Below are 288358 nucleotides of genomic sequence, written 5' to 3' on the forward strand. Positions count from 1 at the left end.
AGACATAAGAATTAGTGACATTAAGTCCATAAATATGAATTATAAATAGTTACTGTATAAATCTTGACCGTGTGGACTGGTGGCGAAACTGCTAGTAGCATTTCCTCGTTGAATCGCAAAACCGATCGTCTGGGCAAAACAAACCTTCTGTCACCAGTGGAGGCAGTGAGAGGTGATATACTTTTAATGAAGTAAAAACTTTAAAAAATAATGAGTGTATTTTTCAATCATCTATCGCCCTTATCAAATAAATAGTAAGTGTAATAATAATTTTATGTTTTCTTGACATAAAAATTACAATGTAGGTACACCAAGCGATCGGTGTTGGAGATATTGCGTTTTAATAGCATACAATGAATAATTATACATAAAGAGACGCAGCCAACTACGCAGGAGATATTATGTGCACAGAATGTGTGTGCAAACACAGGTGTATTGTATATGGCCGTTAAAGTTGTAGTGAATATATAAGGTAGGATTTTCATGCATGCGTTGGATAATTGCTAAGTGTTTTAACCAGACCCATAATATAATAGTAATTGTCCAGTCAGTGAACAAGTGGGTTGGCACGCTCGAACTGCGCGGGCGCCGGAGCGATGTCTCTATTGACAAAGCTTCTAAAACTTTATATTATTTTTCTTAGGTTTGTATGTTTATGTATTTAAAAAAATATTTTTTCGATTAGATTAATGTTTAAAGTAAAATTTATTCAAATAAAAGTACAATAATTTGTAGTATGCAAATTAAATGTAATGAAATAATAAATCAAATCAAATCAAAATCAAAATACTCTTTATTGTACACCAGTAGACATAAAGTTGAATCACATTTAAGAAAGATGCACAAGAGGCGGTCTTATCGCTGAACAGCGATCTCTTCCAGGCAACCTTAATTTAATAATTGAATTACTTATTCCGTTTAACTTCATATTTCTTAATTTCAGAAGTTTTAGTAAACGTCTTCGCTTTGTTCGTGTTAAAAAAAAAAACAATAATATCAACATACCCGAATCACTTCGGGTTAAATGCATCGATTATGCGATAACGATTATTATTCGATTACAAGAATGGTCGCGTTTCGCTCCGACACCTCATCGAGAGGTTGACGATCCATCTTATTTCGGAATATTAATCGCTTCTCAAAGTTTTAATCATTTTTATTGATTATATCTTAACACTGGTTGTTTAATATTATACAAATAAAAAGCAAATATTTAAGAAAATAAATAAATAATACGAATAAATGTTATAAAAAAGAAAGCAATATACCTACACGGTTATAATATCATTATTTACATTAAGCTTTGACATGACACAAATAAAAATAGTCACTGTACAAATGATGACCGATATGTTTGGCAAGAATACTAGCAGCATTTCCCCGTTGAAGCGGAATTCCGATCTTATAGACGTAAAATGAACAAGACGCGGTGTTATAGGTAATTTAATAAAGGTTTTTACACTATTCCTCCAAATATTAATATCAATAATATCATATTGTTATTAAGAAATTGACAATTACAATTGAATTTGTATAAATAACTATTTTGACTACAAGATTTTTTAAAATTATAATTTTTTTTATGGCATTGGTTGGCGGACGAGCATATGGGCCACCTGATGGTAAGTGGTCACCACCGCCCATAGACAAAGGCGCTGTAAGAAATATTAACCATTCCTTACATCACCTATGCGTCACCAACCTTGGGAACTAAGATGTTATGTCCCTTGTGCCTGTGATTACACTGGCTCACTCACCCTTCTAACCGGAACACAACAATACAGTGTACTGTTATTTGGCGGTAGAATATCTGATGAGTGGGTGGTACCTACCCAGACGGGCTTGCACAAAGCCCTACCACCAAGTATCAACATCATTGTAATCAATTATGATCATACATATTGTTAATTTTTTTTACAATGATTACTAAATATTAATTATTCTGTTTCTTTTAATATGTGATATTTGTTGTAAAAATTAATATAATATCTGTTAAAAACGAACTATATTTCATGCAAATAATTGTATAATAATTATTATTTATAATGAGATAAGATAAACGTAAACAGCTTAAAGCCAGTAAGGCTGGTTATAGAAACATGAAAGTCACAAGTTGGCTTATTAAAGATTAATTTAAAGTTAAAGCTTTATAGATAAAAAAGGATTATGTGTAAAATTATACAAAAACTTATTGTTAAAAATAGTTAATTAATCGTGAAATTACGGGGATCTCAGTGTAATTATATTATATTTTTTTTGTAAGACTATGAATTTGGCGGTAGTAGAGTTTAATAATATCATGAAGTTTGAGAAGCTGTAGGTTTGTGGGCGGTCGCGCGACATCGTCGCGGCTAATTATCGATAGATCGATACACGGCGATTATTCCGAATAATTAGACCGACCTCACTCGAGTCACTCGTACATAGATTGATATGGTATGCATACAGTTTTATGCCTCTTGGTTAATTACCGATTTTAACAATATATATTACATCATCTTATACTGATATTACTCAAGAAATAGTTCTTATTATTATTTATTAAATATTACATCAGCAGCCTGTAAATTTCCCACTGCTGGGCTAAGGCCTCCTCTCCCTTTGAGGAGAAGGTTTGGAGCATATTCCACCACGCTGCTCCAATGCGGGTTGGTGGAATACACATGTGGCAGAATTTCATTGAAATTAGACACATGCAGGTTTCCTCACGATGTTTTCCTTCACCGCCGAGCACGAGATGAATTATAAACACAAATTAAGCACATGTAAATCATCGGTTAAGATGCACGCGTTCTAACAACTGGGCCATCTTATTATTAAATATCTTATCTTATCTTATTATTAAATATGTGAAGGGATATAATAATTGTGTTATAAAATCGTATTTATTAATACGAAGTTTATAATTATTTTAGGTAATAAAATATATACGAAAAATATTTAAAGTACCTACGTCAATTTACATTAGGTCAGTTTTACAATATGTAAAATGCGTTTGTACATACATTATTATGATTAAATTGACAATTAATTACGAATAATAATCATTTGGAACTGGTAAAATACAATAACACATTTGAATTTAATGTGTTTAACATGAACTTAGGAATAAAACAATTATGTACCACTGATAATCTACGTAATTAAGGCGGACGGACAAATGGTTCATGTGATGGGTAAGTGGTCAACTCCGCCGTTAGATGCCACCAACCTTGGAAGCTAAGATGTTATGCCCAAACATTAGCTCACTCGCCCTTAAAACCGGAACATAACAACACTAAGTATTGCCGATTTCTGCTTGGTGGCAGATTATTTGACTGTTAATGCTGATCCCTTACTTCTACCACATAATATAAATAACTTGTATTATTTTGTTTCAGTTAAGAAAACTAGTGACATTACAACAAGGAACGTTGACGGTGCTTTGACGATGGTAGGAATGATTTTCTTTTTCAATAGGTTTGCCCGTGACCATAATCTAGACTGTTGCATCAATATTTGGTCGATGGAGGGGGCATTCACAAAATAATAAAAAAATATATATCCACGACTTCTATCCACCACATACAACCTTAATATGTCTGATTAATAAAAAAAATATATATAAAACGCCAAAACAGAGATAACTATAAAAAAATTAATTAAAAGCACGCAGTAAATTCGTAAATATATTTTTATGTAGAACCTTATCTTTGAATCTCGGACTTTTTGTCGTAACTCATCTTCAAAGTTACTCCACAACTCTATACATGCATATTAACAAGTATCTTATATCATTGTAATAGAGGTCATATTTCTTTGTTTCCTGTGCAATTATAAGTTTGCCTGGTTGTCGTGATCGGCCGACATTTTGACAATTTCGTTCCTTAAGAAAGTGTCAGGCAGCTTGAGGACCACCGGGAGACGTCTCGCGCTAAGATTTTAAGGACGATAAAAATAGTTTAAATTACAATTAGTGAGAAATATGTATTCTGTACTTTAAAAAAAGTAAAAAGTCTTTATGTATCAATGTTTTAATATAAAGATATTATCTATAACATTTTTTTTACTCAATACAATATCATTTTCTCTTGCTCTTAAATTTAGAGGATATTTATAATTTTGTTTCGTATATAGACAGCAAGTTTTACTCCTCTTTTAGTCTTATTGCAGTAGGTAATCATAAAAACTTATTTGTCCTATGTAATATACTAATTTAATAGGTATTCATCGCATTTGAGGTTTACAATATAATTTGTACTTTAACAACGCAGGAAAGACGAAAGTACAAGAGGTCAACATCGATGTTGAACACTTGGACTATTCTCTTCCACGTTTACAATTACTTATCGGTTACAAGATAAATATGAATTTAAGCATTACTTTAGTAAAAATAAGTATTTCTTAAATAAAACATTTGCTAAGTGGCCTATAAAGATTTGAGCCGCAACAAATATTAATAATTCCTTAAATCGCCAAAGCGCCACCGAGATCGGGTTATTGTTGCATCACTTGTGTCTTTATTAACACTAGCTCACTCATCCTTCCCAGAGCATTTTGTTACCCAATTTGATATGACAGTTTGATTTAATATAGATAAGCATTATAACACCATCAGGGACAATATTAACGCCAAAACTGTGTCTTTTACTGTTAGACACTTTCAGACGTGGCGGCTATTCTTAATGTCTAGCCATCTGTTCAGGTGATATTATAATGTATAAGCATGTGCACAGGTTCCTATCAATTTAAAATCTTCTATTTATTTGCGCACACAGCTGTGAACTATATATTTTGCACAGATGGTTAATTTCGCTTATCATCGAATTTGAGATAAGCCGATATTGCCGTAATTAGGTCAGAAATACATTATTATCACTTTATAATATAATGCACTAGCTGAACTTGAGTGAATAAAAAGTAGCCTTGTCATGGACTTAAATTATTTCTATACTAAATCGTTACAGCGGTTTTAACGTGAAGAGTTACTAGACAGCGTTACATTCGCTCTAATAATATCTCTATAGATTTATATTTGAATTAGTTAAATTATTTCTATTTTTATATTGTCTAATTTGCTGTCAATCACCGTCAATAATTTCCCACCGATCGTAATGACTTTTGATAATTATGTACACAGACAAGGAGTCTACTGTTATAGCAAAGTTTTAGAGAACTGACCACACGTTAAACTGTTATTATAATTAAAATAAATTTTGTATATTTACTGCAGTAACCAGACAATAATTTGGATTTTTGCATACCTACACATGCCTATTATGGGCTTATGTAATAGTGTTATACCAATAAGATTCGTTAAGAAATGTTTTGCTGTTTGTGTGTTGACATAAAAATATAAGTAAAGTAGATATTAATACCTAATGCTCGTCTAACTTGTACCTTTATGTTATGTACACCGTAGTATACTGAAACCTGTAAGGAATGTCATTATATCAATAATTTTTATGTTTTCAGGTGAAGCGGTAACTTCAATCGACAGAAGTGTAAACTTTTTTTATAATACAATAATATTTTTTAGCGGATATCAATATCTATAGAGTTTCTATCGGCATAGCTTTCAGCAAACATATTATAATCTAACCGACAATACGTAAGCCTAAAATACACAACAAATACCAAAGAGATGCCGACGAGCCGAAGAAACTATAAGAAAAAAAGAAAAAAAAAATAATCCTCTCTGAGTATCAAATAATAAACTTGGTAGCAAGTGAATTTCGGGGATCGGGTTGCGGTGCCCTGTACGAAAAAAAATAATCTTTTTTTTTTAAAACATCATGTGTTCAAAATTCGAACACGATGGGTAACGTCAGCGGGATCTAAAATGTCAGATTCACTTTCAGAGGAGACATGGTTAAGCGTGATCTGTGCTGTTAATAAAACATCCGCAGCAAATACTTTCATATCATTCATACCTGTATGCAAAGTGTACTTTTTAAAGATAGAAGTCTCCAAGAAGACTGTCATAATTCAGAAACATGACTTAAACAGAGTGTAGAGTGTAGAAATTCACACGGTTGGGAGAGTTTTAGACACAACTTTGGTGCTGGTGATAACATAATCTATTATAATATTAATTTAGTATGCATACGATTTTGATTTATTTTTAAGTTTTTTTTTTAATTATTTACTTATCTGGTACTTAGGTGCAAAGACAGTAATATTATGTTTAGTAAGTTTTAATGCAAATCAAATTTTTTTTGTCAAAATACAGACGTCAAGTAATTAATAAACTGACATTACTTACTTATACTTTTTTATATTAAAATATAATATAGTATGTATTATAGAAACACATTAATATGAGACAGTAATTTTTTATTTCGATTGCAAAACTCATAACAAATGCAAAATTTAACCCCTACGTCAAGTTTTATGGCGTAACGCGTCCTTCTCAGATTAACGAAATTATAAAAAAGGCTTCCACTTAATTATGCATTCATCGCGTCCGATGCACGAAACGAAACGAAATCCCCCACAACAGGTTATCCAGATAGCGGCCGATTAAAATTATAACCCATGTGTTTTAATTAAATTTAATAGATATCCAACCTTTTCCCTTTAAGCTTACGTGTCAGTTTCAAAAATACTGGCATTCAGATTAAGCCGACGATAACGAACAAAAATAAAAGGCGGGCTGTTTCAATAAAGAATGCGTCACGTCAAGTGAAACGTCAAATTGTGACAGTTTCCGCGCGGGCAGGCGGTATGCCGTAGCGTACGTGCGTTGCTCCCGTCTTCTTGGAAGTATCATCTGTCTTAATACGTAATTGTACGTTGTTTTGCAATTAATTTGGCTTATTAAAAACAATTTGGGACAGTTGAGATGGTACAGATGAATTTTATTACGATGACTGTTGTTGTTGTAATGTATATTGTACATAGGTATGTGTTGTATTCAGTATTCAAAGTAATAAACTTAATTTAAAATCTATTTAATATTTAGTATTTAAAGGTTTGCTTGGCGCTCGTTATTATCGTTTACTAATTTGAACGTAGAATGCCGGCCATGACATGATCACACCCATCACACCTATAACATCCCATTGTTATCTGACGCCTGGGCTATCTTTGAAAGAAGTTTGCAACTTCGCTTCGACGTTGCACTTCGCAGTATATTGCTTCATATATCGCCATACCGATATACGTATATGCCTATATAGACTTAGATTTTGCGTCAAGAATTTCGGAGTATCATAATGGCAGAGTTATACAATTTCATACCTCGGTAAGCACGTAAGGCAGTTGGTCATGCAACTGTATTGTATCCGCTCGTGTCGGATTATGAGAGCCATACAATAATTATTCATTTATTTAAATGAGTCGCTCCTGAAAACTTCGTGTAGATGTTTGTACATAGACTTAATGAATTGATGTATACATCGCAATCATAATTAAATACTGGCCGAAATCAAAGTACTAGTTTTTGGTAATTGATGATATATTTTTAAGTGTAAATACAATAGTAAAAAAAATATTAAACCTACATGTATTGTCTTAAATGTATAGACTTTTAGTCGAATCAAAGAAAATAAAGATATTTTTGTATTTAACTCTTCAGAATTGAGCTATTATTTTTAAATAAGCATTACTTTTCAGATTTTGAGTTCTATCGATGTATTACTATAAATTAAATCGTTTCGTAAAATTTCCCGACCACAATGTAAGATAAAACCAAAGCTTGGCATCCGATGTTGATTATTAACGATTTCTCGCTCGGATGCTCAAATAGACAAGGCCATAGGACAGACTTATTTTCCAGTTATTGTAAAATGACAACAAACGGACGGGAAGCACGAATTATATTTTCAAAATAATTATTCATGGATAATTGAGTACACGATTTTTGTATTGTTGATTTGTAAAGATATATTGAGGACATTTTTTTTTTAATTTCATAATGTTTGCTGTGGGTACTACAGTTTTGAGTCCAAATGACTTATATGGTATGATATATACGTTTCTTAGTTTCTTCTTTTTACCGACATTAGCATCTTTGCCTATTTTTTCGACAAGGCAGTGTTTTTACTTATATAATGTATGACATACAAGATTTTTTTAGTTACAATGTTTTATTCTGTGATGTCTTTTATATGGAAGTTAAAATGTTAACGACGATGGCCCCTGACTGAGCCCTGAAGCATGTCTTTCCTTGAGTCTCTTGAGACAGCAGCCAATGCGGGATATATTACAATGGACAAGTGTACGCAAACATAGGTGCATTTTATATGTTGCTTCTCCACTCTGGATTGTAAGCGATTGATGGATTGTACAGAAATTCTAACACGACTAAAATTATTTCCGGCGCAGGACCAACAGCTTTCCGAGGCTCGTGAATGTTAACACTACTATCACTAAGCTCTGGGCTGCTGGAATGTTTAGACAAGTAAATCAAATATTTTTTTATAGTATTTTTATATACTCAGAGCTTAAACTTAAAGACTTGTAGGGAGACAAAAATCTAAAATTGCAGGCAGAAGTCGCAAGTCGTTAAAATATTGGACCAAATACACAAATACAGCCGAAACTCTATTATAGGTGGAACAAATCTTCCCACACCCGCGCCTGCCCGCGCCCGCGCCGTCTGCACGAATTGAAAATATGAAATAACTTTGTAAACATCTTAACGTTTTGTTGTGGGATTGATCAATCTTGATTTTTGATAAAATTTAACTCATTTAAATATATCTTAGATCTTTTGATTTCATTGTACTAAACATTCTATTTCATTATCTTCTAATAAAAATGTATATTTCATAGTTTAAATACAACGTATCTATGTTTTATTATTGAGTGAAACCTTACTGATGCGAAATGCTTTTAATTATTATTTATTGTTTTGATACATATCTTTAAAATTGGAAGCAGTTTGCAGTTAGCGTTTGTATTTTGATTTTTGTACAGGAATAGTCACGATATTATTGTACCTAATTATCTAAAGTAAGTAAGTAATAAGATTTTTGTGGGTCTTTCTTTGCAGTATCAACATTCCGAAATGGAGTCAAATTTAAATGTGATATAATCTTGAAAAATATTTCATAGTGCTAATAAGAGTTTTCTTGAATAAAGTAAATCTTTATTTGTTTTTTTTTTTCAAGTTGAAATATCTATTGACTGTTTAAGCAAGATAATTCATAAAGAAGATATTATTTTAAAATATTATAAGAACAAAATACAAATATCAAAATCATTAACACGTACTTTAAAACGGGAGCCCAATGCATCGATGCGTACTAACCAAATTACAGCGGTAGGTGAAGTGAACTATGAAAATAGGATTTCTTTATACCCTCCCCGTCCCCCAACTTTAATAATACCTCAGGTAACGGGGTAGGATTATGGTGATTGTAAGAAGCGATACCCAAGCACGGCAGATGGCTAATTACTTTGTTATATTTTGAAATGCGTCAACAGTAAGTTATGGTTTATAAGTAAACCCAGTTAATTCGTGAGAAGTCGTGTCGGTTTAATAGTAAGAGTGGAATAATTAATGATTTAATTAATTTATGAGTTGAAAATTAATTAAAATGATTTGATTGCTTTATAAGCGTCTTAAATTTAATAAGCTATTGAGATTTTTTTTTATTGTTTAGGTTGGTGGACGGGCAAATGGGCCACCTGTCCACTGACAGGTCACAGCCGCCCTTAGCTATTGGCGCTGTAAGAAATATTAACCATTCCTTACATCGCCAATGCGCCAACAGATCCTTTGCCTGATAAGTGGGTGGTACCTACCCAGACGAGCCTACCCACAGCCCTTCTACCAAGCAACGATTATATTTCTATTTTAGGGCCAGTCAGATCGTAACTAAGACAAAAGTGAAACGAAAATCGGTAAAAAAGAAAAAAAAAATATATGACCATTGATAAAATCCAAATTTTATATATAAAAATCGATGTTTGTGATTTAGTTTGAGTAACCACAATAAAAGTATGCATATATATACATATTTTATCATGAAGAAGGTTTTTGAAGGTTATACTTTGTTGTAGCTCGCCGCTAGATGGCGCTGTAGCACGTCAAATCCTATTTCACTAACCGATGGTAATCGGAATACATTTGAGCACGTGGAATATTTAAAGGTAAGTCGTATCGGATAACAGTTTATGAATTATTTAATAAAATAAGTATAATGTATAATATTCTTTTCTAATTATATTAACTTAGAACCGTTACGACATGTTTTTTTGGTGGTAAAGTTTTGTGCAAGTCAGTCTCGATAGGTGCCACCCACACACCGTTTTCCGGTTTTCCGGTTTGAAGAGTGAGTGAACAGACATAAGGGACTTAGCACATAAGTTCCCAAGGTTGGTGGCGCATTGGCAATGTAAGGAATGGTTAATATATCTGGCGGTGCCATTGTCTATGTGCTTTACCGACATCTTATCACCAGCGGTTTCATTTGTCCGCCCAAATATATTATAAAAAGTGATCGCGATTTTATTATTCAGAAAAAGTAAATCTCAGCTTAATGGTAACTGCGGATAAACATTTAATAAAAAAAATTGTAATTGCTCGTACATTTGTGGAACGTACAAACTGTCACTTTGCTGATGTTTCTATGGACAATCTCAGAGGACACTACTCATTAGTTATTGTGCGGTACATGTTATTGTGCACAAATTTGTGCATAAAGATAATAAGTGCATTATTTTCCCTCAATCACCAAACGTATGTAATCCAACACGGAGAGACGTCACGCACAGGACCAAAGACTTTACGTGCTCTACCAGAACGCCGGCAACGCACCTGTAACCCCCCTGGTGTTGCAGATGTCCATGGGCGGTGGTAATCACTTTCCATCAGGTAAGCCTCCTGCTCGTTTGCCCCCTATAACATAAAAAAAAGAAACTCAATAACATTTTATCTCTGGTATAGAACCCAGAACCTCGGAGTCTGCAGATTTATAAGCTAGCCAATAGACGAACGGCAGTAACTGTACTAACAAAGTTAAGAAACAAATAGCTCAATAATCAAAATATAAATATAATATAATATAAATCTTAAATTAAATGTAAAGTTAATTAATTTTTATATGTCCTGCCTAAAAATAAACGAATATTACGTCCACGCTTTTATCATTAAAATATTTGCAGCTCTATGACGATGTTCTTAAAGAATGAACACTAATTATTTACACATTTTTATATTTTCTTATTTTAGTTTTTGTATCAAACATTATAATATTATATAATCTTAATTTTATTTACCATTTTTCCAAAACGACTTAGCTTTAGTGAATGTATCAGTCATCAGTCAAAATGTTTAAACATTGATATTTTGTTAGGTCAGGGATTTACTATTGTCGAATATATTTAGGTTCTACTTTCTAACGGTACACCAACTTCATTTATCAAATAAAACAAGGTGATAGTTATTATAAGGATATCAATTAAATGATAAAAAATATCCTTCAATACAATATTCCACATGAGAAAATGTATAAAGCCTTTCAAATTATATGTTTACAAACCAAACACATATTTGTTACGTGTACAATGGAAAGATTAGCATCCTGCACTTTTGTTGCGCAAGCGCATACAATCGCGGTAACAGCTAAAACGCACCGACACGATCAAAGGCGTACCGACAATGATGAGGTTTTGTTATGGTTAAAAAAATCCTATTTTTGGTGTAAATCCCGTGAACACGCCAATCCGAGTTAGAACTCGGATAACCCGAGAGGCTAATCTTTAGATTAGGCAATTAATAAAATCGAGACATGTGTGTTATACTTTATATTTAGGTACTTATTCTTACGATAACCAACAGATCACAATAGTTCAATAATAATGGTACATAAAATTAACACGTTGATAATTATATTTCTGTTTATAGGTAGACAAAACATATATTAAATATTATGAAATTAAAATAAAATATGATTTTTTTAATTAAGTAGTAAGAGAACAGATAAAAATTAATAAATTGTTGTGTCAAATTAATTATAATTTTTTAAAGAATAAAGAAATAGCATTAATTACATTTATATATTTTTGCAATTCAGGTTTTTAAGGATGAATCGCTTAAACGAATAAGATACATGTAATGAGATGATGATGAGAACAATTCAATTGTACCGGTGAAAACTCATTTGTACAAATATATCCGTAGTGATTTTTTTTATGTGTAAAATGGCATAACAATTAACTTTACAAGGTTACAAGAAAAATCATGAGTGCCACCTCTTGGAGGGTAGCTAAAATAGAATAACCTCTCTCGTTTCAGAGCCATCCTTCTTGCCTCCCTTCAGTATCACGCCCTCTGAAAACAGATGTCGTTACGAGTTCCAATCTATGAAACTTGTTAAACATTTGAATTATATTTTTTATAAAAATCGAATTCAATTATTTTAGTTCCAGTTTAGTAATATACCTTAATAACCCAAATGGATAAGACTATTTAGATTTCGTTTAAACTGCACTTTTATATGCAGAGATTGCAGTACTCGCAGAATCACTAAAAATTTGTGCCGAACTGGTACATATCTGCACAAAACTCTCCCAATTATGTTTGTAATGGATATCGTGCTATTAAAACTTAATTATTAAATTATTGAAACCAGTATATGTACATAGGTCTGTTGAATTAAATTCTCAATAATATCTGGCAGTGCCAAGAACATGGTGTCAAGTTCTTTCCAAGGGAGTGTGATACTGTCATAACTTACCCCAGGCTGTTCCTGAAAAATTTGAGACGGTGAAAACCAATCCTTTTTTAGCCTTGTTTTATTTTATATGTAGGTCGGAAAAATTTGCCACCTAATGGTACAAAGTCAAAATCGTTTATAATCGTTGGTACTGTAAGAAGTAATATGCCATGGACAAAGTGCCATCAACCTAGGGAACGAAGGTATTATGTCACTTGTGCCTGTTACACTGGCTCACTCATCTTTCAATCCGGAACACAACAATACAAAGTATGAGATGAGTGAGTACCCAGACCCTTGCACAAATTCTCAGCACCAAGTAAACCTGTCCTATCTTAATAACAGCCGAGAAGTATTGTCATTAGATGAAATGAAACGAAATAGATGAAACATAAATTAATAAGGGATTCCGTATGTTTTGCAAGAAATCTGAATCCAACTGTAGGGCATTCGTAGGCTGAAACCAAATGGACCCAAACTAACAGACCGATCATTAAGCACCAAATAGCAATTATAACAAAAGGCGAAACAAATAAAAATAAAACGAATACAACAATAAATAACCGCCCTATCTCGCTCTTGGCTTACCAAGGGGGTCGGACCCCTTTATAAAAATAGTGATGTTACTACACACTATTCTGAACTTGTCGATAAATATGGATGCACTTGAATTTGACCTTTATCGCATTACCTTGGTTTTATATAAACTTTGATATGTTTGGAATGGATAAATAAATAACCATATATAAATATATTTATACAGTATACGGTGTAACACGTGTATGGAATTAACGGAATGAATTTAGATTATTTTATAAGAAAATTAAATAAAAGCTAACACGTCTAAGTGAGTATAGTACCTAGTATTACCCAAAAGTGGAGGATTCAATCTAGTTGAGCACAACTAGGATTAGTTGTATATAATTTGGTGTTGGTTGATAGGAAAACATCCACCAATCCGTTTTGGAGCGCGATGGAATAAGCTCAAAACATTCTCCTTAAAAACAATGCGGTCTTGTTCAGCAGAGGGACATTTACAAGCTATAACTTTACCTTATGTATGTAATATAGTAACTTGATATATAATTTATACGTTACCATGTGCTAACATGAATAAGTTACGTTTTCATTTTATTTGAACGTATAAATAATATATGCAAAGCATATAGCAATACACGATATGTAGTTGCATAGGTAAACCCAATGAGGAATAATTATATATATATACCTAATAAATAATCACTAATAATGTTATTTATATAATGACATATTGACCTTCGTTCGAGTTCCGAGGAGTTTTCCTCATAGCTCATAATTGATATCATAGTATTTACATCGTAAAATAATAGAAAAAATCTATTAATAAGCTATTCATTCATATGTGTAGCTATTAGAATTATAGTATATACATTTTTTAAAAATATCCACAGATTTATCCTTTAAGATTTGATTAATCTTACAATATATTTTTTATTTGTGACTCGATGTTATATGAATAGTTTATCTTGATGAAAATAAAAACCAATACAGCACGTAGTCCGTAAATCTCCGACTCTTCGACTTGCTTCCAGCAAAAATACCTTATCGCTGCTAATTAAGGCTGATATTAGCCAAGAGCCCTAGTACAGGACTTCAAATGGTCATACACAATATTCTTAAACTAATTTGTCCTTTTGTTGCTAGAGTGCCGCTGGTCCGCAGTCGGTAAAGCATTCTATGCGAACATAAAGGCGTTCATTGCGTGCTCGTAATGGCCAATTCCGACGTCCAAGCGAAATTTGAATCAGTGAACGTTATGAAATGGATGCGAGTAAAATCTGTGTATAATTGAACTCATGTTGCTTTCGAGCACCGCACGAGCACTCCAGATTCGGAGACTATATATATATACTAATAGCATACATATGTAGTGACGGTTGATGAGGCGTATTTAATGGTAACTTGTTACAGTGTGAGAAAATGATGAGGTTTGTGGCGTCAGTTCGTCGATTGAGAGACTTTTCAATGTCAGTAAAAGTAAGGAAAATGATATTTAGATATTTATAAGTACCTATACATACATATATAAAATGTATTGTATTTATAAATATAGTAATGAAATACTTTTTAATTTTTCATAATAAATAAACAGACATGTCAATTTAAAGCTTTTGTTCTTGAATTTTGTATTATTGTTGTTGGGATTATTTAATACTGTTAATATTCGAAAAAAAATATCAAGTTATTTACGCTACTCACTAATATTTGTTTAAAATATACACAGCAACTAAATGCAGCATTATTTTACCATGCAATACTATCGAAACCAATTACCCTTAAAAAATAAATGATTGTTTTAACAATTACAATAACATACTTCAATTCTATAAAACAATTAAGGGTCATAATCCTTTACATCCCCTTCCTCAATTTATCGACACTTTCCCTCCCTAAATGCTCGCGGGTCGATCCTGATCCCCGATACAATTACACCCTGTGTGTAGACTCGTTACTACACAATCTTCTCAACACTCAGATAACATCAAACAAAAATAGCCCTTGAAACAAACCATTAAAGTCCACAATACTCCAACGATGCAACCCTCAAACTTTCACCTCTTTCAATAGGAGTTTAAACCTAAATACCTTGCGTAGGAAAGCTTTCACTTTTCAGGAATTATTTTAGATGTATCTCCAATCGAAATTGGACTTAATTGTTTCGTTTTAAAGTTTAATATTGTTTGTTTTTTGTGAGTTTTTCCGAAGGCGGTAGACTTAATACTCCCGAAACCAATTCTCGAGGGTACGAAGGTTTAAATGCTCCAAACAATGGATGGAACAATTCGATATTTAGCCGATTATAAATGTTCACGGTAATGCTCTTAGCGAATATTTTTGCCTCGATTCTTAAGATTTCAAAGATAAGTTATAACTTGATAAACTACATTATATCTTTGCATATAATACAATGAAAATTCTTTCATTACATTTAAGGGTTATGTTTAACTAACATTTTGGAATATTTGAAAAAAGTATTTACTTGCACAAATGTTATGTTCCTACATTATCTTCGTACATGGTCTAATGTCCTCCTTTATCATTTTCAGCGAAAATTATTAACGTATGCAGAGATGTTATAGTGTACAAAAAATACACTCTCTGGGATGGCAATCCGATGCAATGGGCGAATGATCAGGTGCAGGACCAACGGCTTTACGTCCTTTCCAAGATACGTGAGTGTACTCACTCACAACAAATTTAACTCCAGACTTAATAAGTACATTATTGCCTCATCTCATTCCTGACCTTATGATCTTTAAAAAGTGGTAAATGTCCCACTGCTGGGGTCAAGGTCTCCGTTTGAGTGGAATACTTGAAGTTATTCAATTACGCTGTTCTAATGGTCGGCTAGTTCCTATTTATATCCATAAATGGCAGATTTTCATCCGAACACATGTTTCATTATACACATGTAAGTTTTCTTTGCGATTTTTTCGTTTGGCGCTGAACACGAGATGAATTATAAATTAAAGTGAATATTGAATAATTGATAATCACCTTGCTTCGTCTATCATCTTCCATAATATATTAGGAGACAATAAATTAATTACAATAAATATTTTATAAATTGCAATAAATCAGGGTGGTCCTGATCCATGATCGTTTACGTGTAACAGTGATTTGATTCGCATTGTGTGTTATAAGGTTGACTTGATCAATAACTAATGCTTAGCTTAAGGTGGTATGACCTAAAAAATTAAATAATACCATATAAAAATATAATAAAAATCTTAGTTTAACATTAACTTGAAATAATTGAAGACTTCATTGATTTAGTCAATCTCTAAGAAATATCATAAAATAATATTTCTTCCTGCTGAAATAATTTTGAAATTATATATAAGCCTCTTTTGGATATGAAACGTCTTCAAACAACAGCTTAGACTTTATAGAATAATACTTCAACTTTAGTATGTAACGTGTGAAACGTTGGAAACAAAAGTGTCACAACTGAAAATCCGCGTTTTTTAGTTACACGATTATGAAGATTATTTGCTTATCGTATAAATTATAAAACATTGAAATTACACAAAATGTTTGTAAAAATAACTGCAAAAAAAAAAAAAACTGTTAAGTCGGTACCTTTTTTACAAACTTTTATTTAACTTGTAATGTTTGTTAAGGTCAAATCTTGCAAACAATTAGGACTACTTCCTCTTATCCTACGGAGTTGAAAATAAACCTGTTCAGTTCCGATGACCATGCATTATTATGGGGACCATGACCTGATTCTGCACTCATTGGTCCAGACGATGGAACTCATAAGCGGTATATAAAAGTTTGTTTTTAAAAGAGGTTGTTATACAGTTACTATTTTTAGGCTGTTTGTCAATAGATTTGTTCTTGTTGGTTTGCAATTAATGCTTGTCGTATTAGTGATGTCAGTAAAAAATGGAAATAAGGGTAAAGAAAAATTATCGAAATGAGCATTCATAGTTCTTAATGACAAATACTGATTATTGTTGAGTTTTGGCACTGGATAAGTAATAGTAAAAATAATTAGTCACTAACTATAATGTGATATATTATCATTTTTGTATTTATATTTGATTGTGAGACTTATTGACGTAAAACTCTTTGATGACATTCAAATTTCAGTCATTTATTTTTTTCCGAACAATGTTAATACCTATTACGTCTGCAATGTTTGTCTGTCCTGAACAAATTATTTCTCATTATTTTTCTTAAAATTAATTAAATATTTCTGACGCTATCACTTCTGTAATAGTAATACTTTTGTTACGGTTCTTTTTTTTAAATATACCTATTTGATTAAATATTAATTAACCACATCAGTGCCAAAGGTACAAAATCGCTAAACTAAAGCTATATAACGTGACATATGGCTATCCCTTTCTCATATTAGGGGATAAAAAGGACAACAATTTATAACCGACAAATTACTTTAGCTTAGATGTATAAATAAATAGAGCACCGTTATCTTTATCATAAAATACGGCTATAGTTTTGCGTCATCGGCGCTTGCGCATGCAGTGTGGGGAGCACTCACTCGTGTAATAGTGTAATTGAGTACGTACTGTGTTCGATCAGCTTTACACACTTAACTTACATTAGAAAAACGTATATGATATATTTTTGTTTTTATTTATAAAACCTTTAAACAGAGATCGCGAATGTTTTATTGAAATGTTCCTTTAAGACTTTGATTCAAAGTTAATTGAAATTTTTGTGAAGTTTCGGCAGAAATGTTGGAAAATTCACATATATTTGTATATATGTTAATTTATAAAGAAACACACTGAAAAAATTTTTCATGTAACACAACTTTCATTTAAATATGGAACGTTACTTGAATAAACCAAATTATACATTACGTACATCTCTGATGCGAATAAAAGAAGGCGCGCTTGTAATAAACACTGGAGAATTCCATCCGTGACGGCAATTTTCGATTTTCAAACGCCTACCGTCGGGAAAATGCCGTCGGGCGGTTGCCGACGGGTAACCGAACGCCATTCTCCCCTCCACCAATCAGAGAACAGAACACGCCCTACGCAGGAAAGGACAGCCACATTGAGAAAAACATTGCGTTAGAAAAGGATAGACAATGTGCGTGTTTATACATCGACGGGGGAAATATGATGCATCGTGTTGTTTTAATATCGGTTACTGTTCGATTATTTATGTTTTTTTTTTCTGAAAGGTAAGGAGTTGGGAAATTATAGGCAGTAGTTTATAGAATTGTTTGTGAGTGCATTACATTTTATAGCATCAGTTTTGTTTAGTGTTATGTCTAGAAATAAAAATAACAATGCAAGTTTGCCATTATAATTGTAATACTAAATATCTAGTTTGATATAAAAATATCAGTTTATTCTTTGATGTTACATTAAAAGTAATGTTGGCAGGTACGTAGCTGAAACTGAATGGCGCTAAAATTAATACAGAAACACAAATGTAATGATGCGTCTGTGTGCGTACGCTGATGGGGAAAGCGTCCGTTTCGGGGCACATTTTGAAAATGGAATGTCTTTTTAACTTTTCAAATATTCAAAGCGACGCCTTTTTAAAAACAGTTTTCATTTCATTAATTTTTTTCTTTAATGGCAACACTATTGTAAGTATATTTTTTCAATAAATTTCTTGATTGCCAATTGTTGTTACTTACGTTAATTATAAGATTTTCTTTAGATAAAACTAACAATGGCTACAAAAGAATGTTTTTTCTTTGAAATTGATAATTAGTACATCTTGTTATATCATGTAAAGTAATTAGATACATGAATGATGACTAGTTCTTTTAAATAAAAACCTTGACATCAAATTGTACCTACGCAAAATAAAAAGAACTTTTTTGGTATTTTATGCTATCAGAAAAATGTGCCACGTTTTGCGAGATAAATTGTTTTTTTTTTTTTTTCTAAAAGACATACCTACTGGATGAATAAAAGAACTTAACGGCTCTTGCAATAAAAAAACATCGCTTAATTATAAGTTGACTCATAAATTTTAACTTTCAAGTCATACTGTACGTAACCTTCCTAAGGATATATTTAGGTTGTCAAGCTAGCTTATATCGACGAAATTAGGGTACACTGGAATAAGATTCCCTTGCTCATGGTATTTTGTATTTTGATCATTAAAGGTACAGTCAAGCATGGGCCTTAGCCTGTTTAAATTTCTAGACCCATAGTTGATGTGATTTCTCATTTCAATTTAGGATTATGGCTTAATTTAATACTTAGTACCTAAAAAAAAATAATTACAGATTATAAAAAAAATAAATATCTATGGGAATCTATAATTATAATATTATTCATATTTTACCTACATTATAATATTCCCCTAGTCACTCATCAGATGCAACACGATTATATATTCAATTCTTTGTTTAATTCATCGCAATGGCGGCTAAGGGTACATATCATTAATTCGAATATTTAAACCGTTGTTTTGTTTCGGCCTGTTTATACATTCCTATATTCAGATTTTGATGCAGATATATCGCTCAAATATCAATATCTTATAGGTATATATATTATATTGATACATGAGTGAAATTATTAAGATGAGAAATTAGTTAATTTTTCATCTTTTATTTAACAGATAAAAAATGTGATAGTTTTTTTTTTATTAATATAGTTAAGCATAGGTATCAATTTTTAAGTGTTTTCGATGTTTATGCCGAAGCTTAGCTGTCAAGTACCTAACTCCGCGTCTTCACTGCTCAGTAACTTTGATGAATACAATCTGGTCTCTCGGCATAACTGAAAGCCAATAACTGTACTGAGTTTTTACGACACGTTTATCTAGATTTAAACTAGATTTTTTGTTTTATCTGAACGTATCTTCATTTGAAGAGCTTGTCAATTTTTATTAGTATCTGTAATAAATTTAAAAATGAATACAGTAGCTTTATTTTGGCGTTTTTTTTTTTTAATTTTTAATCTATAAGATGTTTTATTGTGGAATAGCTTAACATTCTTTCTACGACTAAGCTATTCTTTTTAAAATTAATATGAGAAAGAGATAATAATATTTTAGTCGCAATAAAATCAGTAGATAGTGTAGGTACCTACTACAAAATCAGCATCGATACAATTTTCAGTTGAGTCTACACGTGAATGATGTACCTACAGAAGATCGTTGAATATAGGTATATCTATATATTATAATAAATCAACTAATAATAGACAAGATTTCTCTATTAAAGTAAAAAAGTAGATCAGTAAGTGTAACACAATACAACAAAAAAGCGCGCGTTTTGCGGACGACAGCGGACCGCAGCGCGACGCATCGCACCGCACCACACGCCAAATTGGCCGCGATGTGATCTAATCTGTAATCTATCGGTGAAAAGATTCTCATCCTTTTTTAATGTTATACCGCTGGTACAAGTCATGAACGGTTACAGATTTTTTGTTTGGCTATTTTAGTTATATAGTATATTATGATTTATTATAATATAATTCATGATTTCATGATGATTTCGGGTTCAAACCCAGGCAGGCACCACTTAATTTTCATGTGCTTAATTTGTGTTTATAATTCATCTCGTGCTCGACGGTGAAGGAAAACATCGTGAGGAAACCTGCATGTGTCTAATTTCATTTCAACCCGCATTGGAGCAGCGTGGTGGAATATGCTCCAAGCCTTCTCCTCAAAGAGAGAGGAGGCCTTTATCCCAGCAGTGGGAAAATTTACAGGCTGCTGAGGATGCTGATGATGATATTACTGCGATGTATATGTCTATTATACTAGTTGTCTTAGGGTTTGGACGTCAGTTATAAAGCATAAAAAATATGTATGCCTCTCGGGACGCTTGTCAAAGGTGATTACTTATTACTTTAGCTGTCCGAAATAGGGCTACTGTTAGAGTGAGAGAAGAGGAGCCTGCCTACCGCTGCCGTATATGTAAGAGAAAAGGAAGCCAGGCAGACTGGCGCCGTAACGCGTTACGTAACGAAGCGGTATACCTTCTCTATGGAAGTTATCGCTTCAAAAAGATAGATAGCCTATGGAGTTTCAGCCGGCCTCATACCAAATTGGGTTCAGTGGTTTGGCCGTGAAAGAGCAACAAACAGACAGATTTACATTCGCATTTTTAATAATTAGGAGAAGGAGATTAAGGAGGTTTGGATCTTATACCACGCTGCTTCATTACAGGTTGGTGGGCGTATAACACGATTTTATAGAAAATAGATCACAATAATATTATTTAATGCTAAATATTGACTGATATTATATAAAGTTCGAATAGATTAACCTTAGATTGGAAAAAAAAAACGTTACGCTTTTATTTCGGTCGGAGATTTGTTAAGGTAAATTAATTGTTCACTCAATTATTTCGTGATCTCTCGTTTTGCAATCAAGTCTTCTTATAGATTTCAGTAGGAAGTAATAAAATAAACGAATTGTAAGAATTCCTTGAAATGTTAATATCAAAAGTTCATTTTAGTGAAAAGAGAGTAAGTTTCGCGGCATTTCGATCGCTTCATCTCGCTTCCACTCATCACTCGTGGTCTATCGGCGTGCTCAAAGTATTCGTTACTCGCGTATGTTGTGAGCCGTCAGTGATGCGTGTAAGGCGCTGCAGCTGCTGGGGGCTGGAAGAATTTATACATCAACACTGTCTTATTCGAATTTGGAATTTAATTCATGGTAAATCTAAACTAGATTATAGAATTCAAATTTAGAATACAGTGCCTACAATGTAATTTTTTTGTAAATAACATCTCTTGGACCAATATGAGAGTTTGTTGCACGGTTTAAATTAACAGCAGCGTTTCTGTATAAGACGTGTTATAGACGTAAAAAGAAGAGGCAACAGTCTTTAATTTTGTTTTGTATTCAATAAATATTGAAAGCATAGCCTTTTAGGCTAGATATCGTTTACTAATTTATTTGAAAATTCGCCGGCCGTTGTCATACTTTATAGTTTTTTTTTCCCGAAATATATACCTAAATATACTTAGATCTACCTATATATATATATATATAGTCCTGTCTAGTCTTTATTTATGTTAAATCTTGAATATAGAACACAGAAGAATACCAAATTTATTGTTACCTCGCTGGAAACACGTAGAAAAATATTATTTTATATTATATTATAAACAAAAGCGCCCGAGAACCATATGAGACTAATAACTTTATTCATAACAAGGAAAGTAAACAATAGGTCTTAATCAAGTCTCAAGTATAAAGCCAGTAAAACTAAATAAAGCTTTTTGTACAATGGCAACATTACGCAATGTTGCTAAACGCGCCAAGAACAATCCCTTACAAATGCGAAACTACAGAATACATCTAGCGATGCGTAAATTAAGGATCCGACGCTATTCACCCAAGGCATAAGTGCAAATAAAAAAAAATATAAAGAAAATACTCGGCCCCGCGTATCTAGATGTCCCGCTGCGGTACGCGGCTTTGTTCTTACACAAACACTTTCTTTACACCAAAAAAGAATTATTTTTTAGTCCCTTAGCCCATTGTGGAAAACGATTTTTGATGGTTGACTTAAGTCGAATTTTCAAATTGTGCGCTTTGTATCGAACTTCATTGTAAACAGATCTCTTTGGGGAGAACCTTATTTGTAAAACGCGAAACGTTTGACCCGATAAAAAAAGTTATAAAAAAAAGTAACGAGTCAATCTAAGCGGGATAACTAGTCGTGACGAATACCGTGACATGGTATCGCGAAATCTCACAATAACTAAGAGCGAGCGTGAAATTAGTTCTGTATAAATGAGGGCTAAGTCATTCGGCGCTGAACGGCGTGACGGTGGCCGCGTGTCCGCCATTGTTGTGACGCAGCGTAGAATGCGTTTTTGTTGATTTTAGGTTACACGACGTTTTGGCGGGCGCTCGCTATGATTAGACAATTAATTATCTGTGACGCGATTTATATTACAAATGTTTTATTTGTTTAATGTGAGAATTTGACTTTAGACTTTCTTAAATTGTTTCCGTGTTTTAAAAATAGGCGTTTTTTTTCTCAGCAAAGCTAAACTTTAATATAATTTAAAGGACCCTCGACGGTGACCGCATTTCATTGGATGGTCTGTCTAGACGTTTCACGCTGTTTTAACGAGAAAAATGTCGTTCTTACCTATTAAAAAGAAATAACCTATTTTAAAAAATATTTAATATAATAATTCCACGATATAAATAAATATCTAGCGTTATATTGGTTGTCGCTATATTTTTCAATTGACGCTCGAATTTAAAGTTTCTTAGCCGATACTTAAAACAATAACATCCTGGAAACAGCAGTAGTCAAACAAGAGTCGGAACTAAAAATTTAACAACCCTTTTTGCTTATCCAGCATCCTTTAATGTCACATAATACTAGACCCCGTTATAAAACCTAACCGTTTATTACCAGCGGTTTGGGAGTTATGTCGCTATTTTATAACATTTTAACCATACTTATAACCTTACGGCATATAGATACCTACTTCCCTTTAACGTGTGTTTATAAAATTCAATAATTTCAATTTAATATTTTTTGTAAGTTAAATAATATAGAAAAACTTTATAATTCAGAAAAAAGTTACAAAACTATATTAAAACATTGTACAATAAAGTGACTCAAAAGTTTATAAACTAAAGAATATTATAACTTCAGTGCCGTCACATTATGCTCATTCTATAAACCTATGCCGAAAACCGAACGAACTTGGAAAAACTTCACCGAATCATACAGCATGCTTCGCCACATTGCGAATCTTTGATGTGGGCGTGAATGGTTACAGCGTATGTATGGGTGAGGTGCGTCTGTGTGCGCACCCCCTAGGCTGAGTATACACGGCCCCTCTAGGCCCCGCCCCTCCGATGCTCACACGGCTGACTTGGAATCAGATGGCTCGGCCAGTCGTAAGCGAGCCGTGACATCGAAAACGGTTCGTAGCTTTCGAACTGCCTCCGATACTTAGGGCATTCGATGATTACGCTACACTGGTCCGGTCCGGTCAGAAACTTGTCGAATTAAGAATACCTATTCGCTTCAACGGTTACGTTTTGGACTGTGTTAGTTTCAGTGTAAGTGTTATGGACTTATTGTGAACGACGTTACTACGTTACCGACGCATCAATTTAGGTACGTTTACCGGACTTCGGACCGCTGGTCCGTTTGTATGTTAACCCTAAAGGATCTTTATTATATTCAATTGACGAATCTCTTGAAATTTAAAAAAATTAAACCAGCACGAACTGGTTTTATTTACTTGTAATCTTGTAATTTATTTTGATATTGGGTTGTAAAATATGACAATTATTTTCAAATCAAGTTAAAATTAAATTATCATATCCGGCTGAATTTGGAAAAAAAATAGCATATTAGTTGTGAAAGATTTTTTTTAAATAAACATTGCAATTTAAGTAATATATTTACCTACGTTCTATAAAATTATTTAATAATTAAATTCAAGTGGCATTTTACAGACTAAACAATTCAACTTTATTAATTATGTAAATTAAAATATAAATATTATTATTATTTAATTTATAATTCTACATATATCTAAGTTACAATCAAAAATAACTGAATACAAGTAAACCTTAGTAAGTAGTAAGACTTAAAGGCAAATTTAATAACGTAATGTTAAATTATACAAGTGTTACAATTGGTAAAAATTGTAAAAACTAAAGTGAAATTAAAAAAAATAACGTTGGAGATTTTATTTATCGATAAATTATAGGTGTCCTAAAATAAAATCAACGTTAAATATTTTTTAAACAAACTTAAATGTCAAAGTGTAATTCATTGTTTTTTTGTAAAGATTTACCCTTAAGCTTTTCTCACGATATTTGCGAAATAGATATTCTAATTGAAAGAATGATTCGTAGTCTTATATTAGAAAAAAAAAACAATAAAATATACAAATGATCAGTAAGAAGTTTTAATATAAATTGTGATTAATTGTTATATTCATATTAAAATATATTTTGTCGTTTAAATATCTCTACCTGTTTTATTCTCTATTGACTCTCGTGACGGAGTAATATGATATTTTTGTTTGGGATAATACGGGACGTTTTCAACTGTAATCGAATCTTGTACCTCACGACCATTGTTAGATAATTTGTAATAGTAAACATTTATCTCAAATTTTTTTTTATTTCGCAATTTGTAAGTGGATACTTAACTATAGGGCATTTTAAATTTAATTTTAGAAGCATCTGAAAAAAATATTATGTACCTAATTTTTTTTTTAATATGAGTAAAATCAAATTAAAATATTTTATGAGAACAACTTAATTATTATGAATACAAAAATTAAAAGAAAAAATCAAAATTACATAAAATAAAAATTGAAACGTTCGGTTAAATGTACATTTAAATCATAGGTTTTTATATATTCAAAGCGAAACGATTTTATTTCAAAGGTAGCGTTATTAAACATACTAAAGTTCGAGTAGCAATAAAAAAAAATACAATACTCTTTGATCTGTACCGAACGTATCGAAGGTCTCTATTGTAGAGTCTGTGTCCGAAAAATTTGTAATTTCGTTAAATAGAGATCTCGATGTGTATTGTAGAGCAAATAATTTTTGCGGTAAACGATACTCGCTACACAATAGTTGACAGTGACGCGGGTTGAATGATTTTTTTAAGTGCCTGCACTACACTCGTTCCTTTTTAGCGAGCGATATGTGAATAATTTTCAAACTACTCTATTTTTAAAATGTATTTTATCATTTTTTTTTAATTTCGTGTTTCGGTCAAAAATATACAAAGTAATTTTTATTACTAAACATCATAAACGTATATATATAAATTGTATAAAAGATTTATATGAGACCGAAAAAAAATAATCTAAAAATTTTGACTAAGTATAAATTTGGGTTAAAAACATTTTTTAACACCGATAAAATTCTCAAATGCAAAACAGAAACATGCCATTCCAATTTCAAATCACATTATATCTATTTCAATCATTAAACCAACGTAACACACGACAAAAGACATATTTAAAAAAAAAAAGTCGTAAAATCAATAAATCGAATGTAAGTCAATTCGTGCCGACAAAGTCATAACGCTATTCATAAGAACTATTATTTATACTTGAAAGCAGTGCTTGAGTGTTGACACCAGCATTCAGGGGTGCCTGCAGCGCTTGTGACGATGTTTTTTTCACCTATTAATGACATATTTTTGACAAAAGAGACATACCCATTGACAGTTCTCACATACTGTCATTACACGCTGCTAAAAGCGATTCTGCAAATGTCAAGGGAGCCTTTTTAAATAATGTACAATCGTTTAGAACATAGCTTGACGGTTGTTCCATATTTAAAAAGGTTATGCAAAAAATATGTTCAGTGATATTTAAATTTCGACGTATTTTTTTAAACGTTGTATAAATTTTATTAATGGAATTGAGACAATATGCTGAACTTCGATAAGTAAAATGTGTTTGAAATATATGGCAACTACGGTTTATGCTCAATGGCTTGAGATTTGCCATTGTTATTTCTGGCCAGTAAATAATATCTATTTGATAAGAATCGTTAACACCAGAATTCTTGATTAAAACGATCTATTTTGGGAATATCAATCCTAAGATATTTTAATATAACTATCTGATCTTCAAATTCAATACCCAAATAAAGGAAAATGTGTTAAAATTTATAATTGAAATCTTAAGCGAAAATAGAAATCTAAACGCTACAAATCATTAATAAATTTGTTAAAATAAAGATATAAGATTCATTATTTATGTACGAGTAAATAAAACCACTTTTTAAATATTCTAATCTTCTTAAATTTGATATTAAAACCGCCTCCAGTGTTACAAGATTTTTATTACAAAAAAAAGTAATATAATCCTCTATGGATTCATAATAACACTTCTTTGGTCTCAATCAATAGCCGTCTCACCCTTGACGATGAGGCTTAATAAGGATTAAGATAGAGCCTTTTTAAAGTAAAAAGCTTTTGATGTATTTCGATTATGATATTTTTATTTTTGTCTTCGACGTAGCATATCCGTTTTATTTCAATTGATTATTTATTTATAAAATCACTTTTATTAACATTTTTGTCATATTAACGTATATTTATTAAAACTCATGTGTTGGATATTAACATGTTTTTTTTTTAACAAACGTAACATGAAAAGAAATCAACTTAAAATTAAATATAATAAAAAATACAAGTATCTAGTATCCACAAACATGTTTTAAAAGAGAAAATATAGTCAAGTAAAGTTAATTAAATTTGAAACTAACAAAGAGCAGAGAGAAAAGATTATATTTTTAATTTTCCCATTTAGAGGAATGCAAAAGTGCTCCACCATACAGCCTCAACTCGTAAACCCAAGCACTGATATCATTACGATTCATCGTATGTTTTTGTACTTTTTAAATTTCGAACCTCTAATAGCTCAAAGGTGAATACAAGAGTGATTAATTGAATCGTACCGACAAGATGTATACAAATATCTTTCCTTTTATATGTATGAAAAAATATCAACATTGTTATCATTTCGTCAATATATTACTGACAAAATTAAAATAAAACGATACTGGTTCATTTGTGCACCTATCTATATATACTTAAAATATATACTTCTCCTATGATTATTTTACTACTTTAAAGTGTTTTGGGCTTAAAATTATATAAATACCTATTTAAAAAACGTAATAAATTCAATTATAAAGCCTACATAATATATCATAAACATGACATTGCTGAATTTTTAGATGTTGAAAAAGAGTAACTACTGTGTTTCTTGCCGGTTCTTCTCTGTAGAATCTACATTCCGAAACGGTGGTAGCTTTACTTTAAATAGTTTGTTAAATGACGATTCAAAAGTGCTTGTAAAAGCCTACTTGAATAAAGTATATTTTGATTTGATTTGATTTACTAATATCTACATTTAGAACTATTTATCAATGAAATGTTTATTAAAAAAATAAAATAAAAAAAAGATCGTTTTAGCCCAAATCATGACAGCTATGCAAACTTTTTATATAAATAAATTAAAAATAATAAGTGTTTCACGAAAATTAAAAGTAAAATATCCGATATACTAATACAACATAAAATAATGCACGCAATTTGACTGTAGCGATTTGTTAAAACAAATTAACTTAAATTTACCTTCTCGTTTAACGCGTAGAAATGTTTACAATAATTTTTATATTTCTACAACTAATTCAAATCTTGAAAGTATAATACGCTTTCTAAACGACACGTTAATTTAGATATAGCTATATAACTCAGAATTATCTAAGTAAAAAACATATGATGAGTTTTTTGAAATATTTTTTTTTATTAAATTTATACTTTGTATTACGATTACTTAATTCATTAATTTGATGTCTTTAATGGCCATTATTTATTTATGAATACCTTTTTTTGTAGTTCTCATTAATTAAGTACCACTATGTAACACTTCTTTTAAAACGGTGTAATGTACCTACTTACTATGTGAACCTTATTAAATAACTAAAATAAAATAAATTGATTCAGAGTTTATTTGTAAATTTAGTTTTTCTTTATTAATATTCCGATTTGAAATAATTATTCCCATTGAAAATTTCAAACAGTTTCTAAAATTATGAATTATCATATTTGTAATGTAAGTGACTAGAACGTCATGCAATGTAAGTAAAGCAAGAACCTTATATAACCTTTTACGTACAAGCACAGTTGAATCGTAATATTACAAAATAAAATTATATTTAAAACTATCACTGGTTGGAGAGTTCATTGTAGATTCTACCTACAAGAAACGTAAAGTTGTCTCCTACCGGACAATTAAATTATATTGAAATATAAATTAAATATAACACCTTTTTAATTATTCAACTTGATGAAAAAAGTATCGTAATTTTATGTTTTAATTATCACAAACGATTTTTTAAGTTTTTAGGGCGTCGAGAATTAAGATATGATAAGAATATTTCATAATTTCAATCAAACTCAAACTTGAGACTACCGAAACTGATTTATTGTATACACACTTGTTACACTTGGTACACACACTTATAATCCAAATATCAACATTAATAAAAAGTAAGAGTATGCGTCAATGAATCTGCCGTTTAAGTCATTATTATCATCGATGCCCCGATCTAATGGTTTGTCACCAGACGGCTGTGGATTCCATAGTCCGTAATACGAATATCAGATCAAGGCAATAAGTTATTGGGTTTTCGGTGCAATAATTTATCAGTAGAGTATATTCCCAAGTCTAAGAAGACATGTCGTTTTGGTCCTGATTTGATCTTTCCTGTGGCGTTGAATTGCAATCTCATTGTTATGCGAGAGTAAAACTAGAGAGATATGTTTACGCACACATATGACATATACATGCACACAATAATGTCTCATAAAAGCACAATTAAATTAATGTATTTCTTAAATAAAAGGAACGAGGAACATGTTAAAAGGTACGGTGGTTAAGCCTCGAATTGACAATTTACGAAATAGAAATATATTTTACAATGTTAGTCTATGAATAAAGTTGATTTAGGTAGTTATCTTATACTGTTATAAAAGTAATGGAAAAAAACAGTTGAACTTTATTACAAAAGTATAGAAAGTTCTAATATTTTTATACGTGTAAAAATATTGTTTTCAAAAGGTTATTAAATGTCATAGACAATTGTGTAATATTGTATTTTTGACATAATATGTAATTGTCGATATTCCTATTAATCGTTCAAATATTATATAGTTTATTTTTAATTCGATGTAAATAGTTTGCCGATTTTACATCAATTATTATTTCTGAAAATATTATTTTTTAAACATTAACACAAAAGATATAATATATAAGATTTATTTTTATAATTATAAATGGAACTTAAAGTTTACTTCGATTACCTACGCCATCGAAAAAAAAACCTTTGGCACTGGCAAAATTGAACTGAACTTTAGTTAAGATGACAATAAATTCCATATTTAAAAGAAACAATTAAACTATAATTATTAAAACGTACATAAATAACCAACATGATCACGATTGAGAACCATGTAAGTTAGAATACACAGATAGTACAATATCACTCGTAACACAAAAGCATAACACACGATAGAAAAAAAGAATTTTAAAAATATTTCAAAGACCATAATCAGATTGCGCCAAAAAGAAAAAAAAACATCAAAGAAACATTATGACACTCGACAATTCAAAGCCTTAACTACACTGTTAATTATATACTGGAAACGAGCTACATTATTTTTTTAAACGCAGTCAAAAGGAAGAGACTTTGACGTTTGCAACTTAATGTGAGTACTCTCAACGGTATATGTTTTGTATGACGCACGTGCGTGCTTTGATGCCGGAATGAAAGACAAGAGGTATGATGGTCGATGGCAATGAAACCGCAGCTTAAATTTGTGCATAAAATGTATCAAATAAAAACCTACTGTAATTTTCTGTGTGACTGTACGATGAGTCCCTTTTTATTTTCTTTACGATTGTATCGTTAATGTTCTTAGTCGAGCGAATAGTAAATTTGAAATAAACGGAGGCGCAAATTTAAAAAAGTTTTCACAGCAATTGTACTTAATTCAACTACTTATTAGATTTTTTTTTAATTGATTGTTTTTTTATTAGTGTGTAGTGACAAATATTACCAAGGAGTTTATCATAATTATATTATATGTGATAAATTATATGTATAACCATGTTGATTGAGCAATTAATCAATTACGTTCTGTATTTGCTAGGAAATCGATGTTATATTTGTTTTAATATTTAGTAATTTTTAATCACCTCCAAGTTGATAAAAGCGGCCCTAATACGTAGGCCTTTTCGATAAATAATAAATAAAATATATTACAAAGAATTTTTCTTTGCACATTTACTTTAAAAAAACTTAAGTTTAAAAGGTAAATCGACTCACATATAAATAAAAAAATATTCTAAGCAAAGAGGTCGTAAAGATTGCAGATGATATATTAAACAAATATAAGAAATAGTTTCGAAAAACGAGGTTGCATAGATTCGAAAAGAAACTCGCGAGGAATCCGATAGAATCTGTTCCACTTAAGAGCGCATTAGCGGCACCTGGGACTAACGACGCTGAATCAAAGCGGGCGACTAATGAGGTGTGAGAGACCAGGAGATATACGATCCTTAAGAGATCTCGCGTTTAACACTCGGAATGTGTTTGAGACGTTTTTAAATTGTTTCATTTGTTTGCTATTAGATGTACTGCGATGGGTGTTTGTTCGTTGTTAGAAATACATGTGTGTTTAGTAATGATGTATCTACACAACCAAGAACAGGAAATTGATGCCTGTTTAGCAAATGGCACAGCTTCTTATATAATGTTCTCCGATACGCGTTGCATCTTCTGGTAAGACATTTATGTGTGTTGGTTAAGTAGGTTTTTTCAAGTAGGCCTTACAAAAACATACCTCTCTTTTATTAGTATAGATGTGATTTCTGTTGGAACGAAAAAAGTTGGACCTTAGCTTAGTTTCGAACATATAAAAAAAACATTACCCATTCTTTTTTTTAATTTTGAATATTATAGTACGTTATAAATTTATATGTGTATCTATGTTAAACCTTCTTATAAGTAAGTTGATTTTTTAGAAGTTTTAAATAATCGACATTTTACCAGCGAAAGTTTTACCTTACATTTTTTTTTCCATTTTTACCTAGCATACAGTTTTCTAGAAAATTAACTGAAAAAGCGTATTACCGTACAAGTTATCGACAAGCCAACATTATCTTGGTTAAATTTAAAATTCCGCCCGGAGTTTAGCCTTTGACGTGCTCAGACGGCCACTTACGAGGAAACTCACTTTTTCAAACATTTTATACTAGTTCTGCGAATAGATTCTAGATTTAAATGCATTAAGGCTAATTATATTAATTTAATACATCTTTAACTAAGATTACGTTTTTAGATTTCATTTAAAAAAGTTAATATATTTCATCTGTGCCTCTGTCTTAAAGAAAAGACTTAGAACTTGACACTACTACGCTGATATAACTAAGCCGAGATGACCCAATGATTAGCGGTCCGGAGATTCAAACCCGGGTAAACACCGGTGATGTTTTAATTATCTTTTTATATAAAATATTTATGAGGAAACGCGAATGTGCTATTCGATGGTAAATGGTCACCGTCAATAGACTCTGTAAAAAATATTAAACATTCCAAACATCGACAATGCGCCACCAATCTTGATAACTAAGATGTTATGTCTCTTGTAGTTACACTGTTTCACTTACCCCTCAAACTGAAACACAACAATACTAAGTATAACTGCTAGGCTGTTGAATGTATGATGACAGGGTGGTAGTTACCCAGACTGGTTTGCATAAAGCTCTACCACAGAGTAAATAAATGCAGAAGAAAATGGCAAGGAAACGCGTCACATGAGTTTCCACCAACCCACAATTAAGCAGCATGGTGGAGTTTCCAAACCGACCTTTTACTCTAAAGGAGAGGAGTAGTTACCCCAACAGTGATAGTATTTCAGTTTTCACTTGCAGGTTACCCGACGATATATTTCTTCGTAAAAAAAATATTACCCTGTTACTACAATATTGCAGTGCTTGGATTGGATTGGTAGATAAACTCTTAATTAAAAAAAAGCTATCCCATGTAACTTAATCCGCGAAATCAAAACTCTAAAGGCGTCAGAGTGGTTTACACTTTTTTTATTAGATTTGCTTGAAATATTATACATACAAATCCTTTTTCACAATTTTTTTTTATTTTAATTTTATTGTTTTCTTTACTAAAACTTTACTAAAATATTATAAGGATGATATAGGTATTATGGAACTTAATTCATTATTATATGAAATCACACAAAAAATTAACTAAATTATTCGAGAGTGTTTAAAGTTCTTAACTTTAATTCCTGTAACTTTGCATATCGTTTGATTACATTCAACTTAACTAATTTTCTTAAATTCATAAACGCAACTTGAATTGTTATGAAGGCCTATGGTTATTATTTACTTTATTGGTTTTATTTAACTAGAGGCAGAGCTGGGCAATCTGGTCCAGTACCACCAAAATTAATTACATATTTATATTGCTGAATTGAAAATGAGACACGTTTTAATTTATAATATAAGGTTGATGGTTAAAGAATAGTTAATATTATTTAAAGTGCCAACGTGTATTGAGGTAGGTTGATATTTACCGTATAAGATCTTTGACGTAAATATAAAAAAAAAAAAAAATTACTCAAACATTTTTTATTTTTATATTGGAACGGACGTTTAACATTCATTGATAAAAAAAAATAAAACAAGATTTAATTCCTAAGGTTGTTGTAATATTATGTATTAATATTTTATAAAATCCAAATGGGTAACTAAAAATTTACTTATTTAATAAAAATAAAAAACTTCTATTAATTATGTCATTATCAAGAATAAAGTCACGCAATTACGTCATAAACGATTACAGATTCAAAATCAAAAGCATATTAGAAAAAATCCGTGCTATTCAAAAATAAACATTGTAATAAAAGGCGTGGGCTTTCTCTTGCAGGTGACCTGTCATTTTTTTGTAACTGTGATATTGTAAGTAATTAATTACCAACGCATTACGTAAATTAATTTTATCAAGGAACCCACCAGCTTAACATAGAGTAATTAAAACAAAAAACAGATGCAAAGCCATTAAATTTAAAATGTTAACAAAGCTTTTCTGAAAAAGTTTAAAATTCGATTCTTGTAGTGTGGTATTAGTACAGTCAGCGATGTAATTTTTTAAACGCTTTTTATATGACTGTACCACTTACTAACAATACATAAAAAAGTTGCTGATTTATCAATATGGCCAATGTCTTTTTTTTTTAATATCATATTTGTGTTTAAAATATCGGATCTTATAGGTAAATTAAAGCTAATTCTCAAAAAATAAATTATTTAATTTTAATTAATTTTTGTTATACATACTCTTTGCTATTTCATCTAAGCCATATAATAATTATATTATTATGAATTCCAATTCTTAAAAAAAAAAACGTTCTAAGTTCAACCATTTTTTAATTTCACTTCCAACCAATGGCAACTCTAGATAATGTAAGTCTTAAACAATAACCTAGCACCTAGAATGATGATATAAATTTTGCATTTAGCATTATCTACACGCAACACGATCTATGGCCGGCTAATTATACTAATTAGAAACCCGTTTTATAAATTCCGTAGTAACTCGATCCGGCAGATAACGCATAAAGGGGCCGGCGATCGGCGAGATAAAGAAGACGTTTGATTGGTGATGCATTATATTTGTTGATGTTGATATGAGTACAGTGGACAGATAATTAAGATACTATATTACATTTGAATAATTTATCATTTTAGTTCCGAGTTAAATGATATTTCGGTGTAGGTTTTTCTGCAGTCGACTGTACAGGCCCTTTAGGTCGTTACTGTTTTATTTCGGCACTGCGAATGTTTTTAGCAAGCGTTGGTCAATGAACTATATGAAACAAGATGTATTGTTTCAACTTTTATATAACAAATTTAAGATATTTTTCTATGATGGTAGGTATATACCTAATTGTGTTTTACCCAGAGTTAAGACCGTGTGAGTTTTATACATGTTAGATGCAATAAAAAAAGTCTAGATAAATTCTAGCTTAAAGTTCATTATAACATTTGTTCATTCGAACAAAAAAATGTAATTTATCTGATGTTTTGTAAGGCTACTTACCGCGCAGGCGCTGAATGAGTTTATACAATTTCTATCCCAGTCTCAATTATTCAAATCTTCAATACGAAATCAATTGACCGTATCCACAGCGAAATGGACTTAATGTACTAGTTATTAAATATCAATATCGCCCGTTATTAGAATAGTTAAAGTTACATCACTATTATAAGGTTATTTTCGTATCGTTTGATAAAAATTTAACTCAATATTTTGTAAGGCGTTTTATTCTCGACTATATATTTTTTTTGCTTTTGTTTTTTTTTTTTTTTTTCTATTTATTTACTGTGTCTAGACGAAGAGTTGAATTTTGAGAAAAGTGATTTAACTCTACGAGATCTATAATAAAATCTTAATAAATATTGTTAACGATGAAATGTTCAATAGATTTCAATTGTTTTATGATTTTTATTCGTACAAAAATAAATACAAATTAATCGATTAATCAGAAACAATTATAAAACAATAGAAGTCATAAAAATGTACAACACACATTCAACAAAGAAATATATGTTCGTTTAAACAAAAACAAAATGTCGTTAGCTCAGCCTCTAGTACGTATCGCTTGCAGTAAAGCAACGGCCTTACTATTCGCTGATACTTTACCGACTTTTCATGTTAGCCGGCATCCACTACGCATTCGCTTTGACTAGATTCAAAGTGAGTCTTCAATTTAGGCGACCCTTAGAGCTGGGCCATTGTACCCCACTTCCAAGGGGATATATCAAAGTGGAAATTCGATTGAGACTTGAAAAGATCAAATACGTGTATATTTGAGTACCTGTGACTTTTGTAATGCCATTGGATTTATAATGTCGTTAGGCGAGTACCTATTCTATCGGAGGAATTTTGTGTTTTTATTATACAAGCTAATACACACGGCTTTGCGTTATATGCAAGAATACCGACGTTACACAAGCAAACGAAGGTGTTCATTACCAGAAATAGCATAGAGTTACTGTAGCTACAAAAGTTACATCTGGATTTTGGTGTTAATGAAATACTGTTTATTTTACACAACGTTTAACAGCCCCGTCTTAAGCAAAACAAGCGCCCGGTTGCGAGCAGTGTTCTGGCTATACCCTCGTACCTAAAAAGATTTAAGAACCTTCTGGGTCCCTCACTGGTAGACTAAAACGGACCTAACATTTAAATACTCTTATAAACAAAAAAGCAAAGGAACGTGTGTAGAACCGACCTTATTAACGCTAACAAAGTGACCTTTAGTCATAGAACTCGATGTAAGTAGTATTAATGACGTAGAAGTTTTCAGATGCGCGCACCAAAATATATATATTTACGAATCTTGTTACATAACATTGAAGATGATGTTCTACCAATAGATCTAACAGCGGACATTCACAATGAGGAAATATTATGTAGGATATATTATTGTGCATAAGTGTGTGTGCACACAGATGCACTCTTCAGTCCATAACTTAGAATCTAATACGACAAAAACACACACTGCTAACTTACAACCCTCGAGCGAGAAAACTTCTTGCAAGGAGGAGAATTGATTTTTACCAGTTCGACTCAGAGTTTGAATTCAGGGCCTCGTGATTATTATAAGCTATCCATTATACCGACTAGGTATAAAATTACTAGGTTAAAAAAAATATTAAGAAAAATATAATAAATATGTACGTAAAAACTTGAAATAGTTACAAATAGCGGTACGTAAAACAAAAATATCATATTATCGTACTCCCGACAGACTGACACACGGCACCGACTACCGTTCGGATGCTAACATGATGGGTGGTACAACTGGCTATCAGGCCGATCTCACTTCATTACTCCAACCCATCGATCATTATCGTCTCACGAACGCACTAACTATTTGTACTATGCAACAATAGATGGCGCTCTCCTAACACGATTCAGCAACATCATCCACCAATTAACGATCGGCTCTTTCACTCGCGGGGGAGAGTACATACGATAGAATGGGACGGTATATTTGTAAGTTTTCAAAGAAGCGTAAGCGAGCCTTGATTGTAATTGATGATGCGATTGTCTAATGCCGCTTTGAGGTCAATAAGTTTCTACAACCGGTGCCTTTCTTTCGCAGGTCAACGGCGGCGCACGGTGCTCCTTTAATGTGCATAAACACTACTGGGAAGATACTTGACGTATACAAATAGCCTTTGTCATTCTTTAAAGTGTTAAGCTCATTGTTATTCAGTATTGATAGCGAAGTCTTAATTTAAAAGAAAAAAAATAGATACAAGGTTATATAAGGCTAATTTAAACCTTACTGGTATCAAAATTTATTTCATACTTGATTTAAGGAGTGTGCATTAGGCAAAAGTATAAAGGGTTGTTAGACATAGGGGGCTACCAGGGGATAGGCAAGGCAGGGTGGCGCTGCACGGGGGCTGGGGGCGGGCGGCGCCGGCGCCCGCGCACGCCGCCACCACGCTGGTGGGCGGATTGGTGGCGCCGCCGCGGGAACCCACCACGGCGGCCGAGGCTTTCTGGAAGATGCCGCACAAAGGTAAATAACACACTTTTAATATTTCATACATTTTATATTTAAAACAATAACTCATACCCAACTATACTTAACTGAAACAAAAGTGTCTAATTATGTCAACGTAAACAGGCCTAAAGTTTTAAGCAAATTTTATTTATTTATTATTATGTGTCTTAATTATTAAAACTATCTATAACTTACTCAAGTACTTACTTACTTAGTTCAAGCAAATCAACTTGGAAAACATTCAAAAACAAATTCTTCAACAGCTTTGGAATAATATGTAATATTTTTATGACGGCCATAAGTTACGTCATAAGCAATTAGGGTTCAGTTCGCAAAATTTATGACGACTATGTTTTGCTGTATATATTTCGAAATAAAATTTAAACCCCTGCTCGTTCAAACGCGAGTGAGGCCAAAATCTAATCATACATAAATAACATACCACAGAAATACTTAAATTATTGTCCTTTCCATGAAGTCTAAAATGCGATATTATATATTTATAATAATACGATATTTATTATAATACGATAATACGATATTTATATTGCAAATATAATTTAAATAAACAGATTATTTAGTCCAAAATATCTCACTCAAATTGTATAGAATGTTCGCTTTTAATACAATTATTTTTTCAACTGAACAAGACGCTAACAAGTCGGCAAGTCTCCGTCGCTTGGAAAGTTCGCAGTTGTTGTCACTCCGTCTTGGCAGTTGGCTGGCAACTGGTATTGTGGTTCCTTGAAGATTACTAGAATCAAACTTCTAATTAAACTTAAGTTTAACAATAGGACATTTGTTAATTACTAAAGAGAATAGACATATGAAAATAAAATTCTGCTTTTATAATTAGTCTATCAGTAAAAATCCTACGGGTGGGAACTGCCACTTTTTTATTCTCATCAAGAATATTTAGAACATATTCTTCTAAACCCAGTACAGTTTTGAACCCATGACTATATTTTGAAGTTTTAGCAACAAACACGACATGAATATTACAGAGATAAATGAAGTTCATACTAAAATGTACATGTGTAAATGTACACGTAGAAACTAAACTTTTTTTTAGTTTCCACGTGTTCTATTCATTCGAAAAAATCGGTTTTAAATAAATAAGATATTCAAACATATCTATATATATAATATTAAAGAAATATTTAATTTATTTAATAAGTTTAAAATTGAGTAAAAATTTAAAACCTTAACAATGGTTTTTTTACGCTGTTTTCGTTTCAAAACCCAACAAAACAAATACATTTATTTTATTTATCTTTTAAAGATAACTTCAATTATTTTGAAATACGTCGACCATCCCAATATTATCTTAGCGATATAACTTGAATTAAACAATAATTGTTCTCTATTACTAAGACCATATAAATATATTTTGTCGTGATCGAAGTTAGGAAATAGCACTAAATGTTTGCGTTCGCGGCAACAACAATTTTAGTTCGAGTTTATTTTTACTGGCTGGTATCTTGAACAAGTTGCCGAGTTTGTTAATGTAGGCTGACCTTTGAGGACTATTTCTGTTCAATAATTTAATTTAATTTTGGAAATACATGTTGCAGATTTTTTCTTTGACTTATATTTATATTAAATGAAGCGAGCAGCTGTCGGTTTAAATAAACGATTATCCAGATACGATTGTCTTGAAATGATCGTACAGATTATGTATATCTCTCTGTAGTACTTTCTTATATACAAAATCATGTCTCTACTAAATAAAAATTAAATCTCTCTCCTCCACCTCACTAATGAACCAGTTATACATCATATTTTTGTTTTTTTAATTATTAAATAATTTTTGTTTTTTGTATTTCTATGAGTTTTTATAAAATTTTAATACAAATTTCATGCTAGGCCGACATATATTAATATTTAAAGCATAATATATTTAGTAATATTAAATGTTAATAAAGGCTTTCATGTATATATTTAGTATGTATCCTAGTGTCTCATATTATAATTTATTCAACAAGATTCTTCCATAAACGTTTTGTATGTTGCCAACAAAATATAATTATGCCCGCCATACCCGACCAAACGGAGCATGCGACGTTCTTGTCACATTAAGCGTTAGATAAAGACAAATAGACCGGAAAATCGTCGGTAAGAGGGAGATAAATAGTTGTTTCTTTGTCACGATGCTGAAGGAATTTTAATGATTAAGTACTCGATTTCTGTCTACGTTAACTTCAAGTGTCTTTGTATTTCTAGTGAACTAAGAATCTGTATTGCCGGTAGTGAAATGATCGGAATAGGTTAAAAATAGAAAATATAATCAAAACGTTATACTAAACTTAAGGCAGATTTATTTATTCCTTGTGCTTGCTCACCTATAATTCTAATATATACTTATATAAAAAAAAACCCTTACGTATTTTTTTATTTTACAAAAAGGCATTTTTTTTCTTGTTTGCGCTTATAACGTCTATATATGTTACAGACTGTAGAAGTCAAAACTAACTATACCTAAGTATAAGTAACTATTTGATATAATAAATTTAAAAAAACCTATCCCGAGCATACAATTTAAAAAAAATACAGTTATATTTGTTGGCTGTAATTCAAACAAAGCTGCCAGCTAAGCTCGGATCGAAAACAATTGTTTTAAAAAACAACAACACTTAAAACATTTCGAAAACAATGTTAATCGGACTTAAGAAAAATCAATAGTTCAAGTAAATCCTAGTTTGACAAGAAGCCATTGTGAAACCAGATAAACATGGATTTAACTGTATAACTAAATTAAATATTGAGCACGTTACAGTTACAATGTCATTCCCAATACTTAAAATAAATTAATAATAAAACGAACCATTTATTAAAAAGCTTCTATTGAACTGAATATCGTATTAAAGTTAAAGCGCATACAAAATTTCGTGTTTGGACTGTTGACAGTTAGGAGCCAGGATTATATATATAGGATAAAAAGAAATTGCTATCGAAACTGACTTGTAAAATTTTAATTCCGTAGGATAACAGTTAGTTGACGGTAGTGCTTTGTGTCAGCCCGTCTGGGTAGGTACCACCCAATCATCAGGTATTCTACCGTCAAACAGCAATACTTAGTATTATTGTGTTCCGGTTTGAAGGGTGAGTGAGCCAGTGTAAAAGGCATATAACATTTTAGTTCACAAGATTGGTAGCGCATTGGTGGATGTAAGGAATGGTTAATATTTCGGACAGCGACAATGTCTATGGTGGTGAACACATAATATTAGATGTTCCATTTGCCCGTCCGCTTACTTATATCATCCAATTCGACTTGCAAGATTTGACTTAAGCAAACCATCACTCTAACATTTCGAGTTAAATAAAAGTTTTGACATAAAGTTTTCTGCGTCGCCTCTGTGACTAAATCTTACCAAAAAAAGTACAACGCATAAAAAGTAGGTTTAATCTTTTTATGTTAAAATCGCCGAACGCCTGTCTGTTATAGTTTCGCATAAAAGCTTAGATTTTGTATAAGGCTGAATGCGAAGAAAACTGCTCTCGACTAGGAAAAAAAGGTACAATTTTATTGATACACTCAAAATTAATCAAAGACACATCCATTAAAAATAATTGATGTGTTATTTGTTAAGTCGTTTATCAATAGAAACTTTTTGTACGTGTTTAGTAAGGGGCGTGGTTGGTGATAATCGTCATAAATTATGTCACGGCAAAACAGACGACATGACATCATGAATGGGCCACAGATAAAATACGTTTTGGCATAAAGATATGTGCATTTTTCTTTTTTTTATTGAAACGTTGATTTTTTTACCATGAAGGTATTTCTATGTCAATAGGTGCATTTTTTTTTTTTATTATTTTTATGAATCGAATTAGCCAATATTTATTTCAAAAGGATCTTAACTACGATAACACAGTACTCATCACTAGTCATTAGGTTGAGATGAGGCATTTGCCCACCTGTGGGATATTTACGAGCTGTTATTATTCATTACAATCTTTGAACATAAACAGAGTTTCTATGTTATAATAAATATTTATAATTATTCGTAAAGTAAAATGATAATCTCGATGTTTATTTATATGTAATAACATATTTCAATATGCCCCCGTACATAGTACCCACTCTATATTTAAATGTTAATGTCCCTAATGGCGTACACATTTTAACAAGATATACATTTTTACACTTGTCATTATAATAATTAAACTATATCTGATATAAATTATGATTTTGCTATAACTCTGTATAATTGTCTTTTATTAAAAAATCGTTGATCAGATGTGGCACACTCGCTAAAGCACGTGAATCGTTACTGAAAATTGCGTGTTGAAACCCGTGCAAATACCAGTGAGTTTCATTGTCTTGTACTAGGTGGTGACGGAAAACATCGTTAGGAAATCTGCTATATGTGTTTCCATCAATACACAATAGAGCAGTGTGCTTGAATGAGCTCCTAATTTTATCCATAAGACGACGGGATGCCTGCTGTGCCTGTTGCCTGAAAAAATATGCCTTAAGTGTAAATATACACACGCTTATTTTTTAAAGCCCTTTTACGTCTTTTTTTTCATATGACGCGATGTGTAATTTTACTAGTATTATAAATTGTGACGTATGTGATTAATATCTATTTTAATATCAACAGCTTCGTTCAATTAGACTCTTAAAATAATCTGACTAAACTGACCTGTATGATAATATCAATTAAACATAAGTAAAGCTAAGGGAACAAAGTTTAAATAAAATGTTCTCATCAATCATAATAATTATTCACAGTTTCTTCTTAATAGATACATATCTTTATTATACGTAAGGTTTCATTTGGTTAAATTAATAATTATTCTAAAAAGTTATATACAACCGGGATGTATAAAAGAATTTACGACATTCATAATTCTTTAATTAATAATATATAACATTCTAATTCGAGGAATTACACACGACTCTTTACCTCTTGTTCTGTTATATAATCTTACTAAAGTATATTTTTAATTCAAACTTCGATTGCTAGTAAAAGTTACTATGTAAGGAATTAAATGAATGTCAACACCAGACTAAAATGCACATAGTCAATAAGCTTTGTCGTCAAAAATCATGACACAACGTGCTGTTTATATGAATAGGTAACGTTGTAATCTCATCATCAATTAATAATAATTAATTAGAACAAATGTTTTTCTCATATGTTAATTTATATCGATCTTATAACGGTCATAAGCTCAACACTAAAATCTATTTATTGTAAATTCGAAATTCAAACGGGATTTAGTGCACCCAAAATGGCGGTCACACAATTAAACTTCCCCCACAGATTAAAGCAATTCAAAAACAGATACAAAATAATAATAAGAAGGGCATTAAGTGGGGGTTGTGTCTGTCTGTGACACCAGGTGTGCCCTGTCATAAGCAGGGACGACCCTTATGTATTTATTTCTTACATAATAAAGTGTTTGATTAATGTTAATGCATTTAATCGTTTCTTTTTATATTTAAACGTAAATGAAAGCCCTTATTAGCTTCAAAAGGGATCGCCTTAATTGTATACAGGGATATAGATTAACGAATATTTTATATTTGAATAAATATATAAATTATAACATAACATACTTACATACCTTAACATAATTAATAGGTAACATATTAGATATATACCTGTATGTTATGTATTTGGAAAGTTTTAAAGTTAAAAAAATTATAAATCAGCTTAAAATAAAATTGATACAAACGGCTTATAGTACAGCCAGAAACCACCGTAATCACTGCTAACTAAAACCTTGTTAACAAGCTGTTTAGTTTAAATAGGAACAGATTATCCATCAGGCAGTGCAGGTAACTAGAAGCAAAGGCAGGTCAAAAATTGGAAAATTTAAAAAGACAATTTCTCCTATTTGAATACCGTGATATACATACATACATAGCATACATTCGTAATATTGTAAAGAACGTCTTGTAGAAAAGGTTACCCGAAAAGTCCGTTATCTAGGAGCCCCGAGGTCTTAATTTAAAATCTTAAATCTGGCCTTGGTCCTAAGATATTTCACCAGACTGCTTGCCATGACTAGTAGTCAGACAAGTGACAGAATTTCGTCTTAATGTTGTCCTCTCGATGTTTTTATACAAGAACAGAAAGACTGTGGTCCTTGCTCCGATTTAAACTCTATGACTAACACGTTTAAAATGCATCATACGTATAAACTACATTATTTACACATAACGTTACGTACATAGTTGTACATAACATAATTACATCAACACTCTGTAAATTAAGGAGAAGGTTTAGAGCATATTCCACCACGCTGCTCCAATGCTTGTTGATGGAATACACATGTGGCAGAATTTCGTTGAAAGATACATTTTTCCTCACGATGTTTTCCTTCACCGCCGAGCACGAGATGAATTATAAACAAAAATTAAGCACATGAAAATTCATGCCTGGGCTTGAACCCGAAATACTCGGTTATGATGCACGCGTTCTAACCACTGCGCCATCTCGGCTCTACATAGGACATAGTTGTAAATAACATTAAATGATTATAAATAATTCATTTAGATAATTAACTTAAAAACATAGTTGTGTTTCATTTGAAATAAAGTTAAAATACTTATACGTACTTACCTATAGCGCAGATATCCTTGTCTGTAATAACTTAAGTAAATTGTCAAATGATCTGATTCAATATTCATTCATTCAATGTTGTTGTAGTCAATTGACTGTCTTATATTTAAGATAAGTTCTTCTGTTCTTCCTATACTTGTATAATTATTAACAATTATTATTTTAAAATATTTCAGTCAAATAAAACATTAATTTATGTACAAATAAATAAGAATATAAAATTCATTAATTCCAGTTAAATGTAAGTTCATCGGCGACAAAAACAATAAATGAAGCCAAAAAATCGCTTTAAAAATTCGTTGACAAATAGGAAGGACAATAAAATTTTATATAACGTTAAACGCATCAAGCATTGTGGGCTTAATTTATAAAAATAACTACAACTACACATAAATTTATAGAGTGGCGGCCATAAAAACGGGGATTAAAAATAAATCGCTCGAATAAATTGCACCTCTGAAATTAAAACGCTCCCTCACGACACGCGCACTTGCGCCGACAGCGCGGCTCTAGTGCAAGCGACGAGCGTAAGCGTGTATCAGCTGTTAAGTGGACACGGCTCTCAAAACGCGGTAGGATAGTTCAGATTTTGCTGCAGTTGTGACGTCATAAAGTTAATCATCTACTAAGAATAGAAATCACCCAATAAGAAGCCTCTGTCTTCAAACTCATTTTCTCATCATCCAATAATGTATATCGTTATTATTTTTGAAACCAAACCAAACAAAATAATTAATATGTAATAATTATCCACCATTATTGTTTATTTTTTTAATTAAATATATTTTTTAACGATCAACATCGTTATTTACAACTAAGGCGATTAAAAGCTTATTCGTTTTTTTAATTCAACACTGGTTAGTGTGCATACGATAAAAAAAAATGTTAAACATTTGTAAAATGTCTTCCTTTACTAAACGCTATCGTAATTAATATTTATTACTCCATTCCTTTGCGTTATGTTTTAAATGAATCTATCTTTTTTGTTTTGAGTCGTCAATTGGATTCAATCATTATAGATAAGGCAGAGATCGTCAATATTTTTACGGATTGTTCGTTTTAAATATTGTCTATGAACAAATCGCGATTTCCTCTCCCTAATACCACCTACATACTGGGCGTGGGGCGTACCGTAGCGATTGTCCATTGTTCTTTTAACAGCCGCTTGCTTGTTAGTGCACGGCCAACGGTTGGTGACGCCTGACGAGAGCCGGCTAAGAGGTGTTATTAATAACGAGTTTTGGCGCGAAAATACGTCACTTAATTGGCGAACGTTGGGTATAATTAATTTTGATTGCGTGCGCAGAAAAATTATCACGCATCGTAAACGTTCTTGTATTAATTCTTTAATGTATAAGTATGTATGATAAGTAGGTATGTATAATAAGTCAGAACGAATCAAAAATTAAACAAAAGTATTCACGCCGTGCGTTACAGAATGGTTAATTATTTTGAACGCCTATAATAAAATTATAGATTTTATCTTTTGAGTTAAATTTTATGTAGCCAATATTTTTATGGGCTTGGACCGCAAACTACAATAATACAATATTTACTATATCAAATAAATAATCAACTTTTTAGTTAAAACTTGGTAATAGCATTCCAATCACGCGCCAAAAACTTCGAGCAACCGCAGAAAAAGGGCCAAAACAATGAACCTTCGTCATCCCCTTTAGGCCTTAATCAAGGGCCTGCCCTAAATTCGCCCACAAATTGCATCCAATTGTTCAATTTTTTACCGCGAGGCGTGTTTATAGGGGGTGGTGGAAAAAAGGAATTATCTGACGGCCAACGGTTGAGCGCATCTGATCTAATGCGGCCATTGAGAACTATTGGCGTGGTAAGCGGCGTGGTTATAATTGAGCCGAGACAACTGTTGGCTTGCCATCTGTAATTGTGAGCATAATTCAATTGACGATCGAGTTTACGATTGTTGTGAACTTTGGTATATAATGATCGGATTTAATATTCGTGTTCCATAATGTAAAACATCCTTAGATTCAATAACATCGAAAGTTTTGGCGATATTTCGGTAAATTCGATACTATATTCGTATCTTTATTCGATAATATGTCTATATAAAATTAAACATAAAGTTCACAAGTGAAGGAAAATAAACCAAATTCAAAAAGATTATTTCAACAAAGATTGCACATCGATAATGTTTATTCATTTCTTAATATTAATTATAGGAGGATTATTATTGACAAAATGCAATGCTTGTTTTTTTTTAATACGTTGCGTCTATTCCTATTAAAGTCAAAATTCATTAAATTCGAGTAAATTATAATAAGTGAATTAAATTATCACTTTAGACGATAAGTTAAATTTAAACCAGCAGATTAAACGAGTTTTGTTTAGAAGAATCGAAAAGATAATTAGTACGTAGTTACGTTTATTCGTAAAATCAAATTCTTATATTAATGACGCTTGCTTATCGATTGTGAAATTAAAAATGACGACAGGTTCTGAAAATAAAATCACCTCGCCTGAGAAGAATCAGCGACAGAGACTCAGCAACATCAATCAAACATATGTAATGAATTTTTATAAAATCAACGAATACCAAACCCATTTTTTTTTTATAAATTTTTGATATAAACTTGTACAGGAACGCTCTCTTCTCTGTTTTTTGTCATATCTTAGAAGAGAAAACTAGTATGACAAGAACTTAGAAAACACATCAGTGGGTCTTAAATATAAATATAATATCTTTATATATCATTAAACAAAGAGATGTTTTTTTTCGTGTTCGTGTTAATTGAAAAAACTAGTATATTTTACATACTTAAAACTTTTCCCAAAAGATGCATCGAGTTTCGTAGATGGTTATAGATATACAATTCAACAAAACCATACTTATATTTTATCATATCGTCTGTAAATTCAAAAGGTTAGTTTTATAATTGTTTGTTCAGATCTTGCACAGAATAATAATTCCGGTGTTCCATTACATAGTTTTCGCATATTTCAGCGAGCTATTATGAGGCAGTTCTTTTGTTGGAACAGTTTTGAAACTTGAACACGAATTGTTGCCAACTAAATTATTTTTGGAAATTATAATATTACGCTTTTATTTTAAGTTTTTTTTTATATATATAAATCTGTGGGAAGGTATGTAGATACTTTTGTAAACATATATGCTAATATGGTCGAATAACGGAATACGTTAATTTGACGATTATGCCTTTGAAAGTAAGTTTGATTCATCCGGTGTCGCTGGATGAGCTAAACAAAAATGACCTTTAGTTGACTCTTACGACTATCCATGAATATATTGTAAGTAGGTACTCTATTTTGCTCTGCTAGAGCAACACACAAGGCAGTTCATAATTAATTAATATAATTTTTCCTAAAAAAATAAAATCATACAAAAGTGAACCTACGAAGGTGGACAAATAGTCTTGAAAGATAAATGCTTAGTTACCAAATAGTAATTTTAAAATACTGAAATTGAAAATACGCTCCAATGATATCTGATTTTTGAACGGATTCCATATTATTATTTTTAACTAAAATATTTAATAATGTTGGCCAATATGATTGAGCTATAAAAAAGTCTACTGAGAAGCCTTCAATGTGGGTTTTACAATAAAGGATGCTGAAGTATACTTATCTTTTAGGATTAGATAATGATTGTGGTCTTCTATCTTCTACCGCAAACCCTTTTAATACTTTACGCATAGAATAGGCTCACTTTTTATTTTCGCAAAGCGGATTATTTTTTTTAAACGGGTTAGTTTTTTAACACTTTAAGATTGTGCCTACGCCTTTACAGGACAGGTACTTAAAAAAAATAAAATTTTTCATTATATTGCCATTTGAAAAGAAATTCGTTTCTGATCGATCGAAGATCCTACTTAAGTGTTTTTTTTTTTTATTATAATAATCGAAAAATGTTTGAATACGGATTATGTGTATTATATATTATTTTTGTATATATATATTAAATATTATATAATTATTTATTATTATGTTTATTTTATTCGCGCCATTATCTTTTTATAGTTTGTTGGGTATGAGTGAATTTGATATTAAAATAGTATTACTTAAATATTATATTATAATACAGTGTCTAACCTAAGCAAATATTATCAATTAATTGGAGTTCATGTAATCAAAAGTATACACTTTAAACGCTTATTATTTACTGTGTTAAACCGATTGTCCTTCTTATTTATAAATATCACAGAAGTCCCCTATGTCTTAGATGAGCTGATGCACAGTGCGGCTATGGGCGGTGGGGCCCTATTCGGGTGTTCATCTGCCGGTCATAGTGGGATCAATCAGCTAGGAGGAGTGTATGTGAATGGCAGACCGTTGCCAGACTCCACGAGGCAGAAGATCGTTGAGCTCGCCCACTCGGGAGCGAGGCCCTGCGACATTAGTCGCATCTTGCAAGTCTCCAACGGCTGCGTGTCCAAGATACTTGGCAGGTCAGTATATTAAGCCTTTAATTAGTGCTGGTTAATAGCATGCTCGCGAAACATAAGGTACTTTTACACTAGGAAAAGTTCTGATTTTACATTAGTTGCGGAAATCATTTTTTTTATTTGATCACTATTTCTTATCAATTTATTAATAGTTACATTGTGATTCGCTTTTGATATTTGATATAAATTTTCATTTTGACACAAAAAATCGTTAATATAATTGAACGTAATACAAATATTAAGAACAAAATTACAACGGTCTTACGGCAAAGAAATACTACGATGACAATTCACGAAAAGAAATCCATTCACCTTAACAATTTAGGTAATATTATAATCCAATTCTCGAAATAAGTCTAACTGTATTAAGACCAAGCAAAGGGCGCCCGTAACAATTAAACCGAACACTATTACCCGAATAAATGAATTATTTAACACAAAACCCATTGTCGTTCAACAAAAGCGTAAGAATCGATTGTGACGATTGTCCGCGATGAGGTCAAATTCTTGGGCCACGCGAACAAATTGACGGAGTTCCCATAATACCGCCCGAGGAACTCGACAAAGGCGTGAACAATGCACGATGACGGAATCAAGGAATTTGAATGACTTAATCAATACAAAAAGTTTGCATTCCTATAGTGTATTGTTTTTGTTTGAATGAAGTGCGCCACGGGTGAGGTGGGAATCGACATCGGGTGCTGGCTGGGGCGCCGACTAATTTCGTCAGGGAGCTTATCGTTTGATTGCGATTTTATCGGTTATCGCGGAGGATTTCGGCCCTCCACTCGAGTGCTTATTGAAACGCTCAATCCTATTGCCGTTAAAACTAAATCTATATGCGAGTTTATTTTAAATGCCACTTCAGAATCCATTCCCTCTGGTCCGGCACGCGGGGAGTGTTCCCATTCGATTATTGCTTTAATTATTTTTTTATTATATTATGCACTACTTTTACATACGCTAATCACCTGCGCATAATTTCTATTTTTAACAAAACATATGATGAATTATCCTTAAATTTACATTCATTACTAAAAAGTCTCACACGGAAATCACATTTTAATTCATATTAATATTCTGACGGGAACAATTCAAAAGTCAATTTAGGACAATAAAGAAATTTAAAAGACGTCAATCAAAGAAACTAGAAGTTTTAATGTAGGGTGTGCCTTTCAGGGCTGTCCCACGACCGCCCCTAAATAAACTCGATAAAGAGGAAAATAATAATATTTGTCAGTAATTGGCACCCCTGCTGGCGCTCGGCGTGCACTTCAAGAGATCTTGTAGGAAAGTGATTTGGCCGCTGGGTGCGCGTTATTATTTTCTGGTGTTTGCGTTTTGAATGTTTTGTTATTCGCAAAATAGAACAATAATAAACCAAAACCGTTTAAATATAAATCAAAAATTCAACAATAATCGATATTGTTCGCTGGTCCTAACATATTTACTTTATAACACTTGTTAAATTACTAATCTTATATAATAGAATTAAATTCTTCTAGAGCAGGAGAACTATTCTATAAAAACAAACTCTAAAGTCAAAACAAAACACGATCGACAAATTTCTGAAGACATAGTTAAACAACATTGAAAAATAATAATTTTAAAATTTAATACAATCCGAGATTTTTTTACATTTCACGAGTGAGAATACTAAGAGTGAGAATAATAAGTTGGTCATAGAATAGATGATGATGAAATATAAACTAATTATAATTGAACTAGTTTTAAAAATATGACGTAAATTTATTATTTAAACCGCCTTATATAAATCTAGACTGTTCTAATAATATCGTTGGCTGCAAGTGCATTTTTCCCACACGCCCCTAAAATTCTTATCATGCCAATTACGTAAAGGGTTCCTTTCCTTAGGGCTTTGTAAAGGGCAAGCGACGGGAATCCTAATTAAGGAGCCCTCCTGCCAAGCTTACTCGTATCTTGATTATAAAAACTACTATTTCTAAAAGTTTTATCATATCGCAAATATAGCTCGATAAATATATTGATAAAGCTGAGAACACTATTGCTTTTTAAGTGTATAACTTTGAATAAACTTAGTATAAAAGCATAATCTAGATGAATATTACAATATGCCCCATAAATTGCTTTTTGTAAATGAATATTAAATGATTATTTCCCATTTTTAAAGTCGGTTAAGTGAAATGACTGATTCTATTCTCTTTTGTCTCAGATTATCACGGAATATGCAGTAAGTAGAAATTATTCTTAAAACACTTTATTAATATAGATAAAATAAAAAAGGAAAAACAAAAAATAGTTTTTTTTAAAATTATGACTTAAACAAATGCAAATGAAAAAATACACAAGTTACTGCAATTATGGGCTGATTTTTCATTTCAATCTAATTCATTTTTAATTCAAACGACAATTTTTAATACGAGATTATTTTCCCCAGTATATTTTGTTAGTCGTATTTACGAAAGTCGTCTCTAACATAGAAGACCTATGAGCAGCAAAAAAAAAAGTAACTCATACATTTATTTTCTGCGAAATAAATTTCAAGAAAGTAATCAAATGTTGTAAATGATGCTTAAATAAATCAAAATTCAAAAACATCTCGTTCATCACTCTATTACTGCGCTACGCACTGCGCGCTTATTCTGATGCCCGAAGCGAAAACGATTACAATTCGCTCCCGGCACTCGACAATAATAACCTTCTAATGGCACTCCACAACAAAAGTAAACATGTATCGACAGATGACATCTATTTATTCGGGATTTGATTTTATTTTTAGAAGCAACTTACAACGGTTTTTAAGCGATCGCGTGGTTTGTAATATTTCGCTATTGATATTGCATTTAGACTTTACTGGAATTTAAATTGTATTATTAAAAAAAAATTTTTTAGCACAAATTATGAAAAGGTAGAACAAATAATGCCTAAAGGCCTTATCTTCCAGTCAACTATGAGTTGAACAGATAATATAGAGTATGCATTTATGACATTTCGGTTTTGCTATAAAAATACCAGAGATTTGACTTTTACTCAAGTCAAATAATATAAAAAAAAAAACGCGTCGTCTTATTTATAATTCAATATAATTAATTTCCTAGGAAAATAATTTTCGACCCAAAGTAAAACTCAAAGTAAATAATTGTTAAAAGAAAATTAAAAAAACGAAGACATCCCCTTCACCTTTGACATTAATAAATACTTAGTAACCCCTCAATAAAACGCCAACATATCTTAAATATCGAGCCTTGTATCCAGCAATTCGACAATCGTATCGTCCCCATCGACATTTCGCTGCAAATATCGACACATGTCGATTGCAACAATACCGCCGCCGGTACATCCTATATCTCTACCAGAATACGGCTGCACGTCATAAAGCGACTCCTATACCTTATCTCTTTGTAATAAGGTACATTTTCGCGTGAACATGCCTTATTGATCTCGTGCAATGAGTTTGCAAAGCATATTTGTATAGGTACTTGGAATAAGGGGATATCTGAAGATTATATTCGTAATTGTGAACTAATGCCGTTCGAGTGGGTCGGAGGCTTAATGTTTTCAATAGTAAATGTAACATACGTACTGTTTATTCAATTTTATATTTGAGATGATTCTTAAGTACCTATTATGTTGGTATACAAAAATATTTGTACGTTAGTACGATGCCACGTATTAATAATAATGTATATATATAATTAATTTACGATACCTATATAGTTTTATAAATAGTGTTTTAATGATTTTGAAACGAAAAACGCTTGTGGTAATTTAGGAAGTCAAGCCGTTATCTTCAGATTAAATTTTGTCAACAGATACTACGAGACTGGGTCCATCAAGCCCCGTGCGATAGGGGGTTCGAAGCCCCGGGTCGCAACGACCCCTGTGGTGCAGAAGATTGCGGACTACAAGAGGGAGTGCCCTTCGATCTTCGCTTGGGAGATCAGGGATCGTCTGCTCAGTGAAAATGTGTGCAATAACGATAATATACCTAGTGTAAGTACAAAAACCATTACTTTAAAATGTCTGACCATTATTTACATACGATGATACAAAAACAGCTTTCTCTTTATACCCAAAGTTTTAAGAAACGAAGGTAAAACTAACTACACGTTTTCGTCATAACATCTTAAACTCATGCAGGAAATCACTATAAACCTTAGTATGTTTTATTGAAACGACGTACAATCAATCAGATTTTACGTGCTTTCCGAGGCAAGGTACCCGCGAACTTTCTAATTCTTTCTTGAACGATCTTACCAGGGATTTTACCCTAAGCCCTTTGCGACCAACTGCTACACCAAGGAGGATGAAGAGTTATATATGCATATACATTGTATACAGTTCATAAGCCTTTCAAATTTTTTATCGATGAACATCAAACTTTAAAACCTGACGGAAATATTCAGTCACCCTTTCTGAGTAAACGTTATATGATAAAGGTCAAGGCATGTAACTCTACAAGTCTTGATACTTTGAACTACTAGAATTGCAAAACTACAGATATATTCGTACCTACTTATTGATTATATTGGATAATCTTGAATAGTACTTCTGTGTATAAAATAGAAAAACTTCGATTTCAAATATTTTGTAAGTAGTTATTAAGTATACTCAAGACCGGTTACAAAAAATTGTAAACTGCAATAAGATAAAAATTATACTTAAGCAAGACTTTTTTTCTAAAAAATGTATCTACCCAGTTTTATAGGTTTACGAAATCGTTAAGATTTTATAATAAAATGAGATGGGTGCCTATTCTGTACTCATATGAAATATTTACAATTGGTTACCAATTATTTGGAATTAAGATCTCCGTAATGAAAATGATTGAAAAGAGTATTTAATTCAATACTAACATGACGTTTCATAAGTTGTTTTATGAGCCTAGAATAAAGAATGTTTTGATGTTGTTTTTAATTCCTAATATATAAACATTAAAACAGGGATTCTCAAGAGATTATCTTCAAGTGTATTCTGTTTTGTTCATTAGAATGTGTCTATTAAATATATTATACGATTTAATAATAACGTTACATAAGAGAATACGTACGACTAAATATATGATATATAGAAATGTATGTATTTCTAACATTTAAATTAAGCTGAAGCCCTAAATGTCAACCCAAATCATATTTTTTCACACACGCACGAACACACACTCATGATTAATTATTAAATAATTTTATATAATATTTTTTGACATTATAGTTTACGGTAATTTAATACAAACAAAAATACTTCTATAAAAATTGTTACTTCAGTATGTTTTTACAAGATAGCTTAAGCTGAACCAAATAAACAAACTTCAAAGTCACAAATAATTGCCATGTGCGTTGACTGTTCAAACTCGATTCGAAATTGAATCATGTCAAAACATCCAAATAGAAAAATATTATTAAAATCGGACGTATTGTTAAGAAATAAGCTGGACATATAAAAGATACTTAATCCAATTTTGAAATTAACCAAAATTTCGAGCATATGTTCATAAATCCAGTTGCCATTGTCCGAGGTCCTTTTGAAGCTATATTCAAGCAGAACTTCAGTTCATTGCGAGCTATTGATGACAGTTTATAAAATTTTTCGTTCGGTTCGCTTTGTATTGGAATTGTCAATACAAATCGGTCAACTGTTATTGACTCGAGGATCATAGGTAGGTTGATATTCTCTTTATACCGATATGAACGCGCGTCTTCGCCTGTGTAGTATTTTATTTATGGCAAAAATGAGAATCTGTCAATTTGTCATTTTGAAGTCGTATTTTGTGGCTCTTTTCAGTACTCACCAACATTTTGTACATTTTCAACTTTTAAGAACTTGCACACAAATCTTCATCCCGTTTTTCAGCCCCTCGAGGGTAAACTAAAAAAGTAGACCGTGTCCTTTCATGTCTTGAAGTTAAAGCATGTTCCGTAGTTCGAGTTCCGCTCGGAATCAGTTCCGCTGCGAAATCTGCGAAAGCGTAGAAAACAGAGAATATTTTTGCTCATTGATAACATCACTATGGAATAGCTATTAAAAACAATAACTGTGGAGTCTCCATACTGTAAATAGCGAATCTATACTAATATCATAAAGGAGAGTAAAATCTGTTCGTTTGTATGTAGGCGGCAATATATGCAACTAATAACCCTAAATTCAAAAAAAGGTTCTCACTGATATAAAGCTAGTGCTCAGTATGTATACATTATGTTTATATTATATAATTTTCTTTATTAATAAATTGCATCCTTGCGAAACAAAGCAGTTCGCTAGTATGTAATAATTTAAAAACAGTTAATTAATTAAAACTTCGATAATGTACTGAACAAAATCATGCCGTAAAACCAGAGCATTATTTTAAATAAAAGAGTTAAAATGAAAATGATCAAAGAAATAAACAGCGGCCCAAAGGTAAAATATCATAAACTCAAATAAAGCCATTTTAAGTGACACGATCCGTAATCGAAGCGGACGTATGCGAGCGACATCTGCCGCAAAAAAAAAACTCAATAGCGAATATTGTTAATTTTTTCCATTGATCGGGCCAATTTTTCTGTTAATCATGTCAAAACTCGGGCCTTTGTAACCGAGTGTAAACACGCCGTGACAAAGCCGCGGACGATTTTTTTTTATCTGTGTATAATTGAAAATGTTCGAAATAGTTTTCTGTAGAAGGTTTAGTAAGATTTTAATTATACAAAGAATTATTTAAAACTTATTGATATCATAATTATGTTAGTTATATTGTTTTATGACATGCCTTTTTAGGGATTACATCAAATACTTAAAAAAAATTTTACTCGGTTCGATAAAAATAAGTCTTCAGTCTTATTAACATAGAAACCTTATTAATAAAAAAAATTAAACCTTATTAATAAAAAAAATCCTCCCAAACACCTCCCCATAACACCTATATATAAATAACAAGAGGGAAAATTGTACTCGTACATCATCCCTCTTACCTAGAAGATTCGTGAAGGGGCTATTTTTATGACTGTCGCACGCACACGGCCCACTGGGCATCGACGAATACGAAGATGCGGTGACACGTGTGTTAGAAAGGGATGGGTGTTTATTGCGAGTTGCGTAGTCTAGTCATAACGGTCGAATGGGCGTGATGTTTCTTACCGGCTGCGAGTAGACAAAAATACTTTGAACAATCGATTGTGACTCCGTGGAAGAGCGACGTAAGTGCATACGTCGTTGACGGTTCACTCTCCTTTGTTTTTTAATATTTAAAACGATTCGTGGTACCGTCGCATCATATTATCGAATGCATATGATCTTTATATCTTAATATGAATTGACAGGTTAACAGGATCGTTTGTCTATTAAGTACGTATTTTTTGTTGAGTTCTCGTCCATCTACGAATTGGTTCTCGTATCGTGTGATATTTATAAATGACCTTAATATGGGTCTCCTGAGATTTCAGTACGAAATTAATAAAATGCATATTATTTAGTCATATTATTTTTAAAATGTTGTTTACTTACTAACGAGGATTTTGAATAAAACAAAATGTCAACAGTCGTTTTATAGTCCTTGTACTTACGCCACTTTTCTTTTAACAATCGACACTTTAATGCTGCGTTTCACGCATGGGTGCGCGAACATTCGTTGTCTCTTTCACTCTCGCTGACAAACCATATCTATGGTACATCTGCCTTTTTCTACGGTTTACCAACTGCTTATGGTGGCATAGGAATTAATAGTTAAGTCCAGATACTTCAAGTAGAAGTTATTTTTATTTTTAGCCAAAGTTAGGTATGTTAACATTTTTATTTTTTTTATGTGTGTAGGTAAAGATCATATCACGTGCTATGACTACCAATAGATATTAACATAATACAGTAGATGTATAATACCTACCCTTAATACAACCTACTTATATATTCAACCAATGATAATACAAAAATTTATAAGTCATTGTTGTAACTTAAGCTTATTAAGAAGGAAGGTACTTAAATGTTTGAATTGTGTACATACGAAGCTTAAACTTCTGTACTTCTTCTGTATATGACATCAATAATTTAAAAACACTTATATCAAAACAATCTTTAATCAAAAACAAAGATAAGATACTTAACAGTTAGGTATAGTTTTTTTAATATTCACACATTTACCAAGGAGATCCAATCATTAAAAAGTTGTTATATAATTTAGTATTATTAATTAGTGGCTAGTTGGCACGATCGAGCGTAGTGGTCCAAGTAACTTGACACCGCCAAAACGCTACTGCGTCGCATTTTAGGGGCTTCGTGCCACATATTACGTAGCCCTACGGACACGAAGCGATGTTACTGGATCTCTCGAATTACATCCTAATTAAGATGTTCGGCTTAAGACGTGGACATCTTCTCCAATTTAAATTTACTTTCTTCTCGAATATCAGATATTGCGAGGTAAATAACCTCTCGTGATTCGACGTAGGATGTTAAGCAAAAACATTTTGTTAGTTTATTAAGTTCTACTTATTTTATAAAAATACTAATACTGTATTAGGTACAAGTCACATCGGTTGCTAGTTGCTATAAATAAATAAAACTTTAAGTCGACGATTGCGGATTCAAGCCCCGGACGAGTAATATAAGGCTATTGAATTTTCGTGCGCTTAATTTGTATTTATAATACATATTGTAGTTGGCAGTGTTTAAAAATATCAAATTAAGATATACCTAATTATTCAAATACACTTTCACAATTACTGTTGAATATCACCAGCTAAAGGAACAGAAGTAAAGTTGAAATTCATATGTAGGTATGTCCTCCAACCCGTATTGGATCAGCGTGGCGGCATAAGCTCCAATTCTTTTCCTCAAATGAAAGAAGATAATATAAAAATAATCATAAATAATCATATAGAAAAAAAAAACTCAATTAACAAAGATAGTTCATTATCAGCGCCTAGAAATACTTATAACAAATTCGCTTTATACAAGACATCAATTCGATCAAAAAAATATAAGTATTTATGGTTCTCATTATGAATATTTATAAAGCGATGATTAAACACGGTTTAAGTAATCAAATCCGTGATCATTAAAAACAAATGTTCATTATAGACCACATAGATATTACTGGATCATTTGCGTTTAGCGAATTAAACCGACCAATGAATTGTTCAATATGTCCGTTCATTTAGTTTGACACAATAGTTCATAAGCATTAGTTATTGTATCCACAAATATTCATTCTAACATACATTTATGACATATTTAAATCAAACAGAAATAAATCCGTATAAAACACGTTAGACACGTTGATTCGTCGATTCGATTTAGGTAATTAGATTATTTATTTAAAGATATTTATAAAACTAATTGAAGTACTTACCTTTTTATGATTAAAATATTGAGCGTATTTTTTTAAGTAGGATTTTCAGATCACTCAATAAAATCTCGAGCAATCACAAAAACGAATTATCGTTTTTGTTGCATAGCATTCATATTTAAAGAGATAACCTATCAATCTTAAAACTTATTTTTTTTATAATTAAAGTTAAGATATAATGTCCTTGTCGTTAAAAAATTATCACAAAAAAAAGATTCTCTAAACAAAACTACCGATAAACATATAGGTATATATATAATAACTTATTAGATAATATAATAATATCTATATAAGAGAAATCTCGACAATTTAAAAGCGATAATCAACTGAATACGATTCACCCAATCTCAGAACGCGTCCTATGAGAATTGCAAAAAAACCCCTCACCGACCGCACCCCAACCGCTTTTCACCGGGGAATCAAACTTGGGTCTCCGCGGGTTAAGCGTGTACGTTAAAATGTTTATAGATAATACTGATGTAGGTAATAGTAATTCTAATCCTGAGGGTTCGAGACCCTTCCGATGGAATGTAATGGCTATTGTCCGGATGCCTGTATCGGTCTTGATGCTGTTGGCTCGGAAAAGTGAACGCTGAACGGAGTTTAAGGGGGGACTTTTCTTTGATCGTATCTTCATTACTTTGTAATTTTTTGTCCATTAATTCGCATAGTAATCCCATTGTTACATGTCGGACAAAGGCAAAATTAAACTAGTGTTAAAATACTACTATAATCATTAGTAAAGATTTGAGGAAATAATCCGATGTATTTGCATATACCCTGTGAATATCATTTTAAATGATGACATTGAAACTAGCCAATAACTATCAAACAGAAAAAAAAATCCGTATATAGGTAAGCAACGGAGAAGAAAGCAGATAGGTAAGATAGGTACTGAACTATTTTGTCTTCGCCTTGCTAAATAAGTTTTACTAAATATTTAAGACGAATAGTAAGTATTAATATTTAACTTTTGGAACAATTTAAATTCACCAAGAATCTTTGAATCACATCAAAAGTTTCCACATCACTTGAGATATTATAAATGTATGAAAAATCACGTTCCATCATTAGGAAACGATCTTCCGTTATGTGGCTCATTTTACATTCAATTTAATTAACAGGGCTATCGATAAAAACCCGATCGGTTAGATAGTTGAGCTTTTGTTCTAACGCGTTACTTGAGACCACCTACACGAGGTCCACCACTATCGCATGATCTATCGCTGTGTCTCGACGCAACGACGCGCGTGCGCGCATCCCTAGTGACACCTGTCAATGTCAAAATGACGCGAGAACGCCCGCGCGCCGTGTAAAGATGATCTATCACTCTATATATTTCCGACACTTTAGAAATTACACTTTTCATTGCACGCATTAAAGGGCCTATGATCTTGGTATCTTATACAAACTCTTCATTGAATTATACATTTTTATTAAGACGGTTTTGTATGTAACAAGTCGCGTGCAGTGAGAGCGCTATCGCTGCGCGCGCGCATGTCATGTTGCATCGCGAAACTCGATCCGTTCCCTCGCACTAAGATTTTATCTTCACTCTTATTTCATTATTCTGCATTATGTTATATTAATATTATCATTATGCTTTGAAAGCATCGAAACTTCCTGATCAAGTATGTTTTCTTATGCCTTCTATTTAATTATGTTGCTTTTTTAGAATAGTAATTGTAATCAAAAACAATCTTTCCTATATATATTTAAATTTAAAAGCTATTGTATCTCTACCAGGTTAGGTTCGATAAGTCGTGATTTATTTATATATCCTGAGTTGTTAATACTAAAATTTCAATAGGAAACATCGCGTATACAATTAAGCACTCGAAAAAAAAATGTAACGTCTGAAATAATTTGCGCAAACGTTGCATATTGAAACATAGGAATATTACATTTTATTTATTAAACTAATCATTCAGTAACATTTATTTTCAGAACAATCTAAAATGTAATATTCCTTATTGAAATAAAACATTACGAACTGTACATTTTTCTCATAGTCTACATATCCTTCTATCAATTATAAATGCTATTACTTGAACTATAAAATCTATAATCCTCTACGCATATTTTATGGAGTAGCCTATAGTACCTACCCGTCAGTCGAAAGTGTCCGTGTCATATTTCAGACCTTATACGGTAGGATTTTTGTTTCGCTTCACGTATTATTAATATTGAATTTTAATTAAGCTCGAATAAGGCCATCGGTAGAGCGCCTAATGTCGGCTGTCATGTGAAGGCATTGACCTAACATCAATAAGTACATTAGCATTCAAATAAAATTTACTATTGTCGATTCTTAAGTAACTAATGCCTATCTAAACAAATTATATGGAATATATCTATCTCTTTCTCATTTGTGAAGTTGAGAAGTATAGCAAGACTGTGTACGAAAGAATTAGCTCTATTATTTAATGAGTTATATTCAGTTAAAATTTAATTGCGTGTAAAAAAATATATTTGTTAGTCTTCACGCAATATGTATCTAACTGATCACACCAATTCCGTAAAAGGTTATTTGTCGTAACTGTGATGCCTTAAAAAAACCCGTATATATACATTATGTACAAGTACATGAAAAAATATTTAATATTGTTCCATAAAAACAGATAAATTTAATTTAATTTATACGATAATAAAAGTAATATTAAAAGAGTCTACGTAAATAAGTATTTTAAAAAAAGTGCTCTTTTTGATTTTGGTTTATTTATTGCGATATTTTTTTTTTCTGTACTACCTACTGGTTAAATGAATAGATTGCTCTAAGCGTAAAACGTAATGTCTTGTAGATCCGCTCTTATATATAAGTATGTATAAATAAATTCAAATATTTTATTATAACGCTAGACATAATAGCTTTTTTTAAATAAATCTCAATATATTTGTAACATATTTGTTTTAAGCTTATTCATAATGCACCCCTTATACGGGGCAGTTTTTCAAATCTTGTTTAAAGCCACCCCGTGTCCCGCACGTCTAAAACACGCGGGCCCTTTACACACATCGTTGATCACTAATTCGACAGCTCTGGTACTGAAACGGTATAAGTCATATGTAAAAATATTTTCACCTAAACATGTTCGAACTGACTTTGACTTCGTAGAAATTCAACGAAATAAATCATTAAAACAACTTTAGAAGAAATACTACAATGTTTTTTATCCATTATAAAACTCAATTAAGCAACAAAAAGTATAAATCCTTTATAATTCTAATTCGAACGAGCTCAAACCGCTTTAATCTTTTTCTCATCTGATTGGTCGGTGAGCTGTCAGTTACAGAATGCATTTTAAACGCAATTCTCTTATTGGCTGTTTTAAATTTCGAACTTGATTTTTTGACGGTTTTTTTTCTTTGACATTATCTGATTGGATATTCTTTTAATTTTTTATTAGTATTGTCAATCAATATTGGTGATATTTTGGATCTAATATTAGTATAGGTTATTATGACAATTATGCGTATTGTATTAAACAGCCTTATTTGTCATGCGCCTAGCTTATTAGAATTAAGATCTGGGGTTCCTAAAATGGAAATTGCCGAATCAATCCAGTAAAAATATTGTTTTTTTTTTCCATCAATAAATTCTCAGAAGCAAACGTAAGAAATTATTGGCCAATCTTCACTATTGTGGTTCTGATAGCACGTAAACCAGTTAGTGTAGTGTCTGATCTTTCTCTGTTCATTGCACTATAAGAGTGAGGAAATAGAGTGTACACCTTTATTTGCGCAGACACGACTGCACCATATCATATCGTACATACAGGACTATTAAAAAATACTCTCAGTGTCTGAAATTCCTAATCAATGAAGAATACTCTATCATTGTATATCTTAAATCGTGTTAATTAAAAAAAAAAAACATTTTAAGTTATTTCTCTTTTTAGCTAAAACTAAATAACACTTTGCCGTTAAACACACACAACCTGAAAAAGCTTTCATTATATGAAAATTGAACGTAGCATATTAAAAACTATATTGATTAAAGCGGTATAAAATAAATGTAAAGTTCTCGAACACATTCAATTTCAACAGATTGCTACAAAAAGTTTACAAAATATAATATATCAAATTAAATATTTCGTGACTCTTTGAAAGTTAAATGCGTACGAATTATTTTAAGCCGAATAAATTTTAAATAGACTGAGAATTGTACGAAACGTTTTGCATTAGGTATAAAATATACGTTTTTGTATATAAATAAAAGCTTTTAGCAAATGTATGGAGGTTTAACGGCACCTGTACATTACCTTCCATTAGCGCTACACGGGATTAAAGCTGAACACGTTACACCGATAGTTTGCATACACTTTGTATTCACAATATACACTATATTTGACATAAAGTATTAAGGTTACCAAACACTTATACACAAAATATTGATTTAGCAAAAACGAAACGTTTTATATTTTTATAAAATTCATTCTGCAATTTATATGTTCGAAATTTAATTTTCAATTCGTTATTTATTTTTAAAGCAATAGAAAAAATAATCCGCTTCCTCGAATAATAAAATGGCACGTATTTCAAGAACAATTATTACGAATAACACAAAAGGCAATCTTAGAGACTTGTAACACTGAAAACGAAAATGTCCAAGGGAAATCGATTATGAACGTAATATCCAAGAACTGTGAACACATTTGCGAATTTGCAGCCGCCCTCCGATCCCCGGCCGTTACAGAGAAAAATATATTTTCCCCGTTGCCAATAGCAACAAGAAAACAGATAGATATTATTATCTAGGGACGCCCCGCGGCGCTGCCTATATACATATAACGAAGATTGTACGTGTTAAAATGGGCATACATAGAGCATATTTGTGTGAGTTAGGTTTTTACGCATGCGTGCTTTTTCGGCGAAAGTAGATGGATATTGGGGTTTTTAGGCCCTGAAGGGGTGAGTGGGGAGGGCCCTAATCTGTGTCCCTTTGAGGCTCCCGATTGGAATTTAGTAATCATATTAAATTTTAAATTACACGTGCTTGGAAGTTAAAAGGGCGGGAACGTTTCGCAATTTGTTTCCTATTAGATAGTTATTTAGTTTGGCTGAGATTGGAATGTGTTTGTGTGCGTGTGTGTATACCTTTACGTGTCGGGTAACTTACTGAACGGTTGTTGCTTTTGTTTTTTTGTTGAAACATTTATATTTATTTCGTTATTAGCTATGACTAATGGAATCTCATACACTCATATAGTCATTAATACGATATTTTTAATGAATAGCGTTAGAGTACGTACAGCTGATTTTAAAACATCATATACTATATTTAAGTAGACTCCTGAAAGCACGTTTTAAGAATCAAAATTTAACAACTTAATAAAGTGTAAAAACATTACCGATTCGGCTTTCAGAATTAGTGGAATTTTTAAAACGTTTACGTAACCTAGCCGTTACTATTACATCGGCGATACATCTGTTGAAAAATATTTATGTCAGTTGAAAATTGTAAATAACACTTATCGTTATGTTAATTATAAACACATACGTTATTTATACACGCACACTTTTGCACAGACTTCATTGGTCCATGTTAAATATGAAAGAACATATCGTGTATACGCTTAGTTTTTTTAGATAAACAACAGCCCTTCTTAACCGCAGGAACGTAGTTAAGGGTTAGGATAAACACCTCAAGGATTGATACGCTCATAGATGTGATGAATTTCATATATAACCAAGGTCTTTAACACAATACGCTACATCATTTAAGTGTATAATAAGTCCAATGCAGACAAAAAAAAAACAATTAAATAGGTTATTTTATATACGATTTAAAATTAAAAGGTCGTTCACCACATCTAGGTATCATCGATCAACCGTGTGTTAAGAAATCTGGCGTCGCAGAAGGAGCAGGCTGCGTCTGCGCAGAACGACAGCGTTTACGAGAAGCTGCGAATGTTCAACGGTCAAGCCGCGACGGGTTGGTGGTACCCCGGCCTACCTACCGCTCCAGCGGCGCCGACGATACCAGCTCCATTACCACCTCAGCTCAACAGGCCCGGGACAGAAGAACATAAGAGAGGTAAGTGCTTATGAATAATAAGGTTACGACTTTTAGGGGTATTGTCATATATTGGAAACGTGCTTAGAAGAATTATACAAAGAACTCTAAATACTACATAGTAGAACTATTCAGTATAATGTGTTCAGCTCAGTTTATTTAAACTGTCACTATTTTTGGATAAAGTTGACATAACATAACAGATATAAAAAAACAACATTATAATAGGAATTAATAACGACTAAAAATGACATCCCTGCTAGTTGGAATATATTGGTTAGGTTGACATAATAGTAACGTCATCATGAAGAAACACATGCTCCAGATTTAATTTGATTTTTGATCGTAGATGACGTTATCAGAGCTAATGTGTGGCATACTATTTCATTATACGATCATGCAACGTTGCATCTCCAAGCGTGAACGTATCCGCTACTTAAGCAATTGCAGGAACGCTGCCTATAAATTTGCGTAGTGGATACGCAGCTTTATAACCAAGTTATGTAGGTGTAATTCTTGGGCTTGTTTACACTAACTTAGGCTATCTCCTTGGTCTAGTAGTTAGCTTATAACTGTAGACCTTCTTGAAATCTGAACTTGAGACCAGATCAAAGGGCTTTTACAAAATCGTCGCAAAATTCTCAGGAACACTGAGCAGTTCGAAAGTTGCTCTTGAACTCTTTATGGACATATCCGATTTTTAGACGTCGGATTATTAGAGTGAGAAGTACCTGTTTGCACACATACGTGTGTACGTAATATGTCCGGCGTAGTTAGCATAAAGAGATTCTCTTGAAAATGGCCGCACTTACCGATATTGATCAGGAGGACATCATTATTTTAACAAAATACAATTATAATATACAGATACCCGAACAGTAGCACTAGGTAGAGTACAAATTATTCCCGTCTAGTACATATACCCTTATTAACTTATATGATATAAATCCAATCTGAAATAAACAATTTAATTTACAAAACGTCAAAGCGATAGACGGATTTCAAGCAGGCGTTCAAAGCGTATAATAGTGTCAGGCACCTAATAGAGGTCACGACATGACAGCGATGTCCTTTTTCCCTCTGCTTTGAGCTACGACTCGTCTGAATGCCTGAGACCTAGAATAGGGTTGTCACTTTACGTCGTATAATAATTTAAAAAGTTTAAATGTTTAATGCAATATATGTCGCCCATTATTAATAAGTATCTATTTAAAAATAATACCTACGGAGTATATTCGTGACAATTATATTGATATTAATTAAAATAGATCATTTGTTTTAGAACATGTTAAAATTTTCAACTGATAAGAGAACTTTTTATTACATTAATTAGGTAGAGAATTTTTAACAAACATCGTTTATTAACAAGTTGACAGGTATTTTAAAGTTTTATTATTAAATAATAAAAATACAAAGTAATTATTAGGGCAGCCAATGCAATATTTTATTTAGTATACGTACAGAACAGCTTAATAAGTGGGACGCTCCGAGTACAACTACGAGACATAATATCACATTAACACATGTACTAGTAACTTACGAGTAACTTACTAGGTTTTGAATTAACCTATTATAGATTAAGTATTGTACGTAAAACAATAAACATTATTATTTTTTACTTTTTTTTTACACTATGAATATTTATAATCTGTAAAGTTACAGTGCTACTCTGTAAATTTAATAAATTGTCTAAAATGCACGCAGCCCTTAACCTTAAACCGAGAGGCTTGTAAGGGTAGGGGGATGGGGGGACAGTTGGTTCAGCCGACGTTTCTTCGTTCGTCTTTGTGGCTTGCAAGATTATGTCTCTTTGTTACTTGTGTGATGTTCGGTTTTACGTTATTACACGCAGATTTGAGAACTAAATATTTGAGAGAGGAACAACGATACTAATAAGCTAATCTTTAATATTAAATAATAATACTTTGCTTGTAATACTACAAGAATGTTAAGTTTTATTGTGACTTTAAGTTTATACGACAAGGAGGGTGAAAATGAATTGACTTTGAGAGGGATTACATTAAACAATTGCTGAGATGTACACGTGCTCGATTGTGAATGAAATCATGTTGAGAAACGTGCAAGTTCCATGTGTCGGATGAAATTCAGCCTCATGTGTATCTACCGACCCCCACTAAACTGCGTAGTAGAACAAAAACTAAACCTTATCTAAAGGGGGACCTGTTTCCAGCAGTCATTTACTTATTTAACTTTACTAAGCGAATGATGACTGACTGTATAGGTACATTTTTTTAAAGTTATATGACGTTAAAATTAAGTCTTGGAACGCATTATTTTTTTCTAACATTATAAAAAAAAGATCATATCTATAAGAGGGGAGTGAAAAGAAGATATATCAATTCGAATATAAATACAATTACAGTTCAGTATGTAAGAGTATCGATCATAATTTCTAAATAGAAAATATGTACAATTTCACTTAGAATTTATGTAGACCCAATTATCTCCTAGAGCACTAATCATTATCGTCAAACAGAACTTCTTTTAGGATCACATTACATGGAAAAACAATCCCATGAAATCTCATTTTTGATCTCGTGGTTAGAATCACATTTACGATGTAAGGAGTGTTATATATTTTTTATCATTGTAAACGACCACTAGATGACCATTTGCTCATCGATTTTCCTAGAATTCATGATCATCACATACGTATTTGTAAATAATAAAAAAATAGGTATATATCTTGCTAAAACGTCAAACTACGTTACTCATAAATACTTTGAAAAGTGCCATTCGATTTAACCATTAAATGCTCAAATGTTTAAAGTAAACTTATAAATTCAATCACTTCCCTATTCGAAGTACGGAGTGCAATTTCTCGTGAAACCGATCGTTCTCTTGTAATAGCGATGTCTGTACAAATAAATACAAGTATTATGGATTGGAAAATTAAAATGTTTCTAAGGTTGTTATGACTTTTTAATAAACTATAATGGAAACAAAACTTAAAAAATTATAACTTCGACTAAACCACACTCTACCATTACATAATTAATTCAAAAATAAATAAATATCAAAATATACCTCACATAATTATATAAATAGCAATAAGTATTAAATTAAACTTCTCTACCGAGTGTATTATATAAAAAACTCTGTGCTTAAGGAAACGAAACCGAAACAAAAAAGGTTTTATATGAATAAATATTCCACAATAAGATTAACACATGGCAACACATTGCTGGATACAAATTAGGACACGTCACGCTACATGCTCTTTGACACCAAAATCCTTCCGCACGTGACATAAAAAAAAACTACAAATTTTGTTTTGTAGCAATATTCACAACACTATATTCGACTTTATACAATTAAAAAAAAAACGTTAGAAATGTTATATGAAATTATAAAATATATTGTGACCTTTTTTATTTTTATTTTCAGTTCGATAAAATATTTTAAACGTCAATCAAAATAACCTTATGCTTCCATAAGTTTTGTTTTTAACACATTTTTAAAACGTTAATTAATTTAACTACTATTTTAATTTACACGCTAATTAGAACAATAACAGTAGGAATTTAAACATGTTGAGTTGTTTAATTGGAACAAAGAATCTATTTAATTATTAAATATTCGACATTAGTATTTAGAACACAGTGTTAAGTCGTTCCGGTGACTTGCGACACGTAGCGGCGTGCACTTTGACGCTACACTCGATGTCGCACGTGACTCGAAATACAAGTTTTGTTAAGAAAAAATATGACCTTCCTCATTAAATTATTTCCTTTGTCTATCCAGTAATTAACAGACTGCTTAAAAAAAACAAATTTTATGTAAGTATACTGTATTCGTATATTATAGATTCGTACTTATTTCTTTAGCGATATAATTATATTATTGTCTATAGAGAGCAATGTTGTTTACGATTGTATTTAAATTATATTTTTAAATTAATAATACAAGAAAGGCAGGTTGTTGTTTATTATTTAAAATTATAAAGAAATTCCTCTGATTTTTTAAGTCTTTGTAATAAACACGATTCTTGAGCTTGAAACTTTCAATTCGACGCTAACCTTGCCAAAGACCATCTAAGATGTTAAATTCCTTGTCCATACGGAAACATCAATGCCATTGCCGCGTGGTGATAGAATAACTGATACGGGGTGGTACCCATTTTGGTTAGCTAGACATTATATAAGAAGTTACTTGCACTCATTCCCTTTTCGGGTATTACGATACGTCGTTTTAAAGACGTTCATTCGGCGAACATTTCTCATTAATCTCGTTAAATACGCATAATCCTACAAACGTCCCGACAAAGTTTGTACTGAGGTCAGTTCTCCAGTAATAACGTTTTGACTTTAAAACTCCACTGAACGATTACATTGTCCGCGTAATTACTAAAAGTGAGGGCGTTATTTGTAAAGATTGCTTATTTATTATCTACTTTAAAGTATGTTACAATATTGAACACTCTAATTCACTTGTGGTCTAAATTGAAATTCACTCAGGTTTAATATTAATGTAAACAACTTTGTATAGCACTTATTTAATAAAAATACTTAAAATAAGAGAACGTCCCAATGAACAATTCAACAAATGTAGGTAATTGTTATAAGTCAATTTTTTTGCTCAATAAACAAAAGATTATTGTAAAAAAAAATCGCATCTTACTTATACTATACGTCACAACTTAGATGTAGCATCGGCAAAATTCGTAAAACTGATCACATCTGAATTAAGTGACTTAAAAATCGTTAATCTTTATTTATTTCTTATACGAAAATGATCTTTACGCATACGTTTAAATACTTATTATAATGACGATATATATATACATTCGCCAAATTGACGATTTATTGATTTTTTTTATTTTTCGATGCTACATTTAAATTGTGTCGTATTATACCTTTTTATGTACGAGTTTGACACGTACAACTAAATGAACCATCTTGGGTTTTGATTTTTTGTTACTGGTAATCATATGAAAATATAGGTATATACGTATGTACTAGAGCTGATATTCTACACTTGTCACGAAACGTGTCTACGAACGAATGTTAATTAACATTGACTCAGATCGGTTCTAAATTCGATTCCGACCTGGCTGTTAGAATCATTGAGAATTTCAAATGATTATATTATATTTAACAAATAAATATTTTAACTGAATTCTATAAAATTTTCAAATGTATAGCGAAAATTCGAGTACTTTAAAACGTTTTAAAACAGATAGTTAAAGCGGTTTACAAACCAATATATAGTATCTAAATATGTAATACGCAGAAAAATAATTGTAGCTCTCTATTTTAATCTTAGATAATTTATATATCGAGATAGATTGTCTCACTATAAAAGAACGGAACGGACGAGCCAACTTTATCTTAGTGTGCGTGACAGCTAATCTTGACAGTCGCCAAACATCATACTACTTTACTAATGAGCGTGTACTTTCTATCTAGACAATATAATTAAAATCAAAGGTTAGGTATATATATGCCCAAATAAATGTCGTTGAAAATGAAAATATTTTTTATAGTTGCATCGATAAACAATAAAACTAGAAATTAATCATAGTTTTTTTTTTCAATACGCAATGGCCTACAAATTTTTAATATTCAACGCAGTGTTTGATTCACGGGTCGGCGGGCGCGGCTGATGTTCCCAAAGTATACGAGAATAAAACGAAACAAAATGGCCGATGTTTTTCTCTCCGGACAAAAAAAGCGCGCGAGTGATTGACGCACAATATAAACTTTTTTTTTTCAGTTCATTTCTCTTTTTTTGAATAAATTTTATTAAAAAAAAAATATGATAATTAAAACATGTGACAGTAATGAAAAAAAATGCAAATGCCTATTCCAATGGTAGAAGAAGTAAAGACGAATAAACAGACACAAAATAAACAACTTTATCCTTGAAATGATTAATAATATCTTTGATCAATTCTATTATGGATTCATCGTGGCAATTTTTTTTAAATTTATTTAGTTTATGTTTATTAGGGACCAATATATAACTATTCTTATATAAGTTTATTAAATAAGTATTAATTAATTTAAAAAAATGTATAGATTTATTATTCAAGAGTTGTCTGTGCATAATATATCGAGTTATTAGCAAATTACGTGGAATATGTAAATATAAAGTTTGTTTACCTTTATTCCTGCCACTGGAATACTTTTCAGTAGTATAACAAACATGGCAACCATTCGTTGAAACGCACCAAATAGCCAAATTATAAGAACACGATGAAATGTCAAATGATGTTCGAATTATGATTTTGAGCAAATATTTATGCTAAATTGATATGAAAACGTCCAGGAACCTATTTGCTCTGGTTGCGGAGTAGTTCAAATAATTGCACAAATTGCTTGTACACACTGGTTTAGAATATAAACAGTCGGTGGACACGGCGGTCGAACCAACTAGCGGTTGGACAATCGCACCAAATAAATTAACCGTGATATTGAGAAACAAACAGATCGACAACAACAATACGATCGAAACGAATAGAACTATTATTAACTGGAATGGATTATATATAAAGTAAAATTACATTTAAGTAACAATATAAAACGACTTCCTTTTTAGATAAAAAATAAATCTAAGTAAATTTAGTTGCTGGCTTGATTATTCCAGCGTGAAGTCTTGTCTAATTAAAATAGTTATCTTTAATTTAATTATATCTACGTGTTTAATTATTTAATAATTCGATAAAATTCGAATTAACAATGAGAAATCTCAACTTTAGTTATGAAGTTTATTACTGCTTTTATATGAAACATTTAACCGAAGTTATTCGTATAATATCAAATTTCAAAGTTTACTATGAAAACAAATCGATATAAAAGTGATTAAAAAGTCACACAGCTCAATATTTAATTGTTTCTCATATACAAACCACTCGAATACTTCAGCTTCCCCTCGCCAGGTGGTTCATCACTACACGTATTATAACAAAACTATCGATTACGCGTCGCGAGTACTCGATTGTAGTACCGCTATGAAACAATAGCTTTTTAATCGAACCGTTCCAGTGCAATTGACTTAAATTCAAAGGCCCTCGATGATCAAAGTGACACGTTAAAAAGTTAATAGCTTAGGTTTCCCGCTTCGGTTGTTTCGATTTGAAATCGAGACCGCAGTTTCGATTACCAATTCGGTAAATTAGCGATTCGACGCGTGCAACTAACTCGCTAATGATTTATATTTTTAATTATAACAAATTTTATGTTTGTTTGTGTGTATCATGTAGAATGTTAACTAAATTATTTAAATAGAAATTGGACAAACCGTCGGTATAACCTCAATACAAATAAATTCTACTCGATTAATAATATAATCGACTATTATTGTTAATAGAACGCAGCTTTATAATTAGTGATTTTGCTGGTGTAAGTCTCTCATATTGGTATAGTATTTTTAGTATTTTATATATATATTTAACTCACAAACTATATGTTTGCCTGCTTAGCGTTAATGGCATTAATCTTCAATCTAGAAATCTTCAAGCAACTAACAATGATACATGTTCAAAGTTTAAATTTTAATCGATACGTGAATGCCATACCATACGAAAATAGACAACAATATTATTATATATGGTAATGTTTCATAAATTTATTGAATTTACACGTTTAACAAAGACTAAACACTATTACTTGTAGACTGTACTCTCTATATATGTATGACGTTCTATATATTTATTGTTTAATTATAATATGACACCTTAAACAATTTATATCTAAATGACAATACATTTATATGACATTCGAGAATCTATTTTACTTACAATTTATTGCAAATTAATGGCTTGGACGACCACTTTTCCGCCCGTCCTAATAAACCATTATTACCAAACATCGACCACTTTAAATTGGCCCCTTTGGATCGAAGACTCATCTTAATCGGCGTACGTTTATGTGTCGCAGGGGAAAATAGATGGGTCTGTGTAAGTGGTTGTTTGTAATCAACATCTATCCCCTGCAGGGTCATCTAAATTACTCAGTAGTGGGGTAGATAAGGTTTAGTTTTTATTATTGTGAGCTCGAGTGTGACAATTGATGTCTTGTAATGTAGGTATTTGGGAGGGAGATGTGTTTGTATCATCGTTATAATTACGGATAGTTTATAAATTCATTTTTACTCCCAATTTTCTATCTATACTAATGTTACGAACCGCTGAACCGATTTAGATTAAATTTGGTAAGGTGATAGTTTCAGTCCAGAACAAGGACAGAGTCCACTTTTTTTAATTCACCCCTTGAGGGAGTAAATGTTAGAACTGTAAGTTTTTGAGTTATAGGTAATCTTTTATGAATTTAATAAATATATATACTTTCGTTTAGCTAGTAGTGATTAAATTATATAAATTAAAACCTCGACTACGCTTTGATCTGGTCGCTTCACTCATTTTGGTTTGAAAAGTGTCTTAAAAGCGATGAGACGTGAAAGGACGGACTAATGAAATCTGATACGTATCGTTATTGTATCGTTATATGCATATATAGAAATAGCCCGTGGGTAAGTGTCCTATGATTTGATCATGCGATCTTAGGTCGTAATCAACAAGTTATACACACTGGGCAATCTCATCTCGGATATCGATTTCATTTAATTATACTACTGTATGTAAACATGAAGATTAATTACGTTATTATGTATTTCATAAAAGATTTACAATCAAGTCATTGTTGTATTGATTCAAGATTGACATTTGACGGAAGGTAAAAATAAAATAAAAAAAGGAAAACTATACATTTAAATTATCTTTGCCTACATTCGAAATTGATATATTTATAGAACAGGAACATACATCAGGTAATGAAATAGAAATGCCAATTTGTAGATGTATTGTATTATTCAGTAATTGTAGTGGTCCAGTGTCAGCGTGTCGAATTAGGCGAATCGCGTCTTGTCCGGCAACACGGCTGCGGGGCTGGAGTCGCGAGGAGCTGGGATAAGCTATAAGCGGAAGCGTGTAAACATTCAACTCACTTTGATTGCTACAAGAACCAACAACCTGGCGTACCTAATTATTATTTAAAATCTTTACACGACTAGTGTTAACATTAACAGTGAAAAATTTCGAAATTTGTAGTCTTTCTTCCCTGATATATATAAACAATTACAGTCTTTAAGTGTCATATAGTACATTAATCGTGTCTTAGTGTTTATGTTTATAAACTATTTACCTTCCTGTATAAGTGTTAACATTTTAACGTTCCAACATGAAAGGCGATAGTTTTATCAATATGGTTTTCTATCAATATAATCAATAATAATTATTGTGTAAGTTCGAGATAGTTGAAGTCATGTAAGTCCCACTTCATGTGCAACGCGACTGCCGAGGCGCGCCGCCGCTGCCTCGCGTCTCGGGCAGGTTCGCGGCGGCTCGCTTGAGTGACAGTATCGATCTCATATAATCGCGCGGCAATCGCCCCCACCTACGCGCTACGCCACGTTCGCCATTCGCCCCGATAACTTCAATTCGCTTTATCTCTCCGCGTCCCGAGTCCCGACTTTCTTCGCTTCCCTTTGTGCTTATTTTTTCCAATTTTTTTTTTCACCGCCCCTACTTTTATTTCTTTTCTTATTTTCTTACTATTATTTTCTCTTAGGTATTTTTCTCCGGCCCCGTCAGTATCGAGTTCTTCCTTCGATCATTTGTAGGTCGTTATTGGTGAGATTGTGGTTAAGTGCGTCCCGTCTCTCTGAGCGCTTTTTTAATGATTTCCTCCTTTATGTTTCGTTCTGTGACGATAAATAAAAACTCGGATTGTGAAACGGGAAACATTCTTTATCCTCTTTAATAAATAGTTATAAATAAGTCTGCGTGTTCGTTAATCAAGCTCAGTGTTACTGAGATTTTAGTTCGAAACTTCGGTGAAACATGTGTCCTAAGTTTTAAGTCTTATTTACAGCCCCACTTAATTTACAACGCAATGTTACTTAACTAAACTACTTTAGTGTAGTTATTTTCACCTTAAGTATACACGACATAATCATACTTGGCAACTTTAAAATTGAGCACACTTTCTAGGCGACTTTATTACGGCTCAGCAATTATAAATTACCGGGAAACGTTAATATTTTTATAACGACTCATCTGGTATATCTCTGAGCTAATAAGACTTATATCAAAAACAGTATGTCTGATCTTTCAAAGGTCACATGAGGATATAATCGATTACAGTTGTAATATTGTAATTGTACTACACATTCATTCGGAATACAAAAAAATCACATATAAGTTTACATTCGACACGGGTCTCATTAGACGCGATAAGGGCGCACGCACACGGCGCGATCAATCAAAATTGTCAACCGATCGGAAAGTGTTTCGCGGGAGATGTCGCGCATCAATCATGTCCGTAGGTACACGCGACGTGGATGCTTGTACGGCGAATACCCGTTTAAAATGTTGAGATAAGAATTTCAAATTTGCAAATAATCATATTATTAAGTAGGTTAAGAATAGCTTTATTGTGCAATTGTGTTTTGCAATAAAGCTATTCTTTCTGAATATTTAAGTATTATGCCTTAATATTATGAAAATTTTACATTAAACTAAAAGAATATACGATAGAAATAAGTACGTTTATACTCTTGAACGCTTCATTTAACTATCTGACAAGCAATTCTCCGATATTATCCATTACAAAAATTAGCTCCCGCCCACATCTTGGCGTATCAGAAAAATGTGACAGATTGTGTAACAGGCCGTCCATTCAGTGGAGTCATCAACCCGTGCGGCCATTACCGATCCGGGAATCGAACTGGGGCTCAAGTGGTCCGACCATAAAGCAAATTAATCAATTAGCTGAGGGCATGTCGACAACATTACGAGTAACGTTTAATTTTGACATCGCCCTCAGGGAATGCGTTTAGTTTATGCTGAGCCTTAACGTTAAATATGGGGTAGGAATGTGGAGGTCACGGTGACTGGTTTTTTGAAGTTTTTGTCTGTAATTCTGGGGTTCAATTGTGCAATTATGCTGATGCATTCGCTTGATAGTCGTCGACATCGTTTTGCTCGAGTGTTGTGTTGATAGTTTATGATGAAGAGCTGTATGTAGCCCCTTGGAACATTTGTTGAGTATCGTTTTAAAGTTACTTTACAAATGACTCGATACTTCACAGACCTAATGATGCATTATTGATAGCAGTGCTGTTCTGATATAGAAAATATTTTATGATAGCTTTTAGAGATATTACTCGGATTATTTTTATAATTCGTTACTTAATGGCATATTTGAATATATTGAAAGAAGTTCTAATCTCAAAAACTATCCGTCCGAATTTTTATTGCTTTTATATATAGCCTTTACGTTACGAGCCTAAAAGTCACGTAGATACTTATGTATTTGTATTTACGTGTATTGTTCGCTTATAATAAAAAAATTTAACGCGTGAAATCTCGATACTAGTAAAATAAAGGTGTCGCTCGCGGCTTCGTCCGCGATTTATGTTTAATCGTCAAGTGTAAGGCATAAAAAGCATGTGTCTTTCCTTAGATTTCAACTTTTCTACATACATACATACATACATACATACTATAAAATTTCATCAAATTCGGTTGAGTGGTTTCGTCGCGAAAAAGTAACAAATACGCTGAATTACTTTTGCAATTATAATATTAGTGTAAATGTATGTATAGAATTATATTACAATTTCATAACCTCTAACATAATAAAAAAAAAATGCCACCTTGTATATTTTTTTGTTTCTTGTGTTAGGTTTTTATGAGAACTATTTGAATTATGTTTTTGTTTAACAACCTCCTCTAAGTGACCAATAGCAGTGCTTATAAATATATTTTCTTATTCTCCTGACAGATACACTCCAATCAGAGGCTGGGTCAGATGGCAACAGCGAGCACGCGTCATCCGGTGACGAAGATTCGCAGATGAGGCTACGGTTGAAAAGGAAGCTGCAAAGGAATCGGACCTCTTTCACCAATGACCAAATCGATAGCCTAGAAAAAGGTAAAGTTGCAGAAAAAAATATGTTTATAATAAGCTCGCTTTTAAATCTGTGCATTCCGAGGCCGTAGAAATAAAATGAGGTTTTATATGAAAAATAACTTGTGCGTGTGCTTTATAATATCTCATTCCGACTAAGATTTCTTGGGATAAAAAGTGGATTTTAAATACGTTTGTTACTGTTGCGCAAATAATTAAATATGACCTAATTTGAATAAGCTTTATACACAAATTAATTTTGTTAACATATATTACAAATGTAAAAAACTAATTTCACGTCTGGCAACACGAAAATTTCCTTTTAAGTTCTCAAGATCTCATTCATACTCCAGCTCGAATCTGACTTTAAGCTGAGAGTGCTACACGTAAGCGCTCCCCTGAGCCTTCATAAACCAATTTGGCGTCCCTTTCATCTTATTTATTGTTTGCAATAACAAGTTATTAGTAAATAAATAAATATTGTCCCTTCTATTTGCCGAGCTCTTGGCCACTGGCGCGGCCAATTATTATGTCGTGTTAATCTCAGTTTTTCTTGTTTGTTTGTTTGTATTGCCATCCTCATAGTTTTATTGCTTTCGTTATTGCTATTAGTTTATTTATTTTTTTCTTTTCTTATATCTTAGTTACCTATATTATTTGACTTTTATTTTTTATATAGTGTAACATTATCAAAATAAATAATATCCAAAATAACACTAACAAGCCCTAGGAACATTTATAATAGCTGTAGCTAATACTACATAATTTTATTCTAAAATTGAATTCAAACAGCGATTCAAAATGGAATGTCACAGTCCGCAATTTAATTTAAAAACGGATGTCCACAGAGTTCGAGCGCACGCACTACCCGGACGTGTTCGCGCGCGAGCGGCTCGCTGAAAAGATTGGATTGCCTGAGGCACGTATCCAGGTAAAATAAACTCCAGTTTACACCGGTAAGGTGGCTGTATTGTCTATGCCTCGTTTACTAACTGAAAAAAGAAAAAAAGGTTGCATATAACGGTGCGTTTAAGTGCGTTTTCACGCTCGTAATTATCTGTTCTTTACTAACAGCACTCTTACTGGTTACGGAAATGGTTATAGGACGATGTACTTTAAAAATTGAGAAATCTTTTAAAAGTAATAAATGGAAGCTTGTTAATTCACAGCTAAAATAAAATAAAAAAAGATGACAAGGGTGCTTTATTAAAAGCGGACCATGGATGCGTTCATAAGGGCCTGTTTACACTGCCTGTTTACATAGGTACGGGCCGCATGTAGATGCGTCTTTAGCAAACAGACTAAAAAAACAAGGGTTATTATATAAGCCCACCAAGCCACGTTCAAATAAATCTACGTATGTGGTATATAGCTTCCACAAATATGTCGGCAGCAATATGTTAAACATGTTTTTATTGTTTGAATTTTTCATCTTTCGTGTTTAACATTCCATATGTATTTAAACATTTACTTTCGTGTATGTAATTAAAAGAGGGTGGCTTCAAAGTATAATTGGAAATACAAATACATTAGGGAATAACGTCGATTTTAAAAATCCGATGTAAAAGTTTTTTTTTTGTATAATATTATTGTTATAAAATCAATACGATAAAAAAACAGAATCAATTAAGCCGCAGACATTTCGTTTCACTTAGCGAGTCGTCACACTCAGTGTTGCCAACAGTTTAAAATACCATTTATCACGGGCAGGAAACTTGGCAACTTTTATAACGGTTTAATGCAATTTTGACTGCAACCTTTTAACTATTTTCAAGAGCACTTAGCTGTGCTAAATTGAATTAGTTTTAAAGGAAGTCAGCGCAACGAAAATACATTTTCAAAGTATCCGAAATACAATGTATTTAAGAACTTTTATTGTGATGATATTTCTTAATTTAAATAAATAGGTATCTTTGAAAGAACTAACTGTTATTTTTTTATTCAACGCAAGTAATTGAACAAATCAAATATTAGAACTAAGTATTTCGCATAAAAAACGAAATATCCTACTTTGTTTAACGAAGTTTCTTCCAAAATGCTCGTTATATCTTTAGCTACATACCTAAAATTCCAACATTATGTATTGTGTCACACGACAGTTTTCTTGTACGTAAAAACTGTAAAAGGAAATGTCGGCGACATTGTTTTCAGCGGGGCTAAGCTTCTACATTAACCTCTCGTCGGCTGTTGGTTTACATTCGCGAGAGCACTGCAGCGCTCGTACGGTCAACAAGTACTTTTTAGGGTTGCCAATTCAAAATATAGAGGAGAGAGGGGGGAAGGACGTACTTATAGCTATCGTTATAATTAAATTATATTATTGACTAAGAGACAATTTAAAACATTTATAATTGAATTAGGATCCATGGAATCTTAAGGTTTCATTTAAGAATACATTCGTATTTGATTTCGTAAGATATTTTAATGAACTATAAATACTTACTTATCAATACATGAACTGTTATATTTGAAAGCGTTTCATAATGTATTAAAAATATAACTACCTATTACTTATATCACCTGAATTCCGTTACTATTTTAATAATTGTCGGAAAAGAATAACTAATGAGATTTTTATCGGCGTGCTTATGAAATGACGATTAAATAAAACTTTATAATAACTATTTGAATAAATTTTGATTCTGATTTTGTTATAAGCTTGATGCTTCACGTAGAACTGTCATAACAAATTTATGATGAGATGAGAGAGTACATTCATGTTTCTAAAAGCCATTGTGTATATTTAGATCTAAATAACTTAATAATTATGTGTTTACAGTACAATACTTACTAATTGTATGTATTTAAGACATTTTAATAATAAACAATGAAGCTCTTTAATGACAAAATATAATTTAAATGAAAGTACCATTTTCATACGGAACCTTCGCACATCAACTACCTAACAGTTCAAACAAGATTACGTGAAAAATCCAATTTAAAAGGCACCAACCCTGAATGGAAATTCGGTAGCGTCGTGTTTCAATCTAAATTATACTCTAGCTGAAAAACGTAGGGTTCAAATTGCCACATTCAAAGGGCGACGTTTTCAAGAAACGTTTTGTATTCGGACGTCACCACGTGTTGCCCCGGGTTCAAGGCTGTGTCGAAATGGTGAACGTTAGAGGCACCAAATATCAAAGGTTTTAGAAGACTTTATTAGAGACGGGGTACAGAATACTAAACATCTTTCCGACAATGTAAGTTTCCAGAAAATATTTATGATCGAAACTAGAAAATCATCTTATTCTGACTAGAATCGGATGGAGTTAAATTAAAAGTTAATTAAATTATGATGTTCAAGATAATAGAGTTGATGGGATAATCGTTACTTATTTGTACTGAAATTGAAATAATACTTACTTACGTACCGGTTTTTGACGACAGATTCCTTATTTGGATAATATAAAGTATTAGACCTTATTTCAATTGACGATGATACTTTATTTCTATTTAAGAGTGTCTACGATTGCAAAATTATATTAAATTCGAGTAATAAATACATTTTATCTTAAATATTTAATTTGAATGAAATATAATATAAGTAAAATCATTCAATTGTTCCAGTTCTTTTGAAATAAGTACCGTCATATAACTCATGTCTTCAAACGTTTTTCGATTATCCGAACGGCCTATTCAATTCATTTAATTTAAACAGTTACGCATGGATATTATTACAGATATTTATTTCAAGATTTTGAGTTTTTGCGAAATTATCCGAAACAATTTTCATAAAACCATAGTCATCACAACTGGGGTTGGGTATCGATCTCACGGCCTATAGCAAGGAGGGGCCTGTAGGAGGGGTTGTTTTGAAAAATTGGCACCCAACGAACAAAACCTTCTTACAAACGAACACGCCAATTTTAACCTTACAATCGACATTATAAAGTACATATTGGCATTTATTTTAATCAAAAGGTTTATATATTTAGCTCTGCTGAAGTGCGATATAAATTCATTCTTTCTATTATAAGACTTAAAATACTTCTTAGATTATAGAATTCTATTTATAAATATGAAATAGGTTTCCAATTTACAATATAAAACTTAATAATGATAATAATAAATACATTGTTAACATTTTTGTAATAATTTGCCGATAAATATTGTTTAGTTAAAGGTGATTGATTAAATAGTGCTGTGTCTACTTCCTTCAAACGTCAAATCACTGATGACAGACAGAGAGAACTCTGTTTTTAGCTTAACAGTCGTTAAATAATGTGTAGGTATATGTAATGCCAAAATATTATCCATAAACGTAATGGACTACTTGTATATTTTGGTATAGTTGTGTTTGAAAATTCTATTAAAGTTATTAAAAAGAACCGCCAAGGTAACTTGTTGGCAAAATAACAGAATTATGGTAAATCCCATTTAGTGAGGAACCCCTGTAACATTATTTCGACCCAACTGAGGGCTAACAATTTATAAAAGGCCAACGGGGAGTGACAGAGAGGCGGGAAACGGCTGTCACCACTGTCAAGCGAAAATATCTATGGACGGAATGGGAAAAAACTAGAAATGTCATAATATTATACTGTATCTTGAGCCATGTACACATGTGTAGAGTATCAAGTAATTGTCTATGGCATTTAAAATTACGTCAAATCGAATTGAAATTCAAATCATAAACGTTTTAGAACATTTTAACCCTTTTTGCATATTTTTATATAGGCATGGCATATCTGGTAATCGATGCATCATATGTATCTGTACTTCCAACATACATAATTTCGATTGGTTGATCAACATATTACTTTAAGAAAAAATCAAGATAAACTTATTATTTGAATATTTCAAATATTGAGTAACACTTGAAAGTTGCCTCAATCGTGTGTATTAAGCTTTACTGGACCCTTTGCGTTTTTCCGAGGGTTGGAATAAAATATAGTCGGCAATGTACAGGCGATTCTTTTGGAGGCCAGAGCAATAATATTATGACATATTACCTCGCACGACCTCTTTCAATGCCTTTTTCTTATTTTCCTTTTTCACTTTTTGTACGTACAAAAAGAAAAATATTTTCACTAGTTTTGTCCATACACTCATTTCTCAGTATGTATTTACATTCAATTGATGTAAAAAATATTTTTAGGAAGTCTAAAATTATACCAAACTTAAACATGAATCTTTTTAGATTCAATAATCAATGTATAAAAACATAGAAATATAAAATGAATTTTAATCGGTCGTTACAAATGTACTAACTATATTTATTTCAATACCTAAATTGAATTTCATCAAAATAATAACAATATCTTAAAATCATTTTTGCGACTCCCGCCTTTGCAAAGAGCGGGAAAGGACGCCATATTGCCGTCGCCATGTCGGCGGAAGTGCCGCGCACGTGAGCGCTGTTTCCGGGAGCGTTCCGTTCCACGCAGTTCAATGTCACAATATTGTCTACGGTTCAATTAATTGCTGTGTTAACTTTAACTTAATTGATAAATTAATAATAATTCGTTACATAAATATGTTTGAGAGTAACGTGGCTTAATTAACGTAAAATGGGTAGGTATCATCGTTTAGCTTGTTGGGTTGTAAGACTTGTAAGCTCTAACAAGACACTAACATTTCCTTTCTAATACACACTATCACAATACATTTAAACACACACAAATTTACTCATACCTTCATTTATTAATTAATATTTTTGCCACCATCAGGTATGGTTTTCCAACCGTCGCGCGAAATGGCGACGGGAAGAGAAGTTACGTAGCCAGAGGAGAGACGCACCCGCTTCACCCCCCGCGCCGCCTGCCCGCCTGCCCCTCAATGGAGGCTTCAACTCCATGTACAGCCCCATACCGCAGCCCATTGCGACCATGAGCGACACTTATAGGTAAGGATCTTGATCAATATATCATACCAAATATTATTATTAATTGATGTCTGAAAATCTATAACATAACTATAAAAAAATCACTGACAAACCCAATCTGGACCACCACAAATCAGGTATTCTACTGCGATATACTTTAATTGCTCTTCTAGTTTAAGAGGTGGTAAGTCAGTGTAGTAAAAGGTTGTTAGATACTAGAATGGCAACGTCAGGAAAAGCGCAAGGAAAATAATTTGGCATCAAAAGGTAACCACTTATTAGAACCACTGGACCAGGTGGCTCATTTGACCTAATCTGTAAATAAATAAAAAAAAATCAAATTAAAGGCGTCAACGAGACATCTTTTTTATCTGTACTGTATTAAATTGAATACTTAAATCGAATACCTCAATGTTTTTTTTCTCGGTAGATTGGGTGAGGTTATTTTTATGTTGAATTAAAATATTTAATTTTAATATTGGTGATCTTTTAAAATGAGACGTTACTTAATCCCATACACCACAATCAACACAAATGTTTTTCATGTTGTGTCCACACAAAGCCTATAAATTCTAGGTAGTAATAGCGATATCATATTCGTGTCTGATCACAATTTTTAACAACATACTGCTATTATCGCATTTTCCAAGTGGAATTTTCCAATTATAATTTCTATAAAAGATTTAAAGAAGGCGATGTCAAGATTTTTTTTAATCTATGAAACGATATATTATATTTATATTTTAACTAGCTTTAATAATACATCAATAAAATAATTGTAAATGAATTCCAAATGACTGTTTTAACATTTAAACATACATAATAAAAACAGGGCTAAAATCTCAAAAGTTTGTTATACTTCGCGTCTTACAAAATGAAAATGAATGTACACACTGGCGCCATCTATTATCTAGAGGTGGCACTAATTAAATAGCGCGAGAAATCGGGCGGCAAAGGTCGCGCCTCCTTGCGTTTCCCGCCACTGCACCGAGACGCTCCGAAGTTGAGCGCCGAAGGTCGACTTTCCACTTGGATTGATTTTTAATAGTGAATCTACGGGCTTTAGCTTTTGTCGAAGCAAATTAACTTAGTGAGACGAGAAGTTTCCTCTTTAGCTCGGTCTACGGTATAAATTTATCACATCCTCTTTATTGCTTTTCGAAAATTGATTTTGTATACTTTATTTCTAACAGAGAAAGAGTTAAATTTTTCATCTATTGAATTTATAACTTAATATTTTTTAATAACATTTCTTAACCTAAATCAGCCTATAATAGCTAGTTCTAATAAGTTAAATGTCACATAAAAAAATATTTATTCATAATTGGCAACATACGTATTAATCATCTATAAGGCAGTCAAAATAAAAAGAAACCAGACCATAAACAATTTGGATCACTTCGTAATTTATAAAGAGGCTGTGACTTTGCTTTTTAATTTATTGATAAATACAAAATGATCTTTTTCTATATTATAATATAATCAATTGCCTTGCCCCAATACATCCTGTATTTACTTCGTGGAGTCAGTCATCCATAGCTAACATTAATTGTATATCACATACTGGAAGTACGATTTCCAACAGCTCAATGTCGGGTGGTCTGTCATCGTCGTGCCTACAACAGAGGGACGGCGGGTATCCTTACATGTTTGGTGACGTGCTGGGCAGTGGAGGCTACTCTCGAGCGCCTGCAGCGCACCAACAACACGCAGCATATTCACAACCTCAAGCAGCAGCTAGCACTGGTGAGTTATCTAATTCTTTATCACACTATATGCTGTTCTTCTATTAAGAATCTTACGTATGCTATTAAATATAAGCAATTGCGTACCATTTATCAAGATATGTTTCGATGTAAAGTTAAATCACTACACTCACAAATCTACTTAATATTTTTTATTATTTAATATTACGTGTTTAAATGTCATAATATCGAATAGTTTTTTAATATAAACGGTTCTGTACAGTTAGTATAGTTGTATCTTTTCTGGTGCGAATTATCAGGAGAACTTTTCATTTAAAGGACATTTGTACACTTTTATCTTTTGCTTTAACACATACACAGAACACTGTTATAACAAAGAGCCGATAAAATCAAGATTAGGTATATGTCCGATCAACTAACTAGATACATTTAAAAATAACAACATAAAACTCTTGTATATTAATAACCTGAAATATAAAACGAATTCAATATTAGTACTATAAGTAAAATGTCTACAGTCTCACTGGAAACGTAACAAAATCGTCGAAATCAAGCCTTGGAAAATATTTACCAACTTCGTAATAAAATGTAAAAAACGCTGACTCAAGAGCAAGGGGCGTCTGGCTCACAAGACCGCGACATGACGGGGAAACAAAAAATAAAAGGAAAAAGTGGAAAAAAATAGGAGCTCGAGCCTCGATTGGATTTGCCGTTGTCTGTTCCTTACAAATGGCTTTTAAATTGATTTTGAATATCGAATTCCTTTGTTAACAAATAGTAGACCTGAACGAAAGCACTTACGTAAATTTTGCCCAAGGTTCTTGCAATTCTAAATGAAATGTAACTAGGTCTTAAATTTCTTCAATTCCCGCCGCGTAAATACCCAAAAGTAACAAACATTGTTGATTTATTAGTATTCAGCAAAAGAACAAACTGCTAGGCGCTGGCGTTTCCATTCTTTTAAAAAGCTATAACTTTTCCACTTGATATTATATATCATGTGGCGGACATTTTTAGCCGTAGGTGGCGGAAAGCGGTATGAATTATTGTTGTTTGGGGCGTTCGCATTGTTCCACTGCAGAGTTTTCAGCAGTAGCCGCGAACAAAAGAGTTTTTCACAATTCAAAATGCACGCTCTCGTTTCATTTACTCTTTTACGCTCTTTCGACGGGTGCATTTCCAGCTTCGTGCGGTATTAAATAATACGGATTTATTCTACTTACAGCTTTTTGGCGTCGGTCTTTTGCGATTTTAATCAGTACTTTTGTTTATCATTCTTAACGTTGAAAAGAGAGATTAAAACTGAAATTTCACATAGCTATTAGTACCGAATACTAAAATTTTAGTGAATTGAAACATTTTCTGAATTCATATCACCTTATGAATAAATACGATATTATATGTGCAATAAAAGCAACATTTCAAATCTAACGTTCGCCATAAACAAGAGGGTGGTCATAGACACAAACCATTGACTAAATGAGTCTCGGTGGAGCTGTTTAAAGGCGATAATATCGTGTAATGAATGTAAACGGTACCCTTCGCGACGGAACGGAAAATGTTATCGCGAGCTCGCACGCGGTGGGGGCACGATATAGAATTATGTAGCTTGAAGCCAGACGGTTGTAAATAATGTGCGATAGATCAGCTCATGTTCAGAGCGAGTTATTGAAGGGTTTTGTTGTTTTAAATATTATAAAAATATTCAATATACTTACTTTAACCACTTCAAAAATTGTATGTTAAATATATATTGGACCAGATTGCATTTTTTATTTATGAATAAACTTCTAGAAATCTCCGTGAATATATAGATGTTATAAGAATGAATACCTACTTATTTATTGGTTTAACTTTAATATGAACAATCTTGATAATTGATTCGTACAGGCGTGATATGAATTATATTAACATAATAATGTAATCAGATATTAGTTGGCACGTTATAAGCCTCAATCAAATTTCATCATACATACGAAACATAATCTAATACGAAACCTATTAACGTCATGTATCGGTATCGGCCCAGCCATATGTCTAATAGGATTCCAATTGCATTCAGTTTATTACACACAATCGCGTTATCTGGACACAGTATGCTTGCAATATAGATACCGCTAGTCATAAAGCTATTCACATGCGCCTGTATATAATGCTAGGCACACTTGAATAGGGAGCTTATACACTCGAAGAAGCGTTCATGTTTTACCTAATTGTTTTTGCTCAAATAAGCTCATCAGAATTTTGTTTTTTAGTAATATTATGTGATTATATACGGTTCTATGATTGCATATTGGATAGTAGTATTCTATTGAGTTATAATTATTTAATTACTATAATATTTTTTATAATCAGCTTTCACTAACTAATTTGACTTTAAAACTAGATTACCCAATATAATATCATAAAATGTAACGCATTTATGTAATAATTTATAATAAATATTAAGATATAATCAACAAAGTATCGACGATGTTAAGGAATTTAAATTACATTTTAATAACCAGTTCCCCTTTTCGTAGGTGTGATATCAGCGGGTGTGAGCGTCCCCGTGCAAATACCTTCGCAGGGGCCGGACCTCGCATCGAATTACTGGGGACGGCTTCAGTGATCTCAGCTCTTCGGGTTCCCGCATCGACTTCTCTCGATGCCTGAGAACCCGACTAATGTACCGGAGTCGCCATCTAGCGGTGAAATAGCGCACAACTACGCCGACTCCCACTTGTCTATGAACGCTCTCAACATGACAGCCGGCCATGACAGTACCGTTTTGGCGGGAGAAATGCCAGAAAACAATTCAGTGTCATAAACATGAAATGTGTTTTAGTGTTTATTTAACGCAATATCCAGTGAGTTTTTCAGTGTTTCGATGGTGCAACTTATTATTTATGTATAAATGACGTATGACTTACGACTAAGCAACTGATGATGTTCAAAAGTAGTGGTAAGTGATGGTCGTACACTCTGAGCTATGTTGCATTGCTACCATACGATATAAATACGATTATTATAATTTTGCTTATAATATAATAGTGTAAATTTCAAACTTGCAGCATGTTTCACTGTGTATGATCAATTATTAAGCTAGAACGACAATGGAAAGCGTACTGTAAATATAGTTAAACGCCATCTATTGTCGGGTAGAGAAAGTTTTCTCCTTAAAGAGTCTGGAGAAATTAAATGTAAATTGTTTGTGCCAACGTTTGTAATAATTGAGTGTTACGCACCCTTTGCGAGTACAACCCTTTATTTCTTTGATGTATGCAATGGGGGTGCAAAATATTAATGCTATAGAGAAAAACGTGGCAATAAGCTTCGTTACGGCGATTTGTTTTTCACCCCTTCCGCAGAACAAATTGTCATACAAACTAAGTATGTTTGTTGTATATTTGTATAATAGTAACATTAATAGATGTTGTAATGTGTTGAAGTCGCAAATTTACACTAGTACACCTCGAAACGAATTAATTTATTTATTACGATAATTAAGGAGATGTTGCTGTGATTAAAATGTAGGTAGTTAGATTTATTTTGACACCGTTTGGAATATTTTGGGATCATATAATAAACGAAATTCAAAGTATTGAAATGTATACATAATTCACTAGTGATGCAGCACAATTTCTCATGTTATATTTGAATATGTGTAAAAATATTAATATATTTTTCATTAAAATGCAATACGGACGGAGTAGGTGTGTTACAACTAGTTTGAACATAAGTGTAAAATAAATTATTATTCGATTCTAAGTGCATATAGATTGAGGAGGTTACAGTGAAATTTATTAATAAATATCGCATTAACCATTATTTTATTGTTTTACTACGAACCCATTAATGAAACGTTAAATACGTAATGAAACAATTACCAGATACAGTTTATAACGAGCTGGGACGGTTTCGCTGACTAGTGGCGCCCTCGTGGTTTACTAAAGAACATTATGCCGTTAAGTATATTTGGGCGGTGCGTATTAATTTTGCGTGTTGGCACTTTATGTGTGGGGTAAGGAAGCTGTGCACCCCATTGTAGGGGTTGGACAATAGGATGGGATTAAATGTGTTGTAGGCATTATACTGATCTGAGCTTTGTTTGAGAATTTACATAAACTGTATTGAATAACTGTTAAATTTAAAATCTGACATATTGAGTAAACTTACATTTATAAAAGAATATATTGGTACTTTTATTTAGGTATAACTAAGTGCTACTTGTGCCATCGTAATTTAAAAATAAAACTTACAATAAATAATTACAAATTTCGTAAACAGTTACAAGTCGTCCCTTTCGATCAGCAAACAATCTGAGAGATAATCAACGCTTATAATTGGTTTAGACGTGTCTGTCCCCTCATTCATTGATTATACGGGATGGCACAACTGTGTTTGATTTCAATGGTTTTAATCTTTCTATTCAACTTCGACATGTGTGGTTTTGTACATAAAAAATACTGACACATTCAGTACACATATTAAAAAAAAAGAAAACATTTTTTTTTAGTAAATAATTTTAAATATTCAGTAATATACTGAATATTTAAAATTATCGTATCTACACTTACAAATATATAGTGTCATAATTTATCTACATATTTCTTCTATATATCTCTAAGATGGTTTTAAGAGAGTAACTAAATACATTATGGATTTAATTTTTTTTAAGGAACTGATCAGGAAGTTTATTAAAATCACTTACAAAATTCTTCCTTCAAGGACATTGCTCCAAGTGAGTTAATAAAATTTAAATAGGAAAAAATAACAATTTCATCTAATCATCATATAAATTAGGACCTTAATTCAAAAACGCCTTCTAAAAAAAGTAAATCTAAAAAAAACTACTATTGTCGCAATCAAATTTATTTAAATATAACTGCGCAGATAACATTGATTCTTAAATAATCACAATTCAGCAGTCTTGGTAAGAGATACGGTTTGATAAAATATGTATATTTAAATACATACGAAACGTATATCTATACAAATACATACTCCTTTTATATACAAAGGAATAATTGCATTTTCAATGCATAAATAAATTTATATATAACATCTGTGTAACATGCCAGAGACATGCAAAAATAAAAAGTGCTAAACAATATCACATTAGGTCAAGTTTATCATATTATATACTATGATTATTATAAAATATATAAAAAATGATTTTTGTCTCATAAAAAAAACAACTTATTTTAAAATTCCATTTAAGTATTCACATTTCTAAGTAAGCTTAAGTTTATACATTTTCCTTTTAAGTAGATATGTATGATTTTATTAAGGTACATATTTTTTTATATTAGTTACATGTAGGAGATAAATCCTAAAGGCAAATATTTATATATGATATATATTTATATGGCCATACCTAAATTAATAAGACGTGGTTTTTATGAATATTTTACGATAACTTATCCTAATAATGACGTTCTCTCGGTATGAATTGCTGTTGGTATTACTGTGGTCGCCGTTTCGTATCTGAAAAATGCATTTTAAATATTTTAAAAATCAAATAGCTAAGATGTCTTCGCGGTTCGAACTTGTGACAATTGGGAGCAAGTTTGGACGAGGACGATAATGTGGTTATTTCGTCTTTGAAATGCGAAATCTTTAAAAGGAGGAATTATTACCAAACCTTCCCAAGAGGTATTTGCCCAGCAGTGTGACATTTTCGATTTAATAGACTAAAACGTTGCGTTACGTTTTATATTTAATGGTGACTCAGACTTATGAATAAGTCGGTGGTTACTATGTGATAGACAAAAACATCAACATTAACTTATTTTGATTCCATAATCCCATTTATTTATGGTCGGGTAAAAATCAATGCAGATTATTTTAAAAGCTGCTTTTTGGCGGGTGGTTTGGTTCCTCCCATGCTAAGTGATGAAAGGACACAGATAACATATATTATAAAGCATTTTTTTTTTGTTAGGATGCAATAGTGAAAGTCAAATAAGTAGTAAAAGTGTTACACTTGCTTATTAAATGTAAGAAGTTTTGCAGTTTCAGAGAGAAACACCACGGATCGAAAAATCACCGGCGCAAGAAATTCAACAGAAGTATTTTCTGGGATATTTTTTTTCCAAAAATTCTTACAATTAATTATTCGTTTCATTCAAAGTTTATTATCGTCTAATGACTAATCTGTTTTGTATGTCTAAGAATTGTATTGTTTCAATAACATCTAATGTCATAATGATTAAAATAAATTATGAGCAATTAATTCAATCGTAGTATTAGCTCAAGCTAATTGAACAGTTTTATTTTTTATTGAATTTGTTTTTTCTACATACCTACGTCTGCTTGAATCAGTGGTACCGTAGTACAAATGTGATGGCACGGGTCTAATATTCCTTGGCGGTGGAGGAAAAGGTGGCCTGCCTCGGTTTTGGAAGTGTTGGAAAAGGAAACCGGAAGTCGCCAGGGCCACCCATAACAAAGAAATTATTGCATCTGTAAGAAGAAAAAATCAAGTAAATAAAATTAATCTTAAATTTAAAACAATCGCTAAGTAAATAAGTACTACGAGTAATACGTCATACAAGATACGATAAATATTAAATAACATTTGCAGCATAATAATATAATTAGTATGAGAATTTGAAATAAATATTTAAAAAATCTCACCCCTCCATTCAAAGGGCGGTGAAAGTATAGCCTTATTGAATTGCGGTACGACTGCCCTTCGTACTGTGTTTATGATAATGTATTTCAAATTCGACCCTAAGTAATAGTCGAAAGGGAATATAGTCGCGTACGCGCCGAGTATCGAACAGCATAGAATGTTCGAGAGGAAAGTCATAGACACTAGCATCAGTGACGTCATCAACATGACAAGAACGAACAGGGTCCAAAAGTTAAGATCTACTTGTAGAGCAAGGAGACCACCTGCAAAAACATATGTATGTTAAAAATCAATAAAATATATACTAATATTATAAATGCGAAAGTAACTTATCCATTCGTCTGTAAAGCTTTCCCGGCTAAAGCCCAATAAAGGGCCATAGTCTACTTTTTTATACCAAAACCCTACGGTACCACGCCCGCTCCCCCCAAACTGCGGGCAAAAACTATTTTATAATATGAAAGCAAATTACAAATTGCATAACAATAATCAATAATAAAAACATTGTTTTATTTTGTGGCAATTTCAATATTGTGACTTTGTTACCAACAATGTGTGCAACATTTCAGCTCAATTTTTTGTATAGAAGTGTTGCAAGATTTCAATGATAATGTGTAATAAATTATTTATTAGTAGGTATTTTTTCATGTGATTTGAATAACAATATATGAAAAATTGTTACAAAAAATATTTTTTTTACGGTCACCATTCACCAGGTGCACACTCATTCATTCACTCCTTGTCATCAGATATATGAGACGGTTTATTTAAAAATATATAATACCTGGTAATCCATAATAGATTATGGCAGAGAACAAGAAGCCGACGTTGAGCGTCGACAAGAGAACAGCTATCAGTGGTATGCCATAGAACCACCAGAATAATAGCCAAATCGCACCAAAACATATGCCAGACAACACAGACGCACCTAGCAAAGCTAAAACATATTCAAAATTTATAACCGCTTTTTGGTCTAGTAAGTAATTATAAGGGCTCTTGATCGGGCCGACAAACAAGTGTTTGGGTTCTTTTTGTCAACAATTTTTAAAAACAACCTGTAGTTAGGAGATTGGCAGTGTTTTAATTTGTGGCTTCGGAAAGAACCTAAAGCAGTTGGTGCTGCAGCTGATCTGTCTCCGGTAGTATCGAATTGCCTCCCATCGGGGTCAGAGATTGAGAAAATAGAACGTGCGCTTGAGTGATGACACGTGTATACTGTCTTAACTCCTGTCAGTCAGTCATTCTTGTTATTATAAATACTAATGAAATGACTCCGGCAAATGTTAATTATTTTCATATGAACTTAGAGGCTTGAAATTGCACAAAGAGTTTACATAAAACAAAGATTTAAAAGTAAATATTATCAACAATTACCAGCAAGATTTTTTATTGCTTTTTTTGTCTATATTTTTTACAAATTATTTCACCAATGTTTCGTGCGGAACCTAATATTAATTATTATTTTTAAAAAATATACCGATAAATCTTAATCTTACCAGGTCTATCCAGGTCTGCGGTGAGGGATATGAAAATATATGTTATAATAACGCCGCTTATTAAACCAACTAAAAACATTTCAGTCTTGAAAAACCTGTGTCCGAAGAAACATATGAACAGTCCGACGAACAATAGCGAAGCACAGAGTATCTGTGACAGGAAGTCATCTGAAAAGGGGTTTATTTGAAATAACGGATTTAAAAGTGTCATATTTGGGCAGAGTATTACTCTAGCAAACGTAAACACAAAAAAAAAAAAAAGTTATTGATGAAGCTCTCGTAAAAAATATAGAGCACTTAAGATCTTATATCAATTATTCATTATTTGCAAACTCTATCTTTTGCTAAGAAACAATCTAATTAATGGTACCATCATAAGAATGGAGGATTTTAGTTGTGGCAGGTAAAACGCAATGATTGAAAACTTTAATCTTCTAATATTTCGGTATGGCGGTAATATATAATTAAGGTTTTGAAGATTGCTAAATGTTCATCATGCCAAGCGAATTCTCCGTTCGGCTTCCTTCTCACAGTTATTCCTACCAAGCAGTATAACTTGATCAAAGTAGGTCTATTTTGTCCCTTCGACCTATATGGTACAGGCATGAAATGCCTCTAAAACATAACCTTGGTTTTGACCATGTTCATACCGAGACCGATACGCCGGCTTGTTTAGTCTAGGTAGCATTTCATTACGAAGTTCAAATGATTCTACAACTATGACGATATCACCTGCAAACGGTGAGTACCTTTGTACAATATGTACTCGTCGTTTACATTGACTTCCACTACACTCCACTTCAGAATTTGGAAACAATTTCTAATACTTCGGGGAATAGTTTTGCAGATATAATGCCCTGTCTCAAGATTTTGCGCAGTTGAATTGCATTAGTCTTAGAGTCCTGGATTGGGTCCGTTACTGTATGCAAACTTTTCACCCACTCGATGTATCTCTAATCTATATGCCATTCTGCAAGTAGTCGCGCACTTCAGACGGCTAAGTCATACAATATGCCATCAATCGGTGCAAGTAATAATCGGCAGACTAATGTATAATAATTGTAAAAATACACTCAAACTTGCTATTACTTCGCAACCAACTTACACTTTACTTTTTGATTACTGGTGTACAATAAAGAGTATTTGGTTTTGATTTTGATTTAATATCTACCCACATAAGTCTTACCTAATAATTCACAACCGCCATCCACCAAAGGTGAACACGCATAAGAATATGTCGGTACGTATACCGAATACGAGCTTGCGTTCAGCGTGCTAATAGCAACGGCTACATACACGGCGCCAGTACCGGGATAGGCGCTTAGCATGCGACGCATGCGATCGCCATTTTCAGGGATCTAAAAAGTCCTTACAATCTTAAAATAATTTACGAGAAGTCGAATCTAAATATACAGGGCTAGACTCAACAACTTTATGGAAAATTAAAAAAAATATATCTTTACAGCCAAACAAAATAAAATATATTCTTGCATTGGCTACGCTGTAAAATGTAATCCCACAAATTATGTGTTATTAACAGTGATAAGGTTTCATACTATGGAAGTGTTGCCATATATAATAATCACTTTTAATTTAAATATTATTATAAATAATAAAAATTATAAGAGGCATATTTCAAAATATAAATAATAATGTTACAAAAAAATATATATCAACTCAGTACTAAATGCAATTTATCTTCAATAGCTTTGTATTTAAATTATGTTACAAAAAATCAAATCCTGTTTTGTATTTTAGAATGAAGTTGCCCAAAACCATTGAATCAATTGATATACAATTAGACATTCACTAAAAATATATTCCGACATGATTAAACAAATGAAAAATAATATTATTATACTTACAAATTCACCAAAATTATCAATGGCATCCATTGTAATCATATTTTTTATACCATCAAAGTATGTATCAGCATCATAGTTTCTTTCAGGCAAATACATTTTGTAGAAAAACACTACCACCTTATCAAGAGTATTACAAATCATATCTGACGAATCTCTAGCTGCTGCAGCATCAACTAAGATGTAATCTTTGTTATACGAGGTTTGTATGAACGGTGATATCGGTATGGGAAATTCCATATTACAACCACCTGGTATCGGGTCTGTAAATATTTATTTGCATTAGTTTAAATACAGACAATCTTTGTTTAGGCGAAGGGACAGTAAAGCCTATTACAATTCATTAGTAGAAGAAATTGTATGTAATTATTATGGTTTCTGTGTTGTAAGTATATTATCTATTTAAAGTTATGTTCAATATGATAATAAAAATATCAATTTAATTTGAGTAACAAAATATGTACCCAACTACAGATTATAAGTATCATAGATAGTAACTTCAGATAAAAAAGTGAATCAAATTAATGACAGTATGTACTGTTCTAAATAATACAATTTTAAAGGGAAAGAAGCCGATATGGTCTAGTGGTAAGAAAATCTGAATGTAACCCGTTATTGCCGGTTAAAGTGTTTATAATTTATCTTATGCAATGAAGAAAAACAAGGTGACTGAAACTGTATTACTGTGTAAATTCACATTGGCAGAGTGTGGTGAAAGAGACTCCAAGCCTCCTCGAAAAGAATCAGAGGCCCTACAGTGACACATTTACATTTATAAATTTTATAGGACATAGATTAATTAATCATATACCTGATTTTTCATATCCATGCACAGACAAATACAATTTCAAATTTATATTCACATTCGGATTGTATACATAAAATGTATCTAGCTTCGGTTTAACACTGCTATACAGTCCAACATTAGTTCCGGATACGTATGAACCTTTTATATAAGTATTATTATATAATGTAACATTATGTAAATGACTGTGCACTTGAAATATTATGTAGGATATATTTTTATTGACATTTGTAAAGTCAACTTGTAGTGTTGATGACGCATTGAGATTAGCGAAACCACCATAGATCTCTCTGTTACCCCATGATATTGTTTTATTTAGAGGCAATGTAATACTAATATCTGTGGAAAAAGAACTTATATTATTTATTTTTAGAAGCAGATGCTTAAACTATGGCAATAAGCCCATTTTGTATTGTGATGTATGTGCTATGATTATAATTATATAAGGCCATAAAATGAAAAACGATTTAGATATTAAAATATTAATCATTTATTCAACAAATGTTTTCATTCTACTGATGCTTTTTTTTTAAAATTTTGCATGCAACTCAATATAAGCCACCAATGTAATTGCTTCATATTCTAGGGTTATGAATTAAATAATTTAATACTTTAGAAAAATAAGTAACAATCATAAAAGAAGAATTATAACGTGATTACTTACTTTGACAGCTGATTGTCCTGGCCAATATAAATATTAGAAGCACATGCAATATATTTACTTTAATCATGTTAGAGAGCTTTTATCACAATTAATTCATTACTATAATAAAATTGTTAATCTCTTCAAATGAGTCACGCCTCCTTTTTTTAGGTAAACAAAATGTTATTTAATTATAGTTGTCACAAATTCTTAGACGACTATCAGCTGTTAATTTTGACAGATGATTAAATCAATGAACGTAGTAACTACGTTTGTTGGAATTCTGATTTTACTTTAGCCATTAGTAAAAGTAGTAAAAATAACATCAAACAATTACACTCAACCTCAATTATAACAGAGCACAGTGAACTGAGAAATCGTGATAAATATGAGATTAAGAATAATAAAGGTTTTTATTGGTACATTTTACATTCAAAACAATCTGAATGAGATTGATTTAAAAGACTGAGTCGTCTGATCACTGATTGAATGAACGATGGAAATATCCTATCGTAAAGAACGAATGGGAGTAAATGAAAGAGCAAATACATTGACCTCTAAGGGTGAGCGAGAAAATAGGTAGAACAGTCAACATACTTCAGAAACAAGAGCTCAATTCGTTTGTATGCGTTGTTATTTTTTTAAATATTTCTTCGATTATAGTATTATTTATACTTTTTAAAATATTACCAAAACAATTTTGATATTTATGGCAATTCGCTTTAGTCTAATTTGTCATAATAAAAGTAGTTTAAACAAGTTTCGGAGTAGGTCGAGTAGGCACTAGGCATGAGGTTGAATTTTGATATCGATTCGTTCGCCGGCCGCTAGAGCGCACTCACGTCTAATCTAAATATGGCGGCGCGATCAATGAAGTTGTAGTGAGTAGTGAAGTCTAGTGTAAAAAATTGAAATGATTGAACTTTGTGTTATATTTGTGAGTGGTACTTACGATTAAATGGGCCATGGGAAAAGGCCAGGATTTATTAGACGCGGCGCGTAAGGGTGATGAGCGGTGTGTTGAGAAAATATTAGGACAAATAACTAAAAGGAGTGGTCCATTTACAAGGTGGGTCTTGTTCATGTTTTTTAATATTAATAAAATAACTACACAAAGATCAAGAAGAAAGGTAATATAATTGAAAAGAGCAACACTTAGTATTATCAATTCTTCAGTACAAGTTGTTTTATAGAAGCGATATTGATTGTGTCAGCGAATTTCAATGTTTACGTGCATATCATTTGGTCTTATCTTTGAAGATTTAAAGTAATGGCTGTAAATAATAAGCCACTCTACTTGCGATTTTCTTAACGAGCTCTACTAGGTCTAAATAAACAGGCAACAATTACCAATTTAACATACAAGGCCAGTGAATACGTCTTATGATGTAGATTTGCTAAGAAGATAGTTTGTTTTTTATTTTAAATTATTTTTTTACTGAATATTCCGTGTTCAACCTATGTTTAATAAAGTATGTCAGCACAAGAGTGCTACGTCATACATCATAAAGCAGTTTTCCTTGTTTTTTAATAAAATCTTATTTGCAGGAAAATACCTATACCGTGTGGTTGTCCACGAATGATACAATAGGTACTCTTGTTTTTATGAATAATCAAGAATTATTATTGTGGTTTATGAGACATGAATAATATAAATAACATAAGCATTTACTGGTATTAAGTATTAAAGCAAGGTTCGTCCGCAAAAGTTACAATCACATTGCGACCAATTTAGCATGACCTCTATAATAGACGCAAACGATATATTGCCGAGGCCAACTTAAATCCTAAGTTTCAATTTAAAATTAAGAATATAATAATTTGGAAATTAATATGGTAGTTTTAAGATTAAAGTTATGCTATATATATTATTTCTGAAGCAATTCTGCAGTGAATTGTTTTGCCGCCATTTTTAAGCGAACATAATATTTTTATACTAGTAAAATTATGGACGTACTATTAATGGATCTAAAATTTGTGAATATTGAAAGGCAAAAAATCCTCTACTAATGAACACTGGCACTGCAAAAAGTAAAAAGCTTACAACCTAATCTAAGATGTTACGTATCTTGGGCATGTGTGGTGGTAAGTCAGGGTATGAAGCCACTGCTTCACTATCCTATCAGAATAGATTAAGTGATTAGTGAGTGGTACCAACGCAGACGGGTGCAATACCCTACCACCAACAATTACTTAATAAATAAAGCAAAATCGTCGGACATAAAACCGGTTTTTAATGTTGTACACTTGATTGGAATTCACAATTACGCCAAACAATAGCTACCTCATTATTCACTTACAAAAACAATTCATTCAATGCATTTTGCACGTTTAATTGTGTAGCGTACGGAGAAACACAACTATCGTTGGCGGCAAATGAGCGGCGAATTAATCGTTATCTATTTAAGGAAGTAGGGATACCTTAAACCATTCAAGTAAAGTGTTTGGCTCCGAGCCAGACGGGAATCGATGTTAAGAAAGAGCATTGAACCTGCTATCCATACTTATATCCTATTATCCTACATAAAACATCTTTGTATGCAGGCTTGCAATCGACTCATGGCGTTAGAATTAAATAGGGCGGCATGATTTGTTTTATACAAATAATCGATTTATATATCGATTATTTTAATTTGATAATATTAATATGATATTTTTTTTCGTAAATTAACATAAATTATCATGAGTACAAAATTAGTTCAATAAATAACTTTATCCCTTACGATGCAGTCGTTCGAAATCGATATAAAAAGTACATCCTTATTGAACTTTTCTAGGTCAGATATCTTTTGTAAAATGTAAAAATAGATTTTACGATGAAGTATTGTTGGGTGAAGTTTTTAGGACACGTATACGAACGTATGTTTGCAACGATACTTATTTGTGACCTAGGTTTTATAGGTTAAACACTACCGGCCCGCTAGGTTTTATTGCGGATGCAACGTCCCAAGTATTATTATATGAACAGTTGAATATTTTATTACATTTAAATTTCTAAAGTAACAATTACTCAACAAAATAATTAAAGGTACATTATTCATCGAAAAATTAAACAATATGCCATTGCTTAAAAGATAATTATATAATTACTTATTGAATATAATACCTTTAAATACATTTTTTTTTATTATTGTCCTCCTCATTATGTCTGTAATACAAAATTTCCCAAATTTTATTTTATTACTATTGTAATAGATATAAGTATACTAGGTCATAATATAGGACAGTTCTTGTTACGAAAGCAAATAAAACTAAAGCGCTCAATGAATTTGAGATTACTCAATACATTGACCAAATAATTTATCTCTATAGCCAAAGTTCACGTTACCGACAGCGCAAACAAATCGTTAATTCAATAAAATTATACGAGTTTCTGTAATATATTTTAAAGGCCTGAGAAGTGAAGATAAACTACCTTAAATTTACATATTAAATGCGATTTGCTAATATATCTACTATATTATGCAATACAGACAGTTGTTGATATAATTTTATTCATAAAACTATTGCACTTATTATATTCAAAACGCATTTTTTAAAAATCCATCATGAATACCATAGATTATATTAATACTAATTAATATAATATATATATAGGTCTGCAAGATTTACTCTTATGTGACTCTACAAATTAACGAAAAAATGTTAAAGAATGTTTTTGTATGAAGGTTTATACAGGTAGCGAGATAGTACACCTGGATATTTCTTTTTTAATATTGAATATTATGTAAATAGTCACGAATTGATAAAAACCCTAAGTTGCTTCGCTGCTTGTCCTAAGGTTAGGATATATTCTTTTCCGAACCGGTGGTAGTGTTTAATTTAACAATAAATACGTAAGTGTAATGCTTCTCTATCGAAAAAACGAAATTGATTTGATTGGAAATCGCGAGTCATTTATCACGGTATCACGCGGCTGGACCAATTACAAAGTCTCGACTTATGAAAGAAAAAAATAAGTACATTAGAAAATTGAAGAGTACTTAACGTCCACTTATCTCATAAAGCATTGGAATAACTAGTAAAATATTTTTGGAATAATTATACTAATTAGAATTCAGAATTCATAGTTAAGATAGGCCAAAGTCTATCGGGTTAGCTAGTTATAAAAAAATATTTGTAAGTATATTTGAAACATGAACCGTTGCACCAGCCATTAGGTACGTACATGCAATGAATAATATGTCAACAAAACAAGTTGTGACTAATTGATTTATTATTTACTGAATATCGCTCTGACGTACCAAGAGTACGTGATAATATTAGTCGTCCATGATAAAAACAGATGACATGACGAAAGTTAACCATATGGAACATGTGGCCTCACCATGTACCATTTCTAATTATCACTATTAGCACTGGTCACGATTTCACGTGCATTGTAACATAAGGCAGGTTTGGCCCTCCAAACTAAACTATTAAATTTAACTAGAATAGAAATTACAATCATCGATTATATCAATCCAATATGATGAACCATTTTGCGATATCAATAAATTCTCGTGAGCACAGCCAAGCTGTCTGATGTTATTCCAGCTTCTGTTTCTGAGTATATAGTCCAGGTATCTTTAAGACAAGATATAATAGGCATAATCTAGGTCAACCCATAGTCTAGGGATACCCAATGTGGTCTATATCGCAACCCCAGAGGTCGACTACGACCTACAAGGGGTCATTGTGAGTAAAAAACGTAATTGGGTGTCCGTCCGTCCGTACCTGAGGTGGATATTTATGCGCCTGTCCACTAAATAATTTGTTCTGGCCCCGCCATTGGCACTTTGAGTTTCTAGAATAGTATGACCTGGGCAAAGGATTTACCGAAAACTAATAAACACTAAGATGTCTACAAGACAAAGAAGTTTGGAGACCTCTCATAGAGGCAAGCACGCCCCCTTAGTCTGCATTAGCACTTTCCAACATAGTAACTGTGATTATGCCTAATCTATGTTATTTTTTTATTATATAATTAATTAGGTGTATATTATTGATTTACATATATGTTTCACATTTCTGAGACACTATTTATTATTATAGTTGAGTTTTGTGTTTGATTGTTGTTTATTTTAAATATAATGAAAAATAAACATGACTAAACATGTTTTATAAAATTTAAATTATAACATTTTTTATTTTATTTATTAGATAAAAATAATAACTTATTTTAATATTAATTTTGATCTTAATGTATAATATAATATTAAAAAAACTTGCGTTTAAAGTTTCAACCTTTTTAAGTCGTAGGTTGTCAACAGAGATAAACTTAACAATTTTCGAGCACGTCAACGAAATATAACCTCAGCTCCGCCTAACAGAACTTGAACAGAACTCCCCTAAGAAAATGAAGAAACCTGGGGCGTGACGCTTTTGCTCCAAATCTGAATCATCATTAGCGAGGTACTCCAAATGCGCAGTGCCCAGTGATTTTTTGTCCAACCTACACCTTGGATAAACATGGGTCTGCATTAGCTATATGTTAACGGGAAACTCCACCAAAAAAAGCATTTCCAAAGAGAGATGGCATTAGGAAAGTAACCAGTCTTACAAGCCCGCGTAGTCTTCCACACTTTATGCAGTCACACTACGCTGACCCCAAAGTCCATGAGCCCATTTTAGACTCTTAGACAGATGGTGATGATCGAGAAAAGGATCCAATTCTAAGGTAACACCTCTTAAGTAGGGCAAAGGATTCAAAGTCAAACGTCGCCACGATATCCCGATAACATAGAAAAAAATATTAATAACAGACTCAACAAAAATTAACAAGGTTTGAGAATAATTTAATGACAAGAAATTATATACAAAAAATAAAATGAATATGACATTTATTTTATAAGTATTATTGACATTGAGGCTTTTTAATTAGATACAAATAAAAATAGTTACTGTACGAACCATGACCGGTGCGAAATGTTTACAAGAAAGCTAGCAGCAGTTCCCCGTTCAATCGCAATTTTAAATAATATTTTATAAAACTGTATATAATAGACAGAGACAGAGAGAAAAAGGAAAAGAAAGAAAGTATTTTTCAGGTTGCCTGGCAGCTGATTTCTGCCAGTTCACTCTATTGTAAACCGCGTAAAAGAACGTTCCAAAAATACATCTAATTTTGTGGTAGTAATGTCTATTATTGAAGGGTTTAAAACAATATCTTGGTGCACTTTGGTTATTTTAAACATGATGCAACAGTTTCCATTCCATTGACAACATTCCCAACTTGTTGCTGTAAATACTAACTGTCGAGTGCCAACAAACAGGCCACAGTACTATCAATTTAACGAAGGCAATTTGCATTGTTCGTTCGTATGTATTTGTATACAGACAAAATATTTTTCTTTAGTATGTTTGTACTAATGTATGGAAAGAATGTTATGATGGGATGTAACCTATGAATCATTTTTTTTTCTGAATGATTTCATATTTGAACTCATTTCGAATATTACAATAACATGTTTGTAATGTTCGATATCGCAAGTCATTTGAAATTGTGTTTCTCATTATTATTTACATTTTATTGCACTTGGTTGCTCTTATGAGTATTAGTAAACATTGGTCTAGTTGTAAGGTTGCTTGGTAAGGCTGAGGGTGGGTACTGATCCTGACGTCTGAATGCAAATTCTTATCGGGACGAAAGAGTATTAGCTTTTTCTATCAAAAATTACGAAGTAACGAGTTGAAAGTATATACTAAGTACTTAACACAAAAGTAATGATGGTCTTGCGTCTGAACTCTCCGGTCGTGCTGTTCCGTCGAATTGTACGATTGAGGGAATAGATTATTTTATTGCTGGTATGGTTTTGGGCAAGCCCGTCTGGGTAGGTACCACCCACTCATCAGATATTCTACCGCCAAACAACAGTACTCAGTATTGTTATGTTCCAGTTTGAAGGGTGATTGAGTCAGTGTAACTACAGGCACAAGGGACATAACACCTTAGTTCCCAAGGTTGGTGGCGTATTGGCAATGTAAGGAATGGTTAATATTTCTCACAGCGCCATTGTCTATTATACGTTTACCATCAGGTGACCCACAAACTCGTCCGCCAAACTATACCAAAAAAGAAAAACAATGTACGAGCTATTAATGTAAAGTTAGTAGATTTTTTTTTATAGTATTTATATCGTGGTCACGCCAATCTGTATTTAAAAGTCTGTCAATGTAACACTTCTAGGACGAGGACTGATCTCGTTTCCTTAAGAGGAGAAGGTATGAAGCTTAGTCCTTTTTTTACGCTGTTGCCATCTGTGTTGGACAACAACCGAGCCGAGATGGCCCAGTGGTTAGAACGCGTGCATCTTAACCGATGATTTCGGGTTCAAACCCAGGCAGGCACCACTGAAATTTCATGTGCTTAATTTGTGTTTATAATTCATCTCGTGCTCGGCGGTGAAGGAAAACATCGTGAGGAAACCTGCATGTGTCTAATTTCAACGAAATTCTGCCACATGTGTATTCCGCCAACCCGCATTGGAGCAGCGTGGTGGAATATGCTCCAAACCTTCTCCTCAAAGGGAGAGGAGGCCTTTATCCCAGCAGTGGGACATTTACGGGCTGCTAGTGCTAGTAGTGCATCTGTGTTGGATATACCAAGAAGTAATCTAATCAATAAGGTGTTAACACAATACTATTGATATTTAAGCATTCTTATCATGTCTGTATATGTATTATGTGAAAAGCATTAAGTCGATGCGACGACTTACTGAAGCCTCTTCATAACTTGATGTACCCGTCGTAGACCTGTAACTCAGGTTTAAGTTGAGACGTTTCGTTAGGTTAGCCGTCCGTTGAACTCAGCGTTATGCAATATAAAATTTGTATTCAAAGCGATTGTAATTCAAACAACAAATTTTATTCCACTGTTGCAAAGCCAAACGACTTCATATTAACAAACTTGTTTTCGATTGCAACGATCGTTTGTTATCGAGCTGATTCAATGCAGTGAAATGTTGAAGTAAAATATGTTTATCATGTAATATTATATCTATAAATGAGTGAATTGTGATTAAAAAAGAAGTTCGCATAAAATATATCTTAGCTCTAGTATCGTGCGTGATGTACTGAAACCCTAATCTCGCTTAAACACTAACGACCTGTAAATTTCAAACCGTTGGGCTAAGGCTTCCTCTCCCTTTGAGTTTGGAGCATATTCCACCACGCTGTTCCAATGTAGGTTGGTATATACACATTTGACAGAATTTCTACGAAAACTCAACGGTGAGTTTGTACCCGCAATCATAGGTTAAGATGAACGCGTTCTAACCAATAGGATATCTCGTCTCATAATAATTTCGCTTATATCGAACAAATCGGTTGGTCCATATCACGAATGTAATTAAATAAAAACGAAGTAATATATAATCATATGTGTAATAAGCTACTAAGTATAATTATACTTTCTGCTATATTAAATTCAAAAGTGTAAGTATTACATTTGAATAGTCTAATTAGACCAGTGGTTCAAAAACTTTAAACAACAGTTACCCCAAAAATACCGCAATAAAAATGCTCTAACCAAGCGACCTGTTCTCCGTCTATGATTCATCGGAGTTCCACTTTAGTCATTTTGTGGCGTTTGTCGGTTGGCTGGACGCTTCGCTCTTGTAAATATTTTAAATAAATATTTATTTAAGAATTCGTTCGTGTGATAAGCGATACGCATTTTTAACAGTTCCGTTCTTTAGTGTTTATCGTTAATCTATCTCGCGTTAGTCGACTGCTAATGTCAAGTGTTTGTGATGGTTGGAATGAATTTTAATATACGGTTCTTCGACGACACAAATGTGTTTAGGAAATTAAAAATGATGTATCGGTTGGTATTGTGTATTTTTTTTTTTATTTGGAGATTGTCTTTTGAAGGGAGTTAATGTAATATTTGGTTCTGTTGCGTTATAAAATATGTTTACGATTAATTGTTGTGTCGTTGTTGTGTGAAGAAAGTGAAATGTGCTGAAACCGTTTTAATGAATATATGAACTAATTAATTAGCGGGCAGAAAATACTGGGCAACTGCTGGACGTATTATCTTGGTGGAAATGGTTCCATCGCACCGTGCTGCTTCTATAGGGGTTGTTGGATACACGTGACTGATTTTCTTTTAACACTTGCAGTTTTATCGCAGTATTATCCAGCTGAGCACGAGTTTAATTATATTTTAAACAAAAATGCAAAAGTGGCTCTTTGATTTGAATCCGCGATCTTTCGTTAAGCTTTACGTGTCGTCGATTACGTCCAGCCATGGGGTCAACTCGTCTCAAAGAGCTTGATATAATAACATGACCTATTTAATAATAAAATATATTATTTAAAACGGAAAACCTTGTTTTAAAATTGTTTTTAAAGCAAATGTAGGTTCTGTGTATGCGCGTCGTCTGTAGCATTGTTGCATTTTGTTTCCACTCTTGACTGTTTGTTTGTGTCATTGTAACCACAACAGTTCTGGTTTGTTGAACTTATTTAGGTGATTAAACTGTAAGTTAATGTTATTAATTTGGTACTACTCACTGATCATATATTATACCCCCAAACAGCATTAGTTGATATTGTTGTGTTCCGGTTTGATAGGATAGTGAGTCAGTGTGGCTACAGGCACAAGAAACATAATACCTTAATTCCCAAGGTCGATGGTCACAGTAATTGTGTATTTGTGCTTTTATATTCCATGTGTGCTTTTGTATTTCATAAAAAATATAGACATTTACATTGAAATGTATTATAAAAATAAATGTTCGTAAAATATTATTCGATACGAATTGTGATAATATTTTCTTCGTATAAACTTCGGCAAACAATGGTAGGTACCGATTGTAATTTTTTTTTATGGCAATGGTTGGCGGACGAGCATATGGGCCACCTGATAGTAAGTGGTCACCACCGCCCATAGACAAAGGCGCTGTAAGAAATATTAACCATTCCTTACATCACCTATGCGCCACCAACCTTGGGAACTAAGATGTTATGTCCCTTGTGCCTTTGATTACACTGGCTCACTCACCCTTCTAAACGGAATACAACAGTACAGTGTACTGTTATTTGACGGTAGAATATCTGATGAGTTTGTGGTACCTACCCAGACGGGCTTGCACAAAGCCCTACCACCAAGTGAAATCCTTTTATCGCTATAGAAGTTTTGAGTGTTGCCTTTTAGCTGTAAAATAATTTCATCGTAGATCTGCTTTAAACACCAATAATAGTATTTGATGATATCGACACTATATTTATAATGTTAACGATAAAGTTACCAATTTAAGTAGTATTTCGATACCTACCTGGAAAATTGGTAAAATAATGTCCTGCCTGTTGGCATAAACATATTGAATTGAAGTATGTTAAAATGATGACCTCTAATTTGGTTTAAGTTGTTTAATATGTGTAAAATGACGTATCGATAAACAAAAGAAGCACGCTGATAGAAATAATGATGAGAATATATTTCAAATAAACAAAACTCAAACAAACCAACAAGACACTAATACCCACCTAACGGCTTCCTTATATTAGATATACATATATTATGAACGCAGTATGTATCATAGATAACTAATACCTACATATATGTATACATAAATACCAAATTTACCGTTACTACGTATGAACCTAGAGTTTGTATATATAGTCACATAGTCTATTTTTATTTTTTATGTGAAAAACATTATTGTGAGGTTCTTCATACATGTGACTGAATTTCGTTGAAATTAGATATATAAAGGTTCGCTAATGATATTTTCCTTTACCGCATAAATTAAGCACATGAAAATTCAGTGATGCATGCCTGGGTTTGAACCCGCGATTATCGGTTAAGATGTACGTGTGCTGACCACTTGGTTATCTCCGTTCAATAATAATATTTATCAACGATCTTCGAGCTATTAAGGCATGCTATTCGTAGTTATATTTATTTTAGTTTACAAATTGGTTTAAATATCGGTCGAGTCAATTCAGTGTAAATTAAAACAAATCTTATCTCCTTTTTATTAGTATTAGTATGTCGTTGATCAACAAAATCGTAAAGTGTGTTAGTACAAATTTTTATTTAAACAACCTGATGAATGTCGGTCAGGTATAGGGTTGTCATGTTTGGTGTTTTACGGTCGTGTCCGGTTAAATATTTATATGTTCGTTTCTGGTTTAAGGCCTTTTTGACATTTAAATTTCTTATCGTGATTTATGGTGCCAGTAGGTATAATATTACTAATAATAAAATGTACAACCAAATTTTGCTTTGAGTAGGTATACGCAATATTTTTAGAATTCTAATTATACTTACCTCAAATTTAATGCTTAAATATATTCCCGTACAAATAAACCATAAATATTTAAAATGTAAACATATTAAAAATAAAGCAAAATATTTTTTTCAAGGCAGGTATACGAGGCAACGCCGAATTAAAAAGTATAGCCAGACAAAGATTCTCCTAGCTTTCAAAAAAATATTTTGTCTTAAAGTTTTTGTTTTTTAACGTTTGGTAACCCTAGTCGGTTTGTATATGCTATGTGATAGACGTGTTCACGGTGACTCATGAGTCATGATATTATTGGACTTAACGATTCAAAAACCCAATGAATGATACATACCGATAAAATCAATTAATTTTAATATAATTTTAACGATCAACGTATATTGACGTTAGACAGTCTAGATTTATAGTACTTCAATTTCTTCGACATCTTCACTGTTAAATTGAAACGGATAGGACGATAACGAACTGATATCTTATTTGGTTTTCCAATCGTCGAACCATCCACTTGCGCGCTGCTGTTTACAAATATTATAATATTATATTCAGAGCGATTTGTTGACAACCGGAACGTGTCACACTGTATCACACTGTATGAAATATTACACGTTTGGTTGGTAATATTATGTTGCCAATATTTTTTATTATTAGTGTTTCGATTACGATAGTATATAGCCTTTATATGTTATGTATTTATTTCGAGTACATAGTTGTGGAAGTTGATGCATTCTGTACATGCATTTACGTACACTGGTGCAGTATATCCTGTGCAGTCGTTTAGTTCGCTTTAAAAGTAGTAGGATTTCTACGGCGGCTGCATCATTTCTTTAATTCGATTATAATTTGTGTACTTAATCGTCTTTAGACATTCGTCTAATTTAATTTAATGAATTAAACCGGTTAATTGTATAAGTATCGCCTTTGTAACTATGACATCACCAACATTTTCTTCCAACCATTTTCTTTATCGCTGGAGCTATTATCGCTGTGCAAGTTTACTTTGAGTCCACTTAGTTATAATTCTTCAAGCACGAATTCGATTATATCTAAAATAGTCTAAACTACAGACTTTAACTGATGCTAGATTGAATGTCAGTTCAAATTTACCTAGGACATATGGATCGTTGATAAATATATTGAGTATATCAATTACTGTACGAATATATATTAAGTAATTTGTTGTTTACATTAAAACGGAACGTATTTAGTATTCGCGATATATTTCCTTGAGCCACTTATCCTATCTTATCTTTCTTTTATCTATTCTTGCTTTGCATGACAATCTGACTTCATTAAATAAAGCCCTTCCTATAATGTCGTTGGTTTGTTATTCATTTGAGTTCGTCTTGAAACCTGTTTTCGTGAGACGGGACTCTCCTGTGAATCATCTCGTCGTAATCTGGTGATGGCATTGGTCGTTTCGTCTCAGTTCTGTTGCCTCGTGATCGATGAACTGACACGAGATTCGGGAATATGAATGACTTACAGAGAAAAGTGACTTGCTTCAGTGCGTTCGATATATGTGGTGATCTGTGTGACGCTAAAACGAATCTTTACAAAAAATGTTGTAAAGCTAAGAGGAAAGTTAAAAGTAAAGTGTCGTTTTTTGATAGGTGAGTTCCTTGTTTAAATTTAGAATTACTATTTTTTTTAGCCTTGTATACCTACTAGCTGTTCTGAGCGGTTTTAATCAATCAAAATATTTTATGCAAGTAGGCTTTTACAAGCACTTTTGAATCGTCATTTTACAAAATTCTATTAAGTGAAGCTAAGCACCGTTATGTAGATTCAACCGAGAAGAACCGACAAGAAACTCATTAGTTACTCTTTTCCAACATTTAAAATAAACACACGCTTTTTTATCATCTATATAATCTTGTATTGAATTAAATGCGTTCAACATCCTTTCCTCAACAATAAATCTATAAAATGCATTTTTTATCCGGCAAATAGATGCGGAGATTGCGCATTTAAACAAAAAAAAAAAAAATCAACGGCTTTATAACATTATATACAAGTATAATATATTTATACTATAAGACTAATACCGAATATTTTTAGTAAAAACCTAATGGAATTCGATGACCGGAAGTGTTATTGACTTTTAAATGGAATGCTTAACCTGTTACCGTTAAGTAAAAATAATAAAAAGCGATTCGTAAATGTTAAATAGCAAAACGGTCGCGTGTTCATACATCCGACCTTGAATAATACTCGGAAGGCCGTAACATAACCGATATATAAAAAACTATATTATATTAAATTCCAGGTATCGTATGTTTTATTTTGACCGTTTTTGAATATACTTATTCCGAACTTTTTTTTTTCGACATAATTGGTATATTACGTGTTTAATGAGTTTATATTTAACCTCCTTTGATATTAATTATTCCTTAAATACTATGTTATCTATGTATTGATTTACTTCATTATTTTATATTTAATTACTTTTTGATACTTTATTAATTAGCTAGTTAGTGTATAAGGGCCAAAGTTCAGGCTAGAACACTTGCATCTTAGCCCATGATTACGGCCTCGGCCCTGTATCAGTGACAATATTATTCACTTCTTGCTTGACTTTGGAGAGAAAGATCGCGAGGAAACTTGCACTTTCCGGATGAAAAACTTACACATGTTAATCCACCAAGCTATATTAGACCAGCGTGGTGTAATAAGCTCTCAGCCTCCTCAAGAGGCGAGGAGACCTTAGCATAGCAATGGGACACATATAATCTTTTATTTGGTTACTTGTGTTTATAAACAAAATCAATGTTTTGTATCATACTAATAATAATAACTTTAAAAATAATTGTTACAATGTTAATTCAACTTAGTAGTAGGTAATATATTTAATAATAATCAGCCAATACGTGCCATTACGTTGTACATGCTTTACTTAAGTATTACAGCCCTACTCGCATGTGTGTGTAAACAAACCCATAAAGTCTATTTTGACCTAATTCTTATCGTATCGCCTTGTAAGCTTAAAGTGAATTTTATATGAGAATACAATAACTTGGTAGTAATTGAGGTATTAAGGTAATCAGTCGCATTGAGATAATTCGTTGATGATGGATTCCAGGAGGTGCGCAAGGATTAAATTTTTTAATAGCTACTGTGTAAATACATCGTATATTTGTTTGTTTTTTTTTTGGGAGTTGAATACTTTATGATGCAAAAATGTGTTTTTAGTATGAAAAATTATATAAGATTAATTTATATTAATTATTCGGCAATATTTTATTTTATAAAAACATTTCATTTTTTGTAAATTAAATTATTTATTTATTTAATTATGAACAAATTTGTTTTATGTCAAATGGGTCATCTGGTGGTAGCGGTAACACTGGCCAAAGGCATTGGCACCGTAAAGAATATTAACCGCGTCAATGAGCCTCTAACCTTGGGAGCTAAGATATAATGTCCCTTGTGTCTGTAGTTACACAGTCCCCCAACTACAATACAAAGTATTACTGTTTAAAGGCAGAATATGTAATTTGTTTTCACAATATACATGTATAAGATGGTATTGTAAATTTGTAGGCATAACTATGTCTTGTTTGTTTCGACTCAAGTACAAGTGAAGTGAAGTACCTACAATATTATGAGTTCGTATTATACATTACATTAGCAGCCTGTAAATTTCTCACTTCTAGGCTAAGGCCTCCTCTCCCTTTGAGGAGAAGGTTTTGGAGCATATTCCACCACGCTGCTCCAATGCGGGTTGGTGGAAGTTGAGTTCGTGTATAAGTTTTATGAAATATAAATAATTCTTAAAGTTAGCAATGTACACCATAAAGCCATTGTCAGAGCTCACCAAACCCATGTAATAGGAACAAATAACAGTATATTACGTTAGTGTAATTGACACAACTCGAAGCCATTAGCGAATAGCGTTAAGCGAATAATTCCATAGAAAAACTAGAACGAATTTGTACTAATAGTTTATTCTGAAAATTTAAAAAAGAATTAACAAATGCACGTTATCATTTTCATTACGTACACTCGACTGCAGTATTAAAACTATTATTATAGTTCATGTCTATTATTGGATTTAAAAGTTCCTGCTATTGCTTTAATCATACGTTAGTGTACCGACACATCGAAATGTTTCATATTTTTACGTATTATGTTTGAATGCTCTTACCGATTACGTCAACGGTCACCATCCCTAAGGTAGATTAGCCAACTTCTCGTACTTGGCTAGTCAGAAATGTACCACCTGTGTGATGGAGTGTTTGTTCCTAGGGCCCCTCTGCTTCTGCGATAAACCTACTAAAATATGTAAAAGTAAAGTCGGTAAATGTAACATTGCTGGGCTAAAGCCTATTCTCCTTTTGGATTTTAGTTATTCTACCTTACAGCTATAATGCAAGTTGGCGGATACACACAGGCAGACTATCTTCTGATTCATGCAGGTTATCATACGATGTTTTCCTTCATCGCCGAGCAAAAGATGAATTATACACACGAATTACACATAAAAACTGGTACTTATGTTGGTGCGCATTTGATAGAATTTAAAATATCGCTATCCCTTTCTTACATTTATATCAAATACGTGAGTGCTCAGAATTAACATTCGTCGCAAAGTTTTCCCCTGCGAGATAACATCACGATGTACGTAATTTTCTGAATGAGCAAGTGCGATCACAGCCACAGCAAACTTAACCTATAAGTCATGTTGATAGACATTTGACAATGTAAGCTATGACTAATATAACAATACCAATGTCGCTGGACGGACGAACACTTACCATAATTCAATCGCCTTGTATAATTTGTATATATATAAGCAAAAGAACAATAAACGCCTGCGACGGCTAACGTTACTTTATTTTTGTAATTAATGTTGAAACAGATGTAAGCTATCAACTAACTGTTATCGCGTTTGTTGTATGATTTTCGTCTCTAGTGTACACAAGATTAGATTTATCGTTTATTACAAAAGACCATTCTCTCGAGGAGTTCGTTGAACCCTTATTTAATGAGCTGGGAACGTGTCAAGGCCGATTCTGAATAGTTTGCAATTATAAAATCTATTTCCTTGTATATCGACGATAAAGTTAGTCCTCTATTCTATACCTAACATATTATAAAAGTATTATTTCTGCTTAAATATCATCGTATCTACATTTTTGTATATGTTTTTTATTAATAATAGATGTAATCATTTTATATAGTATTTTTAAGAAATGGTCGATATTCTTTAGTGTTTTTGATGCTATTGCCAGAAGCAGTCGTGGCCGAGCGGTTAAGGCGTCTGACTAGAAATCAGATTCCCTCTGGGAGCGTAGGTTCGAATCCTACCGACTGCGGATTCTTTTGTCCTTTTATTTTTTATACTAAATTTATCATTTTGTTTCAGCTTAAGAAGAGGTGCTGGGGTCAATGTTCAAGATGATAGCGGATACACTCCACTTCACCACGCGTGTTTACAGGGTCACAAGTAAGATAATGCGTTATATTATCTCTAGAGATGTAAAACACAAAATCGGATAACATAAAATAATGCTGTATTTATAAGGTCGATATTTTCTCCCGTTTAAGCCAATAATATTGTCATTTTTTTTATATAAAACTTCATATCCAGTTTTAAATTGTAGTTATTGACGTTTATCTGCAAATTATAATATAAATAAATTTTATCGAAGTACAGTCAAGATACGTAAATGAATGCCTCGCCCTTGTGTTCACGTGTTGACATATATATATTATGCCATCATTATGGTCCCCAAGGACCAAAGTACAATTATTATCGATTAAATTATTGAAGTAATGTAATAAATTGTTACATTACTGTGAAAAAATTGGAATTTTTTGTCTGTTTGTCTGTATTGCTCATTTGAAAGCCCTCATACTTGAGCAATCGGAGTAGCGTCAACGATAGCGCGATTTAAATGACTGCTAACGCCATCTAGTTTGTCGTAATGTAAATAAGAAATCTTACTTGCGGATTGAAATATCGTTTTAAGTTTGAAGATGCTTTATTTATAATTAGATTAAGAAATAAGTAAATAATCGTGCTTCTGATTTTGAAACTATTAAAATATAATTTAGTACTTGTATTAGTATTTGATACGGTGTAGTTCCCTTAGAGTGGAATTGAGTCACACTATCTTTGCCGAGATCCGTAGTTTTTTGCCTGTATTTGATCTGTGTATGGGTAAGTTTTTACTTTGTTATGTATGTGTGTATTAGCATGATATTAATAGTTGGTTTGTCTATTTTTTATAGAGGGATAGTTCATCTCCTACTGTCCGTGGACGCGTCGCCATGCGTGTCAAACGACAAGGGCGCTACGCCCCTCCACCTAGCAGCGTTCAAAGGCGACTCGTCTATCGTAGCGATGTTGCTGGCCCACAACAACCCGCCGGTCAACGTGAATCACGTGGTGAGATTTATTTTTAAAACAATTATCATCGTTTTTATATATCATTTAGTATTTCATCTCTCTCCTGTCAGCTCGGTCTATCGGATTGTGAGGGTGAGGGGTGTAGAGAGTTCCACCTCTGTTTGCGAATACACCAGTGGATTGCGTGTCTCAGTCAAGAAGACATTAGTATTATATTTCATCATATTTCGGAATTAGAAGAACTAATTCTGGTGCTTAACATTTGTTACCATTCATCTATCGTCGCTAGATAAGGCCCATTCATATTCTATCGCCAAACAGTAATACTTAATACGTTGTGTCCCTAACTAAACTACACAAGGGTCAAGGATATTAGCGCATTGACGGTTTAAGGGTTGGTTAAAATGCCAATGTCTATGGGTGGTGGTGATCACTTACCAACAGGTATCTATTCTAAATAAAAATAACCTTGGATCCAATATGTAGTGCCCGATTTGTAATACGAAAAACTGTTTGTCCCTTTTGATATAAAATTAAAATTAATTGCTAACTGTCATTGTTTGCTGAATAGACCCTCGAAAACGAGACAGCTCTACTCCTGGCCGCACAGTTCGGCTCTGTAGATGTTGTCGCCCAGCTCATAGCGAGGGGAGCTGACGTTACCATAAGGAATATGAAGGACGAAAGTGCTCTAGACCTCGCTGCTCAGTATGGAAGGTGAGTTCTCTGAATATTATTGACGGTGTCTTGCATGACATACTAACTATAGTTTAATGAATTGCGAAATTCATTAAACTATAGTCTCCATTTCTTTTGTATTGTATGGAATTCGTACATTTTGTTGTACACTTCAATGGCGTAATGATTAATTAAATTTTTTAAATTTATAGTTTGCGTTGCGATGGTTCAGCTTATATCCAAACTGGTATCAATCAAAACTAAACTATCTGAATTTCATTGATATTGGAGGTAATAATTTATTTTCGAAAAAAATAATATGTGATATTCTTGACAATTTGTATGACACCATCGTTTATATTTGACACGCTTTTGATCTCTTCACGTGTGTTATGCGAGATATTCCGTATTTATGCGAGGAACTATCTTACGGTTAGTATCCTTTGAAACTGCGGTCGACTCTAGAAATTAGATTTTCCAACTTCGCCGAACTTCAAGGCGAACTTTCCCTACTCTTTATGTGGTTATGTTACAAGAAACTCGCAAAAGGTACTTTGGTTTGTGTATTTGCTAAGTTTTCTTGGCGGAAATTCAAAAAGTTACGCTCAACGACGATTATTTCTAAACAAAATAACTGAAAATATACGGTAATAATAATAACCTGTAGTTATAATGCATCAAATTGTTTGACAACCAAAAAGTGTTAAACGGTTTTTATGTTTTAAAAGATTTTAAATATTTTAAGATTTGTAGCTCTTTTATATTCAACTAAAATGTGTAAAATATAAATAATTATCAATCATTATTATGTTAATAATAAATGGTATATTTTGTTTTTCTAGGTATTAAAGTAAAGGTAAAATATAATAATGTTTTTTATCTTGAGGGATCTTCTTTGTAACATTTCCAAAAATTAAAACAAATAACCACGATTAAAACATAAAGATTTATCTTGCATTGATTTGTTGCCAGGTTGCCAACAGTCAAACATTTGATCAAATACCATCCGATGTTGGTGCATCCCTACAAATTTCCGAATTGGAGGGTAAGGAAGTTTTCTTCCACACCTCTCCACAGAGCAAGCATGAATGGACACATGTGAGTATATTATAAATCTATACATATAAAATAACATGTCCCTACTGACTGATTCATCATCGCCGAGCGTTGCCTATGTATTAAAGATAGGGCCACGAAATTTGGTGAGTAGGATCGTTTTATCGAGTACCTCTATTTCAACCCCTGAGGGGGTGAAATAGAGTTTAAAAGTTTTTATGGAAGTCCGTCGTTTTTCAAGTTACAAAAACATGAAACTTTATTTTAGGGATACTGATTAAAAATGAGTACATACGTGTTTAAGCGTTTTTAAATAATCTACCCTAAAGGGGTTAAATACAAACACAAATTATATTCAACTTCACAAATTTTCATTCCACCCGCTTACGTGCATCTTTTATACAGCTTGCCTTTAGAAGACATTTGTGGTTATTATGGTCCGTATGGTCGTAGCGTATAAACCTATAACGCGCTTTAATAAAATAACTATGGCGCGATAATGTTTTTTTTTTATTTGCTTTGCTATTATTTCTTTATATGCATACTGCTCAGGTTTTGTTTTTATATGTAATAAATTCGTTTGATGTTTTCAAATGTTTTATTGTCAATTGATAAGTATTTATTTAGGTTTTCATTGCACTTCACTTAGTTTGTGTTATAAATCGTCTCGGCATTGACAACATCAAATCAAATCAAAATATTATTTCTTCATGTCTCTTGCGAGAACTTTTGAATAGTTTTTCCATAATTAAAATAAATCTGAAGTTACCATCGCGTGTGACGTATGAAAATCTGTCATGTGTTTTCATCGACCCGCACGTTTGTGGCAATAAGTTTGAGTTAAGCCTTATGAAAGATGAGTTCTCTGCCTGATTGTGAGACATATTAGTTTATGAATGATAATACCTTGGAAACTAAGGTGTATGTCTATGGCTGCAGTTCCCTGGCTCACGCGCGAATTGCTTATACCCCTAGCATCAAAGAAACCTTTGCAACAAACGGCCTTGTATTCAAAGAAAGATCACGTCCGTACAATTCGTTCCCTTGTACAGTAGACCAATTTATAAGATATGTACGACCAAGGACAGCGAAGTATACATGTTATTTAAACGTTTATACATGTGGAATTCATGTTAATGTACACGTAAAATGTTATAATTTTACGAGACAGCCGTCTAATTCTATTAAAGCGCCGTGTGTGCCACGATGTTACTATTTATTGTTGAATATTAATATATGCTAATGTAAAGGCGTGTACACACGCCGCATTCGCGATATTCATATTCATTTGTTCGTTATAACGCTTCAATCGGCTCCGCTCGAATTTACCCTACATTGTATGGGGATGTCAGATATTGTCGGTTACGTCAATAACGTTTTGGTTTATTGTTGGTTTTTGATTTTATTACGAATACGCCATTGTTTACATTTCAAAAATATCAAAATCAAAATATACTTTATTCAAGTTGGCAACTTTTACAAGCACTTTTGAATCGTCATTTAATAAACTATATTAAGTGGAGCTACCACCTGTTCGGAATGCAGATCCTACAGAGGAGAACCGGCAAGAAACTCGGTAGTTACTCTCTTTCAACATTTCTCAAAAATACAAAGCCATGTTAGTTAAATACAATTATATACGTATGTAATATATTCTGCCTGGAAGTCAACAAGTATTAGCTCCACGCTTTTTTATCATCTATATAATCTTGTATTGAATAATATGCCTTCTTTACAAATGATATTGATATTATGATATTTGATTGTAATTTTCCTAATATTTATTTGATATTATTTGATTGTTTTCCTTAGTTGCTAAATATAGTTTTTGACTGAAATTTATAAATAAACCTGCTATAAAATTATGTAATTAAATATAATATACTATAAGGAAACCACGATTTATTAACTTAAATAGTAGCCTAAATTATTAGAGTGATAAAATTAATTACACGACCACAACGAAAACTAAATGGGAAAACCAAAGTGGCAAACAAAGAAGGGAATGTATTAAAAACAATAAGGATAAGATTAAAGTTATATACATATGTAATTTAACAGGATTACCTTCGCTATAAAAAATGGCGGTCTCTTATATATGCTAATGGGTTGGTACATTTATGCACAAAACGGTCCAATACATGTCGTTGTATCAGTGATAAGTTAAACTTTCGTAAGAGCACTCCTTGAACGTTACTGCTTCACCAGCATTGGGGTCTTAGCTTGATGGTTTATAAGATTAGTACCAACAAAAAAACTCATCAGTTATATATATGTATGTAACTATATAATTGGTTTATATTAAATGACAAACTTATATAGGTACATACTAACATTGTAAAATTCTTATATTTGCTACTGAGTTACTTGCCGGTTCTTATCGATATAATCTACATTCCGGTGGTAGCAGTAGCTTTAATACAGTTGTGTAAAATGATTCAAATGTGCTTGTAAAGTATCAACACAACAACAATGGTTTCGAGATAAGCAACATGAAAGTTATTTTGTAAATTTGATCCATGCGTAAAGTGAATTCGAACGAATGCGATGAAATTTAGCGTAAAACTGGTCGATATCTATACATATAATAAAATTGGGGTGTCCGTTTGTAATATTAAAATACCCGCTTTTTACTAAATTCATATGTATTTATACATGGTACATATGCCAAAATAACATCTTCAATTTTTTGTCAATGGCTGGACCGATTTTGACGGTACTTTCACTGGCAGATCGCTGATGTAATAAGGAATAAGTAACTCAGGCTACAACAATAAATTTTTGTTAAATTCAATCGCGCACGAAATCGCGGGCACATCTAGTCTACACTGCTATTATAAAGAGGAAGAAATTTGTATTTTTGTGTGTGTGTATGTTTGTAATGAATAAACTCAAAAAATACTATGCTGATTTCAAAAATTCTTTCACCGTTGGAAAGCTACTTTTAACCTGATTATCAAAGGCTATATTTACTGCTAGAAAAGATTAGGGATTCTTACTAAAACTTAAGTAACGTAACCCTAGGTGTAAAAAGTGCCCTAGAACGTCTTTCGTCGAATGCGCTGCGGAAACTATTGTTGATAGAACAAAAGTAAGTTCTACAATATTAAAGAACATATCAATATCTACAAAAAACTTCGCGATACCATATGTCCAACTATTATCGTTATGTCACGATAACCACTTTTTACGTTTTAAATGTTAATAGAAATACCGACCCAAATTAGTACATGTCAACACAAATCATATTGTTTTATTTTATTTATTTTTTTGGTTTGGGTTTTATTTGTCATATTGTTTTCAAGACTGATTTAATTCATATTGATTACCTTTTAAATTATTCAAATGGGCTATTCCATTCAACAGATAATACGAATTTAATAAGTCATAGAAATAAAAAAACTCTTTCCCTTAAGATTAAATGCGTTACTTAAATAAAAAAACGATGTACAAATTCGTATACTAAGTATAAATAGATGTGTTACAAAAAAAATATATAAATAAAAGGTAAACATTTAAAAGAATTCTTATGTCCACCCGTGCGAACCCGGGACGGGCTGCTAGTATTTATATATAAATGAAATCGTCCCGTTTTACACACACACGGCATCCATGAATATTCAATGGCTTAATTCGTGACATGGAGATGTTTGATGACGTTATGCACTTGATTGATAGTTTTGTTAAACAAAAAATACCTTTGTTTTTTCACGTGATAGCATCCAAATGTTGTCATTTTAGTAATGAATGCTGAAATATTCGATTCACATATGTGAATGTCTAAGACTATTTTATTGTTTTGATATGTATTGAGCATTTTGGGAGGAAAACGTGGTCTTATAAAACGTACTTTTGTAGAAGGATTGACTAGCTTAATTATTTTTATTTTATATATAAGTTGCGCAACGCGTATAAAAGTTATCACAGCAAGCGAAATATATTATCTTAAAATTGTTATAAAATAATAAATGCCTGTAAATATCTCACTACTTAGGTTAATGCCTCTCGACGTTGTTCCAACTTTTGTTGCTGAATACCCATGAGCCAGAATTTCATTGAAATTAGATATATGCAGGTTTTTTCACGATGTTCTTCTTCATCGCCCAGAACGAGATGAACGCAATTTATACCAAAAGTAAGCCCATGAATATTCAGGTGCTCGTCTGGTCTCGAACCAGCAATTATCGATTAAGAGGCTCTAAATGATATCCTTAATTTGACGTAATGGATATTTTGACGAATTTAATGATAAGTTCATCACATCTGTTAAATGCGTTTAAACATGAGTATATAAATAAAAAAAGTACATTCCGACTGTATATGTACGTATAATGTTTTTCTAAAATGAAAAATACGAAATTCATTCGTCGAGTTTGCCGCCAATCGTATTTATTTTCCTTGTCCGCTTTTGTTTGGGCCGACCTATGACAATTAGAAAAAAAAAGGTAGAAGATGAAAAAGTATTTCCATAGAAATTTCTTGGAGCGTTTTATTTAAATTTGAATATTGTTTATACCGGTGAATGTGATATTTTGCGTATTCTTTTTTCGAATTTATTGTGAATGTTTCCGCGCTTGATTGAGATATTTTTTAATTTTTAAAACAGAGAAGTTGTCCAAGTCCTCCTCGAGGCTGGAATCGATCCGAATGTACGGACAAATGCCGGAACGCCGCTCCACCAAGCGGCTTGCTTCGGTAAGGCAAACGTCGTTCGGTGCTTACTCGACGCTGGTGCTGATCTGAACGCAGTAGACGGTAAAGACAAGACCGTCGAAGGTGTTCTCGCTGATTATCCCGAAGAAGCGACGAGGAAAGTCAGAAGGGTTATAAGAGGTGATTTTTATAATTTTAATAAACCAGAAAATACTAATTGTTATGGATTTTAATATTGAAACGAGGATGCATATATTTTTGAATAATACCGTTCGTTAGTATGTGTTCGGATATTTGTAATTTTCTTTGTACGTTTCGTTAATAAATGAGATGTCCATCATCATCATGATCCATCCAATTAAGGTCTACATGAGATGTTCTTAGCTCGTCATGTTGTCATTTAAGTTTTTTTTTATTGTTAAATCTCGATACATATATTCGTTAAAAGATATGTTGCACTTAAATAGCAAAGTGACTAGTATTATTAAAACTAATATATATTTTACCAGAATATAAGAAAAGAACTAGAAATACCTATGAAAGCGAAGATGATGTACCTCCCTTCCCTGTACAAGATAGCCCCACCGGATACCCCCGCATCCCTGTAATGTAAGTATATTCAGAAAAAAAAAGTTTTAGTTGATTTTGAAAAAAAGAAAACTCTATGTTAATTTTTTTTTTAAATATTTCATACAATATCAAATATTTTTGACTTCCACGATGATTTAAATATTGTTAAAGAATACCTGTTTTTATAATTTATTTTTGCGTATCTATGTATTTGATAGTAAACAACATTTTAAATAAAAATTTCATCAAAATCAATGTAATCAGTAATAAATTAATGTCTTGTGTCGATGGTATCGATTATGACAATTATCAACTTGTTATTTTTGAAAATATATTTTATTAGATAAGACGAAGTATGCCATAAGTTTTGATTATTTATATGTCTAGATACTGTCAAAATTGAGAAAGCGTCGAAAAGAATAGACAACTAAATTTACGCTCACTCGTAAAGTAGTATGACATTTGGCGAGTGTCAAGTGTAACTGACTGTAACGTTTGTTGTACGACTATGTATCTAGATAAATATATAATCTAAGGTCATCAGATATTTTTAAGAGGCTTAGCAAATTTGAAATTGATTGTGGATTGTGGGTCTATTTGTACGACACTACTTTTGTTTTGTTTGTTTGCTTTTAACCCACTAACATTGCATGCAAAACAAGTCACCTTATATTAAATAGTGTATTCTCTTTGATATTTAAACGTGTTCAGATAACTAGACGGCTTGCGGTTTCTCTAAACGTCCGTGTCACTGAGGGTTTTGCAAAGGAATCTCTCTCTGTAATTACTCAAAGATGCTTTACAGAAGAGGCTCTAAACATTCGCTTTTAATTGGAGAGTCGGCGTCTCAATTATGACACACGACGTTCTACCTTTGAACTTTTGATTGCTATCTTGGGGAATTCTCTTTTTGATGTTTTCAAACGACTGCCTTCTAAGCATTCGAATTTCGATTATTTTTTAAACGTGTGACCGGCATTACTTCATATGATACTTCATAGGAGCTGATGTTGACGCGTTTCAATTATTAAAAAAAAAAAAAACAGTGTTCGTTAGTCAAGTAGATGACGATATATATATTATATATATGAAACTAAACAACAAAATAGAAAACACACAAATATTAATATTGTAATTAATTAAATTATATATACGATTGTAACACGTCTAGAAGAATACAATGCCTACGTTTTCCGCTCAAGAAAAAGCTGTCTTAACAGAGGGATGCAAAACAAAAACTGTCAATGCCTCCCTCATTAAAATCTTCCGTTCCTTTGATTTTGTCTAGAAACGGTCAGGTACAAGTTTGTATGATGCGAGAAAAAGACCGTCCTTTGAGGGTTGCCAAAGAACTGGCTGCAATGAGCACATTCAAATTAAATTAAAATAACATGAACCTTAAATGTGTTTCTTTCACGGACATTTTGGATTTTTTTTCAATTTACTCTATTTTAAGAGCGATTAAAATTGTTTTCCTTACATTAAGATGCCAATTAGAAGGCATGATTTAAACAGCAACTATTTTAATTCCAGGTATCCTACCGTTTCCAAAGCCTTACTTAATACAAAAGCAAATGCTAAAGATCACGCTTTAACTAACTTTAACTCTAATTATCATCCAATAAATGTGTCTAATACAAACAATAAAAATTATAATCATAACAAAGTTCCGCGTAGAAATACAATTTCATATCAACGTCCGTCTGGGGATATAATTAATGGGAATGAAAACACTAAATTAGAAAAATATCACTTATTTCGTAAAAATTTAAGCAAATTGTTATCACATTCTAACGATAAAATATACGAGAATTTGTCTATTGTCGACATAAAAAACGAAAAAATTTCAATGTCACCAACCATCAAAAAGAAAAAGCCTGTAGTAGTTCCAAAGCCTATAAATAGACATAAAAACGACATTTATAATGTGTATGAGGTTGAGAATGAATGTCGTGAACCAATTTATGTAAACAATAATAATGACATTATTTACGAAAATTTTTCAAATGATTGTAAAATAGAACTTTCTGGTGATTTCAATAAAATGATTAATGATCAGTACGTAGAGATGAGGGGTCAACTGAGTTCTGATTCTAGTAAGCAAATGATTTTTAATTTAAACGCAAATATTTGTATTCAAAATTATAATAACAATATTAATTATGAAAACTATATCAGTAAACCTTTAAGATTTAGAAGATCATCTATACCTGAAATTGATTTCGTATCTAATTGTCACAATAGAGGTGAATTTGGCTGTATCTACGAAAATAGTAATTCGTATAAACATTATGATTTAAATCCTGAAGCTTTACGTAATCATGCATATCCATTTGCCGAAAAGAAACAAAATTTTGAAGAATTACCTTGTTTTTGCCACGAATACCCAGCCAGTAGGCGTAACAAACTTAAAAAAACAAAGTCATTTGATATTTACTATAGCTGTGAAAATGTAGACAAAATAAACCCCAATCAAGTCAATATACATACTAAATGTGGAAATAAAAATGAAGAACTTCCTTTAAGTAACGAAGAAATGTCATTTAAAGATATGGTCTTTGAACCATTTGACGAAATTAAGCGTTTATCAACACCAGGTCGAAGCACATCCGCTGTAGTTGAAACCAAAGCTAAATTAGTTCTCAAAAAGAAAACTAGTCAACTAATATCACTTTTAAGTGACTGGAGCGTTTCCAAATAACATTTTACTTTATAATTAGTGATGCTTGTGGTGGCGGTAATTTAGATATGTGCATCTTAACCAAATGTTTTTTTATTTTATTATTATTTATAATTATTTCTGTTGCTTTATGTGATTTACAGGAAAGCTCCAGAGACCCAGAAAAATAATAACTTGTGTGATAGCCTTTTAACACCATCTTCATCTTTTCTAACAAAAAATCCACCTCAGAGTTTTGTTAAAAAGCTTGCTTCAAAATGCTTGGGCCTCAAAGCAAAGTTTAACTCTGCTCCTAACATATCTAATCCTGGGTTAGAGTCGAATGTCGATGGTAAACTAAAACAATCGGATTCTAAACTAAGCTCGAACGCCTTACATATAGGAAATAGTAAATTTTTTAAAATTTTGTCGAAAAAGGAGGAATCGGGTGATATTATTTGTACAGACGAATTTGACACAATTTCATTAGATAGACTTGGCACTTTGAATAGAGATTCTGCTGTAAACAGGAGTAATAGGAGTTGTCCAGGATTTAAAACTTCATTACCAAATATATCCGAAAACAATGAGCTTAGTGATTCTCATGAATCTATTATCGAAAATATTAATGTATTAGATAGCGAGGGTAAAATAGATAAAACACAAATGACAGAAGCAATTAACTATGACACAAAACTTAGTATATTCGAACCTAGACGATCAGGTAATAGTATATCTAATGTTTCTACAGATTATGCAAATTTAGTTAACGAATGTTATGAATCGTATGAATTTTCATCCAAACTTTCCACGCAAAAAGAATTAAGCGAAGAAAGCATAAAATCTATTCCAAAACCACCTCCCAGATCAAATGTAATCGTTTCACTAGAAAATGAAGATGCGATTTATGAGAATATCCTACCTGAAAAAACTAATTTAAGACAACCAACTCCTGCAGTTAGAACTCATATTCCACAGCCGGTTGAAATTGAAAAAAAAAAATTATACGAAAATGTATTAATAAAGCCTGAAAGAAAAGCACCCGAACCACCTAAAAGGTCAATATTGCCTGCAAATGATATATCTAATCAATCATCTCCTAGTGAAAGTCGATCTTCTACTTTGTCATCGGATTCTATGATCGATGAAACTAATTTGGAAGATATTTTACTATCGGAAAAATCAAGGTCGTTTCGTCATGGTAAAATTGTTCTGCATAGGGAATCAAGTAAATCTAGTATAAACAGGACACAATCAAATGCATCAGATGTCTCAAACTTTACAGAGATTAGTGCAATTGAAAATGTAGATTGTAGTGACGATGTGCAAGAAAAGTCGGTATATCTTACAATGACAGGTACTCTACCGAACAAGAAAACAGAAAAGGTTAAGAAAAAAGTACTATTCAGACATAAGACATTTACTAACATTGAGGTAGATAGAAGCTCTTCTAACACAAAAGATTTTACACTAAGGGGCAATTCTTTTCTGAAAGAATCCCTGGGCAAATATCACATTCGTGGTACGGGTCATTGTATTTACAAAGCTCCGACAGTAAAAGAATTTATTAACATTTTTAATAGAGACAATCTTTACAACGACGAAGAATTAGTGCCAAATCTTCCTAATGATAAAAGAGATAGTTATTTCGAAACAGCCATATGCTTTTGTAAACCGCGACCTCCGAAATTCCATAGTAGTGCCGAAGACTTACTAGATATCCAAAGTCACGAAGAAGATAAAGTAACTATAGATTTCGATGCAATAAAAAGTAGATTAGAATTTGTTTCTTCATCATTTCGATGTTTTTGTGATTCCGGAATGTGTCCTTTACATGCGAATAAACGAGATACGCCATTGGAATTAGTTATTAAGTTTTCAGCAATGAAGAAAAGTATTTCAACGCCTGATATCACCTTAGAATTTTCTCCTTCTTCGACAATACAAAAGGGTTGTTTAATTAAAAATAAATCAGTTCCTTCCAATTTAGAAGAACCATATGCCGTTGTTACTATACAAGATGTTATTAGGAAAAACGTAAAAAATTATAACTCAGAGTTAAAAGATTTTGGTTTTGATGATTCTCCATATGTCGCAATGTCTCCACATTCTTCCATGTCTTCAACAGACCGACCGTATTCTATAAAGGACATATCAGAAGTTATTTCTTTAGGTACTAATTCAACATCGACTGACGCTAACACATCTTGTGCTTCTGATACTATGCAATTGTTACGAAAATCGAGCTCCTCGGAACACTCCGGAAATTGGTCATTACAATCTTGTAATTCTAACATAACAGTAGTATCGGATGCGTCGTTTAAGACGTGCTTGGAAGAATCATCTGATGATTCTGACGGGACTTTACATTCGGACGGGGAAAGTTCAGACGCGGAGACCGTAAAATCTGACGTAAGTACGACAAAAAGACCGTGGGTTCACAGTAGTTCCTTTAGGTTTGGCAATAACAATAGATTAAAAAATGATATAAGTAATGTTATAGACGAGGATGATAGTTTTGTGTCGGCAAAATTCGAATCCTCGTCTTCTAAATTCGAGAGTGGTATAAGTGTGGATTCAGAGAGTTCTTCGTCCGAGTGTGAAGGGGATAGTGGTGTTCCGGGGGAAGGTTATGTGTCGCTTGATGCTTCGCTTGAGCGGGGTTCGGGGGTGGTCGGGGGTGTTCGCAGCGGGTCGGGGCGACGGCGTTGGGATGAAGCAGAAGGCACCAGCGAAGGCGACGCCATCAGCGTATCTAGCGCTGCGTCTAGCTGTGCCCCGCTGCATTTAGCGCATCACCATGAATACAGCAAAGTTTCGGTAAGTTCAATATACAAAATGTCTTTCATTCATGGAAATTTATATTATATCTATTTATTTTATCATTAAGAATTCATATGCTTCACCAAAATGTTCGGTTAAGCTGCAGTTATGAAATTTAATTGGTTTGAATAGTTTTTATTCAATTAATTTCTACTTACGCTAATATTCCAAATTATTTTGTCGGCGAACCTAACGTCCTACCCATGACTGAAACTGTCACGCGACACCCTTATTATATTTTTGTTGATAAGTTGACGGTGTCACGGAATGTATCGTGAACGTTTTTACAAATTATGGAGGCGTTAAAACAAATGTAAGAGAATAATTCCCTTTGATAAAGAAAATTAAAATGTCGTGAGAAATGCAATAAATATCATCAAGCCAGTACACACATGGCGTTTGCTGCCACTTGTGGATACGGATGTCGTAATACGATAATTTAATACCGTCCAATTAGTTGGCGTCAAATGTAAAAAGTATGTTCTCTCTGGCCTGTTCTGTTTTCAATGTAATATTTATAGATGAAGTCCAAGCAGTGCATTACAATCCCTTATAACTCTGCTTATGTGTTTGCTTTGTTTCTTCTAAAATAATTTTACAAAATTTCATTAATAATCAATTAAAATTGATTTATCCAATATGGAAGTATTACACTGGGTTATAGCAAACGTAAATGCTATAACCGGTTCGTAAAATAATATACTCATACCTGTCATAAGTCAGCATTTTTTCAATATTAGATAGAAATAGCCGGAATGCTATCGTTTCATTCAGAACGCGTGCCATCATCTATGAATTCACTAATTGTATAATAATCTTTCGGACTCGAAAGTTCTTTAACAATTATTTTAAATTTAGCCACAGATGCAGTATGTATGTGTTTCCTCGGACATAAATCGTACATTTTTTGTAGTATACATTTTAAGAGCAGTGATGCTTATGCCACGCGAATAATATTTCTTATTATAATAAACTTAGACACATCCGTTCCCTTTAATACAAAATATGTACATGCAAAGTTGGTACTTGATTAACCGTAATCATAACATAGCGTTCCCACATGGGCACTGGAATTTTTAACCATCGTAAGAATTAGAATGTCAGTCGTGCCGCGAATGTGATCGAGGCGTGCGTTTGTCGCGCACTTAGTGAAACGATTGTGTACAATTTGAATAATCCGTGTATATGATATTTCAAGTTTTAGTGATATGTTAATAGTTAGTGTAGTATTTCGAGTTATATTCCGGAGGATATTTTTAACGTGATTAATGTAAGTTTTAATTTGTAATGTTTTATTTGATTTCTATATTTTTGAAATGTTCATTTACGATATATATTTCATTTCCTATTATTCTTAACATACAATAATATATATATTTTTAATGATATTTAATTCTTCAAAATAAAAATGATAATCTTAATTTGTTCTTTGGTATATTTTCATCTAGGTATTTCATTCTAGTATACTTTGAATACTAGGATGTTTAAATATTAATATTTAAAGTCTAAAGATAGATTAATATATTAATTTAATACTGGAATAGATTTTTTTTAAATTTAGATTTGGTATCAATGTAAATTGAGAAAATAACAAATATTTCCCATGTCAAGGACTCCATAACCCAATTTCGTGTTTCGTAATTTCCCATATGGCTGGTTACATGATGTGTCAAAGATTAATCTAAAGAGACTTCAGATAGATTGTGCAAATAACTAAAAACTAATCTAATTTAATAACAAAGTAAAATTTTGTAAAACGCTTCTCAAAATCGATCAGAAATTGTTTTGAAAATTAACATTGTATATCATTTTTTTCCTAACTACCGAATATACAAACAGATTTGAGCATTTGTGAATATAATTCTTTAAATAATGCATGAAAATTTCAAGGAAATCGGTTAATAGACGTTCGTTTTCATTCATTTTTTTTAATTACCATGAATTCGACCCGTTGGTTTTATGCATACCATTTTCGGAAAAACAAGTGAGCTGATCTATTTTCTCATTTATTAAGGTTTGAGTTGGCAAGTCTTATAGACATTGTCTTTGTTAAAGTAGTAATAATTCATATTATCGTAGAAAAGTATTCCTTGTAAGTAGAATAATTGATAAATACGAATCTCTACCAATCCGATCAATATTGAGAAAATTCTAGAAACAAGAAAATTGTTCGTGTAATCCATTTCTCAAAATAATTATTCTTTGCCCTCTAATAGATTGAAATCCACGGAAATAGGATTTCGCGGACTGGCGTTTGGCCAATAGCCAGAGCCGATGCTGAGGTATATGTTTACACATAGTAAAGCTCTATATTCGTGTTGTCGGACGGGAATTTCGGTATTAGTGTTTCATTGTGAGCATTTTGATTACATGTGCTATTTTAAATTGTATTGTTTCGAGCTATAAATGCTATTTGATATACGACTCTGCCAAATGTGTAAAAATCTGTAATAGTGGGGGTTTAACTAGTTTTATTCATATATATGTAATCGGTATGAACACATTACTTGTTAAAGTGATTCATATACAATATAATAATAATATTACAAAGAGGTAAAATTTGTTTGTTTGTATGTAGCAGGAACTAATGATCCAGTTCTAAAAAAGTTTCACTGGTAGAAAGCTCTTTTATTCCTGAGTGTTAAACGTATATAATATCTTATTATTTTCTTTAGCACACGTGTAATGCGGGGCTCGGTAGTTAGTTCTTTTTACGTAACTATTTTGCTTTTATATGAATGTTTAAATTAATGAATATACATTTTTGTTGGATATAACTTATAACTTGTTGATTGATTTGAAATTCAATTGAGTTATCCTTAAGTCGTAAATATACCACTCAACACGAGATCTCTGATACAACAGGTCCGATTGACTTGCACTTTAGTACAGTAACTCCTTTCGCGGCGCAGACGCTCATTAATCAAGGATTTTTGGTAATTACAATGGAAAGGGATTACCTTGTATGAATTATAATTATAAATAACATAACATAAAACATAAGCAGCCCGTAATTGTCCCACTGCTGGGATAAAGGCCTCCTCTCCCTTTGAGGAGAAGGTTTGGAGCATATTCCACCACGCTGCTCCAATGCGGGTTGGCGGAATACACATGTGGCTGAATTTCGTTGAAATTAGACACATGCAGGTTTCCTCACGATGTTTTCCTTCACCGCCGAGCACGAGATGAATTATAAACACAAATTAAGCACATGAAATTTCAGTGGTGCCTGCCTGGGTTTGAACCCGAAATCATCGGTTAAGATGCACGCGTTCTAACCACTGGGCCATCTCGGCTATAATTATAAATAACATCACGAATTATAAGTATGTAATGTATTTATTTATTTATATTATACTCTTATTATTTTATATAACTATAATTTATTTTTATTCATCAATTTGTCACGAATGTAAAATAAAAGCTGAATGGTACACCTTTTCGGGACTCATCACGGTTGCAGACATCATAAGATGTGTTTGTGTATGTGTATTTATAGAAATTTGGTTCTTTTTTTTATTTAATTTTTATTTCTTATGTTGTATATAAGTATATACTAGTCTTATAGTCAAAAGTTAATGTCTAGAATACTTTTGGGTTTTATGATTTTTTTTTGGATTTTTATTTTTTAAGGTCCGCAATGTATATCTGTCCTGTTCCTATTCTTATAATATAATCGCATTTATTTTTTATTTATTTTTTTCATAAAGAAAAACCAAAGCACTATTAATAATGAATAGTACGTTAATAAATTAACTTTGACGATAAACCATCCGCAAATAATTCCTTAGTGTGGGGAAATTTAAATATTCACGCGTTCAAAATAACATTCAGCATTCTTTGATATTGGTATTTGGTTCATAATCTCTGACCAGATGCGCAACGGATATCATTTCTAATGCTTATGTTTATTACTAAATAAATTCAGCTTCCGTATCTGGGTCAGTGGAACTCGATGATATATATATATATGTATACTGGATCATAATAACACTGCAATTGATCTGTTTTATAAATATTCAGACTAGGTTAAACTGAAGACGATGTTACTTTATTTATAAATGTATTGATTAATATTTTTTTATACGTAGGTAATATGTACATTCCAAAAATAGAGGTTTTACCCGCGCGAAATTTATAAAACTTCACCTATAGCACACAAACCGTCAAACCCCATTTTACCCCCTCAAAGTGTGAATTAAAAAGTAAATTCATTCTTCATACCAAATTTTATCTAAATCGGTTCAGCGATTCAAATGTGAAGAGGTAACACGACAAAGTTATAGTCGTATTTATAATATCAGTACAGATTTTTGAATGATTCTTTAAAGCGACCCATCTTATGTATGTATTGAATATTGATCCTGTCTCGCTGCCATACCGATAATCCAATGGATAATATTGCTCTGTGCCCTTACAAAATTTGTCCAGGAATGAAGTCGTGAAAAACGAATGGATTGAGAATCAGGCGTATATTTATGCACGAAATTTTAAATATGGAACAGCTTTAACAATATTTTATTAACTGACTTTTTTCATAGTTTGCCTTTATATTATTTGTTCCGTATTGTCTAATGTCTGAATGTAATTAATAATTATGATGTATCGTATTTGGAGTTGATACCTACTTGGACCCCAATCTTCTCATATTTTAACTGTTTTTATATTATACTAAATCCAATAATCTTAAAATATATCAATCTATGCAATTATTTAACCTTTTAAACTTAATTGTTCCCATCGGTCACGCTCAATAAACCGACAGTCGTTACCACAAATCATCATGGCAGGACCATATTGGCGCCATATTAACGCGCCTGTCGGAACCGCGACGTCTGCGCACGCGCATCCGATTAATATAATTCCCTTTGATGTAGACACTTTGATTCTAAAGTATTCTAATGTTCGAGGAAACGTCTAAATGAAAAGTATTCTATACATAACTGTCGCAGTTTAATGACAGTATTTACAATATCAATTAAATAAAAACGAATTAATAGTGTTAGAGTCAACAGGTTTTTATAGGTAGTTTTATAGGTATATTGTATAGATGTAAGCACTAGTCAAATCCGGTAATTTCGCTCATGTTTTCGGCATAAAAAGTAACCTATGTTCGTCCTTGGATTTCAATCTTTCTTCATACCAAATTTCATCGAATTCGGCTCAGTATTTTGGCCTTGACAGAGTCATAATATTAGTATAGATTGCTTGTACCGCTCAGGCCAATAAACGTATACCTAAACGTAGTATGCACACTACTGACAAAAGAAGTTAAACGCTTAAAACGCCATTTTTTCGCAAATCCATAGTGAATATCATTGATTAATCCAGCTCTCGACCAATGATATCGTGTCAATTTGCTGTCAATGTTATTTTGTTTTTTTTTTTCATGTTATTGCTGGAATAGTGTACAGATATTATTTAATTTTCCACTAATGATGTAAAATTAAACATTAAAAGGATAAATCAATGTGTAGTTATCAAAGTAACATGCGTTATCGTAGCAAAAACGAAAAAGCTTATTATGATCATATTATAGAATATTTACAAAATAATTTAATGTTATTGCGATTCGCTGACATTATACAGAATTCAATTCGAATTAGGTCAAGTGTTGAAATATTACCACTTACAGTAATTTATTACTTACAAACGAGAGCTGGTTGTTCATTGAGATAATCTACATCAATTTAATAAATTTAAATGTTTGTAAATTACAAGGAATTAATTTATTCCATTTTTTTCTTCTATTTTTTAGGCATACGTGCGAATTAACAGTTGGATCGTAATTGTTCTTTATAAACATTAACAGTGTAATATTATTAACATCAAAACATTGTATCGTTCTGGTGGATAATGAGTGAGCTAAATTAATTACAAAATTAAAAAGGCATAACGTCTTAGGTTTTCATGTTTGAAACAAAAATTACTCTAAAACAATATAATTAAGGACTAATTTAAAGTTTTTTTATTAAATAAAAAAACAACGATTTAAACATCGACACACATTAATTTAGTAATATATATACTTATAGTCCGTAAACAGTTATTATAGCCCATAATATCTCGTCGGAATGAATTGAAGAGAAATTTGTCGAGAGCTAACTATCATGTCTAACAGGCTATTATGTAGAAAATTGTCCATTCAACGGCCGGCTGCTACCAATTTATCCCTCATCCTCGACTCAATATTAAATTACTCGGACCTTTAGGGATACTGTTTGGTGCAAATTGTAAGGCGGCGGCGGAGAAGAGAGGATTAGTGATTAGCTTCTTATAAGATAACTATAATCATTTAAATTTATTAAAAATTTAATATTTTGTCTCATTTTTGGTATTCACAAATATTCATTTGAATATATGGTTAAATATTTTGTCCTTGTCTCTCTTATAAAATTCATGACTGGTTTGGTAAATTTCACGAACCGTTTTCACTAAAATTAATACAGATTGAAGCACAATGAAAGTTTAAGTATTTTTATGATAACTTAGTGCAAATTAACGTCATTTTGATTTTTCGACTAAGTCTCAGAGCATCGTTCAAGTTCCATTGCGTTCTTCGTGTATATAAATATATATATATAAAGTCATTAAATTAAAGTAATATATAATTAATTTATGACTCGAAAATCGTTCGCTTTCTTAATGTATATTAAGGACGTGTTTTAATCATACTTATTTTATCCATACTTCTATACTATTATTATAAAGAGGTAAAACTTGTTTGTTTGTATGTAAGGGGTAATCTCAAGACTTAATGGTCCAACTCTAAAGATCACGTACCCTACATCATTCATCTCTGATGCTACGGGGTAAAAATTATATTTATATCATATAATTTTCTTTACAAATTAACTGTATCCGTGCGAAGCCGGAACGGGTCACTATCGTTAATAAAATTGAAATTATAACGTTTAACTCGAACCCATAATGTCGATACTTAACCTTATTTTAGAAGGTGACGCGCAATGACACGTCTTGAAGTGATAGAACGTAGTCACGTTAACAGTTCAATTTTGTGTAATTTACAATAATATAAGTTATGTATTTTAGACCGTAGCTAAGCGTTCCTCGCAATCGTTGAAATTCACAATTACGCAATTGTGAACACTTATCTCGTTCCGTGACGACAATGAGTTCTGCTATATATAGATGCGGTTTCCGTCTATTTTCCTAAATTACTACTCTGTTCTTGGCTTCACTGTATCTGATCTCTGCGTCGAGACCATTAGGATTTATAAGACTAGATCCAGGTCACTTAGTTATCATCATTAAAATTGAATCAGGTGAATTGTTTTTAAGATATCAATTTATCTGTTAGACCGACATTTTCAAATTACCTTTTATTAACTTCGGACTAATATTCTTGTAAATCTTGATCGCTATCGCGATCTTTAAGCCCTCTCGGCAAAAATAAAAGCAACAAAAAATTCTTGTAAATGACAGTTTTTGTTTAATCTAAATCTATAAGCAAAATGTCATGGATGGGTCGTTATTGTTTCGTATTATTATTAATATAATCCTTACTTCATTATCGATTTTAACATTTCGATTCCCCAAGTGAATGTCTTCACGCATATATCATTTCTGCAGCCCACCCCTCCCAAGAAGCCCCCCAGAAGGAACTTGTCTGTGTCCCCTACCCACGTCAATTCTCCATCCTCTGGGTACAGCTATGAGCTGAGAGCCCATGCAAGGAGTCAGGACGACTTGGATGAAATACAGGTGAGTTCAGTCATCCAAATCAGGAACAGCAGGTGTCCATAAACTAGAATTTTAGCTCTAGTTTAATAAGTCCAAACATTTGCGTATTTTTAAATTCGATATATATGATTTTATCTTATTTTATAGTAATATTGAGTATTGAACTATAATTATATGAGATGCCAATTTATTTATTTCTATATGTACTTGACAATAATTATGCATTTAAGCGTCTGTCAGAATGCCGTTCTGCAATAAAGTCTCATTGTTACAGGGTGCTAAACTTTACCTCAAACACGGTAGATCTGTCGACCAGTACGTCGACAGCAAGCTATCCTACTCGGAGTACGAAGAAAACCATAATTCGCCTCGAGCTATCCCCGTGCCAAATCCTCGGCCGAGTCTCAGAAACCGCACTCAGCCCGTTGCCATCACGGCTATGTATGAAAATGTCGTGATAAAAGAACAGAATCCCCGCAGGAAGCTGAGACGGAACACATTTGGACCACAATACGAAAATTTCGAAGCCAGAATGGCAGACAAGAGAGTAAGAAAATACTCGAACCAAGAGAGATCGTCCCTGGAGAGTTTATTAGACGATCAGTCCATGAATAGTCCGAGTGAATGTGAACGGTATTCTGATGGCTCGAGGGCAGATCTACCACTGTCGCCGACGCACTACGAACAACCCCCTACACCTGACCATCCGCCACCTTCAGCGAAACAAGCTGAGAACAGCATCCACGAAAGGATCAGGCCGTTGAGTCAGGTTAGTCCTGATTGAAGATTTTCTGCACCACAAATCCTTGTCACATTTAGCTCGCTCAGTTTTTTGTTCGAACTATTATAGATTTTATGTTCATACCTGGAATGATGTTTAGGCTTAAAATGGATGTTTTTATATCGTGCTAGTTTGTTTATATATCTACTAAAAATACTAATAAGCCATACATTATATTCTTACATTACTAATATAATAATATTGGTGCAGCAAAAATCGTATAGATTGTGAAATTAGTAAAAACTGTATGGAAAAAATAATTATAATGTTAAACTATTTACACGTAGCTAATAATTTGATTTTTGCTGGACACACATTTTTAAATTGGTCATATATACATATCATAAATATCGGTTAGTTTTCTGTAACAGTAGAATGGGTAACACCATCTCAACCCATGCGAATTGTAAAACTATGAATTCCATTCATATCAACAGCACTTAGCGCTTCAACAATCCGCATGGTATTGGGAAACAGTTTCACCAGCTAAATCATTGCCAAGAAGTGTATGGAAAGACAAAGGAATTATGATTATTATATTTAAAAAAAGGGGGGCGTGCTAGACAAAGTGCCTTAATTGTCGAAGCGATTATGAACTTTGTTTTATTTAAGAGATTGATCGCTTATAACTTATATACTTGATTGTATATAGGTTTATATGCAAAAAAACGACAGTGCTATATAACTTTGTCTAGGCCCATAGGTTACCAAATTGCATGTGCATGTTACATTATAGAACTCACAATACTCTTATCAATCTACCTTTGATAATTTCAGCTTATAATGGAGGTTGTAGAAGAAATACGGATTCGAAAAAAATCGCAAGGCGATGTTACGAATAGCTGATGATTTTTTTTTTTTGGTTATTTTATATTTAAAACTAAGCCATCGGACGGATGTGTCTGTCGTGTGATTGTCCTTTAGACTGTGCGTATGGTGCTATATTGAACGCAATATTGGTTTCACTTTCATCTGTAAATAGACAATTTATTTTTCCTTTAATTATCCTTTAAACATTCTAAGGTGCTGATTAGTTTAAGTAAATTTTTATTATATACTAGTTATTGTAGTTTGAAATTGTTTTGTGAATTGCATTTAAAAATAGAATATATAGCAATGTCCATAATTTACAGAACAATTTTTTTTTACTACCAACATGACAGTATCATGAGTAGGTGTAGACTAGCTGTAGTGTTTATATAGAGTAAAGTAGACATAAGCCAAGACAGTCTTGAGACAAACTCTCTGGAGAGTATTAGGAACATAACAAGCCTTACATTTAAATCACAGTCTTTGTTTGACGTCGGATTTAGATCTTGAATTGAACTATTTATTAAAATAATCAAACCTCATATTTAGTTCAATTCATAGAACTGATTGTATGAAAGACAATATTATAGGCTGTATTACGATTAGCAGATGAATGAAACGATTAATAAAAAAAAAATGTTGAAATAATAAAATAAAATCGACTGAAAAATGTGATAGAAAAATAATAAAATGTGTATTTTTTAAGTCTAATCGAAATGCGGCCTGTCTTGTCTAAAGTCTGCGTTGACTTTGAAATAAATTGATTACCAATTGGAGTATTAAAATGTTAAAATAGCATTTGAATGAATTACCAATGTTATAGCTCTTTAATATAATAAAATAGGTATCGAGCATGTATTTTCTTATAATTTATCATTTTTATTTTAAGCCTTTACTTGTATTATTTCTAATTTTATTTCGTTTATAAAATAAATATCTTTATTGTATTTTTCTTTGTTTTTATTTTCTCCTTTCAGTTGTTTTTTACGTTCTATAAAATATTATTAACCGTCATTCTTATTTTTGTTCTTTTACAATTTTGTGTTTATTGATTTTAAAACGTATTGAGTATAGGTGTCATTAGTCAGCCCCGTCTTATGCACAACAAGCGCCCGGCACAAGCAGTGTTCTGGTCTCTTCCGTGGTCTCAGACCACCATATATACCATTACCCTCGTGACACCCGGGGTTTTTTGCACTCCCTGCACCTTGGGTTAAGACGTGGCTGTCAATATCGTATTATTATGCGTCTAATTAAATGCAATCTAATTAAAGTTACTGTTGCAATTTTTTAATCCGTGAGTGAAAAAGGTATTTTAACTTATTTATTTATTTCAATAAAATAGTGAATATAAAAAGTAAAATATTAGAAGTATTTATTAGGTTCAAGTGAGTTTCGTTGTCTTAGCTTGATTCTGAAAACAAAGATACGTCTGGAGATTTCATTTATAAATGAAAACATCAATAAGATTACACGTCGTCTTTTAATTGATGCTTCAAGATATACCCGAGAATCTTGAAATAGATTTTTAGCCCCTTATAAAATATATAAGCAAATCTTTATATCGACGCATTAAAGTTAAAACGAACTTAGAACACGCACATAATGTGCTTTGTTTGATTGATAATGTTTCGTTTGCTGTTTTATACATATTAAAAAGTAAGTGTGTCGATGTATGTAACTCAGTTTTATTTGTGTATTCGTTAACCGATATAACCAAAGGTCTTATTGAATGAACTCTTAATTCCTTTATATATAATATTTTATACTATTAACTATTTTTGTTTTTGGATTTTATATATTGAGACATTATATATGTCGTAATTGTACAATGGCTAGAACATTTGAATCTTATTAAAAAAACATTGGTTCAAACCCGGGCAAGTAAGTTGCACGTTTATTGGTGTTAAGGCTTTGTGCAAGCTCGTCTGGGTATGTATCACTCAGCTATCACATTCTACCGTCAAACAGCAATGCCTATAGTTGTGTTTCGGTTCAAAGGGTGAGTTCTGTGTAACTAACTTCAGGCACAAGGGACATAGCACCTTAGTTCCCAAGGCTGGTGGCGCATTAGCGTTGTAGGAATAGTTACCATTTTATAGCGTCAATTCTAACTAGCGACGGTGTGACCATCTACCATAAGACGGCACATTTGCCCGTCCGCCTACCAATTATATAAAAAAATAATTAAAGCCAAATTAAAGAATAAGATGCCTCTGTCCGAAATAAAGAATTCACTGCCTTTTATAAATATAAAACTTGCCATTTTGAACTTGCGTTACCTATTATTTTAATTAAAACTGTTCCGATGGGTTTCTAATTCGAAGAATGTTCTCGTGATCAGAACAAAACGAGCGAAGCCGCGGGCGACAACTAGTATATCATAATTTTCACTTAATAGTTTTTGAAAAAATTTTGTATGAGAATTATTTTTATATGTCTAGGTAAGTATTTTTTTTTAAGAGAATATTAGCAATACCACCAATAATTAAGGAATTAGTAATATTTCTATTTACCCTACCTTTTAAGCTTATCACTTGTGTTAGGAGTGGGGACGACGGGTCGGGATCGATCCTGCGACTACATCGCTAGGCTGCCCGTAAACCATTGCGCTATTGACGCTTAAATTATATACTTCTTGTTTTATTGTTATAAATTATTTTGAAGATTTGTATATAAAACCTCTTTCTATATCTGTTTCTTTCCTCTACCCTAAGATTGCCTTGAAGAGATCGCTGTTTAGCGATAAGGCCGCCTCTTGTGCATCTTTCTTAAATGTGATTCAACTTTATGTCTACTGGTGTACAATAAAGAGTATTTTGATTTTGATTTGATTTGATAAAATCAGACAGGTAAGAAGGCTTTTGTTTTTTTATTTCCTAATTCTCTAGATATAATATAACCTATTTTATGAAGACTAATAGTTTACACAATGTATTTGTACCTCAGACTATACTGCTTAAAAGCACCTTCATGTGTTTTAAATAATGTGTCTACCCTTTATTACATAAGACTTTTCATGCATTCTCCTTTGCCTAATAGCTTTTTTTACAACTTCAAACTAATAATTTCCATAAAATCAGAAGACGTCTTAATCAGTTTAAAATTGGATTGATTTTATTTTATTTGGACTTTAAGTATAATTTATAACTTGGTTGATTTTTAACAGTAACAATTGATGTATCACTGGACAGACCTAGTTGATAACAAGGTTTTTGCAAGTACACATAACTAATATCACAGACTAAATAATAAAGCATGTAACCTTATTGTATACTGTGATCTTCTTAGTATATAGAAAAAAAAGAAGAGGATACTTACAGACATAAATCTTATTTTGTTTGGAATAATGTACAATATATATAAATATTTGATTAAATATTTGGTTCGGTAATCTGCCACATTGTACCACCAGTGCCAACAGTGGAACAGTGGTGAAGTTAACTCCAAACCGTCTCCTCAAAAGAAGGAGACCTTGGAAGTGGTACATTTGCAGGCTGTTATTTCTTACTTATCTAATACTTTAAATGTTGTCTTGTTTGTTTGTCTATCTGAATGCCTAATAGATATCATAACGTAGTATAAAACAAACTCGCTTACCCCTGTCTGTCCCTGTGTATGCTTAGATCTTTAAAATTTAGCGATTTGTATTGTTTAATGACTGAAAAACTGTGAATGTTAAAAGACATTTTGTAATATATTTAGTATCAGCATTGCACCCGTGCGAACCCGGGGCGGGACGCTAGTCATAAATAAATGATAGATTAATTTATACTAATTTTAGATTAATTTTAACTATTACGAATTATTCCTTCGAACTTAGAAACAACTTTTATTTGAATATTAGCTAATGTATACTGTTTAAAGTTTTTGTTTTGTGGTATATCAATTATAACTTTTGATACTCCATCGTTGATCTGGTGGCTAGTTTATAAGCCTGCAGATCCTGAGGTTCTGGGTTGGATGGCCAAGGTTGAACAGATATAAGATCGTTGGGTTTTATGTTAAGAAATTCTTAAACCAGCGTGGAGTTTGGAAGCTGACATTGGTTGGACCACTGTGCCTCGAAAAACGCACAAAGCTGATTCTGCGCAAGATTTTTTTCTCGTGGAGTCAGATAATGAAAAAATAAAAAAATAATGAGAGTAAAATATGGATTCCATTGGATATTGTAGTAAGCGAATCTCTGATGCGAATAATCGCCGTGGCGGAAATTGATCAGTTTGACTTGTTATTTTTTTTATATATTGTCACTACAGGCACAAGGGATAAAACGTCTTAGTTCCCAAGGTTGTTGGCGCATTGGCGACGTAAGGAATGTTTAATATTTCTTACAGCACTAATGTCTATGAGCGGTGGTGACCACTTATCATCAGGTGGCTGTTTTGCACGCCCGGCTACCTAATATCATAAAAATAATGCTTATAGTATGTTAAAATAGAATTTTGTTTGGCAGGAATACAAGAGAAGATCTATGTTACGGGATAGTCAAACTGAAACCGAAGTTATCCTACTCCGCGCGCCGTCAGCTGTCTCCGTCGCAAGTGGTGCCACCGATCGCAGTGGTAACACCGACAACTGCGTGGAAGAATATGTCTGTGATGTTCCTTTCGCTGGTAAGTACCTATCACTTAACTGCTCGCGTTGCAGATATCAAAGACGACCTGATGGTGCCAACTACCAATGAAATTGTTTAATTTAAAATATAATAAATTGAGTATTTAAACCTCTACGTAATATACATATTAATAACACTTATGTTAATTAACACTGCAATTTTTAGATACATATTTTTTGCTCGTAAATATTTTCAGGAGCCTCTATCTAATATCATGCGAGACGTGTTAAAAGTCATATATTATATGAATTAACATATCGTGAGTTACCGATCAAAGTTAACATTTTGAAATGAAACTTATGCTAGCCCGTCTGGGTACCATCGACTCATCACATAATTATTATACCATCGAACAGAAATACTTAGTATTTTTGTTATCTGGTTTGAAGAACTCCCTTGTTCTTCAAACCAGATAGTTAGTGTAACTTTAGGCATAAGTGACATATCATCTTAGTTCTCAAGGTTGACGGCGTATTGGTGATACAATAAGTAATGATCAATATTTCTCTCAGTGCCAATATCTACATATCTATGGGGGATGGTGACCACTGGCAATAAGATCACTGCCGTCCTTTTTAAAAATGTTATAAGGAATATTACGTTTGAAAATGGAACGTTTCTAAACTTTTGTCACTAGTATTAATATTTCATTTTTATTTGAAAAATTAATTAACTATATTATAATATAGTTTTAACGCTGACTTCTAAATAAATTTTAGTTCAGTAGATTTTTACTACACTTTTAAGTTTCAAGATATATAGGTAGATTGATTAGCGTGTTCGGAAAATGAAATATACCGGAATAAGACGTATTGGTTACCGATTAAAATCAAATCATTAAAGTTGACTGAGAGGAACCGGCGCTCTCGCCGAGTACCTTTATACTCAGCGGGTTTTTTTTGGCAATTTGTGATTGTTGTCTTAGATTTTCGCGATTATTACACATTGAAATAAAACTAGTTTTTAACGGATTTAATCGTGGATTTAACACTGCAAAGTGCTCGAAACGTCGGGATGTTAAAATAATTAATATACGCGATTAAATCCGTTAAAAACTAGTTTTATTTCAATTTGTGATTGTTTACCTATATTCAATATTACAAATAAATAACCAGGAGGCGATCGTTTCTTTCCCAATGTGAGTGGTCCCAATTGACTTTTTTTCCATTTTGGCGACAGACATTTTGAACCCTTTCTGGGGTCACGTTGTAAAACCGTATACATTGCCCCACAATAAAGTTACAGACTGTATGCAGTCGAGTAACAGGAGAGATAAGATTGTGTTTCTTCCTTGTACCAATGTTATGAGTATCACATTTATTAACAAAACCATAATTATCTTTCCGTTTATACATAAAATTAAAAATTATAGAATTTATATTAAAAACCAGCAGTTAATATCTTGATTTCATTCATATAATTTATCTGGCACATACTTATTACTTAGAGTGAAATTAAACCTATAGTCTATTCCAAACAGGAATATAGATGAACGAACCTTAGATTTATGTATTTGCTAATATCTCGACTATATCGAGCACTACTAATAGTTCTTGATCTTCTTATATCCACTTTAATTTTACTTCTAAAGTTGCGATCTTCGTCCACGTTCAATACGCCATATTTTCGTAAATCTAAAGTGAATATCAGTGATTATTCATGCTATGACTACTACGACCAATGATATCGCGTCAAATCGATGTCAAATGTTCCTCATTTGGCTTTTGTCTTCTTGTGGTTTGAATAGACTGTATTAATCTTCTTCCTGTCTGGTGGTCTAATTCATCTCCAGTTTCTGAAACGCTGATCAAAGACATATTACCTAATTTGCCTTTAATTTGAATGGTCATTGGTTGATTATAGCCGATGAAGAGATAGGCGATGAGCGTTTAGCATTAACTGACGGTTAGTAGTGGAGCAAATTATATAAACATTATATTATGGAAGAATAATTTTCCATTTAGTAGATATCATAACTAATTTAACATTGCAATGTGTAGCTAAATGATACAAGCTATAACTAATAGTAATAATAGTACTTCAGAAATTTATAATTCTATTTGGTGGTAGGGCTTTGTGCAAGTCCTTTTAGGTAGGTACCCACTCATCAGATATTCTTCTGCCAAACGTTCGTTGTGTTCCGGTTTGAGGGGTGAGCCATTGTGACAGGCACAAGCGATATAACATCTCAGTTCCCAAGTTTAGTGACGCTGTGGTGATGTGAGGAATGATTAATATTTATTAAAGTACCAATACAAACTAAACAAAAAATCACAGGACTATATAAATATTCCTATCCCTTTCCCATGGGAAAATAAAAAAAAAAAAAGGATAGGCAAATATTGCACTAGCAATATCAAACTGAAAACGAAATATCATTTACTAAAAAGGTATGTGCAAAATAGGTGAACATAGAAAACATTTTTTGATTCAAATGCATTATGGGGTAGTGCATATTTGAGGCGTGAATTCCCAATTTGCCAGATTTCCCTCTGTTTACCTTGTAAATATGGTAACATCGAACAGCCAGACTGTAAACAGAAAACAGTTCCCGTCCAAAAATTCCGCAGCGAAATATTTTGCCAATATTTGACGAATTCGTAACTCGACGGGATTTTATTTTGACGTTTTCACAAAGCAATTTCGGCTTGTGGCCGGATTGTTTTTCGGTTTCGACCGCGTGTTTATATCTACGTGTTGGAATTGTAATAAGTAAATATAAATTAATTTTATTTATCTGGCAACACTCAGGACAACTGTTTTTTACATAAACCTCGCTATTCTGCTATTTGGTATTTAATGAATTAAATATTATCAATTTAAAGAAAATACTAAAATTTGTATAGTAATAAAGTTGTTAAAAACAATTAGGGTCACTAACAATTTCATAATATTATTTGATGTCATTTTTTATAGAGAACAGCTTTTGAGATACCTTCAATGTAGGCTCAGCTTTATATCATATTCGATGACATTTCACTAAATAACAATTTGAACGTCATCAACATGATTTATTGTAAATGAAATATCAAAACATTCCGGAGTTATATTTACTACGAAAACCTAACTATGTAATTTATAAATACCAAAGGTCAATGGCCGGACCTTATTTTAATATTACGAAACAGCTACTTAAATTCTATCGTAAGAAGGCAATTACATGTTTTATTAGCAATCAATCTCAGTTTTCATATTTACCGCCATTAGCTATAAACAAGCGTAATGAGTTTACGACACTAGTATCGGATATGTGCGTGTGTGAGTACGGTATACGCTGCACATTATGACACAATCTGCTCGTTTAAATTAATCGACTAATTACGTGAAAAATTAATGGGTGTTTTAATGATTAATGATTTAGGGTAACGAACCAAATTATTGGCTCTTGTTAATATATTGTCTTATTTTAATTAGGTTTTTAAGACTATAATATAATTTACCCAAATTGTTGTATTGATAAGAATTTTTATTTATTGAATTAGAAATAAATATCTTAATAGCACTTTTATAGAATTTTGTAAATAATCAGTTGAAATTTAAATATTGAATGTTAATCATAATTCTATTTATTTGCCGCCTTTTTCGTTATAAAATAATGGAAAACGTATAAATCCTATTCGAATAATGATCGCAAAACGATAAAAATAATAAACAAACGAACTACAAATAGAATAACAGATTGGACTACTGAGTTACATCCGGTGAATCCAAACGGCAGAGGAACGCCAATAACTAAATAGACTTTGGAATTACGACGCGGCCGCCATTTTTATCGTTTACGTATTAAAAACGTTGTCATTACGATAAGCAGGGATTACTTAAATAACTAACAAAAAATATTTTAGATTCGTGCGCATGAAACTTTGTTTAGTAGAGATTAAATGGACTTACCGATGCCGGTTCCTAATAAAAATTCGACTGTACAGAAACTTACAAGGTACACTATACTTACTTATACTGGATGACCTGATCGACATTTCGACTTTGTCCTGTCAAATTTTCACAATAGTCATGAAATGTAAAATGAAATAGTCACAATCAAAGGGGTAAGAGGTATTATTAAGCTTGGATTGCCAAGTATATTGAGTGCCATATACTTGGTGGCCCGTTTTTTCAAGCCTCTTTTCATCCAGGGTGCTGCGCTGATAATGATTCAATATTGGGATCATCTTTTTTTGGTTGTGATGGCCACAGCACTGCTTGCACGCAGGCACTTGCTATGCTTAACCTTAAAACAATATTTCCACATTGGTTTATACATGAATATGATTATCAATCTGGGCTTCGTGCTAAGAATAATACTTTATAACTTTTCCAATATAGTATCGAGGTTAATATCAAACTTGATTGCTGTTATAGAGAGCGTTATTTTAATAAGCGTAACATAACGACTATGTAGACGATGTTCATTTGATTGAATTGTTTAGTTTCGTGGTCGGAAAGGTGAAAGTTCAATTCTCGTGACCTGTTCTGGTGTTTGGGGTCTTGTTTCTCATGGGCTTTGCATCGTTATATCAATACAAAACGCTTTTCGATAAGTTCTGGTTAGTAATGATCGTTATATCTATACTGTATTCAGAAGCGATTTCATGGGTATGATATTGTTTTATTGTTATTAAATTCTTCCTTATATGTTACATAACAATAACATTAATAACCTGTTAACTTCCCATTGCTGGGCTAAGGTCGCCTCTTCCTTTGAGGAAAAGATTTTTGAGCATATTCCACAACGCTGCTCCAACACTCACGATGATTTCCTTCACCACGTGATGAATTATAATCATAAATTAAGCACATAAAAATTCATGGTGCTTGTCAGGGTTTGTCCTTATATAAATTTATCATAAATACTGTCTTGTTGTTGTAGTGGGTAACTTTCAGATCATATGGCCCTGGGTTTGAATACCGGGTTGAAAAAAAGGCTATTCGCATTGGGCTTTTCGGTTAAGAGTTTCCCAGTAGTAGCCAGAAGTTGGGTAGTTGGGACTGTTATAGAGACTGGAAAAACACATTACGCCGTTGATATAGCTTCTCATGTGGTCTTATTCCGGTCGCGACAAATTGCCTTCCCATCAAATCATCAGACTAAGTATATGTGATAACACCATCATCGGATATAGTCAACAATCAACAGAGCAATTACTTTTTTTCACTAATTTCAAGATAAAATAACCTTTAGATTTATTTATCGTACATAAAAATAACTTGTGATAACATGTTATTTGTAAATTTAATAAACTGTGCACATTATATACATATATAATACATCCCTCCAGGAATTATCGTATAAAATAATCGATCTTTTTTTATTTCTTAAATACAATGACAATTATTCATTTGATTGTGAAAACATAAACTAAACGTAAATATAAAATTAACAGTACGATCGTACCGTATATTTCGGAAAGCAATACATAAAAACAAATTTTAAAAAATAGTTAAAAGCAGGTGGATGTAAATTTTCATGCAAAGTTAATAACAACGCAATATGTGTAGTAGTAGACAAATCGTCATTACTAGAATTTTATAGACAGTGTCAATGATTCTGTATATATATATTGAGCAATTAATGAGCAATTTATATTTCTTATTATAAACTATCATTTTTTAACGAACAGTCCGTTACAAGATCTGTAAACCACAGCTTCCTCATAGCGGAGATTTACACGTTGAAACGCATTAGCCGTCTAACCGCAAGGCCTTTATCCGCTCTCAAGTATCGTATTATTCTGTATGCTACGTTCATTTTGTTAGTGAACTTTAAATTACTAAAATTGTCTGACCATATTTCAAACTTCGCTACCATAACACATTGAAAAAAATATATATATCAGTCAAAATTTTGGCTGTATAGAAGGTTTTCTTTGACATCTTTAGACAAATATATATTTAAAAAAAATCTTTATTCGACTATTATCATGCACTTTTGTCATTGTAAAACCACCGCTTGTTCGGAACGTAAATTTTAGAAACAAGAACCGGTAAGAAACAGTTTATAACGTTATTATTTTACACCAAATACTTATTAACTCTTAATTTAAAATAATTGAATTATAATTAATCTTTCATTCAGATCAACAAATAAAACCACGTTTTTTTATCTTAAGCCAAGTTAATAAATATTGGTCGAATTTTATTATACAAACGAATACCTTGTCCATGGTGTTATAAAGAGATATTAGACGTTTGTTTAAAAAAAAAATACCGATTATTATGTATATGTAATCCGAAGTACGTACGTTATTGAGTGTAGAAAATCAAAAATATTAAAAACTATGAAAAAAGATTTATGTCTAAATAATAAAAACATCAATCTATATACCATATACCAGAAATAGCACTAATATAATTGGCCAGGAAGCGAACTCATAACCATGATTTCAATAGCAGACCAAAAAGTGCAAAGCAATGCGCAGGCGCCGACGCGTCGCCGACTCGTGTCCTTTTATTTTAATCTGTTGTCTCCAGCGTTGATATGACTCTACACGTGGGTACCAACCGTTGGATTAATTGCAAAATTATGTGGATGTGCAATTTGTTAACTACGCTTTGTATTATTATAAGTTAATACACGTAACGAAATGCTTTTAATCCATTTTGAAATATATATGTTTTTATTTTTTATCAAAATAAAATCTTGATACATGTAGGTTTTTACAGGCAATTTCGAATCGACATTTTAGAGGGATGTAGAATATTATTCCTTTTCACCAATTAATAATCAATTTAAAAAGCCTAATTTGATGAAATACATAAATAAATATAATTTAAATGTATATAATATATCGTGTCTAAAGATGAATGAATAATATCTCCAAGCTTTTTTAACTTTTATAAAATCTATATCCTTACGATCCTAATATATAAATCCTAATATGAAAAGTTTTATGTTACCGCTAATGTGTATGGTAATAATTTAAATCGGTATCCAATGATATAATATATTCATCTCTCCGATCTATGGTCTCCACAAAAAAAAAAACGCAGTCCCTTTAGTGTAGTCAATAGGCGTGTATCAAAAACGTACACTGTTATAATTATAACTTAAAAGTAAGAATCGATACAATCTCACGTTATTGTAGGTGACTTTCTAAATAATTGCAAACAGTTTCGAACACAAAAATCACCAAAGATTACAGTGGAAACGCGCCATTATAAATAAACTTGATCCAAATAGTCGCCACGTGTGAAACCGCCATTAAACTCAAAGGATACTTTATGATGTCGTTTCCAACACCAAAGGTCGTGCTTTTAACTGTTTATTTAATATTATGTAATCTTAAATTACACCAGAGTACACAAATGGTAGTTATATCAACCAATAATACGACTAGTTTTGAAATACCTTCAATTATATTAACTTTGTTCGATGAAAACATAAAATATAAATTGCACGTATTATTTAGCAATAGATTGTTATTGGTGGTCGTTGTTTAACCTTAAGTTTAATAACACCAAAGGCATTTGAACACATTAAAACACAAATATATATCTAAATACAAGTACATGTTTATTTTATAAACGACTAAAATTATTATAAAAATTAAAGTGTGTTTACTTTGAAATAGGCTTATGTCCATACATACAGCAGAACTAACATAGCCTTCCTTCTTTTGAGAAGAAGGCGCATATTCCACTACACTGCTAAATAGAAACACTTACCGTTGCGTTGCAATATATTTCCAACAAAATTATGCATATTCATAATAATGTTGGATTATAATATAATCAGTAATTATTTACTATGAGCAGTCGGAAACTTCACTTCTAAGTTCGATCCTTCCTGTGTAAGTAATAAGTGTACCGAGGTATTATTTAATAATAAAAATCATTAATAAATATGCATATACTCTATATAAAGTTCGGTCAAGAAAAGTTTAAAGGAATGTCTGTCTGAGAATAACTCTAACTGTAACTCTCTGGAGATATGAAGTTGACACTGATACGCCTGTGCCTCAGAGAGCATGAAAAGATCTTGGTTCCGAGCCGATCTCTCTCCAGTCGTATCAAATTTCTGTCCCTTTTGACTATGGCAGCGCACCTGCGTATACTAGTACACTTGTGTTTTTAATTTTTTTCTGCGTAGAAGATAATAGATAGGCAGACTGGCAAATTGATCAACTGATGATAAATGGTCACCACCGCCCATGGACAATGGCATTTTAGTAATATCTATCTGGTACAGCGTCTGTGTTCCGCCAGTCTTGGGAACTAAACTTTTGTGCCTAAAATTACATTGCCTCACTCACCATTCAATTTAGAACATTTTTACATTTTTTTACATTAGCAGCCTGTAAATTTCCCACTGCTGGGCTAAGGCCTCCTCTCCCTTTGAGGAGAAGGTTTGGAGCATATTCCACCACACTGCTCCAATGCGGGTTGGTGGAATACACACGTGGCAGAATTTCGCTGAAATTAGACACATGCAGGTTTCCTCACGATGTTTTCCTTCACCGCCGAGCACGAGATGAATTGTCAACACAAATTAAGCACATGAAAATTCAGCGGTGTCTGCCTGGGTTTGAACCCGAAATCATCGGTTAAGATGCATGCGTTCTAACCACTGGGTCATCTCGATTCGGATTCAGAACATAACATAAGAATACGTGATGAGTAGATACTACCTACCCAGACGGATTTGCACAAAACTCTACCATGTCCACCAAGAATACATACAGTTTTTAGATCACAAGAATATTATACCCAAGCAGAATTAGAACCAAAACCACGAGTATATCCTTAAGTAGGTTTTAGTACTTTCTACGTAACGCTTACGTATCAAACGAACGTTGTTACAACGCAATGTTGAATTGTTTCCGTGATAGATAAGCTAATATGAATGTGTCTGAGCGTAGCCAGGTCACAGGTTAGCGAGGCAGTCTGCCTGACATATGTAAATTATGGTTGGAGATTAGCCTTTTTAGTACGTCTGACCATAATCGGCTAGATGAATGAACCTTATATTTGATAATGTATAACCATATTTTGCATAATACACGTTACTGTGTTTTTTTGCATACGTACTTACAAAAGTGCGTATTTTGGGTTGTTATCGTTGAGTTTATTTTAAACCCGTAAGGATGGTCAAAGTATTACTAATAGTGTTTAAACTATTTAAGAGCTAAGAGTTGGAAGCCTAGGATTACTGTCACTTATTATGTCATGGAAAGTGTTTAGAACGCGTGCATCTTAACCGATGATTTCGGGTTCAAACCCAGGCAGGCACCACTGAATTTTCATGTGCTTAATTTGTGGTTATAATTCATCTCTTGCTCGGCGGTGAAGGAAAACATCGCCAGGAAACCTGCATGTGTCTAATTTAACGAAATTCTGCCACATGTATATTCCACCAACCCGCATTGGAGCAGCGTGGTGGAATATGCTGCAAATCTTCTCAAAGGGAGAGGAGGCCTTAGCCCAGCAGTGGGAAAATTACAGGCTGCTAATGTAGTGTAATGTAAATGGAAACAAGATCACCTAGATCGCATTCAGGATCCACTGTTTTTGCTATAACATAACCAGGTAATCTTTTATACAAAAGAAATAGTACCAAATATAAAACTCTAAAAAAAATATTGACTCCATGTGACATTGCAATCCTTCTTAAAACGGAGACATATAAAATTCCTTTATTATCCAAACGACCTTAAGGTAATGGCAATAAGGTCAGTTTTTACCTGTAATAACATGTTTATGATAATGGCGGCGCCGGCGTCGCTACGCAGTAGCGTGTGCTAGGTCATGGAGTTCCGATATAAGAAATAAATAAAATGTACGGCGCATACATCGATTGCTTTGTTGTTTTGAACGATCATTTAATTTAAGCAACAAACAATGAGTACTCATGTGCGTGACACATGTGTGATTTTGTGTATATAACATTACACTTTACGTTCTTAGTAGGAACTTACTTCATTATAAAAACTAGGTTGGAGTTGAATTTATTTCTTTAAAGGATCTTATAATCTTAGAACCCATGCTTAACAGCGCATTGTCGGTGTTGGGACTAGCTTATAGTGTTGTGTAAGAGAAAAGATGTCGATATTAGAACTGGCTTGTACTGTTGTCTACGGGAAAAGAAGATTTCTTACCGAGACACTTAATCGAAAAAATAGTTAATCATAAGAGGAATATATTTTAGACACAATCTAAACCCAAGATCATATGAACGATCCTAATGTAACATTTTACATACATTTTATATACATTAACAGCCTGTAAATTTCTCATTGCTGGGCTAAGGCCAGGTAATTGCGGATTGGTGGAATACACATGTGGCAGAATTTGGTTGAAATAAGCCACATGCAGGTTTCCTCACGATGTTTTCCTTCACCGTCGAGCACGAGATGAATTATAAACACAAATTAAGCACATGAAAACTCAGTAGTGCTTGCCTGGGTTTGAATCCGCAATCATCGGTTAAGATGCACCCGTTCTAAGCACTGGGCCATCTCGCCCTAATTGAACAGCGAGTGATTCCCTAGGGAATAGAAAAACGGTATTTTTATAATAGTCTTGGATAAAATAATATATTATAATCACAATGTGATGCGAAAGTAATTTAGTGAAGAAGTAGGAAGTCGAGAAATCTGCACCGCGATCAGTTACATGCTTTTAGACACGGATATACAATCACCAATTTAAAGAACTTTCTATTAATTTTAATCGATATCTCAAATCAAAAATCAATTAGTATTATTTAATTAATTATAATTTAAAATACAATCGGGTGGATTCGATTCTTATATTTTAACGAGCAATGTATAATGAGGTAAAAAATACGCGCCACGTGCCGTCTGACTTTTTGGATATTTTATTCGGACAATTAATTTAATTTAAAGTATGACGGGCTGTCGTTTCGTGTTTTTATTAATTAACACTTTCAGTATTATTGCGTATTTAATTGATTGCAATTTAATTACAGTGCTGAAATGTACAAATTATTATTACATGAATAGCTGGAAGGTGAATTTATGATATACCTAAATGTATGTGAATAGAACTATGGGTTTGAAAGTCGAATATGCAGGGAAATGTTATATTTTTAATAAATTATTTTTGTTAATATGTGGTACAAATGTGATTGTTTCGTTAACTTTTTTTTTTTGTTTTTTTTTATGGCATTGGTTGGCGGACGAGCATATGGGCCACCTGATGGTAAGTGGTCACCACCGCCCATAGACAAAGGCGCCGTAAGAAATATTAACCATTCCTTACATCACCTATGCGCCACCAACCTTGGGACCTAAGATGTAATGTCCCTTGTGCCTGTGATTACACTGGCTCACTCACCCTTCCAACCGGAACACAACAATACAGAGTACTGTTATTTGGCGGTAGAATATCTGATGAGTGGGTGGTACCTACCCAGACGGGCTCGCACAAAGCCCTACCACCAAGTAAACTACCACCAAGTAACTGCCCAGTGTGCTGAAACTGTCTTTCAAATATAGTCTCCAAAAATGCTTGAATGTTTTATAATGATCTTAATCTTGATGTAAATCTCATTATAATATGCACGACTGAAATATATCATATATAAAATATAGCTGTTCTTGTTTGGTTGACATAGTTATAGTTTGGCTTTGGTTTGACGATAAAAATGCAGAAAGTTCTTTTTTGATGACCACGAATCGGAAGACGTTACACTGACGATTTTGCTAGGAAGCCGATGCACGCGAGACCGTTGTGGAGATCCTTGGAGAAATACTGTGTCCAGCAGTCTTCTGTCTTATGATAATGGTGAACCAAATTCGTTAAAACGAGATTATCAGCGGATTTCAACTTTTAGTTTTATCTAGGACAAGTATATTTTGTATGTTGTAATATTTTATTAAGTCAACAAACTCTAATAAATCAGGTAATTTAATACGTACAATAAACTTTCCCCCTTCATTTACGAATGTTTTATTATCCGATCAATTATTTTTTGAGATTTATTATATACCTACTTGAGCAATTTAAATACATTTTTGTCATTGATTAATATTTCTCTTACTTTTAAATATGACGTTCAATTAATCATAGTCATTACGTAAGAAGCAACAGGGGTAATGAGAAATGTAAAGATCTGTATTGGTAGACCAATGAGTCAAGCAAATGGAGCAGTTCTGTCTAGAACGAGATATTTTTGCTATAGATAGTAGAGTTCCACTAAGTCAGCGCTGGTCCTAACAGTTGTAGATTTCGGAGCTTTATGATGTATGGTATTTTGACGTTCTAGCCTTAACCCCCTTCAATCATTGATATATTACGTGCAGCAATAAAGGCGATTAAGAATTCCTTTACCTTTGGATTCGATTTAAATGATGTCTCTTTATAAATGAATCTAGTAATGCGTCTGTGCCATTAGAGTCCTTGAGGCAAATAAAACATATTGCAATTATATTTATAGGAAACTAGCAGATCCGACCACACTGTTCTATAGCCTTATACTTTACTTATACTGTATGATAATGTTTAGCTAACTTTCTCTAAAACACACTTCATATCAGAAAACCGCTGAATTTTTGATTGACGCGCGTTCAAAAAGAGCAGCGTTTTTTTATACACATAGATACAAAACAAACGAGATTTATGCATGGAATTGCATGCATATATGATAGAATGTTTGGCAATTTCGACCTCTTTTATAAGATTCGAAAACGTATTATAAATATAACAGTGAGGTGACAAAGTGACGTTTAATAATGTTGACGCACCGGCGCGGCGCGGCGCCTGCTGCTGTCTCGTCGCCGTCCCGTCAAATGTTAATGCCAATTTTACCAGCCCATTGTTTTCAAACTAAAGGACCGGGTTAGTCACGTGGTCGCTGCAGCGAAAAGACTTCAAAATGACTAATTAATCGCTCAGTATGAACGTTCTTTTTTCTTGCTTAGGGTGGGGCTTTTATTGAAGTATAATAAAAAGTGAAGTTAATTGATCTTCTTCAGTTTTATAAGTGAGAATCGAAGTGAGAGAATGGTTTTTGAATTTTGAATTTTGAAATTTGAATTTTGAAATTTGAATTTTGAAATTTGAATTTGTTAATTGCTATGCTTGCTAATTGTTTTTGATAAGAAATATGTGTCGAAACCAGATCTATTATTTTGATATTTTTTCTGAGAAATACTTCACGAAGAAATGCACCTTACTCTGGCTGATAGTACAATGGACAGGAAAACCTGACGACAAATAATTTGCCGAGTATTAAATCTAGTATCGTCATTAAAATTAATTTGTTCTTTAATAAGTCCTTACCTTCGGATACAAGTTTAATCTTCAACTCGTGACTGATAATAATTAAATAATTACACAATATATTACATGGTATGTATTGGTTGTCCAGTTAACATAAAAGTGTATTCCGACCAAGTACAGGGTATTCTGGATAGCTACCCTGAGTTGGCTTCGATGTATGTATTCAAAGCTCATAAAATATAAACGTAATAATTTTTTTTTACTTTTATAAACAGCGATGAGTGGCCGAGCCTATTCTCAAATAATTGCTAGGTCAATTACTTTGACACGTTTGGCTGCTGCGCGTGCGCAGTGCGTTGACACCGTCTTCCGTGTTATTGATCCGAATCGATCCATCTCAAATTAGATCTTTTGACGTATTGAGATCACGTACGTATGGTCGAAAATGTATACGTGATTACATAGTAATGGAATTTTAGAAAAAAAAATTAATGAATTTGGATTAATAGACTTGAATCGTATTCTTACTTATTTCATCAGAGGATGTAAATGGAACAGAATTTCATCCGACACATGCGAATGGCCGCTCTGACGCCAGTCGGTCAGAAGGACATCAATATTAAATATTTGTTTCTATAAAGAACATTTCTTCGACCGTTCAATAAGACTGATTAGACATACAAATTTATATGATAATGCATCGGATAAAACTAGCGAGTACATATATCTTACTAGCGCAGTCACGTTTAAAAACTCGCTTAAAAGTCACGTTTTGAATCTCACTGTTCATTTAAGGTCATATAATATATATTTCTATTAAAAATCCGATGTGACGCAAAAAAACTAGTCCAACAGAGGTCACGAGATTGATAACGTAATTTTTACAACCTGTATATAAATATGCATGAAATTATTTAATCAATTGAATGCCATTCAAGGCGAACAGCTATTTATTAGAATAAAACATTGACCTGCGTCAAATGTAACTTATATTATATCGTTATTAATATTTATTTTATTATTTACGATATTTATTCGTTTTGTAAACGACGATAGATATATTTTTGGAAATAATAAAGTTACAAGTGTTATAGTTAAGGTCTAGAAATTGTTTATATTGTCTTATCTCTCGACTTATTATTGCGTTCCTAATCCTAAACCAGTCTGTCCGATTGTGATGAAATTTAGGAGATTGTTTCTCCTTATGCCCGAGAAGATGACTAGGTAAAAAAAACTTAGTTTCTTAGGATGTCCGCCCTTCAGGCTTCAATGGGCAAAAATGTAACCCCTTATTCTACCTGTGCGAAACGGACGAGTAGATAGTATTGAATTTAATATCTTAATACTGAGTATCATGCTTTTAAAGATGTTTAACTGAATACGACTACTGTTCTAGCTGTTCCTAATGACGGAAATATTTTACTTATATTTGGTATTAATGACAAAATTTGTATGTATTGATGTTTCTCACACTGTTGTACCTTAACTGCTAGATCGGAAACATTTGTTCGAAACTTAAAATAATTAATTACTAAAATTATGCCAAGCAAAGTTGGTGCAAAATGCGTGATCGTTATTGGCTAGCCATTGCAATAAACATTTTACAGACATAAAATCTACATGTCAATCTTTAAGTGAGATCCCGTTGAAGCCGAAGGCAGTTATAATTTTCTACAATGTAACAGAATACTTTTGTCGTGTTAAAAATAAATGTGACAAAAAAATGTTCAAGCACGACTCATAATTAAAGCCCTTGGCCCTAGAAGATGTTACCTGCCCCTGTATTTACTAAAAATACACTGGTTACACGATGAATAAACACGAGTTTACCCAACCGAACGGAATGAACCACTTCCTATCTGAATAACCGCAGAAATCAGAGACATTCAACTCGGCCGGATTATACGTGCGCCGGCGCATGGCACGATGATTTTCTCTGTCAGTTGCTCTCGCGCATCGATCGGTGTCGTGTGTGGATCGTATAGATCATTGTTTAATTATATCTTACATGTGACTTTTTTCGAGTGTTATCAATATTGTTTGTAACAATTCGTCAATAACGCGTTCAACGAATTCCTAAAAGCTGTTACTTATCGTGGCTGGTAGTCGTTAAAATTACGTATTATCGGTACAGATAAAGAGTGATAGTGGTTTGTTTAACATTCTTAACGAAAGGGTAACCCACGGATTTTTTAAAGTAATTTGTTTATAGTAATATTATATATAAAAAAAATTACATTTGTTTGTTTTTAGTGATATAATTCCAAATTTAATTCACTGGTAAAAAGCCAAATAAACATCATTCTAGAGTGCGATTATATTAATATCATATATATATATATTTTTATCAACAAATTTTAAGCGTGAAGCCGGGTCTTTATATTATATTATTTTGAAGTAAATGTCTAATACGATCTTAAAGTATTATTTTCGACATTGGCAGGTATTTAGCATCTGTGGTGATGTTGTTAATTTATTTATCATCGTATCAATAACTTGTTTATGTAATAATGGTTATTCGTTTTACGATGTATTGTTAATAACTTGTGTCATGATTGTTATTGTTTATTATTAAAATATATCGTGTATTTGTTGACATTTAATAGCACGGGTAGTCCAACCCGATTCTCAGCGGTGTCATGATATAATATGAACGGGCGCTTTTGGAAAATGATAGTCTGTAAATGTCCCATTGATGAGCTTAGGTCTATTCTCCCCTTATGAGTGTATAGTATGAAGCTAGTTCCACCAGACTATACTAATGCCGGTTTCTTCACGTAGTTTCCATACACCGCCGAGAACGAGATGAATTATAAACACAAATTAAGCACATGAAACTTGCCCATTCTTACAGAAATTCTAAAACATATGTTACGGAAAGTACATTCTATGGCAACCTCTTGGCTGATTGAGAATTGCATCTTTAATTTCTTTTATATGAAAGGAACTTGCCTATATACCACAATGCCTATTTTGCTTACGTTATTAAGGTAAATTTCACGGTTACTTTGAATTTGTATCGTAATAAAATTACGAGTTTAAAAAGTTAAGAAATATTGTAGAAATTGAAAATAATATTATAGAACTTTATATTACATACATATATACTAAGGGAATACGATTATAGATAAGATTTATACTACTAGATAAAAAGTTGACCAGCAAGTAAATCTATTACATTTCTTATAAATTTAATAACCAGTAAATGTCCAACTGCTGTGCAAAGGATTTCTCTCCTTAAAGTCTGTTTCAGCGCGCTACTCAAATACACGTATCTACGTTTGATGGAATTCCATCCACGGCTGCTATAATAAACAAAAGAAGCACATGAAATAGGTTTGAAACCGCGATCCTTGGTTCAGAATCACGTGTTCTAGTCACTGAGCCACCTCGGCTTTGGCTCTTGTAAGCAACGCTTAATTATCTTTTAATCGAATTCACTAACAATCCAATCAAAGAACAATTTAAGATAGTTACGAATCAAGTCGTGTTTAAATATAATATTTTATTCCATTCAAATTAGTTCCGATGTATTACCATTGAATACCTGTAATACTAATTTTGATAGATTTCAAAATTAGTTACTAATATTATAAATGCGAAAGTAACTCTGTCTGTTACACTTCCACGGCTAAATCATTGAATCAATTTTGATGATGAAATTTGGTATCTTGAACCACAAGGAAGGATGTAGACTTTTTTATACCTAACACCTGGCGACCCCTTTAACTCGAGCAATGTCGCGGCCTTACCTCTCGCGGTATTTTCATAATTAGCTTTATATTTGCAATTAAATTGTGTTATTAAAAACATAAACAGAAGTAAAGTATAAGTGGCAGCTAGTATATGCCTCATAATTGGGCAGAGGCCTCCTCTCCCCTAAACAAAGTAGGGAACTTATTCTACCTGGGAGCTCAAGGCGGCCTGGTGAATACATATGTTTAATTTCACAAAACTTGTCTCCTTGGTGGTACGCCTTTGTGCAAGCACGTCTGAGTAGGTACCACCCATGTTAATGTTGTTTCAAGTGTATTTTATTTCAAGCTAGTGTAACTACAGGTTCAAGAGACTTAACATCTTAGTTTCCAATGTTAGTGGTGCAACGGTGATAAACTAACCATCAGATGGCCCATTCCCCAATCCTATCTGCCTATGATACAAAAATATGTTTTGCACATGAATGCCAGTATAGATTTTCGGCTTTGAACCCGCAATGTTCACTTAAGATCTACGTGTTTAACCCATTGGACCATCGCGTCAATATAAATATTCGCTAAAAACATTAAATAATCATCTGAGTGTGTACGTTATGCGGTGAATCATTGTTGTTTTAGGCATTAATGTTAGCTTTAGACATATCGTCTGAACTAATATTTGTTTAACCTTTTAAGACAAGCTTGACCCGTGTGATGATCGGGGAAATTGCATGAATTATGATAAATATATATAAATCATTAGTCGAATTGTGCGTCTAGTGTTGAAGTTTAAGAATCTGGCTTAGTTGGTACTTTGTTGGTGTCGTATGAAATTCGATTTATTTCTTAACTAGCGCTCGCGCTTATGAGGCGGGTTGTCAGGTGCTAAATTTAAAAAGTAACTGTCCTTTCTTGGGGTTCCAGCTCCATCAAATTCGATTCAAATAGTTTGGCGGTGAAAGAGCAACAGATAGACAGACAGAACTTCGCTTGATAGATTGAATAACAATCTCATAATGATAGTTAAATAAAATATAACATTTTCAATATTAGATGACAACGAGAACGAACTCGGTTGGTTTTTCACTTCGAATTTAAGTACATTATTTTAGCTTTTTAAGTTCGTGATGGTCAAATCTTAGGATGAATTTTAAACCACTTCAATCCAACCGATTGTATTAAACGTTGCCCACGACTTTGATATTCGTGGCAACACAAATACAAAACTAGTATCATAAATGAGCATTAACTTTAATACATTTTATGAACTGTTAAGTTAGACGTAGATTAAATTATAATAAATACGTTCATAGATAATTAAAACAGGACATCTGTTATGTGAGATGAATGATGTCTATCATAACAGTGTTCATTCATCGTTGCACCTAAGAAAAACATTATGAATGATGGCTAGCTTTCTTTATCAGCTTTGAAGAGTTTCCGGCTCTCGGCAACAACCGGATGGGAACGATTAATTTTTAAATCTTGAAATCCGAGCAAAAAGTTATACGAAGAAAACAATTATAGAAGATGAATTCGTTCGCATAATAACGGATCATTTTGAAAAAAATATTTGCTGTGGCCTCTAGCTGTAGGGTCTTTGTTACGTATATATGTAAATTGTTTTGTTGAAAGTTTTCATTGTTTTTAAATAGGTTATTGACATTATAGGGATAGTAAACTATTTTGCTAATGTTCCACTGCTGGACATTGGACTCCTCTCACTCTGAAGAGAAGGATTGGAGCTCGCAGCTCTAATATCTAGAAATTCATCCGAAATTTGTAGGTTTTTCCTACAACGTTTTGCAATGAATCAAACAAAAATTCTGTGGTGTATTTTAACAACTGGGCCATCTCGACTCATGCTTTGACAGCTTCGCTCAACTAGCCTGATCATCCGAACGCGATAAATTAACAAAGCAGTGTGAAATAGAGAAACTCATAAGGGCCGGTCTGATGCAAGTACGATTTGTTCATAGTAAATTTATATACTTGTTCTGTTGTAATTTTTAATTCAGGTCCCGATGAATAAATTACTCTTTATTAAATCAAAATATATGAAATTTATCAATAAAAACGTCAGCAAGCGTATCTTAATGGCGAAATCTTTTATATTGTACTCGAGATAAGAATTATGTATTGAGTAAGTGTTTTGCGTCTTTCTCGAGTTTCCTATAACGTCGTGACAAGTTAATAAGTTTACATAACTCGTTTATTGATTGGGTTATGATCTTTAACATTTAATATTACTTATAAGGGTGAAATATTGCAATAATGTCCAAATTGATTTATCTTCGATTTCCAGATATAATGTTTTTATGATTTTATTTCAACTTCACGAGATAGAGCGTTAATTGAAATTGATTTGATAGGTCACGGAGTAAATTATCACTTTCATTAACATTTTGTCTAGATATATGAGCCGAAATAGTACAAAGGAATCTTTACCAAAGATTGTGGGATTACATTCAAAAATGCTTACTTTTCCTGTGGTTAATACTGTCATTTGTATAATCATCAGTCTGCATTTTAGCAACGTGGAAAAACTTCTGTATTGCTAAATATTAGCAGCTTAGCTGTAGGTCATTTTAGACTAACTACGTTGTGACGTAATTGATATTGATTGGAATTTAAAATTGATTAATGATATAAATTAGAAGTCATTAATAACACATTACTTTAACGTTTCAGCATCTTAATTTAGTTTCTTTGACAGTTCTTCTATATATTTCAACAATCCACTAAAGTCATTAATATATTCAATTTTGAAATAATTATTGGTTGGTTTTGTTTTCTTTATTTATTACCAGATATTATCATAATTTTAATAGTTTCACTTGTCTATATTCTTGTCTTCGAAAGTCGTCACGTCTGTTAAATTTGAATAACGCCTTTCATTGTTTTGTTTATGTCTAGCATTTTTAAGTAGTCCCTTTTCTTTAGAGCATTGTCAGCTTAGTGCGCATTTAAATGTATATTATGTTTTGTTTTGTATACGCTCACACCCACACAGGCACGTGGCTTGTGCCTTATCTATTATGAACAATAATTGTTGTTATCAGAGTATTTTTTAACAGACGCGTAGACCGATATGGGTGATTAAAACGTTATTATATTGAGGTAGCTCGTGATACTCCTTATATATATTAATACCTATAACTTGGGATATTTCTGAAAATCAAACCTATTTAGATGTAATAAACTGCGTTATATTTGTAGAGATTTGGACAAAATCAAGTATTTTTTTTAACAATATCAGTTCAATAGTTCCTTAGTAACTAATGTTACTTTTAAGTGTATTTTCTCTTTCTGTTTTGAAGTTGGTTCAATATTGTTTTTAGTTATTATGTATAGTGTAGTAAACAATTTACTTCTCTTTATTTGGTTTTGTGCAGAAATATGATTGATGATATCTAAAGTTAATTACTCATATTTACATAAATGTATAATGAAAGTGGTTAGAGCAGCGAGAAATTGAGTTTCACTTGAAGTAAAGCGCAATATATCATAATATCGAAGCTTTAGATCAAGGAAAACATTTAGGGCAGTGACGTAGAAGTCGGCGTCTGTTTCTCAATGCATTCGTCACAGTATATTTACATTATTTCCTAGGCATGAAGCAACTTCGTTATCAGGGTTTCGCCAGCGGATGCTAACAAATGCATCGCCAGGTAGCGAGCAAACATCCGAAGGAGGACGTACCGTTCAACGCGCTAATTCTGAATATGAATTCGTAACATCCCATTTTAACATTTCCGCACATATAATTATAGCATGTTTTCCTACGAATGGTTTTTGTTTTCGTGAATCGTCTTTTTGTCATGAATCAAGATAATAGTACAGTTTTTTGATCTTACATTTTGAACTCGTCACGACCCTTGTCAGATTACTGTTATCTTTGAAATATCTGTATCAGATGAAATTAAAAAAAAATATCTCTTTGTTTGTATTTTCAAATATTTTTTATCTATAGAGTTTTTTTGCGGTAGATTGTCTGGGTGGTACCTACAAAGACAGGTGGTAGCACCAAGTAAAAGTTAATATTTTAAATGATACGTCAAAAAGAAAACTTTTCATTATTGGCCTGTTTAACATTTATATTTTAGTATCAGAAATATATGTGTTGTTTACTCTTTACTGAAAAGTCATTAAACTAAATACTTTTAACTGGCTTGTTTTATCGTAGAAAGTTTCGATGATAGTTTGTTCACCTTAGTTTAAAACGACACGATAGGTTAACTACAGGGACCTTGTTTTTCTTGGTATAATAGTTATCTTCACGGAGAATCAGCACAGTGTCCTAACATACACGGCGTATACTGAGTTACGACTTTGGTCGAATCTCGAATGGCCATTAAATTCTATTCTATTGACAATTATTTCTTTATTTCTTTGTACCCATGAATACTAAGTACTGAGTTTTTAGCTTGTAATTCCCATCCGATGATTACATTTCGCCGAATACAACAATGCCAGCGGGAATAATGCTCTCATTAGCACACGCATTACAATGATTCACTTCATTCACCAGTTTTATTTGACCTCCCCGTGAGTCAAACGAAGCTCTGTTGATGGCAATCTGTATTTTTTTCTTACCTGACTTCGATAAGGCCCTTGCTCTATTTCTATATCATAAACTAGATATTACTCACCAACATTTTACGTATCAAATACTTCCTTCAAAGTTCACTTTCGTTTGTTCTTAGGCACGTGGCTTCAATGGTTTTTTTATTTGTAATATAGTCAGATATTATCGCATAATGATTGGATAGAGTCCTTATTGAGTAATTTTTCTTGGCAGGACTTTGTGCAAACCAGTTACCAGTGACCCAGACAATCCAGTCAATATATATTCTGTCGCCAAGTAATACTTAGGTCCTTTATTTCCTACATATATTAATAACAATGACAAAAATAATATAAAAGAAAAACACATACTGGTAGGTCTCCATACAATGGCTGGTGTGACGATCACGTGATTTCTGCTTACAGTATCATGAGATGTAATGACCTTCGCCTCTTATTTCTATGTCACGGGACCTAGAATTTGAACGTGAAATTGAATAAGTCACGCTTTATTGTTCTAATTTAATTTTAAATGTCATGAACTGGCTGTCTTATTGAATCTCAATTTTATATCGTTACTTATATAAAATTCAGACTACATTTATGAGAAGAACTCATACAAAGTTAAGAAATTGAAGATAATATAGCCCCAATTTTTCCAATTTTTCCAAAAAAAAATAAATTCAAAATAGATGCTATCGTTATAAAAAACAGCAACAAACTGTAACAAACATTGACCGAAATTTGAACTATTAAGACTCAGTAACTTTAGTGTACTGACTGTCAGACAGGACAATTTGTCGTCATCAAAATCGATACATTACTTTTATTTTTAATTACTAATTAAACGTATATATAACGATTTAACGTATATATTTTTTCATATAAAGGTTAACTTATATGAGTTTTGTGTTTTGTGTAAACACAAGTTAGTTTTACCATGAAAACCATGTCATTATTTGAGGAATAATTTGGTAAATTATATATTCCTCAAATAGTTGTGACATCACAAAGTATTAACATAATGTATTTATACTGCACTGAGTGAAATGTATTTCAAAAAACGGTGCATAAAATTCTCATAATGTTTTTGAAATAAGAAACAAGACAAAACTGACACGTCGAAATCACATCGCCTTATTAGCAATCGAACTAACAAATTATGGCAATAAAAAGTGTTTAATGTTACCACAGATAAAAAAAAAGCGATGTACTTGAATAATACGACTCGAAAAGTACTTCAGTACAATATATTTTGACTTAATTTTACAGTATGTCGTTATGTGTCTTTATATTGCGATACGATATTTTTTCCTTAAGTACGTTCTGCTTAAGTTTTGGTCTATTTGTCCATCGTATTTCATATTTTATAACAATCGTTAATATCAGCAATGTTATCCCACTGACAATTGCTTGATTACAACAATTAGTAGCAATTGACTGGTATGCATGCCTACACCCGGCTACCGACTCTCTTTAATGGACTTTAACAGCTGTTATATCTCTATGTAACTTCATATGTATATGTATGTATCACGAGATATAAATTTGTTAGTCAACCTCGTTGGTCTAGTGGACTGACTATTTTGAAATTTTTGATGTATGAGCCAGTCTGGGCGTGATACTCCCGTCAGAAAAATAAGAAAAGCCGTCAGTACTATACATGAATTCTCACCGGTCTTGTCGTATTCCCCGGCTCATTGGCAGAGAGAGTGCACTTGGTTTGCGAACACACTTGTGCACGATAGATAATATGTTCATCATAGATGGCGAGTCTCGCTCAAGAATGGCCTACGTGACTAAATGTCTTCCTGACCGATTGTAAATTCCTACATATTTTCATTTTATTTTTTTGCAAATGGGCCACCTTTAATTGGTTAACTCCAACCATGGGATCTAAGACGTCATCGAATAGAAATTTCAATAAAATTTATGACAACTATCCACTTAGTCACAAAGTCAAAATACTGGGAAAACATAAAGCAACAAAGTTCTTACGATATTATTGGTCTCAAATTAACGATTTTACTCATATACAACAACGACTTGGGTAGTAGTCCAATGGAACCTATCTCCTAGATTTTAATTAATAAAATCAACGCTAACTACTTCTGTAGTGGAATTCTACAAAAATAAACTCGAAAGTCATAGCAGAAAACGAGCGTGAAATGACAGAATGACAGAATTATAAAATTTATAGGACACACGTACCAAAATGGCGTATCACTTTAGATTAGTTGTCAACATTTCACGAGTGAATTTCGAAGTGAATTCTTACAGAACCGCATTGCTGGTAATGTAACGTGTACTATTATTAAAACACCGTTAATTACTGAGAATTCGTTCCATTCCTACTGGCCAAGGTTATTTGGTCTATGTATTTTAGATACATATTTATATAGACGTATAGATTTATTTTTTAATTAATTAAATCAGTACATATAAATATTTGTTAGGACGAGGCTCGATGGGATTTCCCATCGCTAACACTTTTGTAACTTATCTTAGGACTATCCACGAATATTAAGAGACTTTGAAAACCTCTGTCTCCTGTTTATTTCGTTGCAGTTCCACGTGTAAAAAAATAATGATTTAATGGAAGACAAGACTTCCACGTTCCTAACAACGAAATTATCTATTAAACCACTTAGTAGATGAAATAAAATACTTAACACGAATTAACATATATCTAACATATAGCTTCAAAAATGCCGACCTTCTGTTGAAATATACATCTCTTGGAAATGTTATAGTCGTACCCATAATTTGTATGTAACCGATTCATGGTATTTTTTTATGAAATATTAATTATACATTTCTAAAATCCTTTAGACGTGATCTTGACCTAACTTCACGTTAAAGATACCTTCACAAAGCATACTCAGTGAAGAATGTCCATGTAATGCAAATAGTAACCAACGCTCGTGATGCAATACAATTCCAGCTTCACTAACGTGCGCGTGCGCAGAGCCTATGTTTTTAGCTTTTTTTTCAAATTGCAATTTTTACATGCGTTTTTATTGGTTTTTACGATTATTGCTAACTGCTCCGCCTTTAGGATCGCAGTGTGAAGTTATATAATTATTTTACTTAACAGACGAGCTTTCTAATGAACTAAATTAAATAAACAATTTTCAAATTAGACTAATTGTTATTTTTTAAAAATCTCCAGATTTATAATATTATATACTGCAAAGTAATTATTCGCAGAATACCTACTAATATTCAAGGTTATAAACTTCGAATGAGGATATATATAAATGTTATTTTTTACCGTATATCATTATATTTTTTTTATGTTTATCAGAAAGCAGATAAAAGTGAGAGGAATTGACTTTATACGACACAGATTTGCGCAGCCGGAGTTTTTTTAATAGAAACTATTGATAAAAAAATTGATTATCACGACATTAATATTTTATTTAATAAATAAAAAAATATATATTATTTGGTCTAAAAAATAACGGAAAAATGTATCAATAAGAAACACTGGTGATTAATTTTATTTTATTTATTAGGAAGACACATACTTCGCACGGTCCAATGTCTACGGGCAGTGTTACCATGGTTTAAAATAAATAATTTTACTGTCAATGGTCTGCCATGGGATATAAGTTAGAGTATAAAGTTCTAATACTAAAAGCAAATCAATCTCATTCGAAATAGCAATTCAATATTAATTTCGACCATTAAATTTGACGTCCACCCGAATAACTAGAAACTAACAATTTAATTGTTTTTATCGACATAAAAAATAATAAAACAAATAATCTTATCATTATATCTCGACAGTATTTTTCATCCTACATTTTTATAATTTTATTTTCTCCGTTGTTTCGCTCCGTTAATTCCAAATTTAAAAATATATCTTTATTTTCATTTCATATATAATTACTTTAATATTATTATTTAATTTTTATCTGTGGTCGGTTTACTTGCCGTGCGGAGTTATACGCAATGAAACCCTCGTTTATTGTAGCTTCTCAAAACCACGACCTCTCTGTATTTTTTAAGTCTGTAACCGGATTGTTTTAACTCTACAATAAGCCTGTACGCTTTCCTATTTAAATAACATTCATTTTAACAAACGTAAAAGGTTTATGAGGAAAGCTAACAAAGAATAAATCTTTTAAACATTGATTGACTTTAAAACATTACGTATTTTACGCGGAATTCCAGCAAAGATAAATAAGCGTGGCGTCTCGGCGCCTGCGCAGGTTTCTTTTTTTATGTTACAAGCTGCGTGCGCGATCGAAGTGCATGTTCGCTAAATTAGGGCAGCTGTCTCGGTTGACTTTAATTAAATTTACATAATCTCGCAGGATATTGTTATAATATACAACAAATATGTTTTAATTTAAAATAATGTTGACGAATACTCAATTAAAGTTTTAATATTTTAATTATATTTATTACGAATGTAAGTTATCACGTTATTCATATGTATATAATAAATATTGTATTTGTCTATAAGGGAGATATAAAAGACGAATAAACGGTGTGAGAGATGATATTGAATAAAAGGAGAGAACTCTGGATATTACCAGAAATTGTGATGGATTAAATAAATGCAATGATCATAAACAAATGGAAAATGACCTGCGAATATGCAGCAGACCTGCGAGGATAATGTTGGTCCAACTCTCTTTACAAATTTATTAAAAAACTAACAAACAAATTTGGATCATTCTAAATAAAAACTTTTTTTAATTAAATGGTTTTTTTCATAATAACATTCCAATAATGATAATATACTTATAATTAATACTAATAATAATGAATGTTCTTAAAACGTTAAAGAAAGTGACCATCGTTTTATAGACCTAAAAACCGAATGAGTGTACACAGTCCGGTTTACGTAACATGCTAATGAGAATCGTGCGCCTGCGCAGGCGTCCCGTTAATAGGTCCTGACCAATTAAATATACGGATAGCATTTAAACTTCCGAATATAAAGTCGACTAAAATCTTGAAATAATACTAAAAAATCTGTAGTAATTTCCTATTGAGTTGACAATTTATTTTATTTCTTTATGAAATAAATATAAAAAAAATTATACATGGGACATATTAAACTCTAAAGCTACTTCTCAAAGGAAGTGAAGGCCTCAGCCCAGCAGTGGAATATTTGATTGTTATTTTTATTAAATGTATTGGTTCGTAGTTAAAAATCTATTTTATACCTATCGAGTGATCTATATAAACCACAACACAGGTAATCTGTTCAATACAGAAATACAATGGTATACCAAATATATACCAATGGTATATATTTTATCCAATATTTCTAAAACGACATTGTGAGATTATTTAGTAAAAATATAAAAAGTAGGTTAAATTTCAACAAGAAACAGTTATTTCTGTTGACGGTACTTAACGGTGGATCTCTTTTATTATCCTTATGTCATGGTTTTAGTTTTATTTCGGGTCGCGGTGACCATTCGGTGATGTTATGGCACATTAAGGTTACACGTTCGTCACTAACTGGTTTTTATATATTTTATTAGTGTATACACTTTAACAACAAACTAAAATTATTCTTTATTGATATGGAATATTTAATAATGTCTCTAACCAGATTCTATAAATAATGGTCTCGGGCAATTGGAAGCTTGTACTTGTGACGTTACGTGTAAAGATCCGTTCAGTCATAAAGGCGCGTCTCCAAGTTAACATAATCTTATTAGTTTTTTTTTGTCGTTTTTTTCCTTAATTAGTCATGTCACGCACGCTAAGACAAAACGCACACCAGCTTAACTTTATTGCACGCATAATCGTATTTAGCGCGGTTAGATCTATATGCGCGTATGAGAATTTTTTTTTTGGAAGAATAAGTATACTTTGTTCCAATTAGACAAACTTGTGACGTTAGAGGCTTTTCTTTTTTAATGATTATATTAAAAAAAAAATTAAATACTTTGATTATTTTTCTTTGTTCTTTGTACAGAATGTTTTTTAGACTGTTCATTTGAATATTTTATAAATTCCCCAATATCATCAAAGTATCTAAACGTAAAGCAATATACATGGAGAACTAGATTCTTCTGAAAAGGACCACAAGCAGAAGAAACAGAAGTTTAACCTCTCACAAATCTTTAAATTCCTTCATAATGAAGTGTAATGAGTTTATTCATTACATGTTTTGTGTTTCACGTTTACCTAAGCGACGTGAAGTTTGATTTGGTAGTTTATATCATACAAGCAATCAAGCTATTCCGTGTTATATATATTATTGGACAACTAACTTAAAGGTAACCTAAGGTGACCCCGGATTTATAAAGTTGTTATTATACATAATAATTCGAATTCATTGCTAATATTAAGTCCAAATATTATTTCATACTTTGAAGGGAGGAAACCAATATATTTATATTAAGTTTAACGTTGAAAGCAGGAAGTCTAAACTAAGAGACCACCAAGTTAGATGTTAGAAAAAATACCAGGTGTCTCGTTAAGTGGCACTAGTGTATTACTTAGGCGCTATGTGGGTGTGAACTTTGTATTTATAATTTTAACTAGTATACTAAGTTGTATGTTTATTTTTTTCGTTTTATTCGCAGTAATAGATACGAATAGTATTAAATTAATTAATAGTATTATTAATAATACAACATTTAATTAAAATAAAAATACTAAATGCATTAAAAAACATGCAAAAAATGAACGGTACTCTAATTCAATAGCAGTTTATAACAGATTATTTTTATGTAAACATGTACTAATCTCCTACTATATACATACATTAATATAATACTATACAGTCTTTCCAAACAAATTAATGACAAAACATTCTAAAAATAAAATATTAAAAAAATTTATATATTCGTTAAATAATGTCTACCTATATCTAAAAAAATGTTACCAGTATATTAATTGTTACAAAATTTCTATTTTAAATAGAATACAAATATAAATTATTACCGATGTTGGTTCGAAATTCGAAATTCGAAACGAGCGAACACGATGATCAGCATACGGGCTGATAAAATATAATTTATTAGACGGTAAACAGCTGTTACCGTTTAGGAACAAAAAGTCCAAACACGTGTCCGGTCCTTTCATAATTTAACGGACGGCTGTTTTGTTTACAAATGTCACAGATAACAATATACTTGTTAGGAAAAACAAAATGTTAAACGTGAATTCGGTGTTATTTTTTTTATATTATATAAATGGAACATATGGAACAATTTTGAATAACGAATCGTCTGAATACAATTTTCGGCTTTAATTAAATTGGGTACAAAAATAGGAGTTGACTTAGAAACGTGAGGGGCTTTAGGGACCTAATTTATCTGTCTGTCAACAGGATAAAGATATATTTAGATTGTAAAATATATCTTAGGATTAGAAGACATTTCAACACTTCTATATTGTTACGGATAGTTTCACCAATTTGTTGGAAAAAATATTCAATTGTTTAAACTATGTAAAAATAAGGTTTTATATATATGATTAAAGTAGTTAGTTTAAAGTAGAGTATATTAGGTATATGCAAAAAACTACGTCACCAGATAGAAGCATTTATAATGCGTTTAGCAGCAATCATGCCTATTATTTAATTTACCATCCCACATGTACCATAATAGTCAGCCAAGGTTACATTAGAGCATGAACATAACAAATTAAACCAAACAACCATTTCTGGAGCTTAACCGACCAAAAACAATTTCCTATTTTATAATCAACAAATCGTTACAAGATTTGTGACTCCGTAAATTAATGCCACTGCCAGATGTTACGGTTTTAAAAAAATAAAATAAACATTCGACTACGTTTTTTGAATTCATTCGTTGACTGAGATCCGACCTTGAACGTGACGGAACGACAGGATTCAAAAATTAAAAATAAATTTAAATTTAGCCAGTTCGTTCCCGCGGCGCATCACTAACGGCCAGTTTAAATTTAGAACGAGTTCTATTCTCGAACAGTGAACTCCGGGACGATGGCTCCGTTATTGTTTTTGCTTGAATGCGCAAGGATTAAGGACTTTACGTGCTAGCTTGTTGATATAATTCAATAAATAATACTTCATACATAGATAATACCACTTAGTAAACAAAATGAGTTTTTCAATAACTCGTTCCCTTATAACATTTTAATTTATTCGAAAACATATTACTAGTTTAAAATAATTAAATTATTTAAGTTATATATCTATTTATGTCGCACAAACAAACAAGTGTTACCCAATAGTTAAGTTCGTTAAACAAATAAAATAACTGACATTTCTTTTTGCTATAGGTTTTACTGAATACGATATTTCAAATAATGAGTGCGAGTGAAATTTAATAAATACATTAATTGTGTAATGGATTTCGGTGATCAGTAGTGTGCGCCGGCCTTACAATTCCGGACTACGTAGCTACTGAGGGCCAAATGGGTAAGAAATTAATATTTATGATTAGTATATATACATATATGTAACATGTAACATTTACTTTATCGATTATATTCAAACGTAAGATGAACCTTATGTTCTATTGAAACAAAGATTGGCTTTATGGTGAAATACCTTTGCATTTTCCTTTTTTTTTTTAAATATAGGTAGTGTAGTGTAGTTACACTGACTTACTCATTTTACAAATCGGAATACAGCAATACAAGTATTCCTGTTTGGCGGTAGAATATGTGGTTCCTACCCAGACGGGCTTCCACAAAGTCCTACTACCAAGTAAATTCAGATTGTAAAGTATGAAATAAAACGCACGTTACGTTTCAATAATAACAGTAAAATTATACATCCAAAAAAAAAGATATTTGTGTTTACGTTTTACGAGAACAGTTTCGAGGTTAAATGTCATCATATCCAACATAAAGTTTTTCATAAGGCTTGAACTTCACACGGCTCGCTGAGGACAATAAAATTAAAATCCTTACACGAGGTAGCAACTAAATTATGATAGCCATTTAGGGATAAACATTGACTCAAATGTGTCACATAGCGACATTTATTTATATAGCATTAAAGTTTAATTTCCCTTGTAATTAAATAACATCTATATATTTCAAAATATCAAAAAAACACTTAACTACTTACTTTTAAGGTTTAATTTAGAGTGATATTTCGCTTATAAGGAATCTTGTGATCTTGTTTTGAAGAATATCGTATCAAGTAAAAATGTATCTAGGTTCATAGTAATTAAATATCATTTTAGCTTGCCGAGTTACTTTTATATCTTTGATCTGGAAAGGACATGAGTTGAATTATATATTACTTTTTAAACTTTCTTCAAGGTGTGTTTTGTGTTTTCGAGAACAATGGATTGAAAAGACTCGAGGAAATGAGGTTACATGGAGTTTTGTAAGCCTTGCTTTACTTTATTAATAAGATTGTCTTTGGTCTTGAACCTGCAGCCTTCTGCAGTAGATATTTAAGCTGTGATAAATTAGAACACTTTTAAAGCTCAATTTTTTGTTTTTTTTTTTTTTTTTTTATTATCTGTCACTTCGTGGTCAATGGTCATTATGTTATCAGACGAAGTGCAGATTTGCTATCTATTTATATGATTTATGTATTGAATACGTACTTGTAAGATATATATATATACCTAATTTACCTCTGTTGTTATAATAAAAGAAGAGTTAACTAACTTATTTATTTTGAATACATTTTTCAACAATTGCGTTAAGTATTAAATTTGTTTAATATTTTATTTCAACTATTTCGTTGTTTCAACCGTTTCTAAAACAATGACCGAATATTAATAAATAATTAACTTTATTAAGCCTTTATTTGATTGGTTTATTTCTCACGACATCTGGTTAGTACCAAATGCGCCTTTTATCCCCATAACATAAAACTAACCAAAAGTAATAAATTACAAAAACTACTCTAGACGTACTTCCGTTCGCGCCAAAATTGAATGCATTTACCGGAAGCGGGGTACCTGCAGCATCCGGTATTCTTCAATAGTGTAAGGATGTTTAAACAAATTTCGTTTAATGGTCTTTTATAAAATGCACAAATGCATTATCGAAATTCCATTCAATATAGTTGATAAAAAGGTTTGTTTAAAACTACGGAAGTTCGTTTGCGTGTACACACGGTCGCAAAATGCTTCTCAAACCGCCCAAGCGCTCGCGCTAAATATTTTAAAACTAAGTTATACTACGATTGACGTATTTATTAATAGCTAACAAAATTCTAGACATTCTCGATCACGTTTGTACATTACTGGTTGTCGCCCGTGACTTTCTGTTTTAGGGGTTGATCGTCAGATTTTAGGTATAAGAAGTAAACTATGTCTATCATACTGAGCCGAGATAGCCCAGTGGTTAGAACGCGTCCATCTTAACCGCTGATTTCGGGATCAAACCCAGTCAAGCACCACTGATTTTTCATGTGCTTAATTTGTGTTTATAATTCATCTCGTGCTCGGCGGTGAAGGAAAACATCCTGAGGAAACCTGCATGTGTCTAATTTCAACGAAATTCTGCCACATGTGTATTCCACCAACTCGCATTGGAGCAGCGTGGTGGAATATGCTCCAAACCTTCTCCTCAAGGGAGAGGAGGCCTTAGCCCAGCTGCGGGAAATTTACAGGCTGCTAATTTATGTAATGTATATCTATCAGTGTTCAGTGGTGAAAAAGTAACCGACAGACAGACAGGCACTGTTACTTCCGCATTTATAATATTAGTATAGCTATATGCGGTCTAAGCATGCCTATAAACCTTTAATATACATATATAAACGTGATCAACGATGGATGAATAGAAAGTGATGTCTCATATATGTTGCGTATGATATATGTCTAACTCAGCTGATTTTTTTTCCTTTTACGTTGTTTGCCGTGTAGTCCCGGTTATCCACTTTAAACCAACAGGTGTCGTACACTAATAGATTTTTTGTTAAATCCATCAATCGAGCGCGCAATGACCACCTCAACCACCAAGGAATGACTGTTAATTTTAAATACAGTAGGCAGCGATATCTCTGTGTGTGTCATATAACTTATGTCATTAATCTATATGTCAAAGAAATAACATCCAAGAAAAACAATATCAAGTCTACGTGTCAATATAATGTTGTTGATATCATAAATAACGTTTTAATTAATAATTATTATTGTCGTTGAAGTTAATTGGGATATAACGTTATGTTAATTGTCATTTACATACATATAGGCGTAATAACACATATATATTTTGAGAAATACATGATTATTGGGTATATAAATGTCAAAGATATTTTTAAAGAATTGGAGTGGTCAATTATTTTCTTGTTCCATTTCTTTATCATAAATTATAATTAAAAACGACAGATTTTTGTAAATTTTATTAGACTATTTGTCGCTCGCGGCTTCGTCTTTATGGGGTGATCAGGGTGTCAAGTATTAAAAAGTAATCTATATTTGTATCATATTATAACTAATCATCAATTATGTCATCTTAATAACCAAACATAGTCTGGTTTCGTACCTAGTCACGAGCAAGCTTTTCTCACGCCTATGCATCTAATTTATTTTTAAACATTATAATACTAAGCTTTACGTTGGAAAGCTTATAAAAATAAACATATTTTAGATGTATAATTTCATAGTTACTCTTTAAAAGCAATGTACAAAGAAAAATGTGTTGTATTGTCTATCAATAAGTACGAAAACAGCTTGATAAAAATTGATACAAAGTAGCTTTTTTGTAGTTCCCCGAAGATTTCTCTTGATTATAATACGGAGATGGCCCTTTCACAAGCAGTGTACTTCAGTTAGAAGGTCGTCTTTAGAAATTGTTCGTATTTGCTTTGAAGGGTGTGGCGCAGTTATGATTGATGTAATATTTTTATATTATAACCCGCCCGGCTTCGCACGGGTGCAGTTTATTGACAAATAAGGTCAAAATATCCAGCCGCCCATTTCATAGCAAACGATTTTTTTTATGCACACAAAAATTGTGTACAAATTCGTTCGTCCAATCATTCCAAATGATATAATTTGGAATAAAGAATATCTTCTAATGTCGTTATGTTTTAAGAGATATTTCTTTCCGAATTAATCGATAAAAACAGCTCGCCTAATATGCATGATATAAATATAATTTAAAGCCAATGAATGCACTCAGATTTTTTAGCGTTGGATCATGGATTCCGGAGATTACCCCTACTTACCCAAATAAACTAATTTTACATTTTTATAATAATAGTATAGAAGATTTATGTAAAGGATTAGTAATTTAAGGACTTGAATTGAGTTTTACTATTTGAGTTTTTAGATTATTCAAAACTTTTGACAAAATAAAAAAAAGGAATAAAAAAATATAACGTCACAAGATAAGATTTAACTTGTTTTGTTTTCACGTAAATATCGTATTTTCCATATTCTCAGAATTAAATTTATATACGTGACTGGCTAGTATTTAAAATTATGATTACGTTTGTGAACGTGCTCGAGATATTTCTGTATTATTTATTATAATTGAATCGAAAACACATCTTTGTTGATAAATGTTTATTGTTCGATAGCTCTTATCCCGTTTATTTGAAGTGGGCGTAGTGCTCTCCTTGGTAATGGGTTGATCCTCCCAAAGGTAGATTGGTTTTGCTGTCAACATATCATGGAGCTTGTACAACAATTCATGTTTTCTGTCTATGTGCATAGGGTAGAAATGAGTCATCAGAATCGACTTCTGACTTGACTTGATCTCTTTGGTCCAAGCCCCAGGTCGAGTCGATAAAAAAATAGTTTTTTTGTCGAATTATTCTCAGTAGGAACCCATGCCTCGGAAAACACGTAAAGCCGTTGATCTTATTTCTGGTTATGTCAGATTTGACTTCCCATCGGCTTATAAGAATGAGGGGATAGAAAGTGTTTGCACACATACACTTGTACACTATAATATGTCCTGCGCGTTTGGCTAGTCTTGATCAGGTCAATCTGTCAGGATGAGATCATCTATTCATCTCAAATGTAATATTGACCTACCTAATAAAACTTAATTTCCAGTATTAATATATTTATACCAAGTAGTACACAGCTTTATCGCTAAGCTCAGTACTACCATGTCAAAAAAACAACTAAATAATTCTGATCACATTATTATTCTTCAATAATAAGTAAGACGTATCTTGATAAATATCAAGAACTGTTTACTTTCTACTTTATTATTAAAACATTGTTCGGTGCGTTACATAAAGGGGCTAATAAAACACAAAATATTATATACAAAGACATCAAGGACACTCGAGGCCCGCGTACAATGTATTGTATAATTTACAATAAGACCTTTGTAAAGGTCTACGGCGTGATACAATTGCACCTTTAAGTTTTGTAATAGAAACATTATTAGGTGTACTTCAAACGTCTTTAGTGTACTACTTATGCATTTTCAACGATATCGGGTATTGAATACTTAAGTTCTTGCTTGCGGCTTCTCTCTCTAGATTTTAGATATAAAAAAACCTTAGCCCTTCTTTGAGATTCCTGACTATGTAGTGAGCTGAACCGAAATCGGTTTCATCGTTTTCAGTTCACAGCCCATAGACATTGGTGCAGAGAAATATTAATAATTCCTTATTTAACCAATGGCTAACTGTGATCATACTGACACCCTTCAAACCGCAATACAGCAATACTGAGAATCGCTGTTTGGCGGTAGAATATATGATGTGCTCCTACCCAGACGGGCTTACACAAAGTCCTAACATAATGGCGATTTCTTGTTATTTATGACCTTCTAGAAACACAGACTCGTTTAAATATAAATACTGTATTTAATGGCGTACTCGAATTACGTTATAGCATTCGTAATAATAATTCTCAGATTAATGTAAATAAAAAATATGGCAATTATATATTTCAATATTTAAAAAAATATAAATGATATTTGAGAATAAGGAAAATTATAATAAAAATTGTTTCTATGTGCGTTTTGTGCAAAAAGTTAGATTTTAGACATGCGCGTGCGCCAACTGCAAGCGAGTTAAGGCGTTGCAAGGTTAGCAGGTGGCTCTGTGGTGCAACGACTCGATTACGTGTTTCCATTATATAACGGCATTATATACATTTAATAAAACTGTGAAAATGTTTGTACGTTTTTTTATTTATGTACAGCTTAAAGTAGATACATATATTCAATATGTATGTGACTCTATTATACTTTGATTTTACTACTGTTTACTATTTCTGTTTTTTTCCACACACCCTCTTTTATTCATATTTTCCTAGCAATTTTAATATAGTCATGTCTCCTTTTGAGTAATAATAAATAAATAATAACATGCGCAAACTTAGGTATCTTGGGATAAAAAAGATACGAATATACTTTCGCTAACCTAAAGCATGTTTTTTTTTAGCATTAGCAGCCTGTAAATTTCCCACTGCTGGGCTAAAGGCCTCCTCTCCCTTTGAGTAGAAGGTTTGGAGCATATTCCACCACGCTGCTCCAATGCGGGTTGGCATGTTTGCTTTAAGGTATATTATAGCTCATCTAGCTCATGCTATCAAGGTAGAATTGAAATGATTATTCAATTTAGAAGTTCCAATTAAATGTTGAATATTATTCAGACAAGTAGTTTGATTCTGTAAGAATTCATTTCGTGTCTCACTCGTGAAATATCTGACAAACGACTTACAGTGTTACGCCATTTTGATGCGTGTGCGTGTATTAATGATATAATTATTATATTCAAAGTCGCATATCAGTCTGACAAAATTTACATACGTTCGTGTGTTGCGGTGAGTTTCGAGTTTCACAGAATACCTCTACTGATTGATATATATGATACATACAACTCAGTGCATTTACTTATACACTTGTGAAGTCTAATATGTTACGCTGTTGTTTGATATGATGATAGGTAGTTTAGTCTCCATATTATTTAAAATTAAAGTGTCCAGTTAAAGGGTCAATCAGTCCAGTAGTAAATTGGCGGATACGTGACCTCCTTTCTGTTACCTAAATGACCTAATAGTGTCTCACAGATATATAAAGGATACTTATTTGAATGTCTTATTTCAGTAGACGAATATATAACCTGTTTAAGAGTATTGTATTCATAGCTTTTTGACAGATATAAGTACTTTAATTGTTTTATGACGTTTCTATGTTATTTGTTATAAATATTGTTTTTTTTTTTGTACATATTCTTATTTCAAATGACTATTAATTATTCTAAATACGATTTATATACATTAAAATGTATATGACTACACTTTCACGAAGTAAGTTCAACCGTTGAATATTACCCAAAATAAGTAAATTCATTTGTTTGTAAATAATAAAAAATATTATGTTAGGGCAACAATGAAAATTTGAACAATTCAAGCAATAAAATGTTTTTTTTTTCAATCTCGGTTTGTTTATAGTGTCGTTATTTATAATGGAACCTTCGCATCATAAAGTCGTCGAACCTTCTTTGTCCACCCTTTATGGCGGAACATAATTTTACTGCTAGCGTCTCATATTTATAGCATAAACAAAACAATATAAAAACATTAGATAAAACTATAGAAATACTATTCAATAAGCATATACATTTATATACAGCCATAGAGATAAAAAAATGAGGACATTTTGTTGATGTTTGCTTTGATTAAATTGTGCCTTCTTACAATTTATAATAATGATAAACATTGGCAGAGCCTAAAAAAAATAAAAAATATAAAACAGATAATAAATATATTTTAACTAAAAAAAAAAATAAAGAAACGCTGGCACAACTATGACGACCCTTGAACGAAATTAAATGAAAAAAAAAGTTAAGTGAATACCATGGAACTCAATGAACAAAACACAGATAATAAAAGCGCGCGAAAAGATATTTTACGCAATTTCATTGTCATAATTTTTATCGACCAAGGTCGCTGTTGTTTTTACTATAGTGTTTTATTAAATAATTTGCAGTTTTACCGTGTGTGAGTAACTCGGTGATGTGACTCATATATTTAAACGTATATGAGTCAACGTCATCGGTTTGTTCCGATGATTCTGCAACTGGATATTAAGATAAACGTGAGATAAAACAGGAATTTAGCAACCTTTATTATTAAAATTTAAAAGGTATTTGTCATATTTTACTTATTTAATCATTATTATTATTATTATCAATAATATAATGTCAATGTTAATATACGTTATTGTACATCACAAACATATTATACAGAAATCTTAGGACTAAAGAAAAAATAAAAAAATAAATAAATATATATATAATATTAATCGTTGTTTTCCTTAGTAGTTCTTAGCGAAGCAATTTCGATTTGTTTATTTTTATTTTTTGAAACTTATATCAGTTAATAGAATATGTTGATTTATACGCCGGTCTATATATCGTAAATATTTATTTGTCACTAAAGATCAAAATAGTCATATTTTTGATAAAAGTTAATTAAACAATACAATCAATGTGTTATCATTTTCCCCGTGTTATCAAAATCGTTGCAATTCTGCTTATCAATATAACGTAATGCAGTGCAATCAATACGTTGACTAATCTCTCATCTTTTGGTTTTTTCCTTTTAAGGCTAGGTTATGACACAATTTTCAAGGAAATAAGTTCGTTATCAAAATAACTTGTAAAAACATCTCTAAAGTATTAAAAATACATATCGGATTTCAGTTAAATCGAATACAGACTTGATTTTATTTTAATAAATTTTTTTTTAATAATTCTTCTCGTTTATTATTTATTCGACATTTTTATATAAGGATCAAATATTGTAGCCATATGTGCTGAAGTAAAAAAAAAAAAAACATTTAAACCACACGGGAACTATTGAGTTACAAAATTTAAAGTGATCGCTTTATTTTGTATCGTCAATACAAAATGAATTTTAATCGGACGGTATAAAGTTTGAATTGCAGTGCATATTAACTTAATTTTTATCTCTTCAAAAAAATTGCGTTTTTTATGATAAAAACCGTGTTAAGTTACCGTGGTTATCTTTTAAAGGGCAACATTTCCTTAGGTTTCTGGCGTGCTTCCTAAACGTTTTATTATAACCGAGATGGTATTACAGCCATTTACACGAAATATTATATGATTTTTTGCTGCAATGACGAGCGTTTTGATTTTTAACCAATCACAAATCTTATCTTCAAAAATAATTTGTGTCACTTCAGAAAACCGTGACGTATTATAACATGCTTAAAAATATAATGAAATTGTTTGTTCGTTTCTTTTAACGGCCAATAAAAAACTTATTAATGGCTTACTAATTACAGCAACCATTGTGTATAGCTTTTTTAAATATGTATATATTTTTTGTGGCGATTTGGACAAAAGACATGACTCTATATATCACTAGAATCAAATATTTGTGTTATATTTATTCATTCGGTTAAAATCAAAATCAACATATTCACTATACAAGAGGCTCATAAAAGCACTTTTGAATCGTCATGTTACAATTTTGAATCAAATGTAAAATTAACACCGGTTCGGAAAGTAGATACTACTGAGAACCGCCGAGAAACTCCGTAGTAAATCTTAAATCTTTTCCACTATTTTAATTATATTATATGGCAATAAATTACAATTAAATTTTTATAAATCAATAAATACTAAGTCCACGCTTCATTTTCCTTAATATAATCCTGTATTGTTAATTAGAACTGTTTTAATAATATTAATAACGTTTACTAATTGATTGCATACAAAAATATTATTAAAAAAAAAATGTTTTTCTTTTGACGGAGATTAACATATTCCGAAGAATTGTTGAAGAATTGTTGTATTTTGTCATGACGAAAGGTTGACTTACTATTCACTCTTGTGACTCAACTCTCGCCATCAAATAGTACATCAATCCACAACAAATATAGTTAGAAAAGGGTCATGACATATACAGTGGCAGTACCATCTACTAGGTTTTGATACTTAAATATATCAATTAATATTAAAAGATACTAAGATATGTTTCTAATTGCAATGTTTTATACAACATACCTTCGTTATCATTGATAACAAGTATTTCTGAACCTTTATCAGAGCCCAATGACATTGATCTTGTACACACGCTAACACACATGTCTCAATCGTATCATTTAGATAAAACAGAAATAGATACATTCCACTTAATATAACTTTACGGAATATCTTTTCGATATCTTTTCTAATATATTTTTCAATTTAGACTTTAACACACCTACTGTGTTGCTACTTAAATAGAAAATGTATATATTTAATGTTTTGGTAACGGTAATGTTACCAAAACATTAAATATAACTCCGTTTTTTAATTAAGGCTAACACAAGTTAAATATCCCTAACACTTCAAGCTAGATCAAGTCATATTTAGGAAAAAAAAACACTTCCAACGTTTATCCTTTGATTATCAACAAATATTGTACTGCTCTTAATCTCTCAGCATATACGTCATAGTATCAATTTCCGGTGCGGGGTTACGAACGAAAAAACAAGAACGAATCGACAACATATGCTCTTATTAGGGAGAAATATGCTGACGGAGAAATACCCTATGACCTTTGAGTATTAGTTATAGTAAGCGTGTATTAAATATTAAATAATGCACTTCTATAATATATACATATATGTATATATTTGATATTTTATCAATTGAAATTTATATGTTGTTGTCTAGGGATGGAAAAACTGCATTTATATGTTACAGCATATACGAGTATATCCATCTAATTATACAAGAGATATGAAACTGTTATTTAATAGTTTATGATTTCGTGTAGTGATCTCGCCCGTCTCGTTAGATAGCACCCACTCATCATATATTTTTATTCATCATCACCATCATATATTATTATTATTATATTTAGTAAAACAGCAAAACTTAGTAGTGCTGTGTTCCGGTTTGAAGGGTGATTGAGACAATGATTAATATTTCTGACAGAGCCAATGTTTATGGGCGGTGGTGCTTACCATCAGGTGGCCCTTTGTCCATCCGCCTTTCTATACTGTAAAAAAAACTATATTCCTTTGTTATCACAACGAATTATTTTATTCTTTTATAATAAATAATAATAAAAGCTACGACAATTATGTATTCATATTTTTAATTTGTTATTGACTTTCTATCTTGATGCTTAAGATATGATTATACCAATTGTATAGGTTTGTTGATGCTATATCCGATGAATTGATTTCTTATTTATATGTAAAAGTTTATGATTTAATGTGCACGTGTTAAATTTCACACAGCATCGTAGAAAATCAAGAGTTCTCAAGAAATCGAAAAGTTTCTCACAATCCACAGTTAATATTGATCGCCTCTAATAAATATTATAATAAGCAATTTTGTAGCTAATATATTTTTGGTGTTACCATATTTTAAATTATTAATACGGGACTGCGAAATTGAATAACATCGGAATAAAACTATATCATCATCACCACAAAAGTGTGAACCAAAATTTATCTGAACATTTTATTATTTTTCGATCAAACATAATATTTCTTCTATATTACTGTCCAAAGTAAAACCCATTCACTTGGTCACCCTAAGTAGAAAGTTCTTCATTAATGCAGCTTAATAAATCTCCGTTACGACACATTATAAAACCGTTATAAAAATTAGTTTAAACGTACGAAATGCCCAAATCATGATAGCCAAGGTTTTTGATTAATAGCTGTAATAACATTATCAGTCGGACTATTTTGTTCTTCGATATGTAAATTTACTATTAAAACTCGTTTCGATGCAACATTGAAGCTTAAATAGATAGGAATACATTAAATTTATTTTAAACTCTACGTTAATGTGTTAAAGTTTATTTTCGTGAACACATGCCTGATTATAGTGCAGGGCTATCGCGGTACTGCATCTGTATCGTAATGAACTCGTTTTTATAAATTATGATATCATGATCTCACTTTGTATCGTTATGTAAGACTTGGGTTGGTAGTATTTTAGAAGTATAAGATTATCAATAGTTACCGATTGAACTTGAAACTTGATCTTTGTTTTGTATTAAAAACATCGTGGTAACATATTTGAATTTACCATTCTAGTATAACTTATATTTAAAAATTATGTAACGTTTATTTATGTATTAATATAAATATATTCATTTGATTGTCTTTTCTAATAGCAATACTATCCTTGCTTATTAAACAAAAACAAATTGAAACCTTTATATTTGAAAGCCATAATTCAAGGTCAGTTCAACATCCATCGTCAAAAATCTCTCCAATTGAAAACTCCCGTGCACCAACTGAAAGTGTCTCAACAATTGTCTACATGAATAAATTGATTCAGATTAATAAAGTGGTCGATAAGTGACGTTCCGACGTACGATTTTCTTATCAATATTGTTTCACTTGCAATTTTGCGTCCACAGTCTTCCTGCGACCGTCTAATCGAACGCACTCTTTATTGTCTACATCGATATATGTGTCATCAGTTGCTTCGGAATTAGTGTTAAACGCAATAACATAAGTGATAGAACATTTAACATTATCAGGAAATGGTGACAGATTGAAATTTACAACCGATACACGACTTAGATTAATGGTCTCGGCGCAGTGAATTATGGAATTAAACGTTCGGAATCGGTTTGTAGTGTGAGCATGTGATAATCGGGTGTTACTCAAAATAAATCTGACTAATGTAGAGATGACGGCTATTAAACGCTTAAGAATATTTAATGATTGCCATACTGATGGGAAACTGTAAGTTTTATTTGTATAACCGTTATTTAAAACGTGACCTAAATTTTCATGTCCGGACACTTGTTCAAACATGAACATTAGGAGAATTGTAATGTTACCTTCATTTGATGTTATATATTTATGTTGCAATATTTTTGTGTGTGATTTAATTTAATTGTTGCAATATTTTTTTTAACTTAACCTAAACCAATTCCTACGCACCGATTGATTAAAATTTTGCACATATTTAAAGCTAATGGCAATACAGTTTCGTTTACTGTTTTTTTATAAATTATTATTGTAACTTTAATAAAGGTAAACAATCATGTGAGTATTGAAATTTAAAAATATATGAATACAGGAAATAAATAGAAATAATTACCAACGAAGATTATATTGTGATTTTAATGATGGTTATTTATAATAAATTCTGCATGATCGAAACATTACACAATGGTGTGAACAATTTCAAAAAATTAATATTTTAGTCATGACTAATCGAACTTCTCGGAAACTTAAGTTGAACAAGTCATATTGAAAATTTTAGCACGTTATAGCATTATACGTATCAACAAACTTTCCATGTTATGAATTCTTATAAAAAAAAACAGTCACATAAACCGTAGTAAGCACTCACTTCCTATATTGTGAAATGATGAGACGATTTACTTTACTTGTGATACGCTATTTTGATACGTGTCGCCTTTTAAACGTTATAATCTTATTAGTCAATATCGCATATCAAATTTTGACAATCCATTATAAAAATCGCATTTGAGTTAAACACTTTTTATAAATTATTTATGAAACTTGAAAAGTAACTACTGTTTCTCTTTAATTTTATATTTGTAGCTCAATAAAATGGCAGTTTGAGGTATGTATTGCTTTACTTGGTTGTAGGGAGTTGTTCAAGCCCGTCTGGTTAGTTAGATCACGCATCAAATATTCTACCGCCAAACAGCAATGCTTAGCTTCCAAGGTACGTGGCGCGTTGGCGATGTAAGGAGTGGTTAATATTTCTTATAGCGCCGTTGTCTATGGGCTGTGGTGACCACTTACTGTGGTGACGTATTTGCTAGTTCCCAATATAAAAATATGTATATTTATAATGATTGATTATAACATTCTACAAAATTGTGTCTACGTAACATGTATCTTGAAATTATTGAGAGTAGGTACTGAGCAAATAATTGCATTGACAACATGCTTACGTTCATGGGAATCACCACATTTATATATTTAAATTATACACGTAATACATATAATTTTATACAACATACCAAGGTCAAGGTACTTTTAGTGTCAAAATCTTCCACGCAAGTACCAACAAAGTACAAAGCATAAACTGAATCGGTTGAATAATGCCTGAATACTGACAGAAAAAAGACTATTTTTTTATATAAGATAAATCTTTTCAATAATAATAAAAAAAAGTTTTACTGCATTATGAATAACCCATTGAACATTGGTTAGTCCTTTTGTCAACATTGATTTGACATTCGAAAGAAAAAAATATATACATTCGAAATTTAAAAAGACGTCGTGTTATGAAAATATTAGCGGCCTTACTTAATAGTGATCGATGGTTATAAACGTTCTTTGTTGTTTAGTTAAACACTGATTATACTTTCAGTCATAATAGATTTGAAAATTGAAAGAAGACACACGTTCGAAATTTAAAAATGTCGTTGTGTTATGAAAACATTTGCGGCTTTACTGATTTAAGCGTTCTATAGCGGTTGTTTAGTTAAAGACTTATAACTCTTCAATCATCATTGATATGAAATTCGAATGAATACAAACGTTCGAAATTTGAAAGCCAGTGTATTAATAAAATATTAGTGGCCTTACTTATAAACGTTGCTTGGTTAAATACTGATTACTCTTTCAGTCATTACTGATTTGACATTCAAAAGAAGAAGACAAGGCATTGTTAAACTAATCACCCCCTTAAACGACATCTATAGGCAAGTTCTTAAACGATTAAAGGAGCCATACATTTTGACTTATTGATTTTATAAATTTTATCGTGAATTGATTAAGTTTATTGAGTCGATAGTTTAAAAAAGGTAACTTGTGCTTGACTGCGACTTTAATGATCTCCTAAAATTTATATGTATTATAGAATTTAATTTGAGCTGTTATTTTAACCTGATCGTATTAAGGTCAACTTGTTATGTTATTCGGTTCTGTAATACATGTCAAGACATATCTAGAGTTCAATACTACATTGTTGAATTTCCTTCGAATTGTATTGTGTTTCAAACTTCACTAAATAACTTTGACAAACACTGGCATTTCCAAATCCAAATCTCCAAATTTTTTGGAGACACTACTTACTAAAGTTTGAAAAACACTGTATAAATAACAGTTAAAATCGTGAAGCGCAGTTCATGCAAGAACTAGTGACAGTTAAAACGAGCAAGAAACAATAGGCCATTGTGGTCGCTCACCCGATGGTAGTTACTGTGTGGTGCCATGTGCCGTTCACTCACGATAACATACGTTGTTAGCTATGAAAACCTTCGCTTACTAACTTACCTAACTATGTATAACTATGTATAACTTTAGTACGGATTCTTATAGTACATAAAGTACAAGTAATATCAATTGCTAAATCTATATACGAGTTTATAAAAGCGAAATACTACTCACTGATTAATCACGAAATCTGAGAATCTATCTATCTATAATACTTACAAACTTGAAATTTTGTAGGTAGGTTCCTTATAGGCTGTAGACATTCGGATTTTACGAAACTCCACCCCTAAAAACGTTGTTTGGAAGATTGTGTTTTAAATCTTTTTTCGCGTGGGTAATGCCGCAGGTTAAGCTGGTGTATATAATGAAAGTGGTACTAAGTTGGAGCAATTCTGATCTCATCTCAGAGAGCACTATTGAAATCTGTAAACAAGAAAGTTTCACCCGAACCCGAACATATATAAAAAAAAAACATATAGATGTCTGACTTATTTTAACTTCTTGAGCTAAATATGAAATTTTAATAAGAATTTATTGTTAAGTTTCGCATTTTGATGAAATGATCTTTAGACTCTAAATCCGATAAGAATTGGAATCTAACCTTTGACTTTAATCGTGACTGATCTCGACTCGCGCAAATAATACCGTATTGTTCATCTAACGTACTTGTATCGTATGTCTTGTGGTTGCATTATAAATTTTACTTTTATCCAAAGAGGTTTTATTTAAAAAGATAAAAATATAAGTTTTACATATATTTACATCTCATTTGAGACACTTATTTTTATTCAGCGAAATATATGAAAACTGTAAAAATTCATGAAAAAGCCTTCAAATTATTTTTAACCTTGTTTTAAATCTGTATATTTTATGCAATCGTTATTTTTTTCATAATATCCATCCAAGAAAGTGAAAGAGAGGTAGGGAGTATTATTAATTTAACGAAAGAATTTTCATTGAAAATTTGTGTTATATCTAACAAAGCCCAGATGGCCCAGTGGTTAAAACGCGTGCATCTTAACCGACGATTTCGGGTTCAAACCCAGGTAGACACCACTGAATTTTCATGTGCTTAATTTATGTTTATAATTCATCTTGTGCTCGGCGGTGAAGAAAACATCGTGAGGAAACCTGCTTGTGTCTAATTTCAACGAAATTCTGCCACATGTGTATTCCACCAACCCGCATTGGAGCAGCGTGGTGGAATATGCTCCAAAGCTTCTCCTTAAAAGGAGAGGAGGCCTTTAGCCCAGCAGTGGGAAATTTACAGGCTGCTAATGCTAATGCTAACAAAGTATTTGCACATACAAGGCTTAACTTGTACATAACAACTAGTTCATTTAATGTGTGCGTATATATATAATATTTAGCATATAAATTAACACAAAAAAAATCTCGTGATCGATTCATACGAAGCTTGTTGATTCATATAGTGTGGTTCTAGTCTATGTTATGCTCTTCCATATAAAACTCAGAGGATACGTTTGGCTTCTGACGTTGACATAGTTTCTTCACCTTCCTGTGTCGGAAAGTATCTGCAGAGGTACTTCTCAATTTAAAAAAAAAGCGCACGCCTATGTAACGAAGGCGATATATTGGGGTTTGACTCAAAACTTCTATAGCCTATTCCGATAGAAGTAGGAAAAAGATAATAAAGATAAGATTTACGTATTTCATACGATTTGCTAATAAATCAGCTACCAATATTGTGGAGTTAATGACTAATATATCTTTATTTATAATACAACACTATTACACCTAACTACTTATTTCCACTTTAATTTTACATACAAAATTCCGATAACAGTTTCGTCGTCGTTTCAAAACGCCTTTTTTTGCAAATCCATAGTGAATATCATAGACTAATCAAGCTCGACCAAAGATATCGTGTCAATTTGCTGTAAAATATTGTTTATATCGCTTTTCTCCTCTTATGTTTGGAATGGAGACAATAAACAGAGACCTTCCCCAAGTAATACTATAAAAAGGATGATTTCTATTCTATTCTACCGGTAACCATACGACACGTGGCCTTGGTGTATATAATAAATGCTAATTGACTGATTCATATTAATTCAAACACTACTCCTCGTCCGCTTTTGTCGGTATCACACGCTTTATTAAGCTAGAATTGGTTCAAATTGTATCAGCTTCCGTTTATAGCCGCTGAACAAAGCATTCCTTTATATTGATCTAATTTACAAATCAACAACAATATTCGACCCTGTTCATATGTAGATATATAACTGAAGCTAAAATATGTTCAGACAATTTGAAAGATTTACCTTTCGCTCAATCATCATTCATTTATTAGAATTTATAAAGTATTATGTCTCCTAGATCGATTTTGGACAATTATCGGACGTGAAGATAGAGATTAGTTTATTAATAACTTCTTTACTTCAATTTTCTATTGAGAGTTTGTAGACAAAGAAACCTAAATTTGTCATTGGCTCGTCTATGGATTTGCACGCTTATAATAAGTGCATAGAAATCCTCCAATTTTAATCTATACTAGCGACCCGCTCCGGCTTCGCACGGGTTCAATTTATTCATGAAAACGGTAGATTTCTACCAGTGGAATATTTTATTACCTCCTACATACAAACATACAAATTTTACTTCTTTATAATACTAGAGTAGATAGTTCTAATCGTTTATATTATAAACAACATCCATATGCATATCTTTAAATATCAATATGTAAATCCGTATATTTTTATCAATCGATAAACAGGAATATCGATGAACACTATTCCTTATCTAAACAACGTATTTGTATATAAAAATGATGCTACTTGATTTATTCAATCGTTCAAAGGGAACTGATTCTTCATCTTAAAGTGATAAGACATGTTTTCCGTGACATCGTACGACTTTTATCAATTGTATTTATCAAAATCGCGATTTTGATGTTTGAAATTTTTATGCAATGATGTATTGGCGTTAGATCAATTACATTCGGTAATCATTTATTTATATCAATACCAATGAGTTGGTTGTGTACGTGCGATTTAGATGATCAGTTGGTGGAGTTTGGGTTAACCTATAAATATTGTTTTGGGATTAATAGTTAATCGATGTTGTGTCTTCTTCTTTCGAAAGGCATATCAGTTAGAACAGAAAGAGAGGAATCGATGTCTAATTAGACGTTTCGTAAGTAAGCGACGCAAAACGTTGTTTTATTTTTAATAAAACAAATACTAATTGTCCTTCATAACGATAACTTTTTAATTATTTTCACTAATTAAAAAAATTAAGACTCTAAGTTTTTATGTATCATTGCCTAAGTCTTGATATAAAATTGGTTAAATTTGTTCGAGGGCAAAATATTTCATCAGAAATGTAAAAACAATTTTTAAAGATATTAGAAATTATGACACGATTTTTCTATAGACTTAAGTTTTAAATTGCTAGCCTTGATCTGAATGTTTAATCAGTTGTTTAGTTTCACTCTTTTTGTACATAATTGCGAATGAAACGCTTATCACAGAGTTGTGTTTTACCTTAAATTAATTTCCATTATCTGCTAACTGCTAATACAAGGGAGATTTAGTCATTACGGGCTTACCGAAACAAAATGATAAAAATAATAAACATTATTTAATCATATGCAATAGACTGTTTAAATATAACATTTTTAATACATTACATTAAATAATAGATTAGTATTTAAAACAATAACCAACTCACTGTTATTTGGAAGCTTAAAAATAGAAATAGGTTTCCATATAAGTTAAGAATTATTTTTTATAACCAAAAATTTTTTTATAATATACGGCTAATGGACTGTCTGATTAAGCCCATTGATTTTGGTGACGTAAGTAATATTAACCATCCAAAACTCTACCCCCAAGTAAATATCAAAGAAAATACAAGTGAAATAGTTTTCTGCCTTGTAAATACTTTCTCCGAAACGCGGTGCGTCAAATAAAAAATTAGCTAACCTAATACTTTGACCATTTAATATGAGAGACTCAGACATTATTTATACTCACTCATTTATTAATTTTATTGGTCTATTTTTTATATTATAGTGAAATAATTTAGTTAGTTTATTTTATCAAATGCTATGAGTCATCGTATCTATAGGTTTATAATTTCTATTATATATATACGTGTATATTAAAACAATGTCGAACTTCGTCCCCAAGATTCTCGTGTCCTAGATTCCTTGGCGATAATTTTAATAACAATATTATCGTTGGAATTATGTAACGACTATTGATACAAGAAATTACTGTCAATGATAACACCATTCAATTGAAAATATTATCCAACGTATGTACTTGTATATATGTAAATAAAAATGGTTGTTGGTTTATTAGATATTAATAAACTCCCACACCATTTGACTCATTACCTTGGATTTATGTCTAAATGCTAGGTCTCTTCTTTAGAGAAGGCTTGCAGCTTATTCCTCTAAGTTGCTCTAATTAGTAGATACAAAGGTCGAGACCAAAAATTAAGTACGTGTAAATTATTTGGTAATTGCCCGGGTTGGAATGTCTATTATTTGGTTAAGATTCACAAGTTTTATTTTTTCATCGGCCGTTTTGACTCACTCACCATGAGAGTTCGAAAATAATATTAATGGAAATTATTTTTATACTATTGTGGTAACTCACTGCTAGATGAATTATTATCAGTACATCAACTTCTGTACCGATCGCTATATACGACAAAGTCTTTTGGATTTTGCTAGGGTAATATAAATCTTAATACTTTACAATAGAGTCTAATAAAATAAACTTGTTCACAGGCCTGTTCAAAGGCTCAACTACGACCCTCGACGGGATCGGTCTCCGGCCGATGCCAGCCGAGCGACCGAAAACTTTGCGAAAGCTGAAGTCTGTATACGACGCTTCGCCGACTGAGCAGAATTTGAACAGCGTCAGCAGTAATGGAACTGCTGAGAGGACCAATGGCGTTGAAGAGGAAGTCAGGCGAAGGAGTAATACGACCAGCTCCACGCAGAGCGGGGACAAGTCGCTTTCAATACTTAGTCCATTTGATGAACAGGTGAGGCTTTCATTTATTCTTATAAAAAAATATAATTTATAGTTATAAAAATTTGTTACTTACACGTCAATTTGTAGTGCACCCAATAAAGGCTTTTGATGTTTGGTGGTAGAGTAAACACTATAGAATATGTGAATAACCAGCACCACCAGTAATGAAAATATAAATTATCAAAATAAAAAGTTCTTTATTGTGTCTGGAAGTTAGAAGTGTACACTCCTGTGTCTTGGAAAGTGCGTAAGTCAGTTGTTCCTGCGCCTGAACACTTTTCGGTCGTGACAGATTTGCCTTTCCATCGGATTGATTATGACAGTCAGATATCGGACTATGTTTGCGCACACATTTGTGCACTGTAATATGACCTACGTAGTTAGCTGATCTCCTTCGAGATTGGTATTACGACATAATTTATGTTTTTTGACATAAATCATATTTTCAACAAATATTGGACATTCAAAATGCAACGAACAAATGCATATTTGCGTACAATCTTCCTCGTTCAGTATTATTATGCAGATTTGCAATTTGTTCATGTGTCCGTGAAACGACACAAAGGCAGGAAGCCATGGAAATTAGCGGTTACGGTGAGAACACCTGCTGTTAAGGCTACGCGCGATCTGATCGGCTTAAATGTGTCAGAACAGAACATTATATCATGAACTGAATCGATAATTATATTCCATTTTAAAATTAAAACTTTTTTTAAATACATGTTTTTTATCATAGGTCATTAAAACCTATTTCATGCTAGTATTTATTGTTGTTACAGTTAAAGAATATTTACTTAGTTTCCTCATATTATTGCACAGTTGGCCCGACTGTGTAGGTACAACCCACTTAAAACATATTCTACCACCACACCGCAATACTTAGTATTATTTTATTCTCGCTAAAATGGTAATTGAGCGAGTGTAACATCTTGAACATAACAAGGTTGGCACCACATTGACAACGTTAGGAGTGTTTGATATTTATACGTCAATGTTTATGGGTGGTGGTGACTATTTACTATCAATTAGAACTTTTGCCAGTCCGCCTACCTATTCAAAATAATAATAAATAGGATACCTCAAATGAGGCGTAACATGTAACATATTGAATTAATATTAGCCCTTTGAGAGGATGTTACGAGCACTTCCAGGTGCGCTCACGAACAACTCGATTTTTATGATCTTTTGAAAGACAAAAACAGGAAGTTGAAATTAGCACACCTGCACTATAATTAAGAGTTAATTAAATTCTAGTGACGTGCTCTGAATTTTTTACTTAACCTTGGACATGCCACAATTAGGAACGTGTATGAAGAATCAGCCTGTTCACCAACCGTAGTATTTAAGTACTATAATTATACTGACTGTCTGAACCTTTAATACATTTAAGACAAATGCATTGTCGCTTGATGTGGCGAGTGGTGGTATCTGTAAAACCCTCATAATATATTTGATAATAATTTTCGTCCGTAGAGTTTCCATACGAAATTTAATCTGAATCGGTTCAAAAACAGACAGAGTTTTCGCGTTTATAATATTAATAGGGATTATATTAGTATGTATTAAACTGGTACTGGTATTTTTTGGGTTTTTGTTCTTTGTTTATTGCATATGTAGGCGGATGGATAAATGGGACCTGATGGTAACCGCTGCCTATAACATCGGTCCCGTAGGATATTTTAACCATCCCTTATATAGCCAATCTCATCTACATTGGCAAATACAGTTGAAAAAGATAATTGGCCATTTTAATGTAAATAAATAATAGTTTAACAAATGTTATCTCGCGGTTTTAATTCATGGCCAAACAATGATATTGTTGCCGTGACACGTTTGAATACGTTATCTATACTAATATTTTAAATGCCTCCGTATGTCTGTATGTGTGTTACGTTTTCATGGAACCAGTGAAACAAAATTTGTTGAAATTTATAAGTATGTATTTCAAGGAAGGAACAAAGAGTAAATTTTTATACCTAACACGTGACGAACGCCAAAGCCACGCCCCCTAACCCGTACACATAATAACACATAAAACTATTTAAATTTATTTGTTGCGTATGTATGATTTCAAGATCGATAAATCAATTTTATATTTTTCGTAAAAATAATTTCTGTAGTAATCAAACGTATTAACTAATTCAAATTTAGTTATTGATTGCAAACAATTGTTAAGCGTTGTCGCACACCTCAATCGTGAGAGCTTTGGTTGATTTTCATTGACAACTATTACACTGAATTAAATCAAACTCCCGACTTGAATAGGAACGCATAATATTAACTTAAAAAAAATATACAAACTGCTTTATTTGACATAACTTGTCCTGTAAGTAACATTATTGTTTACTAGTTTAACATTATACGACACAGACGACATTTTGTTTTTTTTCTTTCTCTCTCATTTTAAGAACTGAGTCAATATGATGACTATGTAGTTCTCATAAAACCTGCCTTATATAAAACAAAAACTACACTATCACTAACATAAAACTAATTAATTCTACGATTTATATTATTGCGCACCATCTTATACAGACGACATTAACCATGTGAAAATATTAAGCTGAAACGGTTGAAAGTATTTAAAAAGTATAATATGAGCCTTATTTTATTTTAAACATGCATTTTAAGTGGAAACCGCTGACTTAACACTTACGCTATTCATCAGTCACGGTAACAATTGACGGTGCCATCTGTTACAAGGATAACATTTATTTTAAACGATTGATAAGTATATATGAACATCATCCTCATTGTCCGTTTTATATTTTAGTATTAACGCCACGTAAATGTTATACTTTTTGAGTGAGGCCCGGTTTTGGTTACTATCTTTTGTATTTGTGTCTGGAAGTGAACTAAACGGTTGGAACGATTTTGATGATTTTTTTTTAATATATTTAACTCTTTTATCACCCGGATGAAGACTTGATGTTCGTATTTAATAAGAGTATTGCTTACGAAGCGTCTAAAAGGTGATAACATCGTTTATTGAATCACTAGAATACGTTATCTTCAAACGTTTACCAGCGTATCCGATGTTCATAGCCTTCCGATCCTCAAGCCAACAACAATTTTGAATTATAATTCTATGTCATTCATGACTTCTTATTATTATACATAATATATACATAAATGTAGGTAAATTCGTACTTACACATAAGAATTGGTCAATGCTGTAAAATCTATTGTTAATTGTGAATATTAAATATCACTTAGTGCTGTTATTGCGACCGTTATTTCGTCTGTAGTGATTCGTGCTATGGACATTTATTGAAAGACTATTGATGAGAAATGAAAAAAATGCTCAAAACTAAACCCTAAAAGTATATCGTATATCGTAATATCGTATTTATTAAAATAATTACTTGCACCGTTTTCGTTAAGCAGATAAATTGCAAGTTATTTTTGCTTGATTGTCATGTGTCTGCCTGGACTATATTTAGATAAACATAAATGCTCTTCGTCATGCGTATGTCGGGCAGGTGTTCAAGCCTCCTCGCTGACGGCAGGTGCTGTAATATGCTAATATAATTGGCTTATAAATATACTGCAAATTATTTAAAGTGATTCGATTTAATCTTTAAATTCAACCAAACTAAAATCGGTTTTCGCAGAACCCTTTTAATTGGTACTTTATTGTAAATTTTCGTTATACATTTTTACTTATTTTATGAAATATTAATTTATTACAATTAAATATCATACGTCGTAGAGTCTATGCTTGTATGATTTTACGAATTTTCTATACGAAAAGACCACAACAATATACCGGAAACCATGAATGGCTTGGTGCCTTTAAAAGAGCCGTGAGTCAACATGCGTGGAAACGTAACGATGTATTTGAGGCATTCGGGAACTGTTAGTTTAGCAAGCATCACCATTGTAAGGAAATGCTGTTTTGTAATACGTTTAATTTAAATTCGGATGGCACATATGCGTTGTTTGAAATAATTCATCCGTCAATATTAACTTATACAAATATCAAACAAAGTACCTACAAGTTTTTCTATTTTCATATTAATATGAAATTCTTTTATTTATTTTAATTCTTTTTTACCAGGAGGAGTGGGCCAAGATCTCGGAGATAATGGCTTCGTTTGGGAGCAAACTCGTCCGGGAATCAGTCTTCGTGTCGGAACTCGAGCAAGAGTTCACATCACGACTCGGTCTCAGCTGTTCTGAATCAAGTCTGAGTCCGTCTGTGGCGTCGAGCTTAGGTGTCTGGTTATCTGGACTCGGGATGCACGATTACGAACCTTTGTTCGTGGAGAGCGGTTACGACGACATAGATTTTATCGTAAGTAAAATATGATGTTCACTTTTAAATCTAATTTTAATTAGCACATATAATAAAATATAATTTTTTTCTGTTATAGTTGTAATATCATTGTACTCAGATTTATATTTATATTATTTATGAATCACATATATCGACAAAAGAATGTAATATTAAAATTTAAATTGTGATACTGCCTGGTAATAAAATTAATAGGCATACTAAAAAAAAAAATTAAAGATAAAATTATGAAGGCACTAGCAACATATCTGTAGAGATACACATATAACAAAAAAGGCATTGTATTTAATGTATTGGAATATAAAATATTATCTAGATGGTTCGAAATTTTTATTGATTATCTGATCGCGGAGAGTAATATTTGTTTTCAGAATGGGATCCTAAACGATAATGACTTACGTGAAATGGGCATAGAAGAGAACGACAGACAGAAGATACTCGAGTCAGCTACACAATTACCTCTTAAAATAACCGAAATAAGCAATAACCATAACAATAATAATATAAGTAAAAACCAAAACGAGTCAGTGGATGATTGGCTTAGGACTATTAATTTACAACTATATAGTGATACATTTAGGAAACATTTATACGTGGATATGGACAGGGTGAGGAGGATCTGGGAAGTTGAATTGACTGCAGTGTTAGAAATAAACAAGGCTGGTCATAGGAAAAGGATATTGTGTTCGGTGTCCGGCGAACATAACGGGCCCGTTAATAACATCGAAGAAATTAATACTGATCTCAAAAACTTGGTAAGTCTTTCTGAATTTATTTCTTTTAGGTTTAAAATTCGAATGATCTCTATTTTTTTCTTAATTAAATTAAGATTTAGTATGATATGTTCTATTAAAATGTATTCCAATGGAAGGAGGTGTAAAGAAACAAACCTTATATTTACATATTTTATTCGATTTGTAAATAGCTCCGCTATATGATGTTGGACAGGTGTTTAATACAAAATAAATAGTTCACGATCAATATTTATTCATTATACATCGCTTTTTATATCTACACTACTTACATTCATTTTTAATGAACTTCCAGAGTTTCTATAATATTCAAAACGCATTTCATATCTAGACCAATAATGTTACACCAATTCAAGGTCAAACTAGTTTTTTATTTTCACTCCTCCTTCCATTGAAATGAACTTTTCACTTGACTCGATAGCTCAACCGGGTGGTTAATTCTACTAATTTAAAATGATACGTTCTCGATTCTATCTCGATCCAATTTCAACCTGTATTGTTGCGTTAGTAGAATAGAGAAACGGCTAAACGGAAACGATTGTGATAAAGTGTCAATTTGCTAGCAGAATATCCCCTGAGGAAATGTTTTATCAGCGTTTGTATCTTACCAACTTGTATGGCTAAGAGCCGGAACGCCTCTGACGATTTCGACAAATGATTCACAGGATGTGTCTCCAAGGTTAATTGACATCTGTGTATATATTTATTACCGAAGTTAATAACGTCAAACTTGTAATAGAATTTATTGATATATATATATATATGTGCTCTCAGAAATAACCATCATATCGCCAATGCGCCACCAACTTTGGGATCCAAGGTGGTATGTCACTTGTGTCTATAGTTACCCTAGCTCACCCACCCTTCTAACTAGAACCCAACAATACTTAGTTTTGCTGTTTGGCAGTAGAAATATCGGATGAGAGGCTACCGAGCCGAGATGGCCCAGTGGTTAGAACGCGTGCATCTTAACCGATGATTTCGGGTTCAAACCCAGGCAGGCACCACTGAATTTTGCTTAAATTTGTGTTTATAATTCATCTCGTGCTCGGCGGTAAAGGAAAACATCGTGAGGAAACCTGCATGTATGTAATTTCAACGAAATTCTGCCACATGTGTATTACACCAACCCGCATTGGAGCAGCGTGGTGGAATATGCTCCAAACCTTCTCCTCAAAAGGAGAGGAGGCCTTTAGCCCAGCAGTGGGAAAATTTACATGCTGCTAATGCTAAAAAAATAATGAGGCTACCTACCCAAATGGTCTTGTTGAAAGTTTAAAAGCCAAATAATGATAAAATTTAACTATACTTTAGATTTATAATAAACTGTATATTAGGTATAGCGATTAAAATATATATATATTAATTTATATTCTACATCTCTGAACACACTACACGAAAACCGATTTGGTTTATTAATTAATAATATAATATATTTACAAGTATTTAAAAAAGCTCGATATTTCGATATTATGTGTCGTGAACAGGACATTCGTAGATAATGTCGAAATATTGTTTGCTCCATCAAATAAAAATAAAAAAACATGATAAATATCCCGTTTAAAATACTTGTAGTAATAAAAATAACCATGTTAATTTAAAATCTAATATAATATATTATTATTATTATACATCAGTTTATATATTAATATTTGCCGTTCAATTAATTTGAACCATGACTAATTACTCAATTAATTCAACATATAAATAATTAAAGATTTTATACTTACACCAACGATAATATTACTAAGGTTTCCAGCTTTGAATAAAGTGACTTAGAAGCGTGTTTACGAGTCCTTTCATTGTTTTTTTTTTCTTATCCTCACTTAATAATATATATTATCGGTTGGGTTATTGTTGGTCAATTAGTGGTCGAAAGTTTTTGCAATGCTTTATAATATGTTTATAAATCGCGAACGCGCCAATCATGCTTGCCTAGTATGTAAACACTGTTTGTTATTTTTATTTTTTTTATGATATCGGTAGGCGGACGAACAAATGGGCCACCTGATGATAAGTGGTCACCACCGCCCATAGACAATGGCGTTGTAAGAAATATTAACCATTCTTTACATAACCAATGCGCCACCAACCTTGGGAACTGGCTCACTCACCCTTCAAACCGGAACACAACAATACTGAGTACTGCTGTTTGGTGGTAGCATATCTGATGAGTGGGTGGTACCTACCCAGACGGGCTTGCACAAAGCCCTACCACCAATTGTAAAAGAGTAGTACAATAAATCATTTAAAAAAGCACAAAATATTAAGTAGTTGGCCAGTTGGCGATGGATTTATTTCACCTTCAAATAATTTTGATAAGTCATTTATATAAGACAGTGTGCCAACAGCACGTCCTTGGTCTGTCCGTTCGCTAATTTAAGTATATACATATTCTAAACATGGATGGAGTCTACACGTACAGACCGACTCGACAATAACACTTATCATGCATATTAATAAAGTTTTCCAGACATGTTGAGTAATAGAAAGATAAAACCGTTACACATTCAAAGTACTTTTATTTTCCTGGTCTTCGACTTTGTTAAATTTACTGACAATATGAGTTTGTTTATGCGAATACTGATAGTGATATGGTAGATTAGTTGTATGACGGCAGGAGGAAATAACGAAAGTTTTAGTAGTAAAGGGGCTCAGTGTATACAGTTTTTAAGAGTGGAGACCGCGTCTCGGTACACGTAGTGTAGGACGTCCTCAGGCACGGTGGAGTGACGATTTGCTCAAGACGGCTGGCAGGAGCTGGATGGGAGTTGCCGAAGAAAGACAACAGTGGCGTGCAATTGGAGAGGCCTATGTCCAGCAGTGGACGAATATGGGCTGATGATGTTGACGATCATGAAGTAAAATCATCTGTAGAAGTAAAGTGACAAAACTTTTACGACAACTAGTGCATAATCAAAACATCGTCATACATATTAAGATATGTTGAACTGAAGCTCAACGTTTAACAAATAAAAATTAATAAAAAGGAACCAGTTGTAACTTGAAATATGATAAATTAAACGACGTTCTCATATAAGAATCTCAATTGCTCAATGATACAGCGACCGCTTAGCGATGTCAAATTGTTCGATCGTGATAATTTGTGCTACTTTCAACTCCAATTTTAATAAAAGCTCATTTTCTTAACTCTATGGTAATATAGCAACCTTCTTTGTATAAAAACCAAGGTTAGAGTTCCGTAACCACTATTTAAACCATTGGATATTCGAAATAAGTATATATCTAATTGTACGCCATTCGGTGCCGTCTAATTTATACAATTTATTGTTTTGCCATTATATGCAATGATTTCAATTAATATATCGTAAAAAGGACATCCGATGACGAGTTGGAATTATTAACGAGGGAGTTGCTTTGGTACTTGTTGCTCGCGCGTTACGATGAAAGAGTAATTGTGAGTTGTAGAAACAAATTGATTAGTTTAAAATTGACTAAGGCACACTAGCCCTGTTTTATTATTTAAAACAAAAATAAAAAAGTCGGTTTGTATCCACTTTTATGTTCGGAATTCGAACAAAATATTCATGACCGGTTTTACGTTTTTTTTTTACTTGAGTAACGGTCTATCCTATAATTACTTACTAAATAAGATATATCAATAAGTTCAAGGTTCTATATATACAAAAAAATAATTCAATATATTAAAAGTTACCAGATATAGAAAACAATTTAGTTTTGGTCGTTATTAATTATTCGTATTAGAACGGAACTATTAAAGGAAAGAATTGTTTATATAGTAAGAAAGAAAAATTCGAAACAGCAAATACTTAGCAAAGATACATTCATTAGTACCTTTGCTAATACAGTGATAAAAAAAAGCTATTAAGCTTTCGCTTGATATTCAAATCATTTCAAATCACATTTAAAAACCATTTGTCGTTCTTAACGACACGATTGCAGTCGTTGAATTAATTCAAAACAGGACATCCCTTCCCATATACGTTTTATTACGTCTTTAGAATCAAATCATGATATTGATATTATCATAATATCCGTTTATATTAATAAAACATCTACGCCCCACGGTTTTACTCGCGTTAAATTTATACTATACGAGTTCATTAAATAAATACGTAGGTAAACCTTGAGTTGGTATAACTTTTCATAGATTTGACCGAATTAAAGACTAAAATATATATTGGAATGCTTCTTATAATAATATTTACATTTGTAATTTTTATCCGTTTCGTTGATAACCCCGTTTATTTATTTATTTAATTATTAGGTTTGCTAGCAGTTGTTACATTTTTATGATAGAATTTATTAATTTACATACTAATTACTTTCTAAATGTACAACTATATTAAAGCAAACACGACATGTACGATTAATATATACATTCTGTTTAAGCGGTTCTAATTTGACGACAAAGTAAAAAAAAATGATCAATCGTTTAAACCGACATATAGACAAAAATGAAATGGTTGTAATTGTTTTCATAACTTACAAATCGCTTCATAATCTTAAAAAGGTATTTATTTCGATATCACAGAGAGTTACTGGAATTTCAATTATTTGTGTATATGAGTTACCAGAAAGAGAGAAATCTAAAATATTTTATGTTAGTAGATGTAACCGTTTGTTTCTTGTCGGTATTATCTTTGTTAAATTTTAATTTTTATAATAGACTTTTTCACTCAAAAAAAATAATATCGTATATATTTTTTAAAGTTTATTATTATAAAAGCTTTAATATAAAACATTTAATTTGATATAAATATTTTATTCTAAATCAATTATATCTTAATATTATAATTAAGTATTATTGTTTGATTTTATTTCGGAGTTGCCTGCCTCGTCGGTCTAGTAGCTAGATATAATGCTGCAGATCTCGAGGTCCTGGAGTCAAACCCCAGGCCGGACCGATTGATTTTAGGTTTATAAAACAAATATTCATTCTGGCAAGCACCACTGAATGTGTTTAATTTGTGTTTATAATTCGTCTCGTTCTTGGCGGTGAAGGAAAACATCGTGAGGAAACCTGCATGTGTAATTTCAATGAAATTCTGCCACATGTGTATCCACCAACCCGCATTGGAGCGTGGTGGAATATGCTCCAAACCTTCTCCTCAATGTGAGAGGAGGCCTTAGCCCAACAGTGGGAAATTTACAGTCTGTTAATGAGTGTTTTGAATTTCATCCGAAACAAATACCTTTCTTTTCTTTCACCGCCGATCACTAGCTAAATTAAAAACACAAATTATAAAACGGGTTCAAACCAAAAGTCTTTGGTTAAAATTCAATTTTCTTACTACCGGGCTCCATCTCTGTTCTCATTTTAAGTCATGTTATTTAACTTATTTATTGTATTAATCGTTTGCAACTTAACGGCTTAGGTAGGACTTGCACGACTAGTATTAACAAAGACGTACAACTACTTATTTTGAGAGAATAAGGAAATAGTTCATAATTATTTCGCATCAGGAATTACATTTAATTTTTCATTTTGTTACCCCAGTGTGGTGTCACCCTTAATCTCTCTATCACGTCACTTGAAGTTTATTAAAAAGCCATCAGCGTAAAATCCATAGGGTGTTAAAGGTAATCTCTCAAATTGCTCATCTCCTGCTAATTAAACGCGTGTGTTACCCGGCAACACCCCAGGTGTGACTGAAAGTAGAAAATTGTAATGACGGGTAATATCGTTCGCAAATTGGACACGTGTTCGGTTAATACACCACTAAGAAAGTTACATCGTATTACTGAACGTAACTCTTTGATAGGCGTAATAACAAGATATGCTAAAAATATTTATTGAAAATAAAGACGACGTAAAATGACGACACGTCTTTTTGGGTTCCTTAACTGAAAATAATATTAAACTAATGTACAAAAACCTTATACCAAAAAATGCAGCTTATTTCGGAGAAGGTTTTAGTCAAATCAAATTATTTGATTTACAAGCACATTCGAATCGTCATTTAACAAACCATATTAAGTGAAGCACCGGTTCGGAAAGTAGATTCTACCAAGAAGAATCGGCAAGAAACTCAGTAGTCATTCTTTTTCAACATCTAAAAATACAATCATGTTAGTTAGTTAGTAGTGTATAATATTTTTAAATAAGAAGCTACGCTTATCACTTTACCCGAATTCATTTGGACTATTGACGTCAAAAGAGTGAATAACATGTTCTTGTAATAAATTAATAAGATAGATCTGGCATGTCGTATTCGATAGTCAAGGAAATATTTTGAGGTAACAGGCTCTTAAAGGAAGTTCTGTAACATATATCGACCAAATCTCAATAGAGCGGAAAATAGTTCCAAGTTATCTTAACAGAATGAATTAATAAGGCCGAACAATAGGACATTAATCCGCTGTTTCTCTTTTTAATACATTTAAATCGATAGTAAATTTATATATTCCATATATGTTCAGGGTGCTTTTAACGATAGTATTCACTGAATTTATATAAACATTTAAAATTAAATCATTATTTTATAAGCGATCGTATAAATAAACAGTATTCAGTTAATTCTATCATACGATATTTATTTGCTTCAATATATTTAATATTTAATCTAAAATGTTAACCTTAATTTAATTTAGTAACAACAACTAAAGCTTTTAAAATATATGTACATTTACCTAAATACAAATTGCTATTCACGTATATTCGTAGTTGTATATAAACCGTATGGTTATACGTGTATTTTTAAAAGGTATAGCAAAGATCTTTTTTTTAATTTCACACGTCGGCAAACCTGTATGGGTAATTAGTGCTCAATTCGTCTATTCAGACCGCTATTCATTCGCCGAGTGAGCCACTCTACACAGCCCTAACTACTGGTATGAGGTGAAAACGGTGGAATACATAGGTTTTGTAGAAAGAAAAAAATCTATGTACTTTTACTTAAGCTGCAATATATAGAATTGCTGGGGGTTTTATTAGTGCTAATGAATACCGTCCGTTGGTTCCGTACTTTAATATAACTGCACTATACTATTGAATATAATTGAACTAAATTTTGATATTTGCAATGTAGAGCTTGAAAGGTAGAGCTACGTCATTTGATTATGGAATTTATTAAGTTCATACACACATAACGGCTTCGCATGAGTAGAACCATAAGGGTTTTTTGGAGCCATCTCCCATCCATCTTCGGGGATTGACACAGAACAAATGATTAAAGTTTTATCACAATCAAACGAATGTTCTGGAACGCAGGCTAGATATACAAACATTTATTGTTATTTATTAAGAAGATCATCCTATATTGTAAATTGTACGAATGTAGATGCAGCGCAATATATACAACAGTATATATTTTGGAAGTTACTTCTTGGCAGTGATTCCCCCCTCTTTGTTTTTAATTTTTTAGATATAATTTATGTTGGACGAGTAAGCCCAGTTAGATAAAACAATTTAGCGAAATATATTTAGCGACATATGATATTTAAAGTCAAAGTATATATATATATATCTTGTACAGTTAACGTAATAAATATAATAAATACTTTATTTTTATGTGATTGAAATATTTTTAAAATTTATCAAAGGAAAAATTTGGTAAAGAAAATTAATAAATTAAATTTAGAGGTATAAATACAAAAAAAAAAACAGAAAACTTTATTAAAACCAAATGTGATTAGAAAAACATGAAAAAAGATGAAATGTGTAGATATAATGAATTATTTCTTAAAACCGATGAAGCCAGTGCACGTGAAAGACCGAACAGCGCCCCATCTCCCTTAGCATTGATGTTCACTGCAACGGAAGATTATTCTATTCAAAGCCCAACTACACTGCTCTACCATTTTTTATTACCGTCAAATGACACTCGTCAAATTAGATGGTTGATACTGTCAATTATATCCTTTTGTGCCTCACGCTTCTAGAGGCTTAATTAAAATTTCACGCTCGTCTACAACGCGTTTTTACGTCGGAACATTTTTGTTTTACACTTCTGAAGTGTGAACTGTTTGATTCAGTTTCAGTTTTCGTTTTTGTTTCAGGCTTTGTTGGGCACTTTTTGATTTAATTAGTACTCTTTCGCGCGTTCTGTTTTTTATTCAGGTAGTCGATAGGTTATTACGTTGCTTTAACGTCTGCTACGTAATGAGTTTCGCGATTGTGATACATATTTTGTGTTCATTAATGTATTTCTTTTGTTAAAAACAAAAGTTGTATCATTCCGTTTTTCTTATCAACGGCGTGCCTTTGTTTTGTTCACTCGTTAGTGTACTACGGCTGTATAATACACATCTTAACAAACAGCGAAGACTAATTATAAAATTAATTTCTTAACACATTTCGTTTCGTTTTAGAAAAACAATATTCAACAATTAAAAGAGGAAATCAAGGAAAAATTACCTCCTTCAGAAAATTTAAAACCTGTCCCACCCCCTGTGGTTCCTACACTCGCACCCCCTGGTGGGGAGACTTTGAAACGGAGTAAGAAAAACAGACCCGCTCCTCAACCACCTCGACCGTCAGATCTGGAAATCAGAGCGCCATCTGAACTCCTCGTTGGAGTGCCAGGAGCTTTAAAAACGCAATGGAAGCATCAACCGTTTGTGTTAGTCACAGGCGCTGTGACTTATGTTGCTAATGTAAGTATTAAAATCAGATGTATAAACTAACGAAGACCTGAACGAATAGTATAATATGAGCATTCAACTTCATGACTTTACAGTGACGTAGATTGGAATTAGAACATTTAGTAATATTTTGGTATCAATTGAACTCCAAAACAAATTCAATGCAGAGCTTAGTAGTTTTATTTCGTTCAACTTGCAAGCGTTTTATTTTATCTGTTCTTACAGTGCAGCGTGAGCTTAAAAAGAGTCGCTACTGCTCGTTATAAATCGGCAACCAAAATAAAATGTTTTATATAATTGTACATGGTGTAATGGTTAATATATAATTTTTAACAGTATCTGGGATCAACTGTTGTGAAAGAACTAAGAGGGACAGAATCTACCAAGAAGTCAATCCAGAAGTTGAAGAAGTCTACCAAAGAACCTCGTGATTCTCCTGATATTATTCTTTCGATAAGTTACCGTGGGGTCAAGTTCCTAAACACAATAACTAGAGTAAGTATGTCAGATATATTTATTAATTAGTTTATAAATCTATTGAAATTAGAAATGATATTCAAGTTATACAATGGCAAGGTTACTGGGATAGGTAGGAGAATACGTAATTAATACTAACTATTTAATTTAGGAACACGTTTTTTTAATTTTTCTTTCCCCTGTTTTGTTTAATAATAATTTCTACAAATAATCTATCTCGGATTTATTTACGTTGAAAAAATCTTTCTGTAAAGAAACTTTCTTTGAGAATTAACCAAGCGTACAAAGGGCAAATCCCTACGGTGACTCCCTCAGGGAGTTGCTAAACGAAACCCCTGACTTTGCCCGTTTGATTTTTAATTATGGAACAACGTTCACACTTGATCGATCCACTCGGCTATCCTTTGTGTTTCTTACAGAAAAAGGATTGTTTTTTTTTATTATATTTTTCGAGGATAATTTTTATGTCAGAAGGCTTCACGGTTAGTTAGGCCGGATAATTAGTGTTACTCGCTTCTGTACCCGCGAAACAAAAATCGAAAATTCATTTTAAATGTCGTACGAAAATATTTTTGTTTTTGCTGTTTAATGAGAGAAAAATAACAATTTATCAAACACCCATGCCTTGTAGCCTGCACACACATATACATGTGTGAAAGTATAATTTTCAGAAAAGTACCTCGTTAAGATACTTAAAAAAAAAACCTAAATTTGGTCCCGTTCATTTATTTTTGTGAGTATTGAGAAGCTCATCGTCTTCTTTACCTTTAGGAGCTGGTTTGCGAACATGAAATCCGTAATATCCACTGCGCGTGTCAAGACGCTGACGATCTCACCCACTTCGCTTACATCACCAAAGACCACACCACCAGGAGCCACTACTGCCATGTCTTCAGAGTCGCCACTATGGTTGGTATTCGTATGAATCAGTTCATCTGCCGGTTATTATAACGGCCAAACCATAAAATTTTGCATGAAACAAGCTTGATACCAAGGAAGGAGAGGATATATGCCATAGGCATACTTTTTATGTCTAATACCCAACGCCTAAAACGCGAGCGAAGCTGCGGGCGAAAACTGGTTATTATAATTTTTACTCGTTTGTATTTGATTTATATTGATAAGAATTCGTCGAATGTAATGCTTTTTTTAATAAGGCGACTTACTGTAATTAGCTGCTCCATATGATATGATGAAGTCTAACGTATGTCGAAAAGTTCAGGTGTTTTTAACGAACACGACACGACATTATTTATAAAATCCCATTATATAAAACTAAGTTGTACGACTTTACGTGATGTAAATGGTAATTGAGATATATCATTCGAAGTACTCGTTATTAAGGAAAAAAATTAAATTGGAAAACGTTTAAAATTAAATTCCAATGATCTTTTTCAGGATCAAGCGACAGAAGTCATACTGACACTAGGCGAGGCCTTCGAGGTGGCGTATCAGATGGCACTACGGGAACAAGCGAACAGAGTGAGAATTCCTCAAGCCGTGGCTAAGACGCCGACCCACGACCCCACCACCACCACGAACAAAGAGAAACCAAACGTCAACCACGGCAGGTCACATTCCATAACCGAAATAAAGCTAAACGGACACCAACTGAAGATCGCTCCGATACCCGCTTCGCTGTCGAACGAAGACTTCCAAAGTTCCAAGAACGCCGACGGCTCGAGGAGTCCGCGGACGCTCCTCAAGGCGCCCATCGCGTCCACCGAGGAGTTGTGAAAGGAGAGGTAACGACCGCTAGTAGTGCTGTAGAATTTGAAGATTGAAGTGAAAAATTCTTTAATGTTTCATGAATGTTTACCAAAAATTTCGGAACCGAACCGTTCCTCGTAGCGTATTTAGCAGATGTTGTTGAAAACTTAAATTCTTAAAACGAATTGTCTGTTGATGTTTAAACTAAAATTAAATAGATTAATGATTCCGTTGAAGCGAAACGGAGTTCGAATGACGTTTCGATCGTTTCCAGAAGCTTCTAAACGAAAACTAAGTATGATATAACTATAGCTAAATTGTATCAATTGCGAAATACTGTTATGAGATTATTCTATGTATCTCGGATATCGTTACTGATGTGTATATCGCCAATAGGCCTAAAGAATTGGCTTAAAATTTTTCGACTCCCTAATTTGTCTTCCGATTTCGTTCAATCGATTTCGATATATCGATATATTCTCGAATAGCGAAACAAACCAACATAACTTTTGGTTTTTATTGTTGTAATATTTTTAGTGTTTAGTGTAAGTTATATTTGAATTTCGACACTGCTTTTATGAACCGCGTCCTTATTCACGGACATTTTGTATTTTGTACTATATTAGGTAAATCAATGGGGTTTTTTGCTATCGAATAGTGAAAAACTAGCGGCTGTTATATTTATAGTAGTTTTTATTGTATATTTTTGTTTATTAAAATGTTTTTCTAGTGATGGTATTGGTTCATTAACTGCAGCTATTTCAACGTTTTTTGGTCCAAGTAAAGTTAATAATGGTATTATTTGTATTTTAGTGTTTAAGGTGATATCATATCGGCTTTGTTATTTATATCGGCAATCGTGTTGATCGAATATTATATGTATATATATAACGTTTCAATAAAAGCACAAATGTTACGAATTGGAATTAGGTATTTATATATAGCCTTGCATTCTTATTGGGTACATAACTTATAAAACAAGCATGTGATGGGTTTATCATCACCATCACGTCTAGTTTCTAACTAACGTGTTAATGAAAATCCGTACTCGAAATCTGTTTAATTCCATGTCTTCTAATATCTTAAACCTAGTGAAAGATTTAAAAAGAAATTTATTAATTCGATAAATCGTCTGATACACATACTGGCCTAATATAATCTTCTTATTATATATATAACGTTAACAATAATTCAAATTATTGTATATAAGTATTAGTAATCGTGTGCATAGAATTTAAAAAGTGGGTTGTTCGACACATATTAAAAAAATATTCATTTAACGTATAGTACATAAAACATATCATACCATTGTTATATAATTCAATAAAACGATCGAAACTCCACTATCCGGGGTATATATAAACAGATCATCTCTAGAAGTACAGATGATAACATCGTTTGTACTTCTGAACGATGTACTAATGTTACTTCAACGTGTTTTACTTCTAGTTATATTGTGAGGTTATAAGTGAGTTGCGTATTGTCTTATAAATGACAAAAAAATAATAATAATAACGTCTTTGACTTTTTGAATGTTTTCTCAACAATTATTGCAACAGTTTTGCTCAAAATAATCTGTTAATGTAAATGAAATTTCGTTTTGGTATTGTTGTCATTATAATGATGTATTTTTGTTGATATGATTTGAATTCAAGTTATTTGTACACCATGTGATATGACATAGTAAATGGAATAATTAAAAAACATAGTTTTTTTTCATTGAGAACTCTTTGTCCTTCGCTTATATATTTAAATTATATGTAGCTCAGCTTTTTATATAGTAATAATACTAAAGTTTAAATGCTATTTAAGATTTTCAATGTATTGATATATAATTTATAAATTGTATCTATCGATGTTGGGTATGACGTAGAATATGATATTTATATTATAGTAATATTATATTATAATGCAAATACGAATTGTGCCAAAACGCAATAATACAGGTAAGATACGCCAATATCCATTGAACAGTTATTTTTTTATGGAACGAAAAAAGTAATATAGAACATTCTCGAACAATTATTTCGAATGTCATTCTTTTTTTAAAACGAACTTTTGAAATATTTAAATTTTTTTTTATTATTTAAATTAGACAATGGTAATATTTTGAGGAGTGTTCTTTTTTTAAATATCAATTGATGACAATACATGTTATTTTTTTAATGTAGTCAAATTATTTATCGACAGACGTTTTTGATACATTATAACCGAAACAGACTCTAATAATTTTTATAGTGTTCGATTATAAAATAAATAATATGTACTTATGATTGTAATAGCTCATATACATTAAAATATAATGTAGAAATAATTTTAGTAGATATTTTATTAAAAAAAAATGTATACCAAAGATTTATAGAATACATTATATAATAATTAGTATATTATATCGCATTAAATATGGTTTGTTATGATACTATTGTAATTTGCAAATGAAACACTGCCGTCAATACGAAGTTTTCTCATTAAGTAGTTTGTGTAATTTTATATATTTATATTGTGTAAATATTATTTCATAAATAACTTATTTAAATTAAAAAAAAAGATATATATATGTATATCTGCTATATAATTTATCACGAAACCGTATTTATTATTATATACAAACTGCATGCTTTTAAATATTTTAACTATTCCTCCTTGAAACTCGCTTCTAAGTACCTTGATATATGATTATAGATAAAGTATATTGGTTGTTTACCTATCTTTTATTTATAGTAGATCTACTATTCTACACTATATTAGCTGAAATTATCCAAATGAGTATCTATTGTACATAAAAATGCTCATAATAAACGATTAAATATATACTTGGAGTATTATTCTGTGTGATTGTGTTTTTTTTTTAAATTTATTTCTGACGTATGACTTACAATCAAGAGGCTCATAAAAAGTGTATATGTCCTTGGCAATCTGAGTCCTTTTAGCTTTAATGGCTGCGGTACACTGGATTATAAGTGTAATGCAAATAAATTTGATTGGTATTTCTCACCGCAATACAGAAATATAAAATATTGAAACCGATACTGTAAGATATATAAACCATCTCTTATATCTCCAGTCCCTCTTAACCATGGGCACTGAGATGTTATGTTACACTGGCTCACTGACCCTTCAAATAGGAACCCAACGATATTAAGTATTTCTGCTAGGCGGTAGAATATCTGATGAGTGGGTGGTACCTACCTGCCTAAATCCCTACCACCAAGTAAATTTCGGTCAGTACATTAGAGCTATCTATAATAGACGTGTCCACATGGATATTATTTCAATTAATTATTTAATTTAGCTGTGTATGGGCTGAAATGTAATCAGATACGTCATTTGTGTTTAGATACGAGTGTGGGGTTCCTTTATAGTATAAAAGTATAGTCAACTACAATTTTTAGATGATGTTTTATCAGTGGCAAATTATTTTTATTTAGTAGAAAATCTACATATATATACATACTTTGTTGCAATAATTTCTCATTATAGTAAAGATTGGGATGAACCTTTACCTTTAGGCCTATATTAATATTAATGAGCCTTTTAACTATATAATATTAAAGAGCAAAAACTATCTACGTCAAACGACGGAATATCGTAACAATATTTAATATAGGTACGCTACAAGTAGCCATAAAAACTTTCAAAAGAAACAGGTACGTAAATCAGTCATCAGGTGTCAAATAATAGTAATAATAGCCTCAAAATATTCTTCAAAATAGTCTCACATCCTAAGGGTGCAAAACCCCGGCCGCCGCGTATTTGCTGTCGCCTTGCCACTGTAGGTGGACCACAAGGGAGGGGCCAAAGAAATACTTTTAAACATATGTGTGAAGCATCTTGCATCGAAAGCTTATTGGACTTAAGACAAGGTAGATAAAAGCCAATAAGAGTATTTGCCTGATTAATACTCCTTGATAGTCAATATAGTAATTATCTAAGAAAATGATTTTGCTATTTAATTATAAAGACTACTGATGTATTTGCTTGACTTTATCCCGTTTAATTGAGGGCAGCGATAGCATAAGCTAGTTGAAAAACAAGTTTGATAGACTTCTGGCTTGCATGACACCAACCTTTGTTTGGAAATTTAAAAAAAAAAATTGTAGAGTACATAGTTCCTCCTACGGGTGGTTTAGGCCCTTTTGAACATGATTTATGTATACGTTAAATAAAAAATCCCTTAATCTACTCTAATTAAGACCAATAATATTGGAAGGGCCAAGGTAAACACCGAGGAGACAATTTTGTCAATTAAGAAATCGCAAAATTTAATAAAAATCACCAGTATGGTTTTAAAATTTCCCATGCTGGCAGGCATTAAAATATTGCAGGCACATCAAAAATAAAACTCAATCAAAATAAAAAGATACACACATAAGAGAGATTTAAAAAAAAATGCTGGAACGACGCTTATTAGAAATATTGTAGCTCTATTCACTGGTGGAACTACATGGCGTATTTATATCCTTTTTTGTTATTGCTAACATAATCAAGAATCTGTGAATAATTTTATGAAATCAAATTATTAAATTCAAAATATTTATTAAATTCGTAGCATTTCAACCAGCTCATCATAAGCAAAAAAAGAGCCCGGATGCAAGTAGTGTTCTGGCGATCTCTCCTCCCCAAAAAATATTTTTAAGAGACGTTCTAGGCGGCTCACCTATAGTCTCATACTTTATTATTACCAGCGAGCCCAAACGCGTGGAGCCTGGGTCTTTTCAATCCTACTAACTGGGTTAAGACAGACCATGATTGACAAACAATGATAATGATTGCTTATCTATTCTCAAAAAGTATCCATCATCAAGTATCAGTAAGTAGTATCCATATATTTCTAACATATCCAACCAATAAAATCAATAAGACACTAGTCGTATCTTAATAATTTATTCATAATCCAGCTAAAATATCCAACGATAAATCTCAGGGAACATTTAGCGGCTATAAAAAAGCAGCTATTTATTCGTGGGCCATTAGCTTAGCCGAAAAAAGGTTGAGTTTTAAGCGTCATTTATTAATCGCTCTTGTTACGCTCGATTACACTTACAGGATAGATGGCGTTGCTGGTCTGCTCCTAGCCTCAACGTACTGCCTTAATTAATTGACGTGATTTTATTAAGGGAGTTTTATTTAGGATATTTTGTATTGGGAATGTTCGGGTTTAAGCGATAAAGGTCTCTGTATAAACAAAAATAGAGCACCGTTTTGTGAATAAAGGATATTGCAATTGAATTTATATTTGAGGTCTTTTCGTGTCTAAATAAATAAAAGTATTATTATTTTTATGTTTTACCTGATGGTAAGTGGTCACCATCGCCCACAGACCATGGCGCTTTTGAGAAATATCAACCATTCCTTACAACGCCAATGCGCCACCAACCTTAGCAATTAGGATGTTATGTCCCTTGTGCATATAGTTACACTGGCTCACTCACTTTTCAAACCGGAACACAACCGTACTGAATACTGTTGTTTGGCGGTAGAATATTTGATGAGTGGATAATACCTAATCAGACGAGCTTGAACAAAGCCCCACCACCAAGTAAAATTTAAGTAAATCTGTGTTTGCAACTCATAAATTAAATCTGATCCGATTTACTTTAAGAGGTTATATGGAAAACTAGTTTATTCATAACTCTCCGTGAAATTACGTGTATTTTCCCTAACATCAATCTCTAACCCATAAACTGTCTTAATACAAAAAATCCCGTTTCCAAAACCTCGTCATCCCCTTATCTGCAACGAAGGGAAGGAGGAAAACAAACGTACATTCTCACAACGACAAAGAGATTGAATTTTCATGTTAAAATTATCGAAGTCTTCTTGTATTTAAAGATGACACCAGGGAAGGTGATTTTTAAATATGTTCTGTTGTTCGAATGATCATCGATTGTTGTAAAATGAGACTTCTATGCTGATCTTTTGAAACAAATGTCGGCAATTTTTTTGGTCGAAATTCTCATACTATGAATATAATGTGTATAATCCGATTTTGCAATTTTTTTCGAGAAGGAAAACATCGTGTGTGCTCGTGTTAGAAAAACAATCGCCACATTTGTGTTTATAGCGTTTTCCAATCGAAGAAGAAATAAAGATAATCAAACCGTAAATCTACGTATTCCGTGTTCTTTGCCCAGCTATATTGAGCTCTACTATCAGTTCTTGATTTATAATACAACACTATTTATAATACCACTTAACTAATTGTTTTCACTTCGAAGTTTTATTTTTTTTGCAAAACCATAATAATTATCGTATATTTAAATCTCTCGATCAATGATATCGCGTCAATTCGATGTCAAATGTTCTTTATTTGGCTTTTGTCTTCTCATAGTTGGATTAGGCGATAGATACTTCTCATTGAGAGGAGGGAACTGTGAAGGCAATGCTTAGTTTTTTTAGCTACTTAGTAGTAGCTTTACTGTACTAACAACTTAAATCAGAAAATAAATATAAAATGTAAAGCTATTTACTGTATTTAACGTAAAAGCCTAATGATACGTGAAATTGTAGACTCATTCCGAATCAGTCGATTAAAGGATTTAAAATATAAATTGCTAACGAGGCAAATTACATTATTTTGAAGTTATATTAGTAAAATTAGATTTATTATAATATAAATAATAGTAGCAATGCCTTATTTTAAGGAATTATTAATATTCATATTTACAGCTCAAATTAAGCTTAAAGCTTTTGCTAGTAGTAGATCACATTAGTTCATGGGGTCGGGATCGAACGTGCTCGCAAATCGCTTCTGACGTTTCAGAACATTTAAGTAATATTAATTAAATTTTCATTTCAAATCATATCAATTATTTTATTATAATCTAGATTGATTGTTCGACCCACAATGAACCGTTTTTAATAATACAAGCTAACAACATAAGTGTTAAAATATATTTAGATTTCCCGTCAGCAACATTTAGCGGCGTCCGCGCTAGAGCGGTTTATCTATAATTTAAGAACAAACATTTTTGTAACATCATTCATCTAAGTATCCCTTAATATATTAAAATACAACGTATAACAACGTCAGTGAAACCGGTTTATTTATAATAACAAAACACCATAAGGATGTAAGTAAATAATTTCAAAAAAGAGAACCTCAATTTTTCACTGTTCTGTGTAATATTAAATCCGTTTCTGAAGTAAATTATTTTTAATTGTATCAAATAAATTTTATTTTAATAAAAACATAACATGTTAATCTTGAGGATCGTTAATCTACAATATAAAATGTACTCGTAGGTTACCCGATTACCATTCATCGATAGAAATAGATCAAATTTAAAACTGATTTACTATAAATTGTCAGTAAATGGATTCAATTACCGATTGCAGGCGGAACACCGATCACACGAGCGAGTGGTCGAGATGATCGCTGTTATATTGCGCCTGATGAAAAATTTCCTCTCTCACTTGGAAATGTTACCGATGAGGATATAACTGCTCCACTTTAATACAAAACGCATGTCGTTGGTACAGAAATAAGTAGCTATTATTTGAATAAATGAGCATAAGTTAAGTATTTATGAAGAAATTGCTTTTAATAAAATAAGGCCCCAAAACAGTTTTCCAAACGGAGGGGAGGGAGGAAATTACTAAAATAATATACATAAAATGAATACTAGATTATACAGCGCGTGTCGAATAAGGTTTTACTTGGTGGTAGGGTTTGTGCAAGCCCGTCTGGGTAGGTACCACCCACTCATCAGATATTCTACCGCCAAATAACAGTACACTGTATTGTTGTGTTCCGGTTAGAAGGGTGAGTGAGCCAGTGTAATCACAGGCACAAGGGACATAACATCTTAGTTCCCAAGGTTGGTGGCGCATAGGTGATGTAAGGAATGGTTAATATTTCTTACAGCGGCTTTGTCTATGGGCGGTGGTGACCACTTACCATCAGGTGGCCCATATGCTCGTCCGCCAACCAATGCCATAAAAAAAAAAAATATCAGTTTGAATTTCGACTATTGAAGGGATAAGCGTGAAATTCATTTTCTTCATTTTAATACAAGTATAATGTATTGTAAAGTGTAATGTCAGTATCAGCTCATAATTGACAAGAGTTCTACTAATGTTACGTAATCAATATTATTTATGTAAGTATCTTAAATCAAGTGATTAATTGGATATAGAGCTTTGTCTGTTTGGGTAGGTACTATCCTGACATCATATATTCTACCGCAAGGCATCATACATAGTATTGTTGTGTTCCGGTTTGAAGGGTACATGATCTAGTATGAAGTCCAATGTCTATCGACAGTGGTGACCTCTTACCATCAGGTAGCCCAGTCAGTACAGCCATACTGACTGACTGTCTGTCAAAAATTAAAAATAATATGAAGAAAGTGCATTTTAATCGTTCAAAAGGGCTGATTAACGGCCCTTGCTTGAAGATGTCGCTTGTTGTGTAAATTTAAAATTTTACATAAGTTAGGATATGTTTTATATTTTCAATTTACAATCTTTAAAATAATACCTTGCAATTTATACAAATAAAAATCAATAACAAGTATGTGTCTGTAGTTTTAATTAAACTTCCCTATCAAGTTAATACGGCTATTTGGAAGTTACCAAAATCAATACAACTATTATTTTTGTTTTTGTCTGCCTGTCTGTTTATTGGAGGTGATTAAAAAATATAATATACCATGTATAATTCAAACCAAATGCGAGTCAATTTACGGGGCACAGCTTGTCTTTAAATATTTAATTTTCTCATAATTAAGAAGTCTCTATTAATAATTATACTATTAAGTTAAAATTTATTTTAAAACGATTTGCACTGCAAAATTATGTTAAGTTAAAGTTACATAAAATCGATATCCTATAACTGATCTAGATATCAGTGCACTGCAATTACTGAGTGTACAGACGAGATGCATCACACGAACCAGCGGTCGGAATGATCGCCACGTTCCGCCTGATGAGAAATTTGCTGCGCGCCGACACGGAAATATTGCCAATGAGAATATACCATACCGTAAAAGGATGTTTAAAATTTATCATAATACGAAATTTAACTCACAAGTTTGATCTTTCATAGGTTAATTTGTGTCTTTTGTCTGTCTGTGTTGTTGATTTAAAATTAATGTTGAAGTTTCATTATGAAACGATAGGATCGAGCTGAGAAAGCACCCAAAAATATTGCGTTTCTAATTTGTTCAAGCTACTTTTAATGTGCTTAATATGTGTTAATAATTATTTATTTCATATAGAGGTAAGTGAATTTGGACACTTAAGGTTACTCGTCACCTTCCTCCACAAACTGGCACTGCTAGAAGATAAATTCTTCTTTCAATAAGCTGTCAAAAATCGGACCTAAGACGTCCCTTGTGTCATATGCAGTATTGGACTTTTACAGTAAGATAATAATTGGTGAGTAACTGCATAATAATGCTTATTTTTATTTAACTTATCGACTTAATTAAAAAATCATTTTTCATATTTGCCAACGAGGAAGTTGTCAATTTTCGTTTTGATACGTTTTGTTTAGATTTGAGATAGAGGTGCTTGTGTGCCGATGATAGAACTATTTTTATTAAGTATATGGAATCGATTGATAATGGTTAAATACATGATTAAAAAATGACAATCTTCGTACGAAATAAGTAACTCTTGCTTGTCTGAAATGTTTAATAAGAAATAAATTAAGAGTCGTGAGTTCGTTAAAATGAGAGTGTACTCGTAAGAAATAAATTAGTATGCAATGTCTCACATAAGTCAATATCTACGACTTTGTGTGTGCTTTTATTTTAAGGTTATGTTATAATTACTAATAAGGTTGGCTTCTTTGTTCTAGAAGAAGGTACAATCAAATCAAATTAAAATATACGGTATTCAAGTAGGCTTTAAATGCGAGTACTTTTGAATAGACATTTTACATGATTAAATTTCAAGCTAGCAAGAAAATCAATATTCACTCTTTTCTGACAAACGTTTAGATAGACTTTATTAGATACAGATACGGAACCCACTTCAAATTCTGGGTTAAGCTAATATATTCAGTTACTTTGTCAATAAATCATCCACCAAATCCAATCATCCTCGGAGTTTGCAACAATTATTAGTGATGGCCTGTTAATGTTCTAGGGCCGGGAAATTGCATTCTCTTGAAGATGTCACGCGTTTTCCAGTACGATCTAATTGTATATGTTCTATCCACCATATAATCTAGGCAGTCATTGTTATATATATATATGTGTTTTTATTAGTAAAATAATGATAAATGGACTAGAAAACGAAACTCTTGATAGATAATAGTGAGTCGCGCAATTCAAATTATCCTCATTCCTGTTACAGACATACTTTGTAATCTTAGTGACGAATACATTTCGTATCGACCTCGCTATCAAAGTAATTAAGTTTACGGCACAACTCTTTGACGTGTCGTGTCTTTGAACGCGTATTCCGTTTAAACTTTAAAGGGAATCACACGTCGTTTAATATTAAATAGTTTATTGAACATATAATGTTTTCTTCGTATTCGTTTACGTACATTTAATCATTAAATAAAATATAATATGTGCTAATTAATAGCTTTTTAATTCGATACTTACGATAACTTTAGTAAATTGTGAAACATCAAAAAGTAAATAAGATTTTTATACGAAATAAAATTACATGTCTATGCCGTTGACCGTCGAGGAGTGCATTCGTTACTCAGGTTCCGAGAATTCTTGCTTCCCATATAAATGCATTGACATCGGATCGAAACGGGCATGATCAATATTAATCTTCGTAGTATAACTGAAAGGCTTTCAAGATTTGACTTAAACAAACTAACAAACATAGAAAGTTAAAGTACAAGGTAAATTCACATCAAGTATCTCTTTTCAGTCTTCCACTGACTCCAGCTGTGTAATATTCAAGTTACTTTACCCAAGCGTCCCTTTAATAAACGCATAAAATTGCTCATTATTAAAGTATTTTTTATGAATATAAATTAAATATCAACGTAGATTCTAGTTGAGTTCATTTGATTTATTATGACTTAAGTGTGACCCCAAACCGGTAGAAACTCAATGATTTGAGCTATAATTAAAATATCAATTAGTTAATCAGTTAGCGTAAATTATTATCTTCATTTTCAGGATATTTAATAACTAAATATCCTAAGAGACAGGTACACATAAAAAAATTACTCTATCATGATAGAGTTGCGTTGTCAATTGATAGACGCGATCCTTAATATTTATTATTGTTATTAATATCGTATGGTTTAATTATTGTTATTAATAATGCCTTACTTAATTTTGTTTACTCTCCCATACTAACTGAGACTATCAAGTATCTAATTGAAATCGCTGTTTAAACATTAATAACATTTATGTAAACAATTTTTAACTAAAATATATATAAACATTAAATAAATTTTATATGAAATATATTTTTAATCTTTATTCAATAAAATCCAACAAATAATAAAATACATCTGAGTTAAATAGGAATCCGAGGAAAAATATAATCTTCCATTGTGCGGCAACAATGGGTCCCGTCACATACGGTTATTATATACTGGAGCTGGTATATAACGTGATCTCAAACGTGACCAAAGAACCGTGACAACGGCACGTGCTCCGGTCTTGACCGGGACTTAGAAAACATCGGATATGGCTTTTATTTCATATTTATTAACTATAATACAAGAATCTCGGTAGAATTTGCATCGGTGGTTACCTTAAATTTAAGTGAATCTTGTAAATGACGATAAAAACACTCGTAAGACCTCCTTGAATAATCAATGTTATAATGGCTAATGGCATTACGCTCTTTAATGTATACGTCGTTTCTATATTTAAATAATATAGATATAATAACAATAAAAAAAATAATAGTATGAAATGAGAAATAAAATTCAAAATAAAAAAATAGTGTATTCATAATCGAATAATTTTCATATTATTAAATATAATCGCTACATTATCAACGAATAAATAGATTTAGGATTTCTCAGTTTTTTCTCTATCTTATGTTTGGATACTTTTCCCAACGATCGGACCGAATTCTACTTTTTGTACGCTATTATTATAAAATACATATATTGTATATTAACAATCAATTTTTAAGGTGTAATTAGAGAAATAGTTGTTTATACAACATATTATACTTGTGTGAAACGTAAACAAATGTAAATAAACGTAAATAATGTAAATAATGGTTTATCCATTTATACAACTTGACTCCTACTTGAGGTACGGCGAGTCAACTGAATACAAACTGTGGTGATCTAAAATCCTATTGCGCCTTCCACAGACAACCAGAAATTCTACCTTAATTTTGTTTTTTTAACTTTTCCATTTCATATTAAAAACAATGAATTTTAAGTTCGTTTTTTAATTCACACATCAAAATAGAAATTTAATTTACTAATTCATATATTTTTATATTTAATAATATGTAAGACATAAGTTTTCATAAAATAAAAGGCTGGTTTTCGACTCTATAAAGTCCTTCAAATCCTTCCTGGAATTCCTGGTATTCATTTCTATAGTAAAATAAATGCAGATATTTTTCACTTTGCCAATAAATACTTAAGATTTGAAGGAAACTCTTTCTGATGTAGATGTAGATGACAACCATTATATAAATTAATTATAAAACTAACATAAATGGGTAGTATTTATTAATTTCCATTCAAAATATACCAAATATCTGTCAACAATACAATCAATAAAAAAGATTATACTCATCAACCGATCTCGGTAATACTTCTATACTTTTTAAACCGATGGTGATAGTTAAACCTCTAATCTATTATAAAAAAAAAAAAACATAAATAAAAGCATTAGTACGAGTATATTGAAAACAGATTTTAATTCTTAAGATTTAATTCTAAGAAAACTTAGAGAAAATGTCGAATTTAATTTCTTTATTAGTAAGAGTAATTAAGATAATTTTGACACCGATTTCAAGCGGCCTTTTTTCATAAAACTCACATCTTCTAACGAAATCTATTTTTTTATGTGTGTGCGTCCACGCGGCTTACGCCCCGATGCGACTATTGTGTACGGATTAAATTATATTTCTTAGGAATATTTCTACGTCAAGGAAATTGTTTAATGCAACCACGGTTAGTGGTGACTTAGGAAAATTATGACGATAATATTAGCTTATACCCTTCAAAACTAAATCAAATATAAACATAAAGGAAAAATATTAAAAAATAGTACAACTTAATCATAAAATGATATATAATTAATTTTCTGCCGTGATTCAATCCACGTACCATTCAGTTTTTACGTTCGGTTTGTAAACAAAATATTGATTCGATGCGAAGGACGTTAAACATTGGGGATGTGACGAGCCATGATAGAGCATCACTCTGAAATTATTTCGTTACATAATCAGCAAATATTATAATAAGTTCGTATAATAAACTACTATAAAATTTACAAAAGGTCATAAGAAGATTAAAATAATCTGTTTGTGTGACTTCTGACATCCAGCCGCATGTAGTATTCAGGCGTTCTTTTACAAAGTTTCAATCCGTTGGTAAAAGACTTGACTGTCGATGATCGACGAAGTGCCCCAATCCATGGAGCCTGGGTTTTTGCACAATATGCACCCTGGATTAAGAAAGGATCAGATAAGGCATTTGAATCAAGTTCTAAACAAATTCCACAATTTTACCCTTTTATGACTTGATATTCAGAATGTTTTTAAAGTGAAAAAATATATTGCTGTAATGTGGCGTGATGTTTGAGTTATGAATAAAATTCTTATATTTACTGCGCATGCTTGGCTTCTATGAATGATAAATACAATGAGCAATAATATTCTACATACATGATTCAGTCACACTGAAATAAAAATATGTTGATTATAAATTTACCAACACCATAGTTTCAGTAGTCACACTATCAAAGACGGTTAAGGAGAAATGAGGTTCAGATTTTCGCGTGGTCGCTTGATTTGCTTCCAATTGTCGTTACGGCAAGATAAGTCCCATTTCTGCTACCACTTCACTTCATTGTACGAATTTCTTTTATCAACCATATAAGCAATGCTTGGATGACGTTGATTGGTTTTTTATCAAGATAAATAGTGTCTTATATAAAATGTAACAAGGAACTGCTTGGTAATTTCACTCTACTGAGCTAAGGTCATCTCCGTTTGCAGAAAAAAAATAGAGTGGATCCTCTCTAATCAACTCCTCTACTAATCAGGCTGCTACAATGCAGGTTGGTAGACTTTCATCCATTAATGCAAGTTTCCTCGCGATATTTTCATTCGCAGTACATGATAAAGAAAAATCGTTTTTGCTTATTAGGATTTGAACCTGCGGTTTACAGTTAATATGAGTTGTAATTCCTATCACGCCTGTATACCATTCTCGATATATGTACTGTTGGATAATCTACTACACGTGTATCCAAAATCATAAAGTTAAATTCAATTACCTTTAAACGACAAAGTTTATCGCTCTACCAGTTTTTAATACAAACACTAAAACTATCAAATCTCCTTTAGACGTGTTATATATTATATATGTAGTATATAATATAAATGAAATGGCAAGCGCGGTTCGCTTGAAGGGCGGAAGTCGTCACGTCGCGCCCTCTCCGCCTCGCTGCCTGAACGATTTGATTTCAAACCTACATTGAGTTGTTACAAATCATAGATTATATTAATATATTGACAACTACGTATATAGTGGACTAAGTTAATTTATTAAGATATCATGCCCTCATCCTAATTATGTAGGGTCAGATATTATTACTTGTAATTTTATTTGATAAGTATATAATAAAATTTAATATGTGTATGTGTTATTATGATTTTGATTTATGGTAATGTTTTCCCCTTTCATGTCCTTTTTTAAGGATCATACAGAATGTATAAAGCTCATATTTTATGAAATGAAAGTTATCAATAAATAATTTGATAATTATTGAATACTAGTTGTGTCCTTGTCTTCGGTTTGGACGGTGAGCGAGTCAGTTGCAAAACAGATACAATACACTTGGCGTATTTTCACGTTTGATAGAAAACTGAAAAAAAAGTATTGGTTTCTAATGTCTGCTTGTGGCATTTGCGAGTTTGATTTTTTTATTATTATACCTATGTATAAGAAGTAAGTATATAAAATGTTTTGTCAGCCACAATTACGTTACCAAAGCGTTCTTTAATGGACATACAATAATATATTTAATATATTTAAACCAGCGGCATAGACATGTAATTTTATTTCGTATATAAATCTTATATATTCTTGACGATGTTTCACAATTTACCAAAGTTACAATAATCAGTGTCGAGTTAAATTGCTCCTTATATTTATTTTATTTAATAAATATGGTTATAATTGTTTGGTTTACTATTATAGTTTGTTCTATTATTATATTCGAAATGGTTTATTGAGTGGGAGTTTGTAATCAGAACTCACACAGTGGGAGTTTGTAATCATTTATTGGTTCCTACTTACTTGATCTAGATATCAAATGGTTTTAGCGAGTTTTTTATTGTGACAATAACAAGTTAATAGTTGTTAAAAACAACAATACTCATATACATAAATAATTGTAAAGCTAAACGAAATTGTCTTACGTATCAATAAAATTGTCTTATCCACAAATTAGAAGAATTTATATTCAAAGTGGTGGTAATAACAGCTCATTGTGATCCATAATAAAATATTCGCCATACGTGCAAGTTGGAAGTGCGTGTCAGTCTGCATCAGTCCTTAACTCCTCACATGCTGTGGCGTCGCGGTTCAGAAATACTTCGACTAGTTTACACGCTGGAAAACGGATTTAGAGAACTTTGAAAGATACAACCTCCCTTACTTATATTCAACACCGTAGTTGGTGCTTTGAAGTTATATCATTTTATGTTTTTAATTAATGATAAAATTCATAATAAATACAAATACAATTTATATCTGATTCTTGATACTTGAAATGTTGCATTCATATCACATATATTACTAATTTTATAAATGCGAAATTAACTCTGTCTGTCTTGCTCTTTCGCGGCTAAACCACTGAACCAAATTTGATGAAATTTGGTATGAAGCTAACTTGAAATCCAAGGAATGACATAGGCTAGGTACTTTTTATGCTTAATACCTCACGACCAACCTCTAAAAGGCGAGCGAAGCTGCGTACGACAACTAGTAGATAAAATATGTCTTTATTTGTTTGAATTCTTATAAAATTTGGCGTTGAAGGTTTCGCAATTTCGATATACTCTATAATTATTCATAATACCAAAATTAAATTTACGCCAAATTATTTCATGGTTTTGTTATATTATAATATTTCATATTTAGCAATTTATGTCTAATAATTCAATAAAATGTAAGGTGAAGTCTAATATAATCAAGGAGGTTCCCCCCAGTCGACAATCCTTTAGTAAATCTCATAATGCGATCTGCGCGTGCGCAGTGGGGCGTGCGAGCGCCGACAAGTCGCGGATCTCCTCGACCGAGAAATACCGAATACGTAAGTCGTAGCTGGCAGCGTATTGAACTTTCGTGATCGATCTTTTTGACATTTACCACAATCCAATACATATAATATTGATTTAATGTAAATTGTCTAAATCATATAGTGCGGTTAATAATTTATTTGCGTGCGATGAGAGTAATATTTAAGGCTACATTCAAATGCAACGTAAAAAATAGTAACGCAATTGATAAAGTAAGGTTTTACTTTTATGACTGAGTTACATATTTATATAAATTGAAATTATCAAATACATTTCAATCCACCATAAAAAAAAATCTATCATTCCATTTCAGAATGTCGTTCTATCGGATTAAGTGAGTGAGAAAAAGCCTTCGTGTTTGTGGACACACGTGTGCAGTGACATCACCTGCGATGATAGTTGGTCTTCTTTGAGAATGGCCGCATTAGCTAAGTAAATAAATAAATAAATAAATAAATATTGGACAACATCACATACATTACTCTGATCCCAATGTAAGTAGCTAAAGCACTTGTGTTATGGAAATCAGTAGTAACAACGGTACCACAGACACCCAGACCCAAGACAACATAGAAAACTAATGAACTTTTTCTACATCGACTCGGCCGGGAATCGAACCCGGGACCTCAGAGTGGCGTACCCATGAAAACCGGTGTACACACTACTCGACCACGGAGGTCGTCAAAATTTATAGATTAATATAATCCAATCCTTAAGATTTATTTTCAGCTTAACTCGAAATCAAACGGCAATTTGATTTTAAATGTATGTTAATATATTTTGAATGTAATAATTAAGCTTCAGTAAATACTCACAAAAATAATTAATTTATTTTTTATGAATAAAATAATATGTTAGGCGTAGTGACTTTCCTGTCCCGAAAGGTTAAAACGTTCACCTACTGACGTAGACGTCTCCGTAGCGACTTTACGCCACGTAGCTCTAACTTTCGGTTCTTAAGATAATAATCTTATATAATTTCATTATTTATGAATACAAAATTTTGATAATTTATAATAAAATTATTTAATAAGTCATATTTCATTATTTATCGAAAACGTACTTATAATAAATTCGGGCTTAAATAAATTCTATACAATAATGATATATAAGAATAAATAAGTTTTACGTAATAATATTGGGTGGTTGATGATTTGAAAGGCTTTATACATATATATATATATATATATATATATATATATATATATATATCACGTACATTTAAGGAGTGACCCACATTTTATATTAATAGAAATTTAAACAAAAAATAGTTTGACAAAATTTCTTTTTTTTTTATGGCATTGGTTGGCGGACGAGCATATGGGCCACCTGATGGTAAGTGGTCACCACCGCCCATAGACAAAGGCGCTGTAAGAAATATTAACCATTCCTTACATCACCTATGCGCCACCAACCTCGGGAACTAAGATGTTATGTCCCTTGTGCCTGTGATTACACTGGCTCACTCACCCTTCTAGCCGGAACACAACAATACAGAGTACTGTTATTTGGCGGTAGTATATCTGATGAGTGGGTGGTACCTACCCAGACGGGCTTGCACAAAGCCCTACCACCAAGTGAATTTCATAACTATGTACAGAATACCTAAAAAATAAATAAATTAATAAATCTGTAACTCTAAGATTTCTGATAGTTTCTTCAAAACGATCCCTTAGAGGGATAAGTTATTAATGTTATGTGTAAGTAAATATTTTATGGTTAGTAAATAAGTAAAAAACAATACAGTATTAAAAAAAAAAAATCTTTTTAATTCAAGATGCTATTAGTATTGATCACCGTTTGACGAGAATAATCACAGCAGGTTGTAGTTCGAGCAAAATAATCTGAAGTGTGAACCGCTGCGGAATTAACTCCAATAAAAAAATAGATCAGTATCTATTTAATTAATAATATTTATGGCTCTTAGTTAACAGTTTTATGGATAGTTAAATAATATAGTCTTTATCTAGGGCACATTTACTATTTTGAGCATAATTAAATATTATATTAAATATATTATTGACGCTAATAATTAAAACAATAGGAAGCGTGTATATTAATTAGGACAAGGATTCAAATCAAAGCGTATATACGAATCGACGTCAACGCGGTCCGCTAACATAAAGCAATAACGAACAAGGATTTCCCAATCTAAAATTCTAATTACCCTCGTGGCTACGAAATTAAAACTGGTTCCGCGGCTCCCGAGCTAAATCAACAAAATAAGAGACAAACAAACTTTGCATATTTCGCTATTAATAATTAGGGATCCTCTATACCGGCAAATGTAATTTATTCCAATTTCGAGGTTCGTAAACTTGTGCCCTGAAGGGGAAAACCGCTGTCGAATTTAGTATTTTTTTTTTTGTTTTTTAAATAATAAAATTATTGATTTTGAAAAAAAGGAAGGTACCTGTTTAATTATTCTACCGCTAAAAAGTAATAATGTACATTGCTGGGTTTAGAGAATAATTGAGCCATTGGTGGCTTATTGGCGAATATTGGACGGACTTGAAGAAACATGAAATATTCCAGACAGGGCAGTTGTTTCAGTAACAAGAGAAAATCATACAGATTTTCGTTTCAATTCTAAAGAATGACAATAAGATTCAATTATGAGAAAAGAGATCGGACCTTTTGTAACTATTACTTTAAAACACAAAAATATTTGCATGTTAATGTTAACATACATTTTTTAACCCCTTATTATTTTATTCTTGAAGTTTACAAAAATCAATAATAAATTAAATAAGGTCAACGCAATGAGAGACCGACTTAACTATTATACGAATTATTATTTAAATAGGTCCTTATAGACTTTGAGAGCGGTATCTTAAATGATTTAATTTATTTTAAAGCGATCACCATGGTTCAGTTCGGTCTCCATACTTTTTATCATTTTTATATCATTGTTATTCCTACATAAAATTTATGTTGAAGACATATAGTCAATATATGTTAATTAGAATGACCTATAATTTAATTTCAAGTACACGTAAACAAAAAACCCGGTACATTCGATTCAAAAACCAATCAATGGACGAACATTTGATTATTTCCCGAAGACAATGGAACGATGAACGAAACTTCGCATCGTGATTTTCAATTTTTTCTCGATGTCTGCTCCTGATCGACGTTGATTAATGTCTGTCTGTCTGTCTAGATGGATTAAAAAAACTTTGTGTTTCTGTGATACGGTCACGGACTAGGGAAATGAATGGAGTTAACAAATTTGGATCAAAATTATTTTGTACTGTAATTTTTCAGTATGTGTTTTAGTGTTGAGTGTTAAATTATTATTTCAACGTAATATATGTATATATGTAACTTTAATTTTATTAAAATAATTTAATAAAAAAGCGGAAATAATTTGCAAACATCTTAGCAAGGATTTATTATCAGAAATAATGTAGTTTTCATAAATACTTAATACGTTTTGTATGAAAACTCTCGATCAAATTTAACTCTCTTGATGTATTCACCGCCTCTTACCCATCTTTATTCCAACGACATTTGATTTTGGTGACATCTGGCGGAAGTAATGGATTTTTTTTTCAGTTAGCTGAAGGTGAAAATTTAATCTGTGACGATAAGCGGAAACCGGAAAAATATAGGTTGTTTGTTACGAAATTTAACGCCAAAAATCTTTTAGAAGGATATGAAACAATTTGTAAATCTCCTATTGAAAATATATTATATTAAAATAATTCGGATATACACGGTTTTGTTTCGGAATTATTTTATTTTTGACAAGCTAATGTTGCAATATTTTTTATTTGTTTGTGAATTATTATTCAATACAATTATTTACTTGGTGGTTTGGCTTCGTGCAAGCCTGGGTAGGTACTCATACAACCTACCGCCAAGCAGCAATACTCAGTAAAATATCGAATTTATTTATTCAATATAGAAACATGACAAACTTATTCAAAGTCGATTTAAAAAATCAAATAAATAATATATCATACGAAGATGACTTTTCACTTACATAACATTACGTTATTAGCAAAGTTTTATCAATAAAACGCCAGCAGAGCAATAAGAGCATTCGGAAAGATAATTTTAAAGACGTTTTGGATCTAGCGTCTCATTTTCTATATATTAATAGTTAAGTTGATTTTATTAGGAAATATACTAATACTTTAATTTAATGATAATTTTACAATTACGAAACATACTAATATTAACATAGATAACATTCAATATTAACATAGATAACATGTACTGGTGGAAAGCTACATTAATCTTGAGTACTATTGGGTATAAATTATATTTATGACATTTGATTTTCTTTTATTAATAAGTTCCACTTGTGCGAAGCCGAGGCACATCGCTAGTACAAATGCTATATAAATGTCTTTATAAATGTCTAGCTAATATTAGTGTTTTGTTAATTTATTAAAATAATAAGACATTATGAGGTTCAATCTAAGAAACTGCTTATATGATTGCGAAGTGTAATAAACAATTGTTACTAACAGTAAACGTTTAAAATTAAAACTTAAAATTCCACCAACCCGCATATTTCCAGCGTGGTGGAATATGCTCCATATCTTCTGCACAAAGGGAGAGGAGGCCTTAGCCCAGCAGTGGGAAATTTACAAGTTGCTGATGTTAATTTAATGTAATATACATTTGGTCAGCGTAAGTCATGTTAGCGGTATAAAAGTGCGTTATTTAAGCGCGATTATGGCGAATTAACGCTAAATTAACTTATAAAATCTTAATTACGTAAACTATTTTCGTGAGCAAATCTATCTGCAACGGATAACACTATACCATACACACAGCATCGTGAAATATGCTCATTAATAAGATGTACTAGCCTTGTATAGAAAATTTACTAGAGGACTAAAAAGTACAACTGACAGTAAGTTCAATCTATGAAGGTCATTGTCCCTCTGGCCCGAACCGAACATACTTCCCAATATACTTCGACAGGCCTGAATGGAATATTCCTTAGCCATCTTAATAAGAGAGCATATCTTAACGCTGATTAGAATATTTCTTATAGGCCTTAAGAGTACAAGTAGTATGCAAAAATACGGATAACAGGAAGTACTTCATAAGCTCGTAAATATTATGTACATAGGACTAGATTCATACTGTCATTATGTTAGGAGTAAATACGTACTAACTCATAACTTAGGGACAAAGTTTTACGTAAGACGTCGCTTGGCATCGTATGTATAAATATCTTATTGTTATGTACAGCGGCTGCCAAGAACTCCACCAAGTTTGAGGTCGACTTCTGAACTTATATTTGGGTATAATAAAATTATTCATACATATATTGTTATATGTAATATATTTTTATGAGATTAAAGGATGATATAGGTTAGATATATGATACTAAATGTCATATATTAGTAGGTAATAAAGGTTGTCAAAATGATGTAGCAATTAAAATATGATAATTAGTGAATAAATAGCAAATTAATACAGTAACGCTAAGAAATCGGTTTTTTAAAGGTAGGATGTGGTAAAATGGTATTATTTAGATTTATTTAGATTTAAAATTGATGGCTTTGTCATACTTATATATATTACTGAGTATTAATGTCGAATTGAGAAAAGCTCAATGAATCGTATATAGAAATTATTTCATTGTATGTTTTCTTATAAATTATTTATAATGATGAATATTAAAACAAAAAAAAACATAAGAAAAAAACATACAATGTAAGATTACTTTTAGACATATCTCTCCTCGAAACTATTAAATAAGACTTCGATAACCGCAATAAAAGAGTAATTGAACAAAAATTACAAAACGCGAATTTTGTTTGATATGCTTAATAGAAATCATCACTTCGTGACTGCCTAAAAATACACAGATTTATTCCTAGTGTGAGTACATATAAACATCTTATATTATACCGAAATACATCTGACATCAAGTTTGTGAAGTGAAACAAAAGAATGTGCCTTTTGGTTAAGTTTCAGAAATAAAATGCTTGCAACAAACTGAACTGAACAAAATTTCGTTCACAATATTTGTATTGATTTTTAATTATAAATATTTAAGTGATTTCCTATCGATCAAATAAGATGAAAATTAAAAAAAAAAGTTTATAGAAAATGAAAATACATTTTCGACTTAACATTGTATTTCCAATAGGAAATCACTTACATTAATTCTTCATCATCTCCCAAGAAAGTCGAAGTTCTAAAGACGGCTACCGCACGCCCACTGCATAATCGACCCGAACACTACTCCACTATTTCCCTCTTTTATAGCAATATAGTCTTTATCTCTTAATCTATAATGGTTATAAATGTTTGGCACTGTTATCCTCTTTGGCTTAGTGTACTAATTCGAGCTAACTGCACAAGTATTTGCAAACTAGCTCTTGATGAGTTCATTCTCGAGTTAGGCGATGTTCTTCGCGGTCCGGTACATTTGAACGTTATTTGGACAATTATGTTAGTCTGGTTAGCATATTATAGTTTCTGCTTAACCTGAATCTTTGCCGGAAGAATTTTATAAGAGAGATTATCTGGTAAAGACTAAAAAATCAAAATCAAAAAATATTTTATTCGAGTAGGTTTTTACAAGCACTTTTGAATCGTCATTTTACGAAACTATATTTAGTGAAGCTACCGCCGGTTCGGAATGTAGATTCTACGAGAGGAACCGACAAGAAACTCAGAAGTTACTCTTTTTCATCAAGCAAAATACAAAGTTATGTTAGTGAAATTGAATTGTTTACATCGCCATAGACAGTTTGCAGGTTCGATTACTGGGTCGTCTCAATGTTTGAGTTTTCGTTCTCAGTAGCAGCTCAGTATTATCTCAAATTGACATTACATCGCACATTGAGACTAAGTGTATGAAAAGTGAAGTAAAAGATTTTATTTTAAACGTTCAATTCTACTTTAGTTTGTATTTAGTGCAAGATTATTTATTAGTAATATACTGCTAATATATTTGCAATAAAAAGAAAACATTATGAAAATGGGAACTATTAATAAATCATAGGTAATTTTTATATAGTTTTGTTTCTATGTTAAAATTTTACAGATAAAACATTAGAGTGATTGAATTATGTAACAACATTTAGTTTTTAATATACTAATGTGTAAAATCCTCTATTCGATGATTATGTAGTGCTGACCGATTTAAGGGCTCCTAACCCTCTGAGGAGAAAGTTTGGAGGATATTCCACCACGATGCTCCAAAGCGGGTTAGTGGAATACACATGTGGCAGAATTTCGTTGAAATTAGACACATGATGTTTTCCTTCACCGCCGAGCACGAGATGAATTATAAACACAAATTAAGCGCATGGAAATTCAGTGGTGCTTGCCTGGGTTTGAACCTGAAATCATCGGTTAAGATGCATGCGTTTTAAACTTAGGAAACCAAGCAAACATATGTGTGCGTAAACACAGGTGCACTCGCCGTCCCCCCACTCTTATAATCCAATGGAATGACACACCACGACCGGAAAGAATTCATGCGCAGGTCTAACGGCTTCTACACGCTTTCCGAGGCACGAGAGACGAGAGTAAGTGAGTGAGTGAAAGTGAGACACTCTTTCAACTTTCAGACTCGGGGCTGTTACTGAAATATTTTTTGTCCTTTTCTTTCCATCCCACCTTGGGTTTTGAAATCAGAACTTCGGGATCTGTGGCCTAATACTACAAGACCAACTTGGCAGTTAGAGATACATAAATACTAATTTTATAAAGCTGGAAAGATACCATGTTGAATTTTAAAGCGCTAATCTCAGGAAATTCGAAAAGAAGTTTCTAGTATGAAAAATCCTTTTATGTCAGATAATTCAGAAGTTCAAAGCTTAACATAACATAACGATACGACCCTAATTATCGAATTAGTAACAATAAACGTCAACAAATTAAGCAAACTTTTCCAGTATTTAGTTAATGAGATACATTTGATCACATAATCTGTATGTATAAAACAGATATTACTAAATTCGCGAAACCACGGAGCACAGCTAGTGATGTATAATGAGGATAATAATGATGACTTAAATATATATGTGAGATATTAGTTGGAAATTCGTATAACTGGAACAACACTGGTAAGTTCATATACATTACAATATACAATGAATTTCGATTATAACGACGATGAAGGGACCACTGTAATTTTCGTGTTATATCCGTAATTCATTACAGGCAAAGGTAAAGAAAATCTGACAGGTTTACATTCCTTGCTTGGATTGTGTCAATGTAAACGAACTATAAGACAGCTCTATGTCTTCGGCGACTCCGATCTCAACATCTGCCTGGCATTCCTAAGAATTTCTTGCAAACTATTCATTAAAATCAGCCACTACACTCGAACTCGGCGTTACATCCAAAGTCCCTATAGCGATATTTAGTAGACACTATAGCATGCTTAAAATTCAACTTACATGTAACCTCGTTATAGACAAATGGTCGTAACAACCAAGGACAACTATAGCCCGTAAATGACATCCACAGTAATAAGTTATGTAAGAATTGGTTATATCTATAATCATAGTATATTCCTGGACAACGGCATCGATTCATCTTCACCGTCGGCACGAGATGAATCAATTATAAGCACCAAATATAGAGGATAACTCCATGGTGCCAGCTGGATTTGAAGCCGCGATTAAAATTCTTTTACATTGCCTTGTAAAAGAATCATTTATTTTTGGTTAATTGTCTGGGTCAAAAAAAAAAAAAAAAAAAAACAATTATTTTCGTAATGATTTTTTACATCTTGAAAATTGGATCGATGCAGAGAACTTAATAAACGAGTTATTTTTATCAAAATTGTTGAATATGAGTCGACACGTGATGGCGGTCGCACTGATGCGAGGTTTCAGCTCCAGTGAAACTTTAAGCTTCAATGAGAACCTTCCTTATATAAGGGATGCTTCGAGAAAACTTATCAGTTACATTTTGACATTTGGTGTCTTCAGTGAATTCTGTATTAAATCGAGTAAACGACACTGAAAAGATTATAAGAAAATATCTCAAGTGATTGAAAACGAATTAAAGTTTTCGCTTATAGGATATTTCAATAGTGAAATGATTCAGTGGTTTTGTGTTGTGCTTTTAGTTGGAGTTAAGTATATTTTAATCGACTCGACTTTCTCTATAAAGATAATCCTTAATTACTAAATATTTATACAATACATAATTATTTACTTGTACATATTTTAATAGTTAATTATATCTATGCTAATTATGTATCCCGATTAAACAAATACAAATATGTCGTCCATTAACAAACAATACAATAAAAGTTCACATAAAATTAATTCCAGTTGATAACAAATTAAACTATGATCAAACAATTTTAAACTCACGGATACAATGTGTATATTTTGAGTGATTTTTGAGTGATTAGCTAATAAATTAGAAACACTTATTGATTTGAAGAAAATATAAACACGTATCACACATAAGCGCAATGGTTAACGGGCTGTCTGGCGATGTAAAAAGTCGCAGGATCGATCCTTATCCCTTGTGTTATTGTCGTCGCCACTCCTAACAACTCACAAGTGATACACAAAGGACCGGTAAATAGAATTATTAGTTATTCAAATTCATTTATTTAATATATAAGCATTACACTTACTTATTGATTGTCAAATTAAAATACTACCACCGGTTCGGAAAAGAAAATACCCTGACCTGAGAAGAACCAGCGAAAGAAACTCAGCGAGTCTTTTTTTTTTGTCAAATCTATTATTTACATATATTCAACATGAAAAGAAATAGCCAGGAGATGATGGATTCATTCCCAAGGTGCGCTATCCCTAACTGTATAATAACCTTTCGCACACATGCGTTCCTTAAGATTTTTTTTTAATTTGGTTTGATTCAAGAGAAAGGTTTATATGTATAACACATGCATAATGTTACTACATGAGAAACACTAATAATTTTAGAGATTTCTAATGTGATGTCACCCGTGCGAAGGCGGGGCGGGTCGCTAGTTTAATAATAAACCTTCGCTTAAAAATCAGATAACAAACGATTTATAAAACACCAATAAAAGTAGACTCTTACGTCATCACATCACATAGCTTCATACACACAGAACAACCAAGCTCGCAACCAAAAACTAACACTGATTGCTACGTCAGATAGTCCGACCCCGAGATTTACAAATCCGAGCGACCATTGAATTTAAAAAGGCCATAAAATATTAAATAACGTATGTGGGCCAGGTATTCAATTTACATGGCTCACGTAAAAAGCTACACAACATAGCTATAAGGTTATATATCCATAGAAGGTAAGGCTATTCATTTCGCTAAAGTCACGTAGGGTAATGTATATTCTAATATATTTGCTGGGAGTGACTTTTCGTGCCCACCGGCCCGTGCGGTCTGCGGCCGGTCCTAGGGTTGGGTGGGTGGTCGAAATGAAACGTCGATGAAATTACAAAAAATATGGATATTATAATAATTAATAAATTATAAAAAAAATAGTCTAAAAAAAACTCAAAGCAAACTGAATCTAGGTAGCCAAAAGTACTCCTGTTTTCTTAAAAAATATTCGGAGATTAATACATCGCTAACTTCTAAGTTTTAATTATTTAAATGGAAAACGTAAGCTAACTTCAGTAACGTAAATTTCTCTTATAAAATTAGTTTATTTCGCATGCGCAAGCGTCGATTCTAATGTAGTTATACTTTCTTACTAAAAATAATCGTTTTACAAAGAGACAGTTAATAATTGTAGGTGCTAAAAATATTATATTTATATTTCCAATTAACGTAACATATCATTAATAAATATATTTGTATTAATTCAAAATGCAACCTTATTATTTAAGCAGGAAGATAAATTATCAGACATCATTCGTTCATTCATTATTAAATTTCTTTGAACGGTGAAGTATTTACCTGTTGTTTTTGTTTATAGTCATATGAGTAGGTAGCCTCAGTTACAGCATTTTTGTATCATCTTCCTCTACCCGTACATCATCAACACTATATTACGACAATCATTCTAAGCTTATTTACTGTCAATCTTATGATAATTTTGGCGAGAAATTATCATAAATTAATTGAAAAAAAAAAATACGTTTATCGATGTCGATATTAATTTCTGGTACATGACTATCTGACCCCGTATTTACTCTGCACCTCGCAGTTCATCTTCATTTTTTATCTCGTTCACCGGAAAAGGCAAAAAAACGGGAAACCGCTATAGTAATGAGTGAAAAAATAACTGTAAAGCGAAAGATCTCATTTCGAAATGATCTTGCATTTCCTCCGCCCTACAAATTGAAGATTTTTTCAACATTATGAAAAAAATGCTTTAAGTTCTGATAATATTTTATTTTAATTAAATCTGTCCTATATATTATATTCAAAGTAGAAAATCATGGAACCACTCGTATATTATTTTATAAAATTCACACTAGGCAGGCACACCTGCGTTTGGTAATCTGATGAAATAAAAATATCATGGCTTAGAATTATAACACTGATATTACGAATATAATTAATTTTAAATGCATACAATATTATAAATAATAAAGAACTTGAAATTCGAATTACAATTCATTTATTCAAGTATTAAACTCAAAATAAAAAGAAAATCAAAATATACTTTATTCAAGTCGGCTTTTACAAGCACTTTTGAATCGTCATTTAACAAACTATTTAAAGTAAAGCTACCACCGGTTCGGAATGTAGATTCTACCGAGAAGAACCGGCAAGAAACTTAACTAAAAACTGTGTAAGATGATAATAGTTTGTAATATTTATATTTAGAATATTAATGTAATAGTTACTTCATTATTCGAACTAAAAATACTTATAAACTAGAATCGAACATAATTTTTGTTAATCAACTTATAACCAAACTTGAGACTTAATTATCTGTGAAAAAAACTTAGGCATGTAGTTTTAGCGCGTAATTAAAAAAAAACATTAGATTCGAGAAAAACAAAATGGCGGGTTCTTGTAACTAATTAATCAAATGAAACAAGCGCGTAAACACATTTCGATTGAGATTTTTAATATTTAATTTATAAAATTAATAATTTAAAAATACATTGGGCGTGTGAAAAATATTCTACAGTAATACTTTAATTGTTCGCTTGCAAAAAACTACAGACAAGCCAGGCCGTGACAGCTTTTTAAAAAAAATCATGTTTAAAGAATTTATGATATAATGAAATGTTATACTAAAATGTTATACATCCATAATTGGATTTCTAGTAATAGATTATACGAGATGTCGAGGACTTTGTAAATTGACATTCCATTTGTGGGGATACCTTCCTAAATTGAAGGATCGTAATATTAAATTAGGGTATAAAGCTAAGGGCTCAGCTTTGTGGCTCTGATATAGTAATATTGTTTATGATTGCAGTGTTTATTGTCTCATAACGAAGAAAATATCAAACTTATTAAATATAAAATATTTTTATAATTATTAATGTCTCGTTAAAAAAAAAACGATATATTTTTACCTTTTAATTTATTTCAATACATTGCTGGGTTGGCAACATTCTCAGAATCGCAGGTCGAAGATGCAGCATATTGACAAGGATCGAGACCAGCACACACGAGCTCAGTTTAGTTGGTGGTAGGGCTGCGTGCAAGCCCGTCTGAGTAGGTACAACCCGCTCATCATATATTATACTGCCAAGTAGCAATGCTTCGTATTGTTGTGTTCCGATTTGAAGGGTGACATAACTAAGTTCCCAAGGTTGGTGGTGCATTGGTGATACGGTGCCAATGTATATAGCCAACCATTACACTTATAAACACGCTAGTTGTAGGAACTATGTCATGCATGTCGATTTGATTAAACGTTAGGAGATTTTCTGACGAAGACTGCTTGCTGCTGGTCTTTTGGACCATCAAAATATTTTGTCACCAACATTTCGAGAGTTTTGTGAATGAATTATTTTTCGTCGAAAAAATGTTAATTTTAATGAAATGTGTTCAATTTCTAATTACAAGTTATATAAAAATACATTAGGTTATATATTATTTGTTTTATTAATAGAATAATTCAATATATTGTCGTTTATATACAATATATATATATATGTGTGAAACAGGTGTAAAACGGTACAGGAATATGTTACGAATTCTGTTATTTGAGAATTAATTAAACGTTCCAACAGGGCGTAAGGATTTACGGGCTCGCGTGGAACAGACAGACATGCCTGCACGCGTGACGTCACACTGTAACATATTAAATTATTTGGTTCTGCCGAATGTCTGTTTGAGATGTTACGAGTTAAAGGAGCTCGTGATAATTTCACTTTAAATTGTATTTAATTTTAATGATTGTTTAATTCCAAATCATAATTTTAAGATGATAAAGTAGAAAATATTTTAGCAATGAAATTATTTACTTTATATATTTTATATTACAAATACTTTTTTTTTTTTTTTTTTTATGGCATTGGTTGGCGGACGAGCATATGGGCCACCTGATGGTAAGTGGTCACCACCGCCCATAGACAAAGCCGCTGTAAGAAATATTAACCATTCCTTACATCACCTATGCGCCACCAACCTTGGGAACTAAGATGTTATGTCCCTTGTGCCTGTGATTACACTGGCTCACTCACCCTTCTAACCGGAACACAACAATACAGTGTACTGTTATTTGGCGGTAGAATATCTGATGAGTGGGTGGTACCTACCCAGACGGGCTTGCACAAAGCCCTACCACCAAGTAAATACTAAAGTAAGTTTTGTCATATTTCGTACTTTCACGAGAAACGATACTATACACTCTATGATTCAAAGATTGTTATGTAATCATTGAGACTAAATGAGTTCTTAGTAATTATTAACGTTGCATTGGAACCAGAGCCGAGTTCTCTTACATTTATTTTTATTTCATAAATATAATGACTATATTCTTTGGTAACATGAGACAGTACCGATTCCAATTTTTTTTAAAAAGAAAACAATAAGGATGTTATAACTGATAACCTTTGTTAAGTATTGGCAGTATGTTGTGTATAAAACAGAATTACAATAAACACTATGTTTTTGAATATTACATATATTTATATATATATATATATATATATATATATATATATATATATAACGTCTGTCGAGGCAGCTAGTATTTCATATATAAAATAGTCTTACAAAACTTATTGGAACCCTGGCCCATAAACAAAAGAAGCCTTTATCTTTTAGCCAAACAATGTTCCATCATATTTGACCTATACTAGGACACTTTAACAAATGTTACACACATAATTTTAAGTTTTCTTTTTTGTATGATTTTATATTCTATCAAATAATTACAATAAGTAATAAAAAAGGGTCAGGATAAAAGTATTGCACGCTGTTTAGTCCACTGCTAGTTGCGCTTGGTGGTAAGTAAGATAACCCGTATAATTTCCACCATAAGCTCTGCAACGGTAGAATAAGTCACTCTGTATATCGTCAATATGTGGCTAATCATGAAACCTATGAGGTGGCCCATAATTATACTGGCTTAACACAAACCCGAAACGCATTAGCACATAGTATTGTGTCTCTTATGTGTAACTTAAAAGTAATAAATTATAGTTATATCCATAATTAGCAGAATTTGGTTGTTACCACTTTGCCTGTGAACCCTTGGTCGCGTGGGCGTGGTAACCGTATCTGCAACCAACTACGAAACATTTGGCGCAATGATTTATGGGGCCCTGTTATCGACACTCCGCGACTACCCTTCTCGATATTGTTCTGGACGAATGGAGTCGACTTAGATTTTTTATTTTTAAATTTTTCGATTATATGTAGAGTTTAATTACCTAACTGTTTTAGAAAATACACTGTGATTATTAAATTAAATTTTTCAAGCAAATAAAGTTCGAATAGAAAGCACGTTATAAAATCTTCAATAGCTATAAAAATAATGTTAATTATTGTAAAAAAACCAAAGATATTATTTGTATTTTTTAAATCACTTATACAGTTTTTCTTTTATCTAGGTCAGTCATTTTACATTTCATCATAAATTCCATAAAAATATATTTTCATTAGTTTAACATAGTAACAAATTAATATATAAATTCTATCCGAAAAAAAAGCACAACTCATTAAAAAGAGACTAGTATTTATTGACAAAAAATATAAAGAAATCAAAACTGAAGTTACTCCATTTATCAAAATAATAAAAATTGAAAATAAAATTACATAAGAGCCTCTCAACACCATTTCTGTCTTAAGCCTAAATCGCAAGGCCAGTAGTGCGTGCTTACCCCGCACCCCTTGGATTTTTTGTAAGATTTTCCGCGCGGATGCGCGCGCGCCGCTCCTGCGACTGATTAATCGACTATTGATTGGAACGGACGCATGGGGCTTTCAATTTTTTTTCAACAGCTGAGTAATAGTGACTTTGATAGTTCTGGCAATTATCAACGTGGTTGTGTCCAAGGATATCATTTATACGTTATTTCCAATACCTTAATCTTAAAGTTGACATTGATATTACTCGTATGTAGTATTAGTATTCAAAGTTTATTTATAAATATAAAAAGCACATTTTTTGGCACCGGATTTATGCAATCAACTCACTGGCTACAATAAAATCGATTCAAAACCCGCATCAAGCATATGTACACGAATAATATTTTACAAATATCATAGTATAGTTAGTTAGAAATATTAATAATAAAAGAAACATTTGACACATATATATTTTATATGTATATGTAAATACTAACATGATGATGATTTATAATGATTTATAATTGGTTATTTAAAAGAGAAACTAAGCGAGTTTCTGGCCGTTTCTTCTCGCTGGATACTGCTTTTCAAAACGGTGTTCGACGTAATAAAATAAATTTGATTTTGATGAACGACTATGACTATCTGAAATAAATTACTATACAAAACATTACAATTATTCCATTAGATGCAACTCTTACTTAGAAGCCTAGAATTATTAAGGTGTTTATACAAATTTTAGGTTCTCATATGCAGATTATTTTCCTATGTATGTATCATATACTTACAATCTACATAACTAGATTTGAATTGCGGGTAGTTAAAAGCAGCCTATTCATGTAAAGGTTGCATGGTTGCAAGGTTGCAAACATTATTGCATGTTGAGATATCTTTAAATTTTAAATATAAAAATCATGCTTATTTAGAGGACATAAATAATGTATGATTTTCATCAACATAACATTAAACGTGTCCTTGATTCACGAAACACATGCCGTGAGCAGTATCCAATGAAATAAGAAAACATAGGGATATAAACAAAGTAGGATTTTCATGTGAAACCGATTCAGTGAAGCGTGAACCGCCATGACAGTGGCACCGCTGACAGGCAGGCTGGCTTGCCAAACACACGCGACCGATGCAGATATCAACGTTTTAAAAACACGTTCGTCGAATTTCGGGATTGCCTCACTTTACAATATTTTATAAAGAATATAGAAAATATTCCTTTGTTGAAGTTTCCGAATAGTTTTTAAAATATCGGACTAAGTCGACTCTAAATCCAGTAAGTTAGGCGAGTTTAGTTGTTGTGGTTTCTGAAAACTATTTAATAAAATTGTTGAATAAAATTTCTGGTTTGATTTTAATTTAATAATGTTTATTATTAATATTTATATTTGGTTATTTACTTGGTGGTAGATATTTAAGCAAGCCTTTTTGGGTACTCTACTAGTACTATTATATTCCGGTTTGAAGTCTAAGTGAGTCAGTGGAATTACACAAGGGACATTCACTTAAGTTCCCTCGGTTGATGATGCTTTGGAGATGTCTATGGTCAGTGGTGACCACTTACCATCATGTGATTCATTCGTAATTCTGCCAACTTATGGCATAATTAAAAAAATAGATTTTTAGTAACTTTCTTTCTATATTGGTTGTATTTATTTAAAGTAAAAAAAAATTATGAATATGATTTTAAGTAAGCTTTAATGATGGTACTGTTACATATATATACTGTACGCCGATATTTATAGTTTTTTTTGAAATTTTTTGTTTTTCTTTTGGCGGTTTTGCTGGATTAAATGATCACGTTCAAGCCATCCCCATACCACGGTTTTGATGCGTAAATCGAAATTACGAGTAATGTCAAATGCACTTCGACACGCGACGCGTCACATCTGTCGCTAACTGACGCAACGTTTGTTTAAATCGGAGTGAATTATTTCATGTTAATCACACATGGGATAACTTGGCCTGTAATTCATTCATTCATCGAAAAAGTTAAAACTTTAAAAGAATAATTTTAGTTTTCCTCGTGTCGCTATAAAAAATATTAAATCTTTATATACTGCATTTTTTAATTTTCTCTTTTACTTTTCTACCATCATCAGCCTCAAAATTAACCACTACAATAGTATGTTTTAATATTTTTTTAAAAGAAAATACTAGGATGTACCTATTTAAAGGAATTACTAATATTCCTATATGCCCTTCCAATTAAGCTTATAGTTTGTCTTAGGAGTGGGGACGACAATAGTCCAAGGGTACAGGATGATGCGACTCGTAATGATTGCGTTTACAACATATGTATATCTATATGAATATCAAATTACAATTGTATTGTGATGATTTAACCTGGTGTACTAAAGCTTAAAAAACAAGTATCAGCTTCCATAAGAGTTTTAATTTCTACAAGATTAAATAAGATCATGGCATTACTAGTTCATGTTAATTAATACATGTTCTATATTCAAATCTATTTATATATATAATGTATCGCTAAACTAAATACTTAGAATAAGACATATAGTAGCAGTCACACAGATGTCAGCACACCGCAAACCGCCAATTTGACGTGCAAGTGAGATCAAAGACGCGCTTAATATATCTGCGTTGATATTTACATGACGAACTAATAAATGAGACCGATGACACATATTTACTAACTGACATTTGATTTGACGCTACAGTAACCAAAGTCTTAGTTAAAATATTTATTCACCTCTATCATATCTGAGAAGAACTGACGAAAGAAACAGCGAGGTTTTATTTTATCTCAAATTTAATACTTAAACCATTTATTAGAATATCTTGTTTTTTTAAATTTGTAATAGCTTGGCTATTTTTTCATTCCGTTGCGCGATCGTCTACAAATCATTAGTATACACATGTAGTGAGAAGCATCAGTCAGTATCATATTTTTTCTTTAAATTTGTTTCTTGATGAAGCTTTTGGGTTATAAAATGCACGCATAGTCCTTTTCAGCAGAACATATATCGTATTAATGTCGGCTGCGTTACGCCAGTACCTATAATCTTGCAATAACTAAAATATACTAGGTGAGCCGTGTCTACATAAGTCAACAGTCTATTTTTTTCTAAACACCTTTATAATAAAATTTCTACATAATCCATTGTCCTCAAATTATCTTACAATCGAGAGTATATAATCTTGGACAAGTACATATTTAATAAAAGTTTATAGTATATTAATTAAATTTCGGATCTATGGTTCTTTTTTTGAAATTCGAATGGCAGCTCAATCAATTACTAGAAACAGAATTTCAATATAGAAACTCATTTTACAAAAATCATTTTTTTACATTTGACATTAGTGTTCTTACTAGTGATTAAACTTCAGTTAGTTATGTATGGTTAGTATTGTCTTTAGCGGAGTATAATTTTAGCTATGTGGTTAAACTATGTTCAATAAAATCTTGCTGAGAGGTTATTTAATTAGTTCTATGTACATTTATACATTACATTACGTATTTATATAATGTATTAGCAGATTATTATTTTAAATCATTATTAAAATAACCACTCACCAACCAACCCAAAAAATTGCAATATTTGTCGAGATATTTTCGTGGTAATGAGCTTAGTGCATCTGTGCCAATCTGGGTAAATTCATTCAGTCAACAGATATACTACTGGCAAATAGCAGTTCTTACTAAAGCTGTATTTCGGTTTGTTGGATGTGTGAGCCAGTATTACAGGCACAAGGGACATAACATTAGTTCCCAAGCTTGGTGATTCATTGGCGATGTAAGGTATAGTTAATATTTCTTACAGCGCCGCTGTCTATGTGCGGTGGTGACTATTTACCATCAGGTGGCCAAGTGACCGCCCGCCTACTCATTTAAAATAAAAATTCTAGCCACCATTAAAAATTTTAACCATATTTTGATCTATGACTGCTCTATAATATTATTTTATTTCATTCATTTGACTTACAAAGCAACTCAATTACACACCTCCTGTATATAAAGGCTTAGTATTATGTAAATTTACGTGTGTGCTGGCATGTGTCCAAACTATTCAACTTTTCACGCTTCAATTGCTTCTAAGCTTCCCCTCACATCCCTTGCAATATCTGACATAATAGGGTGCCTGTGATGATCAAACGTATGTAGATCGATTTTATATATTCATCTAGAAGGCTGAGACTACACCAAACAACAAAAATTATTATAATGTGTCAATAGCTTTAAAAACAGAGTGAGACGTGTTTACCTAATGAAGAGTTCAGATAGTTTAGTGAATAACACACGTCATTCTTAACTGAAGATTATGGGTTGAAATCCGAAACCTGAACAGCGATATTTAGAAAGTGTTACTTTACTATTTCAACGTTCACGTGTAATAATATAAGTAAATCACTTAAATTTTACACAACAAGTCTCATAAGTACTTTATGAGTACTTCATAATATTAAAATAATTTTACAGCAAACTTTTCTCTATTGCAAAATCACATGCAGGTGAGGAACGGAAAAAAGTCTTTCATAGTCGACCCATAGTACCGTAACTAGAGTGCGGAAAAATTATGCTTGCCCGCAGCCCGATAGTATATACCTACGTATCTACACGTAGGGGCCTACGTAATGTTCGGTGTGTAGGTAGTTTCATATTTTGAAGGGTGCGTAAAAATAGCGCGGTCTTACCTTGAAATTACTACATACATAGTTTTACAAGGTTTCATGCATAAATATATATAACGGTGAGCCGGCAGTATTGTTTGGTTCGGGGTCACCATCTTCGTCATATATATTCACAAATAATACAACAAATCGATAGCTGGATTATCGTATATTGATTTTTACAATATTTCATTGGCCGCGACCACATCTGTCTTATCCTTCTTGACAACTGACATTTTATGTTTTCTAACGTGACAAAGAGTGATTGACTTCACTGGCCACCCAGAATCAAATCTCAAAACTAAGAGATTACAATCAATGTATTCAATTATCTGACGCTGCAACATATAATAAAAAAAAAAAAATTAATTATCTCATAAAACATCTTCTCATACATAAAAATGAACCCAGACTTATTCCGAGCACTTTTATTATCGACTACCGAAAAGCCGGCATGTGTTGCAATGCACCCTGCATATTTGTTTTACAAAACAACAAAAAAATTCTCGATACGACTCACGCTGTTATAGTACGTTGGTGGTACTGTTCTAGAAACTTAAATCAAAGTGCTACTGAATAACTAACAAAGTTTCAATTCAATCGAATGAACGATACTGAACGTTTAAGAACAAAAACAAGCATGCAATTTTGAATTGAGATTTTTTTTTTAGTTCACTTGTAAAAGAAATTAACGAGGGTTATTTAACAGATCTTATATTTAGTTGTTACTGACATAGAAACTCACGTACTCACTCACACATACATATCTATGTGTGAATATTATTAATAGATTTTTAAATTTATTTTTTTTAAAACTATCATTAATATTTTATATGTTAGAAAATATATTTCAAAATAACTAACTGCATTTTCATTCTATTACAACTTCAATTCACTAGAAGTTTAATTGATACTACAGTATGGTATAGGATGAGATTCTGTCTGTCCGACTCCGCAGCGAACGTGCAGTGCCTGTCGAATGAATCAGTACAGGGTCTACGTAGACTTATACATTTTATAGACACGGCAATACCGCAATAATCTGGTTTCTTTAAGAATAACTTGATGGTATGGTTACTGTACCAGATAGAGGTTGGTGTAGTTAGACATTTTAACATTCCTTTGCAGTCTGTTAATACGCTGCAAATCTTTGGATGTGATTGTTCCATTCTTGCTCTTACTCTTTAAACTGCAACACGCCAATACCAACTTTGAAAAAGAGTAACTACTGAGTTTCTTGCCGTTTCTTCTCGGTAGAATCTACATTCCGAACCCGTGGTAGCTTTACTTTAAATAATTTGTTAAATGACGATTCAAAAGTGCTTGTAAAAGACTACTTGAATAAATATTTCGATTTTGATTTTGGTTATGTAATATATTAGAAATTTAATTTTTTGCTCGTGTAATAAATTATGCGTATCTGGTACCCACGCAATTACACATATTTTCAATTACTGTTACGCCTATGTACATTACTATACTTTAACAATTCGTGACATTGAACTTCATTGCGTTACGAATACAGTACACTGAACTTTTAACGAATTAGAATTGACATTATTATACCATCATGAGTAATTTCATTCATAATTGCCGTGTCTATATATTTCATAGGTCTACAATCAATCTGTTGACCACAGAACATGTATTTTATGGTGTTGTGCGTTCACAAGGGCTATTGTGCCGTAGCTTTTAGACTCCGCGCCTGATAGGAAAGCCTGTAAGCTATGCTAATGCAGAGGTAATCAACCTGTGATCTCTATTATGAACATATTATGTCAGCTGTTTATAGAATATGTTAATGAAAATAATAAACATAAAAACATATTTTATTTATGAAAGAAGGAATTTTAATTTTTTTGTTATTGATTTATTATTTCCATAGTGCAATTTTTTAGTTTTTTTTTTTTTAACCTTGTTATATATATCATCACTAATCATCCATCCAATCATAGGCCTCTGCCAAGGTGCGTCAAGTATTAAATACCATAGTGTCCAAATGTATTTATTTATTTTATAAAATAAGACACGATATACGTTAACTGTTCAAACATAACATAACATAAATGATTTGCAACAGCGAAATAAAAAAAAAATAACAATTAAACTAATAATAAAAAACTACAAACATAATTTTTATTTTTGCTTCAATTTTCGATCAACTGTCTATATTATACATTAAATTTTATAATTCCATTTTTAAATAACTAGTTTAAATTGTTTTCAACAAGAAACTGCCGATACTATCTTAAGCGAGAACCACAAATAGCGATAGTTATCACAACATCATAAACACCAAAACCTCTATCTTAATTCAAAATGTATGCGCCTCTTTAATTGGCTATTCTGATCGTACAAATTATACATTCACGCCCGAAGCGAACCGCGGTCAACATAACTAGTGTTGCTTGATACAAAGCAAATATTAGCTCAGCCATGCATTATTGTCAAGCACAGAGGCACGACCTCATCCTGACATAACTCCATATATCCGTAACATATACAAACAAATATGAACTTCACTGTTATTCAACAAAGTTGATATTTGCATGACAATTATTGGTAATTTAGATATTACGTCTTGTGTATGTTTTGTATATGCATCCAACTGGCAAGTTGTAACGCACCGGTGGTTAGATGCTATGACAAAGATTGGAGCTTGGTTTTATTAATAAAACTTTGAACCGTAAACTGACTTCTGTCATCATATCAACGTTTATGTTTAATATGAAATGCAACAAACGAGACAAAAGTTCGTCATAAAATTTCATAAGCTGAGGGTAGTTTTTTTTTTAAATCGCGAGTAACGTATTTATAAAAAAATTGTTGTTAATATTTAACTGCAAAATATATTCACGACAAAATAAAGTTACAATATTATTCTTTTTATTTAATTTAATGTTGTTCTTAGGATAAAGGCAATCACTAATTTATCCAGACTAAAACAACATCATCTCTCTCTCATATGTGAACTTGAAAAAGGAAATAAAGCGTCGTATTTAATTTGGTTATGTATAATTTATTTTATATTTAATATTTTTAAATATTAAAAATATATATTCATATAATAACATTTTATAGAAAATTTCATTCATTACATTCCTTTACTAATATGTACTGCTAGATTTTTTATTATGTGGATTGTGCTATTAATTTAATTTTTAGAAAAAAAAATTAAATACGTCACATACGTAAGTTTATAATTAATTTGTCATACTATTTTTTAGTTTCAGTAATCGTTATACAAATAATATTTCTGCTGGTCCAATAAAGATCGGCAATTTTTAAATATCTTTAAGAAAAACAATATTCTTAACCTCGAAACAGGTCAATATCTGATTGGGTTAAATATTCAAAGTTACTCTCTTAACTAAGTGTCGTTAATATAGTAAATATAATGGAGTCAATTTATATCCTGTTCCTGGTCATCATTTCCCCCCAATGGGCACGTTTCACGCCAACTAAGCGCATGTTATCACGGAATTTTACACTTTACGCCCATTAGGCCTATGAACACCCTTTGTGAGGGCATCGGCTCTTTAAAAAACTGTATTTTTAAATATGTATCCATGTATGATGATAGACTAATATATGTAGCTTTATTAGAGCTATAATTTAAATATTGGAATATAAAATTTAAATATAATCTGTGTGTATCACAGAAATTTTGAAATAAGAACGTTTCGAATGAAAGAAATATTGTAACAATTTTCTCTGTATTCTGAAATCTGTGACGTATGTATATCAAAGTCAATTTTACGATTAAGTATCAGGATTTATATGACAGGAATACTCAATTATACAAGTTGGTAGAGGCGATGACGAAATCAACCCGTCAGCGCGCATAAATCCAATCAACGGCATCGGCCCGAGACCCGTAGCTCGTAGCGATGTTTATGCCAGACTCTCCGCGTTTGTGTGTTGCTCGCAATATGCCGAATGCATTGATGCAGTACCGTCGAAATAGGGTTGGCGAATGAGAAATTAATATTTCATTTCATCCTTTTTAATAACGTTCAAAATTTTAATACGAAATTATAATATCTTCCATTGTAGCAGCGTTGGACCGAGACTCGTAGCGCGTAGCCTTAAAGCCTCTACGAATCCGCTCAAAGTATAATGAATTTTCATATTTAATTTAATTTTGGAATTATATTGTCTCAATATAAAATTAATTTGTTGATGTTAGTTGTTTTTGTATTGGATTAAAATCGTTGGGTGTTACCTAAAGGACGCAGAGATATGTATGCAGACTCTTAGCAAGTGTTTCGCTTGCAATATGTTGTATGCGTCGTGTAGTTATGTTGAGCTTAGGGTTATGAATTTATCTTTTTTTGTAAAAAAAAATATATATTCATTAATTTAAAAGTATTTACCATACAGTCTATGTCAAATTTACCAAAAGTTTGGTAAAGAAAAACCCTGCCCTGACAAGAACAGACGACGAACTCAGTAGGTTTTTTTGTTGAATTTTGTAATTTTCGACAATTACATTGTTAGCTCAAAAATGGGAAGCTGATAATACAATTTAAAAAGTATCTTTTTTCCGTATGAATTACTCGTTTAAGAACTCCGAAATGTTTTAATGCTTCATCATCATCATCATTTCAGCCGGAAGAAGTTAACTAACCTAACCTTCTCCAAGGATCTCCATAACAGCCGGTCGGAACTAGATTCTCAGTCCACCTGTGGGACCTGCCAACGCTACGTTTTCCGTTTCGTGGTCAATGTTTAGAAAATGTATAAGAAAGTTTGGAGTTTGAACCACTATGCTGCAGTTTGTATGACGATAAACCTCTTAGACAAAATATATACATATATTATGAGGTGAAACAAATTAAAATTATTATTTTTCAAAATCGAAATCAATATCAAAATATACTTTATTCGTGTCGTCATTTAACAAACTATATTAAGTGAAGCTATCACCGGTTCGAAATGCAGATTCTACCGAGAAGAACCAGCAAGAAACTCTTTTTCAACATTTAATAATAAATAATAATCAATAATAATTTTTAATGAAGAAGTCGAGTTAATTTAATTATGTAGCTTATTATTTTTTACATAGTTTACAAGGTCCGAAAGCCGTCGAATGGCAAGTACTTACCTAAAGGTTTTGGCATGATACTTATCATGGGATGTATATGTATATGTGATATGTATGTGTGTATATGTATAGGTATCTTCAATTAAAGCTATAAGCTTGCATTTACTAGCTCTTATATGTTTTACAAGATATCGAATTTCGATCTAGAATAAATTATATGCAGTCATCTGTCCTATTCAGCACATAAGTAACAAACATTTGTATGTATTATTCGATAATTGTATGGACGGTCAATTTATTTATAATAATATCAATAATAATAATAATAAATATGATCTAAGCAAATTTTAAATCGTCGAAAATTCATAAACAGCGAATATTGTTTTTAATAGGCCCATTTCAGATAAATTATAAAAACCCTCATTAACACTAACCAAAAGATTATAAAATAGCGAAATTTTGTACGGTTCACAGTGTTGCCACAGCTTACGATCAGTCCGTATTAATTACTGGAGACCCGCCTCGGTTTCGCATGAGTGCAATATACTAACAAATAAAAATATCTTATAAATATATTTGATACCCTTTAGTTATCAAAAATAATGTAGCTTTCAACCAGATAAATGTATTTTTAAAATTGGAACATCAGTTCTCGGGATTTCCCAATACATACAAACCAACAATAACTCGGTATAATATTAGTATAAATAAACTAAGGACCCTTACAATTTTGTGATGTCATATAATATGCTATTGTGTAATACAAAAATAGCTTTATACTAATATATTTAAATATGATATATTTTAAAATCACAGCCCTACCGCAGTGGAGGCAGGTACCGTGGCGAAGTCATTAGCAGTAATGGCTGATCCAGCGCGCCGTCAGATTTAGTGCGGTTATCCATATACATGCTCTTATGTACACCAAAGAATATTGGCATCTATGTACTATTGAATTTAAAGAGATTAAAGCTATTTTTGCTTGAATTGAACGTAATATATTATGTTACAACTTCAAATGATCAATTTTTTTTTATAAGGTAACATGTTAACACATGTATAGTATATGTAAGTAGTATATTTTTTAAATGAATTTGAATAAAATATTAGTCATTTTATTATATAAATATATATCATAAAAACAATCAAATGTCTTACTTGGTGGTAGGGCTTTGTGCAAGCCCGTCTGGGTAGGTACCACCCACTCATCAGATATTCTACCGCCAAATAACAGTACTTAGTATTGTTGTGTTGCGGTTTGAAGGGTGAGTGAGCCAGTGTAACTACAGGCAGAACGGACATAACATCTTAGTTCCCAAGGTTGGTCACGCATTGGCAATGAAAGGAATGGTTAATATTTCTTACAGCGCCGGTGGTGACCACTGATGGTCCACATGTTCGTCCGCACACCTATGCTATAAAATAAAAAATAAATAAATAATAGGACACTATTTCTTGGATACTTCGAATATATTTTTGTTGTTTTTAGATTGATAAATCATTAAAAAAATAAAAAAAACTATAATTTATCCATAATGACCATTTTTGAATTCTTCCAGAAATAGATCTGCCCAAACAAAGTTGCAGTGACTCCCCCATTTTTACAACCAAAATATTACAATTTAAGAGGGTCGAAATCTCCATACGTCCCTTAAGGGGGCGGGTGGGGTAAAGGCTATAACCGTATTTCACCCGCGTCGTAAAAACTAAGAAACATTTTACCGCAAAAGTATTGTAAGAATTATCCCGCTACAGTATATTACTCCAAAATTTTTTTATATCGTAATAATAAACATAGATATATCTCTTCACCATAAGTATACGTCACATATATTGTATGATAGTGTGTCCACATATAAATCAGTGTCTAATAGTGTTAAGACTCCTATACACAAAATTTGCTGTTCGTTACTTTCTGTATCGTCCCTTGCTTATTTATAATGTACTTCTCAGATTATAAAACAAAAGCGAATAAAAATCAAATTAAATATCCGGTAGTGCGAGCGACGTGTCTTTTGTTAATACGTCAAAAGTGTTGTCACTTTAATTTCATTAATTTATTGACGTATTGACGATTTGTGCATTACTACACACACTACCGTTAACTTTTTCACACTTATTATTTAATTAAGAGACATATTGTTTATCTTAAACATTTTTTTTTTATTATTAATAAACAATAATTATATTTAATTAAACGATATTTATTATCAATAAGGCCTTAACTATATACAAATTGTAAATAAAATTAATTGTAAATAAAATCATGACCGCGTGGAATGATGGCGAGATTGCTAGCAGCATTTAAATTGAAAATTATATGTATTAGTATATTGATATGATAAAATTGAATTCGGAGTAAATTAAAAAATACTGAAAAAACATTGCTTGTATATATTAAGTAGGTATTAAGTCTTTAAATTGTCAGTCTAACCCCTTATCGCGGGGTAAATTTAGTTGGGCTGTTTTTGAACCATAAAATCCATAACCACAACATACACACACATAAAGCTCATTCTTTCATTCTTCATAGTTATTATATAGCTAATCTGTATTGTCAAACTTTTTATTTTACACTAAATTCAGACTAAAATAATCCATGGCTTCTGGTGTTTCAGAATCACTATAACCTATGGGATATAGTTTTCATATTTGTAATAATTTAATTTGGTTTTTGGTAAAAATGTAATTTCTTTAATGTACTAAAAAAATACTCAGTTCAATATTCGTTGAAGGTATCTGATGGATAATCATTGTATGTGATTGACGTGTCAATTGTTTTTGATTGAAAAATAGTAACTACTGAGTTTCTTGTGGGTTATTTTTGGTAGAATCAACAATCCGAATCAGTGGTAGCTTGATATTAAAATGAACCTTGTAAAACGATTCAAAAGTGATTGTAAGTGCTTAGTTGAATATAGTATGTGTTGGTTTTGATTTATAAATAGTTTTATTAGTTACTGATTAAATATATATGTGGCATGAAGGTGAAGTGATGATTATTATTTATAGTTTTCCAGTAAGTAATAATTATGTTAAGATAAAAAAGAAATTTTAGGAATTAGTAATGTTGTAAATAAAAAAATAGATTTTCTAGAATTATTTTATTTTTTTATTTTTTCAATACTTTTTTTTTATTTCATTTCAAACCCTTGTTTTAAAAGATTCTATGTAGAATAAGAGGGATTAAATTATAACTTTTATTATAATTTAAATTAAAACGTATACAATGTCCGTCGTTTATTTACAGAATAATTTATTTTTCTGTTTATATAAAACTAACGTTTGTTTTCATGAAACTCTATGGAAACGAATATTAATTCCAAGATTTTCTAGTTTAATTTATATAATAGTATATTGTATAATAAAAATCACTTATTCCATTAAATAAAAAACAATAATGAATACAGGGGCATATAATATATGTACATATATTTAGTAAACATTAAACTTCTTTTTACATATTGAGATTTTTAAAGATAGGTACTCCAGTTCCTTGTCTGGATAATTCTTTTCCTGTAAAAATATTTGTCACACTTAAAAACTTGAAAATGAAAATTGTTTTTATAAAACTAATTGCAAATTAAATAATTGATTAAACGTAGATTACGTATTACTGATATTTGATCTAATATGTAGTCTAAAAAAAACAAAAACAAAATAATTTGAATATTATTTGACTACGATAGTGTTTTTTGAATACTAGACAATAGCCTTATTAGGCAAGACTTAAAATTCAAAATTTGAATGGGCCATAGATGGTAAGTTACCATTGCTGACAGACAATTCTCGCCGTATAAAATTTTAACTATATCGTACCTAAACAATGTGCTACCAAACTTGAGAGTCCAGTTGTTTTGCCCCTTGTTACTTTAGATCCACTGGTTTACTCACCCTTCGAACTGGAACACAAAAATACTAAGTATTAATGCTTGTCGATAGAATATATGATGAAAGGGTGGTATCCACCCAGAAGGGCTTGCAAAAAACCCTACCAGTAAGTATACCTATATACATATATCGAATCTTTACAATAATAATTATTATTATTGATATACATATTAAACAACTCATGACACGAGTTAATTAATATTTTATATTTAAATAATAATATTACAATGTTATTTTGCCGTTACAAATTACTATTAAATTTCTGACGCGCTCACTAGCATCAATATCTAAATATACTTTATTCCAGTAGGCTTCTACAAGCACTTTTGAATCGTCCTTTTACAAAGTGTTCCACAGGTTCGGAATGTAGATTCTACCGAGAAGGACCGGCAAGAAACTCAGTAATTACTCTTTTTCAACATTTATAATTTAGCCAAATACGATTAGTCAAATATAATATATCCTGCCTGGAAGTCAAGAAGTATTAGTTCCACGCTTTTCTATCATCTATATAACCCAGTATTGAATAATATTCCTTTTTAATGAATTTATTTTTACAATTGATTTGAATTTATATAATGTAGCGATCCTACTGTTAAACAGTAGCATTATATTGAATGATCCCGATTTGTTATTTGAGTGCGGAGTTATTCTCGAGATTGGAAATGAGATCTTAATAAAATTGTAAATAAGTCGTAGTGACAACTGACCTACCTCCATTTTAAAACCTCCATTTTGAAACTTAAACTCTAAAATAATTTTGTAATCGTTCCAAGTATTGATTTTTACAAACAGTTTTGTTGTTCTTAACTTATAGAGTTGATGGTACGTTAATCTGACGAAATAATTTTATAGAATTAGACCATGAAGTAAAATGTAGATGTATGTTAGGTTTTAAAGAATCGAGATTCTTTCTTCTAACAAAGATAGACATATTCTCGATCCTGTTTTGAATTTCGAACGCATCTCAAAAGTACGGTATTTATATTTGGAATAGTTTTCCGAGTTTTATTATACCATATTTTATTTGTGTATATTTTGTATTCATTGTTTTTATATCTTTGTTCCAAGTTTGTAATGTATTTGGAAATTGAAAAACTTTATTGGTAAAGTACAGTGGCGTAGCTAGGTGGACAAGGGCCCCGGTGCATAGAAAGAGAAACGGGCCCTCACCCCCTATTTAACTTATATTGCGCTTCAAAATTATAGATAGGAATAAAAATAGGATACAGGATACATTGAGACGAACATTAGTAGGCTAAATCCATATGTCATATCTATTCAAAGCTTAGGCTAGAGGGCCCCCTGAGCTCCGGGGCCCTGGTGCACTGCACCGCCTGGCCCTACGATAGCTACGCCACTGGTAAAGTATCAATATGATAACAAGATTAATTATTAGTCAGAAACTACCCGCTCAGTTTCTAATGCAGGTCAATTTCAGGTCTGAGCAATATTTTTTCTAGTAGTTTTTAAATTGGCTATCTATAAGCGGTTGTAAGGCTTCATTGTTAAATAAAGAATTTGCATAAATTCTATTTTTTGTTTGTACAATATTTCACCTCTTAATTTAACTTATTATACTAACAGGTATTGTTGACATGTTCTTCTGAAGTTATTTGTATATTAACCGAATTAAAAAAGTGTTAAATCATTATCTTTTTCACCATGAGTACGAGTGACCGACGAACAGTTAGCAAAGCGAGACATTAAATAATGTTTTAATAGTAAAATAATATGTTATACGTAATACATTGGCAGTTATAATATGCAGTACAATTCGAACATATTTGTTATTTTTAATGCTCAAAACGAGCAATAATTTTCCATCAACCGCCTAACTTTTCACATATTTCACAGACGACACCAATTTGCGTGAGGAATCAGCCAACCAATCATAAATAACCGTCTCATTTACATACAAACACATTGTCAACTTTCTTATATACCGACAATGGCATTTCTCGTAACTATCTTTAAGAAAATCTGAGTTTATTTCTGTCTAATTCTATATACCGTCTCGTTCTATCGTACGGGAAAATCGGCCAAGCGTGCCGATGGGCGGAGCTTGGAACCTAACCATTTTAACGTGATCCCTGGAAACACGAGACGCCTTTCCTTTTACACCTGTTTCATGTTGAGCGAGGGTCACGGGGAAGGTCTTATGAAAGTGGGTGCACTATATATCGCCTGACTGCACATTGGCTGATTCAAGCCACGCCTACTGGAAATGCATTTTCAAGATTGCTATGCAGATGGTATTCGGTAAGATTCTGGAGTTGGGATGAAAGGGGCTTGTGAGATTTTAGGTTAATAGCAGATTCTGGATATAGTTCGGAATGGAGGGCGGTTATAAAACATTGCGATTCGAGTCCTGTATTCACTTCACTTCGAACTTACTATGATTTAATGGAGTTACCTTAAAAGCATTAATTCATGAATATAAAAGTTGTATCCATCACTAGAAGCCCTATGTAAAATATCGATATTTTTGGTCATCGAAAGAATTTATAAAACCAGATAACTAATATATATTATGAAATAGGAGTATGTTTCTTAATATTATAATAATATACAGCAACGAAGAATAAAGTAGGTTTAGAGAACGGTTATAGAGAACGGTGGCGAGGAGAGCGATGACGTCATAAGACAGCGCGATGCCGTCAGCTGTCACGGTATACGATTCAGTCTCCCAATGCATACAAATAGATGTCACACAATATAAAAATAGCTTCGTGGTTGATAACTTAATCAAACGAAACAAAATAATAATCAAGAAAGCACCGAAAATTTTCTATACTTTTTTACAACTCAGGTTATTATTTTTTTTGTCTCATTATTCTCGCTTACTTGTTTTCATATCATAAAAATAATGGAATATGTTAATTAGCCACTTCAACTGCTAATTAGACCTCGACAGCACTCCAAATTGAAAAGAAAATAATAATACTTTTTTATTACACTGCAATCACTTTTCAAAACATCGTTATGCAGATTTGAAACATAACGTTAAGAGTCAACGGTAATTAAATTAATCAAACTTTCTATTAGAATACTTCAATACATTTATACTTCGGTTGGAGATAATTCGGATCGACTTTAAGATTATATTTACAGAACGTACTTGTTTTGTTAAGATGACTGCTGTTTAATATATTTAATGTACATCATTATACATAACAAATTATATATCTATATTTAAAATTGAATATAACACTTATATCTATAAAATAAAAAATATCCATCCCTTATGTAATCGTGAAGCTAAAGTATATATTAAAAACTGGCTACTAGGACTAGATTATGAACAAACTGAGCTGTTGTTGCTATAATATTTTGTGAAACAAATTACACATACACGCACACACACACACACAAACACACTCACACACACACACACATACACACTCTACTATAGTGTACAGTAAGAAATAGTTATTTATCATTTATTTTTATTTACATAGAACAATATGACACTAAAATATGAGAGAGGACACTGATTTCTTTGAGCCTAGCTCAGAAATCAGGGACTTCATTATACTTTGTAACTTTTTATGTGAATAAAGATAATTTAAAAAAAAAAAAATCGAAATATCTTTGTAGTTATAATATATACATATTAGTATAGATGACCTAGTTTACATATTTCCATCCAATTTTCATAACCTCACTCGACATATAAATAAATACGCAATCAATCAGTATAGTGATTCTATTGTTAAAAACAACGTATTTTTAATTCAGGTCGTACAATTCTAAAGTCACACACATGGGTACATTTACACACACTCACACATTTAAAAAGTAAATAAATATGACTAGAGACAGATATTATTTTCATTACTATCATACTCTTTACTATTTAAACTTAAAATATATGTTTTAGTTATTATTATTTTTCTTAGTTGTAAAAGTAACGCTTCATATGACTGTCGTAGTGTTAAGGTCAAGCCTCAGCGGTTTTTATAATACTAGTTACAAATTAAAGTAAAATAATGTAATTACGTAATTATAAATAAATAAAAATATTACATTTTCCTGTCAGGATATTCACTCAAGTCAGAGTTCGAAATCTCGAGAGTCATATTCCTAAGCCTCGTCTTGTGCATTACATCGAGAGTGCTATTTGTAACTTCCATTTTAATTATTAATAAAAAAAGTCTTTGTCTTTATTGTACCGAGGTTCTTATTATTAATTATTATTTATGAAGATAGTGTCGTTAGATTTTAATGATTGCGGGCGTGTTTATCGCAGTGTGCACACAAATCGCATCAACGTAATGTTCGCATCTGCTTCGATTTCTGTGCAATGTAATGTGTATGGATTGAACTAATTCATCTCAATGTTTTTGAAATTCGAACGACATTATTTTGTGCTTATCTGTGTCATAATAATATTTATAAAAAAAGCAACGTTTACAAATATAAAATTATTTCTATAATTTATTATATGACAATAGTTTACATTTCCAGTTTGTAAATATTTTTAGATCTTGGTAATTGTTTTTTATAGGGGATTGAAAATATTGTTAATATATTTTAGCTGTTACTGAGTATCGAGTCTGTCTAACACAAGTGTTTTTACGCTCAAAAGAGGTTATTTTAAATCTTATGTACAATTTGTGAGAGGACATAAATTGTTATTAATGTATAATGTAATATAAGTATTCAATAAATGTTTTAGTTTGTCTTGTATTTTTCGTCTTTGTGACCGATTGAGATGTTATCTTAATATTAAACTATAATTATATATTCAAATAAAATCTAACCATTAATGCATGAAGATTATTAAAACTCAAATCTAATTCCAATAGTATTTATTCAAGTAGGCTCATAAAAGTGTTTTTGGTTTGTCATGTTACAGTTGAATTCAATATAAAGCTTTCGGAAAGGTCATTTTCTAATCGTAAACACTTATATACGTTATAAAAATTACTTAGCTATTATTATTTAAAATGTTTTTTATTAAAACACAACATCATTCTATACAAGTCATAACAGTATTCATTTTAAATTCAGTCATTTTCCATCATTACCTTTAATAATACCACCATTTTAATAACAAAGAATAGTCATAATGCTCGTATAATACAATGCTCATAGCGCGGCGTCGCTCGCTCCACTGCTTTTCAATCGTATTGTACGTTTTTTTTTTCCATTATGTTTCCACTCCGGTATTATTGTACGAAATGAAAAGATTTCTTGTCCATTTTTTAGCGTCGGATTAGTCTGTAAGAACATTGTTATTTCTTTTTTTTTTAATTCTTGTTTTAATTCATTCGATGGTTACAAGTTATAGTTTGGTGTTTTTGTATTGTAGCTGTATTTTATGTTTAGTATTCGACGATTCGATTTTTAAATGTAATCTGTTGCTGATCTTGACTGGTATGCTGTGTGGTATGTTTGTACAACCTTATACAAGCTGTTTATTTGATGTTTGTTTAAGATCGAAGCTGAGGATAGATATAGTGCTTTATTTTACGTACGTACGTAATCAAGAAGTGTGTGTTATATCTTCTTCATGAAGGCTGCAAATGTGATTGTATACAGTCACCTTTTCCTATACAAACTTTGGAAGAAGCAGGGTCGGATTAACTATTTGATTGCACGTTTTGGGGCTCCTTTGTCATTTTTTAACTTCCTAATATATATAAGTATTTTCTACCACAACGCAATTTTATTCACAATAATGATGTTTTATAAATTAAAGAGATATGTGTTACCCTTTTTGAAAAGGAGGAATATTAAGGCTGCCAACATTTCCTCATGCTTGCACTAACTATACTGGCTCACTTACCCTTCAAACTAGAACATACAACAAACACTGAGTTTGTATCAACCGAGAAAAATCAAGACGATGCTCTAGCGTCATGTATTCATACAGTTTTACAACTACAATTATAATATAATTATGACTGCCTCGTTTGACTAGATATAAGGCTATAGTTCCCGAGGTTCAAGGTTCAAATCTTAAGTTGGTTCAACAGTTATTGGGTTTTCTGTCAAAATATTCTCAGTAATAGAACGGAGTCTGGGAGTTAGAAGTGTGTAGGTACATTTCGGTGCCTCCCAAAAACTAATAATCATCCTTATAAAAACTAATAAATATATATTATTATTATAAAATCGAGGTTTTAATTGTAAATAAAAAAAATAAGTTATTGTCCTCGGTTACTAAATTAATTTGCCGAACCGTCCTTAAAATGTATAAAAGTTATATTGTATTGTGTAAAAAATTACTTATTATTATATGTTACTCGTATCACTAAATAACTATATTACCAGTATACTCTATTATCAGTATATATACTCAATATTATATCGTATCAAATTTGTATTATAAAGACTCAATCGTTGAACACACTGATCTCAGAATCTACCAATTGCTACTCTAGCCAATTTAACCAATATAGGAAACTACGTAAAAGGTTTCTGTAATTAAAATAAATAAATAAACAAAAGCAAAAATAAAAAGAAACTGATTGACCAAGGTCAGTTTGTAAATGATGAATAAAATTCAATTAAATAATTTGTTTAAAATCTGAAAAGTCATTGGTCATTGGCATCCAAGGTCACAAGGCGACCAATGAGCGTTTAGATTAAATCCAAATTAATACTTTTGAACGTTTCAGATCTCTCATGTTCGATGATCAAGGAAACGACACAAGGAAAGTTACGATCGAATGAAATTCTGTCACAAGTGTACCCACGAGTATTTATTAAGGAAGCCTTTTTTTGGCTTATAAAATCTAAGTATGTGAATGATTACATTTGTAGTTAATCAGTCAAACGACTCTCGACCAGTTTAAATTTATGTAGATGAACCCTTACGATATTGTAGAATATATTTTAAACTGGCCACGTGGCGATGCGGATATGAACCCATACTAACGACCCGTCTTCTATTACATGCCTATCACATTAGATTTATTTTAAACCGAGGAATTTTGTAAAAAATATACAGAAAAAAAAATCGTACCACTTCTTTCAGCCTATTACGCTTTTAATGCAAGCTTGAACCCCATGAAAGGACATACATACTTTATTATACTTAACACTGATGATCAACACCTAAAACACGAGCAAAGCCGAAACCGACCACTAGTACGAGTAAGTTTACATTTGAAGCGTACATTCAGACTAATTTTTGAAGTCATTGTTTTTTTTTAATAGTTTATAATAGTGATTGTATAATAAACAATGAATATACGAATGGATAATCTTATTACATATTGACTAATATAGTGGAGTTAATTATTACATGCCTACATATATATAAACATATATGGTGATGATGAGTATGTTGATTTTTGAAAGAAATATGCGAATGGTGTATGTCAGTGAATATTAAATCACTATATTTTATAAAAAATTTAAAATATAATTAACTAATTTTTGTTTAAATTTTCAACTAAAATTACCCTCTTGAAAAGTTCTTCACGCTCCATTCCTATAACTCACCCTTCGGAAGTTCATGATATATATAAATATAGACAGACATACAGAGTTAACTCGCCTACCCCTTGGTATTGTCATTCAAATAGACTAGACATGGCGACTGGGAAGAATTTAAATGATTCCCGAAATATTTATAAAGTATATTTTACATTTGAATAAACGTAGGTGACCGTGTGTTATGTACATAATATATTTTTATATGTATTTTATAATATAGATTGGCGGACGAGCAAATGGGCCACCTGATGGTAAGTGGTCACCATCGCCCACAGACAATGGCGACAGTGGCGTTGTAAGAAATTTTAATCATTCCTTACATCGCCAATGCGCCATAAACCTTGGGATCTAAGATGATGATCCGATAAATTATCTGTTGAATAGGTGGTACCTACCCAGACGTGCTTGCACAAAGCCAAGTAAATGTGCTTAAGATTATTATACTTTGAAATCGTGTTAGGTTAATTAGTGAGTCAGGGCACACGTCACATACGATAGCCTATATTAACCGAAAAAAGAATAAGGAGAAACAAACCTTATATAACAAACCCTATACAAATTGTTGTACTAATTCTTGATTAAAGTGAAGCAAATGTGTCAATGCAGAGTTAAGGCCTTCTCTCATATGAGGAGAAGGGTTGGTGAATACAAATGTGGCAGGGTATCTTTGAAATTAGACACATGCTTTCAGGTCTCCTTAAGATTTTTTTCTTTCACCGCCGAGCGCGAGATGAATTATTAACATAAATTAATCACATGAAATTTCACTGGCACTTGCTTGGGTTTGTACCCGCAGTCATCGGTTAAGATGCACGCTTTATGACCACTATGCTATCTTGACTTTATTCTTGATTCATATATCTTTCTATTCCACTGAAGATTACTTCACTCGTTTAGTAAAGGAGCCTGTCCATCACAACATCTCATACCATGGAACGTACCAGGTACGGAAACAAGCAAATCATGGTCACTATTACGTCCGTTCATAACGATTTTAGTGTTCTCGTTCTCTCTGAGGTAAAAAAATCTTTCTTCGAAACGGTTTTATACATCTCAATACAAAAAATAGCTATATTTTTGTCTGATATATTGGCATGGTATGAGTTAAGGTTTCACAAATAGATTAAGACGAGTGCGTATTATTAATTCCAAGGCCATATTTATATTTAAAAAAAAAAAAAACATTATTTTTGAGTAATTATTTAAAATTTTAAATTTAGAATGGCTAAAGTCATAACTATCAATTTCATCACTTGACATAAAATAACATTTAAAATTCATAAATGAATATTAACAATTGTTGAACCCACCCTACAACATTTATTGCTGCCCTTAAAGCTCTATCATAAACTGCACCCTTTACACATCACTATAATGACGCAAATGAAAATATGTATTTGTATTATATATGAATGATATGACACATTGAAGGCGTTACGAATTATTGTGTGGGACCGACATTAGTTTACCGATCTTCTATAATTTAACAACCTTATGATGATAAAAATAAGGTCGAATTTATCTTGCTATTGGGTTTTATAAGAGTATATCAAGAGATATTGAATCTCATTGCGTTTTTAACACTTGGCCCTCGGGTGCATAGGGTTGTTCGGGATATTTTGCACCCTCGCTGATTAGCGTTCTTAATCTACTAGGGTTGTTTGGATAGTATAATACAATTGCTCACAGTGTGTTTTTTTAACAAATAAGTTTTTCAAATTTGGCACTGGTATAATTTCATTCTGCCTTATATATTAAAGCATAAAACTTTTTTTTTAAATAATCAATTAGGATAATATTTGTAAAATGATTTTGCATCTGATTAAAGTTCTTAATTTGCCTGTTCTAATTAATAAATATAGTGTGATGATCATTAACAACGCTTGATATATTTCTTATTAATAATAAAACTCGTTAATTAGAAAAGTTATTATTAATAACTTTTCTAATTACGACGTGATTCATATTAACGTAAATAATAAATGTTCTACTGCATAAAACCGACCAGTTATTCAATAATATTCCAATGTTTATTTAACATCTTAAACTGTTGCTTAATGAACTACAGTGAACGGCTAAGCCTGTTTGCTGACAAGTTCATCTCATTATATAAAATGTATTCTGTTATATTTGTATAATTATATTATACGAATTGTAAATAAATTATATAAACAATGTCGTCCTGTTATACAATGACCGTAAGATAAGCTGTTTAATAATATGTTATTAAAATACTAATGATTATCTGTTGCTGTTTCAAGTCAGCTGTTAGAAAGAGTTATAGAAAAGTTTACAAGGTTATTTAGCCTGTCTGGGCAGTTACCATCCACTCATCAGATATTCTACCACCAAACAACAGTACTTAGTATTGTTATGTTCCAGTTTGAAAGGTGAGTGAGCCAGTGTAACTACAGGCACAAGGAATATAACATCTTAGTTTCCAAGGTTGTTGGCACATTGGCGATGTACGGAATGGTTAATATTTTTTACAGCGCAATTGTTTATGGGCGGTGGTGACCACTTACCATCAGGTACCATATGCTCGTCCGGCAACTTATACCATAAAAAATAATAATAAAAGCTATCACTCATTTGGAATTTAGAATCTATCCCGAAGAAACTTAGTTATTACTTTAATCTTAGCTAGTGCCTGTAATTACACTGACTCACTGACCAATCAAAGTAGAACGCAGCAATGGTAAGTATTGCTGATTGGTTGAAAAATGTGAAAAAACCCAGATGAACCTACACAGCGTCATGCTACTGGTCATATTTATTTATAGAATCCTATAATATGTTTTACGTTAATGACAGTTAATTTATTATTTATATCACAGGAATAAGGACGAGGAGTTATCGTTAGATGCAAACTCTCAAAGTTATAAGAAAATGCGGCCTGGAAATATCCTTCTTCTGGGCGAAGGGCTGCTCTACGGTTGAGGACGTTGCAATGCGAGTGGGTATACATGCGTCAGTATTTCACCTGACACATACAGATTTCCTTACGATGTTTTCCTCGGGTTGTTTTCTTACCACGGTTTTGAACTGCTGAGTTTCCTTTGCCGGTTCTTCTCAGGTCCTAGGTGTTAATTTCCGAACCGGTCGTAGATTTTTGATTACAATAAGCAAGTGTAATCACTACTACATTGAATAAAGATTATTGACTTTGACTTTTGACTCTGAATCCAAATTCTTCAGTTTTCTAACCGCTGAGCCATCTCGTCTGACAGTTGTAAGAAACCATTTAGAGCTAAACTTGAACAGATACTTGTTAGATAACTAAAAACACATTAACAGTATCCATTAACCGCAATATTTTCCAAATAGCTGCCAAATCGCATTCGGATGCGAGCGACATTAGACAGCGGATGCGGCGCGCGCGCCGGAAGGTGGGTCCCATCCATTGACGTCACATCCGCTCAGCAATGGAGCCAGCGCCGCGGGGGTCTGGAGTTCGGTTTTGGGATAAAATAGACAGGTATTGTTATCTCCTATTTGCATAAGGATATGCTAATTTTGTTTTCGGTATAATTAAATGTTTGTATTTATTTTAAAAATATATATTTGTTTTATAACGTCCTTTTGCAACGACTTCTAAATTTAAATGTAATTTAAGGCATGTTCTTTGTTTAAATATTAAAATATTACAAATTAAAGTATTTTAAAAATATTTTATTGTTAATTAAAACTCATGGGACATGTTCCCTTTCAAATTTACATATTTATTTCGATATATTTTTTGTAATGAGTTTTATATGAAGTAGCAATTGAATGTCAACTGCAATATCTGAATGATCTGAAGTGTATTTAATATAGAAACTGACGTTTTATATGTGATACTAAAGAGATATACTTATTTACACACACACATATACTGGATCAAAAAACTACAGTTTCTAAAACTTTCAAAAATCGAACTTCTAAGTATCGGTTCATAAATTTAACTTCTATAACATCATAAAATACACCAAATTAGCTACAGCTCCTTTACAATACTTAATGCCTATTCAGTCAAAACAACAAAAGATATCGCGTCATAATTCGTCACGGACAAAAGAAAATTCGTTTCGTAATTCAAATTCTAAAAACTAATAATTCGTCATGCACCGACCGCGCAATACCCACGCACAAGTGCAACTATGACGTTATTAAACCGCGAAAATAATCACACAAGGAGGCCGAATATAGTCTTAAGTTCAAATGTGTAAAGGTTATATTCCATTGTAGGTTAGAAAAAAAAAAGAAAATATTCCTGGCCGAAAACACGCGGTGTATGAATTTAAAAATAATAACACGTCATTGCTCAGTCCCTCTGTCTTTTTGATTCAGTGTACCGTAATGCATGTTACGGTCGTATGTTGAATTTGATGAGTATATAAGAACCGTTTCCATTGCCTCAATCAGACATTAAGAACTCTAAATTTAGGGTAATAAATTATAAAAGAAATCAACACAAAATTAAAGCAAGTTCATTTTTTAGTTTTTAAAGAATCAGTTTTATAAAGGTTGGAAAATTATTTTTTTAAATTTTTTGAACATGGATTTCTTTAATGTTTTGTCTATTGAAGTTTGTTATTTTTGTATTGAGTTTTGATTTATTGCTCATTACATGATTATTCTTATTAATTATTGATATCTTCATAATTACATAGGATTCTAATCTTATTTACTGATACATCTTTGCGTCTTTGTATACAGCAACACAGCCATGAGTTCAGGAAAAATTATTACTTAAATATTTAGATTTTTTTAAATATATCTAGATATAGTATTGCACAACAAAGAAACTAAAACAAACAGACCAACTTTATTATCCACGTGTGCGTGACAGCTACGATTGAGCTTGGGTAGTGAGCCAAACGTCATGCTATTTTAATAGTGTGCGTGTACTTAGTAGCCAATTGTTACTCGACGATGCATTCTTAGCTTTGACAGTTTATCATAAATAATTTAAAAAAAATAGACTTTTTTTTACTTATTAATCCGTCACGAGATGTTTAAAAAACGATGGCAACGACTTATAGTAGAATGGAAACCGACACCAAAATTCGATGGCAACATTCGCGTGAATTTAAATCTCGCCTCGGGTGTTAGGAAGCGGTGATTTGTGGTTATTTACCGCGGTTGTTAAGTTTCCATTTTCGACGGCCACTCGTGCGGAATCCGATTCCAATGCGAATTTCGTTTTTAATTTTCAGAATAGGTCTGCGGGACCCTTCATTGTGTTACACGTAACGACTATTGTTCGCATTATTCAGAGGCAATTTCGTATTTAAATACCTAGTGGAAGTAATATTCCGATGCGAACTGTGGTTACGTGAAATTGTTGCACTTTGCATTATTATTCAGATTTCCGTAGTGACAAACTCGCTTAAAATTCATTCATATATTTCGTCTAGATTTTAATTTATAATATATGTAATAAGGACAGTGTAAGACGAAGGAGGTATTTTATTTTATTATGTTGCTGATAAGTATCAGTAACTTCGTCAATAAATTACCGGCTTACTTAAAACGTTGTTTAGTTAAACACATATTTTTTATTCTTTCTGACATATTTGATTTTACATTTGTAAGAAGAAGACGGAGCATTATTTATTCAATCACCGTCAAAATAATATAATCTATATACAAAAATAATCCCTATTCCCCTTAGTCATGCTTTAACTTAATAACGACTTAAACGATTTCATTCAGTGTTATTTTTAAATTTTCTATTACTTTGTAGAAAAAGTTAAGACATTTGGAAATTTAAGAGCGTGTATTAGCTTATACGGGTTTTCTAATAGGAACTGCGAGCCAAAATCATCAGTAACTTAAACAAAAAATACTATACAAAAGTTTTAATAGGAACAATTTTTTTTTTATGTTCATAGCTAAAACAGCACTCTGTCTATCGGATCAGCTGGTATCCTATATTTTTAAGCTGGCGATATACGCACTGATATATACTCATTACGGGAAATGTTAGCAAAGATTCACTTATAATTTCAAGCTGTGAAATAAAACAACTACAATAATATACGATCATATAAAAAATCTAAAATCATTTTAAAGTATATAGTAGTTCAGTACGTTATAAATTTTTGAAATTGGAACAAGTACTAAGAAAATTTCTACGTATGGTACGGTATGCTCTCAAGCTTTTGTTCTTCACAAAAGCATTTTAAGGTGGATCCAATACGATCACCAAAAAGTTTGTGTATGATATCATCGAACATCCATTATCCAATTTTTGAATTAAAAAAGCGGGAAAATCCCTTCTTCAATATAAACCGAATCAAAGTTATCTAGATTCGGAACGCGTAATCCAATCAGAACGTCAACGAGACAATCCGTCGGACGGAGGCGTATTTTCAAAAACCCTTTTGTTCAAACAAGCTGCCACGAGCAAGCGTACCCTTCTGACTGCTTCGTTGGGAATTCAGTCGCGAAGCACAAGCGATGTGGAAATAAACCACTGTGCTATGAAAACGCTGCGTTTTTTAATGCTGTTATTGTTGGTTATTTAGTGTTAAAATATCCATGTATCAAAATCATAATAATTAGATCTAGATTATATGCGTACTGTTACATAATCTTTATGTATTTCTCGGGTTCAACCCTGACGATATCTTATTTATTACTTACGTTTCAATAGTACTTTTTTTTATATTACTTAAAACTTAAAACAAAAAGTATTATAATACATTCGTAACAAATTAATACGTCAATTCCATATTGACCACGCGCTAACTTCGTTTGATTGTTTGATCACATAATATATTACTATTTATTTTAGTTATAATTATAGAATAAAATGCGATTCAAATACCAACACGACTGACACCGCGCCATCTTGTGTCATATTTGTTGTTACATCTTTGTGTGGTATTTTTTTTTGTATATTAAAGAAATATTATTCAATTTTAAAAATGGAATCAAATGACATTCGACATATTGCGGTCTTTTGAGGTCATTGAGGTTCATCCATTGTACACTACTAATAACTACCAATAAATATCGTGTTGTATATTTATTTAAATAAAATTAAAAAAAAAAAATTATTCGCTACGTTTTTCTAGATAGTGCGTTGAAAACTAAAATTTGCATAGCGTTCTCCAAGAAACCGGTAGACTTAAAATTTAGTAAATTTACTAAACCTAGGTTCGAACTGATTTACGATTCCTCTGAAGGCGTCTGTCATAGAATATTTAAGAGACTCAAATGCGATAAATAAAAAAGATTGTTTAAAATACATTAAATCAATCCTAATTTTACCTGTTTATTAGCATATCAAATATCAAATCATATCTTCATTACAAATAGCCCACATATTCAAAATATTCAATAGCCGATCATTTGTTTTCATTTTTACTAATAGATTTGCCATTTTCCTAAAAATGTTCCTTCGAGTCGGATATAAGCCGACAACTAGATGAGCGGCCTCAATGTGGTATATGATGGATTTTTGAACCGAATTTAATATTTTTTAGATAAGTCATGTTTGGAACATGTAAAACCAATCAATCAAGTGAATATTTTAGAATGAGTCTTTAATGTTTTTTGAAGTTTTAATCTATGACAGTCTTAACCTGTATATTTGTTTTTGTACGCAAATAGATCCGCAAATTCGTCTTGCAGAATATTAAATGACACAAAACAACTCTCAACACGTCTGGCTTCAGCATAAAAAGATCAGATAAATAAATACATTGAGACTACTTACTCTGACTTTACGGTATTATTTTTTAACTAAATATGTAATTATAGGATCATAAATGTGAATCTGCGTGCTTCAACGACTCCCAAAGCTCAAGATCCCGACTCTGAGTCAGCTCAGCCAAGAACCATGTTTATCTTGTGATATCATTCACCTCATGCTCGATGGTGATGAAAAATTTGTTGAGGAAATCGGGTACACCAAATCATACTGGAATGTTAATTTCCTGCTCATTTTCTTTACAATGTTAAGCAATTATTCCGCAACTTCAAGTCTAATTGAAAACATATTCGAAATATTACAATGCAGAGATTCTTGGAAATAAAAAAAAAAACAACTGTCAAGTCCTTTTGCGCATCACATATTAAATTATTTTCCATTTTCATATAACATCAACTGTTTATTCGCACAAAATCGTATAACCAATTAACGTACCTATCTCACAGCGATAAGGCTTAATATTGTGTGTATTTTTATAAATTGTAGATCACGTAAGTGTGGTTGTATTCTGTTACGAGTGTTTTAATAACACAAAGGCTTGTTTTGTGTCAAGTCATTTCAAAGTACATACGTTATTTGCCATTGTGTTCTGAATTTTAATTTGATATATTTTATATTTGACGGCAATTTGCAAATAATATGGAAATAACTTCCTGACATACAAAATAACCAAATGTTGGTTAATTTAAATACCTTCAATTGATAGAAGGGTTTTGTGCGAGCCCATCTGGGCAGGTACCACCCACGTATACATTCTACCATCAAACAGCGATACTATCTTTGTATTCTTGTGATAAATATTGTGTAAACAAGTAAAGGAAACCTTGTAACACCTGGAATTAGTATTTGTTGATTTCCATGCGGGGTCAATAAAACTTAAATTATTGTATTCCATAATTTATGTAACTAGTTGTCAAGAAAGAGTATCTACTGAGTTTCTTGTCTGTTCTTCTCAATACAATCTACATTCCAAACCGGTGGTAGCTCTAAATTTAATTTAATCATGTAATATGATTTTTTGTTCCGGTTTAATTCGAATGAGTCAGTCACTACAGAATATAACATCTTGGTTCTTAAGTTTGGTTTATCGACCAAAATACTTTGTAAGTCAGCCTACATATAAAAAAAAACTATGGTAACGCTTTGTACAGGCTTGAATGGGTGTTTGTTGTTGTTGTAGTAGTGTGTGGGTTGCTATACTTATCAGGTATTACAAAAGATTCTGGAGCCATCCTTTTAAAAATACATTAACGCCTTATAAGAATAGTACCTATTCTATATGGGCGATCCCAAAGCCCTGTGTCAAACTCAATTCAATAAATTCTAAGTGAGTTAATTAAAATAGTATATTAAGGGCAATACTTTTACATATTAATTATTTATATTAAAATATCTTTGTTCAATAAAAAAGCCTTACACTTAGGTACTTATTTATATACAAACGAAAAACTGGTACTGGTTCGGTAAAGAAAATATCGTGACTATAAACTGCGCAGGTTTGTTTTTGTAAATATTTAAAATTTTAAATGAAAAAAAAAAGTATTATCTAGACGTGCGTGTCATTCCCAATTGTATTGGCAGAAATAAAGAAGTAAATCTAATAAATGTTGGAACTTATTTCTCTATGCGCTTAGTCCAGTTCCGATTAGTAGATATAGTATCTTGTATCCAACAAGCGTACGATGTACCTTTACCACCGTGCATTAGGTGAATTATACAAACACATGAAGACGCAGTTGCGCCTGCCCCCGGGCCATCTCAGTCTAGCAAACACTAATATAATCACAAGAACTACCGCTAACGTCGCTACCCGCGGGGACAATCAGGGGTACAATGTACAAATGAGATCAAAATAAAAATCAAATTAGGCAGTTATTGCATAAAGAGTCGCCGACCCTCATTGCGTCGGTGAGGGTCCGCTAATGTAATCGACTTCAACCCAACATACTACTAGATTTGACGAAAATATTTTTATAGCTATAATTATTACTTATAAAATAAATGTATTCTTTTGAAGACGGTTCTTTAATGTTAATTTTATGACTTATGATGTATATATGTATGCTTTGGTAGTCGGTAATTTTAAATATATTATGAATACCAAGGTGAGAATATTTAAAGCACTTTTAAGTTTAATAAATAAATAATAGTTTTCTTTTATTAATTCATACTAAAAAATATTCTAATTTGAGACATAAAATACTAGCTGAACTTACGGCTTTACCCGCGCGAAAATTATAAAAGTTTACACAGTGAACACAAACCGTCACTCCCAATTTTACCCTCTAAAGGGGTGAATTGAAAAAGCTAGTACTACTACGAAACTTAAACTATCACCATACCAAATTTCATGTAAATCGGTGTAGCGGTGTCAGTATGAAGAGGTAACAGACAGAGTTACTTTAAGCATCATTAACATAAAAATGGTACCAACAGAAAGATATATGAAAATAATTTTTTTTTTTAGTTTGCCGGCTTCGCTATAATTTAATTTGATTGGCTGAATAATCAATAACATATATCACTTTACTAATAAATCATTATGTTGGTGACAGATATCGGCCGCAGCTACGTGATAAACAAAAACGCCAACTATGCACGAAATACTATGTTTGAGTATAAACAGATGCACCTATTTCCTTAATCTCATAGACCGATGACAAGTCTCCAAGACGACTGTAGTCATATCCGAACTTTAGGTAAGTTAATAAATCAACCCGGAATAAAACTTGAAACCTTACGATCTCGGAACAACCTAGCCACAAGACATAAACAAACATAAATACACAATAATTGCACCCTAAACTATGGAAGACGAAATGCTAATTACAAAACAATAAAACTATTTTCAAGTTGCTACAACGATTGTTACATTCACAAAATACGTTTCAAAATTATTAAAACCTCATATCTGCATTAATATTAAATTATTTCATACCAAATCCCATCTCATTCCCATAAAAAGCAAATTCAATCCGACTTCCAGCCACGAAATGAAATTACAACAATCGGTATCCCCATTGTGGATCCATAATGAATTTATAGAGAAATTTATCAAACAATGATATACTAGAAATGACTACATATCCAATGACAATAGGCTGGAACGGATGAACTTATATGGCAATGTTTGAAATGATTTGCTAATTTGACGTAATGTTCATTTATTGCCATATATATAAATGTCATTTTGGAGTTCATTATTTAAATAACGTTTTGCCACTGGTGAGTATGAAAGAGATCTGTGTTTAACCGTACACCCGCTATGCAATGTTTAAAAATGTGATAAAGATTTATTTAATATTTATTTACGTAATTATTATTATTACTTAGTAAGAGCTAAAAATAGTTGCTGTATTTAATACCATGACCGTGTGAAATGGTGGCAAGAATTAATTTAAGAGCATCTATATTCATGTCATGAATAAACTCATTCGGGAAATAGGTTCAATTCTTCAGAAGATTTTTCTGAGGACCTCATATAATCATACTAATAAAATATATTTCGTTTGTTTTTAGGTTAATGTATATACTTACTGATCTTATAATTATAATAATATTTATCATCAAAATATATGCAACAACGCAAGCTAACCGAAGAGCGAGTAGAGTCGGGAGATAACATAAAGGAGCATCATGCCGCTACTCGATACGGCACACGAATCGTTCTAACCCCCGGCCCTGCACGCGTCTTATATGTTTTCTGTATGTTTGTTTAACATATTTTTAGAATATTGGTATATACGTCGAATATATCATTATATAAGTTAAAAACACATTATTATAATTATTTATTAAGTAAAATATCAAGATTATAATATTCAAAATATATTATTACAAGTTTAAAGTTAACACTAACATAACACATCTAGTCGTACAACGTATTGTTAAAAAGGGGGGACAAGGAGGGGGTAAAGACAATGTGGAACTAGCAGTTGTAATCAGGTTAGCGAACAATTTGCCTCTCCGCCCATGCATGATGTATGACGGTACAACCGACCCAGCTTCTCTGCGATTGATTTTTTCAAGTCCGCTTGTAGTTTTGGGTTGAATGTATTAATGAAAATAACGAACATTTATTTCGTTGGCTATTTTAATAAACTTTTGTTTTGTTTTTTTGTTTTTGTTTTAAGCGAACAATTGAGATTGAAGCTAAAATGCTTTTAAGTAATTCTTATTATGATAATATTTTTATTTTATTAAAATACCTGATAGAGTTCAGTGACCTTTATACGTTTAAATTGTTTAATTTAAATAATTTTTATATGCGATCAGATAAATTATATGGATGGGGCCTTCTCAAAGCTCCATTTTGCTCAGGCTTTGGATTGTTACAAAATATAAATACTCAAGGGTTCTTTTATAATTAAATCAACAGTATTTTTAGTAGCAATAAACAAATTATCAATAACTAGGTATGTATCTATAGTATTAATGTATATTCTCGTATATAATCATTATTTTGTTGTTGAACAATAATTGCAATTTCAGTTTACATACAAATTGTTATAAGTTTGCTATTGTTTTTAAATCATATTGATTCAATTGGATTTAAAGTCTGTTCACACTCACAGTTCTCTTTTCAAGTCACTTTAATTTCATCAGTTGATCGGCTACGACTCGTGCGAACGCAGTTTCATAGAATGGCTGCACATAAACTCAGTAAAATTTGTCATCAAAAAATAACAATGACATACTTCATTAACGTCAAACTGTCGTTAATCCGTTTCGATAAAGACGTCGTGTTGTCAAATGCGTTTAATCCTCGGAGCGTGCGTGGCGCGTGTGACCCTGCGCTTGCATCGTTAATAATTGTTACTTAATATTCCTTAGGCAAAATTGGAGTGTCATCCGTTTGTCATGATTGCTTCTTACAGAATTTAAAAGATACTAGATAGCGTATCGATCTGCTGGCTCTTATTAAAAAACTTTGAACGTGGATGATTCGCTCTGTCAATTTTATTGAATTTCAAACGAATGGAAATTACTTTAATTTCGTTTGCTTAATATACTTTTGTAAAAATAACTTTAAGTAACCTTTTCGTACATTTTTATAATTTATTATAACTATAATGTTACTTTACATATATAACTATATCATATATTAAATAAAATACAAATATACTATGCAGCAATATACGATATCATAAAAAAAAAAACAATCAATATTAATCCTAAATATAAAACATTTTCTCACATAAAGAAACATTTATAACAATAATCGAATCTATTATACAGTTGAAATATTATATATCGCGTTGGCACGCGACTTTTAATGGTTTAATTCGTGTATTAAAGGACAATGGATATAAAAAATCTGCTATGGAACTCTGATATCATAATCAAAATATGACATTGGGGGGACTTGATAGGGACTGTTTGCCTGTTGTTTGTTTGTGAATGATATTTTATGAAATTGATAGCTCATTTTATCGTTATTATTTAGGGATTTAATTTTTGAAGTGTTGCTATTTTTATGTTTGCTTAAATTACTATTTAGTTTTATGATGTTGTATGGGGTCTGAGTTTTTTAATTATTATAGTCTTTAGGATTTTAATATCTATTAAAATGTGTATTTAGATCGAATATTCAATGAGATATTCATTTGTAATCTATTATCAATACAATTAAATGATTACGTATATTATGTATCAGCAACTTAGGTATTTTAATTTCTTGAAATTCTTCAAAATAGTTCTCGATCCATTTTAGGAATCCCTTAAATCGTTCCCACAATGGTTTCCATTGAGAGCAAGTCAGCACCAGACGCCACTTCGACATTCGCACGCCGAAATAAAAAAATCGACAAAAAACGCGACCAACACGTGCCGGAGAATTATTCGATAACCGTCGGGGGCGGTATTTAGATCATTGACGACAACCCTAATTTTACTATTTACACATACATTCAAAACTCAACCTTACGTTTCAGAAAAAAGAATTCAATTTCACAAATCATCGCTTAAATTGATCGGTTGTTCTAAAGATTAGGGAAATTGAACGTTTTGCTATGACGATAAAGTTTAAATTGTTTCGATAGTTACGGGTTGGTTTTACTCAATAGGGCTGTCAGAAGATTTCTCTATTTATTGGTGGGAAAGGCCGCGTGTCAGATCTAACACCAGTTTTAATATTTTCGATCACGTGCCTGACACGCGCAAGCCTTTGGTAAAAAACTGGACGAATGTAATACGCGTTTTATTGTAGCATTCTACTTGTAATGTTATGGCTTTCTCCGTCGATATTTTTTGCGGTTAATGGTATGAGCGATGGCTTATATGTAATTAGTTGCGAATTGAGTGATTCTGAATGGAAAATTAACGATGTGGAATTTACAGTAGTTTAAATTGAGGCAACGTGAACGATTCTTTGCAATACAATTGTAAAGCGAAGTGATTGCGATGTAAATGAATAGCATTAAGAAGAAAAATTTTTGCGTTTTATCACAGAATAATTTAAGATAAGTATATATATTGAATTTAATAAATGTTTAATTATATGTGATTTATACAAGTAAGTTTGGCTGGGTACTTCTTACTCATCAGTTTTACGACCGATAAACATAGCAGCGAAGGTGCTTTGCACAGAATATTTTACAGGGTTAGTGAGCCAGTACAGACACGTGTATGGGGTAAGGATTCGAATTGCCAAGGACTTCGAATTGCCAAGGTTTGTGAGCACACAGTTCATTGGTTCGTCCATTTGATTGTTACCTTTCTTAAATTAACACCTTAAACTTCAGCTTGTTAAGATTTTTTCGACAGAAAGATCTAGTAACTTTTTATCGGTCCGACTCGAGATTTGGATCTCGGGATGTAACCTATGCCTAGCCAATAGATCAACGAGGTAGTCAATCTTTTAATTAGATGAATATAGTAACTTTAACCGAAGTTTGTGGGTTCAAGTGCAGTCAAGCCACTGAGCTCTCATATGGTTAATCATTAGTAGATGTGATTAATTATAAATAATCACGTGTAGGATGTGTATCTACGTGTGTATGTGTACGTGTAGAATATTCTAAAAACATTTAAAGACAGTTTTTTTTATGATTACTGCAAAAGTTTTTATGTCATGTTTGTTACTTGATTTATGTTGTATATTGAATATTTCAGTATATTCCCTAAAATACCAAAGTTAAATAACTTCAATATATTTATTGGTGTATAGGTCTTTTAAGATTTGTTACTACTAGCGCCATCTCTTGGCGAACGGAGGAAATATAAAATTGAAATAATAATCCACTGCATTTAATTTATTCTCTTTACACGATAAAGGTAATTTTTGGCGATACGATATACGATAGCAGTAGGAAAGAACATAGAACTTACATTACCAAAACATTTGGTAAGGTAAGTTCTATAATATAACGTTGTTACGTTATGTGATAATTTAAATGTTAGGTTATAAAAAAATGAGACTATTAACAATATATGTTATTTTATTTAAAGATTTTTAAAAAGTCTCAGTATTTTTTTAAAAGTAATTTTAATGTAAGTTAGTAGATCTTAATGCCATCTGCACATTCACAAAATAAGTTTTTTTCTGTAGTTTTATACAATATTAACTAGAAGTTATATACATACTTTTATTTAAATAACGAATTGCAAAGTAAATAATACTAAAATCCTATGTACAATATCTTTGTTATAAGTTTCGTTGTAAATATTATTAATATTATACTAACCATAATTATAACACGTTCGTTTTTAAATTCAATTTAATAAATCAAATAGATAAAACTTTTAGTGTAATTTGGACCACTTAAAGAACTATATCGAGGCTAAGACTATTAACGCCATCTATTGCTATAAACTCGCACTACCCACGTCACCCCTTAGGACTTATTTCCGTTCACGTGTCGATCACAATACGATATGACAGCGATATTAAAACGATATAATAGGCACGTCATCGTCATATCATAATATCGGATTATTTACATTACACTCAGGAAATTGCCTTCTAAAAATCTTAGGAGGGGTTTAAAATAATTTGCACAAAAAATAACAAAGTATTTACTAAAATATATTAAATGATTATTAATATTTTTTAATGATGATTTGTTTAATTATTTTAAGAAACGATTGTTTCGCTTGCTTTATATAAACTACTTGAGTCGAGATGGCCCAGTGGTTAGAACCTGCTCGTGTCAAATTTCAACGAAGTTCTTCCACATGTGAATCCATCAACTCACACTAGAGCAGTATGGTGGAATATGCTCCTCTTCTCAAAAGAAGAGGAGAACTTAGCCCAGCAGTGGGAAATTAACAGGCTGTACATGTTTATACACTACAGAAAGGTAGACATACAAGAACGGAGCTCTTCCTTATTGTCCCTAGCTAAGTTCGGCAATCCTTCACTTATCTACGTAGGGCCCTTTTTCTGTTTTTATCAAAAAAAGATTATTAGCCATTATAAGTGGTCACCACCGGTTAAAGACTCACATCGTCGTATATAAACGGTTACCATACTCACCATTTACCCAACCACCAATATCAATACAGAGCATTCCGTTTCTAGACAATATATTAGCCCTGAGCCCTTTATTTTCATAAAATTAGTGAAAGATACTTAGAAAAATATCTAAATATTCCTTAGTTAAGTAGGCTTTTAAAAGCACTTAAATCTTATTTTGCAGAATTATATTGAACGTAAAGCTACCGTAACCACCGGTTTGGAATTGAGATTCAACCGAAAAGAACCGTCAAGCAACTCAGTAGAAAAGTTATAGAAAATAAAGTTTCTTTTCAAAAATATTTTATTAAAATTCATATTATTGCTTATAACTACATTGCTATAACTTCAGGAGGATAGGAAAATTTCAATCCGAATCGGATAGCGGGATAATTTCCTGAAAATGTTAAAAAATATATATTAACACTTATCGCCCGCGGCTTCGCTCGCCTCCTAGGGGTTGGTTGTCATGTGTTAGGCAAAAAACGTAGCCTGTCCGCATGTCATTCCTTGGAGTTCAGGTTTGCTTCATACCAAACTTCATCAAATTCGGTTCATTGACATACAGAAAGAGTTACTTTCACATTTATAATATTAATAACAGTATAGATGTTATAGATAAGGTCTCATTATAATAATGACCAATATTTGATTGTCTCGGCCAATATAAATAGCGCTTCAAGCAGTTTTGGCCTTTTCAATACATAATAATTGTATAAAATAATTAATAAGACACGTACTTCAAACTTTTCTATAAAAATATCCGAGTCTTCGGACGGAGGCGGCTGCTCAATATTGTCCACTGATGTGATCTGAGGACCTTAACAAATATAATAAAATGACATTAAAAATAAATTATCAAATATTAAATAATACTTTAGTTAATAATGAGAACGTAGCGAGATGATATTTAAAGCGATATTTAAAGTTGTATTAAATTTTACATCGCATCGTAAAGTATAGCAATGATTTTAATGTTATTAACTGATACTTTATCTTTTAAATTAAATAAAACATGATTTTAAAATTATAGTTGTTATTATCCAAAAGAAACAAGCAGTCGACTCGTTCAAAGTTCATAAAAAGTTCTTTAATTTCTTTATTAAATTTGATCATTCGTAACGCGAATGTTCTAGAAACGCTAAAACTGTTAACCTTAGATTGTATAATGTTAACATCAACAATTTATTCTGACTTCAAATGCGCCATTTTACTTTTGTATTATAGAATCGTATCCTAGTAAGTTTAGTTTATAAAAATTATACATTTTGTGAGGAAATTGAAAATGCAACATATGACGGTTCCCTTAAACACAATTGGAACATCCGGCAAAAAATAAGCTTCAAATGTTTTACTTAGAAGGGAAAGATGTTATTGCTTTACCTCACAGACATGTTTTTTTTTCGAGAATGTTTTTTTTTTATGGCATTGGTTGGCGGACGAGCACCTAATGGTAAGTAACCGCCCATAGACAAAGGCGCTGTAAGAAATATTAACCGTTCCTTTCATCATCTATGCGCCACCAACCTTGGGAACTAAGATGTAATGTCCCTTGTGCCTGTGATTATACTGGCTCACTCACCCTTCTAATCGGAACACAACAATACAGAGTACTGCTGTTTGGCGGTAGAATATCTGATGAGGGGGTGGTACCTACCCAGACGGGCTTGCACAAAGCCCTACCACCTAGTAAATTTACGGAAATCTTTAACAATTGAGATGACGGAACTAACATACCAGACCTTTTGAATTTAACTCATATTTGTTATTAATATAATCAAATTCTTACCGAGTGGAATGCATCCGATGGGCTCGAAGAGATCAAGGGAGATGAGGTCGAGAGGCGACGAAGGCGCAGGTGAGTAGGAACGACCTGGAATATTCGAAATGGTAAGAGGAATAATTTACAGCTTTTAGGTCTGTACACATGACACTCCTCAGCAGTTCTACTTCCCGTCAACAATACTTTAAGTTCTAAGTGTAGCTTAGTGCAGTCAACTTCTAGTCCATGAGGCATTCATGCATCAGTTCGAACCCGTAGTGAAGAGAACGCGAATTATAAAATTCAAGAAATTCCGTAAGCTCATGGACGTCAAGCAAATACCATACATAAACAGACATCATTACATATTTATATACAAATTGCTTTACCACTATCTCTAGAACTGTTGTCTATATTCGGATGCTCAATGATTGTAGCGAGTCTCGTCAGTGAAGCTAACATTGGCAAAAAGACTAAGAGTATTTGAATAATTGTTAAAATTATTTTTATTAAAAATTAATTTATTCAACGTAGTAGGGCACATTTTCGCGAACGACTCGATCTACACATCCAGTAAAGTAGTAACGTCCCTACATCAAAATCTGTATATTCGCGATCCCTAAGGTCAATCTAAGACCCTGTGCTTAACATAAATACAGAAAGACAAAGAATACAAGACCAATATTCCGGAGAGTGAACCTATATAAAGCCAATAAAATATTCATCATTTACTTACTAGTTCTTATATTATGTTCATTTAAATTGAGATCAAGACGACGCAGAGGTTCAAGGGGAGGAAGGTTAGTGGGGATAGAAGGCCCGGCAGAAGCAGTACATGGGTTTTCTTTCTGTTCTCCTCCTATAACACATGCTTATATAATAAATAATTGACTAAACTGTTACGAGAATCTTAAATAAAAATCTAGTACACTACATTTGAATGCTTTAGATGAAAAAAATAGGAGACTTATGGTAAGAAAACTGCACGTTTCGAAAAAGGCTGGGATGTGTACAAGCAGTGTGAATAAATTTTATGTTTGAATAACCATTAAAACTCAAGATTCAAGCTTATAAATAGATTTTTATCAATAATGTTCAATGCAAAATTTGAACAAAATACTTATAAAATTATCCTTAGTCGCGAATTAGCTTAAAATAGCATAAGAAATATTAATTTAATGGACTTTTTTTCTTGCAGATAATTTACCATTAGAAGACAGAGTGTTATGATACACGTGGTGTGGTTCCTCAACAGACAACTGCAGCTTTCCCCCGGGTCTGATCTTGGGCACTACAGTCGCTACCACTGGTACTCGAATCTGAACAGCACTATTTACTTCTGACGTTGTGGCTAGAGCGACTTCCTGTATTCAAGTATTATTTACCACTTCAATAAAGTCAGCATCTGATGATTCATACACTTTTGCTCCATATTGCAAGTCTATAAGATATGTAGTTGGACAAGACAATGGGCCACCTGATGATCAGTGGTCATGATGGTCATCTATAGACACACCATACAACACCAATGCGTTATCAACCTTGGAAACTAAGATCTTATATCCCTTGTGCCTGTAGTTACACCGCCTCACTTGCCCTTCAAACTGGAACACCACAATACTGAGTATTGTTGTTTGATGGTAAAATATTTGAAGAGTGTATGGTACCGACATAGACGGACTTGCACAAACTGTATAATCTAGATTAAGGATAACTAGTATTGTTGCAATTATGGAGTACAAGTGAGTCTAAATATTAAAAAATGGACACGAGTTTCAAACGCTTAGTCGAGTATGGAATTAAAGAAGATAATTATAATAAAATACTCCCTTGTTTTGGTGAAGGTGAAAGCAGAACAAAATTTATTGACTAAATGTGTAATCTTAATCTTTCCAGTCATACGCCCAAACTGCTCTGGAAATTCTTTTAGCAAGAAGAACATGGTGACAATAAAGATGCAATTGCTTTTTTAAATATTTCTTTTACCTGAGTATGAGCTGCTATATCCTCATTGTTCAAAACAATTTTCCCACCAATCTTTAAGTCTTCGGCAGTAGCGGGTACCAACATCTAAAAATACAATATTGCGAAAACTAAAATTAAGACAGTCCATCGAATTAAATGTTGTATTAGAATTACAATGATGCAGCATTCCGTACCTGTTTTCCTCCAGGCAGCTTCGTATCAACGACTTTAACAAGAACAGGAGTTCCATTATCCGATTTCAGTAAAGCGAATGGAGTTTGTCTCGTTGCGAGAGCTATTCCCATATGGTAAGTATTTATAGGGTCTACGATCACACCGTTACTGCCCCATGGAGATTCGTTCCATAAATCACTAGACAACGATGAAGGCCTTGATGCATTAAACTGGATTGGTTTGGGCCATATTGATATCGCCTGATCGGGTGGTAAATAAGGCCCCACAGATGATGACACTTCACACTGATCAGACGGTGGTCTTGAAACGATAAAATAAAAGATCTATGTTTTTAATTATATTCATATATTATCTGAAACTACGGCTTTATCCTTGTGATTTTTTTATAACATAACCTTATAGCACACAAGTCGTCGCCCCCCCATTACCTCCTAGAGGAGTAGATTAAAAAAGTAATCTATGTCATTTCCCGGAACTCAAATTATCTCTATATCAAATTTCATCTAAATCGGTTCAGCGGTTCAAGCGTGAAGAGTTACTTTGCATTTATAATATTATTATAATTTTTTTATAATATACTCAATCATTGACACCGACGAGCTATTATTTTTTTTATTCTACCATAAAAAAACTAATGATTTCTGTTGTACTATTGAAATAAAAATGCTTCGGCTATCTTATTTAAAAACTATGACTATCAGCACAAAACTTGTTAATGAAAGTCATTGACAAAATCAAAAAGAGTCCCCATAGCATCAGTTAGATCAATCTACATTTATTATTTCAAAAATAATAATTTTAAACAAAGAAAACCAAGATTTCCATTATAGTACTCACCTTGTCAAATCCGTTTGTGTTTCCGTAGCTGATAGAATTGGTACGCGCGAAGCGTTTCTACTTTTAACTGTATTTACATTATTTTCATCTGGATGAGCCTGTTTGGATATAACATGTATTATGATGAGGCTAAAGATTCTAATTTCAATTGATTTTTAACATATATAATTTGGTAAGAACAAAAAAAAAACAGAAAAGAAACATTTCTTTCTTTCTAAAAGATGGAGTACTGCATGAGTAACGAAATAAAAAAGGGGGAATAATTATTGGTGGCAGGGCTTTGTGCAAGCCCCTCTGGGTAGGAACCAACCACTCATTAAATATTCTACCACCATACAGCGATACTTAGCATTGTTGTGTTCTGGCTTGAAGGGTGAGTGAGCCAGTAAATACAAGCACAAGGATCATAATAACATCTTAGCTCTTAAGCTTGGTGGCACATTGGTGTAATGTAAGGAACGGTTATTATTTCTTACAGCGACAATGTCTATGGGTGGTGGTGACCACTTGCCATCAGGTGGCTCATTAGCTCGTCCACCGACATATGTAATAAAAAACATAGAAATAAAAATTGTTAAAGACTAATGTAAGGGCAAAACAACAGCATCGAATGATGATAATGATGAATAGGTTAGTTTAAATTAATAATTTCACACTGAGAACAAATTTCCAGCTGTACCTTATTCTTATGACACACGAGATTGGACTGCTGATTGAACCCTTTCATACAAATATTGCAACGATACGGACGCTCGTTTGTGTGAGTGAAGAGATGATTTCGAAGGTTGCCTGAAAAAAACCAAATTCCACTTTGAAATAAATACTTTAATTTTCCTTTAATACATTTTATATACCATCTAATGATGTTTATACAAATAATACGACCAAACAAACAATTGCTAGTATCAATTGCAAATGCTTTATGATGGTTGGAAATGGAGCTCCTTTTGCATTTTATTTATTTTTAGTATACTAGTTAAGAAATTAGTTTATTAAAATATTAGTTTCTTCCGCACCTCCACCCCCCCCCCCCCATCCCCTCTCTCACGTGTATGCGATGAATTGTTATACTGTCAGAGGTCAGGTGTTAGATATTTTTTGTATTTTTTTGTAACCTTTACAACTTGTATACAAAACTTAATGATGATTTAAGTTTAAAACGTGAAAAGTAACTAAAAAGAAACCCACTTCTGAATTTATAAGTGACGAATACACTAGGGGAATACTTTGTCCCGTAGCATGAAGCGCAATACTCAATCAAAGTGACGCTGCAACGTGGCTCAGCAACATGTCCCGCAACGTCTCTAACGTTGCAGGACATGTTGCGCATTGGTCCCGCGTCGTTGTCGCGCAATTTGCCGCTAAGTACAGCTGTGTACGTAACGCATCATAATCTCCAGTCGACTCTGGTATGATATGAACACTAATTGGCCTGGCCTACAAAATGTATCGCGGCATTTGGGTCTGGAACATGCACGTAGTCCTGCAGGATGTAGCTCCATTTATTCTCTAGTGTATCCGATGCCTTATAGGAATATCATTATTGGTATTCACTGCATCGTCATATTAATGTCAATAAGTATAGCCAATACTAATAAACAAAATGGAATAGGATAAGATAAGGGATAATGTTATAAACCTTTCTGATGAAAGCCTTTTGGACAAATATGACACTTGTATGGCTTCTCGTCGGAGTGGGTCTTGCGATGGGAGATCAGAGTGGATACTCGGTTGAACGTTTTGTTGCAGACCTGATTAATATATTTCATATAAATCTAGTTACTACTGCCTCGCTAGTCTAGTGGCTTGCTATAAGACCACTGATCCGAATTGAATTAAATTAAATACAAAAATTTTTAGGTACTGTAGCAGCAGCATTTTGATGAATTATAATCATTAATAACGGTACTTATTTCCACTGTTATATTTGCTAAAAAAGTGCTTTTTGATATATGTAAATTTAAGTAAAATCTTTGAATAATACAATACAAGGCAATAGGTACCCATAGTCCCCCAGAAAAGAGCATCGCCCAGCCATGAGTGAAGTACAGCACGGAAGGGGCCGTGGATGCGTTATGTCAAAACAGTTTTGCAGCCTCACCGATCCGTACCGAAGACTGCCAACGCAGTGCTGGTTTCAGTGGGATAATCTGGGATTCCTATGTATACTAGGAGAAATGACCTGGGTACCTCTATGAAGGATCCTCAACGAGAAAAAAAAGGCATTGCAACCATACCTCGCATGCATAAGGTCTTTCCGCAGAATGTATCGCACGGTGCTGACTGAGGGTAGACAGCTGTCGGAAGCTCTTCGAGCATTCATCGCAATGAAAGTTTCGCTCGTCTGTATGCGTTGGGAGATGTCGCATCAAAGTATATTGATGTTGGAACTCCCGACTGCCTGGTGGAGGAAAGTTTTGAACTATTTTACTTGAACCCTCTTTACGTTCAAATACTTATCACGACAGTTCTCAGAATCAGACCAATTTGGAAAAAAAAACATTTTGCGTTCGATAGCCCATTTATCGACTAGATACGAGTACCTATAACATCCTGTGCCAGAATTGGACAGCAACGAATAATGCTTGTAAAACTACGTGCTAAAAGTTATCACTAAGTATTTACTTACAGATACCACACTCCCATAACTTGACAGTCCGTCCGTGTCTCTTGACGTATTTGACGTAGTGATATCTGGAACGTGGATCCGCTTTATCAACCTTATGAGTGGTTCGGCCTTTTGATTGGCTGATCGAGTGACCTATAAATTAATCACGTTAAAGTAGAAAACTTTACGATATTTGAATGAAAATTTACTATCGGAAAATAAAACGACAAAATTGTTGAGTTGAGAATTTAGCGTAACAGAGACTACAGTTTGTCTCTTAAGCCCTTATAATATTAATTTTAGTAATGTTTTAATTAAAAATATTACAAATTATATTTTTTGTAAAGGAATTTAAAACACACGTCATCCCCATCCCGAATATTTGACGTTGATAATTCCGTTCTTCGTTGACCAACATTGCTCGTGATCAATAAAGTGCTAATAATAATATTATACAGAAATTTGCGACTGGATCATCAACAGCAAAAGGTCGTAAAAATCTGCTAAGGACTGTATCTTTACGTTACGTTTTGTTTTTAGAGCCTTACGTTTACTTAGGCCTAGTTATTGCGCCGACTTTAAATAAACGGGATGACAAGCGAATCATGATATTGTGCTTTGTGTTAGTGAAAGCCGAGATGGGCCAGTGGTTAGAACGCGTGCATCTGAACCGATGATTGTGGGTTCAATCGTAGGCAAGCAACACAGAACACGCTGTTTAAAATTCGGCGGTGAAGGAAAACATCGTGAGGAAACCTGCATGTGTCTTATTTCAACGAAATTCTGCAAAACGTGCATCCGCCAACCCACATTGGAGCAGCGTTTTGGAATGCCTTCTCCTCAAGTGAGCGATTCTGCCGTTTAGCTATTAAGACTTAATTTGAATTAGCTCGTACCATTGCCAGTGGACGTTGAAGAAACCGCGTTAGCTTCGACTTGTGACTTACTCTGAAGAGTTAGTTCGTTTCTCGTGATATCGTAGCCGGAACTCGATGTGTCTTCCTATAAATAATTTAATATGTTTATAAAGATACCAGCTGAACCCGCGGCTTTACCCGCGCGAAATTTATGAAACACAAACTTCCAACCCCTGTTTTACCCCCTTACGAGGCGGGGATTCGTAAAATCCGTTTTGACCAGATAACCTATATGAAATCTACCAGCCAAATTACAAATTTGTAGGTTCTGAGGTTCTAAGGTTCTATAGGTTCTTTATAGTTTCTGAGATTTTGTGATTAATCAATGAGTGGTTAATTTCACTTTTATATATATATATATAGATTATAACTAGTAACACGTATAATATAAGTATATTAACACTTATTACTATTGTTGTATTTAATTTTAGAAAGGCATTACTATAACTTTAGTAATGTTCAAATTATTACTTGCATTTAGAATATATTAATTTTGAAAATATTATAATACGTCGAAGACGAATATGTACAGTATATATATTATGTACGATTGAAATCGCTCGACTCCTCGACTCGAATCGATTTTAGTGTAGACTTGTTTTTTTTTAATAGGTCTCCTCACAGTATCTGGACAACATCTATTCCATAAATTCCTTATGCGCCAAGTGTTTTGTAATTTTTTTTTAATTACTATATTATGATCGTAGTTGCGACAATGTAACAAACAACAAAGTTCTGATACTATATGAAGGTTAGAAAAATATTTTTTCATATCTAGATTACTTATAACTTTTTTCTTTGTGATTACATAAACCAACCCTTCTTGGTAAACATAAATTCTCATAGTCATAAATATGTGTAAAAATTTGGTTTTTAGCAAACACTCGATGGGTACACTGATTCTGCAGCGGGATTTTAGACTATTAGATCTATTAGGAGAACGAAGGAATAAGTAAATGTAAGGTATGTGTATCTTCATTCCTGCTCTGATTGGTATAGTCTAAAGATTGCTCAAATACAGTTCAGAAGCTATGTCAATAGTCCGATATCAATCTAAGGGCTTATCAATCTAATAGAGGATATTGAGTTTTATGATCGTACCTTAATCTCAGTAGTTAGTGCCGCGTCTAGATCCGTTCCGAAGGTGGTCTGCCCCGTTGTACCAAACCCTGGTTCGGAGACAAGAGACGCAATATTTCCGTCTTCCTCGGTCCACGCGAACCTCGCCTGCGGATCCAGACCCTCGGAGAAGAAGCCATCGCGGAACAAACGGGGAACCTCGAGCTAAATTAAAATATATATCCATCATTAAAACAGAAATGGGATGATTTTCATATATTTGCTTAATTATTATTAATAAATTATTAAACAATACAAAACAGTGGATTAATTTTATATATAATACATTGTCCCTACTTTACTTATAAGGTATAACGCATGTGCATGTGCATGTGTCGCGTCTTCGTTTAATTTTTAATATAATTTAATATTTTACTTTAATACAATTAGCAAATAACGATTGTACTCAAATGTACAATATTAAAGCCGTCTTATAATAAACAAAGCTTAGCCACAGACAGAAAAAGTTACTTTAGAATTTATAATATTAATATAGATATATTGTATAAAAATAAAATGTTTTTGGGTATAAAATAAAAAAATATATGACGCTTGCCTGTTATTACATACACAGACAAACAGTCTTTTTAATTTGAATGTATAACGAAATTCGAAATAGTTTTTCTATTTGCATCGAGATGTTACTTAAATTTATATAATACGTCGTCTATCTGTACTTCCTTATAAATGATACGTACTTCATTGCGACTAGAATTCGATAGTAACGGTTCGTTTCCCAAATATTTCTTATCATACTTGTCAATTAAACATACTTCTCGAATACTGAAACATGAAAAAAAATCCCGGATAAGTAAACAACTAAACGATGAATCAAAAAAACCTAATTTGGAATTCAAAAAATTATCAATTTAATTATTTTATTATAAAAATAAATTAACATCGGACCTTATTATCTCATCTCCAGGACGCATGAGGCTGCTCTCTTTTATTTCCTCATCAGAGAACATCATTTATTTTTTTATAATTCAATTATTTTTCAACAAAAAACACACGATACACGTCAAACTTTCGTTTTTCCGCAACGTCGTCTATTGTTATTTTGGTCTCTATGGCCACGGATTCGAAATATGTTTTGTTTTTTTTTTTTCGAAAATTAAACGGCCATTGACCGGTTTTAAATTTTTATCCAAAGATCGCATTAGAAATTTTTAGGGTCAACGATCTAATGTTTATTTAAAAAGATTAATTGTTATATTTTATATCTGTAGAGTTTTTTTTTAATAAACATAATGTGAAAGAGATGTAATTTATTTTAAAGAAAGTTATTTCTATAACTTTTATTTTTTTTAATTTTGATGATGATTTGCGCCGTATAGTTAAAATATACAGCCCTAAAATATTTTATAATGTTATTATTTTCTATATATTTTAACCAGCTCATTTAAATGTTTAGTTCGCAAAAAATCAAACGAATTATGTATATTAATGTTATAAAGAGGCAAAATTTGTTTTTATGTACTTATGTAGGGGATAATATCACGAACTAATATTCTACTTAAATAAATTAAAAAACACTACCTGTCAGCATCTACATTACATGTACAAAAAGTCTTTAATAATAAATTTTACCCGTGCAAAGTCGGGGTGTGTCATTAGAAATTTATAAATTAATTTTCCACCACCTTAGTAAATTAAAAAATATATAATTACCAAAACAATTATATATCTAAATATAATAAAGCATCTCGTTTAATTTCCTACCGTTACACGGACCGGTCTCTTCAGATTCTATCTGTTTTTATTGAGAATTATTGAGTCAGTCTGGGCTCAAGGATAAAAAGCAATTCTTTGAGTAAGTATATTCCAAAGTGGTTTGTTAACTTCTAAGTGGTCTGCTCATTTCCAGCGCACTCAATGGTCGAGTGTGCTTTGAGTTGTCAGTGTTTGATAGAATCGTAAGGATAAATAAAAAGTCCCTCTTAAACTTGACTTTATGTATATAAGGATGCATTAGGAGTTATTTCGTTTACTTATTTTCACGAGTTAATAATTTATTTATGTAATAATTTCAGTTAATTATTGTAAAATAATGTATATGTCTAGTATATTATGTATTTGCTTTTCAGTTACACAATACGAACAGATTAACACTTAAGTTTAGTTTACAGTAGTGGTATATCACGAACATACATATTTTTGCTTCTATCGATGCTAGGCGCTGATGATGTGTTGGAAGAAATCTGCTTCCTGGCCACCACGTGGTCAGGAAGCTGCCAGACTGCTGAGAGACTGGGATATTTGTGAAATTATTAAGTTACATTAATATGCAACTTGATATTGTTAATTTTTTTTTTTTTTGATTCGTAAATTAAAAATAATTGTAATTTGATTGATGATTAATAATATAATATCAGTGTAACAATTGGAGTTTATATGAGAACGTTTATTATGTTTCCAGGCAAGCATGCATATGCTATTGGCAATATGATAAAATTATTTAATTATTATTTTAGTAGAATGTTTCTTAGCCGAGATGGCCCAGTTAGAACGCGTACATCTTAACCGATGATTTCGGGTTCAAACCCAGGCAGGCACCACTGAATTTTCATGTGTTTAATTTGTGTTTATAATTTATCTCGTGGTGGTGAAGGAAAACATCGTGAGGAAACCTGCATGAGTCTAATATCAACGAAATTCTGCCACATGTGTATTCCACCAACCCGCATTGGAGCAGCGTGGTGGAATATGCTCGAAACCTTCTCCTCAAAGGGAGAAGATGCCTTAGCCGAGCAGTGGGAAATTAACAGGCTGCTAATGTTTCTTAGTATATTTGATAATAATATTATATATACATACACCATTTTATTCGTACACAAATGTCATTAATACACTTAAAATAAACACCTACAGTCAGTAGGTACTAAGCGTCACGTTTTCGTTGCCATATTTGAAAGCATGTTGTCACGCTTCGAATGTAAGATTATTGACAGCAGAAATGCCTTTGTGACAAAAGGTATCTTAAATTGATTGAAATGCCAGCGATCCAGCGTATCGTGTGTTGATTCGGTTAGCTTTGTGTCGCGCTTTACATTTACGTAGGTATCGAATTAACGGGTATTGTAAAGTACATTTATATACTTAATATCCTACATATAATGTACCTATCTATATTATGAATAATACAATATAAATATAACATGATTAAGGAAATAGGAAAATGGTTTTAAAATTCGTACGTGTACATTGAGCTAAATCTTAATTGTGACTAGAGACAAATATATCTAATACTTTTGTTGTAGACGTGATTTAGTTAACTAAAAACTTTTCGCCTTAATTATTGAATGCATAAAAAAACATTAGTTCAGTGCCATCTATTAATAAAATGCTAAACTAAATAAGTCAATTAATATGTAAAGACCATTTTTATAGCGCCATCTATAAATTATAAGTATAACTACGTAAGCGTCTGAATAAATAAACTTCATTCGTTTCTCGTTTCGTTTTACAACTGCTCAATAGATGGCGCTTTTGAATAAAATACAACTAAGAACACAGTTCTTGGTAAAATACATAGAGAGCTCTGTTTCAAAATTTAACAATATTTATTTTTAATAGTTTCTAGCCTTACTTCTTGTAAAAATCGGATTTTAAAAATTTTATTTACCTTCTGCTATATAGGAAAAAGTGCTTTTTGTAGTATTCAATATATTATAATAAATAAGAAAATCTGTGTTACTATTAATACTTTTTTTTTATTCTGTCCTAATTCCTAATATTCGAGAAATAGAGTTGGACCCTTTTTCTATGCGACCTTTGTGGAAGATCTGGATAAATACCAGCTGTAAAGCTGGTTATCAAAATTTGATTGACGTAAAATATGTATTCGATACGTTTGATTAAGTACGAATGTCATTCTTATATTGGTCGGGTGGGAAGACCTATGTCCAGCTGTGGGAAATTTACAGACTTACTCTAATTTTTACTATTTTTATTATTGCAATATATATATATATGTTTTTTATGATTTAAATAGTGTTTGTTAGATAATTCTCAGTGATTATTCAATTGAAATCACGTGAAACCTTTAGAAAAGAAGGCACTCGTATAAATTACAAATTTTAGCCCATTTCGTCTTACGAAAAAGCCATACATATATAAGAAAAGGTGCGTGTAATATTGTGCTCGCGTGATAGTTTTTACTTTGGCGTTCTTAATTAAAAATAGCGTTAATCAAATTATAATAATTTAATTATTACTAATAAAATTATAGTTATTATTATGATAATTGTGATTTCCTTTTTTGTTCCCAATTACTATGTAGTATGTAAATGTATATACTTAGTATGCCACTCACAAATTTAAACATTCCAATTTACATTTTTAATAAAATAAACATTTTTAAATAAGGTAAGGTGTGAAGTTGTCTATTTTGTATGACTTGACACTTAATTGGCGGTTTAGCGAGCAACTTCATCGTGTTGCTTCATGTCATGTCCTGCGAGCGCGTTATACAAATTCGCGCTCATTATATTTTATAAACGCACAATATAAGGGTGATAAAAAAAAAACACTCCAATAAAACTCGAATTTAATATATATTTTGCGTACAGAAGTGAAATGGATTAAAAAAAGGCAATTTACTAACAAAAAAAAATAGTTCTAACTTCGAATTTATCTTAACATAAATAAATCTTCTAATCATATATATGAAACTACTTACTCAGTTGAGCTTCCAAATGCAAATAAAACACAATGAACACTTTTAATAAATTACAAGTCGCGCCAATATCGATGGCGATTTAATTCGTTTTCGCGCGCTTTTTTTATTTTATCTGTTCTAGCCAATTATATGGATAAAGGAATCTCCTATGCTTACATTAATACATATTAAGTGTATTTAAACTAAATATAAGATCAAGAAGAGATACATAAAACAATTTTTCTCTGGTCTCTAATTTAATAATTACGAACATACATTTGAGACCTTTGTAGCCTTCTAACGGAATGCCATTAATCTACTTAGCTTAGAGCATAACTAATTGAATGGTCCAAATAAGGTAACTTTATTTAGTACTGGCTATATGCCGCGATTTTACTCGCTTTACAATTTTCAGCACTTGCCATATTGATCGTCGTTTATCTTTCAGTTTCCAGATTCTTAAAACTGTACTGCTGCCAAAAATAATTAGTCTTAAGGTAAGATAATATTGGCTAGGGTATTCATAAAGCCATATTATAAACCGCGGCATAGGGCTATTCTGCAAACAAAATGACGTAATCATTATCCTTTAGCCGTTTACCTATTATATTAACTACTAATTAGTAGAATTAGTAACCAGCTACGATTCAGTCGCGAATGATTCTTCTGAATAATAGTCGTAGTTGACGATCGAGTTCGAATATCGGGAGGGAACGTATTCGTTGTAACTTAGTAGAAATTAGTAGTTGTTTTTAAGGAGAATTAGCGCATGCGTAACGTCCAGTCGATCTGATTAAAGGATATGTCTAGCTTGAATGCTTAAATCTATTACTGGGAGCAGACTTTATACGATAACGAAATGTATTACCGTCAGCGACTGATTTTTCAACTAATTTCAAAAAGTGCACGAAGATAGTGCTATCTGCTTATTTTTGTTTTTAATATAGGTAGGCGGATGGACAAAAGGACCACCTGATGGAAAGTGGTCACCATGGTCCATAGACATTGGTGCTGTAGAACTATTAAGTATTCCTTACATACGTTGCCTTAATGTGCCTTAGTTACACTGACTCACTTACATTTCAAACCGTAACATAACAAGACTATACTCTATTTCAACCATAATAGGAAAATAGCCAAACTTATCGGAATTTTGGAAGTAAAATTAAAGTTAAAATAAGTGCCAAAGTGTTATATTAATCACAAACTCTTAATAGTGCACAATAAAGTTGAGTTAATAGCAAATCGCATGGAATACGTAAATCTAAGGTTTGTTTATACTTTTTTCTACTTCCATTGGCATAAGCTATAAGTATTACTTTTAGGCGGTAACTTATGACAAAATCGTACCGTAAACGTGGACAAAGCCATCATATACAAACAAACAAACAAACAAAAATTATCCCTTTATAATATGTATATAGACTAAACAGCTTCAGGTCTTTACATAAGTACTTGCCTCACTCGATCTTCCTTGAGTTGACGGGCTCGCCTCTAGATAAGGACTAGTTTAAGTTTTTGATTAGCAGATAGTAAATGTATTCTTGTCGCTTGTGGTCCATAATTGATCGCTTACCCTACGATATGAAACGACACGCATTGATAAATTTGACACAGGAATCGAGATACTTGATCATTCGGTTCAGTCATTTCAGTCTTAGTTGAACTCGAATAATCAAAGACAAATTATTTTAATTAGAACTTCTTGATATTAAATTCAATTGTGACTTAGTATTTATAAATTAATGTATTATTAT

General features: G+C 32.0%; 4 protein-coding genes and 1 non-coding gene across 9 annotated transcripts; 3 read left to right on the forward strand and 2 right to left on the reverse strand.

Moving 5' to 3' along the window:
• The first annotated feature begins 37207 nt into the window (after positions 1–37207).
• Positions 37208–86894, forward strand: LOC125072298 (paired box protein Pax-6-like). 2 transcript variants are annotated; one of them, XM_047682871.1, is made up of 10 exons: positions 37208–37305; positions 48088–48313; positions 50505–50522; positions 52105–52285; positions 63423–63642; positions 75429–75578; positions 76403–76485; positions 81224–81399; positions 82964–83124; positions 85607–86894. In XM_047682871.1, exons 1-10 carry the CDS (start codon positions 37293–37295, stop codon positions 85693–85695), a joined length of 1317 nt encoding a protein of 438 aa, XP_047538827.1. In that variant the 5' UTR covers positions 37208–37292; the 3' UTR covers positions 85696–86894. The 2 variants fall into 2 exon arrangements, with proteins under 2 accessions (XP_047538827.1, XP_047538828.1); XM_047682872.1 differs by lacking the exon at positions 50505–50522.
• Positions 86895–88480: 1586 nt separating this feature from the next.
• Positions 88481–94938, reverse strand: LOC125072434 (transmembrane 7 superfamily member 3-like). The gene is made up of 9 exons (XM_047683061.1): positions 94531–94938; positions 93873–94205; positions 93065–93324; positions 92386–92557; positions 91200–91367; positions 90488–90640; positions 89706–89966; positions 89372–89531; positions 88481–88553 (listed from the first exon to the last, which is right to left on the reverse strand). Exons 1-9 carry the CDS (start codon positions 94595–94597, stop codon positions 88487–88489), a joined length of 1641 nt encoding a protein of 546 aa, XP_047539017.1. The 5' UTR covers positions 94598–94938; the 3' UTR covers positions 88481–88486.
• Positions 94939–95205: 267 nt separating this feature from the next.
• Positions 95206–205989, forward strand: LOC125072364. 4 transcript variants are annotated; one of them, XM_047682975.1, is made up of 18 exons: positions 95206–95578; positions 111109–111189; positions 111978–112134; positions 112667–112812; positions 113746–113871; positions 118436–118662; positions 118992–119091; positions 121876–124531; positions 132128–132259; positions 132513–133007; positions 138286–138445; positions 187693–187952; positions 192003–192239; positions 192611–192994; positions 201287–201571; positions 201896–202054; positions 202808–202945; positions 203435–205987. In XM_047682975.1, exons 1-18 carry the CDS (start codon positions 95475–95477, stop codon positions 203771–203773), a joined length of 6186 nt encoding a protein of 2061 aa, XP_047538931.1. In that variant the 5' UTR covers positions 95206–95474; the 3' UTR covers positions 203774–205987. The 4 variants fall into 4 exon arrangements, with proteins under 4 accessions (XP_047538931.1, XP_047538932.1, XP_047538933.1 ...); XM_047682976.1 differs by lacking the exon at positions 95206–95578 and adding an exon at positions 103195–103315; XM_047682974.1 differs by lacking the exon at positions 95206–95578 and adding an exon at positions 107048–107353.
• Trnas-aga lies at positions 110977–111058 on the forward strand. The gene has a single exon. It is a non-coding gene; the product is annotated as a tRNA-Ser (tRNA).
• A 66916-nt stretch (positions 205990–272905) lies between the features above and the next one.
• On the reverse strand, positions 272906–282909 carry LOC125072222 (zinc finger protein 415-like). Its single transcript, XM_047682747.1, has 16 exons — positions 282848–282909; positions 282640–282724; positions 281924–282106; positions 280802–280907; positions 279927–280058; positions 279535–279698; positions 278937–279048; positions 277977–278086; positions 277298–277395; positions 276460–276760; positions 276313–276370; positions 275508–275666; positions 275037–275159; positions 274328–274411; positions 273279–273358; positions 272906–272935 (listed from the first exon to the last, which is right to left on the reverse strand). Exons 1-16 carry the CDS (start codon positions 282907–282909, stop codon positions 272906–272908), a joined length of 1887 nt encoding a protein of 628 aa, XP_047538703.1.
• Between the last annotated feature and the right edge of the window lie 5449 nt (positions 282910–288358).

This window comes from Vanessa atalanta, chromosome 21, assembly GCF_905147765.1.
Source record: "Vanessa atalanta chromosome 21, ilVanAtal1.2, whole genome shotgun sequence".
Classification (NCBI taxonomy): domain Eukaryota; kingdom Metazoa; phylum Arthropoda; class Insecta; order Lepidoptera; family Nymphalidae; genus Vanessa; species Vanessa atalanta.

Coding starts and splice junctions, on each gene's coding strand:
- LOC125072298 (XM_047682871.1), top strand. Junction 63,643..75,428: donor GACAGAAGAACATAAGAGAG/GTAAGTGCTTAT, acceptor TTCTCCTGACAG/ATACACTCCAATCAGAGGCT. Junction 83,125..85,606: donor TCAAGCAGCAGCTAGCACTG/GTGAGTTATCTA, acceptor CCCTTTTCGTAG/GTGTGATATCAGCGGGTGTG.
- LOC125072434 (XM_047683061.1), bottom strand. CDS start 94,597: ATGATTAAAGTAAATATATTGCATGTGCTTCTAATATTTATATTGGCC. Junction 93,325..93,872: donor GCATGGATATGAAAAATCAG/GTATATGATTAA, acceptor AAATATTTACAG/ACCCGATACCAGGTGGTTGT. Junction 89,967..90,487: donor AATCTATTATGGATTACCAG/GTATTATATATT, acceptor ATGTTTTTGCAG/GTGGTCTCCTTGCTCTACAA.
- LOC125072364 (XM_047682974.1), top strand. CDS start 107,214: ATGAATGACTTACAGAGAAAAGTGACTTGCTTCAGTGCGTTCGATATA. Junction 107,354..111,108: donor AAAGTGTCGTTTTTTGATAG/GTGAGTTCCTTG, acceptor ATTTTGTTTCAG/CTTAAGAAGAGGTGCTGGGG. Junction 202,946..203,434: donor TCTTCAGAGTCGCCACTATG/GTTGGTATTCGT, acceptor GATCTTTTTCAG/GATCAAGCGACAGAAGTCAT.
- LOC125072222 (XM_047682747.1), bottom strand. CDS start 282,909: ATGTTCTCTGATGAGGAAATAAAAGAGAGCAGCCTCATGCGTCCTGGA. Junction 280,059..280,801: donor TTCAACGTCCACTGGCAATG/GTACGAGCTAAT, acceptor ATTAATTTATAG/GTCACTCGATCAGCCAATCA. Junction 276,371..276,459: donor AGCTGCCTGGAGGAAAACAG/GTACGGAATGCT, acceptor TTGTATTTTTAG/ATGTTGGTACCCGCTACTGC.